The sequence below is a fragment of the Phasianus colchicus genome, chromosome 3 (assembly GCF_987193195.1).
Source record: "Phasianus colchicus chromosome 3, bPhaCol1.hap1.1, whole genome shotgun sequence".
In the NCBI taxonomy this organism is placed as follows: Eukaryota; Metazoa; Chordata; class Aves; order Galliformes; family Phasianidae; genus Phasianus; species Phasianus colchicus.
Genome location: NC_143438.1, coordinates 62,493,693 through 62,756,792, shown reverse-complemented (window position 1 = coordinate 62,756,792; position 263,100 = coordinate 62,493,693). Strand labels below are relative to the sequence as shown.

General features: G+C 40.0%; 2 protein-coding genes and 1 long non-coding RNA gene across 14 annotated transcripts; all 3 read left to right on the top strand.

Moving 5' to 3' along the window:
- The first annotated feature begins 12,587 nt into the window (after positions 1–12,587).
- LOC149918636 (uncharacterized) lies at positions 12,588–21,479 on the top strand. Of its 2 annotated transcripts, none has more exons than XR_016465612.1 (3): positions 12,588–12,781; positions 19,590–19,724; positions 20,617–21,479. It is a non-coding gene; the product is annotated as an uncharacterized LOC149918636 (long non-coding RNA). The 2 variants fall into 2 exon arrangements; XR_016465613.1 differs by having other exon boundaries at positions 12,588–12,890.
- A 19,449-nt stretch (positions 21,480–40,928) lies between these two features.
- NCOA2 (nuclear receptor coactivator 2) lies at positions 40,929–225,973 on the top strand. 10 transcript variants are annotated; one of them, XM_031604858.2, is made up of 25 exons: positions 40,930–41,162; positions 49,946–50,025; positions 108,403–108,595; positions 136,074–136,171; positions 151,631–151,732; positions 152,596–152,768; positions 176,259–176,362; positions 180,353–180,530; positions 181,936–182,121; positions 182,951–183,052; positions 183,142–183,282; positions 186,643–186,790; positions 188,687–189,956; positions 198,179–198,389; positions 201,065–201,274; positions 203,287–203,502; positions 204,074–204,203; positions 207,511–207,676; positions 209,056–209,334; positions 210,280–210,357; positions 211,176–211,410; positions 213,051–213,228; positions 215,510–215,708; positions 221,229–221,318; positions 225,627–225,973. In XM_031604858.2, the coding sequence occupies exons 5-25, from the start codon at positions 151,650–151,652 to the stop codon at positions 225,636–225,638; spliced, it is 4,389 nt and encodes a 1,462-aa protein (XP_031460718.2). In that variant the 5' UTR covers positions 40,930–41,162; positions 49,946–50,025; positions 108,403–108,595; positions 136,074–136,171; positions 151,631–151,649; the 3' UTR covers positions 225,639–225,973. The 10 variants fall into 10 exon arrangements, with proteins under 10 accessions (XP_089993825.1, XP_031460718.2, XP_089993818.1 ...); XM_090137692.1 differs by having other exon boundaries at positions 136,074–136,239; XM_090137696.1 differs by lacking the exon at positions 108,403–108,595 and having other exon boundaries at positions 40,930–41,118.
- A 10,178-nt stretch (positions 225,974–236,151) lies between these two features.
- On the top strand, positions 236,152–248,034 carry PRDM14 (PR/SET domain 14). Of its 2 annotated transcripts, XM_031604813.2 has the most exons (7): positions 236,152–236,667; positions 236,759–236,818; positions 236,896–237,053; positions 237,198–237,468; positions 238,435–238,637; positions 239,815–239,916; positions 241,313–248,034. In XM_031604813.2, exons 1-7 carry the CDS (start codon positions 236,232–236,234, stop codon positions 241,541–241,543), a joined length of 1,461 nt encoding a protein of 486 aa, XP_031460673.2. In that variant the 5' UTR covers positions 236,152–236,231; the 3' UTR covers positions 241,544–248,034. The 2 variants fall into 2 exon arrangements, with proteins under 2 accessions (XP_031460673.2, XP_089993816.1); XM_090137690.1 differs by having other exon boundaries at positions 236,152–237,053.
- The last annotated feature ends 15,066 nt before the right edge of the window (positions 248,035–263,100 follow it).

The window sequence follows — 263,100 nt, the reverse complement described above, 5'->3', positions numbered from 1 at the left end:
TTCCTGACTTCCTGCAGAAGCAATAATTTTTTAATTTCTACCTTGTGCTGAAAACCGCTGTGAACTTAGAACATTATGAGATTTCTGCTTCCAATTTGTTACTTGCTTTGGCATAAGATTATTATTCTTTCCTGTTTGGATAACTTCTTTTGAGTTGCTTAAATTCTGATTTTCAAACCTTATCACATTTCATCTCTCTGTAATCCGGGATTCATTAGGATAGAAGATGAGTTGTCTAATAATGTTTTCAAAGTTACAGTATCAGGAAAATCAGAAATGGAAATGAGTGAAGAGTTTGTTATTAGGCTCCTATGCCTAATTGCAATGCTTTTTGCTTAGGCTGTAGCGATTTATCAGTTACTAGATCCCACAAAGAGAAGGCTTTGTCCATGTAAATGGATGTAAAGTGAATGATCCATACAGACTGTGGTTAAGGGTTTTAATTTTATTGTCATACCTCTCTCCCGCAACCTTGGAAGAACTCTTTCTGGACTTCTATTTGATTATCCTGAACCTTTTTTTTTTTTTTTGGCCCCAATTGTATGTTTGCTTTGTGTGCCAGAATTAGTTACCAAAGCCGGGACTTTACTGTTACTAAATAATATTATGCAACTTAGAAGTGTAAGCAGGGAGTGCAGAGCTGCTGACATTCGTTTTCAATTTTTTGTTCTTGTTAAGACACTTTCTCCTCATCACTAGTTAAAAAGAATGATTTCTCATGTGTAAATTATTTGTGAGGGTGACATTTCACAAACTGCTTTCTGTGTGATCCCGTGCCCAAAGTTAGGAGTGATCAAGGGAAGGGAAGGGAGTCGTGCAGAGAGAATGCATAGGTTATGGTGTTACAGTACACTGAAAGTAAATGAAGGTTGTTGGAATAATGTATTTAGAGTATCAGTCATTATGAAGCATCTGATATTTTTTCCAAAGTGCTTTTTTCTTTGAAAATAGTAGTTGTGCTTATGAAATTACATGATCTTGAATTCTAGTGAGTAGTTTAGTACTTTGATAAAAGTAATCAACCTTCTGTTATCAGACTGCTGTAAAAAGAGTTAATGTACATTTTCAGCCCTTTTAGCAAAAGTAACTGCACCTGAAGCAGTTTTGTTGGAAGTCAAATTTGGTGTTGTAGGGAAGGAGCATATTCATGGTTGTGCTAAACCTAAAAAACGTAGGTTGCTGCCAAAAAGTGCCCCTTCTCTTTTTCTAGCACAAAGATTTTTTGTTGCATGGTCAGCTCGATCAAGGAGCTGGTGCATCTGTAAAGTGATATGTTTGCTTAGTTATTTCTTTACTGAATTAGTTGCCTGAGAGTCATCCTGGAGGTTCACAAGTCTTTACAGACAAGCAAGGAGATGCTGGAGAAACGTGCAGGAAGGTGTAAGGCAACTATCCCTTTCAACTGCACTTTTTTTGGTTGAAAATGACAGATTACACTATGTGTAAGTTGGAAGACCTTATTGAAGGGCTTCCAGTCTTCAATACAAGAAGGAAACTGGGCTATCTGGTAGCTCTGACATGCCAAACTGAAAAGTATTTATGGCTTTCTGCCAGGTATTTTGGTGAAGGGGAAATAGTCAGTATTCTGTAGTGAAATGCATTTTGTCTATGTCAGTTTATGGGTTTCCAAGCAGTGGAACTGGAAGTGTAGAAATAGGAATTCTGAAAATGTAATTTCTTCTGGATCAAGGACCAAGATTACTTTCCTTAGCAGCTGAGAAATTACAGCTTCTTTTCACCTTGAACCCTTCATGGGTTGAAGCAGATCTTCCAAAGAGCTTTGCAAGTACTGCACTGTCTTTCTGTCAAGGAATCTGGGAGGGAGGGTTGTTCAGTTTCTCTTAAGTTTGTTATTCTGTTTTCAGGATGCTGGCTAGCCCATTTCTAGGTCATTCTTCTTGTCCCATTTGTGACTTGGCCCTTGACCTGTGCTCAGAAGATAGAAACCAGCAGCTTCCATGGCTGCTCTCTTTGTGTTGGTCATTGCTGGCCTAACGGTTCTTTGTGGAAAAAGTCAGTATTGAAGGAGTTAGAACACCAGGTAGACAGTCATACTGCTTGTTTGATGTACAGCCATGGTGTGAGTCAGCACACACAGCATACTGCGTTCTAGTGGCTGGTAGTTTGATGCCTGTAGGTTCTGTAATAGTTATCCTATTATTCAATTACTTAAGTTATTTCTTGCTCTGGGTGTGACAATGTCCTACAGAGCTAAGTCTGGGGGGGAAATTTTGGAAAGATCCTTTGAAAAGGACTCTTTAAAGAACTGATGTCCATTATCATCTGTCCGTTGTGTTTGAATTTCACATATTGTTTGTTTGTTTGGGCTTTTGTTGTGGTTGTTCTTGGCTTTGTAGCTTTTTTAGTTTTCTTTTTCTGCTATAGGTGGTGATGGATCTCTGTGGTGGGTATACCTTCTTCTCATTGCTATCCCCCTTTTCACTGCTCCCCAAACTACTCAGTTTAGGATCTAATAAGCCTGGTTCTGAGCACATTAAGGAATTTGGCATACTTTTTAGAACTAAAATAGAAGCAGTGCCTGAGTGTTTCTGGAGCAGACACGTAAGAAGAAAGAAGCACATTAAAGCAATATACAGGGTGTCATCAGAACCCGTTTAATGGGAACTGAAACTCTTTATAGCATGAATACATTTTGATACAACTTGTATTTCAAGTGAGGTGTTTGAATTTAGCTCACATTCAGATAGCAAGTGCCTTTCTGTCCATGAAACAGAACTACTATTAGCATCTACAACTGTCGGTTCCCCTTCTGTGAGTGATGGGTGAGGAGTCCTGGGCTGCAGCTGCAGTGGGTTTTTTTCTGCCTCTTAGGGAAGTTCTTTTGATGTCAACAAGAAAAAAGTTAACAACTTCTATTTCAGGTTGAAAGAAAAAGAAGAAAAAGTGCTACCTAGTTTTGGATCTAAGATGATTGCTCTTGATCTCGCGCAGTGTGTCCTGTCACTTTTATTTTGGGTACCTGCGAATACTTTTATTTGTATCCAGCTCGAGAATGGAAAATCTGTGATGTGAGTGCCAGAAATGACAACTCCTTTTTCTTCTTTTTATGTTAGAATCTTTTTGCAGAATCAGAGCATCTGAGGTGTAGCTTTATAATTTGATAGCTTTTCAGTGTTCGGTTTTTCTTCTTATTTATTGTGGTGAACACTTAAGGTCAGGCGCTGTCATGCAGCACAATGCAGTTGTCATTTCTTTATTCCAAACAGAAGAACATTATGCAATATGATACACTGAAATGGAAAAAAAAAAAAGAGAGAGAAAAAGTGTTAAGTCCTGACTGCTTTAGGAAAAAATGGTATTCCTGGATGTTTCTGTTAGTCCAAATTTTTCTGTATTACCGTTCACTAGTACTGCTTTTCTCATTTAGGAAACTGGGCACAAAGGATTTCTGTATCTGTAGAAAGTAGTTTTGCTGTTACACAACAAAGATATTGGCAAATCATGGTCAAGGACTTTGATCTTTGTCTGTGTCTTCTTATATTGATTATGAATGTTGAAGAATGTATCTTGCATTGTAATTAACTGATTAAAAATTCAGCCCGTGGTGATGGGAATATTGTAATAGGATAGGAATTTCAACTCTTGAACTTCAGGCTGGAAGCCAAACCAAAACTACCTTGTGTTCTCATGCAGGTGATTCCTCCTCTTTGTTTCTTAGATTCATCATTACCTTTGTTTTGTTTATTTAGATTGTAAGTTCTTTGTGGCAAGAGTTGTCTTGTGTGTGTGTGCGTGTGTACCCAGGACAATACGGCCTCGAGCCCCAATCTGTGGAAGCTGTAATAAGCAATCACCTTGTTATCGTTTTCCTGGATATCATAATAAAGAGTATCTAATTAAAATTGTGCTTGGATAGTCTGTTAAATGGTGGAGGTTTGCCTACAGCCAGGCTGCACCAGTAGCAGAGAGATGCTCACTGTTCTCTGTAACAGGTGAACACAGCCAGGAGACAACTTTAGGCTGAAGAGAAATACCCTGCATCTGAGGCTGGAGCTGGAGTTTGTATGTTTATTGGGAGTTCAAGGCTGAGTTTTCCCATCTGCCATCAACTTGATGACCACTTTTGTGCTCCATCATGGGAAGATGTGGCTTGTTTCTGGTAATACTTGCATTTAAAGCCTTTTTAGGCTTAGGGCTCACTGACGCAGAAGAAAAACAACTCAATGCAATCTGATAAAGCAACCTCTGCTTTGATTCACTGGTGATATAGGCCAGGTGGTAGGGAGCTTTCACCTGAATTAAGGGAAAGTAAAGACCGACTGTAGAAAATCTGTGCCACAAGTGTTGCCTTCAAATGAGTTTGATCCCTGTATGGTACAGGGGTTGAGAACAGATTGAAGAATCTCCAAATTCAGTTCAAGATAAGTCAGAGTTCTTCTTGTGAAGAACTGTTTAATCGTTTTAAAATCCTACACAGCTAGTCATCCATGAAAACATCTCGTTCTCAGGTTCATTACAGTTGGGTCAATTACAATTGAGATTCTCATAGCTCGAGATGAAATTGTGTTATATAGTCTCCATTGATTATCTAATTCTAAGAACCAGAGCTACTTGAGTGATAGATGTAGCTGTCAGATCACCTGGCGAGGACTGGTGGATGTTGCATGACTGGCATCCAGGAAGGCTGACAAGTCACAGAATGGTAGAGTTGGAAGGGATCTCTGGCGATCGTCCAGTCCAACCCCCTGCCTCACCTTCCTCTGCTGCTCCTCTCAGCATCATTCCCATGCCCTGCTGCCCCTCTCAGGTGGGTGACCTGGAAAATGCTGGTGGGAGGTGGAGCAGCTGGAGCCTTCTGAGCTGTGTGTGATGAGTTTGGCGTGCTGGGGAGAACAGCCACTAGAGGCCACCACAATCTTTCTGGCAGCTGGGTTTGAACTTGGGTGTCCAGAAGCCCACAGTCCTGCTACCCTTCCTGCAAAAAAAAGAACATGTATTTTTGTCTCCCTGTAAGTAGCATTTCTGCTGTAACTCAGAAAGCCGAGCACTGAATTAAATTAGTCACAACTCCTTGTAGTTTTGATCTTGCTGCTGACCTAATTTTTATTTTGATTTTATTTTAAGAGAAGTGATATTCGGCACATCTCGAAAGACAATCTTGTTGGGATGTAAGCTATTTCCTGACTCATGTTTGGGAGAGCAGGATAGAGCAGGATGTAGATCTTCACCATTAAAGCTTTATTTTGTTCCAAAGCTGCAACATCTTACATTAAAAAGAGAGTACAGAATGCAGTGTTAGCCTTAAATTAGATCTGCTGGCTGTGCTTGGTTTTGCAGGCAAGTACACAGTGCTGAGGCAGATGCTGATTTGTTTGCTTGTGTGGGGGGAAAAAGAAAAAAAAGAAAATCTGCTCTTTGCATCTCCAGCAATTTTTGATGCTTTCAGAACAAGATATGGGATGATGACCCCATAAATCTGTTTTCTGCAATGAAAAAAGATCTGTTTTATCTGCTGATAGGAGAGCCTTACTTTGCAGGAGTACTGCCTGTGGACATCTCCTTTAGATGCTGTAGAAGAACTCTGCAGTTAAAGTAATTTCAGTGAAAAAATATATTAAACTTGGCAGTTTATAGTTTTTGTCTTCAATAATACAGTGAGATTCTTGTTTCTTTAGCACGTGCCCACTTTCATGTAGTAGAAGGGCGTTCTGGGCTGATTTTGGAAGACTGTTTTCAATATGTTCTTTTTTGTTCATATCTTCTGGGTCATTTTACCCTCGTCTGCTGGAAAGCACTGCAGGGCAGGATGATTTAGCCCTGGAAGAATAATTTAAAATGGCTTTTCATCAGGAATGTCTTGGGACTTTGGTGGAGTCTGGGCAAATCTGTCCTGAACATCTGGATTTGGGTAGTCCTGGTGAGGGATGGCAGACGAGCAGGGTCACATTATTAGCTGTGAGCGTGCTCTGATTTGGAATTCATTAAACAGTCGTGGGTGGGTTCAGTGTCCGCCCGGCCTGCTCCCAGCTCAGCAGCGCTGCACTGACCACCAGGGCAGAAGTGCAGCAAGTCCGGCTGTGTGGCTCTGCGTCAATGTAAATGCATTTGGAAATGGATCGTGAGGCGCACGGTGCTGATGCTGAGGAGGTGGGAGGTCGGGCTCTTTCCTTTCCTTTGTGGCTGCATTCAGACCTGCAGGAGGATGCAGAGCCAGGAGCTGTGGGCGTGCTGGACCAGCTGAGCCCCTCAGGACTGAAAGCTGTACCCTGCTTCCCACCCACCCCAGATCTGCCCTCCTTCAAGAACTGAAGAGATTTGAAATGGAAACCTTTCAATTTATAGCAATAAACGCAGCTCGGCAACAAGGGGGCTATTAGGAGCCTCTAACTGAATGGAGGATGGAGTGTGCCCCACCCTGGAGAGAATGATGTAAATCATCTTAATTCTTGGCACTGGCATTTAAAAAAAAAAAAAAAAAAAAAAAAAAAATCAGACATTGTAAACTGTGCTGTCAAGAAAGCTCTTGGCTTTCTAGAGGAGAATGTTGAGAAAGAGAAGGAAATGCTGTATCATTTCTAGATGCGACATGGACGGGGCCACATCCCTCCTGCCCCTTCTTGCTCCCACAGTCTTGCTCTGCCCCGGAAGCTTTGGGGCCGTGGGAAGCTGCTTCACCCATCGTGCAGGTTCCTCTTGCAGGGGCCAGCAGACTTCTTGTCTCCAGGGCCCTAGAGCTGCTTTGCTTTGCAGAGAGCTGCTGTCCTGGGAAAACCCAGAGCCCATATGCCTGTGTAGAGCCATGGCTTAATGGCTCTGTGGGGAAGGAAGGCGAGACGAAGAGCTGTCAGCCAGCTCCATTCACCCCATGTCTGGTGACCAACAGCTGAGGGACTTCTGATGCTTTCAGTTGCATGAAAACTTCTATTATTCCTTGGTTTTATAGCTGCCAATGGAAGTATTCTACATGCATTTGTATGATCCCTCTTGAACCCATTTAAATACTTGGCATCCACAACGCTCAATTGGTTACACAATTTAATGACGCCTTTTTTACAAAGAATGTATTTCCTTTGGCTTGTTTTTTAAACCTGATGATTTCCGTGTGTGTCTGGAGCTGTGAAAATCGTTCCCTCCTCATCTCTTTCATGCTATACATAATTTTATGTATCTCTCTGTTTAAAGCCCAGGCATTCCCTATCTACTTTGTGTTTTCTTCTGCCCATCCATCTCTCTCTGCCAGTTTTATGTACCTTTCCTTGTTCACCTAAATCCTTTTTTTTTTGCTTTTTTTTTTTTTTTTTCTGTATAGAGTCATAGAACCCTTAGACTTGGACCTCTTAAGGCCATGTAGTCCAATTCCTTGCAATGAACAGGGACGCCACAGCTAGATCAGGTTGCCCAGGGCCTTATCCACCCTTATTGGGAAGTAGTTCCTGACAATTCATTCCCTTCTAGATACATTATTTTTTTTCAAATCTTACGCTATATTTTTTCCAGTATGTATTTCACATTTCTTCTTCTAGTTTCATTACACATATTTCCATGTTAGATAGTTGAGTAGTTATATTCCTTCAACAATTTTAAAATGAGGTATTTGTTTTATAATGCTGCTCAATGATACACAAGCAAATTAAATAGTAACTTATCAGCATAGAAGAGAGGCTTATTCCTGTATGCACATCTGTCCTGGCTGTGCTCCCTTCCCCTTCTGTCTGCTGGGTTTGTTTGTAGCTTGGTGGGCAGGGATTGGTCTCTGGTGCTGTTATGCTGGTGCTAGTATGACATTTTTCAAATGATTCAGAAAAATGCTTTTAAATGTAGCATTTTTACGCAAATGTGTAATTATTATATGAACGTTGCATTCTTGAATTCTCTACGAACATAATTAGAGCTGAATTCTGTCCTGCTTAAGGTCAGAAGGAATCAAATCAAAGGTCTGTCATACCTTGCTTCTTATAGTTTTGCTCTGAGATTACAGTACTCTCATCCATGAGCTTTTATGTGCATGTGCATGTGGAATCTGAAACCAAGTATACAAGGTACAGATATTTAACAGAAAAAATATGACCCTCAAAAATGAGAATCCAGAATGCAGTGTGTATACCTGAAAAACTTAAGATCAGATACTCAAATGGTGCAAGTCAGGAAGATGTCCTAAGCTGGTCAGAAAGCCTTACTTTTGTAGTGTTTTAATAGCAAACACTGGAAGTGTTAAAGGTCTGGGATCATGAGTACCTGAAAAAGGACAGCATAACAACTTATCCCCACTGATGTGCCCCAGTTACCAAGAGAAGCTTGGATCTCCACTGGAGGTCAGCTCACACTTAGAGAGTCATAACTAATCTCAAGCCATAAATTTAGAAACAAAAATCTTTAAGATAGAACTACTTTATTGTTTTGTTTTGCCTTTAAAAATATATATATATATATTTGCTTTATCTCTGTCCTTGATAATTTTGTAAAATGTCATAAAATGCAAAGTTGTTCTCTCCCAGTGTGGAGCTGTCTTCTGGAGCTCTCAGCAGCTTGACTTGGTCTCCCAGCATCAACGTCCAAGGATGGCTTTTGATTTCACAACAAATGGAGTTGCTGCATAAGGTGGTTAAGAGGTTAAGATGAAAACAGTGATGAGTTAAGTTCTGTCTTTGAATCTGTCTGTCATCTTTGTGAACATCAGACCTGTCATTTCAAACTTCCTACCTGTTTCTCTTTAAATGGTGGATTATTTTTAGCTCACATACGTAACAGGACAGTGACTCAGTCATCTATACACACCTTCCATCCAAGGATCTCAGTGACCTACGGATAGGTTAAAGGGAGCTTATAAACAGGAGCGAGACCAACTTTTTACGTGGTCTGATGATGGTGATAGGGCAAGGGGGAATGGTTTTAAACTAAGAAAGGAGAGATCAGAATTAGATATTAAATTCCTTACTGAGAGGGTGGTGAGGAACTGGCACAGCTGCCCAGAGAAGCTGTGGGTACCCCGTCCCTGGAGGTGTCAAGGCCAGGCTGGATGGGGCCCTGGGAAGCCTGAGCTGGTGGGTGTCCTCCACAGCAGGGGGCTGGAAATGGGTGGGCTTTAAGGTCCCTTCCAGCCATTCTGTGACTGTGTTTTCTGTGCTGTGCCTTGTAGCTGCTGTTTTGAAGATGAATGGTAATGCCTTGGGTTCTGCATGGCCAGGTGAGTCAGCTTCGTGGGAAGGCTATTTCTGTTCAGACTGTCCATAACTTCAGAAGCAGATTTGTTTGTTTTTCTACTCAAGACACATCGCATGATGAAAACAAGCTGCTGTGCCGTAGTGCTTTGGATTTTCCATGCTTCCAACTCAAAGTCCTTTGACCTGGATAGCTAAAAATAACTTCAAAAAGCATGTATGCTCCAGAATAGCTGAAGACCCGAGGACTTGTAACTAAGTAAAAATCTGATAAAAGATGATCTATGAGTTAGAGATGAGAAGGACCGCAGAGAAAATACTGTTCTCATCTTACAGCACAACTGGAGCCAATGGTCCAGAGGCTTCTGTGGTGCTACAGAGAGCTGGGCCTGATTGCCAGCTCAGCGCATTGAAGAGCCCCACCTCCTCCTCCCCCTGCATGGGTGTGGTGGAAGCACTGCCTGAGATGCGCTGTCAAAATTCTTCTGTAGTCAGAAGATGTGATGATATTTATGTTCATTTAAACAGGAGGCAAAAAAAAAAAAAAAAAAAAAAAAAAAAAATAGAACTAAAAAGAAGAAGTGAAGAAGGGCTGGGGTGTGAGGCGCCTTCTGATAACCGAGTCCTGGAGCCTGGAGAGTGCCAGCTTTTAGATCAGAGTGTTCAAGGGGCTGTACCAGAAAGGAGAACTTTGTTCCAGCCATCACATGCCTACGAAGGAGCTGCTGACTGCTCCGCTCAGCCCCTGGGGTACAGTGCAGCCATTTATTCCGCTCCAGAAAGCGTCCCCAGAGGAACGAAAACTTTTTCAGCTTTTCCCCCCTTACCCTGGCACACGGTCACTTTTCCGTGCCTGCAGCTGTGAGTAATGTTTGTATCTGGGCCTGTAATTTGGTGTGGTTTGGGACTTCCAAGTTCTACAGCAACCCCGCAGTTTTTGGCAGCGGCCGAGTTGCCGAGAGGCGGAATCTTTTGATCTCGGTTCAGGCTGCAAATGAACATTTCATCTAACACCTGAATACCTGCCTTCCCAGAACAATGGGACTCTTGATCACCTCCTCCCTCCGACACAGCACAGTTGAGCAGCCCCACAATGGATGGCTGTGCTTCCAGCGTTGTCTGGGGGACTATAAATAGGCTTAAATAATGCGTGGAAGGATCCAGCGTATTGTCTGAAGGATCTAAAATTAGATTCCTCTAATGTTTGTGCATCAGTCTTCCTTTGCTGCAGCAAAATGAGTTCCTTTCCAAAGTATTTAAGCTTGAATTACAGCTCCTTAATAGAAAGGAAGGGCAGGGAGACAATGTGAGGGGAACTCCTGAAGAGATGCTTCTAGTTGTCTTAGGAAGACGTAATGGCTCCGACGAAGTCAGCTACAGCCACTGCTGAGGAAAAACAACTGCAAGTTCCTGGAAAGTATGGACGTACATTCTTGCAGTTTGTTTCCAAAATATCGACTTCACACTCCTTGTTTCAAGGACGTTTGCACCTTGAATACAACTTTACAGAAGGTGGGGTTGGAAAAATCCCAGAATGCACATTGGCTTTTTTGTCGTGATTGAATGACTTTGCACGTCCTATGTTCAAGGTAGTTTCTTTCTTGGTCTCTTAACCATTCTTTGCAGCAAATCTAACGGTAGCTGTGTATTTTAGATAAATTTGAATGTTTCCTGATATCAGCTTGAAATATCTGAGTTAGCTGTTACTCCTGTGAATGACTGTATTACTCATTCTATGCAGTGAAATAATGCATTCTTGTTCAAATAAATTCCTATTAAGTTGAAAGAGAACATAAATATTGGTAATTCCACGGTCTTCTATTCCTGTCTTCATACTGCAGTGTTTTCTGGGGAGAATTTATTGTATAATGATATTTCATAGAAAAAATTCTAATACACTTGGTGCTTTCTGTAAATTTTGTTAGCAGTGGAAGCACAGAAAATAATTCATTGTTCTGTTGATGAAATTGCAGCTTGACTGGAAAACAGAGCTGCTTATTTTACGTTTAGTTTTATCTCCTCATGCAAGTCTACGGTGCACTGAGATGGGGTGAGAGGCATCCTCTGTTTTGTTAACAGGCTGAAAGCCAGGGCAGGGGAGTGGGCTTCAAGCCCTTGGAGCACATCGCTACGGCACTGTTAAACAACACCAGTAACACAACTCAACTTTCACTTTGTAAGGACTGTCTTTGCTTTGTATGTCGGATTTATAATAGCCATTGAAGTGTGCTAAAAATAAATAAATAAATAAACTTTTGAGATCTATGAAGTAACTGAAGTCTTGAAATGCCCACAGAAAGTAGTGCATGGAATTCTGCTCAGCTTCGGAAGAGAGGCTGAAGGGTGTGTGTTTAATCCTGCAAAGGAATCCAGCAGTTTCACATCTTTAATTTGCGAGTGAGTTTGTCGGTTTAACTCTTGGCTATCGGGCACAGCACTTCAGTCAGCAAACACTGACAAACTCACTTCCTTTGTAGCTCTGTGTGTATGAATATCAGACCCCTGTAAGTTTTATTTTCCAGTTTTATCAGCCATTTGAGGGAGATAAACGTTTGCAGTCTTTCGACATCAAGACAGTAGATGAAATTGTATATCCAGTATGAACTGTAAGCGTGGTGTACTTTTTAACTCACACTTCGTGCGTGTGAATATGTACATGACCGTGCACTGAGAAAGAAGTTTAGGTGAGGAATTCTTTTTCAAATGAATTTTCACGAAAAGATTTCCAAGTGCCCCCAGGTTAGCAATGGCTGCTTCTAGCCACGAGAGGGAGCGATGCTTAGCATCGCTGAGAACGTGGCTTTAACCAGGAAGGATTAGCATTGATTTACAAAGTAAAAACTCTTCGTTTTCAGTCCTTATCGCTGTTCTGTTTTCGTTTTTCTGCTTCTCCTGGCAAAGCGCCCGGGAAAGAGAAAGCTAAGTAAAAAGCATTAAAATGCAGCATTGCTGATAAGGAGCTTCCAACTGTTGTTGACTTTCACCTGAGAACTGCACAGAGCTCCAGAGCAGGACGTCTCTGTTTTACCTCGGTTAATCTGTGCCCGACCCGCAGCCTGGCTGACGTACAGCTTCTGTCAGGGGATTCCTGCAGCAGGCCTGGAAACTTCACTCACAGCTCCCCTTTCTTCAGCGCTATGCTTTTCTTTCCAATTCTCTTCTGCTCTCCTGAAGGCAGCAATTGGAAATATAATTTTATTTCATAATTTACTCAGCAGCAAATGAGTTCAGAAAGGAAATGATTCTCTTTTGCTGCTCCAAGCTGCTGGTGCATTTTTTCCATGGTGTTTGGGTTTTTGTTGTTTGTTTGTTTGTTTTTACCTCTAAAATATTCTAGTTAATCTACTAAAAAGTTGAAATCCTGTTCATAGACCTCCTCACTAAGTGATCCCTGAGCTGGGATAATAACACCTGTGGAGAGGAGCTGAAAAGACTGATGGGGAGGACTGCTTACCTCCACCAGCTGCAGACTAATGGACCTGCACCAGTTGTGTGACGGCAGCTGTAAAACAGCACAAAATAGGAGCAGCAGGTGGGAAGGGGCTGGTTGCTCTGGGGAAATGGTGGGGATATAAGGCTTGAAAAAGTAAAAGCCTTGTGGAAAGGAGGGGTGAGCAGCATGGAGAGTTAGCAGCAAATCAGCAGCAGTGGATAGTTAAGGGGTAGGAAGAAAATGTTTGCTGTTGTTTCTGTTTAGTATTGCTTTATAACTGCTGCTGTACAGCTGGATATAGATCCTCAGGCTGGCCCCAAGATCCTCACATCTCATAGGTACAACCAAATGCATCCTGTATGTATCCGCTGGGCTGATATGGAGTTATGTGACCTGAATATTTAGGTGCTTCATCTAGGTGATGTGGCACAGATTGGAATATGGTTTACCAGAATGCTCTTTGTTGTCCCTGTGTACCCATTCCAGTTCCACCTAAACACTTCACATGCGCTTCCTTGACTTGTCAAGTGATCAACATTTAAATGAAGTTTAAAGGTGTGTTACAAATGAAGGACTATGTCATTCTTGAGTTCCATTTTTCTTGTAGGACATTTAATGCAGAAGATTGCAGGTTTTGCTGGTAGGTTGGTTTTTATCTGGTTTGGAATTTTTTGGATAAATCTTCCTGTGGAGTAATATATAAATATTGCATCCTGGTTTGTAATACATAAATATTGCCTGCTTAATATCATCCCTATCTCTGTTCATGGGTTCTCTTCTCTGGCAGATATGAGAAATGACCTGTGTGCAGCACCAGAGCTGCAGCAGTCCCTGCTAGCATGATGCAGCCTGGGGGCTGAAATCAAATCCAGTTTGCCAGGGTCTGGCAATAGCATCCTGTTTGTTTGGTGGCATTGGGTTTTTGAGGTGTTATAGAGAAGGGGCAGGGACAACTAAGTCTAGGGCTTTTTGTTTTCTGTGTTTTCATGCAAGTACGCCTGATAGTGCTCTGTGCTCTTCCCAGGATTTCACAGAGTTGGCACAGGCAGAAGTACAGAATGCAGAATGAAAGTGACAGATTATTTCTTCATTAAGGGGAAGTTGTGAATTTTTGGTCTAGAGAAGCCATGAGGGTTTGAAAGCTGGGTTTTAAACTGTAACAGCATATCTGAATTTGTTGTTTGTGAGCTTGTGCTGTTAAGACTGTTGCTTTCTTGATGTAAGATGAACAAAATGATTGAATTTTATACTTTGGCCATGCCTGGAATATGAAATGATGAGGAAAAAATGCACCTTTGGCAATATCCTTAGGGTAAGTAAAGCTGTAGATGGTAGATTAGGCTAGAGGATTCAGTGGAAGTGTAAGTATTTGCGTATGATAGAATTGGCGGCTGTAGAGGGTTTTATTACAGGGTTTGATCTCAGCTATAATAAGAGTCTGAGCCTGGAAACATGAAATGGACCTTTCCCATGAACAAAACTCCATGTGCATATTTGACAGCCAACATGACCAAAAATGCTGGAACTCACCAGTGGGTGTAGCCCAAAGAAGTTTTTTTGTAATATGACCAGAAATATGCTTTAAATCAGAACTGTGCAGTTTTTATCTACTTTTTTTACATAGATATGGTAGAGAAACATGACGTTAGTTTAATATATTTTTATCTTCATACAAAAGCTATTTATTATACCTTCTGCTAGCTGCTTTGCTGATTAATTATTTTCTCTGCATCATTTCTCATGGAATCTTGGTAACTTAGGAAACCTGAGGTTAGTTCCCTTCCAGTTTTTCCTTTTTCAATTCATTTCTAAGAAACTAAATTGTACTGGTAAGTTGTCCCTGAGATCTTTCTCTAAAAACGCAGATCCCCTCCGTCATTGCTGGAGACATCATACTGGGTCTTTCATTCTCATGACAAAGGCAGTGGTATGGAGAAAAAGTGAACCGAAGCAGCTCTCCTAATTGACTATTACAGTGATGTTTGATGTATGAATATGCTGGTTTCTAAAATGTTATGGGCAAGCTGTACCTTAATGTTTATGCTTTTCTCCATGAAGTACTAACCTTGAATCACAAATGCACCACAAGTAAGTTAACAACAGCATTATTTGGAAAATATGGAAAAGTGGAATGCTGTTTTAGAACTGTATAAGCAATTTAGAAAGTATTGCAGAAACAAGGAGTCTTTCTAGTGAACTAGTCAAAAAGGGAGAGTAAAAGGAAGTCAGTGCTGAGGTACAGCTGCCGATGACCAGAAGTTTGAATTTGGTTAGGAAAATCAAACATTGCAGATGCAACATTTTGAGCCTACTGGGAACCAAACTAAGAACAGTGGGTGACAGGCAGGAAACAGCTTGTGTTAGAACCCAAAGGAAGTTCTGGTTTGCTGTTGGAGATGCTGAAGAAACATTGGCATGATTAGAGCAGTGTCTAAGCTTTCAAGTCAAGCTTTGCCAGCCCTACAACTGCAAGTGTTTCTGTAATGCTAGGACATCCTCTTTTCTCTTGTTCTTTTGAGATGACTTGATGAACAAATGAAAAACCTATTTCATAATATTGCTCATGCTACTGAAATGCTGCTCAGAAATGCCCAACCTTATTCCTGTTTGCAGTGAAAGATGTTCAGCAGCACGTGGTTGGTCATCACCAATGAGACATCGTATGCATAAAGATAGCAACAATTCAGTGATTGTGAAAAAGCTTAGAAAAACAAATTCTTTGTGTCTACAATACCACCTTTAATTCCAGCTGAGCTGAGGGAGCTTTAGCCTCAGAAGGGTTACTCCACTGCTGGCTGAATCACAGCCACTTCTGCTTGAAAGAGCAGACTATCAGTCTGACAAGTCAGAAATCTCTTGCACAATAGCTTTGAGCGGGAGGCAGAGCCAAAAGTTGTCTTGGGGGAAGCTGAGAGTGGTTACCAGAACTGGGATCTGGCCAGGGATGCAGGCAAGGCCATCTTTCTGAGACATGTGTGCCAATGATTCCTCTTTCCCCCTTCAGCCAAAAGTCATCCAGGACTTCACCTTTTGGTCTCGTTCTGTAAATTCTGACTGCTTTTAAAAACACTTTTATTGAAAACATGCTTTAAATACCACTGAATTAAAAGTAGATCTTATAATATAAAATGGGGATTTTTTTCCCCCCAGCCACGAGGCTCTTCTGAACACATTCACTTCAGAGGTGCTGTTTCAGCGTCAGTTCGATGTTTTGCCTACTTCATTATTTATCTGCTTTAATGCTGGGCTTCTCCTAAGTGATCTCCTTTCACTGGTCAGAAGCACACCAGGCAGGCTGCCCTCTTCCCACACAAGCAAAAGTTTACAGAAATTGTAAGATTGTTTGATAGTTTTGCCCCTTTAATCCTTGCTCCAGACTTCCATGTTCTCAAGTATATTATTTTACGCAAAAGGAACAGACAATTGCTATTGAGCCTCATAACATCCTTGTTGGCTTGGAGAATGAAACTCTTTCAGCCACAAGGAACCTGCAGTATCTCAAAATGCAACTTGCCCTGATTATATCCAGGAATTTAACAAAGATCTATGTTCTATAACTATATCAAACTTCATTTTTGCCCCTCTTTCCTTTTACTTTCATTTTCCTCCCTGTTGAGTCCGAGTCCCCATATAAGCTTACATTTGATGGGATTTATTACCTAGTATTCCATAGGGAATCAGCCAAGCTCTACTGCTCCAGATATTCTTCTGGAGCTTTCCAGTTGTCTAGGGTTTCTAAAATCTTCTAGTAGTCTAAACAATACAGAGTTGACTCTATACACACTATAAATCTACAAAATATTATTCTTAGCATCTCAAGGATAATAAGAAATAATATAAGAATATAGATATATAATAATGTAAGAATAATAAGTTTCTACCAATTCTCACACTTGTTCTTATATTGCTCTACTTTTTCAGGGAACCAGATCCTCCTCTTCAAATCTTCACCTTTCTGCTGCATTCCTTCATTTCTGCAGAGACATTCTACTTAGGTAACTTTACACTTACAGCAAAATAACCCAGATTGCTGTGCGTCAGCCTTACTCAATAGATGATGTTAATAAAAGAATTCTACAATGGTTAAACATTACTCTCCATCTCTCTTCCATTTTAGGGTTCTTTTAATTTGTGTTGATCAACTTTCTTTTTAGATTGTTAGGAATATTCATGAAATTAGGCTGATATGACCTATCAAACTGATAAAACTGGGAAGGAAAATGAAGATCCAGTTTTTATTCTGAGTAAGTAAATTTCACTCTTCATTTTCATTTCCATTAGTGAGGTAGACAAAGACTTTGCAGCTGTTCAGGATCCAGCTGTCAGTGAGGTGATGGAAAAGCACTTGTCCACTGCAGCTGATTCAAGGAATCACCTACAGATAACAATTATTTAAGTACAGGGTACTACTCCTGCCAAAGCTGTAGTTGATATCAGTAATGCTTGTTCCTCTGGCTGCAGTCAGGCATTCTCTGATGCTGAAGCATGTTTTTTTGTGTCTTAAAGATGCAGGAAATGGCACTCACAAGTGACAGATTTCTGAAACTTGCTGAGAACTTCTGAGTGCCTTCAATCTTATCACTCTTCTTGATACCAGCTGTCTCTGAGATGCCTATCTGTTGCACTAAATACCAGGCCAGCTTCTTTATCTTTTCTTTTAGGGCTTCAACTTGGATTCACAAAAAAATACACTCAAAATCAGTAACGATTTTTTGAAATACCCGAATTTTTGCAAAACATTGTTAATGGAAAAGCTCTAGAGACAACTATGAAAGCATTAGGAAACTGTATTGTGCAAAACACAAAGCTAGGATAGGGACTCTAGCTGTGCCATTCACTTGGTATGTGCTCTCAGCTACCTTTCTTTTTGTTGCCTACTGTACAGAAGACATCTTTTCACTCCTTCAAGGTATAAGAAATTGTATTTTATTTCATATTTAAGACTGGTACCAGGGTCACCCATAGGACTTTGGAGATCTTGTGCCACCAAATACTTCACTGCAGTCTGGGGGTATCTGTGACCCCAGATGGTGAAAAGGCCATTCACATGGATCAGGTTGGATTCATCATGACAAAGATGAAGATTCACGGTGTTCACAGAGTCTATAGCCAGATTTGTTGCACAGACGTGGACAGATACATTAGTAATGTAATTAACTAACCTGCATGCAGCCCTTTCCCTAAAAAAACAACTTCTTGCTAATATAGGAAGCATTTGTCCCCTCAGCTTTTCATGTATCATAGCTTTTTTGGTCATGCACAATGAAATCATGTAATATTTACTATGTCCAGCAAGTTTATTGCAGATGATGGGGCACATCAACTTGGAGCCTGCGCTCTAGATTTCACCAAGTCCTCTCCTTAAGATGGCCCTGCTTCACTAAGGTGTGTTAGGCCTCATAACCGGGCCATGTTGGGGCTACTTTTTACAATGGAGGCCCGTGCCTCCATTACCTTGCTAAAAGAGAAGAGCTGTAGCTCTCCCACAGTCTTTTGCCATCCTCCCATTCAATATTCTATTTTGCATAGGCTTTCCTCCTACATTTTATTATATTTTATTTTAGTTCTCATGTGTTTTGTGGCTTTTTTTAGATATTTTTACAACATGCATTTAATCCATTTTTATATATACACATATGTATATGCTTCCATATATACATACATATACACCCACTTCTTTCTGGATGCTTTTTGGATGCATCTCAGACAGAGCTATGATAAACTGGGTTTTTTTTGGTTGGTTGGTTTCTTTATAATTCTTTTGCATCACGTATGAATAGTACTACTTAAAATGCATAGCAGCCATAGGTAAGGAAAGATGGTTCAGAGGGGCACAGAGAATTTCTCTGAAATCTGACTCAGTGATTTTCTTTTTTTTTTTTTTGTGAAGCCATTAGATTTTGTTTCTTTTTAAAAAAATGCCTCTCAGAACAAGAACATCATTTTTCTGTCAATGATTGTTTGTTTACATTAGTTTGTGTACTCCAGATTTGCAATCTTTTTCCTAGTAGAAATTTTCTAACAAACAAGAAGTGGCTGTACTTCTGTTTGAATGTACAGTTAGGTAAAAACACATTCTAATACCTTTTTTTTTTCTTTCAACAAAATAGCTCTGTATTTCTTGAGATAAGGGGCTGCTTTTGTGGAAGGACTGGCTTTTGCCGCTTGTAAAAGTCATTACCCCATTGGTTTCAGTCAACTTGGCCAAGTGCAACATGCAGAATTGCTGTTCTGTGGAAATGTATTTATTTTTCCAAGAGGTGATTGTGGCTCCCAAAATAGCTGCAGTATGACTGCATGTAGGAAATTTTAGATTTGCCAGTCTTGGCACTATTCTTTAAACAGTTTCTTTCCTCCTGCATATTACTTCAATACCATCTTTAAAAATAATATATCTCAAGCAATTGCAGGGGCAGTTGGATCATTCCTTGTTTCCTGGTGAACATCCAGTTTTCAGTGAAATAAGCTGTTCTGCACTTCAAGTTGTATGCAAACTTTCACTTGCATTTATTATCACTTCTCTGTATTAGTCAGTGGGTATTATAACAGCAAATAAGAAATGAGGCGTTTATTTTCTGCAATACTTTGGGGGAAGGGAGAGGCAACAGGAAATAAAAGCATAACGTGTATTTTTACTTCTCCTGTAGTGCTATTATTATTCATGTAGTGCGTAGTGCAAACAAGGCTTTCTTGCTTTTATACTAATACTTTTATTGAACATTTTCAGCCAAAAGGCGCTGACAGGTGCAGAGTGTTGGTAAAAGTTTTGTCTGAAAATGAGGGGAAAAATCTCAAAGCCCTTAATCAGTGTCTGGTACACTGCGTGTGCAAATTCTGTAGGAGAAGCACAGAGAAAGCAGAAGGAAAGCTGATGCAAACAGACTGAAGTACTGAGGGGTGTACCTGCGGCATGCCAGCAATTAGTGCTGCCCCTCCTTACTGCTCTGATGAAGGCTGCGTTCACGCATGTGAAACCTGACTGATTCACACTTTTTATTAAAAGCATGTTGTATGGTTTGTTTTTCTTTCCTTCCTAGGGAGTGTTCTGGTTAAACATTTCCCCCTGTGGGTTTCTCGTGTGGGCTGTCTCTCCGTAAACTGCTCGTCTTTGAGAAGTTCCCCCACCCTTCACGCCCCATGGGACAGGAGGCAAGGTGCCCTCTGAAGATGATGTATCCTTCATCCCATCAGGGGAGGGAAAGGGATGATGAAAAATAGATTAGAAGGAGCAGTGGCTGCCTTTGGGAATGGAAGCCGCTGTCCAGAGCTCAGCTGAAAACAATGGGATGTGGCAGGCACTTGGGAGGAGGCATTTTTCAGTGGGGTCCCATCAAGAGCCCCATTTATCAGGGCCAAGGGCAAACAGTTGGGGTGGGAGAACAAAGGGCTGCGGACAGGAGGAGGTGTTGTCCTCAGGTGCAGTCTGCATAGTAGGTTTCGGTGCTTTTCTGGTTAATAAACAATACCAAGCTTCTCCAATACCATCACCTGGGACAGGGTGAGGATGGCACCATCTGATGCCTTCTGCAAGATCTCCTTCCAGAAGTGAATTCTATCTTGTGGTCTGCTTAACGTGCCATTCTTCTCAGAAATAAAGTAAATGGCCTAATGTTTCTCTCAGAAAATGACTTCTGGTCCCAAAGGATTACTTCCCTCATTTGAGGAAGAAGATTTGTAATTGAGATATCACAGAAGTTAAGTTGTTTTTCTACAGATGAGTTGGTGTTTACATTCATTTGTGAACCGCCTTTGTGAGACCGCTTGAAGACAGATAGCAAAGTCTTTCAGTGTACATTAAACCAAATGCTTCCACCTTTCTTTCTTGTTTTAATGCCGTGTTGTCCTATATAGTGAGTGAGTTATGGTAATTAGTAATAGAAAAACCCTTTAAAAGAATCCTGAAGGCCTGACTTATTTTTATATCAATAAAGCTTCTGTAATTTCTTGGCCGTCTCGTAGCTTCAGAGAAAATTCAGAGTAGCAGCAGAGTAAGTGTAGTGTGGGAGGGGTTGAGCTGAAGCATAAATTAACTGTATTTCATTTCCCCTTAATAAAGAATTTCAGTTTTTCCACAGCTAACTGTATAATCAATTTGCTCCCCTGCTGGCTTGCTAACTTGCTGTTGGCTTTGCTTCAATAATATCAAGCCCGTAATGAGGGAAAAGGGAGGCTCTAATCACACAGAGGAGAAATAAGCAACTGTGATATAACGTGGAGTTTAGCTGTGCAGAATTTTGCTGCCTCTTTTATCATTGAAGAGCTCAAATATGTTTCCCCCCATGCTCGTTTTACTTTGCAGACTAAAAAGCAGTGTACTCCTCCAGACTCATTAATCATATTTCACTGATTGGATGACACTAAATACTTAAATCCTATTCAGTTTTCTGCAGCCTTGAGCTTACTCATTCTTCTCCGTAAAGTTTTATCTTTAAACTGTACTCATGTAGCTGGGGTGCACTGCAGCTATGTTTTTTCTGCATTAGCACATTAATAAATGTGACCATCGTTTTGTTTCTTTCTGCTGTGAAATCCTTACTTCAGGTATACTATAACTGAAACGTGCTTGCACCACAAGTCTGGGAGAGATTATTGTAGAGAAAAAATACAGCATAATAACTGCAGAGTTTGTTTTTCCTGCCTTCGCCATGCCTAGAAATTATACCCTGCATTATGGGTTTGCTCAGTTACTCACTTGCAATTCCACATTTTTTTCCAACACTTTGGATATACAAGGCACAAGTCAAACATACAAGATAAACAAAGATTATCTTTAGTCACAGTATCGCCAGACAAAAGGCTCTTCTGAGCTCACAGTCCCCACCCCTACATTTCTATTTCTGCTCTTCATTCTAAATGCTCTATTTCCAGTTGCAGATAATATGCCTGGCAGAACTGTGCAAAAAGAAAAGTCTTTGTGTCAAATTAAATGTATGAGGTTTTTTTGTTGCTGTTTGTCTTCAGTACTTGCGGGGAATTACTTGCTTGGGATATTTTTTCTCCTTATTATTATATAAATATATGTTTTTGCAGTCAGCACAGGGGGGAAATAGCTGAGGGGAGGAGGTGGGGTTAAAGTTCAATTTTAGTTTTCTGCGTCATTTGGTCTCATTTTGAATTGTGGCCATGTGATCAGGCAGCATTCAGTGCAACGAGATGCAGAGTGGGGGAGGCTGAGCCAGTGTCAGAAAAGCTTAGAAGAGAAGTCAAGATGATGAATTAAAAGCAGATTTTATTTAGTTTTCTGCTTTTTTTTTTTTTTTTTTTCCTTGTTTATCAATATATAATTACAGAAACAACATATTGTAGCTTCCTGTGGTGTGCTGGAATTTCCCATGTACAGAGTCCTGATGGAAAAAAAAAAGAAAAAAGACCTTTTTTATTGCATGGGTCAATATCTGACTGCTTTCTATGTCACCAAAGAGTGTGTGGTGAAGTTGTCATTCCTAAATATGTGCCCTGATAGTAATAACAGTTTAAAGAACAAAATGATGTAAGGGTAAGCAAAGAAACGGAGTTTGCCACTGATTTTATTGCTGCTAATAACTGCACAAAATGGTTGTGTTTTGAGAGGAGGGGAAGTCCTGGAAGTCCCACAGCTGAAGGTGCATTTCAGGAGAAAGCTGAGTAAATATGCTTACTTTGATTATCATGGGGAAGGGCCAAAAGAAAGAGCCTATAAGGAGTGAGGGATACTGGACATATAATACTGAATCTTTTCTGATTCTGCCTTGGGTGCTGGCTGGGTTGAGCACATCCACTGCTCACTTTTCCTTGTAGCTGGAGCTCAAGATTTACAGGGCATGCAAGGCTTTCTGTCTTGGATCAAAAGACAGTGTTACACTGCCTTTTGATTAATCTCATGATTCATGGTTTTCAAATCTGAGTGCATAAAATTAAGAATGAGGAGCATGTTGTTTTGTTTTTAGCACTTCTGGAAGGAAAAAATAATACTGATTAAAATTTACATTTCTCCTTCTGCATAAAGCAGATGAGTTCATTTTGCATCATGACTCTACAGTTTCAGAGAATAACAGCAGCAGTGACCACATCAGTGGGGAAAGATGGCATACAAATCCTACTGAAACTTACCACTTGTGCTAATATTAATCACAAACTAGGCCTGAAATTGTCAGTGATCAAGGAAGTTGTTAGTTCCAACCATTACATTAAGCACTGGTTTTAAGAGAAGAGCTGGAAAACCTTGAAATAGAGATAGGGACAGCACAATTTAAAGGAAGCTTTTGTGGCATGAGGAAGTACCAGGTCTTCTGGTAATTGTGCTCTGCTAAACAGCGAAGTTTGTGGTTTTCTTCAGACAATTTAAACTGATTTGACTGCCATCTTTCAGAATGACACATTTTTAAAATGTTGGTCAGAATTCTTGTGAAATACACAGATAACAAGATACTCTGTCCTTATGATGAATATAGTTCATGAAATATATTGAGAATTATTGAGAGAATATCTCTACAGGAGACTCCACAACCTCCCTGGTCATATTGTTCCAAAGTTCTGCAACACTCAAAGTAAAGGAGTTTTTTCTCATGTGCCAATGGAACTTTCTGTGTTTCTGTTTGAGTCTATTGCCCCTTGTCCTGTCACTAAGTACCACTGAAAAGATCCTGGCCACATCGTCTTGATTCCTGTCCATTAGATGATTATAAGCATTGATAAGATCCCCCCTCAGCCTTCTCTTCTCCAGGCTGAATAGTCCCAGCTCTCTCAGCCTTTCCTCGTAATGGAGATGGTATCTTTGTGGCCCTCTGCTGGATTCTCTATACAAGTTCCCTGTCTTTCTTGAAGTGAGGACCCCAGAACTGAACACAGTACTTCAAATGTGGCCTCACCAGGGCAGAGTAAAGAGGAAGGAGAACCTCCTTCAACCTATTTGCCACATTCTTTTTAAAGCACTCCATGGTACCATTGGCCTTCTTGGACACGAAGCCACACTGCTGGCTCCTGACCATCCTATTGTCCACTGTCCACCAAAACACCCAGGTCCTTCTCTTCAGAGCTCCTTTCCAGCAGGTCAGTCCTTAATCGTTACTGATTCATGCAGCTATTTGTACTCAGATGTAGGACTCTATACTTGATCTTGTTGAACCTCATAAGGTTCCTTTCTGCCCATCTCTACAGCCTTCCCAGATTTGCTGAATGATAGCACAGTTTTCTGGTGTGTCAGCCACTCCTTCCAGCTTTGTATCATCAGCAAAGTTGCTGAAGGTGCATTCTATCACTTCATCCAGGTCATTGATGAAGATGCTGAATAAAACCATGCTCAGTACCCACTCCTGGGGAATACCACTTAGTTACAAGCATCCAACTAGACTCTGCACCACTAATCGCAAACCTCTGACAGTCCACCCAGTTCTCAATCTGCCTCACTGACCACTCATCTATCCCACACTTCCCAGGCTTATCTATGAGGATGGTATAGGAGACAATATCAAAAGCCTTGCTGAAGTCAAGGTAAACAACATCCACTATTCTCCCCTCATCTATGCAACCAGCCATGGCATTACAGAAGTCTATCAAATTGGTCAAGCATTATTTCCTCTTGGTGAATCCGTGTTGACTACTCCTGATATCCTCCTTCTCTTCCACTTGCTTGGAGATGACCAAGATGATCCAAAATAAGCTGTTCCATCACCTTTCCAGGACAGAGGTGAGGCTGACTGACCTGTCACTTCTTGGCTCCTCCTTTTTGAATACTGGAGTGATACTGGCTTTCTTCCAGCCTTCCTCTCCTCTTCTCCAAGACATTTCAAAGATGATGGAGAGTAGCTCTGCAAAGACTTCTGCCAGGTCCCTCAACACTTACGAGTGCACCCCATCAGGGCCCATGGATTTGTTTGTATCAAGCTTGCCTATATGATCTCTGACCAGATAATTCTTTACTAAGAAGTCGTCTTATTTTGCCCAGACTCTCTCTTATATCCAGGGTCTGGGATTCCAGAGGATCAGTTTTTGTGGTAAAAACTGAAGAAAGGGAAGCATTCACTACCTCTGCCTCTTCACTGTCCTTCATTACAAGGGCACCCACCTCAATCAGCAATGGGCCCACATTTTTCCTAGTCTTCCTTTTGCTATTGATGTACTTAAATAAGCATTTCTTGTTGTTCTTGTCCTCCCTCGCCAGATTTAATTCCAGGTGGGCCTTAGCCTCCTTGCTGTATCTTTGTATGCTTTGACAACATTCCTATGTCTCCCCCAATGTGTTCAGACCCATTTTCCATGTTCCGTAGACTTATTTCTTTTCTGCCATCTTTACTTGATTTTTTACTCACAGAGATGCATCTATATTGAACTTGGAAGTGGTGCTTAAATGTCAACCAACTCTCTTGGGCCCACTTGTCTTTCAATGCACTTACCCAAGGGATATCTCCAAGTAGGTCTTTGAAGAGGTCAAAGTTGGCTCACCTGAAGTCCAGGGTTTCAGTCCTACCAATTGCCTTGTTTCTTTCATGTAAGATCCTGAACTCTACTACCTCATGGTCGCTGCGTTCAGGGCTGTCCCCATACTTCATTTTCTGACCAGTCTTTCCTTGTTTGTAAGAACAAACACCTCTTCTCATTGGCTCCTTTCACATCTACATCAGAAATCTCCCACACACTGCAGAAACGTTCTGAACTCTTTGTGCCTACCAGTGTTGCTTATCCAGTGAATATCAGGGTGATTGAAATGTTCTCCCTGCAATAACTTTTAGAAGACTGATACTGTATTTTCTTAAGCATTTTCATCTTCACTGATTGTCTTTTTTGTTGTTGTTGTTGTTTTGGTTTGGCTTGGTTTCTTTTTCTTTGTTTTACCTCTTTTCTCAGTACCTCTTATTTTAGTATTACCTGAGGTGATTAGCACGCAGTTTTGTTAATGAAGATGCTGAAAGAGGTGAAACCAGTTTCACAAACCTCCTTAAGCTTAAACGCAGTTAAATAAACTTAAGTAATCACTGTTCTAACTTTCTGATCTTTAAAGATGGCTATAGATGGCTTTCAAGACCTGAAAAACAGCTTGAAATCAGCCTTTAGGGAAGATGAAGAAGACGCATCATGAACCCCCACAAAAACCAGTGAAACAGGCCCTGCTATTGCAGGAGGGCAACCTGGTTGGGAGCTACAGGTGTTCCTTCCATTTTCTAAAGCATTTTTATTGAGATTGTACCATCAATTTTGTGCAAGCAATTGGTATTTTTTTGAAGTGTATGAGTGTATCTTACTCAGAGCAAGTGTTTTCTCCTCTGTTTTTTGCAACAAAAATCAAAGCACCTAAGCATTTCCTGTGTCAGGTTATTCGTAACATGTATCACAAGGCTACCCGAAGGTGTAACTATGCACTTTCAGTTCTAGAAAATAGGCATCCATGTGCCTACAAGGTCAGACAGAAGACTGTAAAATCTGCTTGATACAAACATGAGGGGAAAGGAAGATTTTAAGCAGACCTAATCATAGAGCCTCATATATATGGATTTTATTTTATTTTTTTTTGTCTGATCCTAACTTTCTCCACTCTGTATTTCAATATCTTTGAGCACTCTTAACTTTTTCTAGAGAATAACCTCAAAATGAATTAGTTTTTTGTTTGTTTTTCTTTTTTCTTTTTTCTGTAGTGGCTATCTTGTACACTCGGGTACATTCAAACCTCTCACAGACTTAACACGTATCTGGATAAAATATAAGGAGCTGTGTAATGGTAGTAATAAAACGATAAGTGTTATCATTTTCTAGTTTTAGAGCACCTCTATGCACTGTGCTGCTAGTACAAATACTAACATGTTATTATGGTAAAGTGGGAAGAAAAAACTTCCTCAGTTTCATACAGTGATATGCTTAGACTGTTGAATTTAGAGCCATTGGGCATTTCTGGTATTTAGTTTGGTACTTTCTGAGAGCAGTTAATGTATCTGACACTGTTTGATTTGTTAGTGATTATTCTGCCAAAGGATGCACTGGGGAGATTGTTCATCCTTTTCATAAATGTGTTGGATGTTTTCTTCAGAACCTTATCAGATACAATGCTGTAGATTTGTTTTTATTTTGATGAGAGGTGACTTATCTGTTGATACTCATTTTTTGATATTTCAGGGTATTCTGTATTTGTTCAAAATTTGCACTGAAGTCATCTAGAATATGCACCAACCTTTGTGAGGTTATCTATTTCCTGAAGGTACTTTCAGGCTACACTTCCAACAAATTGCCAGCTACTCTATCTGCCCCAGTTTTTGTGGAAACATTGGAGGGGACCTGAATTTCAGAAAGCATTGAGGACAGGAGAATAGACCACATTAAAATTTCAATTACCCTGAAATTACCAACAGTTAAATCTTGGCCATTACTAGATTTATTTCCCTAGATAATACTCTGAACTTTGCATATAATCTAGCATAAAAATAATAAGCTTATTTTTTTTCTTGTTAAGCATTTGCTTTAGAAAGCATTTAATTTAAGGAATTTCAACTGCTGTATAATTCTTGTTGTTTACTGATTTCATAACAATTTCAACTTAATTGGAAATATGTAGACACCAGTTTTAAATTCCTCCTTCAAATGATTTTCTTGCCTGTTTATCATAATCAAATGTTTTTCACTTTGTTTTTATGGTTACCTTGGTATTCCTGTGGTGAAACTAGAGTTGTTGTGATCCTGCTATGTTTCTACTAACATTCATTTACTCCTGTCAAGTCTTTTTCATGGGAAATCAAAATTCTTTCTCTGATCCCCTGGAGAAAACATGCTCTCCTGTGCTGCACTCTGCTTTCTGCACAGTGATTTTTTATTTTTTTTTCTTCTCTTGGTGGTGGTGGTGGCTTTTTTTTTTTTTTTTTTTTTTTGGTCATGTTTATCCAAAGTATTTAATATAGATACAATTCTTTCTTTGAATTTCATCCTTGGAGTTATGCTTTCTGGTTCAATTTCTAATGAAATCAAGTATACACGTCAGAAAACCTGTGCTAAGAAGAAAACAAAGGTCTGCTTAGTGTCCCCAGACAAAGTGCTTGGTGAACTGTTCTTCATTTCTTAATGGAACTGTAGGCAAACCCATGCTACATGTCTGGTTTGGTGTTTGTTTTTTTTTCTTTTTTTTTCTTTTTCCCCTCTATTATTTTGTTCATCTTGAAAGCTATCTCAGCTTTCCATGTGAAGTTTGGAAGTTCCTTCCCCTGCTAGCTTAAGAAAAAGATGATGCTTACTCTTAAAGATTTCAAAGTCTGGGCAAGCTAAGATAGGGAGATACAAATCTGCTTGCATGAAATGCTATACTGCAGGCCTGTGTACTCTTTTCTTCAGTAGAAATGGGACTATGGCATGAGTATACATGTTTTCTTATCCACATAATTTGATGGCAGGAAATATTAAAATAAACTATAAAATAAACTATAAACTCGATTTGCAGCTTGTCTTAGGGAGGAAATTGGAATATGACTGGGTAAAATACAGATTGCAGCCTAGCAGCAAAAAAAATGTAGGTATGAAGAAATAGAATGATTACATAAGGTTCTCTGTCATTTTCTTTCAGTGGCATTGAATATAATTACTTCACCATTTATCTTAGTAAATGTTGGGTTCCCAAACAAACCTATGAGTTTTTGTATCCCTTAATAAAACTGAAGAGACCTAACTTCTCTTTGTGAAGCTTCTATTTCTTAGTCTATGCAATCAAATCAATTAAGGATTTTAAGTTCAGAGAAAACAGCTATTACTCTGTGGAAAATTCACTCCTAGAAACAGAGTTAGTATTTTGTTAATTTTTCTTTTCTTTTTTTGTAGAACAACGAGGGCCCAGTTTTTAAAGGTGCTGAACCTCTTCTAATTAGTTTGTAAGTGAGTTAATTGCTTATGGAAGCTGTTCTACGAAGATAGTAGGAAAGTACAAATTGAGCTGCAGGGCTGAAGGTCTGGGTCCATGTCTGAGGCAGTCCTGCTGCTCTCACTTCGGGCCTGCTTTCTTCTCCTACGAAATACCCAAACAGAGCCTGTCAGTGCTGATTCCTCCTGGGTGTGCTGCCTGCTATCTGAAGCCGTCTGGCTCCTGATAAGATGCACTGCCCACTGGAAGCATGTTTTTTATTCGTATGTTGCCATCATGTGGGGCTTTTTATTTCCCCCACATCTATCAGATGCCCAAGTTTCATGAAAATTTCAGTGAAAGAGCGACAGAGAGTTTTTACTAGGTATGTTTTTCTTTTTTTTTTTTTTTTTTTTTTCACTGAACTGCTGCTTCCGGATGCTAGTAACATGGTGATTTCTATTTTCATGTTTTTCTGGTGGTGGTGGGGATGGCAGAGGGCTGTGCAGCACAAACCAGGCTCTGCCCACATCCTCACAACCTGCACTGGGAAGTTAATGCTCCCCCCAGCCACTCTTGCCCAAGATGGCAGAGAAAGTGATTTCGCTGTGGAAAAGGAAGGCTGGGGATTTTTTTAATGTTCTGTGAAAGAGGAAGCAAAGAGCAAGAGAGGATCTGATGGGGGCAAGGGGAGCAGCTGGGGCAAAGGGCTGTGGGCAGAAGGTGCATGCTGCTGGAAACCAGGCGGATCTCCTGCTGCAAACCTGAGCGGTGTCAGTTTATGCCTGAGCTGACCCTTCACCCCAGAGGTAAATGAGATCTCACTGTTCTGGCTGAGCAGTCCAAAGCAATCAATTTGCTTTCTGAAAGTCAAATGTCTGTAATGCTTTTACTCACCATTACAATTACACTGGAGTTGTCAGTTTATGAGAACTGGGAAAGTTTGTTTTACACAGCGTTTTTCTTTTCAGTGACTAAGAATGTGCCTAACTTGAAACCCTCTACATTTGTAACCCCCCAACACATGGGCAGATTTTGGTACACAAAGTATGTCATGCAACTGCTTGTCAAAGAGTACAGATGTAACAGGCTTTTTAATAAAGTTAAAATCTTAGTCTATTTACAGGATTTTAAGCCTTCAGTTTGGAGCTGATATACTGCAAGCTGTTTGGTTTCCATTACTCTGCTTGGAGGAACATTTTCCCTAGTGTATTATTTATACTTAAAACAGGCAATGAGTAGCAGTATCAATAGGAACATCTCACAGTGCAGAGAGAGCAATGATATTGGCTGGGGAAAAAAAAAAAAAAAAAAGAAGCATAGAGTACAGCCAGGGAAAGGTTTCCATGGTCTTGTTTTAACACTTCATGAATTGTTTTGCTTTATGTAATTGATGTCAGTGTTGCAGTTCCATCCCAATTAATGAGGAAAGGTAAGGATAGTGCATGGCATCCATATAAAAAGGAGCTGACACAGTGTTTTGATGCACCTGTGTGTGAACCAGTTACACCAGAACTACAAAGTGTTCTTTTTTTTTTTCCCCTAGGTGGTAGCTGCAGACATTGTGATTTGAGATAGGGTGAGGTCTCTTTCTGCTTGCATTTAGAATAATACTTGCATCTACAAAACACAGTGCAAAGTTGAATCTTCATGATTTCCCTGACAGCATCTTTCTTTTTTTTTTTTCCATAAAAAGCAGGCGCTATTCCAATGCAGAGACTATCCTCATTGCAATCTGCACAGTATTCTGTAATGTTTTCCGTATTTGGATTATTTGAGCTGTGTGAATGAGATATGTCATTATGGTAGGTCTTGAAGGAACATAGAAAGCATGGGATGCCATTGCTTCAGGTGAAGATATATTTCCATAGCTTAACTATTCAGGAAGCTCATTTATTTTTAGCGAGATACCTTTTCACTTACTCTGAAGTAGCAATTTAATCATGATTTGGTTATATATTAAAGGATATCTAGTATGTACATTTCTGTGTTTAAGAAACAAGTTGGTTTTCAGTTTCACCTCTATTTGCATTTGGTTTCCAGAATTTCTTACTCCATACACTGAACAAGATTTTGTATGTAAAGAGGAGAAATTATCTCTTGAAAGTATTCTTGATTATTAGAATTTTATCTTGTCAAAAATACGCATAGCTTTAGCTTTTCCTCTTGTAGTTGCTATCACTTTGACTTCAGCATGTTTAATTTCAGTGAGTACAAATAATTACAGCTGATGATTTTATAAATCACATTTCATGCCTATAATGTGCATGTAGACACATCTCTACATATAACGCAGGATATCACAAGTGATAAATAGAGTCAGGTGAAACTCCAAATGTTTAAATACTCTGCTTCTGAAAAATAAACAGCATTAATTAGGAATCATTCTTGCATTACTTCTTCATTCCACTGTTTCGGGTTTGCTGGCTTACTTGATTTTCTTGTTTGAGTCATGTGAATTAGGAATGCTTACTCAAAGTAGGCAAGCGTACTGCTCCTTTCTCATGCTGTCCTTGGTATCCTTGGTTGTCATTTACTTTTTCTACTTTTTGACAGAGTAGTGGGAAGTGCTTTGGAAATAAGCTCAACTCTGGCTCATAAGAACAACTATGGGCTGTATCAAGGGATGTCTACATTTGTCCTCGTATAACAGCTAAACTGCAGTTTATTTCTAAATGGTTGTATTTGCCATCTAATTTTAATAGAAATACAATACAGGATTCTCTAATCAAAATTATTCTATGACAATTTACAAGCATTCACGAATAAGATATCAGTGAAGTGTTAGCTAAGAAACAGGCACTGGGGAATTTAACATAATTTAAAGTAAGGAATGAAATAGAAAAGGGATAGAAAACATTTAATAGAGTGTATTTAGTATTCTGCTCAGTTCTTATAAGAGCTTATGAATTGAAATGCATTTTTTCATAAAAGAGTTTGCACATGAGAAAGTATGGAAAACCAAACTGTGTGTTCTCTATCAATAAGTATGTTACATAACTAAATACATCATATTTCTGAATACTGATATAATCAAAATTAAACGTATTATACACAGTTATGCAGTGCTTTCTCTGGATGGTACACATTGTAGATATTACAAAACAAAGTTTTGCAATGAAAGGTTTTATTAAAATATTAAGGGAGAAGTAATTTCTGAAACAACAAAACATCCTTTTCTATTTGCAAAAATATTTTCCTCAAAATTAGAAGCATTTTACAAACACTGAAGTGTTGGATTTATTCATTTCATTCATTGATAGTTTTCATTTAAACAGGAGAAAGGATGATAAGTATCTACAAATGTAACTATGAAAAACTTGTCTTTTAAAATATATATAGGTAGCAAATAAATTCAAGTGAAGGTATGTTTGCAAGGCATGTTGTTTTATGCATGACTCTCCTGCAAAAACTAGCTAGAGCCAGGCTCAACAGCTTTACACGAACACATTTCAATTTCTATCTCCAAATATCTTAAATAGACTCCTGATTAGCAAGGTACTTAGGCATGCAAGCAGTCCCAATGAGTATCCCCAGCAAAGCTCAATATATTTGCCAAATCACTTACCTTAGGGTGTCTCCTGAATTTTTTGAATTGTTGCATTGTTTACCCTGCTCTAGTTTCTACCCAGAGTGACTCAACAAGAGTTAAGCAGCTGGTCGACTAGGACACCTCTCTCTCATACCAAACCCCATACTTGGTCAGTTTCTCATTGTCCTTTTTAGTGTGAGTTTCTAGGTGCTGAGTGAGGATGGGTTTCTAGGTTGTTCTTTTTACTTATTTGCATTTTTATTTCTTTTACCCACCTGTTCTCTGTCTTGTTTTTAGCTTGTTATGTTTGGTCAGATAAAAACTGTTCACAATAAATTTGTAGTCCTAAGTAAAATGGGATCCTGTTCAACAGCTGAACCTCCTAATCCTTAAAGGAGGAAAAATGCAGTTCCCAGTTTGAACCTATGGTTAGCCGTGGCGTGTTTAAGAATATATATATGTAAAACTCAAGCAAATGCAACCATCTCAGTCTCTTAGAAAAAAACATTATCTTTCTCCAGCTTTGGATGTTTGTTTTTTCTACATATCATATTGTTTGGTATAAAGCTACCAGTGAGATAATACGGAGACTTTTCTGTAGTGAAAGAGTGATGTCACTATACTGACCTGGCAAAATACTGATGAAGGAGAAACTAATGCAAGAGCACTTATCTTAGGAAAATCCAGGCAGATCTACACACAAACTTCCCCAGTGTAGTTTACCATGCTTTCATTTTATGTTTGGAATTTGCTGAAATGTACAGACACTAGTCTTCAAAAGTCAGCCAGTTTTTTTTTAATAATATTGTTTAGTATTTTCTTTTAATATTTTATGAAGCAAAAACTGGGTGAGGTCTTCAGTTGAAACACTGTGTGTCAATACAATCTGTACTATAATATATATATGTATGTGTGTGTACTAAGATACATTTTTAAATTTGGGGACTTAGATGTAATTCTTAGTGACATGGTTTAGTGGGCAATACTGGTGGTAGATGGACAGTTGGACTGCATGATCTCAGAGGCCTTTTCCGACCTTAATGATTCTGTGATTCTATACCTGAACAGTAGAGTGGCAGGTCTGACCTCTGAACAAGAGTGGGCAATGCCATCTTGTTGGGGATGGGCATACTGGGATGCACAGAGACACATGATATGTATGGCAAATGGAGTAATGTAAGGTGTCGGACAAAGCAGGATGTTCACTGTCAAAAACACTTTCTCCTTCATCAACTGGAGAAAGCTCACAAGCCCAGGGACCTGTAGAACAAGATATAAAAGGAGTGCTGAAAGGAACTGAGGTTGCTCGGACTAGAAATATATATATATATTTATAAACACAGCAGCAGTTCTGCATGTGGGTGAGAAACAGCAAGTAAAGAGACACAAAAAATCAGATCCCCATACCTATGATAGATTCGAGGATAAAGCTTAAAGTGCAGCAAAAGAAACCATGTTTAAGCTTTTGAAAAACTAATGGTGGAGAGAGCAGGGCAGTGCAGTACCTGGGAGGCTGTGATGTCTTCATCACAGGTCTTTAAGAACAGGTTAGACCAAGGTCTTAGCAGTGAGATAGGCGTTGAGCGTCCTGCTTTCAAGGAGGGGGAGGACACAGATGACCTCCTGACCTCTTTCAGCCTCATGATCTTGTTGTTTCTTTTTTTTCTGGAAAGAGAGTATATATTTAACCCACCTGGCTGCATTTAAACTAAGAGGGAATGTGATTATTTTCTGTATAGGGATGAAATTCCTCCTCATGCACTCTGTAATGTGAAAAATGAACAGCTCTTGCTCAGGTCAGTCTGTGTCTCCCACAGAACTTTTTTCCTTCGGTGAGTGTAAGGCTGAGGCTTTGGGCAGAGGAGCATACAAAGGGTGATTGTTTTTAGACGCCCATGTCGCAGTGGGCACAGCAAACATAACCACCCCCTCTTCAAATGTGCTTTAATTCTGTAATTCAGGATCTTTGTTAATTATGAGGGTCAAAATGCAAAGCGGCAAGCTTAGGATGTAACTAGTCTTCTGAAAAGGACAGCAAGAGATAGGGGAGAGCTCTATGCCACTCATCCTCTAAAAGTTAAGGACTACAGTGGCTCTTGCAACACATTTGTTGATTTAGACAGTGCACGCAGAATTATTGATAGAGCCCATTACCTCAGCTGTCAGACTGGAGTCACCACACAATAGTAAGATTGAGGTGGTTAAGTTATGTGTAAGTATGCGCATTGTTACATGTTGTGCTTTTCCAAACCATTCAGTGCGTTTGCATCATCTTTCAAGAACCTAATCAGGCATGTATTATCTTACTGCAAGTATAAACAGTAAGTTAATCCATTTATCTTAGTTTCTTTTCTCTATTTAATTTTCCGTTTTTATGAAAGTTTAACTTTCAGTATTTGATTTTGCAAATACTATGATAATTACTAAAAATATATTTGAGAACTTCAAAGTGAAAAAGTTGCCTGCTTCAGTTTTGCCTTTGCTAACCTTTGTTTCCTGATGGACCATATTTAACTTGCCAACCATGTGTAATAAAAATAAAAGCAGTATTTCTAACAAAAATATATAAATGAAAAGAGAGATGTGAGCATGTACTATGGTATTGTATTAACTTCAGAAATGTGAGCTATCTCATACCGATCAAGAGATGTCTATTTGAATACCTAGGAAGACTGAAGCAATAGCTCTGAGACTTTTTGGTGAGATGTTAATTCTGGTGACCAGTGATAATTTAAAAGTCAACTCTGTTAACTTTTCTTCTTGTTACAAGAAATGAGAAAACTTTAGAAGTGTTTGCTATATAGTGAGCAATGTGTCTTCCCATCCTACACCTAGAGGAATCGTGGTAGGAGCAGCTGCTCCTAAAATCCAGAAGTGGGAAGACTGCAAAGAGACCATCAGAGCCCTGGAGCACACAGAAGTCAGTGGGCCCCAAGAGCTGCCTAGGGAAGGAAAAGATAAACGTCCAGCACCTGCCAGGGAAATCTTCAACCTGTTGGCCTGCACTCTCTGGCTCACTCCTTAGGAATGATTGTTCCCCATCCCTAATGCCTTCATTTGGTGAGTCAGATGAGGCTGATGCTAACCAACTTTCAGGGGGCAAGCCTTAAGGCTCAAACAGAGGTAGTCTCAGGAAATTGAAAACTCCTGCCCTGCCATGTAGTCTGAAAAACTCAGGGACAATAACTTTTTCTTCTAGTATTTATTAGATTAAAATAATGCCATGCAAAAAAAAAAACCAAAACAAAACAAAAACCAACCTAACAAAAAACATGGGTTATTCTGTGGTTTAGGATTGGAAATCAAATGTGGATCTGAGTTGTGCCAGGCTCCTCATATTTAATTCTTTACACTTTATTTTGATTAAGCATTTGTAAGATCAAGCTTGTGCTGCCTCTAAACCAAAATGTTACCTGTGGCCTCAAGTTTGGAAAGCCATTTAACTGGTTCTGTGACTAAATCACTGTCATCTCTCCATCTTCATTTCATCTCTTTCATAACAGCATTAAGAACTGCAATACAGAGAGGCAGATCTTAAGTCTGCTGTATGAAATATGTTACTTGTACAGACATGCTGAGTTTTTGCCAGTTAAAAACATGCTTCACCTCCTCTCGTTTTGTTTTGTTTTTTTTTTTTTAATGTCTTTTGCACTCTAATTACATATATATTTACATATGTACATATCTCCAGATTTATATGGTAAATGGCCAATGGAGAACGTGGATTGATCATCCTCAATGTGTAATCTTCACAGAGAATTTAGAAAGTGCATTCAGCCCCTTAGAAAGTTGCACAATCATTATGGTTTCGGAGGAAAACATTCTGATGTGTTTGGTCAGTGCTGAGAAGTAATTGTTAAATATTAGAGTAATTTTTCTGAGGACATTCAAGGGAGCAAAAAAAGGGTGTGTCTACAGGGGTTGTTAAAGTGCACATGTCAATTTGCTAATGACTGGCTGTCTTTTAAGAAGTGTCAGTTCTTCCTTTGCTCAGCAAAGCATTTTATTGTCAAGTTATTGAGAAGGTTGGAAATTTTATATATTCGAGCACAGGAAACCAAGAGAGGAAGATAGTGATACACAGATCCAAACAGAAGCTCAATTATGCTCCTTAGTGTGGATGCTCGATGACTTTGACCTTCTAGATGAAAGTCTGACTATAGGGATAAGCTGGACTTCTCGTACTTGGTCGAAAGAAAGACAATGTCTTTTTGAACAAGCCATAGGAATATGCAGAATATGTCAGGACATAAGTATTGCTGAGCACATGCTGCAGGATGAAAATATAGAAGAGACTGGTAAAAAAAAAAAAAAAAAAAAAAAAAAAACTAGAAAAACATAAAGATAAAAAGGAAAATAAGGTCAAAAGAAAAAAGAAAATGTTAGAGAAGAGTAATAGAAAAGTTAAAAGTTAGAAGAGTAGTGTGAAACAAAGCAGAAAAACAAAAAGCATTTTGTCTTCCACTAAAAGCATCAGAGAACCACAGAAGTCCTGAGGGTGGGAGGAACCTGCTCCTGCCAGCAGGGTCACCCAGCTAGGGGTGTCCAGGAGCACCCAGCAGGCAGAGAGAAGCAAGCCTTCATCTCACAGCTGGGTGTCTGTGCCAACAGCTGAGCAGTGCTGTCACAGTGTACAAGAAGAAACTGTGGGGCAGATTTTGTTTTTGTGGTCATGGTTTCTATGCATAGCTGAAGGAAAGGAGCAAAAACAAGTGGGCTGAGTAAAGAATGTGTGAGATTCTAGGTGTGATACTAGAATACAAGGACAAATATACACCACTATAGCAGCTGTGCTTGAGTTATACCCATATATTTCCCTCAGCTGAACATCTCGGCTTGAACTATTGACAAAGTAGCATGAATGACGCAAGAGTAATTTTCTACTAAAAATATTTGCATAAATATTGATTAAAATTCTAATATTTTCCCTATACATTTAGAAATTTCATATGCAGGTAGTCAAGCAAACCTGGAATTTTTAATAGTACCTTTCGGTGAAGGGAGTAGGTTTAGCAAATTCAAAGCATTTTATAACATGGAATTGTTTTTGACTGATTTCTTGTCTTAAAAAAGTTGGGAGTTTTCCAAGGTTGTCTGATTAGAAAAAAAGAAAGAACGTGAAGAAAATAATTGTGTTAATAACAGATCAAAATGCAATCAAATGTTTCTTTCTAAATTTACATGTTTATTATTTGAGGTGAAAAAAAATTTTGATGTCTCAAATTTTTAAGAGATCAATCTTACTTTTAGTTCTAATCCATACGTACTACATGCCTAGGATATGTTTTTCACTGCAACATCTTAATTGAGCCAATCTATCAATGCATGAAATGCAAATGAAGCTAAAGTCCCATTGGAGAAGTTGAGCTGGATCCCAGATTCTTTAAAAGAATTTAGTGCCACTTAAGTAAGTGTTACTTGGAGAGGGGAGATGTTGGTGAAGGGATAATGGAAGGAGGGTAATCAGAGTGTTTGGAGATGGGATATGAGGTCAAAGGGGTAGGAGCTGTAGGAACCAGAAGGCATGCATAGCAGAACAGAGGGAACACAGCATACTTTTGGAAGGTCATGGTGGCTGGGAGAGGCACACAGTGACTGGAAGAAGGTAAAAGTTGCCTCTGTTTTCAAAGGGCTAGATTTGCAAAAGAAGGGGCCAGCCAGTCTGACCTTAGTCTGTGGAAGGATTAAGAAGGTGACAGGGAAAAGGCAATAGCAGTTTATGAAACATAAATTCTGCGTGGCCAGCCCAACTACTTTCTGCACTGGTGGAATGGTGAAGAGGAGAGCAGTGCATATAAATTACCTTGACTTTTCCAATGCTTTTGAGACAATCACCTGTAGACCTCTTCTAAGCACACTGCAGGGGTATGAACTAGGTAAGCAGAAGGTAAGTAGGAGAGAATCAGATGGACCATTGGGCTCAAAGGTTGTGATCAGAATGAGCTGATCCAGCTGGCGGCCAGGATTCCCTTGATGTTATTGTGTAACACCTCTGTCAGTGACCTCAGTGATGAGTTGAAGGGCACCCTCAGCAAGTCTGTGGGTAACTTCACAATTGGCCCTACTTGGAGCTGGAGGTTCAATCAGATGGCTTTGACATGTCTGCTCACCCTAGAGAAGGTGAAGATCATACAGTAGATTTACTTGTTTTGAAAATTCATTTTGTTTTCTTTGTGGATTTAAGTTAGGTATATACCGGATCAACAAAAATTCAACCAATTTCATAAAGGCCATATTTAAATCAAATTGGGAATGTTAATGAGCAAGTAGGGATGTGATTCTCCATAAAAGCGGGCAGAGTGGATCCAAAGAGTAAATGCAGCTGCTCATGAGAAAGACTCTGTGCACCAACATCTGTTTTACATATAGCCCAGGTGTCAGCAGGTGCATTAACATAAACTTTTTTGTTACACACTAAAGCTGCAGATGAAGCTTCATGAGACAGCAGCCGTATGTAAGGGGTGTACCAAGTTCAAGAACATTAAACAAATTATTCATTACCTTTCAACTTATGGAAGAGCAACTTTATGACTTATTTGAAAATCAGGCAAGAACACTGCTATGTATGTTAGATCTACTCACAGTATCCCATGTGCCAAATTTTGTAGAAATATGTCATGTAGACAAGATAAATGATTTTAAAAAACAGCAACAAAGCTCATTGAAAATATATAGTTAAACTGATCGAGGAAACACTATTACATTCAGATTCCCCTTTTCATGGTGTTGACTTGAGGGGAAAAAAAAGTTACAATGAAGAAATTTAACCAAGCTTCACTGAAAATTCTGGGGAATTAAAAGCTTCTCTGTGTTAAATTTCACACCAGGAAAGATTTGCAGATCACAGTGAATAATCAAGTGAATGTATAAAGTGATGCAGTGAACAAAATAGCCAGCAAGGGTAGAAGTATAAATGGAAGGAGTATCACAGAGTAGCAGAATCACGGAATGGCTTAATTGGAAGGGACGTCAAGGGTCATCCAGCTCCAAACCCCTGCTGCAGGCAGAGTTGCCACCCACTAGATCAGGCATGAGATCAGGCTGCCCAGGGCCCCATCCAACCTGGCCTTGAAGATGGACAAGGATGAACGTTAGAGGATGGCAGAAAGTATATACTGCTCTTGGTTAGAACTGGAGGAGCTTCCATTGAGAAGCAAAACCCATATCGAGTCAGCACCGGTGGCAAAACATTGGAGCAGGCTCAGAGAAGAGCTGGAACCTTGAACAAAATTCAACACTGAAGTGTGTTCAGCAGATCCATTTTCCTCTGGAAGATGATGTTTTTGCTTTAAAGAGTGGCAGTTGGGAATAACATAATTCCTGGCCTTTGCACACAATGATACTTCTAACCAGGCTTTATTGGCCTTTGATGACAACGTGCATTTGCTGATGAATTAGCAGCTTGGAACAAATTTCAGAGGACTTGAACATATGTGTGCAGTTAGATCCCTTCTCTCACACAGTGTGACAAGGACACTCTGCTGCATCGGGGTGGGGATTCTGTCAGTGCCGAGCCCTGAACTTTGTGACGGATGGCTGTCTTTGCGTTTGCACCCAGCAAGGTGAAGGGCTGTTCTGATGGGTGCAGGTAATCATTTAATGAATACTTCTGGTTGGATTAAAGGATGTGTGGGGTTGGAAAAAAGTCAAGCATTCATGTGTAAGAAAGACTGGAACTAAAATTACTTGTGCGATTCTAAATTGGACTGCTTATGGTTATAATATCAAAGACGTTACATTATTTTTTCCGGCAGACCACTGTCTCATTTAGCATGGGAAAATGAACGGATCATGACCGCGAGGTAAATAAGATTATTGCCTGTATAACTGTTAGATTATTTGCTACAGAAATTTGCACAGATATAACAAATGAGACCAGAGGAAAAGCTCTGTCCCTTTGCCCCAGGCTTTTTTCCACATACAAGCTGCTCTCCTTTGCCGTGTTATTTCAAGGTAACATTAGGATTTCTCCGCACTTTGAGTGGCCCTTCTGCCTCCCTGGCTGCTGCCCATGCTGGTGCCAGAAGCACCCTCCAAAAGAGTGCCATCTGTGGGAGGTAGGATCTCTGGTGCAAACTTCTGGGAACGGGGGATTTGGAACAGACGACCTTCAGAGGTGCCGTCCAACTCAAACGATTCTGCAATTCTATGATTCTAATAAACCACCCCTGTACTTCCTGATGTAACTAAATTCAAGCACATTTCTGATCACAGAGTCACGGAATCATTAAGGTTGGAAAATTCTTCTGACGGCCACCCTTATTACCCAAGTTCGTTCTCCAGAAGAGGAAAACAGAAGTTTTCAATGATTTGGTTGCATGGGAAACCAAAGGCAGAACAGTCCGTATGGAAAGAAGTAACCATCTGAAGAGCAAGGGTTTTTGTCCCAGCAGTACCAGGATTGTCTGGCAGTACCAGACTAGCTTGAGCCAAGCAGAGCTCACCATAGCAGCAGCGACAATGTGTAACCCCTGGACGACCACCAAACACTTGGGGCTGCACGTCCCTCAGAAATAACAATTGTTACCACAGCTGAGTGCAGCTTGCCATCACTGCCGCTTGTAAAAACCCAAAGCCCTTCTGCCAAGGTGGGATTTCTGCATCGCGGCGTTCACGCGGACTTGAAGGGCAATGGTCAACAGTCACCCTTCAGCCCTTAATAATCTTTAACTCTCCTATTCAGTCCTTACACACTGAAAAGACTGCATCTTCATCTCCCCGTCGTGTGAGACACAGCTGATGCCGTGCGTTCGTGCAGCGGTGTCACGCGGCGTTTTTGTGTTTTTTTTTTTCCCCTCTTTTTTCTTTTCCAGGGGCAAAGGGAGGCGATAAGGCTGTCCTCGCGCTTGGGTGAACGTGGGCCACTGACACTCGCCCTGGGGCAGCGAGGGGCCGCGCTTAAAGTCTCTCCCGCTGAGGACGAAGGACTTTTTATCCCCCCCTTGCCTCTCCCCTGCTTCCCCCGCCGGAGCGCGGACGGCTGCCATTGTCCGCGGGCGCCGAGCGGGGCAGCGCCGCCGGAGCACCGGCCCGGCCCCCAGCGCGGGGCCCGGCCGCAGCCGCCGCCGTGCCCGGGGGCAGAGGGTGTGCCTTGTGCCTCCCCCCGCCTCCCGCCCTCCTCCGGGCAGAAGGGGAGGAGGAGGAGGGCGAGCGGTGGGAGGGTCTCCATTGAAATAAACAAGCAGGCAGTTATTAAAACGGGAACATGGCGGCCGCAGCCCCAGCTTCAGCTTCATCTTACAAAGCGAAGGTCAGCGCCGGCGGCGGCCGCGGCGGGAGGCGACACTGACCCCGGTAACGGCTCCCGCGCGCCCCCTCGGCCCCGCCGCTGCGGGGGGTGTGCCCCGGCCCCGGCCCCTGCCCGCCGGGAGCGGAGCGGCGCGGAGAGCGGCGGTGTTGGCGTGCGGCAGGGCGGCCGCGCCGGGGCGGCTTCCCCCGCGCCCGGCCGGGGGGAGGAAAGGAGGGAGGGGGGGTGAAGCGAAGCCGGGCGGCGCGGGGCCGCCCCTCGCCGGGCACCGCGCTCGGGCTGCGGGCGGACTTCCCCGGGACGGCCGGGCCGGGGGGGGGGGGTCGGAGCCGCCGGGGGAGGACGGGGCACAGCTGCGGAGAGGAGATGGTCGGGAAACTTGCGGGAGGCTCCGCGCCCGCCGACAAAAGGGGCGATCCGGGAGCAGGGCGGCGCTCGCCCCTTCCCCGTGTGACACCGGCGCGGCGCCGCGGCCGCCCCGCTCCGTTCCGCGGGGAAGGCGGGGGCACAGCGGGCAACTTCTGTAACTTTCTGCGCGGGGGCTGCGCCTGCGTGCGCGCGCCGGGCCGAACCGCGGGGGCGGGCGGTGGGGCGGCGGGGCGCCGCGTTTCAGGCCGCGGCCGCACGGCGCTGCGCAGCCCGGGGCGCCCCGCCGCCGCCGCCGCCTCCCCCCGATCCGCCCGAGGAGAGGAGGGGAGGGGTGGGGGCCCGGCCGCCGCAGTGCCTTGTGGCTGCGGGTGTGCGCGGGGCGGGGAGCGGCGGGGGAGGAGGAGGAGGAGGAGGAAGGGGTTGTGGCAGCCGGCGGTGGGCGCGGGGCCGGGGTCCCTGGGCGGGTGCCGTTCGCTCCGGTGTCGCTGCGGAGCGGGGGGGAGGGGGTGAACGCGCGCGGGGGGCGGGGGAGGGGAGGTGCCCGCCGCTTCCCCCCCGCCCCGCGCGGGGCCGGTGCCGCCCCGCCCCGCCGTGTGCGCGCCGCGGGGACCCCGCCGCCGTGCTTGTCCCAGGCCGCGGGGCGCGGCGCTGTCGGGCCTGGGCGCTGCGGGTGGGACCTGCGGGCTGCGTGCGGGAGGCCGGCGCGGCGCGGGAGCCGGGGGAGCGGCGGCGGTGCCGTCCTGCGGGCCGGGGCTGAGACGCGCTGTCCCGCGGCTGTCGTTGAGCCAGGAAGCGGTGCCCTGGTGGGAGGAGGGCGGCTTTGCTCCTTCGGCAGTAACTGCTGCTGCGTGCCTGGCTTTTAGGAAGCAGGTGAACGAGCTGTGCGGCTGGCCCGGTAATATTTCTGTGGTGTTGAAGAAGAGTTTGAGCTCAGCACATCGTGTTGGCAGTTCCAGCACGGCTCTGTTGCTGCTGAAGATAAGTGAGCAGTTTGATGCTGCTCAGCCTCTTATTTCCAGAATTTGCTGCCACAGTGGCTGATAGCCTTCATTAACTTTCAGCCTTTTGAGTTTGCATGGACCAAATTACGAAGCCACTCATCTGTTGTTCGCTTCCCAGCTCCTCACGGCCCTACAGCAGCGCTGGGCCCTGCTCTGGGGGAGCCTTGAGCAGCTGTGGGGCATGGGGAGCTGCACTGTCCCAAAGAGCGCTCAGCTTAAACCATTATCAGCAGAGCAGCGCTCTGCTTTGCCTCCCCACAGCTTACAGATCCCTGTGAATAAGAACTGTGTTGGTACCAACCTCCTCAGAGTTTTCAGGACGTTTCTTGCTTACATTGTTGGCAGTATCTCACATGGGGTACACAAGGCCCGTGCAAATCTGCACATGTATACATCTGCAGGCACGCATGGGCACTCCTTGTTTTGTCACTTGGAATACAGCTACTCGAGGGCTGTGTTGGAACTGAATACAGCAGTCAGCTGCACTGTGTCACGGAGATAAAGCGATGTGTAACTGTACACCCGTGGTTACTCTCCAAGTCCACGACAAGTGCCACGATGAGCTCGGTGTTCGCAGCCAGCCCTGGGATCCAGCACCCTGAGCAATGCTGTCATGGCATCAGCCCTCAGCAATACTCGGAACAGCTTTAGAAAGAAAGGTTGATCCTAAATGCCATGCAAATATTTGGAGGATCAGCTCATTTTTCATATGTTTGTATCTCATTTTGGTGAGCATTGCGCAACAAGGGCCTGGCGAAGGTACTGTCACTGTGTCAGTTTTCCAGTCAGCAGGTTCTTTTATTTTGCTTAAAAACTGAAGTTTTCTCAACTTTGTATTTTGTAAGGCTCGAGGCCTTTACTGGCAAAAGGGCCCACATGCTGCATTGTTACTTCATGGGCACGTATACTTCATACTGCAGCTTCTGAAGATGCTGTGTGCTGCAGAGTAGGGTGTGCGCATCTGCCCTGTTCTTCTTTGTGTGTCCTGGTGGTGTCAGTGCTCTGTGAAACCCAATACATCTGAGTGAGGAATATTTTATTCCTATCAAGAATGATACTGTTGCAATAAGACAGTTGTGTTTAAGTTGTTAAAGCACAGCTACATTTCCCTGTAAGGAAAAAAAAAAAAAAAAAAAAACCAACCCACCGAGAATGCGTTTGCATATAATGTGTATTGTATTAAATTGGAGCCATAAAGGTCAGCTACTTGAGAATATTTGCGTTTTTATAATCCTGAAAGTGCAGCTTGTTCAGTGCAGGGCTCTCTCTCCCAGTGCAGGACTCTCTCCAGCACTGCTCCGTGGCTGAAGGCAGCTCCTACCCAGTCCATCTGCAGTGCGAGGGCTTTCGGTAGGAAGAATAAAGTCCTCGGGAAAGACAGCTGCAATGACAATGCCCACTGTCTCCTGGTCCTTTTGTTTGTTGCTGATGTCACTGTCTCGTGGGCAAAATCTGGGGTTCGGTGCTGAGCTGAGTTTTGTTAGCACCACCCGGATTGAGATTCTGGAAACTGCTGAGGCTTGTGAGATGTAAGCCTTGAGGATACTGTCAGTTCGTTTAGGAGAAAAGGCTGAACGAAAGGCTGGTGCCAAATTCAAGTACAAATGTAACTCTCTTTGTCTGCTCAGCACTAATAGGCTGTGCGCTGAAGGAAGGCAGTGCTGAGCCAGTGCTGTCTCTGTCACGCTCATTTTTGCACACTTGCCATGGTTGGCTTCTCTAAACAATGCAAACCATTTCCAAGTGCATATGAAGTATTTAACAAATCCCATGCGTTTCTGTAGTATTCTTACCAATGTCAAAATGCTCAGTTTACATTTATTTCTGCGTTTGGCTGCTGAGGTCAAAGGTTGGGTGTGCTGTTACAGAGTATGTGCCCTTCTGTGTGACTTAGCTTTTTGAGCTAGAAGCTGGAACGCTGATATTTACTTTGTAGAAGGGTATATGGCAGCATCCATTCAGCGCTCATTTGCTGCTCTCAGATCGTGTAGTTACAGATGGCTACTCTGGCAGGAGCCCCTGTTTTTATTTTTAAATAAGGTGAAGTTCAGTGCACCACTTTATTTGTGTTAGTTGTTAAAACATTCTCATGCTCCTGGTGGCAGATAATGACAAATCTCTCAATGCGATGCTGGGAGCAAGGGGGGCGGAGAGGGAAACAGGGAGGGACTGAGGGGGGGGGAAACCCTCCTGAGCATATGGAGACATCCAGAAAAAGATGTGCATCGTCAGCTGTGATTCCATTGTGTGCTGGCAGACAGGATCTGAGCCTCCCTTCTCTGGGGAATTTAAGCCTCGCAGAAGTGTTCTTCGACTTTTACCCATCAGGTTAATCGAGCTTAGATAATGTACACTTCACTTATTTATTATAGATGGTATTTTGATAAAGATAGTATTTTGATAATATTTTAAGATTTCAGGCAAAATATGCAGTTGCGAGGACTCCTGCTGTGTGTTGGAATAACATTTTGAACAGCAGTGCATGTTGCTGAAATGGTAACTTGGAATAGTAAGAGTAATTTATATTATGACATCAGTGGTTACGTGCTACTAAAGCAGCTTACCACTTCGAGGTTAGTAGTTTGTCAGCAGTATTTGCATTATGCAAACACTCCCTGATTTAATGATTCAGTAGCTTTAGCCTTCTCAAGATATACCAGGTAGGAATGTGACGTGGGAAATGACAGCTTGTGTAGTTTAATCAATGTGGGGTGCAGCATTTAAAACAAAAACAAAAGAGAGAATCATCATGATGTATTTTTAAATCAGGACTTGAACCAACAAAAAGCCCGAACTATTTTGTCAGTATTGTGATGTAAGTACTTAGAAATAGCATTAGCATGAATTTACCTGATGGAAAAAAAGCCGAGTGGAGGAAATTAATTTTCTGCTGCTCAGTCCTGCATTTACTTATTACCTAGAACAGTGTTTCCTCTCCTGAGCTTTTAGAATATTTCTGCTGCTTTTATAAAATTACTTTGAATTGATGAATAGTTCAAAAAATAGATCTTGAATGTGGTGGATTCACTGCATTACATTTTGTTAATGTTTATGATTTTTCAATCTTGTTCCATGGAAATAAGATGTTATTCAAGTTAAGTGTAATAGAAATTTGCTTAGTTTTAGGGAAATCATATAGGCTCAATTCCTGTGGAAGGTGTACGGTCACTGGGGCGGTTGGCTTTTTAGTTAGTTCATTAATTTAAATGTCTAAAGCTATACAACAACACATTAACATTGCACACTTTTTTTTTTCCTTCTGCAGCTGCATCATTATACCATTCCAAGCCTTGCATTTCCTTAAATGGCTTCCATAACAATCTCCCATTAATACAGTTACTGGCAGATATTATTCTTTCTTTGCTCTCATTTTAGCAGTTATAACTGATAGTAAATCTCACTCTTTCTGTGAGCATGCTCTGTATGTATTCTAAGCCTTTTTGTAAAATACATTTGATTTTTGCAGGTAAGGTGCAATGTTCTCTGTGCAAATCCCAATTATGGTTTTAGTGTTGTTTTTCTTTGTTGGAGAAGTTACTTGCTACTTGGAAAGGTTAACATATTTTGGTGAAGTAGTAAATGTTATGGAAACTGTTCATGTATGAATGAAACGGCAGGGGATATAGGTGACAAATTAAAGATACATACTGAATGTGTTGATTTATCTGTAATTCTTGGGTACTGCAGATCACATGAGCTTATGTGGGGGGGATCCTGGGGTATACTGAGATCATTTATCTGATGTAGCGATGACTGAGCGTTGCTGTTTTGATGCTTTTTTAGTGAGCTACGTAAGACATATTGTTGCTCTTTGGTAGGATTTATAGTGGGCATATCACAATTGGCTGCTTTATTGGCTGCCTCAGTGGAAAAGACTGGGATTGAAGAATGGGCATGGAAAGTGAAGTAACGTTTTACTTGCTAGGTCAGAATTACTTCACAGATGTAAGATTTTAGGTCCACAGTAATTCATCTGTATGTGAACAAATACAGTTTTTCATTGGCGTTAGTATTGATCTCTAATGAGTCCTACACAGGGACTTTGAAGAAAATTGCTCCAATTAAAAACAATGCAGTATGTCGCTTATTTGTACCTCACAGATTATGTAGGAAGTACTGAAGTGCATTTCGAAAGGAAACTTTGTGAGGAAGGAGGAAATTCTGCCTATGAATAAATTTGATAGTATATCCTGACACTTATTACAGCTATTTTTATGAACTCACAAATACATCACATGCCTCCATGACAGAATCAAATTTAGAAAAATAAATCAAGGTCATATGCTTTTCATTCCTTTTGCAAGTGAGAGTTTAGGTATTACCTGATCTACAGTGCAGATAACTTTCCTTCAGATTTCTTCCACCAGACTTTGAGTTTGCCAGCTTTTCTGTTTCTAAAGTAATGTCAGGGCTTGTGGACCAGCCACATTTGTTATTCTCAAAAATAAATGTGATTATTTCAACTAATTTCACTTGCTGCTCTTATTCGGATTTGTACCTTGGTCTTTAGAGATATGAGCTGTGTCATCCTCCTTTCCTATCAATTACCTAAAATAGTTTCTTTGAGGAGGAAGGCTGAGGTTATACAGATTAATACATTATTTATTTTAGCAGATTTCAACTGCTGCTCCAAGAAGAAGAGCTCTGCAAGTCCAAGTCTGCATGTTTTGATGTTTTTTTGTCTTTTTTTCCCTATAATTGAAATTTACAAACAAAAGTATGCTGTTTTGTTTTAGCAGAGCTAGAACACTTGTTGCCTTGATCTTTTATTGCTGTTTTTTTTTTTTTTTGAAGCCAACCTGTTGATGCTCTCAAGTGTAGCTTTAATGACATAGTTTAAAGCTTTTCTTTTTTTTTTAAGTACTTTTAACAACTTTTTTTTTTAACCAACCTGTGTTGGCAGTTGTGTTACAAATGTACTTCTGACTGTTTTGCTCTTTTTTTTTTGGGGGGGGGGGGGGAGGGGAGAATCACGGCTTACTTTGATACAAAGATACTGTGTTTCAAATGAGACCTCCAATTGTTTTCTTGCTGCAGTTGTGTGTGAGATTAATCTTAACTGTGTAGTAAAAAGATGACCTGTAGGACCATTTCTTCATGGTCTTCAGATTCCCTCTCTCTTACACTGTGTGTAGATGGTCAGAAAATAGATCCACTAAGCTTCCATGCATTAAGTAAGTGTCTTTGGAGGATGAAAAATTGATTGAATGGTGGTATTGGAAAATGCCAAGTGTGAAGAATAGTAACTATGATATATTCCATTTTTGTGTCATAGCTAAAGCAATGCAGGGACCATTTCCTCATGCATGCTTTTGTTTGAGGCCCGCATACAGGCCTTTGAGCACCACCATTAACAGTATTATATCACTGTGAAAGCTGGCTTTATGCAAGGGTGCTTTCTGTTGAGTTTCCAGAGGCACCCTAAGGACCTTGTGATTCTTGCGGGAATGATTAGCATGGGAATAGGTACTAGTGGTGCAGTTTCCTACAGTGTTGCTTTTCCTTTGTACTTCAGAAAAGGGCCTGAATAGGAAAGCAAGGACTAATAGGTGATGTCAGTGCCCAGTATTTGTCGCTTTCTTCACTGGTGGTGTAGTTTAATGAAAAGTATAAATCTGGAGTACACTGAATGATATGTGTTTGGGTACATCAAGCTTGTCACTAGTTGCGGTACAATTTGAGGCTTAGAAAGAAAAATCTTGTTAGTAGTGTTCTGAAGATAGTATTTCTGTATGAAACTATCATACAGTGTCTTGGCATTCAGACAGCCTGGTTATTACTGTTTTTTATAAAGTTTGACTTATAGAGCAAGTGGAAATGACAAGTTCTGGAGAGTTTTTGTTGTTGCTAGCCTGTGTTCTATTATCTAGTCATTGAGAATCATGTTAGCTCGGTGCAGGCTTCTTGAGCAGTGACACTGGAAGGCCACATAGATCAGGAGGAGAGGACCTAAAATATGTTAGCAATAGCAAAACACCGGCCGTGCTAGTTGCTGAGAGATGAGATGGTACTAGAGTAGTGCCCATCCTCCGACTGAAAGGCAGGCATGAGGAAGAGGATTTGGCCCTAGACTTGGGAGATGAGTGGAAAACACTTTTGTGTATACAAGCTCTTGTTATCATTGCTGTCCTGTGGAAAAGGGCCTCCCCACCGGGACTGACGCTGCAGCTCTCATCCTCTGCCTTTGGCATGAAGGGCACTCAGCACCCAGCTGTCTCCTCTGCTAGTTGGGCAGTGGCTTCTCCTTGCTGCCTCTTTCTGTGCTACAGGTGTCTGGCATTGTAATTGTAATCCCTGTGATCCCTGTGAAATTGCCACATGATCTGGTGTTCTACTGAGAATTTTATTCTAAGACAAGATCACATATTCCATGAATGTGGGCAAACTCCAAAGCACCATATTTGTGATTTGTAGGCCTCGTATACTTAGGCATTCCTGAGGGGATAATGTTTGTTTTCAGATCTCCTGTGTATATATTTTATGTAAGAATTCTTTTTTGTTAGTGGGCCCTCTGGCAGCTTGTAGTGGTATTTTGTCTAACTAGAAGAATTCAAGCCAAGTTTATTTGAAGAAGGTTTATGTGAGGTGGAAGAATTGACAGAAATAACATCATTTAAAAATTCCATTTTTCTTGAGGCATAATTAGTGCTTTATGTTGTTGTTGATAACTTACGGCTCTTCATGTTCTACTCTTCTGTTAGTCAGAATGACAGATTAGAAACCTCTTTGGTAGCCTGCTTGGATATATTTTACATAAAGTACTGTTTGATCTACAAAAAAAAAAGTCCTAGTATAGTATTTTTTTTTTTTTTTTGATAGTGCCATGCTGGTATTACCCTCCTGTTCCTCTTCCCTGAGTCAGTATACACTGCTTAGTGATGTGTGCCCTCTGCTATTCTGAAATCCTAAGTTTCGTACTAATGAAGAGATTAGGTATTTGTATTTTAAAGTCATTATAAAACCATTACTTTATTATTATTGTTTTAATTTCTCTGCTGATACTCATTGCTGAGGTCAGTTGCTCTCTAAGTGAAGATTCAAAGTGGTTCTATACATACAATTTTTAATGACAGTTGAGAGTCATTTTATAAAAACACCAGTCTCTCCTTTTTAAAGATTTGATTATAAAGTCAACCAAAAAAGGAACCAGCCACTTTCACAGAGAGTTACCACAGATTCTTTTCTGAAAATGAGGACTATACTCTGTGTTAATTGGTTCAAACATCATAGTTGCTATCTCTGCAAATTTGCAGGAGGCAGCAGGTAAAGAGGAAGTTGTGTGCCTACAGCGATTATGCAACTGGAAGGAGATTATTGTTATGTTTGGGAAAACAGTTAATACTCTGCAAAGTATATAATGTTTCCCTTGTTATGTTACACTTAAAATTGTCATATTTTCATTTCTTCTATGCCTACCTCCAGAAAAAGGCTAATTCTTTTTTTCTCAATTTTGTTCACAGCACACTTGAGATGTACCTGAGTGCTGGGGCCCCCCATACTCACAGACTCTAAAACTCCTTGCCTGCCTCGCTGAGTCTCGGTGAGTTAACTGTTAGTTATTGTGTTTTGTTGGATTGCTTTTGTTCTACCTCCTTCACCAAGAAATTTGATGTGAGATGTCTTTTAACTGATTGTGTGGATACAGTGGAACAAACGTGTTCCACTGTGTGGTGGAATGTGTAAATGTGGTGTTGCAGCCAGTAGAAATATGTACACCTTAGAGACTTTGAACAGTAGCACCCAAATAATTGGTTATGGAAGCAGGGACCTTGCTTTTGTGCCAAGACCAGAAATGGGACTCTGTGCTGAGAAGGGCTGAAGGAGATCAATGTGATCTTCCTTCCCTTGAAGTTTGTTTGATACTTGATCCTTTAACCAAGGAACTGATGTTTTTCAAATGTGCTGATTATGTCTGTCTTACGGTGAAGGTTGAGTATGAAGTAATACAGGCTTTTCCATCCAACTATCTGCACTAATAAATTACTTAAATTGAGGGCTGAAATAAGTATAATGACACTTGATGACTTAAACTGCTTGTTGCTCAAAAATTACTGTCTGATGGCTACATCAGGCAGTGCTGTTCCTGTTCAACACCGCTCAGGAGAAGGGATAATACCTTTGAGAATTAGGAGAAGGGACCACTGCAGGTTGTTTAAATGTATACTAATAATAGTTCGGTAGAATAGTGAAAGAAAGTAAAATACAACTGCTGTATTTTTATTTTAGGCATGTTTAATATGTCAATGTACTTACTTGGTATAAACCTTTTACAAATAAGCGTTTGAGATTTTATGTGAGAACCTTTTCAGGGTACTCATGAATAAATGTTGTCTTTTAACACATAGAGTGACTTATTAAGGTCGGAAATATGTATTTTTGAGGCTTGCACACTAAATATAGAGGTGGGGAATGAGCCAGCTAAGAAGGGCTTTAGTTGTTTTGGGCATAGCTGTTTGTACAGTGCTGACCATTTATGGGTAAAATTATGTATGCCTACCTCAAGTATAATTTCCTCCTTTGTTAATTACATTGAGCAATTTTTTGTTTTTCTTTACAAGCTAACAACTCTTTTCTTTAAACTTACTCAATTTTCTAACATCAGTGAATGAAAACAGGTTTAAGAAGCTTTTCTGAGCTTCTGTTTTTCTGCCTTTTTCGATAGCTGTTCTGATAACAAAGATTTGCAGTTCATTGCATTCAATAAACTTTGTAATATTGGTTGAATAGTTTGTACAATATATTAACTTGAAAGTGCTGTGCCATGTAGATGTTGTTTATTGCTTGCTTATGTACACTTATTGCTTACACTGTATTATTTGTTTAAAGTACTTGGCTGAGCTGCATCGTGATCATAATGTGTGCATGCAGGTTTTCTCAATAATAAGCTATATTTGTGATCATTTAAATTAATTGTTTAAGAAGAAGAAAATATTAATCTCAAAATATCTGCTTTTTCTTTGAGTGAATAAAAAGACTCGTAATAAAATGAGTTGGGTATGACTAATGAAGAAAGAAAAATGCCATTGCCAAAATTCCCCCAAAGAGAACATGAAATTTTGTTGTCAAATTGATAGCATGTTTGTTTTCATTTCAGACATCTTGATTGTAATTTTCTATTAAACAAGGAACATGTTAGATTAAAACTGAAAAAGATAAATACTCAAATAAAAAGCAATTTGCATATAATTACCTTTTTTTTCCTAATTAATCTGGGGGGGGGGGGGGGGAACACACACACACACAAAAAAAGTTCTTTTGCTTAGTGCTGCTAAATTCTGCACCAAACTTCTGAATTTTAGTTGTTACAGTGCCAGAAAGTAATCTGGTACCTCTGCAGATACTGACTAAAACATGGTTGCTGTTCATGAAAAGTTCACAAGTTTTAATATGAGCAACTAAAAGGTAAAATGTGGTATGTAATGTGTAGAGTGATAACAGTGAGGAAGAAACCTGTGTTAAAAATAGATGTTGTGAAATGATTCAAAAGGCAAGGAATCTGCCCCTGCCTGGTAGCAGAGAGGCCATTTTCCCAAAGAATATCCTGATGTTCTAAGTGGAATAGTTATCCATGTGTTCCCATTATAGTTCAGTGAAAGAGGGCTACATGAGACATGGAATAGTTTCAAATTTTGGTTCCTTTGAAGTCTTGGAATTGATATCATTGAATTCTGAAGTCCTATCGTTTGACTTATTCAGATGCTCTCCCTCTATAGAACAATCTCAGATAGAAATGAATTTATGTTAACTAGTATGTGAAGTTAGGAAGGACGTGCCAGCTGGAATCTCCTAAGTCCTGGCCTTGGCTTTTTAATGGGAGCTGCCTGCGGAATAGGTGCTGGATTTCACTGGGCATCGTGGTGCTGTACCATGAGTGTGGCTGGACTTGTGTTCAGCTTTTCAGCAGGTGAAATTCCTGCTTAGTGCTGATTGGATCTATTTTGAATGTGATGTAGTGCTAAAAGTTTGAATGTTGGACATGTTAAATGGCTTTAGAGCATACGTGTAGAAACACGTGGAAGTAATGTGAATGCTAGAATTTGTGACCGCACACCACTGTGTGTGGTGGCTGGGGTAATGCAGGGTAGCTGCTGTGTGCTACCAAGAAGACATGCTGTTAGAGATGGCAAGAAGGACAGACTTGCAAACCAGCCAACCGGATAAAAGCGTGAACTTGACTTTCCAGTCTAAAAGTTTTCAGTCAGAAAATATCTTCTCTCTCATTTTCTTTTTGCATTAAATGGTTTCTTTTGCAGGGAATGTTTCTCAGGGAAAAGAAGAGAATGTAGATTATAGAAATCTCAGTTTTCTGTCACTTTCGATGACACTCTGTTTTAATCCAACTTTGTAGTGGCTTCATTGGCATTTGTGTTGTAGTTAGTGTCAAGTGTGATACATAGAAGATTCTTGTGTCTGTTTGTTATGAGTTATAGCACTCCTTATTGTTGCTCACAGCAGTAGTAGATAAAGAAAATTCTGACAGATGTCTCACTTAAGATGGAGTTCTCCAAATACTTGTATGTGTAAAAGGAGCGCTGTCAGAAAGTGAAGCATGATACTGAAAATATAGGAGTACCTTACACTGAGACAAGTTTTGAGTCTTTACTATGTTTATCTGAAGATGCGAGGAAGAAAAGATTACAATAGATTCCAAGTATGAAATATAAATGAGGGAGGGAGAGAGCTCACTTCTGTCTAAATTCAAAGCCATGCTGGGATGGAGCCCACCAAGAGCTCAGGTGCAAATTCACAGCACCTTGATTCCCAGAGGAGCAGTATTTCAGAAGAATACCTGAAATAAAATAGTTATTGATCACGGGAACGGATAATCTTTACTGACTCAGATCTTCTCATTTGAAGCAGAATTTGTGAACGATTTTTTAGCCTAGTTTGAATTGGTTTGTGCTGAATAAAGAGAATGCGGTCACATTCTGAGACCTCAATACCGAGTCGTTCTGTTCTGCATGAAATATGATTGGATTTTCTGTTTTCAGTCACTCCTGTTCTGTAGCGATATTAGTTGATGTGGAGTGGCTATAAAGGTACCTATTAAAATAGATTCTTGATTATAGTGAATTTAATCCAGTCAGGGTCAAAATGGTGCTCCTAATCTTAGAGTGAACACTGTGTGGGTGGTACACTGAGAATGTGCAACAGAAGTAGAGAAATGAGCATCTATTAAGATTTATGAAACATTTTTTCTTTTTCAAGTTGGGAATGGGCGAATATGGAAATCTTTCATTTTTATTGTATGGAAGAGGTGAAATTTGCGCAAATGCAGTATATTGCTTTTCCTTTAAAATTAATGAAAATTGAGAGTACAGAGAAATCTCATCATCCTTACTACTAGCAGAACTAGATTTGTTAACTGTGAAAGCAGATTTCAAGTACTTCAATATTTTGAGGCCACAACATTCAATTTCATTCTAAGTCTGAAGTAAACTTTCCTTAAATATGTAAAACTCATTAATTACCTTGAATGGATTTAAATGGAGTGCTCTGTCGATGAAATTCTTACTTAACTGATAGAATCAAATCCCATTTATCAAGTCCTGTTGAAAACACTATCATTCAATTGATTGAAATTTGCCTTTTGTAGCTATATCCAGGAAGATTATTTCTAAACTTCAGTTTCAGTGAGATATATATATATATATATATATATATATATATATATATATATATATATATATATATATATATATATATATATATATATAATATTTAGGAAATGAGATAGCTAACTTGATTTCATTCACATCTTAAATATTGGTCTTGACTTAGTGATGGGCTTTGGTAAGATTTTTTTCATTTCTTAACTTGATAGGAACCTTTTTATGTCTCCAAAGGTATAGTATATATGCGTTTTCAGAAGAAATAGCTGTCATTATTGTCTGTGGAAAATCAATATATATTTTAAATATGGATTGATGACATTCTACCACCAGTATTGGAGCCTGGGAATTCTAGAGGGGTCAAGAACAGGACAACTGAGCACTTGCATCATCAAAGAAGATGAGATGCATTTATTCGGGCAAATTTTCCTCTGGGCCTGCGTTTAACCCCTGAATTGGGAAGAATGAAATATTTACCCAGCTCAGCTCTTGACAGTAAATAGTATTAATTAAATACAGGGCTTGAAAATGACACTGGTATTTCAGATTAAGGATGGTAGATTTTGCCTTGGCTTTCTGAATATTGAATTCCAGTAGTCTGTTTATTTGACAGCATTATAGTACAATAATTTGAGGATCATAGATATTTCTGTACATTAAAGTGGGTGAATTTTATCATGCCACAATGCTGGGATGTTAACTCTGAAGACTTACGTGACGAGAATAGTAAGTGAATTTGCAACTGGTTAATATAAAGTGTGGCACACTTTGTTTTCATGTGACTAATTTACCTTTATACTAACTGAATTGGCAAGAAATTTTAACTTTGTTTAAATGAACTTTGGGTATTGAAAATACAGTCTTAGGTAATATTTCATTTATTAATATCTTTAACTGTTTTAAATGATTTAGAAATATCTCTCCAACCGTACATAGCCTGACAAAATAACTCATTTTAGCAATCTGCAGAGAGAAGAAGGTATTTGAATATTTTCCTTCCCCAGAAAAGACAGCCATTTGTGGTTAGCTGACTGCACAGGCACCAGATTTTAGTATATGTGTTTAGCAACTGATGATCCAGATGCTTCCTCTTTTTCATTATCAGTACTTTGTTCCTCAGTAATCCCAGTTCAATAAACTACAGTGTTCAGTATACCCCAAGCTCCATATATTTCCCGATGACAGCAATAGGTGATCTAGAAACATTTAAAATCAGAACTGAGAAAAGAGTTGGATTTGTAGTAGGTATTGCAAGTCAGTTCATCCTTGAGGCAAACGGTGTCATATTGAGTTAAATGTTTCCATTCATTTCCTTTAGCATGCTTTTCTCTTGCTTTTGTTGATATTATGTAGACTTTTTGCTGTCCATACCCATTGAACTGAGGATTCCATTTTGCTTTGGGTTCCTTTTGTCCTTCAATCTCCAGGCACCTGTTTCACAGCTATGAGAGAAATGTCTGCTACATTGCTTTGATCAGGGTGTAAGCTTGAAACTCTGCTGTGTGGTGCCACAGTTAGTAGTATTTTGGAATGGGATTGAAACATGAATTTCTCTGAAGGTAGGTGGCCAACACGTATGAAATTTCAGTTGAGTTAATTTTTATGGTCTTTCAGTTTTCAGTTGTGGTTTTTCGCTTGGCTTCTCTTCACAAATCCTGCTTAGCTCTATTTTTACTGCTTAGTACAGCTGGGGAGACCATGCAAAAAAACCTTCCCAGTCTGGAATTGCAGTGTGCAACTACCTGAACATATTCTACGGTGGAAGAGAGCGTGTACGATGGTAGCTTCATTCAAGCTTTGACTACTGATGTTTAAAGTACTTGTCTGTGGCTGTGATGCTGGTCTTGGGTTCCTCACGAGCCCACTCTTGTTATAACTCAAGTTCTCATCTTCTGATCAGCTCTGCTTTGAAATATTTAGGGAATCAATGCATGTGAGTCTACTGTATAACACTTAAGACATGCTTGATACAAATTGACAGAAGTTTTAAGAAACAGTTACACAAAGAACCAACCTGCAGTACATCATCTTATATGAAATATCTTATGCTATTCTGCTGCTGTTATATACCAAATGTGTTACCACCACTGTTGTACACTACAGAAGGTGTGCTTCAGCCTAAGCTGTTACATGTCATTTGTTCTGTTAATTTTCTGCTTTCACTGGTTAGCATCAGACATGCTGTGTGTATATACACCTGTGTAGTATTAACTTATTTTTGAATATCAGCCTAGAACCAAGCATATGGTGCTCTGCTTCTGTTTTAGGGCACTATTAGAAAGAGAAGAAAGGTAATAGCCTGCTGGTGGTGAATTTGATTCCAGTAACAGCAGTTCAGAAAGTTAGGTGTCATCTGGCAACAATGATAATGCTTTGGGTAGTCCATGCTTGTCTGCTTGGTTAAAACCCCTAGGCAGGAGAGATGTTGTGTGGATCAGTACAGTCTGATCCATGTGAAACTGTCATAGGAGAGGCTGGAGATGGGTCAGTCAGTCCCTCCGCTTCCCAGTGCTTGTTACTGTTCCACAAGTGCTGCTTCCTTTATTATGCTGGCCTCACCAGTCCCTGGACACCTGCAGGAAATGTCTCCTGCCACAGCCTATATTACCTGATGTGGTTCATAGGCTGGGGAATGCTGTCCTGGGCCCACATGGACACCAGCGTGCATGGTCAGGGCCACACCTGTCTTTGGTTGCAGGGGGGAGAGAGGTGGGAGGGCACATCTCTGTATGCTGCCTCACTTGGAACATGCAGCAGCATGGAGGAGGGAGTTGTGGTGCTCCTGCTGCACAGCAGGGCTGCCCACTTGGGCACCCTGGGAGGTTGCTACCTCTCTGGGCTGCTGATATTCCCATCTATCTATCTCTGCTTCTTACTGCTGCTTGAGTACCTTGTTGGAGACCTGGATTTCTCATGTCAGCTATGAGTACCCTATCTGCTGTGCATGCTGTGCAGTAAAGGACGGGATTTTCTTTACTTTGCCACTTCTATTATTTAATTTATTTATATGCTACCTATCAGGTTGTCTTTCCAGGCAAGGTACTGCAGAGGAAGCCAAGGTGTACATTTACAGATATATTTAGCAATTAAATCCCCTTGTGGTTCCTTGTAATGCTTCAGGATAGCTTACTGTACTCTGACATGAAGTAAACTTTCTGAAACAAGGGCATTTTTGCTGGCAAACTGAGGATTTGAGCAACTTGAAACAGTTTTGGAAATACGTTAGGTTTTGTGTTGTTTTGGGGTTTGTTTTTTTTGTAAGGTCTGAAATGAAAAATCCACTCTAGGGACAGCTCTGTTCCTTATAGCAATGGTATCTCTGTTCATAATTAATTGCATACATTTGACTATGAAGATAGATTACTAACTTGATTTTTCCCGTAGTTGTCACTGCATATGCCATCTTTTTTCCAGATACTTTAGTTAGATCAGTGTGAAGTATTTTGCCATGAGGAATTCTTGGAAATCTGAGAAGATCAAAATCAGCATTTTTAGATCTCCTTGCATTAGAGTAAAAGGAGAAGTAAAAATCTGAGCTGTTTAAAACGCATCTCAGCGAGATATGGAATTTCCTTCAGGGAGGAGGGTCCCATGCTGGGTAAATTCTTGTCCTATTAATTGAAGACTTTTCATTTGTATGAGCTGAGTGTACAGAAGATATCACCTTTCACTATTTTTTCACTGTTTTTATTCCATTGACAGAAAAAGAAGTTGGTAATAGGGTAGTAGCAACATATGATTTTTTTTTTTTTTTTAGGTATTGTGGTAATTGAATGCTTTTGTTTGTTTCTATATTGTAATTTGTATCGATTGTATTACCAGTTCTTTGTTCTGTCCTGTAGCTTTGTTTAGAGTATCAAGTAACTTTAAGAATCTTTATGCCATGCTGATGATGGTCTCTGTGGCTCTTTGTGTGAAGCATCTGTTAATCTCATATGGTGCTGAACTATCGGTTTGTTTGTTTGTTTAACTCGAAACCAGAGTCAGCAATGAAAACCAAATTTAGTGGCACTTTGGACAACTCTTTCTTAATCAACAGATTTGGATAAGGTGGCAGAAACCGTCTGTAGAATTTGAGGGCTTACAGAGTTCATCTCAGGATGAATGGATTCTGTGATGGAAATTTAAGACTGCCTATGAGAATTATGGTACATGGCTAACTACAGGAATGGGATTAGCCTCTGGGTTTGTGCTTGGGAGCCAGGAGCTTCTACTTCACTGTCAGGATGGTAAGAGGTGTTCTGAACAAGTTACCTGAGCTGTAAGCCCCTTCTCTTCCTTATCTGTAAAATGGACTCCGTTCTCATTATTTTCTCCATATACAGAATATTGAAGTTTGTGGAGCGTTCACAGAAAATAAAAGCATTTGTTTCCTATTTCCTCAAATATAAATAAAATGCCTGCTTTTTATCTACCTGTATTGTGATATATTAATGAAGTTGTAAGAACTGCTGTTCAAGCAATGGCCTTTTTCCATTTTATTAAACGACCCAAATTGGTTTGAGTTAACAGTATATTTGGCTGCTTGTGTTAGGAGATAAAAACCAAGCATTGATTTAGCTTTGCTTTTCACAGAGGAGAAGAATTAAAAACTATCTCTGTGTGGTGAAGATGGAGTTATTCTTTGAAATTCTAATTTAACACTTCAGTAATGGGTCAAGCTTTCTCTGAATCCTCTGTGGGATTATTTGATTTGCTGTCTGGTTGACCTCAAGGAAAATGGGATGTCTTTAAATTACAAGAGGTGCTATAGCTATCGCCTTATAATAGAGCCGCATGGGAGAGTTGGTTGTTTTAAATGAGGATTGTCGCCTAATGACTAAGGGATTATATGAATGGGGCTTATTCCCGAGGACTACCTTGAGGGAAAAAAGCTGTATTTTTAGAATCATTAGTATTATTTTTTTCAGTTACCATCAGATGTATTATTGAAATTGGTGTGTTTGAGAGATAAGGGGAAAATATACTTACCTGAAGGGGAGGTTGGGATGGGATTAGGGTTTAGTGTCTGTTTTGTCTTCAGCATTATTTATGCATGGGCGAGTTTTGTCTCTTCAGATTCTCTTCTATGCCTCAGGAAGAGGCATACTATTTTTTGTAATAAAATTGTTTATTAAATGGCCTGCACATGACTGTGGAATTGGAGGGAGAAGTTCTGCTTTTTATAAGCAGACAAAGAAGCAGCTTGAATATTTTGCAAGTTCACGCGTGTCATGTTTAGCCTGCCAGAACCTTTAAAATTAATTTGCAAAGCACTGAAATAAAGAACTCAAATGCTTTGTGCTGTGTCATACATAAAGGGCATAGTTAGAAGTTAATTTGTAACTGAATTTTAAGGGGAAAATAAAGGCAGGATTTTGGTTAGTAATGAACTCTCTGAAATTTCACTTTCTGATGTTATTTATGCTAGAGGTTCTGTGCATATTGCTCTTTCGTTTTTTTCAGCCACAGTTCACCTTTAGAAGCCATATTACATACCTACTTGTCTTTTAGCAGGTTACATATTTCTCCATCTTACAAATTAAATGGAATTTTTAAACATCTATGGTTTGTGATGTCATAGAGTATAAATTAATACAATGAAAAGCTCAGTGGAATAAATCATTTTAACTGCACTTAGTGTCTCTTCAGGATTATTGAATGGAGACGAGCTGTGCAGTGTGCATTGTATATATTGAGAAATATCAGAAGACATTTTTGACAAGAGTTTTGGAATGAGTTGTGGGCTCAACTCCAGCAATGCTGTGTGCAGCCCCTCCTGCAGAACTTTCCACTGCCATTTTGTCACAGACTGCATGCCTTTATTTCAACTGAGATTTCTGATTTCAGTAACTCTAGCTCCGTGCTGGTTGAATTGCATATTTGCTTTGAATTGCATGGTTGAATTTATTTAGTGTTGCTTCTGTTTTGTTTTTTTTTTCTTAATTTATTTAAGAATACAAATGTATTGGTTCGTGTAAAGTTCGATTTATATCAGTTTGAATTAATATGTTGTGGCAGGTTTCTGAAGTTGGCAATAGCTATGGAAATGTAAATCTTGTAAGATTGTTGAGAAGGAATATTGGGTAAAAAGCAGTATAGTCATCAGTTTTGTATGTATGTAGGGGAGGGAAATTCTTTAGGATGTGAATGTTTCTCCATAATTTCTAGTAACTGACAGGGAGATGTAAATAACATAATACAATAAGGATTATAAAGATAGAAAGTACACAGATTTATTTCTCTGTATTTCCATCAAGGGCTTATTTTCAAAGGCAAAACCTCCTCCTTCTGTCTTCTGCGTTAAAATGTATACAATGAAGTGTTAGTTGCAGCTCAAGCAGCTGGGCCTTGCTCACAAGCTTCCATCTGACAATTTGGTAGCATGTACGAATTGGGCTGGTTTGCTGCTTCAAACTGGGTATCTTGCTCTTGATAGGAGAGGTACAGTTACCCATTTGCTAATAAAAGTAATATTGCTGGAGTAAGCAATAGCATCGCGCGCACACACACACACACACACACACACACACACCAAAACCCAACAACGACAAAACCCTAACCCACAATTCCAAAGCCCTAAACAGTTCAGCAAGTAAACACTTAACACAACACAGTACACAGAGTCATGAGCCACGTTGTCTTCCAAGTCTAGCTGAATGGACAGCCTCTGTCTGCAGTATGTCCTGAAAATTGCCTATTGGGGCTATTTGGAAAAAAATGTGCATTTAGAATCATAGAATCATTTGGGTTGGAAGGGACCTTTAAGATCATGTAGTTGCAACCCCTGCTCTAGGCAGGAATACTTCCCACTAGACCAGGTTGCTCAAAGCCCCATCCAGCCTGGCCTTGAACACCTCCAGGGAGGGAATTTATTTTATTTATTCATTTATTTTAAAGAGCTTTTGTAGGGGATGTTTCATTTGCTTCTGTACTTCTTTTTCCTAGAGGGGAAATATAAACTCAAGTTTGTCTTTGGACTCCAGCTCTAACAGGGGAGTGTGGGAGTTCACGGAGATGAGTTCCAGACAGAAACCTCAAATAGACTGCAGACTGAAGCTGTGCAGCACTGTGTAGGGATGCCGTGAAATTTAGAGCATTGTGGTTGTGGAAACAATGAGAAATCTTCCAATCAGGGCTCTATCACATGTGGAGAAGAGTGATTTTATTATTGGTAGATGAAGTGCATCTCTGTTTTTCTTCCCTTTAACCCTGTTGTGACCCTTAAAAAGGTGAAAGGTGGTTCAAACTCCTATTCACTGAGATTTGGAGATTTCCTGAATATAAACTTAGTGGTTGTGCCAGATTATAGGGCCACAAATCATCAGGCTTTTTCTAGAATTTTGACTTTGGTTGATGTGAGGGTTCAAATAAGGAAAAAAGTATAACACCTCATCTCATAATTTATGCAGATGGTGATGTAGCATTTTGCCTTTATTAACTACTGCTCTCTCTGTGCTGGTGTAGACTTTCATAGCCATCTTCTTCTTTTCTGTATACAGGCAGAAAATACCAATAAAAATAAGGGAAAAGATACAGTTTTTTTTGAAGTTCACTTACAACATACACAGGGAAATGAAAAGCATGTTGCAAGTCCTAATGGAAAAATGTCATGATATGATACAGAGCTTTTTCTGAGTGGTGGTTTTGAGAGATCATGTACCGTAAAAGAACGAGTCACTTGGCAGATTTTCCACTAGTAGTTTGTGTTGTATTTTGGTAGGTAATACACAAGACATCTTTGTGATCACACAATTTCTCCCCTATGGCCATGACAACTGCTTTCATGGGAAATGAGTACATGAATTGATGTATTCTGAGTTTTCTTAACTGCAATTAAACATCTGGAAGCAAGCAGAGCTGTCACCATAGGACCAGCCAGTTTTCTACAAAATATCAGAAATACTCCATGGGCCGGTCTTTGTAAATGTCTGCTGCAGTTATCTGGTGTCTATTTTTCATTCAAGGCAGTATACTTAGTGGTCTGTACTCACTGTCAGGGCCAGCTTGACATCTGACCAGTAGTCCTTGATAACTATTAAATACTTAAAATATGCTTGTTGCTTTGCATGAAATAAATATAAATCTGGCTCCACTATCATTTTGGAAGGTTGGGATTGTACTGGAAAGTCAAAGGCAGAAATAAGAGTGAGAGCATAAACTGTGTCTCTTCTAGATGTTAATGAGGAAATAAGGTAGTAATAGCTCAGCCTACTAAGTTTTGTTTATAGAAGTACACTGTATTTCAGAGTGAGAATTTGGGTGCCTGAATACAATCTGTGTAAATAATCTCTATTGTGGTGAACTTTTTGCCTTCAGACCTGTGCTCTATATTAGCAGAATCTTAAATACAAAATATGTGAATAAGAAGAGTAACTCTCTGGCAACGAGTTAGGCAAATAATTGATAAAGTATTTAAGAAAAACAATATTGATTTCCATCTCTTTCCCCTTTACCTCTCTGCCTTCAGTCTCTGCTTCCTGGTTGTGTCCAGCTAAGATAATACAGTAAATGTCTAAGCTCTGGCAAAGTAAGGCTGTCACATTGATGTTTAACTGACTTTGAAGCAGTGCAGCTGTAAGGGGGAAATGAATTCTGTTCTCTGTCAAAGCCTGTAAAAGAGTGTTTGTTTTAGCAGCTACTGAAGATGGAAGTGTTTATTCCATGACTGCATTGGTTGTCAAAGCTGGACATATTTTCCTGTATTAATAATATTTGGAATTTTTCATTAGTTATCATTTCCTGTTGATTTCTCAAAAGGACTGTTGAGATTCTGATCACTGTTACAATCTTTCTAGCTTTGCTTTTTGTATTTGAATGGAAATCTTGGAATTCCATTTCTGTGTGTGTGTGTGTGCATGCCAGCATGTGTAAGTGCATATTATATAAAATTTTAAAAGCAGTCATGAAACTGATACTTTTCCATCCAAAAATGCAATGGATTTTTGTACAAGAGGCAGAAGGCTAGTTTGCCAGGTGGTAGAATAAGGTACCTAACACTCATGAAACACTTCTTACATGTATTTCTTTTTTTTCTTACGATTTCTGTCACAGGCTTTTGCCTCTGAAGTACAGAACCCTCTCTTGATGTGAGAAGAACAACCCGCGTTTGGTTGCCAGCTTTTATTGGAATGTATGATGTGCTGCGTAATTTGTTTCAAAAGTAACATATGAGGTGCACTTAACAAATGTTAGCCATTCAGTATAAACAGAATCGTCCTCGAGTGTATTTGGCACATTGTGACTACAGTAAGAAGAAATACTGAAGTGATGAGGTTAGAGTATTTTTGGTTTGTTTGGCTCTTTAACGTAGACTGTCTAGAGCCAAAAAAACTTAATTAACTATAAGGATTTGAAACTGGAAGCAATAACCATGCTAAGTAAGCCTGTCACCATCTTGGCATACTTATCACAGAGAGCGAGCGGCAAGGGAAGCAGCATTTTGGACTAGTATTGCTTACAATTGTATGCAGTTACTAATTACCTTTGCTGTAAAATGGTTGGTAAACAGCCAAAACGCAGTTGCTTTGAGAGGATTACACTTAATAATGTTTTTATAGGAATTACATGGATACCAAAATGTTTCCTAAGCTTCTCCATGATGATGAGTGAGATGTAACAGGGAAGAATGACCCAAAATCATAGTGGAAGTGAGAAGGAGAGAGAAGAAGGTGTGAGAATGGAGGATTATGGTAGCTGTGTGTTTATGCACCTTCCTTACTCTCCTCGTTTCAATCTGGTGTCTGAAGGAAATAAAACTCATGTGATTATGACTGAGGCAAAACATGTTGATGTGCATTTGTGTGGCTGTGTGTGCTTGCCGCTTCCTTCCTCAGCCCCCAGAGAAACTGCTCCCGCAGGCTGCATGAACATCTGTGCTCAGGGAGATGCTGGTGACAGAAGGTATGCTGAAACCTATTCAGCATCAGGAGGTTCTTGTTGGGTGGGCACCACTGTGGGTCAGTGAAGGCAGCAAGTCACTCAAGCTGATGGTGCAGTTGTCTGGCTCCTTTTTCATGTGCTTTGCTGCTGCTGCTTGGTAGCTGGAGGCTACGTGTCTTCTGATGCAGAGGAGTTGTGAGGTTTAACACAGCCCTATCTTAAAAATCAGAAGGTTTTATGTCAAGGCACTGTCTTGTGTTTTAAAGTCTGTTGCTAGAAGTTGTTTACTTGCACCATACTGGCACAATAATCTGAGATACCAATATGATACTCTGTGGTATACATAAGTGATAAAATATAGAATTTCCCCGTTTTTAAATAAGTCAATTTTCAAGGTACTTGCAGGCAGAAAGCATACAGCGCTGTATGGCAGAGGGGCAGTGCAGGCCTTCATTTGTCCTTCCCCTTTTTCTAACATAATGATTTTGGCTATCAGCACTGCAAATTGTTTGCTTCAGCCTCAGATAATCAATCTGATTAAGTGTCTTGGCAGTATTTGATATTGTACAGAAAGCATTTGGAATGGTGGAGAGAGATTTCACTGAGCTACTACTCATGTGAAAGGCTTCATTTTAATAGTCTTGGTGATAACAGAACTAACTGAAACGAGAGAAAGATGGAAATAATATATATTGGAACATATCTTTTAGAGCGAGTGATTGTAGACATAAACCACTATTAGAACTTCTTCCTGTGTGCCTAGTTCCCATCTGGATGAGTGAAAGCAGTGAGACTTATGTACTTAGTCAACTTAAGGTGTTGCTTAATAAAAAAGTTGAGGAAAAAGTTCTCTGAGTAGTAACATGTTAAGCACAAGTGTAATGGACTCAAGCTGTTAATGACGGGTTTGGGGTTCACCAGAGGTAGAACACTGCAAAGTAGAAGGTGCCTGTGGCTCTGGTCTGAACCCCCTGGTGAAGGCAGCGATACTTCAGGAAAACCTGAAAATACTTCTTAAATGCCCCAGAGAATCTTCAGCATGTCTGCAAACCAGCTTTAACTTGGCCTTAGTTAATTCCTGATTGCAGTATTTGGATGGCTTTGCTTTAGTGTATCTTGCAAAATGAGCCCTGATCACTTACTTATTTTCTATAATAAGGTTTTCCTGGAGAAGCCTGTCCCCTAGGAGCTCTGAGGGGTGTTTCACGGAGCTGCTCTGAGCCATCGTGTCCAGTGCGTGCTGCAGCATCTCTGCCAGCCAGTGCTTGCAGCTTCAGCTGCTTCACACCTGGCCTTTCTCACTGCAATTGGTATTAGAGTGGCCAAATCTTAACTTCCTGAATACTTAACAAAGGGAGAAAAAGAAAATGCACACAAACACATACAACCAAAGCAACAAAAAAACTATAATCTAACCATCAATAAATTTGCTTTGTAGTGAAAACTTGCTTCATTCACCTTCCTCAGTGCTGAAAGTGACATGGCACAGTGGGCCTGCTCTGTGAATGAATGCAAGCCTGATTTAGCTTCCTGACTGCAATGAAGAAAAGAATTGGGACATACTTTTTAAGGAATGGTTATTCAAAAGTAATGTTTGGGGTTTTTTTTTTGTTTTTGTTTTTTGCTGCGCAATTATATATTTAACAGGAAACTAAACAGCAGTCTTTATGAGTAACTCTTATTACTGCTGCTCCCTTGGTTTCCAGGAGATGATGGCTATATAAAATCTTAAAGCATGTAGCATCATCTTAGTCAATTTTCTTTTCTGTCTCATGGTATTGCTGCTCTGTTATTTGATCAGGAAATGTATTAAATTCAAAAACTGTGTGAATATAATGTTTTCATTTTTTTTTCTTCTAACTCCTTGTTGTTGGTTTGAGTGGATTGCAGGAGGACCATAATGGAACCACATCCTGAGGTTTTATTTCAGTTTTTGCAACTTCATAAGCATAGGTACAAAGCGTATCTGGAACCTGCGTTTTGCATAAAGGAAAACATTTGCTTTTTAAATTGGCACAACACTGAAACAATCCTTTTTTTTTTTTTGGGGGGGGGGAGGGATACAATCTTGCACAAAAGTACTAGGAAGACTTTTTTCCTATTACATATATTTAAAAAAATATATATATAAGTATATAATGGATGGCACTTCTAAACCTTACATCATTTGCTGCCTGGAAACAGTATTTACTTGTAATAACTATATAAATGACTGCATGTGGGATTGCACGAAATTCCTTTCTCAAAAAGGTTTGTGTGGGAAAGAAATAATTTGAGATCTGTCCTGCAAAGAATTCCATTAGAGAGTCAGAAGTATTGAGCATTAATTTTATTTATTTATTTTTTTTTAAGGACCACCAGCCCCGTTCAGTCAGTTTGGTAGCAGTGCAGATATTTTTCAGCCAGCTGCATGTATTTTGTGATTGTTCATTAAAATACTAGGAGTGTTGCTGTCAGCGTGCCTTTTACCAGTGTATGTTACCACAGTTTGACAGCTGACAAAACAAGCAAGCATAGACTGACATTTGTGTCAGATGTCTTTCATTATATATTTTTATTGGCTTAATTTTTCATATGTGTGCATTATATTGGCAGCTTTACTTTTTTTGTGTGTGGATGAAGCTTAATAGACTTTCTGTTGTGCACATTTATATTCTAGTAGATTAAAGTTTCACCACAAAATGTGATTTAGATTGGTGTGCAAAAAGTAAAGGCTTGGCTAGAAAATGACCTGAAAAGGTCCGACCATTCTTCAGACTTTAGGAAAAGGAGTGAAAAGCAGAAGCTTTTGACCACCTGAAGAGCTTAATGCTATATTTTTCATTTCATTGCCTTATGATGGCCCTTAAGAAACTTCTGTGATGCTACTTTAAGGAGCAGACAGAATCCTGTTATCCATAATCAAGTGTAGAACTTAAATTATTGTAGAGAGTTAGCTAGACTCTGATGATACAGATTTTATGGCAGTCTCTAAATCCTTGACAAATAAGTAAGGCAATACTGAAGCTTAAGTTCTCTCTTTGGCCCTAGAGCCATTTCGTTTCCTGATACATCTGGGAAGCATCTCCTGAGGAGATAGAGGTCCTCAGTGGTCTCAGAGCTCCTGGGATGCATTCACACCAGCTGTCAACCCCTTTTCGTAAAGTGTATCTGAGGAAATGTGTGTGAATGGTAAGACAAATGATTTAAGGCTTTAGCCTGTGTCAGAAGTTAAGCAGAGTAGAGCTAAAGCAGATTTTTTACTTTCCTTTCCCCAAAATAGTGAGATATCTGATACATGCTTGTTATATATGAGGATGAGATTAAAGTTTCAGAAGTGTTTTGCAGACTGTGGATGAAAGAGGTTTGGAAATAATGAATAGCCGGTGTTATGGCATTTTCCTGTGTTGACAGGGACTCGGGTTGTAAAATTGCCAGCTTGTCTGATTCAAGTCAGGGATTTAAACATCTGTAGCGAGCACTAGGACAGTTAGATGGGTAATCTTAGGGGCCATTGTCTACTGCTCACTCAAAGGTTCATCTTGAATCTTTTCTAAAAGGGGTCCTAAAACTGTTATGTTCTTGCAAATGAACTGATTTTGATCGGTTAGTGTATTTTAGATGCTGTTTTAAAGAAAATGTACTTGCTGCTCATCTAAAGCTGAGCGTTCTGCAGCTGCACAGGTGACCCCTTCTCTCTGCTCCGTTGTGGTAGGAAAATGTGGAGAATGAAGTGGAAGCAATGGAAACTTACCCTAACCAGTTCATGGTCATCTTCCAGACAAGACTTGATTTTGGAGAAAAAGAAATTGTAGGAAAAAAGACCAGTGGTCACAGCAATAAGATGGTGTGGGAATCCAGTACAGTCTGCTCAGTGCAATGGAACTAAGTTTACATGGGTATACTTAAAACAGTAAATGTAATTGTGGACTCATTTGTGTATTTCCTTCTACATAATGTCCAACCCACATACAGACTTGATTTTGCACCACTGTGCTTTATTAGATTCTGTGTTTATTTGTAATATAGCTGCTCTAATCCTGTCCCCCCATCTCTCAACTTCTCCCTTAAGAGCTTTCAAATCATGCTTTGAAATGTTAACACTTCTTTTCTTCAAAAATATTCTTCAGCTTTCAGATGAGTGCCACTTTGAATTTACTTCTGACACTTCAATTTTTTTGTGCATTTAAGAAACCAAGTGGAATGCACTGATTCTGTTTTCTCTTAGATAAACAGATATCATCAAAAAGAATAGGACCTAATTTGTGTCAGCATTACAAATTTGGTAACGCTGTGTACGTATATCTTAACAGTATTCTGATTTTTAGTTTTACAGAAGTTGTTGTCTCACCTCCCTTCACCAATGCAGAATTGGTATAACTTAGGCATGGACATGGGTGAAAACAAATGCATGGATGTGGAAGGGAATAAAATGGGAAACTGGACTGTAACTTGAGTAGAATAAACAAGTATTTTAGGTGACAAATGTTTGGCAAATGCACTGTTACAGCTTATGAGTTCAGTTGTAAAAGTATTAATTGTTATTGTTTGACTGTAAATAGAATAATATATATTTTGATAACCAGCCTTTAAGAACATATTTTATATTCAATTATTGAAATTCTGAGAAAGGACTTAAATCTCTATTGCACAGTTTATATCCTTAGCTAGGAAATCCTAAAATAACTTACACTCTTTCATGTGCAAGTAGATTCTAAGGTTTCTGGTCTCAAACCTCACAAATCAAGTGTGAAAATGGTCACTTAAGCATGGAAATTCACCTATTTGTTTTAGTATAGACAATATCTATGCAATTAAGTATAATTCTGGTAACTGTGTGCTTGCTGTATATCTCAGGATACAGTTAACAGAACAAGTTGCAGGTCTTGGGACTTAAGTAACTCAGTAAATAAATAAATGTGCTGTAAAATGTGGCAGAAATAGGAAGATTGGGTTCTGCATTCAGTGCTATTCTGCAAATTAAACAAGTGTCCAGTTGTCTCCCTGGCATAATGCAGGAATGGATGTTACTAAAATACGCATTGTTATTACTGGGCAAAAGAGGTATTTAAGAAAAAAAGGAAACTTCAAAGTAATGATTTTACTTTTTACGTAAATGCATTTTATTCCTCCCTTCTTTGTTTTGTTTTCGTGTCTATTTTCTGTCTGCTGGTGTTATATCATTTGCACGCTTAGTTTTGAAATGCTCTTGTGGAAGTCGCTCTATTACTTCCAGCTGAGTAAGTACTCAGTTGCACCTCATAAGCTTTCCAAGTCACGTCTTACAGCAGTGACAGCTCTGGTCGGAAAACAACTGAGATTTTAAAGCCCAGTTCTTGTTCTCGTAAACCATGTTAGTGATGCTTGGAGTTGATTGTGGACCTATCGATGAATGACGACGCAGTAATTTCAATTATTCCATTCAGTGGTGATGTAGATGCTGATCGGTTTTCAGATACGAATCCAGCAGTTGGCCACATGCGCTAGCTTGTCCTATTAAGGACCAGCCCTCAGAGAAAATGAGTCCTGAAAGAACAGGGCTGTAGTTGAGTCGTTTCCTATGTAACTGGAAAGGAAAGTAAAAATGGGTGGATAATTTCAAAGCAGTGATGAGCTATCACTGGCCTAATGCAGTGAAAATAAAACATCAGCCTTAAATGAGGCAAGGTAAAAGGCTCATTTTTCCAATTCTCTTGTACTTCAACTTTTAAACAGAGTTCTTGGTTAATTCAAGTGTTCTCAAAGGAAAAAATGTTGGAAGTGTATGCTGGGCCGTTTTTATTCTGGTGCCGTTTCTACAACTCAAGATTAACGTCAACAACTTTTGTCACCAGGAATGCAATATAACCATTAGCAGAGGAAAATCTGTCCAGCCGTCTGGGGATGATTCCTCTGCTGTTGTAAATTAGCTGGAATTCTTGTGAAAAGCTTTCCACATCATGAATGCTTTGGAAGAGTATCTGTGCAGGCTTCAGCTGGTTTTAATTTGCCTTACTTAGCTGTATATTATGTCCATGTTTGCTCCTAAAAGTTGTGCGCAAATAATTACTTGTCAGTCTACAAATGGTACAACAGAACTTTGATTGCAGAGCCAGCTTTGGATGGGCTTGACACAAAAGAAGAGCTGCACAAGTACTTTTCTATGTATCTAGTTTTCTTTGAAATTACTTTTTGCTGCGTTTTTTTGTTCTTGTTGTGCTGTCACCCCTTGGCACTCTGTAACTTCACAAAACTACCATATGTAAGGTTTAAATCCTCGTGGTAAATGATCAGCACTTGTAAGTGCGTTTATTTCCATACGTTTTAACGTTTTCTGCTGAAGTATGGAGGCTTGGTTTAATTATCTTGCCTTAGCCAAATATTTTTGTCTGATTTCTGCCAATTTAATGACCTATCGGGAAGGTATGTTTAATTTAAGATCCAAGGACACTTGTGAAGGGCTTGTGCATGTGTGTTCAAAGGCAAAATGAAGAAAAAAATGCTCTTCTTTTTTCTTTTCCACCTTTTAAAACGACGAAAATATGTTTTAACGGGTTTCCTCAGTACCACAGTACTTTGTATGGTTTCTGTTCTACCTTGTTCTTAAACTGCTTTTCATTGTATCTTTTTAGTCTGGCTCCTCAGGAGTACAAGAGTCAGATTTCCAATGTTCAGCTTGTTGGAACAGGTTTTACTCCATCTCCTATCTTTCCGTTTGCTGGATTTGTGTATGTGCAAATCTGAGAATTATCTACCTTCCCTTGATGATTAAAACATTTCATTTCTTTGCAGAGTAAAAAGCCAATACCTACTTACAAAAACCAATACAAATGTACGTCAGTTTAAGCTATTTCTGCATTTCTGTATATTTGATAGATACAAACTGTTCATTTGAATTCTTGGGCAGAACTCTCCAATACTGAAAGACCTCAGCCACACCAGGTGTATGTTCAAACCAATGGGGTGGGGAGTATCCCCTGCTTACAGTCAGAAGTACTTCAGAACTGTGTTTTTGTGAATTAGGTAGGAAGAGTATTTTCTTCAATTCTAAATTGTGAGTGTGGTAGTGTTTCTGAATGCTGTCTTTAGCTGACCTGCTAACATAGATATCTGCGTACTTGATTTGTTGGGTTTTTAAAGGTTTTTTTTTTTATGAAATAAATTTTGAGATATATTTATGGTGTTAAAATTCTGTATTGTCTAGAGGAAACAAAACAAAAAACAAATGAAAAGCCGTATCAGCCAGTCAAGGTATTTCATTCCTGTGGTTAAGGAGGGAGCTGGAAGAGGTAACAAATTCCAAGGGCACCTTCAGTCTAAGAGTTTTTTAGGCCTGACTTCAGTAAGATGCAATTTTCGTATTCTGAAAGACTTTGAGGAGGAATATTCCTAAAATTTATGTAGTTCTTTCTTCATGGTGTTTGTATGTGCTGTTTCCCAAAAAGTCACATCAGTTGTTCTAAGATAAGCCAGAAGTCAAAATCTGATAATGATAATTCATTGACCTTCATTGAACTTCACAAACTTCTTTAACACAAACTTGTGAATATCATCATTTCTTTTCATTTAGGAAAGCAGGCACACGCATATTTGTTTCTGCACTAGTATAAAACATAAGACTTGTTGGGTACCAATTCCATGGTTAGTTCCCTAGGTCTTGCTGTTTGTGCATAGATACTGATCTTGAGCATATTTAGCAATCTCTGCCAGTTGTCCCCGTGAACGTTCCAGGGATTGTCACACACTTGATGTGCTGCCCTGGTGGAGGGCTCGTTTGCCAGGAGGCTGTGTTCTCTACTTTGGGACTTTTCCCAATGTTGTGAAGCATGATTTAAGCTTTGTAGGAATGTTCATCCTGTAATTTTGGACATCTATATTTTAATAACTGTATTACTATTTTTACACGTGATCCTGAATGTTTCCAGCTGTTATTTGAAGTCCTGGTTTCAAGGACGTGTGTTTCAGGGACTGAGATTTATTGCTTTTACATAACGAATGAAATAATTATGCTAGCACTACATGCTTGTTTACTAACAGCATAAATTAATGCAAGTGCAATGCACAGCGATACTACTTTGAAGGTACATATGAAAGAATCATCTCTTTTATCATGTTTTACAGAAATGGTGAATGCTAAGGTAGAGGGATTGCTGGCATAACCTTTCACCATAACATGTAGTGGGGAAACACTGTTCTGCTGTTTTTATTTCTGCACAGGTCCTTTGAACTTCTTGTCTTCCTGGAATATTTTTTAAATGTGTTTGGCTGTATGGGAGGGAGAAGCTGGCTTTGCACTTGCTATGGAAACGCAGGAGAAAAGACAGTGTGCTTGGTAAAGTGGGATCTGTGTACTCTGCTGTTAACAAAGCTTAAAAGCATGGACAGACATCAAGCTTTCAAGCTGTACGGGTTACTTGGGGAAGGTGTGCTGGCAGAGGCAGAGTACACAGAGCAGCATTCCACAGAGCTTGTGACTTTGTACCCTGGAAGCATTTGGCAACCTGCAGAGATTGTTACAGCAAACATTTTAATTCAGTTTGCAAAAGTTACTATTACAGAAAGAAAATAATCTTTTAACCTTAAATAAACATGTTCTGAAACTTGTTAGAGAAAAAAATAGATTTTTTTTTTCTTTTGTGGTTTTGTTTCAGGATAGACCCTGCACATGCAAGGGTTTTGCATCTGTTTTAGTATTGCTTGATCATGTTGGTTATACAGTGTAATTGGCAGCCCAGCCACAACATTTCATGTGTGGTAAAAATACATGGGTGCTAATCAAATTATGAGGAGTGAAAAAAGGTTGGCCTAAAACACAACCAAATTAGAAAGGAAAATCAAAAGTTTTGACAGCATGTTGTAAACCTGACTATTCTGGACAAAACATGGTCTGAAACATACCAACACAATTATTGCTAGTCTTGTGTGTTTTGGCAGTGTGCATTGTTTTGGGTTTTTTTAATCAAGTAGACAGAGAAAAAAGTAAAGTAAAGAGATATTAGGAAAACTAGAAGATGAATTTTGGAGTAATGAATTATTGCCAATATGGTTATTATGAGGCCATAGGAAGTTTAACAGCAGCAATAATAGTTAGAAGTTAAAAGTTAGAAGTTGTTAGTGACTGGAAATCCCTTAAGCCCAGCTGGAAGCGGGTGAGATGATAGGAATGGCATGCTTTTCTCTCCTGATTGTCCTGAAAGTATCATCAAGCGTGCCTTGATGTCTTGGAACATCTGTCTTGGCTGGCAGGGCATGCGGGGCATCTTTGCTCCTGTGCAGTCCTTAGACAATCAGTGCAGCCCTTGATGAAGGAGATGTGACCAATTTTTAATAATGTTTGGTCATCTTGCAAACGTTGGGTCTCTGGTTAGAGAGGGATGCCAGCTGGCATTGTGCCTGGCTGAAGGTTTGCACAGAGCTTGGCAGAAGGAGCAGCCCTTCGCCCCATTGCATGCTCCTTATATCTTATTAACAGAAAGCATTTGGGATTGTCACCAACAGGTGTCCGAGTAGGCTGTAGCCATCAATAGGTTTTAACTGTGAAATGCTATTGTAGTATGCTGTGTTTCAGCTGTTTTTGTTTTACTGCTTCTATGAGTGGACACTTGAACATGGCATGATTCAGATTTTTTTTAATCAGATTGTGGTCCACCTCACTTTGCAGTATGGACCTATGCACATTCCAACGAGCGTTGTGTTTACCTGGAAGGCTGGTGTGCCAGATTAGTACAACAATACGTGGTGTGGTACAGATTTGGGTGGTTCCTGAATTTCATCAGTGGAAAAAAATTAGCTATGTGTTTGGGCTGGGTTCAAGCTAAGCATAATTTCCTGCTTGGGATCTGTGCTTGTGGGTCACTTGGTAAATAAAAGTCAGCCTGTCTCTGACAAAACTCTTACTTCACATTCTCCCTTCAGTGTAGTCTTTTCAGGAATAAAAAGGTCTTCCAGTTTGTTTACCAACAATGGTGGTGAGTCTGGTATAGAATTCTAGTGAGTTGTTGAAACTATGAACTTAGATGTTAGTAGGATATTGTTTCCTAAAGAGATATTGAAACAAAATATTGTCTGGGTGATGTTCAAAATACACCTTTTAATTGGCTTAGAAAAGCAGTTGATGATGAGCTTCTAGTTTTTGAAAAACCCTCTGTGCATTTGTTTTTTTAGCTGTGAAAAAGACTCACATAAATGAGTAGTATGAGCAGTGTGAGCCATTCAGACTGTAAATAACGCGTCTCCAAAGACATCCAATTTGCAAACATAGTTTTGATATGTTTGGAAACACTGTTCAATAATTACTAGTTTTGAGTTTGATACTGTTTCAATAGGAGCTCTAGTGGCTATTGAAATAGGTATGAAAGGAAAAGTGAACTGTTTTAATTAACCATTTATGTTGGATCATTTTAAGTTTAAAAAAAAAAGTTTTCCAGATTTTCTTAGCAATAGAGCAGCTTTCATCCTTTATTCTCCCCAAGCTCATCATGTGCTTCTAATAGAGACTTAGAGGGAAAATGTTGTAAGTAGGACCACATGCCAACCATGGCCTTTTGGACCACCTTTTGGAAACTGCTGCTTTTTAATATTTATTTATTAGTTCATAGTGTTGCTCTTTTGGCTAGAGCATGAACACACATTTTAAGTGTTAGTTCTGTAAAAATCATAACGCTGACTGTCATGATTTTCATCTTAAATAAATCTTTCACTGTTATAGTATTTTCTCACTTTTTTCAGATTTGATCTGCTGTGTTGGAAAGCATGATTGCTCTCAAGTACACGTGGAATCATTTTAAAATAATAATAAATATATTTCCATGTATCAACTTTTCATGGACCCTAATATTCAGAACAGTGATCAAATACACACTCTAAGAAAACATTTACGTAACATTTAACACAGTAACGTATGCTTTGTTAAATAGGTGTATCTCATGTGCAAGAAATTAATCTTGCTTTTGTAACTGATTATCATAGATTTATCAGCTTGGTTATTGTATAAGTACAGTTACAGAACTGCAAACAGTAACTGAAAAAAACATTAATATGGTAAAATTCATTCTTGTGTTTGGGTTGAAATGTGGTTGAATGAAACTTGAGTTGCTTTTAGGTTTTGCTTGATGGCTTCTTACATGTACTTATTTGAAGACTATAAATACCTGAAGATAGCAGCAATGAATAAAAAGGTTTTATTGGTCTAACTGTGGTGCTGTTTTTGTGACAGACCTCTTGAATCTTTGAATCTGTGGCCTTTGGCTTTGATTTTTGATTGAGGCAATTTCTCTTCACATAATTATTTTGTGATGTTTGCATGGCGTTGAAGCCTGGCATGCAGGGTATGTACTGAGGTGTGATAGCAGTGCTGTATGTGTGTGCTTTGCCTTCCAGTGAAGGGGCAGCAGATGAAGCAGCATTGGTTGTCACAGATAGACATGCTCTCCTCTACACTGATGGCAGAGAGTTGTTTGGCTGGGTAAGTTCTCACCAGTCACAGAATCACAGAATGGCCAGGGTTGGAAGGGGCCTCAAGGATCATGAATCTCCAACTCCCCTGCTACATGCAGGGCCACCAACCTCCTCGTTTAATGCTAGACCAGGCTGCCCAGGGCCCCATCCAATCTGGCCTTGAACACCTCCAGGGATGGGGCATCCACAACCTCTCTGGGCAGCTGTTCCAGTACCTCACCACTCTCTCTGTAAAGAATTTCCCCCTGACGTCCAACCTAAATCTCCCCTCCCTCAACTTAAAACCATTTCCCCTCATCCTGCAGTTATCTACCCTTTCAAAGAGTTGATTCCCCTCCTGTTTGTAGGCTCCCTTAAGGTTCTGAAAGGCTGCAATGAGGTCACCCCGCAGCCTTCTTTTCTCTAGGCTGAACAAGCCCAGCTCCTTCAGCCTGTCCTCATAGGGGAGGTGCTCCAGTCCCCTGATCCAGTCCCCAGTCAGTGGGCTTTATTTCAGGTTTTGTTTACTTGGTACCAAGGTCTGTGTTTGAACACAGTCCGTAGGTACTCAGGCCTGAGAATGCTGCAGGGGGCCGTTTGTCCTGCCAGCTTCCCTTTCCTGATGTACTGTTGTCCTGTGAGCTGTCTGCCTTGCTGTGCCAAACCAGTGCTGGGCTGCTGAGGTGCTTGAGGCTGGAGAGTGCTCCAGGACTGCACCTCAACACAAAGAGCAGGTCTGATCTTGTGGGTATCCTTGGGGGGCAGTCCTACAGAAGTACCATAACCATGGCTGAGGCTCTTGGTCTTTGAGATGCTTCTTGCTGTATGATAGTCAATCAGAGGACCTGTTTTCTAATGTTGTACCTTTCATATTTTGTGAGCTCTCAGTGGAGATTTTTTGGGAAGCCTGTAACTCTTTCTGTCTAAAAATATTCCTAATGGTCATGTTTATGAAGAGTTGGTGTGACTCTGAAGTGCTGTTTCCTACTGAAATTTGTCTGTCACGTGCTGGATATGAGAGCCAGTTCCAAGAGGCAGGAGCTCTGCTGACTGAAAGAAACTTTGCACTATGAAGAAACTCTCTGACCCACTTCATGTATCCTCCTGGGCTGCTGGTTACTCCTTCTCCCTGGAGCATTAAGGATCAAAGATTTCCAGGTGTGGCCCAGCATTATTTGCTTTAGCAGAGCTGGCTGAACAGGGGGATAAGAGATTTCATGAGGGTTTCTCTAAGCAGGCACACCTCCTGTACTGAAATTACATCATTCTGTGAGGTTGTTAAAGCTGGAGGGTTGCATACCTTGAAGCCTGTGCTGCTTCCTTCATCTTTGTTGAGTGAATCAAAGTGTGACTGTTTCTGTGATGCTTAGGTTGATGTCATTTTATTCTTCTAAGAATGCTTGCTGTCCAATGCAGGTCTGAAATCCTTTAAAGGTAATTTTATTCTTCATATATCTCACTTCTTTATAGGAATAAAAAAAGCAGTATTTCTCCCTTAGCAGATTTCCTTATTGCTTAGGAATCCCTTGAAGAAAGCTGCTTGTCTATGGTTCTTTACATTGAGAAGTTTTTTCTGCTTTCCTCTGTTATTGTGTAAGAAGCATTGAAGAAGCACAGGACTGAACTGGTTTGCCTCGCAGAACAGTCATATTTTCTTCTGGACTTACTGGTCAGTTCTATCCAAAGCAAAATTAGTCATCTTGGGAAGCTCTAGGAAGGCTCCAACATCTTGTTTGTTGAAGCCATGTCTCTGCAGGAGCCAAGACTTCCTCAGGCCTTCTGGATGAGATGTTGAGATGTTATGGGTATCACATGGGAAGATCTCTCGGTTTTGTTTGATATTTTGCGGGTGGTATTGTTGAGCTGTTCTTGTTAATGTGCATACCATGAACTGGAGCAGGTCACCATTTCCTTTCTATATTTGCATAGAAGAGCAGATAGCAGTTAGTAGTTTATCTTTAAAAGGTGCAAACACTTCATTCAAACAATGCAGAGTCACTAAGCTCTACCCTGTAGATAGATTATGTGAATATAAATAGAGTTGGGAAGAAGATTTGTTTGAAGGAAGGTCTTGTGATTGGTCAGGATGCTGTGGAAAGGCTGTTCCTTTTAAGTGGCTTTGAGGCATGTGTAGTCCCAATGCTGAATGAATCTTTCACGTTCTGATGAGCAGCAGGGCAGGAATGCCCAAATACAGAGTTTGTCTGGGATCATTATTGATAATAAAAACTAGATAGGCTTCGGTCATTGCCTTGAGAGGTTGCACAGAGAGGTTGAGGTGTACTTGGAGACATTCAAGATCCATTTGGGCATGTTCCTGTGCAGCCTTCTTTCTGACCTTGCTTGATTAGGGAGCTTTGACCAGGTGGCCTCCAGAGATCCCTTCCAACCTAGGCCATTAAGTGACTCTGTCACAGTGATTTCAGTGTAAATTCTTACGCTTTGGATGTGAGGCTGTGATGATGAGTAACTCCATGCTATTAGAAGCAGTAAGAAAGTTTCAGGTAGTATTACCCGTTGATCTTTCTTTGAGATTGCTTCAGTGGTTTGGTAGCAACTGCAGCTCTGGGAAAACTCTGGGAGTGCCTGAGCTAGAGTTACTTTAACCTGCCAGATACAGGTGAGAACCATGGCTGAATCCCACTCTATGCTCCGTTATTTCACTAAGCATGATCAGCAGTTCTTTTGGGTCTGAAAATGTACCTGTTCTGTCTGAAGAAGAAACAGTTGTCTGTCCTATGCTCAGAAGGAATAGGGCAAAGACTAAAAAGGTTGTGGTTGAGATTATATGGGGGCAATTGTCAGTTGTTGTGGGTTTTTCTAACCCATTCAAGAACAAGGGGCACCACACAAAATGAGCAAGAAGTGGTTCCTCATTCAAAATATGCTGAAGCTGTGGAAGTCCTTGATTTTGAGGAAGAGTAGGGATTGTAAATCACTCTTGTGTGCTGTAATTTGTGTACTCTAGTGCAAACCTTTGTTCTGTGCTTCTCTATTCTGAAATGGGGTGGTGGGGAGTAAAGCAAAAGAGTTCAGACTTGAAGTTTCCTTAGACCAAAGCTGCTGCTGCTTATTAATACTGAAAAAGTATTCAATGTCAGGAGAAAAACAACTTAGCACCAGAAGAAGAGAAGTCTTTTTTTGGCAATGAATGAGAATAGTCTTTTCATCTGGAAGTTGCTACAACGTTCTTTGCCTTGCTTGCACTGGTTGATGCTCATTTACATGTTTTTAGGACATTTGTATGTTGTTTTTCTTCACAGTGAAGAAGATAAACTTAATGAGGGAATGGTGTTATGTAACTAAAACACTCCATCATAATGTATTTGCATGATGTGGTAGAATACCCAAAGCAGCATCGATGACTGTCAAGCCACTGTTTCCCATGTTTCAGTGTCTTGAGTATGTAACCTAAATTGTGCTCTTGCATAACTTGTGCGGGAGCCATCCTGGATTTAATTAGGAGGAAATAATAGCACTGTCATTTTGTACTGCAGCTGTAGTATCTCGGAGTATTTGACTGAACTACAAAACTGTGAGTGCCGTCAGCCTTTGATAGCGCGGATAGTTTGACTTTTAGGTTTTAAGGTGTTTGAATCATTAGATAGTCTTGCTCATACAGTCTTTTCCCATGTTTAATACTTAAGAGAATGGTTCTCTTGTGGAAAATTGGCTATCATAATTAATATGGGACCTGTGCTTTGAGAATCATTGCGTCATGCTTGGTGGTAAGGGATCTGCTGACCTGCATGCTGACTTTGGAAGGTGAATTGAGAGGACGTGGAAGGAAAGGAAAGAGTTTTCTGCTGACCCACTGAAGTGATTCTGGTAATTCCATTGCTGCTTTGGTGGTGAAGTGAGTTCAGCTTTATAACCACTGGTTATGACTATGGTAAGCCACCAAAAATCCTGCAAGAGTGAAAGAGAGGAGAAAAATTTGACTTGAACGGCTTAGAACGGCTTATACATCATCCAAAAGTGAGTGGAATTTCATGGGAGAAAACAAAAACAGTCTTATAGTCCATGGGGATTTCCTCTGCTGAATATCAAAGGTATACTGTAAACCATAGAGGTGTAGGCACTTCTGCTTGAAAAGTTTTCAAGATCCTTTATGATGAAGGGAGTTGGGATGTTGAAGTATAAGAGTTACTGACAAATTGCATTGAAAAGTGCATAGCAGGATTATTTGAAATGCCCCGTTGACCTCAGTAGGTTTTTGTTTTATTTCTGTCGTCTTGTTGTTGCTTGATACTGGGGCTGTGTTGAAAAGATACAGTGATTTGATGTTTTTGGGCATGCCTGACAATTTCTTCTCAGTGGTCTCACTCATGTTGGGCCAAATTCAACTTCAGTAATTTCAGGACATTTCTTTGCCAGAAATTGCACTCTTCTAAAAACAGGAGTTTTTGTATCACAGGTTCTGTGATTGAAGTCATAGTTTTTAAGTGTGATGCATATGTTCTTAATTAGATGTATTCTCTCTAGTGCATGTGTGTTATGTACTTAAGTGTTGGTCAAATAATCTTTAAAAACAAGTGGGAAAGATTTTAGTGTTTTCCAAATCTATTGAAATTCTAAGCAGATTCTTACAATAATCTTGAAAATAGCATAAGACCCATGCAGGGTGGGCCATGATGTTATAGGATCGTTATTTATATTGTAAACCTTGCAAGACAGAGGCTGCCATTTTATGTTTGTGTTTTGCAATTCTTTAGTTCTAAATTAATTATGTTTTAATTAAAGAAGTCGTGTCTTTGAGAGCAACTGAAGTATTTGCTTTAAAAACTTGTTTTGTGAACTGATTAACAAACTGATTCTCCTAGAATTTTTGTCCTTTGTTTACTGTCTCTTGTATCTTCCATCAGTTTCCATCCTTCCTCCCCTCACCACATTCCTGAAAAAAGAAGGCGTTTGTAAAAGGAAAATACAATTGAGAACTTTGCATTGAAAGCTACTTGTTTGGTGTATTTAATCAGGATATGACTGGAATTGTGTTAATCTCATCTAGTAAGCACTTTCAGAGACTAATTTAGCTTGACTTCTGGAGCTCCTTTTCAGAGGTTGAGCTGTTAAAGAAAAAGTAATGGGGTAAGGAGAGTCCCAGTGAGTAACTTTCCAGTTTTCAGTTAAAAATATATTTTAAAAGAACCAGGTTGAGAAGTCAGATAAAAGATCCTTCATGTATTTTTTTTTTCCTTTATATTTACATGAACTTAAATAAGATGATAAGAGATGGAGATGATAAAACATTTCTAATTGATTTTAAACTTCTGAAAAGCTTTTGTTCCTGAAGGCTGCAGCCACTGGTAAACAAAATACAGAAGGAATGGCAGATAAATCAGAGAGTTCTTTTCCAGTAACAGCACCTTTGTTACTTTTGTAGCTGAACTGCAACAGGGCTCCACAGTTGAGCAGTGAAGAGAATTTTCATTCTGCCAGCCTGGCCAATATAATCAACATTTATGTGAACAAATTACAGATAGCTGGATAGCTACAAGAGGATTATCTCTAATATTTAACCTGTGATCTCCAGAAGCTCAGTGTACATGAGTCTCAAAAAATCAGTGGCAGTACCACAGCCAGCTGGAATTTGCAGGGAAAACTGCTGGTTGTCTCTGTGGAGCTGGAAGTGAGAATTTGTTCCATGCAGGTTGGCTGTGGGTTGCTGGAAGATGTATCTGGAATCCTGAAGCTTACCTCGCATCCAGTCAGGTGAAGAAGCAATGATATTCTTCACCACCATCTTTTGTTGTCTATTGTTTGGTTTTTTTTAAACTTGGGGGTTTTTTGAGGTGTGTTTTTTGTTTGTTTGTTTGTTTTTATTATTCTACAACTTTTGTTTTACACAAGAAGCTGAGGGAACTTTGTTTATATCCTCATCTGTGCACATTGCTTAAGGTCTGTACATCACAGAAAAGGAAGCATAAGGACAAGCTAAGTTAAAAATGACATAAACATTAGTATTGTTTTAGCAGAACACGTTAGGATGACAGAATATAAGAGGTATAGTCAGCGGGGTTTTGTATAAGGATTTTGGCTTCTGCTGCAGTTAGACTGACTGTGGTATAGCAAAATTACATGCTGGAATGTAAGGAATTAGCTCTTGGTAATCTTATGACTTCTATAAGACTTTACTAAGCCTAATTATAGAAAAACATTTTGATGTATTGTTGTTTTAATAAAAGTCAACAGTCAAGCACAATTTGCAGAAAAAAAAACCTAGAGAAGTCAAAATTCTTAACCAACAGCACAGATTTTTTCTAACAGCGGTATATTAGTAAAATAAATTTTGAATCTTTACTCTTTATAAGAATCCAGTGATAGAGTTGTGTAGCAAGGAATAGCCCCTTTGAGACTGTGGTTTAACAGCTAAATCGAAAAGCAAAACTTTATGCATTACTTGATACATGAATGAAAAGAAAAGAGAGGAAAGTAGTGAATTAGAATAAGCAGACTGAATTGAAGTCAAGAATCAGAATAAGGCAACTAAACTGAACATTTAATGCTTTTACTAACTTGAGTTCAGTACAGGTTCTTTGCATGTAAGGCTTTGTGCTTACTAGCTGAGCTGTCTTGTTTGAAGCTAATGGTTAATAGCTTAAAAGTTGATTAACTTGTCATACCAGTCTCACCATATTCTTGTTTTTCTCAAACTAGATGAAAGGTTCCTTTAAGTATGGTTACTGTAGTACTGCATTCCTGATGATGCTAGTAGTTAATGACACTCTTTGTTGTAGAAATCAGGAAATGTGGGTTTGAGCCTTTGGGATCTGCACGGCTGGAGTATGAAAATACTATATCCTGAATGACAAGGTATTGCAGGAACAACTATGTGTGTAACATAGCTGGTAATAGATGTCAGTAGTTTCGTGTTTCAGATGAATTTACCCTCTTGATGTACTGCTACATCACATCTGTCCATGTAAAAACAATCATTCTAAAACTTGAAGCCTTTCTTAATAGGACTATTCCATGTTTGTTGCGGTGTTCAGTATTGGCGTCTCATTTCTGTCACAAGAACCGTCTGATCATGTTGTTATTCAACATCTATTGGACACAAAGGCTCTGGTTGGTTAAATGGGCTGACATTTAACATGAAGTAATTTCATTATACTGAATAAAACATCTCTTGTGGTATGCAGCCTTATTTCAATTTGAATTTTTAATTTAAATAGAAGGAAATTATTCATGGAAGTTTACATAATGAAATGTTTGTCATAAACTGCATTTAATGTATGCCAAGCTTGAATGTTCTTACTGTGAGAAGAGGCTGTGAGATTTTCTTGCCCATTTGGCTCTTTCGAAGTTTTCAGTGAAGTGTGGGTGGGGTGGAATTGGCATTGGAGATGAGAGAGATTTCTGCATTTGCGATTAATTTCATTGAAATACTAGGATCATTGTATTTCTTGCAAGTTACATTTTGACTGTTTAATGAAAAGCAAAACTATTTTATTGAAACGATGCTGGCATTTTTTCCTTAGTGAAATACCTGTGTAGTACCTTAGGTGAAAGGTACTAGGTCCTAGATTACTTTGCTGCCCAAAGGAAAAGTCACTTATGGAAACAGAGCCACTGCCAAAGTATCTCAGGGGCTGCTGTTAAGGATGAAACCATAACTTAGCCTCCTTCTCAACCTCTGGTCTCTCTACTAAGCATCATGCATCACTTGGAAACTGTATTGTACAGTGACCCGCTCTATCTAGGCGCATTAACGATCAGCACCTCAAGCATAATGACAGTGCAGGTATTTCAATGCAGCTGAAAATAATGGAGGTACTGTGGTGGTTTGTGTGATGGAGATTGTGATTATATTCTTGTCTCTACACTGATTCCAAAGAAGCTATTATGCAGTTGCACATTCTAAACCATTTTCTTCGGTGCAAAAATATAAATGGAAAGATGTCAAAACCTATAGATTTTCAAACCTGAACAGAGTATCATAATTATGGTGTGTGTACATGGTATACCTATTGTGCATTCTTCATTTCTTCACAAGAAGTCTTAGTTCTATCTAGCAGGATTGATCTATTGAGAAATCTTGTTAATGTTAAATTTCATGAAGACTCAAATATAAAGAAAATGTACTGAGGATTAGTGATGAGCAATTGCAATCCCTTGTAACGTGATTATCCTTTCTGGTGGAGAGTGGCTCTGCAAAGAACTGAGAACAGAGCAGAAATGTGCACTTGTCTGCTTTTGGGATTTTATCTTCTGCAGGTTTATAAGATAATAAATAGTGAGGTCTGAGGAAAATATACAATAATTCCAAAGTTAATATTCAAATGCACTTTTAATATGGGAAAGAACCGGGAATTTATTCAATCTCCTCCTTCTGTACCTGTGTTGGGATACTATAAAGAGGAGCAGTCTTAGGATTTACAGTTCTCTCATTTACATTCACCTACAGGGAAGTGTCACTCAGTTTGCCAGCTCAAACTTTTTCATCAGTAAAATATATATTCATGTTTTACATAAAGAAGCAGTACATTAAATTGTTGAGTAGACATTTATTTGGAAAGAAGGCTACAGATGATGAAGGGGTGAATTCACCAGTTAAGAACCGGAAAAGTGGTTCAGTTACAATACGACAAAAGGATTTCAGAAAATGAATATTCCAAATTGTCTTAAAATTGGTAAATTTCTTACAGTACACTCAATTTGTTTTTTTTTTTTCAGGTTTAGGCCTTTTAGTTTAAGTCATGTTTGATATGATCTTTAAAAAGTGTGCTTGCTAACATAACTGTCATTGATTTATTGCATTAAAAAACTGTGCTTTTTGCCTTATGCGAGTGCAAAGTTGGTTTCCCATTTACATTAAACAGTTGATTTGTAATGGTTGCAAGCAAAGCTTGGCCTTAAAGATATGGCAAAACTAAAAATATAGCAGAAAGCTTGTTTTGTTTTCAGTTGACTAAAGCAATTTTTTTATTATTATTATTATTTTATTTTTTTTTTTACAACAAACACAATTTCTTTGTATTGAAGAGAATGAAGCTATAAGAGTGGGTTATTTCAGCTGTAGGCAGAGCTGGAAAATTGTTAGTTTTTGAGGATTTCGTTTTGAGGGTGTTTCTCGCTATACTGCACGCCAATATACTAAACAAACAAAACCAAGCCAAACAAATCACCCAAAATGTGTTAGGTTTGAGTTTATAGATTTTATCATTACAAATAAGTTCCTTCTAGTAGAATAAGGTGTGCATATTTCGTGTTTTTACATTTTTTTCTAAAATGATACTAAATCTGGGAATAAATAAGATGGTGAATACCATCTTTTAACATTTCTTTTCCTTATGTTGCTTTATATCTTGTTTTACTTTCTTTTGTTCATTTTAATCGTAGTCTAGATGTTTTCTTAAGAATTGTGAAATTATAGACAGTGTTAGAAAATCTAGCTGTTTTCAAGCACTGTTGAATCTAATCTAGGCATTCATGAGGCTGAAGCTGAAGTTCCGTGACTTGCCAAGGCAAGAAAGTTTCAGAAGTACATAAAGTTAAGTATATTGTCTTCAGGAAGGCATTGAAGTCTCTGATAAGACTGGAATTCGGCTGTTGGCTATGCTGAATTTGGCTTAGGAGCTGCATGCATACAATGGCTCTCTGCCTCAGATCACCCAGAAGTAGTACATCCTATAGAAACGCTCTCTTTTGGTTATGGTTTTGGGGATTATCTTTTTATCTTTTTTTTTCATGATTAATGTGTGTAGTGCTGAAGCAAATTTGAAGGAAAATTGTGTATACAAATTTTTCTTAAATATAGCTTAGAACTATCAGGGCATAATTTTCCTGTAGTCCATTGAAGAATTGATTTATATAAAATCTGTAGGTTATTTACACGACAGGGGAGAACTGCTAACAACTTTTAAAGTATATGTTTGTTAATCTATCTGCACTTATTCCTGGTTTCAAACTCTGAAAAATTTTTGCTGGTTGCAAAAGACTGAGATTGGAATCTTCCTTTTTTTATTATTATTTATTTTAATTTACATTATTTCACACAAGCTAGGGGAAAGTACTCAAAAGTTGTTCAATAATTTAATTAGGTTGTAGCAGGACATCTTTAATATATAATTAGTGCTTTGGATTGCTTCAAACTTGGAAAACTTTGCCCTTATAAGGGAGATGGTTGGAAGATGAGCCTAAAATAGGAGTCTTGGCACATGTTTAACAGCTTCAGAGGGGTATGAATGTAAGGACTGTTTCCAGCAAGATATCTCTAGAAAAAAACCCAGCTTTTTAATCAGCTTAAAGTTTTGGACAGCAAGATTTCCCAGTTGTGTGATAACCTCAAATAAAGCTGCTCAGCATCAAAAAGCTGGAGAACTCCTGGAGCTTAAAGTAATCGGAAATTTTTCTGCATTTTCTATTCAAAAACAAACAAAAAAACACAACAAAATGAATAAATCTGTCTTGTAACCAAAAATGAAGTAGCCTGTTCGTTAGGGATGCTGTAATATCCTGCTGTTCTGGGATCCTTGCACCTGAAGCATACAGGTTATGCTAGCGCAGTGCTGTGCTGCACTTTTCCAGAGCTACTCACTCACATGTTGCTTATGAGTCCAAGGTGTAATGAAGGCTTTTTTTTCCCTTGGTAATTAGTTTGCGGAGTAAGAGAACTTGCATTCTCATGGTACAAGCAAGTTGTGGTTTGCCAGTTAAGCCCCAGTGCCTGTTTTCTGTATATCCTCTCTGTTGCATGTAGCCCTTTGTGCCCTCTGTGCAATTGTGATCCGGACTTCAAAAGTCCCCTCACTACAGGAAAGACATTGAGGCCCTGGAACGTGTCCAGAGAAGGGCAACAAAACTGGTGAGGGGTCTGGAGCACAACAAACCTTATGAGAAGCGGCTGAGGGAGCTGGGATTGTTTAGTCTGGAGAAGAGGAGGCTCAGGGGAGACCTCATTGCACTCTACAACTTCCTGAAGGGAGGTTGTGGTGAGGTGGAGTTTGGCCTCTTCTCCCAGGCAACGAGCAGGACCCGGGGAAATGGCTGCAAGTTGTACCAGAGGAGGTTTAGGTTAGACATGAGGAAGAACTTTTTCTCTCAGAGAGTGGTCAGGCACTGGAATGGCCTGTCCAGGGAGGTGGTGGAGTCGCCGTCCTAGCAGTTTTCAAGAGGCATCTGGATGAAGAGCTGTGAGATATGGTTTAGTGGTTTGTGGTAGCAATGGTAATGGGAGGACGGTTGGACTGGATGATCTTGTAGGTCCTTTCCAACCTTGTGATTCTATTTTATTATGATTCTATGAAAACCAGAACAACTTTGGGTAATGTCTTGCTAAATGTTTCATCTGGAGATATTACAGCCAGGCCTTTGTTGTTTAAGTATCGTTGGGAGATAGTAGCCTGCGCGCAATTGAAAACAAGAAGTACACGTTGAGTTTCACCGACATGTATTCACTTAGCCCAACATTGGTGTCACCACTTTTCTTCATTACAGGAGACCTTTAATCCGTTTGTGTTGTTGCACCTTCAAGGTGCTGATCCTTACAAGCCTTGTGGGACATTTGCTTGGTGGTTATGTTAATAAGCATGCTTATAAATCTATCGACTCAATATATTTGGGCTAGGCCTTACCCAGTTCAGCCTTTAGAGGTGTGATCCTGATTGATTTACCCAGCTCCATCTAATTAACACCTCCAGTTAATGGAGTTAAAGCCTAGGGGAAAGCTTAAGTATTAACTTATGAGGTTTAGCACTTTTTGAAGAACAATTGCTTTGTCTTGACAAGAGTTTTAGTAAGGAGCTAATTAGGTCAGAGCAGGTAACAGATCCAACATCTTAATTGCCAGGCAATGCAGTGTCTTACCTGTGCAGTCCCAGAATTCAGTCTTGCTGTGATTCAGTGCAATTTTTGTTCTCATCAACTTTTGAGAGTTGTGGGTAGTACAATACAAATGTGATGAAAGGCATTATGCTTTCCCCATACACCAAGATATACTCAGATACCTTCACTAAGAAAGGATTTAATGACCCTTTGAAATTCAGAAGTTCAGTGTTTGAACTTGTTTTGCATTAAAAGCAATGATTGTGTTTATGCTGTCTGCTGCCTCTCTTAGCGTTTCATCACTTGTACCTCTGCATTATTAGCGCTTTTCAATAAAAATTGGCAAATGACTCAAAGGGAGGAGGAGTGAATGTCTCAAAAACCTGTATAATAACAGAAAGTTGAATAAAGGAGAGAGACTTTTATTAGTACCTGAACTGAGGAAGAAAAAGCATTACATTCAAGGGAATTGGCACTGGTAAAAGTGATCTCACAGATGTCTCAGCCACGGAAAGACTTTTAATGTGAGTGAAATCAATCACTCAATCAAACTGTGCTACTCAGTGCTTGTTGAATGACTTTCTTTTAGCAAGCGTTTGTTCATTTTACACATAGCTATACCTTAAGCCATCTTTATAAACAGGTGAGTATTGGAAGTTAGGAATTTGTTGTGTGCTTCTTGACTTAGCTGATAATATTACTTTAGATTTCAAAGGCTAATTCAAGATGCACTCCATCAGTAACGTCAAAGCCCAGTCTGAAGTGATGACCAAGTTAATTTAGAAAAAAAATTAATTCATTGCAAATTCATTTGCTAAAGTTATTTTATTGGCTCTTTAAAAGCCATTCTGCCAGATGCTGAAACATCTTTTATTTCAGTTTCTCCATATAAACAATTTGTTTCATCATGTCACTTTTTGGTCAAGATGTCTGATATTAAGGCTGTTGTTCCACGTATGACAGTGTAAAAATATCTCGATTCAACTATTGAGATATTTTTAGGGGAAAGATGTTTTAGCTTTCTAGGAGCATCAATCTGGGATTACATTTAGCGACAGTATAGGAAAGTAGATGACTAATTTAAATCTTTCATATCCCTATTGTTTTGCAGAGTGATATTTTTCTTCTTTTGGAGAATACACGTAAGACCTTTCCTCGAGTCTTAATGCTGATTTTATCATTGATTGCATCTTATCGCTCTTTGCTGTGTGTGTATATATAAAACAACAAACAACATGTTCATAAGGGTTGCATAGTGACATCAGTAGGCTGGTCATTTTTCCAATGCATGTGAAAGTGCTTAGCAAAGGGCATTTTTTAATGAGGAGTTTGTTTTCTTTTTCCCATAAGAAGACTGCTTCGTATTTGAAATGTTATCTGTTTGTTTACATAATCAGGAAGAAGTGGAATTTTCTTTGCCTGTAAATGTGTTGTCGTCTTTGTTAATTCAGAAAGTCACTTACTGTGTGATGGGATGAAGCCTTTTCAACAAATCTCAGAAAAATCTGATATCTGCTTTTAGCATTGTCAGCGTTTTGGAAAGCTTTTAATTAAAAACATTTCTTTTGTCAGTCCAAAATGCAGAATTGATAAACTAATGTTGATTGCTCTTATTACAATTTTAACAAAATTAAATTAAAAATTTATAAGATGCCTTAGAACTGTTACAGTAAACTATCTTTTAAAAGTTATTCTGTTCTATTACTTTTTTACTTCAAGAGCACAGCTTCACTTTTCCTTCTTTCTTCTCTGTGCTTGATTAATGAAAGGGATCAGTGTGGTTCCTATTGTTTACATCTCTGTAAACTAGAGATGGCTTTGTTGTCCTGCTTTGCCTTTTTATTCATTTTATAAGAAAAATGAAGTTTAAAAGAAAGTGATATGGGTTAGAGACCGCTCGTACTGCTAGTTTAATAGCACCCTTTCTGTGTATGGCAGATCTTTATACGCGTTGAGAGCAATGATGCACACTGTTTGGGGCAGGGGAGATATGCTGTAGTCAGTGAGCAGAGATGTAGGGTTGCCAGCATCCTCAACCAAAGCCCTTTTGTTCCTAATTGATGTTGCCAGCAAACCAAGACAGCAAAGTTTTTGTGAAATCGTGACCACATTATGCAGAGTATGATGACAAAATTTATGGATTTAATGCTTCTTCAAAAACAAAGTCAGTTCCTTTGTGGAAAGCTTTGGTGATGCCAGCCTTCATAATTTGGGCAAACCCATGGTGCCTGCTTGCTGGTGCAGTTCTATAGCTGTGCTAATTTAGGGACAGCTGTGATTAACTTGTGTTGCAAAAAAAAAAAAAGTCATTGCCAGTTTTATCCCTTTCTGCTTCTCATTTGATGATTTTTTTTTTTCCTTGTGTTGTGGTTGGAGTCTTCCTGTTTCCATCCCTTTCACTTTCCATCCCAAAATAATGAAGATGGTGAAGGAAGCAGACTTTCTTTTCTAAAAGACAGCTAGATGGAAGTGAGCCAAGGATCAATTGGAGGCACCCCTTTGGAAAATCACTGTGAACTTCTCAAAGTGCTGCTTCGAGTATATGGACATCTGATTCAACTTTAGATTTTTTTCTTCACTGTGTATTTATAAATACAAACAGTGCTTAGGGCATCCATTTAATTGGCAGTTCTTTTATAATATACCAGCTATGAATAGGAAATTGGAAGGCCACTATCTGAGGTCAGTAGGTTACTGAAGATGTTTCTTAGTGTATGACTGAAGCTCCAGTCCTAGTGAAAGTGAATATTATGTGAAAAATGTGAACGAGAGTGTTCTTTTTACCCAGAAATCTGCATTGCGGGACATTTGCTTACATAAGAAAAGACCTCCAAACTGACTGCCACCCAAAAAAAACCCCTTGGTATTCAGACATATGACTGGAAAATTGAACAATCTGAAACAGAGCTAGACATATTGAGGATGTCTGAATTTGTCAGAAACAGTGTCGTTAACTAGTGGTGATTTTTCAAATAGCTGTGAGAGGAAATAATCTTAAATCTGTTTTAAAAGCAGAGTGTAAGATGACGATTTGTTTTAGTGTAACTTCCAGATCTTTAGGAGAAATCATTTGACCCTCTGAGAGCTGAGGAGGAGGGAGGCTGTCATGATAGACCTCAAGCTGAGAGTTATATTCAAAATCTTTTTATGGTAGTACCTTAACTTTGGAGGTTCTAAATGTAGAGATGGTGCCTTCCAAACTGCAGATGATTTGCGCTTTACACTTCAGAGAGGAACAAAATAAAGGCATTGCATCCCGTTATGAGAAATAAAGATGGGTAGAGCGCAAAACTTTTTCAAATAGTAAATTTTTTATTATTCTTTTTAAAGTCCCACGTTCTAAGTTTCAGGATTTGATTCTGGACTAGTCTAAAAAATAATTACCTAATAATAGATGCACATAAATTTGTGCCGAAAGTATAAGGTATGTGCTTTGGAAAAATACTCTCCAGAGATCCCTTCCAACCCCTTCGTTTCTGTGATTCTGTAAATTTGCCAACTGCAGTTCAATAACTTCATGGTTTATCTACACTGCTCTCTGTGCTGATAATGTTGATTATTTCTGCATGTAGAAAATTTAGATTTACTTGGAAGAATATCATCTTGGGTGGGATAAGCTGCTATTCTAGACTTAATGCCCTAGCTCTGATCTTAGATAAAATCTTGAAAAGGCTGACCCAGAACTTGACTACCATGAATTAGAAGAGGGCAGTATAATTAATGTTAGCTGATATAGCTTATTTGACAAGATCAACTCTGATTTTATCTTCAGGAACGATTAGTAGTTTTCATGCAATACGCTGGTACGATACATTACAGAAACAGTGCTCAGATAAAGTTAAAGTGGCTGAAGGTGGAGATGGCTGTCCTCGCCCCATTGGTACTGAGCAAGCATGGTCCCGTGTGACTTTTGTACAGGCTTCAAAAGTATTTTGTAAAGGTGCAAGGTTTGTTTGGTTTTTGTTTTTTTTTTGTTGTAAGGATAGCAACAGAAGAGCACTGTGCTGCCATATATGGGGTGAAATTCACAATGAGTTTTAATCAAGATCAGATGCTTTTCCCTTCAGAGAAGCACTGTTTCAAGTATTAATTCAAAAATCAATTTAGCTTTGTGGCCTGTAATGCGCAAAAAGTAAGATTATGCGATCAGTAGATCTTGTGGTTTGCTAATCTGTATTCTCTAATGTGATCAGGTGTTTGCTTACTGCACATGTTCAGATTTATAAAAACTCAAAAGGAGAGGTAGAAAAATTCATTGTATGAAATCCATTGTTCTCTAGCATGATAAATATCTGACTCTTCTCTGGAGACTTGAATTAATTTATTATTTTTAGTTCACAGATGTCTTGAAGTGAGGCTGTGCCATTTACACCTTACGTTTGTATTTGAACTTGTGATAGTAGTCCATAAATGAATAGTTCAGCAACAAATATGATGCAAAAGGGCCACACTTACCTATCTTTGCAGTCTATTTTTATTGCATTTTACATTCAGTTGACAAGTTTTTTTCCAACATTCTTATTTTTTCTCAAATTGATGCTTTATTCTTTCATTAAATTAGAGAATATTTTATCTTAAAAAAAAAAAACAAACCCTGACTTATTCATATTGAAATAAAATTGTTATAGTCATACATACACATACGCACGTAAAAGTCCATTTTTGTATAAACTACCCAAACTTAGAGAAACATGTATATAGAGAGGTAAATAAAACTCAGTATCTGGAGATTTGTGGCCTGTGAAGCTGACAAACCACAGAAAATAGGCAGAGTTGGAGAAACTAATATTTTAAGACAGTTATGATATTTGTAACTTATGCTGACAGAACTCAATACAAACATGAAATCTAATTTTCAGTTGCTTTCATCTTTACTGGTTTTTCATGGTGGTTGCCTACCTGGAGCTGAATTAATAAATACTTATTCTGTGTTTTTGATCAAGAGTCTCTGCTTTTGTGGATGAGACTGTTTGGAGCTTTAAGTCCCTTCTTAACAGTTCTGTAGAGTTTGTGCTTTGGAGTGAGAATTCAGATATTCTGGAGAAAAGGCTAGATCTTGTTTTTTTTGGTTTAATGAGCAGAAGAAAATAAGCATTACATCAACATTTTGGGCAGGGTGTAAGTCTTAAAATACTTTGGTTTCAGTACCTGAAATATCAGATGTTGTCTTTGTTGAGTTCACTTGTGCTTTGCTCAGTATCTTTTGCAAAACAAACACATGATCTACATAGGCTCTCTGCCCTGTTTTCCTTGCATTTCTTATCCCAATGGGGCTGTGCTGGGGGTCCAGCAGTTGACTGTGGGGCTGAGCAGAGAGAGACTGGTGTTGGCATGAGGAACTGGAGAGTTGGGCCTGGTATGCCATGACATAAGCTGAAAGAGACAGGAGGGCATGTCGTTTTGGAAAAGTTGTCTGTTTAGGAATGAAATAAGATCAATAAAGCTGCTTGATGCTTGCACGCCACTTAGCATTTGAGGAGGTCGTCACGACATATGTGCGTTGCTTGTCTGTGCTCAGCTCTGGGCTGATTTGTAAAAATGCTGAGCGCTCAGTCCTCTCAAGGAGAAACTGTACTTTGACTCAAGAGATGATGTGCTTTGAATATTTAAATACACATATTTCCTAAATACTTTGTAAAATTAGGGCCTAAGTTTCCATAATAACTACCTACATTTACATACTGCCTGTTGCTCATGCTGGGAGCAGGCATAATGTAGACCCTAAATGCAAATTATGCTGTAAGTGAATCACGTTGACTTACTGGTGAACTTTATAGAATATATAGAATATTCTCTCGGGAAAATATGTAATTCATGCCACTGAACAGCTCTGAAACCTGCAAGAAATGATGCATGGAGTCATACGTTAGTCAGTGGAAGTAATACAAAATATTGAATATACTGAATATTGTAGTGAAGTATAGAGGGCAGTGCAAATGGAAAATGACATGTGTGGTTAAATTTTGTTGTAATTCATCTACGTGGAGAGATTGGATTACTCAGGCAAGCTAAGTTAGGTTCTAACTCAAGAGCTTGGTTTTTCTGTTCCTGGGTGTTATTTTCAGAGGGATGTGCTAACATGGAAGCTAAGTGAATGAGATAACCCTTGTTTTCACATGAAATAGGCTTTTGCCAGTACTAAGGTACTTTTTTACTTCTTGTTGTTTGGTTGGTTTTTCTTGTGCTTTTTTCTTTTGTGGTTTTATAACTTAACTCTCTTAAATACTGAAGAGATTTATGAAGTTGGGAAGGAAATGGTGTCTCCACAATACAAAGGTTCTAGCAGAGGCAAGTAGTCCTGGGATCATTTAATTCCACTCGCTTTCTGCAGATGGTTTTAATGGTTTTAGTCTCCTGCAGATACTCAGTTGCACTCACTCCAAATTAACTATTATCTTGTAACTGGTTATAAATACCAGAAAATCAAACAGCTCTGAAGAAAGCTAATTTATGCTTGGATGCAACTCTTCTCTTGTAAATATTATATGTTTTGTTTCACTCTCCTGTGATCTCCGGATCACTGCCTTAAGTATTTTGTTGGCTCTCTGGGGAAAAAGGACCCAAAATTCATTGCTTGAAGCAAAGAGATCTGGGTTGTGGCTAGGACTCTTTGAGATATTGCAAATACAACTAAATACAGATGGCAGTGGTACACAAAACTGGGTGTGTGCAGTAGGGGATTCTATTCTATCTGTGTGGGTGATTGGTACACATGTTGTTAAGTGTGGTGTGAATGCTTATTTTTTATTTTTATTTTTCTGTTTATACTTCGAGAGGAATCCTTTAAGCTCAGAAAGAAAATTCCTGCTTTGGAATGGAAACAAGCATTTAAGATGCATAAAATGTCATATGGTCTGGTTAAAAGTTGATGGATCTCTTCCTTTCCCCTTTAATAAACAGCAAAAAAGTTCAATAGCTGCAGTAATTGTGCACAAACAGGTGACCCAGGGAATAGATATCGTAGGATATTTTTTATGCTTCTCTGTGTGAAGGAAACCTTTTTATAGGCATGTTCAGCCTACGAGCTGCATGTGGCCCAGCGCATCTCACAGTGCTGCCCTTGCCATCATGGCAGCAGCTCATCCCACTTAGTGGTCTGGCCAGGCCCCACAGCACCAGCAGAGCATCGGTGTGCTGTGAACCCCATCTGGGCTGAAAAAGGGCACGGGGAAGGTGTGGTGCAGTGCCAGCTCTTGTGATGGCAAATCAGTTGATGCGTTTTGATACACTGACTAAACACGATCCTGTGAACAGCAGAAAATATGCAGCCATGCTTTCCTTTCTGATGCATTAATTTGAGAATAGGTTTTAAGATTGCAGAAAAGATTATCAATTTTTTTTTGTTTATATACGACTATTTTCTTTCAAAGAAAAGACCATGTCTCTTTACCAGACTTTCATAAGCCCTCTTTTACTAGAGAGAAATATCCTTCACTTCATAGTTCTGCCTTATTCGTGTCACTGCTTTCTATCAGAATATACAAATGTGAATTACAGTTATTAAGAATGAAGCACAGGAAGAGTAAAATTTTATCCAGAATTTGACGATCACCTTGAGAGCTCAGTGAGAATTGAAGGCACTGCCATTGAGCCAGACGGAGGTGTTAGTTTCACAAAAACAGTCACGTATCTCACAAGTTCTGTGTTTTTGTGGCTTTCTTTTTAATATATTAAAAAAAAAAAAAAAAAAAAAAAACACATTAAAAAGTGATGTGAGTTTTGCCACTTATAAAATATACAATATAGTTTATATAAGGGTTGCTCTAAAAATAATGCCTCCTATGATGTTATGTTTGTCCATAATATCAGAGGCGGATGTTGGTGATGTGGCAGTAGAGATTGAACCTTCTGGATGATGTTCCATTACATGATGTTGCTGTGCGACAGATGGCAGCAGAGGGGCAGTCTGACAAAATGGCGTCTGGCATGGAAGTGTGTGTAAAGCATAGGTGTGAAACTGAATTCGTCCATGAAGAAAAAATGACACCTGCTGACATGCATCGATGCATGCTGAACGCTTAAGGAGACCAAGCAGTGGATGTGAGCACAGTGAGGCAGTGGGTGGTGCATTTCAGCAGTGGCAACAGTGCATTGCCATTGCTGGTGCAGATTTTCCCGAGCACAGCATGCAGGCTTTTGTTTACTGCTGGCAAAGATGCATAGCTAATGGTGGTGACTGTGTTGGAAAAGAATGTTTTGTAGCTGAGAATTTCTCTATCAAACAGCGTTCCTGTGCTCTTTGTGTCAGTTGTAGTTTCTATGGAAACAATGAGGAAGTGTTACTTTCAGAGAAACCTTCATAGATGCAGCCGCAGACAATTCCTCTTCATTCAAAGCTGCCCTTGCAAGCCAAAAGGTTGGGCACTCATGACTTTGTAATTTGAGAAGTCAACTGTACGCACAGTAAATAAAAACTTAAGGAATATCCAAACACTTAAATAAGTAAAACAGCACATATGAACCAGTATCATTTGGGATAAAGTGTTTCTAGTGTTTTTCTTCTTTTGGTGGCATTTGGGTTTTTTGAATTTTGAGTGTTGATTGGTTTGTTTGTTTTTTGTTTTTCAATTTGGGCTCTTTGCTTAGAAGAAGGCTTTCTATCTCTGTGTTTTCCACTGTGAGAAGCAAGGTGGGTGCATTTTCTTTGAAACCAAGAAGTCAGATCCTTACCATGGTATAAAAGTCCAAATTTAAAAAGGAGGAGGTAAGAGAGAAGCAATACCAGTGACAGCCTGGCAAGGGGAATATGCACACTGGCGGAACTGCAGTTCTTTGGCTGACACTATCATACATTGAGATCATATAATGTAATTTTAATATTTAAATTTTGCTATTCCATTGTCAAAACACTATTAAAAACACCGTTTTTGTTTGACAAATAAAATAATTTTGCTCAGAAGAACTTCAGCAAACAGACAATTAACCAGCACTGTTGGCAGAGCTATGCAAATTTTTGCATATATTATTGATAGTGACAGCCCAAAAAAGGCCTAAGTAAACAGATGGGGACAGTTGATTTGAGATAAATTGATATATGAATGCTATTCTCTATACACAAAAATATGGCTCTTCAATCCTGAAAGCATGTTTTTGAAGCAGTTGCTTGTTTTGTATTTTTAGGTAGTGTTACGTGATTTGGTTCTAAATATATTAATGGGTACTGCTGGAAAAATACAATTGTTAGATTCCTACCTACCAGAATGACAGTTAGACAGTACTGGGATTCTGAACTGTGCCATTAGATACAAGTATTCTCTTTCTTGGTCTCAGCCGTTTCTCTTGATAATGCTTCATGCCTGTGATCATGTGTTCTCTGATGTTCAGCATCCCACCAAATCTTTCTAGATGATTTACGTGATTTACATAGACCTAGATGTGATCTACTTCTCTTTCAAAATATTGAAATAAACATGGGAGTTTTTCTGGCATTGGTGCAGATGCTTCTTGCAGGGAAAGTAGCATTGAGATAACTCAGGATCAGCCCTCCAGCCCTTGTTTGTTGATGTTGCTGCCGTCAAGTGAACTCTGTACAGCCCAACACTCTGGTTGTGAACTCACTGCTGTTGCCTCTGCTGCTTGAGCTTTCTCTTCAAGCACTGAGTGGCTTCAGCACATATTTGAATAAGGACTCAAAACCGAGTTGCTGCTTTTCTGAGGGATAGATTTTGTGCAAGGTGGTTGTTGTTTTTTTTTTCCCCTCTTCTGAACTGTTTTAAATACTGGTTTTAGAAACTGTGTGCTGCTGCCTCTTGGTCAGAATATAGCCTTTTTTTGGTCCAGGTCCATTGCCAACTTTAAAATTAAAGTGAAAGTGGACATTTCTAGTCAGCTTAAATATCTTGTGGGTTTTTTAATGTTATATTTATACATATATGTAATGACTGTTTAGTTTTGCCTCCCCTTTTTTCCTATTCCAAGGAACCTCATATGGTCAGGTATTTAAAAATAACCCTCTGAGAAAAACTCTGAGTCCAATTTATTTGCACAAAACCCCAGCTGAGATTGGCCTGATGTTAAAACATGAAAAGCGTTTTGTTGCCACTTCCTCCTCTGATGGATCTGGCCTGAAAGCTGTGTTGATGCCGTTCAGTGGTTTGCTGCCTTGCCTCCAGCCAACCTGGGGCTCTGTACCACAGCCTGCTTTTCCCAAGACAAGCATGATCGGTAGATGTCTACGCTTGTTTGTTTGTCTGGAACACCGTAGGCTTTCAAAGAACTCCTCTTCTGCCTCCTATCTGGGATGTTGCTCTGCAGCAACCTTTCCTCTGCGTGGCAACAGCCCAAAGCATAGACAAGAGGACAGCCTTCTGCTCCAGGCCCCTGCCCGCTCCTTCTTTGCAGAAATGAACAGAATCTTTATAGGATTTTTGCAGTAGGGGCTGCGTTTCTGATACATTTGGTATTTAGAATGCTTAAGTGAAAGCTTTAATTATGATTTCAGGGTCACTTCTCTTCTTTGTGGCAATGGCTTGCATGATCTACTCATGGATGTGGAGTTGGGGTGAGGGAAAGTCTTGTAGGATGGTGTTCAGAGGTACTTGGGCAGGGTTCATTCTTGGGTTTAATTACTGTGATAATCTTGCATTTGCATACAGATTTCCATTGTTGTTCTTTTTTTTTTTTTTTTCCATGAATCTGCTCTGACTAATCCTCTGGCCTGTATTTCATTAGAAGTGTTGACTACAGAGTGATGGTTTTGGTAACAGATGAAACAAAACTTTTCCTTTTTTTCCTTTGCATGTACAGAATAAAAAGTACAGGATGACTCTTTTTATTTGATAATTGAGAATGTGCCTGACTTTGTTAGGAAAACTATAGTCTAAGAATACAGTTCACCAGTCTTTTTATAAATTAATGCCAGGATGGTGTATCAGTTCTCACTCCCACTTATCCTCTTATTCCACCCCCTTCCCTTCCCCCTGTGCTCCTTTCCTATTTTTAGAGGCAACACAAAGCTGTTTTGCTTCAAGCAAGAGACAAAGATTAGGAGAGTTTTACTGTTTTGCAACAGATTTCTGCAGCATACCTGAACCACACTTGTGTTTTCTGCTCCCCAAATGCCAATAAATAGTTTCTGTGCTGTATTCAGGAATGCTGTTTTTATTTACTTTTAAAAAAAAGTTTACTCCTTACCTCAAAGCTCTAAGCAAATTGTGACTGAAGGCTGAATTCTGGCAAATCTGGGTGTGAGGAGCACAGATTCTCTCCTCCTCCATATGAGTGCTGGTGTTGTGTAACGTTTCCTGTGCTTTTGTGCAAATAAAACTTGGTTCAGAGTCTCTGTGTTCCTGTGATCTGCGAACTGCATGGCAAGGAGAGGAGCCTTAAAGAGGCCTGGTTACGTGGTGGTGATAAAAATCGCACTTACTCTCAGCAGCCCTAAAGACTGCAGATTTTATTAAACTGTAAAGATGGCACGTGGGTTTGTTGTGTATCTGTATCGATAAATCTATATAATTCGCGTGACAGGGTCATTTTCAGAATGCCTGGTCTTAAATGCAGGTTTGCAGCCTTACAGCCTGCTGGTATGGATTGAGAATACTGAGCTTTTAGCTCATGCATGCTGAATGCTTAACAACAGTTGCTTGTTTTAAGGGTAAAATAGTTGTTTACAATATTTAATAACATGGGAAATGTGATCTAGCGTGCGATTCCTTCTATCTTAAAGAATGAATATGTTTGCTAAATAAAAAAAATAGAGCAAGCACTTTTTTAAAACAGTATAGTTAGATACAGAGCAAAAACATTGCAAAAATATTTTTGTTAAACAATTATTCCATTCAGTTTTAAAATCTGAGTTTAAAAGGTATTGAGGGTGCTGTTATTCATAAGCTTCTGCTATAGAAAAGGTACATCAATATACTGCAATGTTGGGTGTATGTACCAGAAATTGAAGTTTAATATTTTTCCTTGGATTTAATATGTTGTGTACCTGATTGAATGTGATAAGTGTCTTTTTAACAGGGCTGCACATTTTAATCAGTTCATCGCAGTCATCCAGGAACCCATCCTTGTTCTACTTAAAAGCAAGTTGCTCAGTTCACCCTGGTGTGTTTTTTCCTTCCCGAAAGCTCTACCTTTCTAAAAAATAACAAAATAATCTTTCTATCTAAGGTTCCCATCAGCACTCTTTCACCTTTAGGCCTTGCCCTGTCTGTCCCTATGACAATTTCTGCATGCCCCACAATCACGAGTGAGGTGGTGAAACCGGCACGTTGAGTATCATAGCTGCATGTGGTGTGTCTTGGAGCAGTCACCGTCCTTAAAATTTTAACAGCTATCCAGGATGCTCATTTGCTATTGTATGAGTTCTCATTTTATGTTTTTATGCAAACCTCATCTAGCAAAACATCAATGAGATCTTAGATTTTTTAAAATGTAATTTGGCACTGCCATTAGTGTTGCTTTTTTTTTTAATTTCCTTTTGTGCTGAACTGTCAGTTCAGCTTTTTGCTTCCTTTTATAAAGAGTTGCAGTAACACTCATTGGAGGACACCTGAGATTCATCTTCTGTTAAGCTGATACTGATAACAGGTTGTAAAAACTGTGGAATCTGTCTACGCATGGCTGAATGGATTTGGGCTTCTACAGTGCAGGTTTGACACCCAGCCAGTTTTGGTCTCTGAAGACTGAATAAATGGAAGAGATTTTTCCACTGCCCTCTCACAGAAAACAAAAACGCAGCTTACTGAATTGGCTATTCTCTGCCAGTTTAGGAAAAAAACTGTCATTTTATTTCCCCATCTAATGAAAGTGGTAGTAATTAGTAGAAAGTACTAAAATAATCCCATATACTTTTCATCTTAAATTCTTCTTTTTTTTAAGTATATGGTTATGATAAGAACATTAGAAAACTACATTTTGTTAAACCTCAGCGATTAAAACTGCATATGAGATTCAGATTGCTCTTAAACAACAAGGATTGTGACAAAAGAATCCTTTTCCAAATTAAGCTGTGGGTTTGCAAACTCTTTCTGACATCCTCTGTGAAAGCACAAAGTAGACCGTTTTAAATTCAGAGTAACTCTGTAATTGTTTTATAGGCCCTTGCACTCAAGTTGATGGCATTTCTGTCTGTCTGTACTGCAGAAGGAAGAAAAGGGGGAAGGAGGGAGCCCCTTGCATCTGGTTAGCAGGCCCAGATCTGCAGTCCTCTGCAGATCAAAGAGCTGTGTGATGGCAGCCACTAACACCTCCCAGCAGAATATCCCCAGCACCATCTGCCCATCCTCCTGGTGCAGCTCAAAGCTGGCCTTTGGAAGGACCTACCTCTGAATCGGATGGGAATGAAGATATGAGGTGTGTGAGAGGTGGGGTAGTAGGAAAGTGACATGGGAATCCCTGGTGTTACCAAGCTTTGGCATATGAAACTTTTTTTGGGGTGGAATGGGAGTAAAAAAGGAGATAGATAGATAGAGACATATACATACACATCCACAGATGCTTAGTATGCATGTTGAAATGCTCTGCATACATGGAAAGGTGTGCTGGCCATACCAAAAAGATGGCCCAACTGTGGTACAGGAGCTGAGGGGCATGGCCACACCAAGCCAGGCCTGTGTCCAGGTGTTCCCACACATCCTGCCATGGAGTGGAGTGGCTGCTTATCAAACTGGAACATTCAGTTGTCTTATCCACAGTCATTAAGGCAACAGAAAGAACGGGCCTGCCTGGTTAGAAACCAGTTGGGTAGCAAATGTATGATGGCCCTCAGCTTCCAGAAAGGTGGATGGAAGGAGGAGACGTGCTCAGGGAACTGATGAAGTGGATAAACAAAATAACTTGTGAAATAGTGTAAGTTGGAAACTTGGCAGGGGGTACTTGGGGCCCTCTGTGAGGTGTGGCAAGCATGATCAAGTGTCATAACTAAGTGCAGATCTCTCATTAACCTCTTTCATTTAAAAATAGTTAGAATTTCGTCGCACCCAACTTTGCACTAATTACCTTGACAAAAGCTGTGGACTGCACCAAGATGTGGCTGTGGCAGCTTTTCTATTTGCTTCCATTTGCACTTAAGGAGCACTTGAAAGAATCCAAGTATTGTCTGTCTATGAGAGATGCAACCTCTTCCATTCGTGTTCAGCGGGAACAAAAGCACTTTCCACATTTCTTTTGGGTGTCTGGAGAAAGATCTTGGAACCAAAAGAGAAAATTAGTCATAAAATTCAGTCATAAAATCGGAATGACTTTGATTTTTAGAAGAACTGAATAACAGGGGTTTGGCAGATAACTTTTTAACCTGCATCAGAAAGTATGTGTGTATATATGTATGTCTTACAATTTTATGTATACGTGCATGTGTATTTCTCTATATCCATATGCATAGCACATTGGTTTTATAGTAAGTTGAGTAGAATTATCTCATCTTAAACTTCTATTAAAATGTTACACATTCATTTTGACTCAGAAATTCGTGTGATTAATATATAATAACTCTTCATTTCTGTGGTGTAACTGTCACTGTCAGAAGATACTAAAACCATTTTGCATTTGGGAAGATGATTTGATAAAGAATTCTTTTTACAAAACAAAGAAAATCTAGGTTCCATAGTTAGTTGATGTTGAACTCATTTAAAGAAAAGGGAAAAAACAACTCTTGGCAACAAATCAAAAAATAACAGAAACCAGGCAGCTCAATTTGAACCAAAATGCTTAGTTACTGTTCTTGTTTTTTTCTGCTTAGCTGAAGGAATTACAGAAATTTTTCACAGCTTCTGCATGGCCCAGTTTGAGTAGTATGCAGTACATGGTGTCCATGGGGTCTGCACTGGCTGATGAGAGAGTGTATGGGAACTGCTGAGTCACGGCCTGAACCTCTGATCACCTGAGGTGAGCAATGAGTCAGCCCTGGGAGCACAAGTGAAAGCAATTCACCTGTGCTGCAGGAAGGGGTGGAGCCTGGCTCCACCTCTCCTAGACCCATTTAAGAGCTGACTACCAGTGGGGAAGGATCTCTCTCTCTTTGGAAGATCCACTCCACTGGAGTTTCCTGAGCGAGCCCACGACACGGGTAAGCATCCTATTTATTGTCTTTGTCTCGCTGTGCCTAACTCTCTTGCTCATTTCATTATTATAACATCTTAATGTTATTAAATTATATAATATTCCTTTATATAATTTTCATTGATTATACAGAGAGGTACCTGTGCAGCCACAGAGTAAGGATGGGGCTTCCTCTGGCCATGGGCTGAGTGGGTTTCTTTCTTCCTTGCAGAAGGACCCACGCCAGATAAGTTAGATCACTAGGTAGTTCCCCAAATACTAAACTGCTAATACTAAATTTTCTCACTGCTTACTGCTATAATGCAGTGAAATGTAGACATTCATAATTATGATGTTTGCTACAATTCTGTGTTCTAGCTGTATTCTGTACCCCATGTCTTTTGATCATGAATTACAGTTTGGAAACTGCTCTTTTGGGGTGTTCTCAGATTCTTCGTTCTCTGTAGGAGAAACAGTATGGAGATGCAGTATGCAGAGGCAAAGGTTATGAGATTTGGGGCGGTTGTCAAACATGCACTCAGCTGGCAGCACACATACCTGACCACACTGCCTTGGGCTAGTAGGTGTTAATTTATGCAAAGTGGAGAAGCATCAACAGGTGGTGGAGGTTTTTGGGTAAACTGACCTAATCTGGTAGAAGAAAAAAGTTGACTGCTTCTAGAAATGAAACTCCTTTTCTTTGTTCCCTTCCTGTTTTCCAAAGCTTGGCCATGTTGTTGTATTGTATCCCCATTTCACAGGCTGTAAAAACTTCTCTCAACCCTTTGGTGAACTGATTCAGTTTGGTAATGTACAAAAAACATGAAGAATTTTATGCCATATCATTAAATTGAACAGGCTTACTATAGGACAGGATTTTGTTAACAGCACCTGGCTTTAGGTTGGCTCACTCTGGTGTGACTGCATACTTCCAGCATTTTGATCCAGCACAATTTGTAATGTGATGGTTGCAGTGTTTTTACCAAAGGAAAGATTTGTGGGTTCAAATAAGAGATCCCAAAAAGGTGATAAAGTTTTACAAATGTAGCCGGAGAGGTTGGAGCCCAGCATTTAAACAGTATTTAAGGCCAAAAACCCCCATGTTTGATGACAGAGTACTTGTTAGAAAATACTTCCTGCTTCTACCCATCATGGCTTTAGGGCTCAGCACTTAAAATTCCTGGGGCCAAGTACATTGCTGGAATAGCAGGATAGTGTAAAACCTGACATTTTCTCACAATCTCCAAAATTAGGCACAAATATGATATTAGAGTTTAATAAACATTGTCTAATTAAAAAACTTATGTTTAGGAGAGCAATAGAATTTCTCAGTTTTTTTTAATTCTCTGCTGTTTGGAGAACTTCCTTGTGTCTTTTGCAAGTGTATGCGTTTTATCATGTGTTTTTGAATTTCTGAAGCACCTAGGTGAAAGAAAAATCAGTGGGGACCCTGTGCTTCCCCAGGTGTTTGGTAAGGAATGGAGGAGGTGATTGGTGTAAAAATAGTTCACTGAGGCTAAATTTCCTCGAACTCGCGGTAGTGGTGTATGGGACAGGACTATCAGCAGAGGGTTGGTGAGGTGAATGCTTCTTGTGTCAGATGGGGTTTGCAAGACACAATTTTCTCTCGTGACATCGTGCCATGAAATTATGGACAGCGTGCCATATCACAGGGAGGTTGTAGGTGCTATTGTCACTATTTGTGACTTCTGTTTCTTCAGATATTTTTTTTCTTTGTTAAACTAATATTAGCTAAGTCAGTAAAATCAATGGAATACAGTGTAAGGTTGTTATTCCATTTTAATCTACTTTTCAGTGTGAGAACAAGCTGTGAAGAGTTGTGTGCAATATGTTGTGAAGCAGCAAACTTAATTTGGAAGTCTGCTTATTTGCATAAGAACCATATTGTTTTATACTGATCTTATTGTGTCATGCTATTTGAACAGATTGAAGAGAAATTGTAAACTATAGTATACATGTTGATCAATACATCAAGTAGCTTTTGTGCTGCTGCATTATTTAGTTTTAGTGTTGTTTTAGTTGTTTCTTGAAATTAAAAGGGAAATTGTGATTTGGGGGTTTCTTGTGAATGAAAGTTCTAATGTAGGAAACTTAGTCTTTCCCCTCTACCCTGCCCTAGTGAGGCCACATTTAGAATACTGTGTCCAGTTCAAAAAAGACAGGGATCTCCTAGAAGTCCAGCAAAGGGCCGCGAAGGTGATTAATGATCTGGAACATCTCCTATATGAGGAAAGCCTGGGATTGTTCAGCCTGGGGAAAAGAAGACTGAGAGGTGATCTGATAAATGTTTATAAGTATCTAAAGGGAGGTTGGATGCAAATGGATGAGGCCAGGCTCTTCTCAGTGGTATGCAGCTTAGAGGACAAGGAGTAAAGGCCTAAAACTTGGACAGAGGAAGTTCCATGTTAATGTGCAGAAGAACTTCTTTACGGTAAGGGTAACAGAGAACTGGAACGGGTTGCCCAAAGAAGTTGTGGAATCTCCTTCTATGGAGATATTCAAGACCCGGCCGGATACCTACCTGTGTGACCTATTGGGTTGAGCATCTCTTGAGGTTCCTTCCAACCCCTGTGATTCTGTGATTATGTTTTAAATAATAGCTAAACAAAATAATAGACTTAATTTTGCCACATAGAAAAGAATCCCTCATCAAATGATTCTATGCAGTGCAGCATTTGTAGTAATTAGTAAGGGTGAACTCCTGAAGGCTTCAGGGAATACTTCAGGGAATAACTTGTACTTTAAAAATGCTGAAAACTATGTAGAAAAGGTTAAAAAAAAAAAAAAAAAATCTTACCTTAAAATGAATGAATGGTCTTGGATGAATCTTTGCTGATGGGTGGATGTTCACTATGCTTGAGCCACCTGGCCAAAGTCCTGGCAAGGATACACTTGTCCTAAGGAAGATCCATCCTCTTGATGGCTAGTTCTCTGCACTGAGCCTCACCTTTTTCTTCACATTTCTATCTGAGTGTTTATATTTTCACAAATCTTACATAAATCCATGTGCTCCTAGAGCCATTTCAAGCATTTCTATTATCAGTGTTTTATGATTTGTTTTACTTAAAGCTTTCCTACTTGATGTAGTGTTTTAGCTCATAAATATTTATTTCAATGACAAAATAATTAAGTTGGTTTGCGTTAAATAGATACCATTTTTGGAGGTCTGCTGGATTTCAGACAAGTGTTTAGGAACACTCTATAGTGATGTGTAGGACCCAAATCTGCTCTGATTGCGTATAGTTGAGAAACAACTACCAGTGCTGGACATTCTCATCAGCTCAGCAGAGTTGTATGAATGGGAATGCTTTCTTTCCATTTTTCTTCACTGAAAAAGCCCTTTACTGACAGCCAGTTATATTGTGCCAAAAGAAACAGTGCACAAAATTCTGATGTCTTTTTTAGGATGAAGATTAGTGTGGTTTCTGTGACTGTACATTGAAGTAGTGAAGTTTGCTTCAACCTAGTTAATATTTTTCATCTTAGCTGTAACAAGTGTTCAGGTAATTGTTTTGTTCTTTAAAGGAAAACCTAGCTTTTATAGATGCTCGACAACAGTTTCTCTACTACGCAATAAAATTACTTCAGTTTCTCAATTTATTTTCATGAAAATGAACGTTCCAGGAATATGCATGTAGGTCATATACTATTTTTGCTGTAGTTAGCACTTTTTGAAAATTGGGTACATCAGATGTCTCTAAATACAGTCCCACAGGAACGGTCAGTCGTTCCTTGGAAATAATTATTTCTTATTGAAAAATTGCTGTTGTAGCACGTTGAGGCTGTGCTATAATTTGCATGCAGCTGTGGACACGTGATACTTTCACTGGATCTGCTCTTCTGGATGGTGTTTGTGCAGAAGTATTTACAAGAACCATGGAGAAAATGTTGTCTTGTTTACTGTTTTACCCGCCAGCTCTCATTTAGCCCAAATGGAGAATAAATGGGTTTGCTTAAATTATCTTTGATAGCTTGATGTGTTGACCTTCAGTGTGAATCGAGCTTAACCCATTTTACTTCTGTGGCCCAGAAGTTTTTGGGGTGCAGCTGCAGCTGTGCAGCCAAGCAGTGGGACTGCCGGGGCACTTGTGGTGTGAGCAGTGCCTGGAGGCACACCGCAGCAGTGCTGCTGGAGACAAGGCAGGCCACCCTGGCGTGCTCCCAGCCACTGCCCCAGCTCAGCAGCTCGTTTGCAGCTTGACCACTTGATCTCAGATCTTAGTATCTGTGCTGTTCTTGTGTTAGCGAGCTGGATTGCTTACACTGCTAAGGGCTGGGAGGGAAGTGCCAGGAATTGTAATAAGGAAAGCTGCCTGATGTTTTCCTGGATAGGATGCTGGATTGATTTACTTAATTTTATGGGATTTCTTTCTTTCTTTATAAATTTGCAAAAAAATCAGTTCTTGGAGCTGAAATATTTGAAGCTGAATAGCTGCCTCCAACATACCTTTTTCATAACAAATTATTTAGCTATTTATAACAATCTTAAAAAAAAAAAAAGTTACTTCTCATGTCATCTTTTTGAAGAATATTTTTTTCTTTTGCAAATGCTCACGTCTCTCCCCTTGAAGCAGAAACTTGAAATGGCAGTGCAGAAAGTGCTGGTGATAGGCTTTGAGGGAAGAAGAGTGGCTTATGAGTCACAGCTTTGCCTTTGTCAGCAGTGTGAGAATCCCAGATCTAACCAAACGATGTGCTCTTAAAGAAATCACAGCTTTTGCGTGCCATCCTGCTGCATGGTTGCAATTAGCAGCGTTTTCCATCCTGTTGAGCAAATGTGTGCAGATTGCATGTGCTGTCTCTAGAACCAGAAGTACACCTGGGCAGGAGTCTCAGCAGGAGGTAATGAATGGGGTTGGCCATTCTAACTGAGAGCCAAAAATCCCGCTTCTCTTATTCTCAGTGATTCCTCCTAAGGCAGCTTTGGAAGAGAAAGTACTTGACTGGGAGAAATGAATAGTCAACCAGTGGGTAGATGTTGATAAAATTGGGATGAGGGGCGAGCGAGCTGTGCAGGACAGAAGGGGCTGCCTGGCGCCCCAGTGCCCAAGAACATGAGCAGAGCTGTGGCCTGGTCCCCACCCCAAATAAATAATCCCAGCTGTGAGCAGGGGAGACAGAGCTGAGAAAAGGGCCCATCAATTTTCCCTTCACTTCGTCCCATTTGAGCAGCCCTTTTCTGCCACTGTTGTCCTCCATCATGTTTTTATGCAGTGGAGCTAGGAAGAAAGCAGAAGAGGGACTGACTTTTTACATATCATAGTAATAGGACAAGGGGAAATGGCTTTAAACTAAAAGGGGAGATGTAAGTTAGATGTCAGGAAGAAATTCTTTACTCAGAGGCCAGTGAGGCAGTGTCTCAGGCTGCCTGGAGAAGCTGTGATGCCCCATCCCTGGAGGGTGCTCAAGGACAGGCTGGATGGGGTCCTGGTCAGCCTGAGCTGGTGGGTGGCAGCCAGCCCACAGCAGGGGATTGGAACTATATGATCTTTGAGGTCCCTTCCAACCCAAACCATTCTGTGAAAAGGGATAAATCTAGGCTGAAAGAGACTGTTGAAGGGGAGCAGAACATAGTAAGTAACTAAGAGACGCAGGGTCACAAGAATTGATGAGCAGTGGCACTGAGAAACTGAATCCTTAAGGTAGTGAGAGATCCAATCAAGAAGTGGGTGATGGGTTTGAAGGAGGGTAATAGTTGATGGGAATGTCAGGGCATGCAGGAGGAAGAACAAAGCAAGGGAGAGTGTCACTGCCGGTCAGCAGGGGACATAGCTGAGCAAGAAGAGCTGAAAAGCAACAGGGAGTTGGGGTTTGGAGAGTCTTGCCCTAAAGGCAAGAGTGAAAAAGGGCCAGGCCTTCAATCAGCATGGGCCAGGGGCAGCGGCTTGAGGAAAACAGGCAGAGGAGTGCTGGAAATAGCTTTTTTGTAAAGATCATTCAGTATAAGGAAATACATGTGCTTTAGTAAGAGCTCCTTCAGTATATGTTGACCACTGCCTAGTACTAGTCCCTCAAAGAAGATTGCTTTGCCTTTGCAATCAGTTGCTCATTTACTCACTTTCTACAACAGCCTGAGCATCTGAATTTGTGTAGGTATTGATATGACACCACTGCACTGCCTATTTCCAGTACCTTAATTCTTCTGGAAGTGATGATGCAAACATCTTTGCATCATCTTTGCAATGCATAGCATTGCCCAAGTCAGAGAAAGACAAATCCAAGTTTGTCTTTGCAGATCTCCCTTGTGTTATCCCATCTGCTGACATGCTGTTGTTCTGCAGGACCCGTGCTTCACTGCGCACAGGATGGACCTGGTCTGGGGATGAACCTGGTGCCTGCGGGGCAAAGGCTGTTCTCTGTGGTGGCCCAGCCTCGCTGACAGCAGGAGCCGTACGGATGCTCTGCGCAGCTGTGTGTTGCCCTGGGGATCAAGACTTTTTTCCTGGTGGTGCTGGAGTTCCTGTGTGATGCTAGGTGAGTTGGTTGACCCGGGCTTTTCTTCTGTCTTTGTGCGCCTTGCTTTCCTGTGCATGACTTGAGATCTTTGTATCTGATTTGGGAAAGTGCTGAGCACCGATAACTGCAAGCGAGGCAGCGGGGGCTGAGTTTTGAAAGTGCTATATAAAGCATGCTGTAATGCTAAGCACTGTGAAGAAATGAGGTCTGAGTTGTGCCAAACTGCAGACAAAGTTGTGTTCAGAACTGGGGAATCATTTTGACCTTAAAGCTGGCTTTGCTTTGGTTAGGAAGTCAGGAATAACAGAGTTATTCTAAGTTGAGAGTAACAGTGGGAGTAACCCTTCTGTTTGTTGAGCTGGGCTGCACCATTGAATTCACAAAGAAATGATTTGTTCTCTCTTCTAGAAAGAGGTTTGAATAATGTCCAGTACGGAAGGAATCGGCCTATATGGCAAATACCAGGAGGGAGGCAACTCCCTGCTTTGGTTCTGTATGCTGAGTGGAGCAGAGGTGCCCTGGAAGTTCAGTGACAGCAGGGCACGCTGAGCCATACAAGCAGGGGCAGAGCGCAGGTTGCTCTGAAACTTGTGGCATTTCCTCCCGCGAGTGCCTGCCTCCATACATTGATTTCAGCATAGATGTCTGTATCACACAGTCTGATTTGGGGTGCAGGAAGCAGGGCATTTTTTGATGCTGTCAACTCAGATAATGTATGTACGCAGAACTGAAATGACAAGGAAATTCATCGCTCATCCCTGGCACATGCCTCTTGCGCCTGGTTCTTGTATCAGATACAAAGCACTCAGTGTTTGTAATACTCACTATCAGAATGGCTTGAGGTCAGAATTTCAGCTGCATTTCTTCAGTCTCAAGATCTGTGTTTTCCCAGTGTGGTGTCTACAGCCGACTATGATAGCACTGCAGTCAGTAGATAGTGGGGGAATTTTTGGCCAAGGCATGGTTAAGCTAAATATTGTTTTAACTTAGCTAACCTGAATGCAGAATATCTAACATTAGATCAGATTTTATGAATTAACCAAGAGCACAGTGCCTAGAAACATAGCGAGTGCGTTTGCCAGATAAGCTGTTACTCTGTGTTGCAGAAGAGGGAGGCAGTAAAAGAGCTGAAGCTTTAATAGTAGCTAAATATTAAATACACAGAGTAAGAATGCACATTCCCCTTCCAGCCTGCTCACGGGGGATCCGCTGCATCTGGCTCTGTGAGCGGCTGCAGCACTGCTTCAGGCACAGAGCAGGGTTTTCAGTGCTGCTTTCTAAGAAAACCTGAGGTATTTTTGTTTGACTACTGCCCTGCAGGGGAAGTGTTTATTTAAATCCTTGTGTTTCAAATATTAAAAAAAAAAAAAAAAAAAGGTGGGGAGGGGAGGGCAGAAAAGACCTGCATCTTAGGAGCAGAAGTTAAAAATGAAATCCTTTGCTTTGCCCAGAGCGTTGGAAATGATGTTGCAATTAGACTGATGCAACAGCCTCTGGTATAGAACCAACTCAGAGGCTGCTGCAGGGAACTGGGGCTACAGCAGCAGGGCACTGTGCTGGCACAGCTATGTGGAACTGCTCAATGAGGAGAGGGGGGGCCAAGCAAAATGCAAACCCGGGGCTGCGGTGGGAGGGAGCTGTGTGCTATCAGCGTGCCTACTTCATTTCAGCAGCATGTCCAAGCCAGCATGGAAAATCTTTCCTGCTAGGTGAAAGAAATAATGGAAATGGGAGCTAATTTTGGGCTAGTATACTTTGAAAGCTGCTTGTAACAGTGGGGTTTTATTCATAGCACTTTATTTTTTGCAATAGAAAAGTAAAATTCCTTTGGGTTAACTGAAACATCTGTTGAACAAATTGATTCAGTTTCACGAGTCTGTTACTGATTCTGAGGAGTAGATGGTGCTTTATAGAACCACTAGAGTCTGAGGTTTAGTGCCCATATTCTTTCATTTTTTTTTAATATTATTATTAAAGTAGGTCATTTTGAAGTGTTATGTTTTCATGAATATAGCAATACCACAGTTAATATTTTTAGTATTTTAAGTTTTTCCTCTAATGAGTTTTCTTTACTTTTGTTTTCAATCAACGTTTCTAAATCTTTATACAGTTTCCAGCTTTTTGTCCAGTTCTTAGTAACAAAGTATTTGAGCAATTAAAAAAAAAATGTAAACAAAAATCCATGTCTTTCAGTACGCTTCTGCTTGTGTTTCTTTGTTTCTGTAGTTTCTTCTACTTTGTTGCACTTGTGAAGGAAATTTGTATGCTGGCAGTATTTTAGTTGCTCCCACTGCTGTTGTCTCACATGGGAGAGGCTGTGGACTCTCCTCCTCTGGAGATATTCAAGACCCTCCTTACACAGGATGCTTTGTAGGTAGGGAATCTGCCTTAGCAGGGGGTTGGACTCGATGATCCCTGGGGGTCTCTTCCAACTCGTACAATTCTGTGATTCATCTCAGACTTCACAGTTGTGGGAAGAACGTTGTAGGTGACAGATCAGTTCATGACTTCATGTGGTGGAAGCTGAGTGTGTCATAAGAGTCAGAACTGATGCCACTTGAATTAATTAACAAGGAAACATTTGAATGCAGTTTGTAAGAGTTTGTTCACGTGCCTCAGAAATGCATTAATTTAAGCTCATGCACATACAACGTAATTTATGTTTCTCAGATATATTTCCTACCAATATAATCACTGAAGGGAAATCACAACTAAGTGTGATGTTAGTACGCAAATGAAATTATGCTGTTTGGGCTTAACCACTAAGTATACGAAATCAGTGTCAGTGCTTTTTGGGTACTGTGTAACTAGCAGTATTGTTTTGACACATTTTTCATTCATCATTGAAAGGCAAAAGTTGAACACTGAATTTAGACAGTAAATACACAGGTTCATTGTGGTGCATCTGTGATGTGGATAATATAAGACTGCTGTTAAATGCATATATTCAGTGTGATCATAAGCTGTGCTGTTGTCAGCTTCTTGGTCAGGATACTTGACTACTGCTTGCAGTGACTTGGGTAATAAAAGATATGAACTGAAGCTGATAATACTTTATAGTTTTGCCTTAATGGATATTTTCCTGTATTTTTTATTATGGCTATTTTTGAAGCTTTAATACATGTTAATTATGTAGTAATTCAGCTGTTGTCTTTAAAGTAAAAGATAATGCAAGTAATAAGAGGGACAGCAATGTGCCATACCATTGCTGTTTTTTGGGGTTTTGTGTTTTTTTTTTTTCCACAGGGGATTGTTTCATTGAAAAGGAATGGAGACATATAGCTGAGTTTTGTGAGGGTGCACTGGCAGTTTAAGGAGCTGCCCTGCTGATAAGATGTTCCATGCTCCCCTTGTGTTAGCTTTGTCCTTGGTACAGCTCCCTGCAGACTCAGATGACATGAAATGAAGCGAGGGGGAAGTTTTGTGGCTGAAGTCCTGTGCCAAGTCTTTTTGAAGCTGTATGTAACAGCTGTGCTGTAGCTAAAGAAAGTCTTTTTTTGCCTCCATCGTAACATCTGCATAATCTTTAACAGTGGAATTGTTCCACTGTGCTGTATCTGCTGGCTAATCTGAGCTGCCTTCTTTGAGTCCTTTTTTATTTTTATTTTTTTCACATTAGAAATGCTCACAGTGCTTTTAGGGGGGGGATAACGTTGCAGGGCTGTAGGCATGAATGCTTCCACTCAGTCCAAAATAAAAATAATTTTAAAAAGGTGTGAGGTTTAGAGTTTGTCAGTGCTCTTAAGGTAACTGTGCAACCTTAGGCTGCACCCTGAGAATGGGATTTGTGTCCTCCCTGTTTGGAAGGTAGAGCCTGAATATAAGATGTCACCAAAGCTGTCATTGCTGCAAATCTCAGTCTCATGACTTCCCCAGGAGTGCCTTGCAACCCTGCAGCAGAGGTACTGCCCTGCCTCCTTCGTGCCAGCTGCCCACACTTTGGGCTGGACCAGGTGGCAGGCTCTGCAGCACCTTGACTGTGTGGCTGGACCTGAGTCTATGCAGAGGGTGGTTTGGAAGGAGAGATGGTAGGCCTTGCCTCTTCTGGTAGCAAATGGGCTTGTGGGCTGCTTTGGAGCCATGTCTGTGCTTGGGGAAGGACCAAGGGAAGCGTGTGAGAACAGATGTATGAGTTACACTTTTTTACTTGGAAAATTAAGAGAATTTATTACACCAGGTGCGATGGCATTTGAAGTTTTACCTTTAGAATCTTTAGTATTTATTTTGTTTGGGGGAGCTTTTTTTTTTGTATAAGAACTTCTTAATTGAACCTTAATTTAATCTTCTCCCAGTCTGAGACTAAGAGGTCTGTAAGAGTTCTCTCACCAGTAGTATTGCAGTGCTGTCACTCTTCACAGTTACAGGATTGGATCCAATGACCAGATGTAAGAGGCTGTGTCTTGGGGAGCAGGTAGTAGAAGTGCTGACTCTTCTCTGTATTAAGTATTTTGGAAATTTTGACTGTAAATACCTTTATAGAGGGTACTTGAATCTCAAGGTGTATGTCAGGAAACAAAGTTGGAATAATACATTGTGAATTAAATGTCTTTTTTTTTGTAAGAATTATCATCATATCTTGTCATCAGAAGTTACTGGAGATATGCATTTGATATTTAATTGATCAGTGTACAGATGCTTTCTGCTGTAATCTGTTAGGAAAATAACCGGCAGTGGAAAAGCAGAGGGATGGTTTATGTAACTGCAGAAGTTTGATTTGAGAGATCCAGTTAAATAAGCAAAGTAAGAGAAAAGGCACAGGAAACATCCTGCTGCTTATTAGGGTTATTAAATGGCATTTTCAAAATTATCTTCTGGTCAAATAATGATATTTTTATTATTATTCATACCAAGAGGACTGTGTTACTCCACATGCTCAGCGCCTATAAAATTGAACATAGGCTTGCCACAATTAAGAATTAATAGTGTACCGTTCAGAATAACAAGGCTGCTATTAGGAATTGCTTGAAATATACTGCATATTGAGTGGGAAAAGACAGACCTGCTGATGTATGTAGTTGGAGTGCAGGTTGCCTGCCTGGTGGGACATGCAGTGACCGTCAGCCAGCCCTGTGCATGCCCTGATGACAGCTGGGTGTTTGGGGCTCACACATGTACAGCACATGTGCTTCCTGACGCCTGTGGAATATTATTAGGCCCTGGAAATGGAGATGCTTGACAGCAGTGGTTTAATATATGGAGTTTTATCTACTCATTTAAAAATAGTAAAATAGGATCTTAAGGCCAGTCTTCAAAACTGAGCACATTTAACTTTTCTGGAACTGGAATGTATTAACGTGAACTAAGTGATAGTAGCGCAGTACTCGCTTCAAAAACAGGAAGTGCCCACATTATATAAATTGCGTAGTTTCAGCTGTCATAAATGTGGTTTCAATGCAGTTGCAGGAGTAAAGCCCAAAGTAGTTATAGCCAGCTTACTTCCTCTTCCAGTCAAAGTGCAAATAGCCATATAATTAACAATCTGTGGCTCATTTTCTCTAACAGAATAAAGTATTCTATTTCACGTGTTCCATCCCTGTATAAATGGGGAACTCGACTCTTTGAGGAACATTAGGAAACCCCGATATTCTCGCTCGTAACCAAATTGATAGAGAGGATCTTCATTCACCCTGTGCATGGCAGTGGTGCCCAGCCTGGCCCATGTCCAGGCCCCTCCTGTGTCCAGGGGAGCCTCGCCAAGCTGGCTGCCAGCCACCATAAACTGCACGGGGCTGGTAGACAGCTTCTCTCTTCAGGGACTTCCCTCCTTACATTCCATTACAAATTGGCTTTATTCAAAGTCTTTTGTCATTAATTTTTTTGAGGACTGATTGCTCAGCTGTTTTGGACAGCTTTTTCCTGAGTTAATTCACCTATCCTGTCTTTGCCTCTACTTTTGCGCTCAGTATGGCAGAAAAGCACAGCAAATACAGAAGGATAAAAAAGTTCCTCTTTGGCTCTGATACTCAGGTCATTTAAAATATGTTTTAGGCTGTATGGGGCCTTTGAGGAGAGTTCCAGCTTCTCATCCAGAAAAGGCTGTCATTGCTTCTCTGTCTTTGCTGCTGTCAGGCACTTGAGCAGCAAATTCCTTCTGATTTTTCCCTGGTCTCTCTGCTTGCTGGGAGGAGCCAGAGAGGAGCTTGTCCAGGGACAGCCATCTCTCCAGTAGAGCTCTGGGGAAGCCCTGCTCGGTTGCAGAGATGAAAGCACTTGCCACATAGCCAGGATCGCTAGTGGAACTTTTCTTGTTCTGACAGCCTTGGAGAGGCTTTTTGTCATGTGAGAGGCTGCATGGCATTTTGCAAAGCCCTGTAAGAACCTTCAGGCTGAACTCAACAAACATTTCTCTGTCCTTCACATAATGTGATGGCAAAGAAACATTTTGCTTCCCTTTCTTATCTTTCCTCTTTCACTATCAGATAAATAGTGGATAGTGCTTACCCAAGGCCTTGAGGGGTATTATGCATTTATGATGACAATTTTTTACATAATGCAAAAAGGCTACTTCGTACTGTGCTCCCTCAGGTTTTCCCTTCTTTAGGAAAAGCTAGCTAACCCGTTTTGTTGTCACTGGAATAACCAGGACAGCTACATGGATGTCCAGAACCTTGATTTGTCTCTCTGAATGGAATTTTAAAAGCAAAGGAAGTGTTAGAATCATAGAATCACCAAGGTTGGAAAAGACCTCCAAGATCATCTAGTTCAACCATCAATATTTCCCCACTAAACCATGTCCTTTAATACAACATCTGTATGTTTCTTGAACGCTTCCAGGCACAGTTGACTCCACCACCACCCTGAGCAGCCTGTTCCAGTGCCTGACCACCCTTTCAGAGAATAAATTTTTCCGAACTTCCAGCCTGAGGACTTAATATCATCTGCATAAAAACAGTTTACAACAGCAATTGTGAAGGGAACAGAAATCAGTACAGTTGTGCTTGGAGCTTCCCAGAGTTTTTGGCTGTATTTTAACAAGACAAGAGAAGACCGAGGAAAGTGAGAACTGCTTTAAGACTTGTGAAAAACAGTGGTTATTTGAAGTGTTTCTTTCATTCTAGAACTTTAAGACGCAGGAGGGGTTATAACATATTCAGCTGTGTAAAAGATTCCTTCCTGTTCTTGTCTTCCAGTGTTTTAGGAGAACATGCAGCTCCCACTCTGAAGGAAGTGGTGAGATAGCTTGTATTTGAGCTTGTCCATACTCTGTTCTGTGCATAGAGTACTTGTCAGAGTTACTCATGTGTTTCTTTGCTTAGCATGACATGGCTGTAGTTTCCTTCATGGTCGACTTCCTAATCCAAGCTCAGGTGTTGAAATGTGCTCACATTGTGGTGCTTTCTCACTGACTTAATGACTGGGAGGGACTATGTTATCAGAGAGGGTGATAGGACCAGTCAGTTCAGTGCAACGAATAGGTTGCTCTCATTTGTGCAGTAGTATGGTCTCAGAGGTGGTCTGTGGGCCAAGACCAACCTGCAGGAGATGTCTGTCTCTGCTTTTTGCCAGAGGATGTGGGGAGCTCAGAAGCAGCAGATGCTGCCCAGCACCTGGACATTGTTCAGGGCTTGTCCCAGTCCAGTTCTGAGGACAGCCTCTAGGGCAGTGGAGGGAGCTTGATAGAAGAGCTTCCAACCTTTTGTGGTCCAGTCTTAGTTCATCACTGGCATCTTGGCAGTATATGTGGGATAATTCCTTGTGGGGTGTGGAGGCTTGTCAGGTCAGTGACTCCCACGAAGACTGAGAGGTGATGTCTGTGAGAATCAGGTGGTGGGAGGAATCTATAGCCAACCACCACAACATAATGGCAGAGCCCTTATGATAAGTGACCTCTTTTAATAGAAAACCACATCCTTCAAGACTGTTCATTAAAAATGCCTTTATCAATTGCAAGCTACTGTGGCATATAAAAAGCATAAAATTTGCATATGACATAATTCAGATTCTAACTTCAAATTGCCATTTGAGTAGTCAAATAGTACTTTCTGAGGAGACATGCTATTATTGTAGATTGTTATAGTTTTATATTGCATTTTAGGGAATTTTAAACATTGATTTGAGACAGTAACTATTAAACGTGAAAAGAGCATAAGAAGTTGGAATGGAAAAAAAAATATAGTATGTGTATATGTATTTGTCATTGGTATGCTGTGATAGTCTATAAAAATTTTATTATCCTGAGATAATACACATACCCATTACATGAGAGCACTGAATATTTATTTAATAGATGCAGGTTGTCCAAAGCAATTATCTCTATGCTCAGTTGTGTATTTTTATTATCATAATATTAAATACTAAATGAAGATTTCAATTTTTTATACTATTTACATTTTCTTTAAATTCTACATTTTTTCATATTGCCTGTTTTAAGAATTTTCACCATTGAGCACTAAAGTGCTGTAGTTATGCTGTAGTTATAACATGGAGATTCAGATGAAAACAAAAGAATACAAAAATCACATACTAAAAAGGCTTTAAGATTTTAGTTTTAACGTCTTGGCTTTCTACCGTCTTTCAGCTGATGGTAGAAAAAACCCGAAGTTACTTTTATGGTTGTGTATTTAAATAATCTGCATTACTTAACTTAGGCACAGAGAAATGCATGTGGAAGAGAGTCACTCTTGGCCTCCAGTATTTTTTGCAGGGTTGTTGTTCTTTAATTAAATTGAATGAAAGCACCATTTCTGCTGCATCGTGCTTCCCGCAGTTGGTGCTCTATGGACCTACATGAGATCCAGGTGCTTGTAAATCCCCCCGAGTCTCATCAGGCTGTCCTGTGGTTTCTGGCCTGAAAGATCTGCTTCCTAGGGATAGTCTGTTTTTCCTTGTCAGGAATTGGGTCCTTACGAGTTCTCTAACCAGATTGCTCAGATCAGTGCTGGACTCTGCAAATTGCCCTAGTGATATAAATGGTAGTATAAATTCATGCTCTGTACCTGCAAACTTTCTAACATTTCTTTTTGAGCTGTAGAAGTATTAGAAATAATGCACTCTTTAAAGGAGCTATAACCACCTGGATTCAAATCCTGTGTGTTTTTATTCTGGTGGGACTTCTACTGAGCTATAGTCTCATTTAGAAGATTTCTGAACACTTGTTACTGTAATGTTCCAGTTCTTACCTTCAATAATTTAACGGTGGTTTCAGGGCTTCTTTCAACTTTTGGTCATAAGATCTTTTTCTTTTTGCTTCCAAATCTGGTTTCTATTTCAGACAGACTTTGATTTTCCAGAGATAAAAATTACAGAGTTCAGGAGAAGTAATGAAACTTAAAAATTCTGTTTGTTTTCTGCAATGTTTTAAATTTATCTTCTGCCCCTCTGTTGTTAATAGGGGGCACAAAAAATGTAGGAAAAATTAAGCGTTTTCCAAGTACATGGAGATTTATTCAAGCATTAGGTTCATAAATAGATCCATGATCCCTTCTGCCTATGAGTTAGTTAAAGATTTTAGACAGGAGCAGCGGAGAATGGATCAACGTTTTTCTAATTATATGCTCAGAGCCATAGAAGTATCTCCAAGTGCAGGCGCTGAGTTAGAAGTACATGTTTTCTGTTTTGCTTTTTGACAATACCTCTATGTGTTAATTTCTGAATTGGGTAGATGATTGGTAATAGTGCACAAGTGCAATAAGCATAGCTGACAGATGCCAGAGCATCAGTCTTTGTTTAGCAACTGCTAAACAAAAGCCTTGGTCTTTGTAATGCAAGAGGTAAGATGATAATGGGCTGTTTCAGACTGATTTTGGTTTATATATTTGGAGTAATTCTTATTCTTCTTTCTTTATTGTTTTTTTTTTCCTTTGTTTTTATGAGAATGATTGTGACTACATAATTTTGAGTCTGAATGCACTTTAGGTTATGAACTGCTTAGAAGTGATTTAATATTATTCATTTGACTATTCTCCTGCATATGTTACTTCACTGATATTTCCAGTGGCAGGGGCTTGCTTTTGTTCTCTGTTACATTTACAAAGGGTTTAACATGTAAGAATCAGACAGGAGACACAGCTATGCAACTATTCATGAATGTCGACTTCAGTTTGTCCTTGGAGACAGAGCGCACGTGCATAAATACTGAATGTAAAAAAAGGAAGTGAAGGATCACAAATCTATTACAATTCATAGACTAAAGTAAAATACATGTCCTTGAAAATGTATCTCTTTCTGTATAACTTTTGTTAGAAAACGTGGGGTCTGACTGTCTGCTTTCCGTTGAAAACTGCCTGGCAAAATCCACTATAGGTAGATTTAAATCCCCTTATACTTCTGTTAAACAGTCCTTTAGTATAACCATCTGTCTACTTTGGGCTGTCTAAATTAGCTTTCTAAGAAATTATAATAAGGTCAAATATCCTTATTTATTTTAAGTCTTCTTTCCTATGGAATGAAAGCTTGTGTGTTAGCTTATACTTGTGTACACACGCACTCGCATTGTTCCTTCATCTTCCTTCACAGAATCATAGAATCATAGAATGACTTGGGTTGGAAGGGACCCCAAGGATCATCAAGGTCCAACCCCCCTGCCACAGCAGGGCCACCAGCCCCCAGATCTGGTACCGCTCTCTTTGGTGGCGGCTTTAACTGTTGGGGATTTTGGTCACGTCTTCTGGCAAAGCAGAGATCTCTGAAGTCAGAGCCCACACGTTTTGTGAAAACAGGTATAGGTGGGAGCACCTAAACATGTTCTGACAAAGGGCAAGGTTGCAGCATGAAATAATCTTAAATCTTATTAATTGCGTGCGAATCCTAGGAATGGGAGACGATAGGCTTTTCACAAATGGTCCAGCTGTGGGAAAGCTTCCTTCAAAGCTTTTGCCCTTTTAGATGCAGAAGTCAACCAACCAGGGGATGCAAATCTGTGGGAGATGAGGCTTCATTAATTCTGTTGTTTGTGGGACTGCTTGTTGTGTAAATATTTTAATAATAGTAATAATACCAGCAGCATAAATGTCTCCATTCAACCTCCTGTTACGTATTCAATGTTTACATTAAATATGTAAGGATATTTATGTGAAAATCCTAATTTTCAAAGACGCTTTCACAACGAACACAAAAAGTTAGTTGAAATGCCTGCAGAACTTCTCCCCTCTCAAGGCATACGGAGCGGTTGCTCCCCTCCCTTCCAAGCTGCAGGTACAGTGAGCTCCTTCCAACCACGTTCTGCATGTGGTTCCAACTGCACACGGCCAGAACTGCTGGAGCTCTTTACGGGGAGGATTCAGCGCGGCTGCTGGGCTCCAGGGGAGTTCATTGGGAAGAACAATATCTCTACAGTATGCTTACTGAATATGGAAATAATAATTATTAAGCAAACCAACAAGAAATGTATTCTTAATAAAATGTGTGGGTAGTTTTTTCTTCAGTGAAATCATATGACTGTATAATACAAAAATTGCTTTGAGAGCAGGTCAAAGATTACACGTAGCAAAGACTGCTGTGATTGGTTATGAACAAGTGAAAATACAGTAAACTTTTGACCCGGCAGCAGCAAATGGAACTGTGTAAAGCACCTACAGATGGCAGGATTTAACGTATAGTCGGTCTCTCACCCTTTCACAGCAATTACGATCATATTACAGCGGGCACGGAGGGGAAGTTGCTTTGTAACCGTAATACAGTGTGTCTTTGAAAGTTTTGCATATGCAGTTGCGTGTTTTATTTTGGTGCAGCCATCAATTAGCTCAGCAAAAAGAATCCAACTTCTGTCATTCTTGTTTGCCTTAATGGTTTCCTGAGCAGCGTGCCAAGTTGGTTTTGAACAAAAAATCATTTGACCATTCTGAATAATTTTGATAATTCAGACTGCAGGGTATTTATTGCTGAGCCTTAAAGACGTGATGAAGGTTTTATGTGTCCTGCTGCTGCCGTAGGGTTGAAGGGATGAGGAAGTGTGACTTCAGAGAGACCTGGGAAATGGCCCTACAAATAATCCCATTTGGGTCTTGGGTTCTTTTTGATGCGTGCATTTTTCCAGTTGAGTTTTGAACAGCAAGATCAACAGATGAACTACATCTATTAGTTTAGCCTGATAAAAAAAATATTATGACATGTAGGCCGTTTGGCTGGGCTTTGGTTTCATTAGTACTTCTGAAATTGCAAATGACATCAAGTAAAAAAGTCTTGTGAATGAGAGACTGATTTCCTGTGAACTCTGTCTGTCAACAAAGTCAGAAGCTCAGTTGCACTACTGGCACAGAGCAATGGTTGTGAAGCCTGCTGAGCATATTTCATGTGACCCGGGGCCTGTGAGGGAACTGGCTGAGGTGGAGGATCTTTGTGTATGCACTTCTCCCATGTTTGCCGTTGGTTGTCACGCTTTGACACGCTGGCAGTCAGGAAAAGAAGTCTACACTGTAGGAGGTGTGCTGCCTTGTTTGTGATGCAGCCACTATCTTCCTTCCCATCTCTTTGCTCTGCCCGCTGGTTTATAATCTGATGTGTATGCCAGATGTGGAGGGGTGCAGCGGGAGCACTCCAAGCTTTCAGACCATTCCATGGAGGGAGTTATTTTATTATAACTGCGGTTCACAAAAATTTGCCTTTGGTTTTCCAGAATGATTTTTACAGAGTGGAAATTGCAAGCATATGGTAGTAAGATAAATAAGATACTGAAAAATGTTGTTTTGAAGAAAGGAAGAATTTTCAAATACTGATGAAAAGAAAGGTGCTTTTCCTTTTTTTTTTTTTTTCTTCATGTTGAAGCTTGCACTTTACATTTACTGCTGGGTTTAATTCCATTTGTTTTTAGAGACAAATGTATTCACTTTAGCCATGCCTGTACCTGCAGCAAGGAGCTGCTGCTGAAAGCTTTAAGGCACTTAAATGGCTCAGTGACTGTTACCACATGAGTTTGATTGATTTGGTCACACAGGATTTTGAAACTTTCCAGTTTGTTAAAATACAGTGAAATGAAAACTACTTGAATGCCAAACAACATACCTTATTGTCAGCTAATTCCTTCTACTGATTTTTAACTCTCCCTCCAATAACAAACAAACAAAAAACCCCGAAACAAACTTTATTGTTTAAAAATACCATCCATCCATCCTTCTCTTGTGTTAAGCAGAAATCAGGTGGCAGAGAGCCAGTCTCGGTAGGAACTCGTGGGTTGGCAGAGTGACCCAACAGACCTCGTTAAAGCCTGATTGAGTAATCTTGATCTTCAAGGTAGGAGCGTAATTCTTCAACGTCAAGGACTTGTCTCTGTTGTGGCCATGACTTGCATGGATTTGCTCTTTATGTGGCAGCTATTCCACCTGAAAATAGCAACAGTTGTTGCCACATTTCTGCCTTATAAGTGCCAACTTCAAGTAGTTGTTCTGAATTTGTCCTACTCTAGGGGTGTAAAATAGAAAAACAGCTTGGTAGGGAAAGAATGTTCTTTAATGTATGGAGTGGAAGGGAAAATTAATTAATAAGATGGATTTCATATTTGAGAAGGGAAGTTATTTTAGCAGTTTATGTTCTTTCATGATCTTTTTTGAAGTACAAAAAGGAAGGTCCCAAAATGTTGTTACTGAAATTTTATTGAAATATGATGGGATTATTTCCATAGTTTCACTGATTGAAGTAGAAATCTAGTGAAGGACATGTACACATGCTTTATTTTATGAATAACAGACTGGCTAGTGACATATAGCAGGAACTGAAGCATCTTCAACAATATCTAATATGTACTTAATGAATATGCTGTATAATTCTATGAAACGTTGAATCTTTCTGAGAGTTAAATCATTAACAAGTTATAGGTCCTTCTTATAGCCTGCATTTTTCTCTTTTTCTTTCTATAATAATTTCTGGAAATAAAATAGTTAAAATGACACTTTCAGTATCACTTAAAGCAGCCTAGGAAGGTTTCCATTGTAAATTGAACAAAAAGTTCTTATCTACCTTTGGTAAGTAGGTGAAACTCCTGTGTGCCATGTTAGCATAGTTTCCTTTCAGTGTTATCTAAATACCTAATTTAGTTTTCCTTTATTCTCACTCTGAAAAAGCAACAGACAATAGCTATCACCTTGCATACAGATACAATAACGCATTGTGTGCTTGTCTCTTAACTCTCCTCCTGTTCTGCTCCCAAAAGATAACTTTCCCGGCCTGGTGGAATTCTTTCCTTATTGTCCTGTATGGAAGCATAACTTAACTGGGTCAGTGCTTTCCTAGTCTAATTCATGTGTCAAAGTCGTGTTGCAAAAGGGCACCATTACTGCTGTCTTGGTAATATTTAGGTCGCTACAAGTGAATTATTGTCACACGAATATTCTAGATATTGAGAGGTTTTAAAACTGTCATTAAACCATTGGAAAATCATTACAAATAAATTAGCATATAGATACTGTTTGTCTGCTGCACGCTGAGCTAAACGTTGGCAGTGGAACTTCACAATAAAAGTAGTAATTTGCCATTTAAATCAAGTTAAAAGAACTTTTATTCCTGATAGATTTAATTTACTAGGGAATAGTAAATAGACAAGGTGCAGGATTAAACCTCTGTTCACAGAAAGCACCAAAATTAAGGTGAAATACTCACTACGAGAGTGAAGCTGCTGAATTTGGCACTCTTCAATTGTAAACTGGGTAGGAATGCAGACAATCCTTGTCCTTAGGTGAGGGATCTGATGAGAGATTTCTCTTCAACCAGCTGTTCATGCAAGATGGAGGGGACCTCAGCTTCAGACAGTGCATGAGATGCAGCAAGCATCTCAAAAATGAAAAAAGGATCATTCGACCCTCATTTTCTATGTAAGAGGGAATTAGCTTGATGTTAGTCTTTGGCAGAAGAGTGTGCTTTTTGGGGTCCGTGTCAGCTCAGGTGACTGTTTTGACCTCGTGACAGTCAATCCCGAGCACAGCCAGAGCAATATTAGTGTGCAGATTAGTGAAAGCTGATTGGCGAAAGCAGAGGCAGTGCCCATGTTTGCAGACGTGACCACTTAAAGCTAATAAGATTATTATAATTTACATAGTATCTACTTAAGCACAGGTGGTGAAAGTAGTAGTGAGGGGCGGAAAAAAAGGTAAGGAGCTTAAATATAGAGAGATATGGGGAGAATTGTGGTGAAACATGCCTGGCACGGCGGCTCTCTTGCGAGGGGCTGCATGCAGCTCTCCTTGATGCTGATATCCCTGCTTACACTTGAGCTGTATGGGAATCAAAGACCAAATTCTGCTGAGAAGTATTACTCACCTGTTCATTACATTTGGCTATTTTTTGCAGCCAGGTGTAAATACCAAGACTTTTAACAGCTTCTCGTAAAAACCCACACAGGAATTTTTGATGACATATGCATGTTCCATTTTATTGTCTGCAGGACTCTGTTTGCACAGAGGAACATATATCACTCAGACTTCAGAACAACGTTGTTTTGAAAGCTTAAAAAATTCTCCAAAACATCATCAGGTTGCTTTGTTGTGGATGACTTGGTCAGAAAATAACAGCTACCTCCCTGCCTACTTTGTGTTTTGGTACCCAATTCAGCTGGGAGAGGCTAGGAAAAAAAGAGAGGGATTTAAAATCATTTCTCTTTAATTAATCCCAGGAAAATGCTGGCAAATCTTCTCTTTTTTTTACTGCACAGAGTATATCTTTTAAGTTCATTTTGTTCTTATAGCAAAAGCAAGAACTAAGTTTTTTTGTTTCAAAATGATACTTTGGTTTGCAGTTGCCACGTTTTGGATTTACCTCATTTTAGCACATGCAGAGGAAGGAGTGTGTGTGGTTTGAGAGTTTTCTTCCTTCCCCCCCCCCTTTTTTTTTTCTTTTTCCCTTTTTAAAAACTTGGGTTTTATTGTTTTTGTTTTTTTTTTTTCATGAAGGGGGCATTCTGCTGTGTTAGTTGAATCTAGTGCTTTTATGGAATTGTGTTTTATTATGAATTGTTATATGTCAGTGGTAATAATAGTGGCAATATTTTTTTGCCTGTAAAATATGAATCTTTGGCTTGCTTAAATATCATGCTATTTCAACAGAGTTAAGCTGTCCTTCGTGGCAGATCAGTGTATGTTCTTTCTTCAGGGCAAGAAAAAGAAATAAACCAAAGGAAAACAAAGACACAACCTCACTTCTGTTATCTCCCTTGGCTAATGCATATGGACCTTGGGTCCTACTGCTCCTGCACTTCAGAGGGCAGCACAACAGATTAATTTGTGCCTGTTGTATACTCTTAAGTCCTCGGCAGTCTGATACAACATCAAGGCTCCACCCTGAAAAATCAGGAGTGGTCTGATCCAATGCCAACAAAGCATTTGCACGTAATCTTTGCAGTTAAGGACATGAGTAGAGCCTTGGACTTAACATTAGGTAAGACAGTTCAGAGAATTGCAAGATTAAATGTTTAATCCAAGCCATTACAACTGTGATGTTAACTAACAAATAAACTAAACTGTCTTTTCTTCCCACAGTGGTACAGCCTTATAAACATTCCCAGATGTAGGGATTAGTTTAGGGGCTGCAGTTAAACAGTTTTTCTACAGAGCATTTCTTGCGTGTTTATTTTTGGTTTAAATTTCTTTTTCTTCACATTAATATTCACATTAGGAAAAACACTACTTTCTTAGCTCATGAAAATTGATTTCTTAGAATATCTGGTGGGCCTCAATTCTGTCTCACTTAACTTTGGTCCTTGCAGTATACCTTCTGGTAGTTTTTTCTGGGTAGAATCAATATTTCTGAAGCAAATTACTTTCAGGTTGAAATGTTCACGAGGCGTGATGAAATCTGTATCAGAAAATCATCTGCTGAAATACCTATCGGTATCATTCATGTATTAAGTAGTCCACAACTACTTTTTTCAAGTGCAGACTGGTCTCTGATGTGGTCTCCAAGAAATTTGCACTGTGAAAGAAAGACAAATTTGTGTATCCCTGTTGAGGAGATGCTGATAGCTTTGCTGATGGAGGTAGTGCTCTTTCCCGGTACTATTTCCTAGAGCCAGTCCTTTCTTGTTTTTCCTCTTGGGTGTGTTTAGACTTATAAATTTGTCAAAGAGCTAACATCCACTGTGCATTCTCATGGGTATTGTTCTGTAGTATCTGGCTGTTTTCATGGTGTCGCTGTAAGCTGCAACCTGAGTAAAAAGGCAGTGTGCCTGGTGTTACCTACGTACGTACACCTGGCTCACAGAATGACCTTGAGTAGGTCATCTCATTTCTCTGTTCATCCTGCGATCTATAAACTAGAGATAATAAAACATATATCCACCTTTGCGAAAGCTCTTTGAAATCCGTGGGTAAAAAGTATCCCATAAGGTCAAAATATGAATTATTTATTGCTACATGACATGCACAGCATGCAGACTGTAGGGTTGTAGAAATCCTGTCTGTTCTTTTTTCCCCCGAGAATAGAAGTCATACCTTCAGAACTCCACTTAGAGAAGAAGTATTCGTTATATGAAATCTAATATAATCTTTGTGCGCCTGTGATAGTATTGAAACTTCGGTATCTCCAAGGAATTGCTTTCAAGCAGGAGTGCCCAGCTTACTCTGATAAGTGCAAATGCAGTTTTCAAAATAATAAACACTTCAAAAACTAAAGAACAAACAAAATGAGATCAGAAAAATAGTCAAAGTTCAGGGGAATACTGGATTTTGAATTTCATGAGTTCAAAACCTATGGTAGGCTTGGTAGGTGAAGGATCACTTACTTTCAACTGATTACTAATACTAGTAGCCATTATCCATTCAATATTTGAAATAAACTGATATTTTTAGTATGATTCCTAAGGTTCGTTGTAGGTCATACTTTATCATCAAAATGTGGAAGGGGAAAAATGCTGCAGTCAGTGCTTACTATTTATATTCTATTCATTTAGGTATATGTTAATCAAGATCTTATATTTTTATATATACTCACAGACCTACATGCACACACATATATAACATACTGAAAGCAAAAATGAGTGTGTTCCAAGGGACTTTGTACTTGTGTGAACAGCTTCAACTCTACTTGGAAATCAGTAGGCAACCAGCAAGGTTTTGAAGGACACTATTGTACATGTTCCTGCTGATATGTGCTGCTTTCTAATTGTATGTGTATCAGTTTTGGCTTGTGGATGAGTTTAAGGAATGGTCTTAGGCAGAGCACACTTGTAAGTTATCTAACGTAGAGATCCATGACATTAGCATGAATTTAAAGTGCTTGGCCTTTAATCCATGTCCAAATATTAGCTCAGAATGATATCCAACTAAATCCAAATAAGCCTTTAACTATTTGGGAAAGGACCAGGCTTTCTAATACTAACAGTAGAGGTAAAAGGGCTCTTGCACAAACTTTAGACCTCCCCTAGCAATAACAGATTCCTGGTATTCTCTACTGTACTATTGGATGAAATGTGGCCTTACACCTGAAATCACATCCAGTCCAAAAAACTGTTGGAAGATGTTGCTAGAACAAAAATTGTGATGGAGAAGGGAAGCAGTACTATGCCAAGTAGGAGATTTTTGAGGGAGGAAAAAAAAATCAAAGTGAAATTACTTTTGTGTGTCATAATATAGCTAGTTTAGAAGAATATACTTTTAGACTATGGTAAATTGTTTGATTAACAGCAGTCATGTGCTCTGAAATATTTCCCTTTGTGTTCCCTTTCATCTTGGCCCTCTTCTGTTGTGCTTTAGGCATCATTTTGGTTGTTGTTTGCATTTACTTGACAATTTCATCTAGCATTCTTTTCAGCTGTAGAGCTTAGAGCTAGAGGACTTTGCTGGTCTGATTTACTTATCTGTCTACTGCTCTGGCTCTGAGAGTGGCTGAGATGCTGCAGGATATACATTAATAAAGGTAATTAATCTGTATATATTTATATAGAGAGATATTAACCGAGTGCAATATGTTAAAGATGGCAGGGATCCTATGTCATGGAAGCTTTCTAAATGCCTAAAGCATAAAAATGGGTACTTTAGCGCTTCCTCTTCTTTCCCCTACTCTTCTCAATAATCGTCACTGAAAATACAAATGTTAGTATCAGTGTTATATAGGAGTAACCAGCTTGACCTTCTGTTTGCTGTGTTTCTTCCTTGTATTATGAAGTATCTAAAATCTGGGAATGATATTGCCATCACAGAAGCTTTTTTTTTTTTTACTGTGCTTTAGTAGAAGAGAAAAGAAAAAAAAATCACATCTAAGAGCTGCAATCATGAGATTGCCTGGCTTTCTAAAATTGAGGCACTTTAATTGACACTGTTACTTAATTCCCAGTGCATCACTCATTGCTTCCACTGGAGGCTCTCCCTTCTTGCACCTGTCAAAGTGTTCTCATATTTATCCCTTCTCAATGCCATCTAGTATAAGCCTCTATATAGATAGCATATTCAGAATTATGTTGAATCCAAAGTCTTCAGGAAGGTTATTTCAGAAATTGCTGCTCTCTTGGCTTAGAGGCATAGGTTTGAACCATCTGCTGCTGCTTTCTAAAGCAGTGGTGTGTGTTTGTGATGGTGGTGGTGGTGGTGTTCTGGTGTAGATGGTTAATTTTATTTTTATATATATATCTTTTGCTTTGGATGTCTTTGCTTACATTTCTGGAGAGTCATCACTGTGTGTTGTACTCACTCTTCTAAAGGATTTAAAAGTGAAAAAACATTGGGAAAAAAGCCTACCTCAAGAAAAAAAAAAAAAGCCCTTCAAAAGGGCATGTCAAACATATTCATCAAGACAATTACTCCAGTCGGACATTAAAAACTCCCTTTAATATCTGTTGATGGCCTTAGTTCATTTAAGCTATATTCTGTCCACACCTGTTAGCCTTTTGTCTGAGAGAGCAAATGACCATTCATGAATTTTGGTTTTGCCAAGCTAAGTGTGAAGCCATTTCCAAAGCTTGACTGGCTGTCAGTGTGGTAGTCAATGGCATCTGTGTGATGTCCCGAAACAATAGCATCCCAAACCACTTTTCCCATTGTGCACAATCTGGAGAAAACCAGTCCTTCAGACTTAGAGGATTGCAGCATTCTCTGTAAGTCAGTTGATCAGACTCTATGAGGGAGGCTGAACAGTACTTCGTAAGGGCAGCAGTCGTTCTCTAGATGTTGGACGTAGCCCTGCATGACATCGTGCTCCTCCAGAGCAGGTAGTGTGGAAGCACAGAGCATGTCAATTCTCTGGCAGTTTCTTTGATAACCTGTTGGCTTCTGGTTGAAATTATGGCTTTTGAAACACGTGAATGATGTTACAATCCAGTTATTTTAGAGATCGTCTCTGTCCTTCTTCACTATACTGCGGTTAAAACTGCAGAATCTTCTCTGTGAGAGGCCTTTTTGTCTTGAAATGTCACATATCCTACCTATTTTCCATGTAGTACTAGCTAAGAACAAGCTGTCCAGAAAAGCTGTGGATGCCCCATCCCTGGAGGCATTCAAGGCCAGGTTGGATGGAGCTCTGGGCAACCTGCTGTAGTGGGTAGCACTCCTGCCCACAGCAGAGAGAACTGGAACTAGATAATCTTTAAGATCTTTTCCAAACCAAGTCTTACTGTGATAAGATGCAGAATGGGAGAAAGGATCTCTTGGTCTCTTGTCAAAGGGATACTCTGACAATTCAAGACAAATGGTTTATACAGTAGTATTTATTGTTACGTTATTAACTTGAAGCTTTGAAAAGATGAGATTTTAAGAACCTCATATTTTTCAAAACATGTAAATAGAAATCTCGTTATTATTAAGAGTGATCTGTGAGATTTCAAGTCCTGTGAATTGTGAAGTGTAACACTGATGTATATGTTCAGAAGTTATCAGAATGTTACAGTATTATCTACACGTTCTAAATATATCAGATGAAAATGATTGAGCTGTATGCTGCTTCTGAGCCTTTCCCTTCTGTCATACATATGTACATCCTATGCCATCAATTTTACAGAAAACTCAGAGGAAACAAGTTGAGAACTATATTTCTATTTTTATAGTCTGTTGTGTTGAACTTTTTCTCTTAGAGTTAGCAATAGACTCAAGTCCTGACATACTTCCTCTCTTACCATAGACTTACATATTCAGCTATAAACACTGGGGGTTATTGAGGTTGTGTAACATTTTTGTTCAAAATTAGATCTCTTAGACTTTTGTGTCACATTTCTACTGTGAATAATTACTTGCATACCTACATTTTGTCCTTTGTTCATATAAAATTATTATCTTTCTATAGACACATTTGTTAATGCTGACACTAGTAGAAAGCCTGCACTGTTGTGAGAGAGAAGTCATACATCTGCTGTCATAACTGTCATAGCTTTAAATATTCCTGAATATTCTACGTCAGCGACTGCCATTATATTAGCATAAGGTTGGTTTTTTTCCACTTTTACTCTCTTAATTTGTTAAAAGTTGAAGATGTTGAATTTTGGTAATATTTCAGTTAAGTTTCAGTTTCATCACATCAGCCTCAGCCATTTAGAAATTGTCCTCAAGTTGATTTTATTCCATATTTGATTAATTAGTAGTTTGCCATTGAAATGAATTCCAGCTACTAATACTTCTTCTTTCACTTTCGTTTTACGCATTAGGCTGCAGTCTTTGGCTCTTGTTTCTCTCATCAAATACTGTTATCTGTGACAGTAACTTAGGAATATTTGTGTTTGGGTTCAGTCAAACAGGTGTCTCTCTTCCCATGCTTCTGTTGATACCAAGAGAAGTCATCACCAGAACAATTAAATTTTTAATAGATAAGCTGTATTTCTCTTCTGCACTATTCTGTATCATCCACTGATGTTCTGGGTACTTAGAAATCTGGCTTTATATCAAAATTTGGCATGGCCCTGTTCTAGTAACACAGCTGTTATTGCATACTGAATTCCAAATGATTAAGACAAGAGGTCAGTCCTCAGTGTTTACTGTTCTTCACTGTTTGCTTTTCATCATTTACACTGACATAGCACTTTCTGACATGTTTGTAAGGTTTACCTTGAGTGAATGATGAAGCATTGAATTAGCTTATGATTTATTCTCAAATTTGCAGTAAGCAGCTGTCCCAGCATTCCAGTTTCTCCCATGTGAGGCCAGTTATTCTGGTAGTTTCCCTTCTTCGGTGAGGTCTCTTACAGGGACATGAAAGCCCAGAATTCTGGGGTCTGTGAGATACAATCCCTCGGTGTTTCCTTCTTGCCATTTACAAGAGCTGGCTGCCCAAATGCACGGCAATGTCTTCGTGCCTCTGGTGGCTAGAAAAAGCCTACTGAGCAGAGACAGGACAGAAGATTTTTTGTCCTAGTGGGAAATGTTAGTTTTCTCTTTGGAAAGAAGTCTAGGCACAGAGACTCGCGTATTCATCACTAGACATGGTAGAGTAATTTGCTGTATCTTGAACTAAAGGTAGAGGTCCCACTTGCGTTAACAACAGCAACTTTCTATTACAAGTAAAACCTCAGGCAGTATATCAAGTCTTGCTGAGTTCACACAGCACTGCTTTTATGGCCAGGTGGAGTGTAATGCTGTACTGCCCTGTCTGGTTAGCAGAGACTGTAACATTTCACCAAATGATTTCTTCCTTAATCTTATACCTTGATTGAGCCATAGGATGTCCTTTAGAGATGGATTTGTCTCCAGCTGAGACTACATCAAAGAAAACCTACCTTATCCTTGCATGAAATAGTTGGATTTTGTTCCACTATTAAAAGTAAGCATTTGTTATTCTATCGTGTAACTTAAAATTTCACTTGCTGAATCTTGCCCTATGTTGGTATACAGGTTTAATGATCCTTTTATTATCAGAAATCTTTCCCCCGTAAGTATTTCTGTGATTAGGCAACTTTTGAGTTCTTGAAATGAAGATATTGAGCTGTGTTTTGAAAATATACTCACTGAAAGCCACATTTTTAATGTTAAATCATTACTTTAAAAAAAAAATATCTGGACTTGATAATATAACTTTCTTCCTAAGAAGAGATGATACTGTGTTACTACACATGTAACATATCGTATTAATGCAACCTGTTTACTTCTCTTCTGTAGTATTTCCCTTCTCATTCTGGTTTTCTCTGCTTGCTCAGCTTCCTGTGTTGAGTTCCTCTCATGTGTTTCTGACATCAGTGGAAGCAATCTGCTGTCTTGAGCTTGCCTCTCTGCGAGGTGAGACCCACCGCCATCAGAGAGCAGCCCTCTGTGTGTAACCCATGGAGAGCACTTGCAAGAACCTCAAGGCAGAGGATCATCCAGCCTTCTATTAGTTTAGCCAGGACAAACCATTTCCTTTTTTTTTTTTTTGGTTTTTCATATGCCTTCTTAAATAAAGGTAAAGTGTTGAAGCAGCAGAGATTAATAAAAAACTTGGGAAAAAAAAAAAAAACAACAATAAAACCCAATATTACTCACTTAAAAAAGTATGTAAATAGGAGTCATCACACTTGTATTTTATATATGTGTGTATATATATATATAAATATATATATATAAATGTGTATGTGTATATATTTGCCAACAGACATATCCATGCAAAACTTAATTGTTTTATATAGCACATGGCACAATTTTTGAGTTCTCCAGTCAAATACTGCAGAAACTTGCACGCTTTGGGTGCTGTATGCACAGTTAGAAAATGAGGACCGCAATCCAAAAGCATAAATGTTTTCATACTGCTAAGAGAAGTTAGTAGAATTATCTGAGTTATTAAGAGAGAAGGAGGTTCCTGCCTTCTCAAGGTTCTCATATGGTCAGAAGTCAGAGATTACTTAGCTGTGTGCTACTGTAAGTGCTGCTAATACAGAAGTTTGTCAGAAATGGCAAGTGCTAAAAATCCCATTGGAAATGCAATCAATATGATTCCAGCAGGAGTTGGTGGTGTTCATTGTCTCTCAGGAGAAGGTGCAAAGGTCAGAAAAACTAGATTTTATCTCTCAAACACTCTTTATTTTAGCTCAGCTGGTAAAAGGAAAATCTACTTTGTGTTCAAGTAGTGGTGGATTAGGAGTTCCTGAACTGGTGAAATTTCTATGTCTTTGACAGCTGAGTCAAAAGTTTCCAGTTCCGACTTGAAAATCCTACCGTTTATGTTAGTGTTCACACAGAGGAATTTTATGATCTGATATTTGAAAGCTGTATGTTTGCTTCTACATTTATGGAAATTTAACACATGAAAAATCATTGCACTGCCTTTATTCCTAAGCTGTAACATGCACACTATGTTTCCTGGAAGTCAGGCCTCAGCATCTCTGCTTCTCCTTTTCTGTGCTGGTGGAGGTCTTTGCCCTCCCAGCCTTTCTCACAAACAGTACTTGACACAGGCTAGTCAGCTCTCCTAAAAGTCAGTGGCCTCTTGACTCGAATAAAGCCCAGAGTCAGCTCTGTCATCTTTCCAGTGCGTTTTCAAGTGTCTCACTCGTCTGCAGTGCAAACAGCTGCTGTCACTGTAACAGCAATGGCTGCACCTCATTCTGCGCGCTGCGTGAGAGGACCAAGAGGCTGATGGAGGTGGGACTGGATTCCCCAGGATGAGGCGCAGACACTGAGAGAACAGGCTGAAAAGCTTTAAAATGGCTGGGGGCTCTTTGCCAGGCCCTGCCTCAGGTGCAGGTGTGCTGGGAAAAGGGTGAGCAGCAGGCCTCAGCTCTGTCATGGTGCATTCTCATCTCTCATTCTAGATTCACTCTTCTGCAGAGGAAAGAAGGGAAGAAAAAAGAACACAAGTTCAAGAAAACTTTTATTAAATGCATGTAATGGAATCAGTTTTCTCCTTATCAGTTTCAATTATTTTACTGTGTTAAAATAGAAATTGTGAATGTTGTAGTGAAAGAACACCTTCCTGTGTCTACTGCAAAACCACTTGTGTTTGGGCAAACAAAGCACACTATTAATGAAATATATTTCCTAGTGAAAACTTCAGCTGAACCACTGCTGCATATAAAATGTTTGTCTTGCAGGAGAAATCTGTGGTGCCAGAACTTGTTTTAAAGGTCACCTCCTCAATCCCAAATAATTTGTTGGATTAATTCCTGTGAAACTGTTGAAAAGGAGACACCGATTCTGAGTTTTCCACTGAAAGTGTTTATTCACTGGTTGATAAAACCAAGAGCCTTTCCTCGTTCTCAGCTGCATGTTTCCTTATTTATACACAGACTGGTGTTTTCTAATAGGAGTATTTTTCACTTGCTTGTTCTTTCTTGTTTTGTCTAGAATTAGTCTCTGTACCACTGTGCCATACTGCCTATTCTCCGCTCATTTTATCTATACTCAGTTGTTCACTAAGCAATCTTTTTCCTAACATCTGTGTACTTTTGCTTCTTTCAGTCTTTAATTCATACTGCACGACTATAATAATCCTTTTCTGTTCTCTCCTTTTTATTTACTTGAAATTCCTTCCCTAATCTGGCCGTTGCTGTGTTTGGGCTCACCATATTGCATTGGCTTTCAATTTTTATTTAAGGTTTCCTGCAAATATTAGCAGTAGATTTCCTTCCCTGGTATCTTGACTGGTATGCTCCCACTTTTTATGTTTTTCTTAGGTTATACTTCTCAAGCAAAGTGTTTTGTGTATGTCCTTTGAAAGCTCATTTTGCTTCTAGTGCTTGTCTATTAATTAATTTTCTTGAATATCAAGTATCTGTGTGTAATCTTCACTTTTCCACACATTTGCTAACTGTTTTTTGTTTGTTTTTTTTTGTTCTTGTTGTTAAATGTAACTCAAAATAATGTTCATTTTATTTACCTTTTATATTGCAGCACTTTGAATTATAAAGATATCCTAAGAAATAAGTGGAAAAATTAATATTCAGTTTACTGTGCATTTGCATATGTTTGGTGAATATAGGGTATTATATAGTCTCCTCACTGAATCAGGTTGTTTTTTCCTGGACCTAAGGTCTTTCCCATAGTTCATATCTGAAGTAAAGAAGAAGGAAAAGTAGAAAAAAAGGATTTACTCCACTGTGGAAAGGGATCTCATTCTATTTCCAGCTCCTGTGCCCCAGAAAAGTCATCCTTCCGTTTGGTCAGTCCTGACACAGGGTTTCTTCGGAGCTTTGAGTTGTCCTTAGGAGAGGAATAAACAGAAAAGATGAAGGGGCGAAGCCAAAATGCATAGAATAATCATTATTTCCTCATGACATCTACCTTGTTCTCTTATGAGTACAATCACAGTCTGCAACACTAACCTCCTCAGTGTTTGGTAAAACCATAAGTTTATGATCAGTCTTGTATTTAAAGAGAATAATGTGGGATAATGGGAGATGATGGAAGTAGAAAGAGAAAAGAAAATAATTGTTTCCTTATTAAGAACTGAAAAGAGTAGGTGCAAAGCTGCAGAAGTTGTTTTGTGGGCTTGAAAATTTCTTTAAGATTCCCCGTCCAGAGCTTTCTTTAACAGTTTGCAAAACCCAGCACTGAGGTAGCAGATGAAAGGCTGCTGGTCTGAGCTGTCAGATGTCTGTGCATGTGTTTTTGTCTTTGTGTAGATATTTTGCCTTTTACAAGCAGGAAACCTCATGAGTAGTGGGTGCAAACCAACCTGAGACCTGGTGCTCTGTGTCAGAAGGAATGGGAAAACGGAAGCTGAAGAAGCTTAGATGGGTTTCTTCATTGGGCAGAGCATAAAGAAACGCTTAAGATGCTTGTCAGGGTATTGTGTTAAAACAAGACAGATAATGTTATGTCAAAAAAAAAAAAAAAGACAACCCCCTCCACAGAAAACAACAACAATAACAACATAAAAAGGAAGCAGCTTGGCTGGAGGTCATATTGTGGAGGTTATATCTGTTTGTACTTTTTTGCATTTTTATGAGAGTTCAGTGCTGGGAGGAGATAAGCCATAGGATGTCGCTAGGAGAAGAGTATTGCAGCAGAACTCAAATTACAGGCAAAAGAGTAAGTTACAGAGTAAATCTAGCATGCCAGATATTTTGTATTAAGCGAGCTTAATATTCAGTTTCATCCCATATGACATGTTTATGGCCAGTGTGTGCCCCAACAAAGGCGGTGCCTAGAAACGTATTTGTTAATTAGTTTTGGTGCAAGAAGTAGAGAGGGCACGTGCATTCCTGCCTCGCATCAGCAGCCCAATCTGCTTGTCAATGGAGGAGGATATAAAAGGATTCCAAGTGTTCCGGGTTCGGGTTTCCTCAGGAGCCGTGCCCTGGGAAGCGCAGGTCGGAGGGAGGGAGTTGCTCTGCGATTATCATAAAGCGCTGCTCATGTAGCCCGGTGCCACGTGACTGCAGAAAAGGCATTATCTCAATGAAAAGGAAACTGCTTTTTAGAGCAGCAACAGAACAGAAGCAGGAGGAATTTTCGAGTACTCCACCATGCTGGATTGTCAAAGGGGGATCTCTCTGATCAGCAGTTAGGGAAGGATTAGCGCGGCCAGTTTGTCAGCTGTCATTAGAAGCAGATGACAGAGATGATAAGCTGCTGTGTGCGCACGTCCTCGCTCAGCATGTGCTTTGGTTTACATCGAGACATAACGCTGCTTTGGGATAATGGAGAGCTGATATTTTTAAGGCTGTAAATCTTCTGGTAATTGTCTTTTTTTTATACATAAATTCTTCGTTCTTTTTTTTTTCTTTTTCTTTTCTATTTTTAATAAAAAGCAAGCGTGGTGGATGGGGGCTTTATGTACATCTTGATCTGAAGACGCAGAAAAGCTAGCGGGATCTGCCTTGAGCTGCAAGGGCTGGAAGACAACAAGGTGTGTTTCCAAAGTGCCGTGACTTCATTGCCATTGCTGCTCTCTTCCTGCACATCTGTGTGCCCTGGGTGCGTCGGGGCTTTCTGGGTTCCGCTGGGGGTGGGGGTTGTTCTGGGGAGCGGGAGGAACTGCTCATTTCTTCTCGAACAAGGGAGATAAAGATACCGTTTCTAAGTAGCAAATGTAAAGAAAGAACGTAAAATTGATTCTCCAGTGTCTAGTTTCGCCCCTTTTAAAGGCTACAGGTGTACTTGTGATTGCATGTGACAGTTTTATGGGTTTATGTGGCTAAATATATCTTAGCGCGCAGGAAATATTTTTGTAAGCAAGTTTTCTGGCGTCCAGAATAATACACAAACCCGTCTGTATTTTCCCACCGTCGAAAGGAGGTGGAGCCCACGAGTGCCTTTTTCATTGCAGTAATTACTATTCAGCATTCAGTAATTTCTATGCACATGAAAAAGTACAGAGGAAGTCAGACTGAGAAATTTTTGCTTTAAAGCTTTCTCTTTCTGACCACGAGCTTAAGTAGACAAAACACATGGAAACATTAGCAGTTGTTACATAACTTTCTCGATTCTCTAATCTTTATCGTTTTCTTTACAAGTCTGCGATCCTGCAAACATAATGACATTCAGTTAATCTTCAGACCTCGTATTTATCTCATGGCTGCGCGTGTTGATGTCATTGGCTATCTTGGCAGTATTTACTTTTCTTTTAACCTTGGGAGGGCAACGCTTAATATTGCAGATGAATTTAATAATGGTATCCCCCGTAAATGTGAGGCGGTTACTCTCAGAAAGGGAAGGCAGTGAGCTGCCTCCCCTGCCCAGGAAGTTCTTGAAGCTTGTTTGTTTTATTTCCTTGTCGCACGCGGCATTAAGCCCAGCATTGTGCTTCGCCTGTGTAGCAGCAACAGTGATCCTGCACCACAAAAAGTGATAAAACTATGTGTACCAGGGCACTGATTCTGACTTCTGCACAGTTTTGCTCCCTAAGCAAAGGGCTGTCTCGCAAAGCTGGGTAGAACAGGTCATTGCTGCAGTGCTCGGGCAGCCTCCTGAGCGTATGTTTTCCTGGATACGCGTTGCAGTGGTGCTGGTGACTATCACGTGTAGGAGCCTTTTAATAATTAATTAAATGCCTACAGGAAATGCCATAGTTTATTTTATTTAGGACTTTGAAAAACTCATGCTACTTTGAGATAGGAAAGGGAAGGAAAATATTATGTTTTCCAGAGTAATGGAGAGTATGTTTGAAGCTACTTTACTTCATGCTGTGAGGACAGAGACAGAAAGGTAAACAAGCCGGCACTATTTATTTGCTTGTCCTCTCCGCTCTGCTGGGGACGTGAAGTGCAGGACGCAGCATGGCAGAGTGCAGGCCCATGGCCTGCAGAGCCTTTGGGCCAGGTTGGCAGCCCTGTATCTTCCCCCCCAATAAATGTGGGCCCTGCAAGGACAGTGCAACTTCCCCAGCCTGCCACGTTGTGCCATGCTGTGCTGTGCTGCGTTCCTTCATTTCACTGGGGGAGATCCCACAAGGTAGTGGGTGCCAAGGGGCTCTCATTGAAAGGGTTGCACCTAGGTTTTGCAAACATACAGCTGTCTGTGTGGTTGTTTCTATTTGCCTGAAGCCTTTTTGGACATATTAAGGGGGAAAATTTTGAATAAAACCAACTTTTTGTGTAGACTGTCCCTTTCAAATGGCTTTCTGTTCTCACAAAGCTCAGAAGTTACAGTATTTCCTTTCATAAGTAATTCTTTAAGTATGGCACACAGTGTATTTAGAACATTGATCACTATCTTTAAAACCCAAGGAATTTTATTTTATCCTTTGCCCACAGTTCACCATTATGCTAGCATAGTCAAAAAGGTTACATTAGTAATAATTGAAAGATGTAGCTGTCTTCTTTCTTTCCCTTCGTTTTCTTTCCTCCAGCTCATTTGTCATCTCTGTAAGGTAAAGTTCTTAAATAAGGAAGGAGGGAATGCAATAATGCATTGCAAAATATACCATGTTATAAGAAAAAACAACGATGATAAAAATTGGTAAATCAGAGCTGGGTGACCACTTTGAAAATGGCATTTCACTCCAGAGGTCTAACCACAGTATTTAATAACTGATGCCACGATGAGGTCAGATCACTGGTTATTTTACTGCAGCACCATTTTATTTATTTACCTTAGTAATGGGGGTGGGGAGGAGGGATGAGGACATGTTAAAAAAAAAAAAAAAGCCTTGATGATCAGTATGTGCATCGTTAATAAATTGAACAAATTTTTTAGTGCACTACAGTAGTCTGGCCCCATCGTTACAAAGATGAAGCTGAGCTGAGGGCTGAGGATGGGTCTGTGAGCCAGGCTGAGCGAGCGGAGTGCAGGATGAGAACAGAACTGTCAGCTGATGGCTATGTACCTGTCTGGTCAGCCTGCTGGATTCCTGGTTTGTTTTTCTTGCTCATACCTGCTTGACTCCAACAGGCCTGGGAGAATGCCTGTGTTGAACCAAAAATTATTGCTTGCAGATAAAGCTTTCGCTCTTCAAATCTTACTCCTCACATTCATCATCCACTTTGCACGCTGTCCCCAAACAAACTGTAAGATGCTGTATCTCATTCCTGATAGCTTAGGCTGTTGTGATTAAGCAACCATAATACAAGATGCCAATAAGAAATTTCTGTTAGAACACCATAATAATAAAACTGTTTTTGTTGCTTTTCTTGAAGTTTTTTCTGGCTCAGTCCAGTTCTAAATGTGTGGTGCTTTTCGCTTCGGGGCTGTGCATTGCAGGCTTCTGATCCACTGCTTCTATAAATGTAGTGGGTATTTCTTGCTTGCTTTGTTTATATTCCAAAATTAAAAGTACATGGAATATACACTTATTCTTTCATAGCAGTTGTGATTCTTCTTTACCATAAATGGTTTCAATGTTAATGCAAATTAATTTCAGTTTATTTTTACAAAGAGAATGAAATGGATGGTGATGAACAACCAGCTTTAATAGTAGAGAACCTTGTTTTCCTTGGGCTGCGGGATGCCAGCACGGTTGTGACAGGCCTGTGGAGTGATTTATGTCCTACAAAAGAGCGAAATAACAGTTTGACATCTTCCTCTAAGTAGGCTACGAGGAAAATACAAGCTTCACTGTAGTCGGTGATAAAATCCTGATTTATTTCAATTGAGTCATAATGTGCCCCCTTAGAACTCTTCACTTTTTTCCAGAATGTGATCTCTGTTGTTGAAGGAGCCATGGCAGGCTCACACAGTTTTGCCTGTAATGCTGGGAGGCCAAAGGTGTGCCTATGGACTAAAGAGTAAATGAGGCACTCCTGAATGTAGGTTTGGAGGGGAGAGGTGGAATATCTCAGCCATCAGGGCTCTTGACCCTCCAATTCTCTGAAACAGAGGGAAGGGTCGTTCTGCTGTTGTCCTGCACTTTTTCCCCAAACAACTACAAACTTCCATAACAGACAAGCCACTAAATAAATTTTAGTCTCTTTCATTTGACTCATGCAGCTGTTCTTATGTAGGTTTTATTTGGACACAGGCTGCGTTCCTTTATATGTACTTGTGGATACGAAGCTTATGTCCACAAGGTTTTACTTCATACAGCTCCTTACAGCTGACTAACAAAAGCAAATAGGTTTTATGAGTTTTGTTTTCTTAGACGCTTAAAGATGACAGTTAAATTTTCTTCTTCTGTTATTGTTGGTTGCTGTATTTTCACTGAAACAAATAGAAGTATACAAATGAAGTCTAATGTAAGTATGAAATTTGAAGTCATTAGTAATAGTTGTTCTTCATCACAGATCAGTGATTAACTTATACATCTAATTGAGAGCATATCCACTTAGGGTGTGCAGACTGCTGTTGAAAGTTAAACTTTTTATCAAGTTTTATTTTTAATCTAAAACTTAATAAATGTTCACAAGACACTTCTATGTGGCTCTGACATCACTTAGTCTGTTAGTTTGGATTCCTGAGCTCAGTAACAGTGGGCATAGTTAGTGCTCTCAGTGTATTGACAAGAGCTGAGCGTACATCTACGCTAAAAAAAGAAAATGTACTTCTGCATGTTGGCTGTTGATACAAATATAAGCACTCAAATACTGCATATGCAGTCAACTTAGCATGCGCTTTTAAAGTACATATTAACAAGATTGTGCTTTAAATAATTTAAAAAAAAAAAAAAAAAAAAGAATTCCAAACTCTTATGCTGCTGCTCCAATGTAAGTGGAGGATACTGCTGTGGATGGGATTCAGGAAGCCCCTGCTGAAGGAGCTTCCTGCCCACACAGGTACAGACAGGGCATGGGGCTGAAGCCAGACTGCTGCTTCTCATGGCAGCATCACCAGAGCACAACCTGGGCTGAGGCAAGCAAAGCCATCTTCTGCTGTGAAGGACACTGAATTTTCTTGCTTTTAGTATTTCAAAGGTAGAGGCAATGGCTGAGCCAATCACATATTGGCTGTACTAGATGTTTAATTTAAAAAAGTACTGCAGAGCTCTGAACCTCATATGGGCTCCAGCTGTATTGCTCCACTGGCAAAGGGCACCACCTAACCGTAGGAGAGCTGAGGTGAAAACAGACCTCTGGGTCCAACTGGTCCAATACTGGCTCAACCCAGAGCGGGGGCCTCAGGCCCATATTCAGATACAAAGTCAAATTCATCTCATAGGAAGCTGTTCCTATGTCTTTGGCTACTTGTGCAGCTGAGAACAAGAATATATTTAAATTGAACATGGATGCATTTGACTTTGGTTTGCTGTTAATTTCATATGTTCTTATACATTGTGCAGCTAAATGCATGCCTATGAGAGCATCTCAATAAATATTTTAGAAAGAAGTGTGTGAGTACATGGATGTACCTTGTAGGAATACATGCAATGGGTTATTCGTTAATCATAATAACATGAAAATATGTATAACTACTGTAGGGAATGATTTTAGCTATGCTTCCTGCAAAGCAGATTTATGATGAAACAATTGGTATTTAGCACCTTGGTCTTCAGGCCAAGAATGACTTGAAGTTTCATCATGCTTTCTAGTAGCAAGTGGTGTGGTAGGAGACCAAAGCAAACTCTACTGTTGCAAGTAGAAAATGCAAGTCAAAGCCATGAATTTAGTTTTTGATTAGGCTCAAGAGGTTGTGCATAGATCTGGACTTTCAAACTGTAGTGAAAATTTCAGTAAGATCATATATTTTCAGAAAAGAATCATCTGAAGGAACATGATTTTGATGACCAGATTACAGCTGTGAATGGTGGGCTGCAGAATAAGCATCTCTTGCTGAAGCTCCAGCAAGCTTGTGTTATATGTATCTGATTGTCAGCTCTTGAGTGATGTAGCCATGCAGAGATGCTAAGCTAATCCTGGGAGGACTACTATATGAAGTCACTGAATTTGAGGTTGATGAGTGATAGAACTCAGGTTTCAATATAATGGGATGGATAATTGTATATAATATCCTGTACAACTGATATGGAAATGTTTCTGTCTCAGCTTCTGCTTTTCACTTTCTACCCTTACCGAACACAGTTTTTTGAGCTTTTTATTAATGGAATGTACTTATCTAAAGTAAACAGGCTGCTATTTGACAGGTATCTTGAGTTAAATCCTAATATAGGCATTCCAGGTGACGTGGAGATGCATAAATGCCGTTGTCTATTGTGACCAAGTTTTTCTCACCATTAAGATAGGCATCATGAAAATCACACCTAACTGTATAAGCTGCTGGTAGTGTAAGTAATGCATACGTGCACATCAGTAGTATTTGTGATGACTGCAAAAACGTACCTGGGTTTGAATTTTCACACAGTGGCTTAAATTTGTGAGAAAGCCATAGGTTCAATCTTTTCTGTTCATTTTTTCCCCCCTTTGCTGCTTGATCATTTTTGGGGGGGGAATGTTGGCATGGGTATTTAAGTGGACAGATGAGTTTTGAAACTGAGGTTGGCAGAAAGGATTCAGTAGGAGTCTAAACAGGCTTGACTAAATGCTGCAATGGGGCCTTCAAGTTGAAATGAAGGCAATTTAAACACAAGGTTTCCTATGACATTTTCTGTGATGTTAGGTTTGCTTAATTTATCAGCTGTGGTATTCACAAAGATTTAAACTGTAGCAGATTTAAAATACTGCATTTCCAAACGAGTTTGTTAAGTAAAAGTATAAATAAGCGTGAAGTATAAGGAAAAAAATATATTAAACTAATTGTCCTATGTAAGAATTTTGTACCTTTTTCAGTGAATGTTCTTGCAGTTGTAATACTTTTTTTTGCAGCCGTTTTTTGATAAGAATCAAATGCAACCTAGAAGATTAAATGGTTTTATAAAGATTTAGGCTTTTTTGTTTTATGTTTTGGTTTTTATTTTCCTTATTTACAAAAGAATAGAAGAGCGACTGATGTATATTACAAGTAATGTTTTGGCCCTGTGAGTTCTGTTGTTTTTACTGTGATGTTTTAATGGAAACTACTGTGGGCTTTAGCTACTTTTCTTTTATGATTGAGGATCAAGAATCAGAATTAGTTGTTGATAATGAGAAGATGATAGTTCTTGATAATGATAAAATCTCAAACTTGAAATTATGATGCAGAACCTTGAATAGTTTTTTTCCATAGCACCACATCTGGTCGTATTGGTCAAAAAAAAAGAAAACTTTTTGAAAGTAGAAATGGAGCAAAACTCTTGTATGCTAGGTAAAAAGGGTGATTTCTTCCTATGATATTTTACTGTGTTGTCTTATTAAATCTCAGTCTTGCTGTTCCTGAGCGTATTAGAGGTGGCTGACGTAGGCTAATCTGTAAGGAGCTCAGTGACTGGCTGTATTAAGAGACCTCACCTATGAGAATGAAGAAGATAGGAGCCATCTTACATTGCTGCTGTCAGCCAGGAGCTTTTGGTGAGGTCTGAAGTGGAACTGCAGATTTCAGAAACCTGTGGTTTTGATTATCTGAGGAAAAAAAAAAAAAAAAAACATGTTAATATTTCAGATTTAGGTGTATTTTAAAGAAAGTCCTATTAAATACCAGCCCGTAACACTGAACATTAATGTTAGCCATTTATTTGATTGTTAGAGCATGTGTTAAAGAGCTGCTGCTGCCCATTTGAAGCCTAATGTGTTTATTAGATGGTCTTTGCAGTGGCATCTTGACGTGTCTTTTAGCTAAAAAATTCATGAGCATTATTGGCTTTCAGTCTGCAAATGGAATATGCCTTCTTGTCACTAATACACCACTTTAAAGCCATTACACAGAATAAGAGAAAAAATATCGTTAAGGAAGGAGCCTTCCACTTAAACATTTGTTTATTATCTGTTATGCCTTTTTGTAGACTGAGCAGAAATACAAGTGGTAAGTGTCAGAGCCAGTTCTCTCAGTTCTGTTCTCTTATACATTGGCCCAGTTGTGTTTTCTAATAAATTATGTTCTAGTGAGTGGAGTTGAAGCATAAAGCAGTATTCAGTAAATATTACCATAAATCTCATTTTAATGTTGCCTCTACTAGCCTCACTTTCAAATGAATTTGTATCTCTGAAGTGATGAGTGCTATTTTCAGATAGAAAAGGCTACAGCCAGATTAACCACAGGTGCAGATCAGGTTTTAATGCAAGCCCTTTAAGGATAACCATTGAGTTTTTCAAGGTACTACTGCTACCTTTGTCACAGAAACTCTTCTGTTTTCACTTTGTACCATGTGACTGTTGTAGAGTGTTGATTGCAGGCAGTTTCATCTACAGTGAAAGTAGAGATGGGGTTTCAGGAAAAGAAAAGGACGTACTTCTGGATAAATTACTTAGGATTTTCAATATGAGGTTAACCTTGCCAACTTAGGTCCTGGCCATCTTGCTTATTTTGGCAGAATGGACTTGTTTCTCTTGGGGTATGTCCCAGTTCCATGTGCTGAGTGATTATGGTTGGGTGTAAGAAGCTGACTGTAGAACATGTTGCTTGCTTACACCAAGGTGTGTATGAAGAGCAGTGGTTCAATATGGCTCTACCCTGTTTTCCCTGTTGAACTTTGTAGTGATGGATATCTTGCCTTAATTTAACTTTAGTAGACAATGCAATCTTTTTCATTTTTTTTTTCCCCTCCTTTTATTTCCCTTGATTTTTATCTCTGTTCTTTTACTTATTTCCAAAGCCACATGTCTCTGAATTTGTCAGAAGAGCAGTACAAGAGACAGTCAGTTCCCAAGGAGTCCAAGCATCCCCAGCCATGTGCGGAGCTGTGCAGGCACAGGCGGGCTGCCTCGGCTGGTGGTGATTCTTATACTTGCTCAGTGGCAAATGCTGGGAATCAAAGCATATTTCAGACCACCCTCGTTGGTTGCTGCTGCTCACAAATAAAAGGTTGGGTTGTCCTTAGGCTACAGTGGCCACAGACTCTGGTCCAGGGTCTTATCCTATCCTTGACAGTGACTTCCTTTTCAGGCCTGGGAAAGTTGCTAGCAAGTGCTTACCATTATTGCCTTCTTCAAAAGAGCTGAAAATTACAGCGTATACCAGTGTTAAATATTTTCAGATTGAGGAATGCACTGAATGAAAAAGAGCGTATAAGCAAGAAAAAATGTGAAGAATCACGAGTTGCATGTGACTTCCAACTTTGCTGTGGCTTCTACCAAAATTAGCGATACACAGGGAGCATCAGTAATACTGAAACTGAGACTGAAAGCTTCTAATCATGAGAACTTAAAAGGAAAAAATAATAGAATGGACGCATGTTTCAGTTTATAATTAACCACAGAAATATGAGCTGTTTATATTGGTAAATTGGGCAGTTAGAGAATTTTTTTAGCCAAAATTTTCATTGAGCTATAATTTCTTTGGCCAGGAAGCTGAGTATTTCTTTGCTGTTTACTACTCACCAAAACAGTAACTTGAATAAATTGCTTCTACGTGTAGCAATTGTGTCTGCACTAACTGTATGCATGCTGGAAGGGTAGCGTTATGGTACTGCTACCTGCTTGCCTGCTATATGGTACGTTACCTTTTGTTTGCTACTTCTCAGACTGAAATAGCAGCTTTGAAGGTGTAATCCTCATTCATTCTTTAACTGCATTTGTTGGGCTTATAATAAATCTGTCAGTTTAACAGGCCTTGTTTGGAAGATGGCCTGAACTGATAAGAGATAAAAATGCACACAATCTTCTTCTACATTAACTCTGGATGATTAACTGGATTCATTAATGCTGAGGATCTGTGCTTGAAGGTTTACTCTATATATCATGCTCCTTGATGGCATTTATTAAGACTGTTCTCTTGTAAAGTACTGTGTTTACTATTACTTCATAATCACATTGAAAAGTCTCTCTGTGTATTTTAACTTAGAGCAGTTGTCGGTAGAGGATGTGAAGGCGGATGTGCTGCCACAATGAGAGCAGAAACTCTTGTTTTGTTACTGATAACAAGAAAAACATGAATTGAAACTTCTTTCTGGCTCTCTTTTCAATCCCCCAACATCTGGTGGAAACTGAATAGGTCTCAATGACTGTCATTATTAATGTACACCGTCCAAGAGATTGTTCAATTAATTTTGTGTTGTGATTTACATTTAACGATTGGAAAGATTAGACTGAAATGTACCACTATCTTGGATGCTTAGTCCTGCAGCAGTGATATAAAAGAGAGTGGTAAAAATACACCTTTAAAATATTTTTAAATAATATATATTTTTTAAAATATACATTTAAAGTAATTAATTACTTACCAGAGGTGTCCCAAACAGGACATCTGTTTGAGCCTACATTTAGTCCTTGGGTATTTTTAGTAATAATAATGCAGTTTCTCTAATTATCTACTTCCTTGTATAAAAATGGTGCAGTGAATGTCTTTATCTTTCCGTTACCCTGTTGTTCCTCATTGATGCCCAGTGGAATTGAAATTTGAGTGGTATCTGAGTCAGCATTAGAAGTTGTGCTCTTGGTTATTGTTGCAAGGGTTTTCGGTAGCACAGATGGAAAAAAAATATACATATATATTTCAACTACATGTAAATACATTTTCAGCTATTTATATATATAGTTGAAAAATATGCTACTGCCAGTGAAGGCAAGAAATTAATTCCACAGTGAGATATTAAGTTTGTATTTTGGAGTGCAGTTCAACTTCCAAACATTTTATACCATAAAACAAGAGTGCCTGATCTTGCATGGCAGTTAATTCTACAAGACATTCATATTAACTCCCCTTTGTATAACAGTTTCTTTGAAATAAATATTGTTTTAACTCATTGTCTGACATGCTATCTTGTAATTTTTTCATTAACAGAAGTATTTGCCCTACTCTCTGTCGTCTATTCAGTGATTACTTGTTTTTGTTCTTACTAATTCCCACTTTGACTTAATTCTTTTCCTAGTAAATACCAAGCTAAATAATCGTTACCCACTTTTTCTTGATTTTTGCTGCAGATTGTTTCAGAAGACGTATGGTAGAGCTGATATTTCATTTCAGTTTCTTCTGAAGCACTAAATGAATTGAACTGTTCTATTTCTTTATCTTTCTTTCTGGAAATTCCTGCAAAGATGTATAAGAAGACAAGCAAGATCAATGCTGCTTTCTAATCTAAAGTAGTTGCCTATAGGGGAAGTTTATTGGAGTAAAACTTTGAGCCTCTAACTTGTCATTCTGCGGCTTCTCTGTGGCTTCAGTTTTGAATTTTCATCTTTCCTAGGAAAATTTAGTCTTCCAGTTTGGAAGCTGCATTTTGTAGTCTGAGAAAGTTGTTCTGTGTGTTTCAGGGAGATTGGTTAGAAGAACCTTAAAAGTTCCTGTATCATCCTGTTAATATCTAAATTTGTATAGTTAGGGGTTTATTGCTAATACTGAAGAACCAGGAAAGTTCAAGGATGTGTAAATTAATTAAGAGGGCAGCACCTCAAAACCACTATACAGTTGAGCTGATCTTGACCCACAAATGTTTGTTTTTATGTTTAGATCCTTACATTCTAAAGTCATTAGATTTTTACCATTTTCACTTGAAAAATTCCTGGATGTCTGCTCCTGTAGTTCTACATGTCCCAAGAAGTACTCTTTTCTGAAAAAATGGGGCCTTATTTTCTTGCTTCTGCTACATTGAAATTACTGAGTTTGCTGTACTGCCCAGTGGTCTTAATCTGGTAGCATGTGTAGATCTGGAACATGAATTAGCTCACACACACAAAAAAAACAAGCCAACCTTAAATAGCTGATTTTTGTTGTTGTTTTATGGTTGATTTTTGATTGTTTGTTTTTTGTTTCAAAACAAATGATGAAATGGGGTAGATTCTCACCTTTTTGGCTCTACTCAACCTTTTAGAGTCACTGCTGAGAAGGAAGGAGGGGTGGCTGCCCTCCTCAGCTCAAGGGACTCAAACCTTAACCCTTGCTTCTTAAAGCAATGTACAAGCTACTTACCTAAGTTGAGTACATGTTTAAAGGTTCCTACTGCACTGTGAGAGTTAATTAATTGACTTGGCTTCATAAATATCCAGCTCCAGCAAGCTGATAGCCTATCACCTCAGGGGGCTGTTCTGCATGATTAAAAATATAGGCTTGAAATCCCTCTGCAAAGAGGGAACTGAATCTCCATCTCTGTTGCAGTTGGTACTTAGCATTATGGAAGAACAGTGCTGCAGATTTATCCATGTTTTTTAACATGGATGATTCTTCCTCATTTGTCCCAGTTCAGCATTTTGGCTTTTAAATCCCAAGAGAACAGTGGGAATTTATTTACCCCAGCCAGACTCTGATCTCCCTCAGAATTTATACTCCTGGTATACATTTGGGTTCACGTCCTTTTGATTTTAGTGCTCTGTACTGGATAGTGCTAAGTGATTTTCATTTTGGCTTGTGAGATTTTTTTTAGATTGCCTTAGTATCATCTATCTGGCTCTTCACTTTTCAAGGCACTAGCTTGGAGTTTGCATTCTGCTCTGGAGCACAGACACCTAACATTCAGGAACAGTGGAGCTTATAGAGATCTGTGAGGTATTGAATGCAATTTTTAGTGTAGACGTAGGGAGAGCAGAAGACATTGTAGTGGGTGGTAGATTTCCAGAAAAACTTTATGATGAGTAAAAAGGAAAAGGTAACTCATTCTAAGAACTGACTGACAGTGATGCTGAGAAAAAGATGTTTTGGCCCGTAAATGCAAATTAAAAAAAAAAAAGATAATTTTTAAAAAAAGAAGAAATTAATAAAAATAATTAACTAAAAACTGTTTGGAATGACTGCCTGCATTTAACATGGGGAGAAGATGTTAATTTCGTAATAATGGTGCTACTTTTGTTTGCTTTAAATACAGAAAGACGGAAGTTCAGATGTTTATGGTGGGACGTTAATTTTAACATGTCCTCCACAAGATGATATTGGAGAAGTAGGAAATTCATACAGAACAGCATGGGTGTATGTGGAAGAAGAATTGGCTGTATATTGGTGGAGCTACTGGAAGAATTTGGGTTCTAGCAAAAATAAAGCTCCCTTTGAAGTAAGCTCAACAGATTAGAATAACTGTAGATATCTGTCCCTGTTCCCCTGGGGTGAAAGGGGGCTGAAGGGAGGTGTTCCTCCTAAATGTGATGGAATGCTCGACAGATTTTTGTGAGCCTCTATGCTTGTTTTTCTTTATAAAAACACGCAACGTTTCTCAGGTGATATTCGGGAAGCATAAGAAATGAAGGAATTCCCCAACCCAATTTTCTTCTGAAATTTAGACCACAATCTGAGACTTGCTCGAAGATCAGATGATCTCTGGAATGTACAGCTTTCATCATGTTGCTGATTTGTTTTTTCTCACGATGGTGACTGAAAAATTTAGTCTTTGAAGTGAGGCCATCCTGAGAGTCTGGGACTATGGGCTCCTCACAACTCTTCTGTAACTGTTGTCACAATTTTCTTTATACAGTCATACAGTGTGGCGAGTTGAAAGGGACCCACAGTGATCATTGAGTACAACTCCTGGCTCCACACAGCACCACCCAAAAATAAGACCATATAAATGACACCGTTGTCCAAACGCTCTTTGAACTCTAGCAGCTCAGTGCCGTGACCACTGCCATGGAGAGCCTGTTCCATTCCTGATCGCACTCACATGTGAACAATCTTTTCCTACCACCCAGCCCCCTCCCCTGACACAGCTCTGTGCTATGCGGCCGCACAGCGCGGTGTAGAGCTGGACAATCCCTCCCCTCACACAGCGGCAGCGCTGGGCCTGTTGCATCTGATGGTACGGTTGGCATTCCTGGCTCACAGAGCACAGTGCTGACTCAGATTCAACATGCCTTCAACAAGAACCTCCCCCAGGTCCCTTTCCATGGGGCTGTTCTCCAGTATCTCATTCTCTAGATTGTACATACAGCCAGAGTCGCCCTGTCCAGGTACAGAATTTGGCACTCACTCTTAAGAGTATATTTCCTTTTCCTTGGTTCTCTACTGTTGCATACTTGTGCAATCGCCTATTCTCAAGGAAGTGCTTAGCTTTTTACCAACCAGACAAATGTATACATCTAGTTTTGCATTTAGGTAAGTGAGGTTGACATGAGCATCTGATTATAAATCAGATAAGATTCATGGTTGCAGTGAGTGTGTCACAAGTTGCATTGGAGGCTTCCGCAGATGCTTTGCTCTCTGCTGCAAGGTCGGATTTGGTGTGGTGCTGGGAATGCCCTGTGAGATGCAGGTTGACTCTTTGTTATGGAAAGTCTTCTCTTGGAAAGCTCAGGTCTGCTCTGGGAATAGAATCATAGAATCAACAAGGTTGGAAAAGACCTCACAGATCAGCTAGTCCAACCGCCCACCTACCACCATAATTGTCCACTAAACCATGCCCTTCCGTTGCTGCAGAACCAGAGCAAGAAGGCCTTAAAGCAGGTTGTTCTCAACAGATTGATGGTATGTGCATACATGGATATATACTTATGTATGTATGGACATTATAAAGAAGAAGATGATCCAGATATTTTTGTAACAGGATCTGGTACCAACCATGTACAGGAAGCTATACAGTTCAGTGTTGATCTATTTTTTTCATGAACTCCAGTTAGTATCGAGGAAAACAACGCCACTTTCTCCTTAAACTGTTCTGGGTTTTTTTTGTTTTGTTTTGTTTTTTGTTTTTTTGTTTGTTTGTTTCTCTTAATAAATAAAACTTTTTCAGTATACAGTACAACTATGACTGTATCTCTGCAGAACTGCCTAGATGTCAGCCTTCAGTCTGTTTGTGCCGCTATATTCATTCAGCCTGAACCTTGGGAAAACGAAGATTTACAGTATGAGCCAACACTTTTAATACCAACATCTAAAAAGAGAAAATGAAAAAGAGAAGGATACTGCAATTCCTACCCACATCAGTTCACTTATTAAGTTCAGTGTGGCTGATAAGGTCAGCACAGGAAAGGGAGCTGGCAGAAATGATGGCTTGGAGGAGGTGGTGAACCCACTGGTTTTGATACCTGACCAAAATTTCCACTTCATGCCAGCACAAAGTAATCATGGATGAGTCCCTCCAGCATTCCTTTTAGCATGGTATGAATCACCTCCTAGAAATGTTCACCTGCTCTGTTATGACCCTCGTGGTTATTTCTCTGCCCATCCCGAATAATGTAGAAGTTTTCTGTAACGTCTGGAAGTGTCGCTCTGCAATCAGACTTGCAAATCTGGCAGCAACTGGACAAATGGTGAATTTGTTCTGCATTATGCGGTCTTTTTGATGACCTACATCATCTCCCTGTGCTCTTCTTAGAACGCTTTCTATCTCTGGAATACTGCTAATTATTGAGAAATGTGTAAACTGGGATAGACCACTTCCATTTGTAGGCGCACAGGACAATAGGGGCCAGGAGCAGGGCAGGATTTCCCTGGGCTGTTTATCGCATAAATTGTGATGAGCCTGTGTTGTTTTAACACATGATAGATTGGCAGGTTATTTTCCTTATGAATTAGATTAAATATGCAAAATATTTATCAATTCTTCAGTGATCTCTAGTGTTGACAGATGTTCAGTTTCTACTATGTTGTACACGCACTTGTGCAAACATCATATTTTGATTTTTAACCAAAGCTGTATGTGTTGACTTTTTATGTAGCTGTGATACATGTTTCATTTCATGTATTTCAATTCTGTTGTTTTTCTTGTTGTATGGCATTATGGATTTCCTCATTCAGCCTTGCAAAATTGCCATGAAAATTCAGCAACTCAGGCACAAAATGTACTTATCTTCTCCTACAGAATTGATGACAATGAAAGAGATGAGAATGCTTTCCTTGCTCACCACAAATTTTATTCTGGATGAGTTTTGTAGAGCTTTTTGTAGGATCATAAACATGGTATTTTTATTGGTGCCTTTCAAACTCTTATTTCAAGTGATAGATTTGCAAAGTAAAAACTTGAGTTGGGAATGGAACAAGAAACTTAGAAACACGAACAGAGGAACTCATGATACTTCCACATAATGCTTTCCCTGTGTTTTCTTCTTTTCAGTTGCTGATATGTGTTCAAGATGAGTGGGATGGGAGAAAATACCTCTGACCCATCCAGGGCAGAGTCAAGAAAGCGCAAGGATCCTGATCAGCTTGGACCCAGGTTAGACCAATTATGTCTGAGGACACTAAAAGAAAAAGAATCAGAAAAAGTTGATAAATGAGCACCTATTTTTCATAATCCTTAGAGAATGATAGAATTGCCATTCTAGCTAGGAGGGATCAGTACCATACTGATTCAGTAATTCTGTGTCATTGTGGATGGAGTGTGGGGGCTGGAATTTATTTAGTTATTTATTTTTATGTTTTTACTAATCTACTGTAGTGCCAAAATACAGTGCAATTTGGGTGATCATACATTAGCTATGTGAAAACATTTTTTGGCTGATCACTGCAGAGAGTCTTCGGTCACTCATACTACCAACCTAACAGGTTTTTTTCCACCTCTCTTGTACATTATTATAGGAAATTGAAAAAGATTTCACAGTTTCATAAAATTTACATTAACAACACTGGAATAATTTTTAAACTGTAACTGCTTGTTCATTTATCATATTTTCTTATGACCTTTTTGTGTAATTTCAGAAGGAGATGCAGGGAGTGTGAATTGTTTAAATTAACTTTCTAAGCTGTTTTATTTCCTCTTACGTTGTCACTGCTTGGTATTCCTTGGATTCTCAGCAACATGAGGAAGCAGACTTGTAAATGTTCAAATTGACCACTGCCCCAGTTAATCCTTTGAAACAAAGCATGACTACAGAGAAAAATAAATAATGTCTTTTTAAATGCTGCTTTGCTTGTTTGAGAATAAACCTTTCTGTTTGAGTAACATGTGTGTTACAGTTTTGTAGTGAGAGAGGGCAGTTCTTTCTGTTTTTGTTAGATTACTTTCAAACCATTTAAAATCATCTTTGACCAGAAAGCAATTGAACTGACATTAAATACCTTTTTGTGCTTCTCTCTCAGCCCTAAAAGAAGCACTGAGAAACGCAATCGTGAGCAAGAGAATAAATACATAGAAGAGCTTGCAGAGCTGATTTTTGCGAATTTTAATGATATTGACAACTTTAACTTTAAACCTGACAAATGTGCAATCTTGAAAGAAACTGTGAAGCAAATTCGTCAGATAAAAGAACAAGGTAAGAAGTCTAATTCACTGACTATTAATATTTTCCGTGCTTATTATTACTAGCTTTTTTTTTTTTTTTTTTTTTTTTTACAAACTCAGTTTCTTCAGACTGTCTTTAGTAAATTTCCAAGTGTTTTTTTTATCATTGTAAAAAGCATTATAATGTAATGTGAATGGAGTGTGTTAAGCATCATGTTCAGCATTTTAAAAGTAACCTTCACTAAAAATTCAGAAATAGCCTACAGGGAGAGAAGGTCAGTCAGACTAATGTGTGCATCTAATGTGATTGAAATCAGCTGTACTTGAACAAAAGTTAAATTAGTAGGATGAGTTTGTGGGGGAAAAAAGAGAACTGATATACTCTTACATGGAGGATGATTCCACATGAAATAGGAATAATCCAGGAGAGCATGGGATATGAAAGTATTCTGCATTCCCTCTCTTGCTTTCTTTTGTTCATATGAATAGATATTGTGACCTAAATGGTCTGTGTCCCCTAAATTCTGACATCACATCCTGAACTACAATAGATCTGGAGCTATTCTAATCTCCAGATAGGGTCCTGTTATAAATGTAAACCAGAGAACGTGACAGTTTTCTTCCTGTTCTTTGTCTAGAAGATTAGTTTTGTATTTTTTTTTCTTTTGTTATATTTCCTATTTAAAGCCAAAAAAAAATTTTTTAGGAACTTAAAATTTTTGGAAGTGTTATTGATGGCACGGGTCTATCTGGACAGGCATGAATAGCGCTGCAGGTGTTTGGGAACAGTTCAAGTTCTTCAAAGTGTGTGCATATTGGTTTTCTTTTAATTTAAAACAAGATTGGAATTTCTTTATAAGCTGTATTTAGAGTAATTCCTTTGGTTTTCAAACACTTTCACTTTTTTTCACTTTCAAACATCTCTCACTTTTTCAGTATCCCGTGGTTTCCATAAGTAAATAGTAGTTCCTTTTCCATGTTGTATATGTGAATGTATAAAACTGGAGATTATCTCTTGCTTAATTTAGGCATAGATTTATTTCTAAAACAGGTAGATAAGTAGATCTGTAGTTCCAGATATTAGCCTACTCAAAGTTAAATGGAAAATGCAAGGAGTCATACTGCTTCAAAGTCTGTGACGTGTCAGTGTTTGATGAATCTCTAGAAATGTTCCTCTGTCTAGGTTTGTTCTTTTTTTAATGCTTATTAGGTTGCCAAAATTTATTATTTTGGTGAAGTTACTCATGCCTCATATTAGGAGAATTTCCTTATTTTTTTTATCATTCTCCCCTTTTTCACATTAAGTGTTGAGGTTTTGTTTTGCTGTTGTCAGGGGACATATTCTCCTTATCCTTACCTGAGATGGCATAAAGAAGAAACTTTTCCCAGTAACAGCAGAATGGTGTTTTCCTAGGAAGTGAGTGCACAGAGAGAAATCTGTTAGTCCCCTTCATAATTCCAGAAAATCTAGTGTGAAAATCTGACTCTTAAGTAATGCTGGCTTTGGCACATGCAGGGCTTTGCTGGTCAAGACCAGTATCCTAAAAGTGGTTTTCATATAGTTATAAAATGTTCACATGCATCAGACCAGATTACATCCGTGTTATTTGTGTCATCATGGGCTAACAGTAGTGCCAGAATTGTATCAAAACAAAAGGTACACTTCATTTTCTAAGCTCATAACGTGTTACTGCAAAAACAGTTGAAAGTAAAATTGTAAAGATAGTCTAAAAAAGCAAAGAATGCTGTTTGTTTCAACAAAGAGATGTAGATTGCAACCATTGAACACTGAAGACACTAAACTGCTCTTTATGATGTTGAGCTTTTACACAGAGTTCTTCAGCTGAGAACAATTAGGCTGCCTGATAACTGCATCTTTCTGTGAAACTAATAGCTGATGTAAAGTAAACCTTAATCTTCTCTAGGGGGCATTGCAAAACATAGAGGCCTTGAAAGTGGTCACAACAGCATCTTAAGGTCTAGAAACAAGGATTATTGTATTTCAAATTAATCCCTTAAAATAATTGATATCAATTTCTATATATAAGCTGCATCTGTTTGTTGTTATAGTAAACGTAAAGGATTATCCTTTTAAGAAAAAATTCATCTGACAGCATATTCTGAAATACAACATTGTTTTGAAACAGGCATTTTGTTAACAAATGCAGGTCATGTATAGTAAACATTCAAACTTCACAAACATTATTTCTGTTGTTCACAACCTAACCAAAGAAATGTATTGAAGAGATAATGAAAATATTGCTATTGCTGTCTCATGTTTTGCAGAGATTTTATCACTTCATGTAGGGATCCTGCACTTGATGTATTTAAATGATGAATATATAAGTTCTAGGTTGTTAGAAGTCTTTTTGGTGGCTTTTTCACTGCCTATGCATCTTCTTTGAAAGGGTAGATAACAGCAGGACGAGGGGAAATGGCTTTAAGTTGAGGGAGGGAAGATTTAGGTTGGACGTCAGGGGGAAATTCTTTACAGAGAGAGTGGTGAGGTGCTGGAACAGGCTGCCCAGAGAGGTTGTGGATGCCCCGTCCCTGGAGGTGTTCAAGGCCAGACTGGATGGGACCCTGGGCAGCCTGGTCTAGCATTAAATGTGGAGGTTGGTGGCCCTGCATGTGGCAGGGGATTGGAGATTTATAATCCTTGAGGTCCCTTCCAGCCCTGGCCATTCTGTGATTCTGCGTACTGTATGATTGAAGACCTTTACAATGGTGAAACACTTGCATTATGTTAAGTAGTACACTTTTCTAAAGCAAAATAACAAATATAATACTATACTTACATAAAGTGCCATGAAAATCAGGTATAAAAATAATGTTGTCTTACATTTAAGATATTTTTTTGCCCAGACATGGGCAAATTGGGGTTGCTCAGTTTTTGCACAGTGGGTCTTTGTTCAAAGACAAAAGTAAAGTAGTAAAAACTTATTTCAGTTTTATTATTTAGAAGTTTTATTAAAGAGCTTGGACTTTGTAAATAAATACTAAAAATTCTCCAACACATTTTCTTCTGTCTATAAATAGAATCACACATTAAGGTTTAATTACTTACAAAAGCACAGTCATTTATAAATACCTTGTAAAGCCACTGAAGGCAACAAGTTTTATAGCTGCCACTGGGATTTGACAGGGAGGCTTTATTCTAGGTTCTAGGAATGAAAGTGAGGAAAGAAAGAGTACAGACTGAGATTCATTTCCCATGTCAAAATTTCTGGGCTAGTAGCTGAAAAAGGTAATAGATTTTTTGCTGCGGAAATACTGTGCAATTTAATATTTTATTATCTGGATATATTTTATATGCAAATATGTATTTGCAATACTTTATCCGTTATCATTATATCATTTCTCACAGTATACACTTCAAAGATTCTTTAGTTGTGGTATGTTAAAGATTCATTTTATTTCAATTTGGAAGCAAAGTTATAAATATATGCATGTAACTGACTTCACTAGATGAATTAAAGATATTTAGAAGATGTAACCATTGCATGCAGTTTTTAATCTGGATTCTGAAGAGTTCATAGTAGTTGGGAGAATGAAGATAAGTTGCTTAAAAAAATAAAAGAAAGCTTAATTTTCTTGTGAGATCTCTTACCGTATTATCATACAGTGATCTCATACATATTTGTTGTCATCCAGTGGAGATTAAAAAATGTGTTTTCAGCATAAAGATGAAACAGAAGCTCAATTCATGTAAATCTTAATTTGATGTTTCTATTGGAGATTTGAGAATTTTACTTTTTAAAAAACAGCCTGGTGTTCACATGTATACAAGCACATTAAATTCATACCTGCGCATGCTTAATTTGAAGAGCTTGTTTTAGGGAAGTGTGAAGACCTCTGGGGATCAATGTTCTTTTATTTGCCAAGTAACCTAGAAGCTATAATTAGCTGTCATATAATCAGTTGAACTGCTTCACAGTGATCTTACTGGTTTCATACCTATGGTACACCCTTTCCTTGAATCGTATCCTCTGATTGACTCTCCCCTTATTTTTCTTTCTCATTATTGTTTTAGGTTGCTACATCCTCCTTTAGCTGTTTGTTTTTTTCCCTTTATTAAGCACTGTATCAAAATTAAACCTTTGCCCATAGTTTAAAGTTCTTTTGTCTGTCACGCTAACATTGGTGTCAGCAGGTAGATAGCTCACATTGTCAAATAGAGACTATTCATTATATTTCACTGCTTGAACATCTCCTGGTTCAGTCTTTGAAACCTCTTTATCTTCATTATCTAGTTGTGCTTTTACCTTCTTCTCTGGGTATCAGAAGTGTGCTGGGTGCCAGAGGACAATGAAGACACCTCAAGCTCCTTCAGCAGTTTCTCTAGTGAAGCTGTGTTTCTGTGACCCCTCTGGTGGGAGTGCTGGAGAACATGGCCTGCCCTCAAGCACATCACAAGGGTTTTTTCCTCAATTTACCTGAGTACCTGTTATTAAATTCCAGATCTGCATCTCTTATTTTTCCCCTATTTTTCAAGCCTTTCTTTTTTCAGAAGCCTTTTTAACAATGACATGCACTTGGCTTATTTAGATTCATTCTCAGTGGGATGTAACCTACTGTACCAAACTATCCCCAAATGCAATTTGATCTCTCAACTCTGTTTTCCTGCGGAGCCCAGCTGGTTTCTGAAAAGACTTCATGTGCTGTGTATCAGGTTTTCGGTAGTACAGGGAAGAGGTATTAGGGTGGTGATTATGAGTCTAGCTGTTAATTTATTAATCTGACAACTTTTGAGTTGTCAGATCTTGTTTTCAGAGTAGCGTTACAAGACAGACCTTGAACAGAACGAATCACCATGTGAAAGCTGAACGCCACAGGGGGAAGGAATATTAGTTGATGGAAAGAGACATGTAGGAGCTATGGGATCTGTATGAATTTACAAAAAAAAAAAAAAAAAAAAAAAAAGAGCTTGTTAATCATATATACTTTATTTCGCTGATTTCACCTATGATAGCAAAGCCAGTTTTTGCTTCCCTATAGCGGTACTACTTCGTAATCACAAATTCACTCCAGCAGATATTCTTTGCTACCTGCAGCACCAATATGCACGTAAAATTGCTTGCTAAAGGAAAACAGCATGGTCTTAAAGGTGTAATGAGATGTTACTTTTGCTGCTGTTACTTTGAATTTATCAGATCTGAATTTAGATTCGTGCTTCACAGGATATTTAAGCAACTGCAGAGCATGAGTAATCCCTGTTAAGTCAGTGGACCTACTTATAGGTTTAAAGTTTTTTGTGTAAATATCTTGCAAAATCAGGCTTTTAGGAGAGCATATGTGTACTACATTTTGGGTTGTTTTTTTTTTTTTTTGTCTATTTGTTTTGAAAGTATTTCAGGTAGTCAATTGTGCTGTAATTAGAGATTATTCTAAGTTCATTGTATTTGAGATGTCAGGAGATTTAAAATTGATGCCATCGTATACATTATTTTATACTTCAGGAATCTTTCAAAGGAATTCTGCGTAGCTATTATTGGTTATATATGCTGTGCTTTCAGTTTGAGAGGATTCTAAGGCTGAATTAAATGTCAGAGGAATTTGTATAGTGAAGTGAAGCAATTTATGCAGAACATTTACAAAAAAAAAAATCTATTACTGAATTTGTTTTGCTGTCTCCACTACCAACAGCTGAGAGTGATGTGCTGAAAATGGCTTTGATCTTCCTCTGTACATCGTAATGCGTTTCAGCTAAATATCCTGTTATGTTGACTTAATACTTGCATGCCTCCAGAGAACTGCTGATTCAATGAAGAATTTAGACTGTTTTTAGGTAATGCAAAATGTCAATTTCTCTGCTGGCTTGGATGACATGTAGTCATTAGACAGCAGATTCACCAAGTGTGAAATTTCCTGGGGTCTGCTTCTTTCAGTGGAGTTGCCGATCATACAGAAATAGGCTTTGTCTACACACAAGTTAAAGCATTTAAACTTTATATAGTTACTATAATCGTTTTCTATGTAAACAGTATGTGATTTCCCTAATATGACTTATGGTAAGAGTATCTGAAGACTCTCTTATGGCATGTAGCTTGTCTACAGTGGGATCAAACTGGGATCACTTCAGGAAAACAGGCAAAAATAATCACCAGACTGTTAATCAAAATTGTGAAATCAGCACAACATCTATACATATAACGAGATTTTATTGGATTGTTGTCATTTTTTGCTCCCTTAGTCATGGTTAGAATTTTATCTGCTTGTTTAGAATAAATATGACCTTGTTCCTCAAAGTTAATGAGACTGTTTATTTGTCATCTGAGTAGGAGATTTAGGTTTCTTGTATTTTTTTTCCTCACTAAGAGCAATAATAGAGTGATCCTAAGGATGTTGATATGTGGGCACGAACTAATCCACAGGAAATAAGGCAGCTGTTGAAAGAGCTACTTCCACCCGTCTCAGCCCTCATCGTGGCCACAAGTTCCTGTTCTTTCCCTTCCCCTGGCATTAGCATTTATGCAGTGAGCCGTATTTTCGATATGGCCAGTCTGTCAAAGTAGGAGAGGAGCTATTTCCCCACAGAGGCTTGGTGGGACCTCCTCTTGCACAGCTATAGGCACAAGAGCAGGCTGAGAGCCTGCAGTGACTGAGCCACGGCCTGTTTTATGGCTACCTGGGAGCTGCTGAGCATTTCTGGTTGTCAAAAATGCCTTTCTCTTAGAAAGATGTGTGCTTTGTCCATTGGTGATGAATGTTCTAGGGATAAGTTTCTTGAAGTTTTAAACTGGAAATCTAAGCTATGACTCCAAGTTGTGGCTCAAAGTTGAAGAGGAACTGAATCTTCACTGGTATTTCAATTAGCAGTAGTAGTTATTGGCAAGCGTTACAGGAAAACTTATTTATTTTGTATCCTACTTGAATTCTGCTTTTCTTTGATTTTAATTTTGGTTTTTTTTTTCATAACTTCTAAGTGACCAAGAGAAAAAATCATTCAAATCTAGTGGAGTGTGGTTGTTTATTTTATGTTCTGTACCTGCAAAGATGGTTGTGGTCCAAGACGTGTGGAATGCTATACAAAATTCAGGTGGTTCTGCTAAATCTCACATGCTTTGGGAGATTTGGCTAAAGTGCTCCTTCTATGTTTCTCGAAGGAGTGTTTTCATTTAACTTTTGCTTTTAAACTAAATTAATTTAGTATTCTATAGACGTTTTTTAGTAAGTTAATTTAGTATTTATAGAATTGTCAATGTGTGTTTTAACTTCTGAGAGTTTGGTAAAAATATATAAGTAAGGCAGAGGCATCTCTCCCTGAAATTTAGGGTTTTGGAGTCTACCTTCTCAGAAATAGCATATTCACAAGCTGCATTTCAAAACTCTACAGTTCTTCTTTTGCCATTTATCGTGTAATCTTTTATGAACTCTACAGACATCATAAATGCATTTTTACATTTTAAATTTGAAAAAGAATAAAACACAGAAATTAAGACTCACATACATAACTCCACAATTTGAACTAAGATTTTAGCTTACAGTTTCCCACCAGCTGTGCCCTCTGGTGCCTGGTCAATTAGAAACGTTACATTTAGATTCTGAAGAAGGATTAGGAGCACCACTCAGCTTGGTGTCATCAACCAAGTTGCTAAGAGTGCACTAGATTCCTTATCATTGATAAAGATGTTGAAGAGCACTGGTCCCAAGATGGGACCCCCAGGCAGACACCACTTGTGACTAGCCTCTACCTGGATAAGGGTCTGTTGATCACAACCCTCTGGCTACAATTATTCACCGAACTGTCCACCCTTCAAATCAGTATCTCTCCGATTTAGAGAAAGAATGTGGTGCAGGACCATGTCGAAGGCCTTGCACAAGTCCAGGTAGATTGCATCATTTGCTCTTCCACTGTCCAGCAGCACCATCACTTCATTATAGAAGGCCACCAGATAGGTTAGGCATAATCTGCTCTTGGTGAAGCCACACTTTATCAGATCCTCTCCTCGTCTCACGTGTGTCAGACTACTATGTCTGGGCCTGAGGCCCACAGCACAAGAAAGATGGAGATGTTAGAGAAGGTCCAGGGAAGAGCCGCAAAGATGATCGGAGAGCTGGAGAACTTCTTTTATGAAGAAAGGCTGAGGGAGCTGGGCTTGTTTAGCTTGGAGAGGGCTCCAGGGAGACCTCATTGTGACCTTTGAGTACTTCAGTGGAGCTTACAAACAGGAGAGAGACTTAATTTTTACACGTATTAATAGTGACAAAAGGGAACAGTTTTAAACTGAAAGAGATTTACATTAGATATTAGGCAGAAGTTGTTTACCCAGAGGGTGGTGTGGCACTGGCTCAGGCTGCCAGAAACTATGGATGCCCTGTGCCTGGAGGCATTCAGGGTCACGTTGCCTGGGGCCCTGGGCAGCCTGAGCTGGTGGTGGCAGCCCTGCCCACAGTAGGGTGTTGGAACTAGATGATCTTCATGGTTCCTTCCAGTTCAAACTTAAGCCATTCTATGATTAGAATCTTAGTGTTTGTAGTCTTTACTGCTGCTGGAATATGCTAAGCAAAAGGTACTGACTCTAGGCCACCGAGGCTTGCTGTGTGCTTTAGATTAGTGCATGCAGTATGAGCAACATTTTAAGAAAGTAAATGAGGAAGGAAGCTTCATGTTACCTTGATTTTCTCTGTAGAGCTTAATTTATGGAATAGCAAATTAATTTACTGAGAGTAATGACGATACTTCAGTCAAAATAAGATCATCTACTATAAGGAACCCAGCTCGTGTTACATGGCTTTTATCTTTTCTTTTTAAAGAATGCAGCCTGAAAAGTAATAATACAATATTTACTCACAGTAGAGTGCAATGCCTTTCATACCGTCTTTGAATCCTGAAAACCTGTGGATTCACAGCATGTTAAAGAGGTATTGATCAAAGGCTCCGTGTTCAAACTGAAAACAAGATAATTGCATCTGCTCTAACTCATGCCTTTTCTTATTTTTGCAAAGATTCTGTATATGGACAGTTGCACAGTTAGTTAGAAATGGGGATCTCTTCAAATGAAATGACTGAGGATATGAAAAATAGCTAATATTTCAGGTTTCAGTTTCTTTTATGAAAACCCACAGTGTGCAGTGGGGGAAAAATATATAGGCTGAAGCTTGAAAGATGAAATGGCAAGCACTGATTTACTTTCTTTGTGACATACACTGGAACTCCTAGTGAACATCCTTAGGCAGGTGATTAGAAAGCCAAGACACACATGCCTTATGTTTCCTTTTGTCATTAAAGTGTGTTGGAACATCTGTATGTGTTTTACAAGGCAGTGGGTGCTGTAATATGTACACAACACACGCATACAAACACACATACTCTTCCTCTTCCCTCTGAAGGCATGCCATTTTTCTCTAGAGAGAACATCAGTTAGGAGATGGATAATACATAAATAAATTTAAGTTCTTCTAAAGTAGAAAAAAATCAGAGTAAATGTAATTGCAGATGCTCCAAAACTGGAGATATTCCAGATACTGCCCTGTTATCCAGAGCAGTATCCATGTGTCCCTCTGAACAAGCAGCAGTATCCTACATCTGTTGATTTAGGCTCCATTCATCTTGAAGCAGGAAGGCATTTTCCTGCAAACTTTGCTGATACAAGGCAAAACGGAGCAGTGCACTGTGCCTGCCACAGAGGACTCTTTAACAGGCAGAAGCAGTATGCAGCCTAAAAGCTGCAGTCTGTGGCCAAAGTCAACTCATACATGAGATGCAGATTCTGAGTTGAAAGTTATTTGAAATTTGACGCAACTTAATGGAGAATTTGGTGGGTTTCATCAGCCCTCCCAATCGGATTTGAATATCTTTTGCAGCGCATATTTTGCAGCGCAGTAGAAGTTCTTGGCATGATGCAGAAATCACTTGGTAAAACTTTTTGGGTTCTGTTGGGAAGATCTGGCTAGACAGTTAATAGCAGTCCCTTGTCATCTGAAGATGTGTGAGTATGAAGAAAACTAACCTTCTACTGGTTATTTTTTCTTCTGAGACATAGTTTCCTAGAAAGACTTGGAACAACCTGCAGTTCCCATGATCCTTCTGAGAGATGTCTTCCAGAGACGGGTTATTTTATGTCACATTAGGTCCGGGCCTATGTTCAACATGGAAAAGGAAGTGTGCTTAAATATAACAATTGATTCACTTGGAAATGAAAAAAGAGGAGGAAGAGATGTCAAGGTTGTTAATTCTAAATATAGATCGGAAAACTCAGAGCGATCCTCATTTAGATTTCTCTTGTTTTGTTTGTTTTGGTGTTGTGTGGAAAAATATAGAGGTGTTTTATACCAATAGCAACTATTTTTCCTGTCTTCCTTTGCTTCTGCGAGACCTTCTACCCTCTCAGCATGGAGGAAATATTTGAATGTTTGAGTTGAATTTTCTACCTTTAGTTATTTTTTATATCCCCACTTGACTTTTCTGAACACAGTACTCCCTGACCCTCACTTGTCAAAAGTGATACTTTATGTAGAATCGCTCCGTGTCTCTCTGATACTGTTCTTTTCTTTTAGTGCTGCACTGAGAAATGATTAAATAATTTTAGGGAGTGTGATAAAATTTACTAATAAATTGTTGAGTGTTACAGTGATCAATATCAAGGATTATTGTAATTACCGTGACACTTGGGAGCGGAGTCACCATCTCTCTAGCTGCTAGAGTTGCTGATTTTTAACTGGATTTTTGTAATGCAGCTTCTTGGGCTGTTTTACTTAAGGTTCAAAATACAACTGTGTATTTACAGTGAAGATAATTGTGAAGATGTCTAGTAAGCTTACATCAGTGATACATGTTGAGAAGCCAGACCATAAACTTTTATGAAATGTCATCAGCTTCATTGTGAGTTGTGGTGTAAGAAGGCTCTTTCCCTGAGCTCTGTGATGGTCATGGGCATTGACATTCTTTCTTTCCTTGAAGCTCAGACAAGAGGTTCTCAAGACTTAAAACCTTCCCAGAGATTTGTGGTAGTGTTTTGTTGTTTTTTTAACAAGGCTTTGGCCTAGATCTACAAAAGGACTTAGAGTTTAGATTTGTAGATCAAAAAACAGCATCCCAGCATCCTGTAGAAATAACAATTGTTATTTAAAAGATGGGTGGAGTGAGAGTCAGCTACCCAAGTTTCCTTCCACAAGTAAATTGCTGACCTGAGGAGAAGGTTTTGGATTAGGACTTATGATTTGATGTACTGGCTTTGCTGCAGACCAGTATTACCAGCTTTGGTGCCAGGGAGGGGCATGGCTGGAGTCCTTAGTCTTCAGCATTTCCTGGTTAAAGCCACAACTACCGAGTGGAGGCATCCAGCCTGGTACAGCAGTTCTCAGCCTCACAACATGGAACATCTTTTTCTGTGAGCTGCCAGTTGTCGGTGGCTAAGGGAACCCTTTGCTTTCAAAGCAGGTCGAAATTGCTTCTTAGAGCTGAGCTGATTGAGCTCACTAAGAAAACAGAGAAAGCAATACTGTTTGTTTTTATTTTTCTGCTTATGAATTAATATATTGAATTATAGTGCCATTTAAGACTGCATGCTGATCTCTACTTCATGACTCTAAAGTAGAGAACAAGAAATGATAATGCCTGATTAATTATGTTGTAAGCATGGTTCAGATGTTGAAGGGAGCCTGTTTGTACCTATCAGATCTATTAGTAGCCACTTTAAAATCTAACAGAACAAATTAATGTAAATTGAACATTCATTGAGATGAAAAGTGAATTTGTCTGGATGTAAATCTTAGCAACCAGATAAGCCAAACTTTTCTAGGGTGATGAAATAGAATGTTTTCATTTTAAAGAATGTCTGATACTACTACCATATTAGTAGTCATTAGCATCCTTCCTGACTATTGTATTTTAACTCTGGCAAGCAGCTCAGCACCACACCACTGCTCGCTTTCTCCCCCCATGTGGGATGGGGGAGAGATTTGGAAAGGTAAAAGTGCAATAACTCACAAGTTGAAATAAAGACAGTTTGCTAGAAAAAGCAAAAGCTGCATGCAAGAGCAAAGAAAAACAAGGAATTCACTTGCAATTTCCCATTGACAGGCAAATGTTCAGCTGCTCCTAGTAAAGTAGAACGCATTGTACATTTGTCTACTTGCAAACAATCACCACCCAAAGCATCCCACTTATCCCAATACTTACCACTGAACATTATGCCACCTGGTGCGGGATCTCCTTTTGACAAGTTTGGGTCAACTGTTCTGGTTCTGTCCCCTCTAGCTCCTTGTGCCCCCCCAACTCCTATTTCTAGCAGGGCTGTCCAAGAAATCAAAACTTCCTTGGATCTATGCAGCACTGTTCAGCAGCAGATAAACATTGATGTGTTATCACTGCTATTTTCATCAAAAATTTCATATGAGACTTTACGAAGGCAATTAACTCTGTCTCAGTCAAAACATTCCTAAAGCAGTGTAGCCACTGTTGGAATATACTAAATGAATTTTGAACACAATTTCATGAAGAATTTAAATTCACAGTTTTCTCTAACTAATCATGCAGAAGATGTTTTTAAAGAAGCTTTTGGGTTTTTTTTGTTTTGTTTTGTTTTTTTAACTTGCAGTAATAGCAACGTTTCTGTTTCTAAACTCAACTTTAAATGTTTGGCTCAGGCCTGTGCTGATGGGTAAAAAAAGCAAGAAGAGGGGCCCCAAGGTCTATTTCTGAACAGTGAGCTTTTATAGGGAGAAAACTTTACTTTTCTCAGTGATTTAGAGCTTTTTCATAAAAAGATTTATCTCCTATAATCTGAGCTATTGGAAACAGTAGGAGCCGTGTTCTGTATGTTAGCATGGGCACATTAAATTAGACTTGTTTCTGTTCTCCCTTAGCTGTCTTCAATTATCTGTGCTCAGTTTTGGCCTACACTTCATTATGGAAACTTTTTCCTTCACAGAGATCACAAGGAGCCAGTGATCCCTCATATTTCTTTTTGGTGCGCCATATTGGGGCTCTTGAAAATTTTTGCAGTCATCTATGGCAACTTATAAAAGCAAAAAGCTCTTTGCATGTTGTTGTGAACGATCTGGTATGTCAGAAAGATTTATCATCAGCATCCTAAAATAAAGATGATATTTTGTAATCATGGTGATGTGGCGTTCAAAGAAAGGGAGTCATCTGGTTCCTTTTAACAGTTGGTCAAGTACATAAGAATAAGGCTTCAAGAAATGGCGTCTGACTAGATTAATATTCCTTTGCAGTTTGTTATTTTGGCCTGAGTTTTGGAAACCTATATGTTTAATTAGCTTGGCAATTATATTTGCCGATTCTAGTATAAAGAGCGTTAACCATTGAATCTCTGTTTTCACAATCTTGCCTGTGATTCTTATGCTTTGGAGAGCTGTTAACTTTTGTGAAGGCAATATATTGTTTCTGAGACAGCAGTGGAGCCCTGTTTTCAGCTAAATTATCAAATCCTGCCATATTTCTTGTCTTTCAAAACATCAGCTGAGCCAAAACGTTAAAGAACATTGGGCTCCAACCATTTAGACATTCATACTAATGCTGTTTTTAGAGATGAATTATCAAAACAAGATGAGGTTACTCATTAAGTAAATATCTGACACTTAGAAAATTTAAAATGCCAAAAAATACAGTAACATTTTCTGTCCTAATTCAACTGCATACCAAAGAAAATAATTACTCTGTTAAACTGTGTGATGCCAAATCCTTGTATCTAATATTTCAGTGCAGAGGTCAGTTGGCTTGGCCCTTTCTTTTGGAATTCAGCCATATTAATGTGACAGATTTTAAGTCAGTATTGATGGATGCATAACATTTGGTAGTATGCAGAAGTAGGTAGTTTCAATAAATGTTTTGAAGTATCCAAATACCAAGAGACGCAAAAATATTTCCTGAGAGAGAGAAAGAGGGAGTAAGAGAGCATGTAACTGCAGCTATGTATATTTGAATATGTTTTTCTGATTCCAGAGTAGTTCATGAGTGAGGGAATTTTTATCTAAGACTCTGATGGCCAATCTGATCTGCACTGTGTGCTCCATAGTTTTCTACATACTGTATCATAAGCAATTCTAAAATATTTTAATTGTACCACAAGCAGTCAAGGATTTGAGCCTACTTCACGTTTGTAGGAAGTGCAAGTGCAGAGGGGGAAAAAGAAGCATTTTAAATAGCATTTTAAACCAGTGAAGATTGTAAATTCTTAGTGCTCTCCTGGATCTTGACCTTTTGATATGGAAGTCTCCTTTGATAATTTATTTGTGCTCTTTCCCTGGGCAGTCAGTCCAGACTGGAAGGATAGTGTTAGTGTATGTTGAAAGTACTCAAATATTTTTGTAAGCTAAGAACTGTCTGAAAATTCTGCATCCTGTTGTATTCCCTTATGCTGGGTTTTTTGTTTATTTGTTTGAAAACTTAATGCTGGAGGTCAATGTTGAAGCAGGTCCAGATGATGACTGTGATGGAAGCTTAATTCCACATTCAGTACATCTTTATGAAAAACACTTGCCACTCAGTGTGATAGTTTAGAGCAACATCACGATTTAAAATGAGGTGTTGAGTGAGAAATAGTTTCTCGATGCATTGCAGCTCTAATATTTGGTTTAAATTTCACTGAAATAGCAATATGATACTTGTCTTTCTGTGTCTTTACTAATGAAGAACAATACTAGAAATAATCTCAGCAGGGAAATTATTTTACTTGCCATTTTGCCTTTTGGATGTGTGTTGAGGATGGAGCAAGTTGTTAAGGATTTGGGGTCCTGGCTGGGACAATTTATTCTTCAGCTCTGTTTTAAGCAGCAGCAAGTGGGTTGTAATTTTAGGTTTTACTTCCCTTCACAATCCTGGCAGCATTTAACTGAAAGCAGTGACACCATGCTCGTCTCAGGGTTGAATACTCCCTGCTGCTACGTTAAACAGTAGAGAAAGGTTCTGGGCAGCCTGGCCTAGTGGTTGGCAGCCCTGCCTGTGGCAGGGGAGTTGAAACTAGATGATCTTTGAGGTCCTTTTCAACCCAGGCCATTCTGAGATTCTGTGAATCTGTGATTCTATAAAATGTGGGAATGGTAGCTGCATATTTCTGCAAATAATGTTATTCTGTAAAAATTGTAGCATTTGCTATTAAATCCGGCAGTTAGCAACCTCTAGAGAAGTTACTGAAGTATCTGCATACAGGTGAGACTCAGGCTCAGTGCTCGGAAAAGAGAGCAACGTCTTCACTGCGGCAGCTGTGAGGCTGGGGGCTCCAGCACTGGTGGATGGGCAGAGCAGGAAGACACACTTGTAAGGTGCCTGGAATTGCAGGAAACTTTCTTGTCCTGTTTTTTCTGCACTTTTTCTTCAGATTGCGAGCTTGGTTTCAAGAAGTAGACCACTGAGTTTTGTAATCATGAAAGAGAAGAGGGATTGTAGTGCAATGGCTGAAAAAAAGAAGTAAAATGGGAAGGAGAAGAAACTGAAAAAATGCAGTAAAATACATGTTAAAGTATTTAGCAAGAGTACATACAGAGGTACTAGGCTTCTTTCTGTCCAGTAGTTAAATATTATTTTTGGTGAGTTGAGTTTAATGATTTTTATTCTTGATGTCCTGAATTTTTTCCAGTTTAACTGAATGGAGGGGATTATTTCACAGACAGCTCTTCTACTGGAAGTTGTATAGGGTGAAAAAATGCTTATTGCAACAAAAAAGAATGATGGAGTGAGGTCAGCATTGCTACCAGAAAGGAAATTGACTAATTTTATGTGTTATTAGTTCAGTTTGTTTCTATTCCTAAATCCGTCATAGTTTTTCAGTGCTTATTTTACTTTTAGTATTTAGGGAAGTGTTACATACTGGCTTCTGTCTCTGAGTTTTTGAAGATCAGACATTACTTAAAGCCCGAAAAGCTCCATGAATGTTCACCTCTATTGGGTGTGTGAGCATGCAGAGCTTTTTGTAGATCCATTGTCTTCCCGATGCTTCCTTACAGCAATGCTGTGCTGTAACCCAGCAGCAGCTCAGCACCAAACAGCCATTTGGTTTGAGTCAGGAGAAAAAAGAAAAAAAAAACAACAAAAACAAAACAAAAAAAAAAATGGTTGAAATAAAAACTATTTAATAAGAATAAGAAGAGAGAAATAGTGGTTATGATTTTATGTATTTTTATTTTTATGTATTTTATATATCTTTATGTGTTTTTAATATATATATATACACACACACACAGGTTGCTCCAAAAGTAATACCTCCTATTTATTCCAATGGAATCTATAACTGACATAAAGAGCACAATATCGCTGTTTGATAGAGCATATTCTCAGCTACAGAACAGTTTTTCAATCTAGTCACCACCATAAGCTATGCATTTTCATCAGCAGTGAACAAAGAGCCTTCATGCTGCACTGGTAAAACTCTGCACCAGCAATGGTGACCCACTGTAGCTTTTGCCACAGCTGAAATGCACCACCCACTGCCTCACTGTGCTCTCATCCGCTGTTTGGTCTCCTTAAATGTTCAACAAGCATCAATGAATGTCAGTGGATGCCATTTTTTCCACATGGAGGAGTTCAGTGACACACCATTGCTCCATCCATATTCCATGCCAGACGCCATTTTGTCAGACTGCCCCTCTGCTGCCATCTGTCACACAGCAGTGACGGGTAATGGAGTATTGGTGGGAAAGTTCAACCACTACCACCTGCCTCTGATGTTGTGAGCCAACATAATTAAATAGGAAGCAACTTTTGGAACTGTGTGTGTGTGAACACGGAGGAAGTGGTGCACAACACAGTTGCTCGCTACCCACTGAGCAATGCCTAGCCAGTCCCTGAGCATTGACTGCCCCTCTGACCAACTCCCCTCAGGTTTTTCACAGGATGTCATACAGCAGGGGCTATCCCTTTGGCCAGTCTGGGTCAGCTATCCTGGTTCTGTTCCCACCCAGCTCCTTGTGCCCTCCAGCCCCCTGGCTGACACGGCAGTACAAGCAGCTGAAAAACTGAAACTAAAACATCACTGTATTATCAATGTTGTTTTTCCCCCAAAGGTAAAATATAGCGTCATACCAGGCACTGTGAGGAAAGCCAGCTCTCTCCCAGGTGAAACTGTGATGGCAGGGGATTGGGGCAGGTGCCCACACCAACCCCACACCCTGCTGTAAGCGCTGTTACTACCAAGCAATGACCTGAGCCCACAGCTTCCCAGCATCTGTCAGCCCAATCTGCAGGGCCAGCTGCCACGTAAGCACGCTTCCACCAGCGGTACGAAGCATGAAGCTGAACCCCGTGGGTGTGCCAAGCTGTGCTGGGCCCTTTCTGCCCGCTGTACCAGGAGGGGCTGTGTGGCACGAGCTGGGCCCGGCTCCTCTTGGAGATGGCTTGCGCTGAATAAACACGCTGAGAAGAAGTGCAGCTGTGCTTTTTTAATATGCACTGCAGGAGATTTCAGCAGCCTGATGATATATCGTGCATTAATGTTGAAAAGATAAACACATTTGGAGAGCACAGGAAGGCCTTGTGTTTTTATGTTAGCAGAATGCTTCCTAATGAATAAGAACGTGCTGCTGGCTTCACAGAGCCATATGGCAGCTTTTCTAATTTTAGTTCGGTGCAGATGCATAATTCTCCCTTGTTTTACCTCCGAAAACCTTCCTGAGATGTCGCATAGTTTTTCCCGTAAGACTTGATCTATAGTTTCTGAGTGAAAAATGCATTCAGGAGCCCGATGGCTGCTGTGCTCCGGACAGATGGATGCTGTGTGATGAAAGAGCAACCTCACCGCATAATTGCCACCCCAAAATAGCAGCTAACTTTATTCATAGGCATGGGATAAGCCGGTCTTAAAATTGATTACTGAAATAGCTGCTGTTTCTTAGACACTGGTCTTTTGAGAAATCACTTGGTTTCAGGGAGAAAAACCAACTTGTGCTGAGGCAACAGGAACCGGCTGACAGGCATGTGTGTGCGTGGTGCCGAGTGCTTTCCCTGCGGTTAACCAGGCGTCAGAACAGCCTACACGTCGCTTGCTGCTCTGCTTTGTCACGTGTTGTGATGCAGAACCACTCACATTACCGAGTACAAACTCACTCTTTTCCTGGTTTTTTTTTTTTCTTTTTTACTTTTGCATAGCATTACTCCTGTGGAAAACCTCCTGTCTGTGACCACAGTCAACATTAATACTTAGCAATCATCATAGGTAGTATTAATTTATTATTTTCAAGGGTAATACCAACTAAAACTTACCAGTTTGCTAACTATTAAGTATTCCATTACACAATAATATTGCTTTCTAATGCATTATCTGAGTACCTTTGGCCAGTTATGTATTTTTGCTATTCCTTTGATTGTTTGTTTGCATTTTACTTTTGCACAGCAATTCAGGAGATGTCCCAAGGATCACACAGGGTGAACACATAAATATAAATGAGGCAAAGCAAAAGAAGTTGGTGGATGCCTATAAAAAAACTGAGAACATGACTTGTTTTCCAGACAGTTGCACTGTGAATTTTAACAGTGTGTCTAAACGTGATATAGCATTTACAGTCACTTTCAAGAGATGTTGCCATTACTGCTGTATAAGGTTCTTTCTTCATTCGTGAGATTATTCTAACATGAAGAATTGAACTTCCCAGTGTCTCTTCTAATAAATCTCTTTGCTTATATTTTGCTTTGCTTGTATTTTGCTTATATTTCTTTTTTACCTATTACAATAAAGTGAGATTACATGATTTTAAATGGGAAAGGCATTTCAATAGTAATTCCAAAAAAATTATTTAGAATGTGAATTATATAGGGCACTGGAGAAGAACTGTTTTATACAGTGCTGAATACTAAATTTGCACCCACTGCTCCAGTTTTTTCTCTTGACCTCTTTCCTCAGCAATTTGCTGAACATGGGTCCTGCCCTCTCAATGTTTCACTGACGTCTCTCTTTTGCTCCTCTTGTTCTGCAAAGAACCAAAAGTATTTCTCCAGTGACAAATGTGTGTTGATGCAAATGTCCTCTTTCAGAGCATGCTTCATATTTTTGCAGTCCCTAAAAGGGATTGTTCGTATGAGAGTTTTGTTCTTTACTTTGAAAACACATTTTGGTTTTGCCAAGAGTGTCAAGGGGGAAATATTTCTGTAGCTGATTTCATTAAGGAAGTTGGAGTCAAGTATGGATGAGGACAAAAGGAGCTTTTGAGATAGTCCCATCAACCTGACTGCCCACCTGTAGGAATGGAGGGTTTAAAACCCAAACAGGAGGAGGTGAGGCCAGTCAGCAGCACTTCTGAGCCTGCTGTAGGTACCCAGTGAGAACCCAGAGAGCTTGGGCTGGGGGAAACTGAAGGACAAAGTCAGGAAGACTTCCTCAATTTAAATGTAGCAGGAGACTTGGAGCTATTGCTTTTGGCTTCTCTTTCACTGATTTAGGAATTTCTGTTATACTAAAGTTATTTCACAAAGATTTGCTTTCAGAATCTGGAAGGAGTTTCAAATTAAGCTTGAGGCTTTCCCACTGGTAAATTTACCAGAAAATGTTTGTGAAGGGTTTTTTTTTCTCCTCTGAACTCTGCATATTAACATAGTAAAGTAAATACTAGAAAAACAACCAATTGAAAATATTAATATGTGTTTCAGTATATTACTTCTTAAGCAATTATAAACATATCCACTGTTTAAACTATAAATTACATCACTGAAACGCTACATAATTGGATGTATATATTCTTTGTAGAATCTCTCTCAAGGGTACTTCCATTTTATGTAATTCTTTTTTACTCTCTAGGCTAAACTGTTATTTGAGCAGAGCTAATAATTATGTATATATAATAATTACATATATAATAACAAGTACTTGTGATGTTTATTGCTTTATAATTTAGATAAAGCACACTCGATCCTTGGTAGCTCGTTTTCAATGGATGCTCCCTCTCCCCTTTCACACGGATGCTGCTGAATCTCTGCTCTGTGCTGCCTTGCTCAGGGGTTACCTGGTGATGTTTCCCTGTGGTTTACAACAGGAATGGAGCTGTTGCGGCACAGCCATGTAATGGGGCTGCAGTGGAAAAATCTGGCGGCAGTGGTTAGTAGTGGGGTAATGCCACTGGTCCCCATGGGGCTTGAGAGCCTCTGCAGCTCTTTTTCTGACCCTTAGCATTCAGAAATCATTCATCTATGCAGAAATAATAAGCACTCTGTGCTTCTGATCTGTTTTTAGGCCCCCTAGTGAACCTAAAAAAGAGAGGAGAAGTGGAAAAAGGAAAAACAAACTTTGCGTGTTTGCACCACTGCCTGACTCCAGAAGTTGGAAATGTTAATAAAAGCAAAAATACAAACTTGTGATTAAATACGTGAGTGTTGCCAGCACTAGAAATTCATGCACTGGCTGGTCTTTTCCAGCCTTTCTGCAACAAACTCTTGTTCCCAGTTAGCCCCACGTGTGGTATCACTGTATCAATTGGCATTTTGAGTTCTTCCCTTGCCAGGACAGCACTATTCCTGTGTGTGTTGACTGATGCTTCAGAAGGGGCTTTGTAGTCCAGTCAAAATTGGATAACTTTTTGCGCTGCTGAGCATTATCAGTCGCTGCAGTTCATTGCATCAATGTAAGTTACTGTTGGACCTGCTTTTATGTGGCTGTCTGAGGCCACAGTCTCCCATACAGTGCTGCTTAAATAAATGTACAGGGACCTGTGGCCTATTCTAATGTGAACCCTATTCTAAGCACTCTGGCCACTAAGCTCCTTACACAATTAAGTTATAGGCCCAATTATGAAGTGCAACATTTGGGAGCGCCTGTGATTTATGATGCATTTTGTTGTGCCTAAAAAAATGCTGTGTGGAGCAGAGTGTATGTTGTCACCAGTAGGTGGGTAAGTGATGTGCAAACAGCATTTTCTTATTTTCTCCATAAGTTTTTCTTGTAGCAAGCAAGGTATTCATTGATCCTTTTGGGTTGAGCCCTATGTGGGCTAAAGGAAAAGGAAGTGGGAAAGTCAAATGGTTTTGAGGGGCAGTTGAAAATAGAACAGAAGTGATCCGGGATCCAGGTGTCAAAATGAGGAAGTGGAACTATAGGGAAAAGCGGCTGGTTTACAGAGACAGACCGTGATGCTTGGTGAGTCCTTGCTCTGAGCTGGTGCTGCAGTTTCTGTCTTAATTACCACTGAAGTCATTAAGACATTTTTATTTGTGTAAAGCCTTGCCCTGCGCATAAAAGAGTATGGTTGTTTTTATGGAGATACTGTTAAAATATATAGATATGTTGTTTGGGATTTATCTGAATTCTGTGGTTGTAACAGTGGCAAAAAATATTCAACAAGTCTTTTGCATTGAACAATAGTGGATGAAAGTCTCCTTTGTAAATCTGTGAAGCCAGGATGTGCCATGTGGCAAACATGCCCTCATGCCGTTGCTGTGCCACATCTGCAGTCCCTGTGTCACAGTGCATGCAGGATAATCCTGTGCTCCCTGGTAGTCAAGATGCTATCAATGGCTGCAGCGGGAATAGAAAGCAGGGAGATGGTATCCATATCCATTATAGTATTTTACAGTGTGAAACCAGGGATCACTTTATGATACCAAGAACAGATGGGAAACAAGTATCATTGCTGACTTTATTAAAAGCCCAGCCCTATTTTTGGAGTCTTTTAGAATTCATTTTCAATTTTTAGAATGTGTTTTGAGAACTGTATCATCATGTGGTGCCAACTTTGCTATATTGTAATATGTGAAGGACTGTTCAACTTTTTTTCCTTACACCTAATCTCTACCTTTTGCCAAAAGAAAAATAAAAAGACACACTTCTATCCTCAGTGCAAACCAGAAGTAGAGATCCTGATCAGTTAAATTGCCAGAGAAAGTAATTATATTTTTTTTCTAGTATTTATTTCTATCTGAGTATTGTAATCTTAATGATTTAAATTATACAAGTCTTAATAGTGCCTCTTCAGAAAGCTTGTTTCCTCATTATTCACAATGGTGTCATATTGTGTATGAACAGAGAGAGTGGTGAGGTGCTAGAACTGGCTGTCCAGAGTGGTTGTGGATGCCCCGTCCCTGGAGGTGCTTAAGACCTGGATGGATGGGGCCCTGGGCAGCCTGGTCTAGTGCCAGATATGGAGGTTGGTGGCCCTGCCTGTGGTGGGGGGGTTGGAATATGATGATCCCTGGAGTCCCTTCCAACGCCAGCCATTCTATGGTTCTGTGATTAGAGGACAGCTAAGATAGTCCTGACTCTATTTGCTTGCAAGCAAGAAACATTAGAAATCCAGGACGAGATGGTCCAGGTGACCAAAGCCTCACTGCCAGCAGGTGGTCTCCGGTAGGAAAACATCCAGGAGTTCTCTGAAGCAGTTCCTTCACTTTGTGTCTAAGCATTGTATAATCGCACTTATGACCTTGGCTAAGAGAGGAGCTCCGAGGACATTTGACTGCAGAATTGTAGATCTGCAGACAGTGGGAGATCCTGTAGATTTGGGTACGTTTTAACTTGTATGACCAAATCTTTAATTTTCACCATATGTGAGTTTGCAGGGACATGTTGATCCATCTACACATGGAACTTTCAATAATTCCTATGAGTCTTCGTTTATTCAGTCACTTAGTCAATGACTTAACATTGTAGAATTGTTATTGTAGTTTCAGTGAGATTTTGTGTTTATTAAAATAATTATTTCATAATACTCAATATAAAAAATGTCAATAATTTATTGTTCTATATTTCAGCACAGTTCTTTTACATAATTACTTGAAAAGCAAATGAAAGTTGTTCTGTATGTAGAATGAGAAAGAAAAAATTCTCATTTCTTTAACTTAAAATGTACACAGAATATGTATTTAGCACACTGTTCTTATTACTTCTATTATTTTCTCTCTTAAATGCTGATATCATTTCTAGAACAGAAAAAATAAGATGGGCCATTACCTGCTTGGAATTATAAGCCCTCTGTATTTGAAAGCTGTGTGTATGAACATCCCTCACATTTGGAGTAGGGTATGATCTGTGATACTGTGTATTACGTATTGCAATGTGTAACATTCTACTCCAGAAACCTTAAATCATTCTTCCTTGTGATTTTCAAGCATAGCCCCTGAAGTTATACATACTTCTAATAATGTACTGGTAAAGCAGTGTGAAAACAATGTGATAGTAAAAATGTGGGCAGAGGTCTGGGAATAGAAACCAGACCACTGTTTCACAGTATTCAAACAGCAGATTGCAGACTTGGGTTTTTCCTTCTAAATACAGTAATGATGGACAAGTTGTGCAGCTGTGAGCTCTGCATACTCTGTGGGATTGGTTCTTAACATGCCTCGTTCCTGGCTGTTACTCACTGCACTTCTGTAAGGAGTCCTTGTCAGTGCCCTGAGTTCTGTTTTGTAGTTTAGGATATTTAGCAGAGAAAAAGCAGAAAGGATTTACTTTGTGTCTTCAGACTTCACAACTGAGAAGCAGATGGTTATGTTTCTGTTGAATTGTGATGGGAGATCATTCAATCTCATATTCAGTACTGTTGCATTGTAACTTTCATACATAATCTCGATTTTTCTGTGGTCTCTTTCTGTCCCTTAATTAGTACTGCTCTGTTGTTTAATGCATAGTTTTCTTTATTACAGAAAAAGCAGCAGCAGCTAATGAAGATGAAGTGCAAAAAGCAGATGTGTCATCTACGGGTCAGAGTGTCATTGACAAGGATGCACTTGGACCAATGATGCTTGAGGTGAAGAGCACAAAATTCCTTTATTTAAGCCAGTTCTGCACTCCCTTGGATGAAGAGTAGTGTAAATGAAGTGAAATAATGCAGTTGGAGGCTGCTGTCTAAGAATGGTCAAGCAATGCAAACCATTCTGACTATTTAGGATTATGGGATTGATGAGCAGCAATGTATTTCTGCTGGGTTTGGTGTTGAAATTTTCCTTAACTCAGGGTGGGGAGAGACAGAGAAAGAGATGATTCAGTTGCTTTATTATACAGTCTTGGGGTTGGTATGTGCGTGTTTTATTCATGCTAAACCATGACAAATTTGGGAGAGCTGCTGTACCTGAACACTGACTTACAGATACAGTAGTACTCGCATGAATAATGCTTCCTTTAAAATTGCATGTCATTGCTGTACAGTTTTCATGATTTATTATCCTAGCATTTCCAGCTTTAGTCTTTTCCCTCTGGAACAGTAAAGTAATCTAGGAGAGCTTTACAGGATATGTATTTCAGTTCATTTAGTAAAGATTTCTGCCTGATTCTAGCTGTTATTTTCATAACTGAAAGGCTGCATGATTCAAACCTGGCTTCTAAATGCAGTAATAGTAATGTTGTGTAGGTATACTGTTCGGGATCCTCATGTCATATGTTGCTGTCCTTTGGTGCTTTATCTGCATAAGCTCACTTGCAAACTGTTTATTCCTGTTCTGACTTTGGGCTTTATCTGTAAGAAGAATAAACACTACTTCAGATAAAATAAAACACAAGCCCTGAATCTAGCTAGAGGAAGAAACTTTGGCTGAAGTATAATTATTCTGTCATTTTTGAATGTTGCAATAGCAGGATGCATGTTTTATCAGTTTTAAGTATTTGTAGTATCTTTCGTGATTTGTTTGAGGAAAATATAGTTGTACTACATAAGAAATAAAGGCTCCAAAATCATGCTACTAAATATAAGGAAGATTAGACTGGTTGGATTGAAAACATTCTTCTTTGAAAAGCTGGAGTCATTAAATAATTGATCTAATTTCATATTTATTACACACGCTCCCTGAATTGAATGTTGTTACTTTTGCTATCATAGTTAAACATTCCTCTCTTACACTGCCATGTTAAAATTTATCTTTAAGTTCCATTAATGTAATTGTAAGGACCTGTTTTAATCTCAGGGAAAATAAGGATAAAATGATTTTTTCCTAGCTTGTCTTAGATGATTGGTTACTGCAGCAGACATCACACAGAAAATCATCCGTCTGTTCATTTATTCCATTTATTTTTCCTTCACAGTAAAACCATTGCATATTAACAATGAAAGATTGTGGAACTAAATTAATAAACTCTGTTCCTCTGGTAATAAGAAACTTAGAAGGACTGAAAGTTGTTACACATTTGCTGTGAAAAGACTAGAGATAGTTTTGAGGGTATTTATCTCTTTAAGGAAATGCAATTAAGTGATTTCATCTTTACAAAACTCCTTTATACAACCTCTTGAAAAATCTACTTTCTCCATTGCCATGTAGTAATAAAAATGGCAGCACTGATGAACACTTTCTGACTTGATTTGGTTTAGAAACATAATTGTCTGTTTTTATTAAACAATAAAACTGAAGAATCCTCAAACTAGCTGAAGAAAGTGAGTAAAATTCATCATGCAGCTGCCTCTGAGGAATATTTTAACATATTTCTTGGTTAAAGTGGAAAAGTAGATATGGAAAGAGTGTAAAAAATAGTCAAGAGAGAGCCGGCAAGAGCTCAAAAAGAACACAAATTTATTCTCTGTTCCAGTATATCATCTCAAATAATATCTGTTCTTGTTTTCCCTTCCATCATGTTGCCCATTATTTGTTCTCCCGCTATACTGATAACTCTAAAGAAAAGTGTGCTGATCTTCGATATTGCTCTTGTTGGTTATTGTGGTAGAATACATCTTGAAAAGAATTAAGAAATCATTGCAAAAATGGAAGGTTCAGAATTATTTAAGTAGCTTGGTGCACTACTTTGCTCAAAAGCCTACTGCTACCTAAAAAATCCTTTTACAGTGTCTTTGCCTCTGAACAGAAAGAAATGGGAGGGTAGCCCATAGGGCGTATTCCTCTGCCTGTGCTGCTTTGGGCTGGATGACCATTTCTCTGAGATCAGCCCAAGCAGCAGCTGTGAGGAAGCAGCCCAGAGCACTTCCTTGGCAAAGAAGGTGCTGTAGAAGGAAACAGTAGGAAAGACTGAGGGTTATTATGGGGTGCCAGTAACTAATAATCTCTTTCTTGCCCTCTCTGCTTTTGAAAGTCTTCTTAGGACTGTGATAAACATCTGCTCTGGCTTTGATTTCACAATCCCTTTGAATTGATGTAAGCATGGACTATGGCCAAGCAGAATGGTTAAGCCAAACCCACACCCTTCTGCCAGCTCTAAAAGCCATGTGGTTTCATGGTGGGCCAGTGCAGGGGACTGATGTGGCCAGCATGTAATTTTTCTGTTCTTACATTAGTTTTCAGCCAACTGAGCTCCCTAGTCCAGCTCTGATATTCTCAGAAATGCTGCTGAGGGAGGGGGTTGTTGTAGTGTGGAGGCAACTAAGCCAAAGAGGTTGTGCTTCCCCCAGCTTCAAGCAGTGGTGAAATGCAGTTTAAGACACTAATCTGTGGCAAAGGCTCTGATAGAAAATAACATGAGAGCCTCCATTAATTGAATCTTGTAAATCGTTAGCAGTTAAACAAAATACTAGTCAGCAGGAAAATGGCATGGATGTTATGAAAGCCCATGGAAAGGAGGGAACTCACTACAGGAAGTGGATTAGCAGGAGGAACTAAGGATGATCAGAAGCAAAACAGCAACAACAAAAACTGAGGTCAAAGATTTGAATTTTTGACAATTATTTTCGTTTAGAAGAAAAGTATATATTCCTTGCAGAGTGGGTCCCTGCTTGAGCAGGCAGCACAGGGCCAATGTCTCTGGGAAAGCAGATTTCACTTCCCATGTCTGAGCACTGTCATGGTGATTGATTTTACTTGTATCTCTGTGAAGATCCCTATGTTGCAGCCTGTTGCTGTTGCATCTTGTTCTTCCCCAGTGAACCTCTGAACAGAGCCTGGCTCTGTCCTCTCTTGGTCCTTCAGATGGGTGGCTGGGAACAGAAATATGATCTTTCCTCTTTTGCACTGTCTGGATCAGCTAACTAACCTCAGTATTTTTCAGAGGTATCTGTAGCCTGAGAACGTAAGAACTGCTTGTTAACACCAATGTGGAATTTGTATCGAATGCAAGCTGGGTCATATCAGTAAATACAACATGCCTGTATGCACTTGCTGTGGCTGCTCCTCCTTGTTAGGCTGTTTTGCAGTGAACTGAGTTCAGGTTTAATGAGGATCCGTTTACTTCAAAATCTGATAAATCACTATTTACCGTTTTTACAGATTTGCTTCTGTTGCTGAGGACGCAATATAGTGTTTACAGGTTTGAGATTGGAAAGGGTGATTTCCCACCACCTTCTAGAGCAGTGAAAAAATCAGGCAAAGCTGCAGGGCTTAATTGGTAGTCGATTGCTTAGATCAAAAGCTTTTTGTGTTTTAAGTTTAAATCCCCTTTATCTGCTCATATAACATACAGTTAGTGGGACGTACCCTAAAATGTTTCTAGCTTGCATAGTCAAGCTTGCATCTTAAGATAAAGAAAGTTTGCATGAGAAGATTTTCCCGATACTTCGATTTTTACTTTATCCTGACAAGTAGGAGTGAAGTAATATTTGGGTTAGGTTTCAGATAGCACACAGCAGGTATCTGTGAAAGAGTCATTTAGCCAGGTTGTCACTGTCAAAAGAGATAAAGAAGGGAAGCCATCAGTGTAATGTAAGAAATGCATTATTTAGATGCTTCTGCTCAGAAAATGTAAGTGATATAGAATACTATGGAGCTGAAGTAAAAAGATGAAACTATCTTTTTGTCAGTCTGATTGTTTGATATTGTGTTTCTCTCTCCCCAAACCCTTCCTCTCTCTCTTTTTGTTTTCCTCTCAGGCCCTGGATGGGTTCTTCTTTGTAGTGAACCCAGAAGGTAACGTTGTGTTTGTTTCGGAGAATGTGACACAGTACTTAAGGTACAACCAAGAAGAGCTGATGAACACAAGCATATATAGCATCCTGCATGTAGGGGACCACAATGAATTTGTTAAAATCCTGCTGCCCAAATCTTTAGGTATATATGTTTTCCTCTTATCATACCTTTACTTACTTAACTTTGGTTTCATAAATCAGCATTTCCTTAACTTTAGTTAATGTACTTCCACTACTTATGGGTTTGTCATATACACTATTTCTTTTTAAAGTATTATATTGACTGTAGGTGTGATTTATATTTTTCTCAAAAGTACCTTCTTCTTTACAAAGTTGGATTCTTTGTTAACTGCAATTTTTAAATGGATCTTTAGAGTGAATCAGTAAAAGTCAGCGATTAGTCCTGGTAGCTCTCTATCTAGGCTGTTTACCTTAAGACTGTCTAAATAAAAGAGGGGTATCTTCTGCAAAATCAAAACATTCTTTATGTTAGATGTTTTATTTCAGTGGTTTCAGTCTCACTGATATTTCAGCTTATCTTTTTTTCGAAACCAGTTTTTGTTAGTTGCTGCCATTTTTGCATACAGATTAATATTGGTTTTAATATCATTATTTTTTGGAGGAGGTGCACAGAAAGAGAAAGTCAATACAGCACTTCTCATTTACTCACAGCAGCTTAAAAAGTATTATGTAATTCACTTCAGCATGTTATGACTTTGCTTATAAACCTCTGAAGAATTGAAAATGTAACACTTTTAATGGCTAAGCCCCATAAATTACTGCCTTTATTGCATTTTATGACTACAGAGGGCAAGTGAAGAGTATTTTAAATACGACCCTGCTATTTCTTTATGTGGTATTACATTAATTTGTTTTGACTGATGTCCAGTGCCTATATTCGTGCATGGCAGGATTTTGTTTCTTTTTTTACTTACGTTAAGCTCTGTGTTGAGGTTTAGTTTTATCCACCACTGCACGCAGGTAATTCTCATCCCTTCAATCTTTCCCATTGCAGCTGAGGCTATGTGTTCCAATACATTCCTGATTGCATTGCATCTTGTCTTTATAGAATGCATATGAGTTTATTTTCTTCCTATTTCTAATCTGGACACTGATTCTTATATGCTATTGCTGTTTCTTTTGTGTTAATCAGTTTTGAACTCAACAGACAGCTCCTACACCTGCCTTTTTTCTTCCAGCAATATAAGCTAGCATATCTTCCCAGTATAGCTTTCACTCTAGTCTATCACTTTTACATGCATGAATGGTGAGAATTTTACTCTGCTTTTCTGCTGCTGCCATTATCAGTTGTTTGGAAAGGATGCGATGGCTGTACAACTTAGACAGCAATGTTTTCAAAATATGAGAATTTTATAATTACCTTGTTACGTGCTGGTTTGGGCCCTAATATTAAAAGTAGATTGTTGTTGTTAAATCAGCTTGTTTCCTGATCAGTTTACAAAGCACCTTGATTAATTTCCTGTGGATAAGCTGCAGAAAGGACTGCTGCCAAGTTTATCTCACTATATGATCTTTGCTTTGCTCAGTGAATGGGGGATCTTGGTCTGGTGACACTCCTAGGCGTAATAGCCATACCTTCAACTGTCGGATGCTTGTAAAACCACTTGCTGATTCTGAAGAAGGCCATGATAATCAGGAAGCACATCAGAAATATGAAACTATGCAGTGCTTTGCTGTTTCTCAACCAAATTCCTTCAAGGAGGACGGTGAAGGTACTTTCCATTTGTCTTAGTACTTTCTCTTTCCATGCTAAGTCAGATAGTAACGGGACAGCAATTTTGGTGCAGTCAATAAGGCAACCTCTGAATCCTGATAAATAGAAAAGTTTTACATTTTCCCTTTTTCATTTAACTGTGGAAGTTTATTTTGTCTTGGATTATGAGCGTATACTCTAATGTGTACCCACTGTAAGTTCAGTGTAAGTTGAGAGTAACTCTGTTTACATGAATAAGATATCCTGGTTTTATACCTCTGTAGTTGTAAGAAGAATGACTGGAAGAAAGGTTTAAATTGGCAATTTTTTGAGTTCTCAGAATGCAAAGTCAGGTGTGGTTCACCATTTCCTTTACCTTATTTTCCTTATTGCTTCAGCAGGTACATTTCCTTAGATTGTATTTTAAGCATTCAGATAAGTAAACATGATTTATTTTGAAGCTGTTACCTCAGGGACAGCAAGTATTTGGAGCATGTTTAAGAAAAGTACTGAAGAAATGTGTTCTCTGTGTATGCTTATCCTCCGAGTGGTTGAGCTACTAGAGGTAGCATAAACATGTGCCAATAACTGTGGGCCATGGTGGAGCCCTTGAATATTTTTTTTTTCTTTAAAAGAAAACAAGCACACTTTCCTGTGATGCTTAATATTGTAGGAAATAATGAAGATGTAAAACCACTGAGTTCTGTGCATCTTTGCTGTGGTATGCAGTGCTATTCTTGGTTGAAAAATAATCAAACAGCATACTGAAAGTACTTCTGAATTCTTTTTGGAAACAAAACCTTCTTTATCTATACAAATATCAAAAGTAACATTTTTTTTCCTTTAAGATTTGCAGTCTTGCTTGATTTGTGTTGCAAGAAGAGCTCCAATGAAGGAAAGGCCACTTCTTCCTTCATCAGAGAGCTTTACTACTCGCCAGGATCTACAAGGTACTGTGAAAGAGTATATCTTTGGTTTGTTTCTTTGTTTGTTTCCTTAAAGGAGAAATTGCTGTTATAAATGTTTTATCTAATCTCAGGCAAAATAACTTCACTGGATACTAGCAGCATGCGAGCAGCTATGAAACCTGGCTGGGAAGATTTGGTGAGAAGATGTATTCAGAGGTTCCATTCACAACATGAGGGAGAAATATCTTTTGCCAAAAGGCATCACCAGGAAGGTTAGTTTTCATATTTTTAGCACTTTCCAAGTTTAAACTGTTTGCTATTTATATCTATTAATTGTGTTCTCTTTGTTATGTCTACATGGAACAGCCAAGCTTCTGGCAGTCGCTTTTTCAAACTGATTTCCCTAACACATTGATGGCTCTCTCTAGAGAGGTTTTGCACCTCATTTGTTTTACCCTTCTCATTTAAACTGTGCCATATTGAAGGTGGCTTTATATCGTGAAATTACTAGAGTTATTGTAGAATACAAGACTTTGCATGTTGCCTTCCCATTCACTATACAGCGTGCTTCAGAATCTCAACTTACACAATGAGTTTGTTGACCTGCATTCCATCTCACTGCAAAAAAAAAAAAAAAAAAAAAAAAAATGGACTGTCACATTTCCTGTGAGAAATGCTCACTGTGGATTATCAAAGATACAGCACTCATACTGTCGGGAGCCCTACATTGTTACATTGTATCTAGCTGATAAGTGTTATAGGATTCTCCACAAGCACTTCTACTCGGTCAAGATTATGGAAGTAAGCTGTAGGAGAGTAATACATTGTGACAGGTTCCCCATGAGGTTTCTGCAGTAGTCACTAGGTAGGAATTTTTTTTTTTTTTCCATAAATCTCTGTCACTGCTAATTCTAATAACACATTTCTAAACAAAAAACCCTTTTCTAAACCACTGGAAAATACTTTCAAAACCAGTGGAAAATAATTGGAACATTTCCAGTGAAGGGGCATCAGTCTTTGGCTCGTGTTTGTAGAACAGGATTTTCAGGTGGCCCACAACAAATGATTGCCATGGTCATTAAACAATGGGTATGCTGTGTTAGAAACTAAAATGTAATTGGAGTCTCAAATTATTCCACTGAATACATACACAAACACATATATCCCTTTAATCATGCAGTTTTAGTTAAGTATTCTTCAGTAAATTGTGCTTTCATGAAATCTTCATGTTCAAAATTTGTCGGCTCAAAAATACAGTGGTATTTTGTATTACAGATTTTGGAGTGTATAAAGTAGGAATGCAACAAGCTCACAAACTTACGCTGTGATGTCAGGCAGAATTGAATGAGTGAGTGTGCAATTAAAGTCGTAGTAAGTAAGGATTTAGAGAGTAGTTTCAGGTATGGATCCATCTCCAAAGATGTGATTTAGGTGTTTCTGTTCTGGCATCCAGACATGCAGTCCTCTTCAAAGGATTCCAGACCAGATTAGCACCTCTTAAACACAGTGTTGAGGTTTGAGTGCCTTCTCTCTCAGTTATGTGCAAACTGATAAAAAATATACATCTGGGAGCTTTAACTGCATCGTTTTGCAGGAAAGGCTTAGGACAGTCATATGAACTGTAAAGTTTGTTGAAATGAGGGGACTCTTCTTGTGGAAGTGAAGAGAGTAAGTGATAAGAGAAGGAGAAAAAAACTCTGGAATTGTTTTGCTGCAAAGGATCCAGCAATAGAGATGAATAATGGCTAAAATGTTTACTTCCCCTGCCCTGTAGCATAGAAAAGAAAAGGCATATTTTGGGCCAGAGCATCTTTCCATTTGACAGAGGAACCCCTTCTTTTTTTTTTTTTTTTTTTTCTTTTTGACTCTTTATTGTGGTTTGGGAATAGAGGCAAGTAAAGTAGCAGTCTCCTAAATGTTATTCAGTGTTACAGTGGGGAAAAAAAATCAACGTTAGCTTGATAAACAAGAAGAAAATACAAACCTTTTGAATTAACTCTCAGTAAAAAGGGCAAAATATATGGCAAGTTTTTATTGGCCACAGTCAGAAAAATAGCATTTCCTCAAGAGGAATACGGAAACATTCTTGTTTGCTTAAAGAATTAGTTTGGAAAATGATTTAAGTAGAGATTTCACTTGTATCCTGTTGGCATTGAGTATTGGAATTTCCTGGTGTGGTATATGCTAAAGTTAAGAGCTTTGGACCTTCTGGTGCCCAAAGGTTAAACTGAAACAATGACATACCTAACAGTGAAATTTTGCTCTGTATTGTTTTCGCAGTTGTAGGTTTTTGTTTTTCTCCACATTTTTACTCTGAAAACCCCCTCTGGTTGTTTAAATTGTGCTTCCTGTTTTCTCACTGCCTAAATAATACTTTGAAACCTTGCAGAACAATATATAACAGTGGAGGGACAGGGAAGAAAAGAAATCACAATGCAAGTCCTGCAAGTCTGAAAACCTGGTAGCTCTGTAGCAAAAGCTATTTAATAAAGCCACGCTTGGAAATCTGTCATTTCATTGTTATAGAAAGAATAACAAGATATCAACAAAAACAACAACAACAAAGAACAAGCAATGAAATGAACATCAGATAATAATTATAATTAAAAAAATAATAATAATGACACGACAGAAAATGTGTTTGTATGAAAAAATAGGAAATTAAAGGTATTTGTAGTGCTTTACTCCTCCTTTTTCCCTAATCAACTATATGAGCATTCTGAATTAGAATTAGTATTTCTATGCTGCCATACCTGCAATCCTAATGTAATGTAGCCTTTGAACTTTGGAAATGATGAGGCTGGTTTCACAGATGGCAAAGTGCTAACAGTAGAATCCATTAAGATTTGCTTTTTCCTAACATGATTTCCCATTTTAATTAAAGAAATGTCACAGAGGGTTACAGGAGTTAAAGAATTTAATTTGGTGAAGTTCAGATTTAAACTGAAACCTTGAGGGCTGTAGAATACTGAAATGCAGTCCAGTCTAACAGTAGATGAGGATAACAGACTCAATTTTAGTTTAGTTAATAGTATTTGTAACTTTTTCACTTATATGTTGTTGTATTATTCTTTAAAAAGTAGTAATTTATTATTCCAGCTGTTCTTATTTCTTATTGTTCCTATGTAAGAGACTTATATAGTTTTTAAATTCAAGAATTATTGAGAGTAACTGCTATAAGATAATTCAAGCAGGCAGTAAGGAGGAGAAGGTAGACACTAATGGAAAAAGATGATCTGGAAACTAAAGGCACTTGCATTAATCATCTTGATGTAGGCGATACAGATGAAAAAATGTATGAGCAACAAAGGGAGTTAGAAACACGTTTGATGGAAAGCAATATGGACATCAAGGACTTCTTGACCCACTCCTAAAATAATTTGTATTTCATAATATCTGTCCTATTATTGCTGTCGCTCTTCATAAGTTTTCCTTTGATCACTCTCCAGTACGTGGGCTCCTTTATTTTATATGCATCATCACTTGAATTTATTTCCTAAATTATTCCTCTGTTTTTCTGAAAACTACATGATGTCTGTGGTATCAGTGTTGATGGATTCAGAACATGAGTGACTAAGCTATCTGTCTCATCATTTCTCATTAATTACTTCTGTTGTTTTGCTTGCTTGCAGTGCTGAGGCAGGGACTAGCATTTAGTCCTGTTTATCGGTTTTCCTTGTCGGATGGCACTATAGTTTCTGCCCAAACAAAGAGCAAACTCATCCGTTCTCAGACTACTAGTGAACCTCAGCTTGTCATCTCCTTGCATATGCTTCACAGGTAATCCTTGTTTGTTCCACCCACGCTCTGCAGGAGGAGAGGGAAAGTATGAAGTTGCCAGAGCAAATAGATTGTTTTAGGCTGATGGACCATCAGTTGACCTATAATGGATAGCATGAAAATGAACAAGTTTTTGAAATCAACACTTACAGTAGGAGAAGACTATTTCAATATTACAGCTGGAAAAGATTATTTCAGTATTACAAGCCACATGCTGGATTTTCACATCAAGATCTTCCATTAAACATAACCAAAATCTTTAATTTTTTGTTCTTAATTTCAGTATTTTAATTTCCTGTATTTCGCTTAATAGGCACGATAAACTTTCTAGATGTAATTAGATTTCAAAAACTTAGGAGGGCTAAATTCCTGTAGTTCAGAATCAGTTGCATATTGGGTCTGGGTCTTCTTTAAAGAATATATTGTGATTTTTAGAACTGTGTTCTAGACAAACTGCCTGGTTTAACTCCTTGTCTCTCCTCATTTGTTGTCTTTTTTTTTTTTTTTTGTGCATGGAGTAGTGGGTTTTAACCATCCAATTCTGAGAAATGCCACCTCTGTCAGTCAAATAAATAGATTATTGTGGACCTCAGAAATTCAGCATAAAATTAGAATTGTCATTTTTTAATTGTCAGAATTTGTTTCAAATTTTATTTGCTGATTTTAATTGCTATGCTGTTTTTGTGTAACCACAGCATCACTTCTTTTTTGAGAAAAAAAAAAAAATGGGATTAAAACTGAAAGCATGGTATGGAGGCTATAGATTTGAAACTGACCTGATGAAAAGATGTCTGAAATCTGTTTAGCACTTCTCATGCTTTAACAAAATGGGAAGGTTTATCTCTGCTTACCTTGTGCAAGTACGAATGTTCTTAATATAATCAAAAATATATACTAGGAATATCCCATTAGCATTTGTTTTTGGAAGTCCAGAGTTGATTCAGTTGTTCTCAGAACCTTTTTTTTTCTTCTTCCTCATCTACTTGCCTATAGCTCTTTTATAGCTTTTAGTATTTGGGAATAGGTCTTATTTTTCTGGTTTCAGTTCTAGCACAGAAGTAAAAAGCATTTTGCATCCTCCTGTAAGCTAATTAAAATCTACTGAGGAAAAGAGATGTGAACTCTAAATGCTCTCAAAAGAGGGTATTTTTTGTGTGTATGTGTCTCTTTTCTGTTTCCTCCCTCTTACAGCCTTCATCTCTAAAATACGAATTTCAGCTTGTATATGTGATTTTTTTTTTCCTTCCTCTCCTTTTCTGAATGTCTGTGCAGGACTAGATTGCTAACAGACTATTCCCATTCTATAGTAGCGTCCAGTAGTTGTCTTGGCTCACATGATTTTTTGGAGCAGTCTCGAAATACTCTGGCAGTGTAGAAATGTGACTTTTTAAACTTTTTTTTCACTGTGAACTTAATGGGCAAATAGCCCACTCCAGGCTTGTGCTAGGGCTAGCTCATAGATTTTCAAAGCTCCATCAAACAGCTGTCTACAGCTGTCTTGCAAAATATGTATTTGTTTGGGTCATATGTTTGAGATGAGATTTGTCTTTTATGGAAGTTAGCTCTTGTAGAGGAAAGAAATACATTAAAGGGAGAGAGTCTGAAATTATAACCTATCTGCATTTCTAATGACTTTCATTTAAATGAGGTCTAATTTTGTTTTTCCTCTATTCCGCTGATTTGTTAATGAGAAGCAGAAAAACTGTACTGTTAATGTGCAGCCATGTTGGTAGCTGCATATCACGTTTGTCAAAATGTCAATTTGTTTTTAGTTGTAGGTTTGCTGTGTTATTTTAAAGTGAGGTTTGGGGTTTGTTTCTTTTTCTGTAACATAATTGCAAGCTGGCCACTGTCATTTTATCTAATGGATTGTTTTTTCTTCCCCTCGCCACATAGAGAGCAGAATGTCTGTGGAATGAATCAGGATTTGACTGGACAAGGAATGGGAAAGATATTGAACCCAATTAGCTCCAGCAGCCCTGCCCATCAGGCCATGTGCAGTGGGAACCCAGGTCAGGATATGACCATCAGTAGCAATATGAATTTTGCCATAAATGGCCCAAAGGAACAAATGGGCATGCCAGCAGGCAGATTTGGTGGTTCAGGGGGAATGAACCATGTGTCAAGCATCCAAGCATCCACTCCTCAGGGTAGTAACTATGCACTAAAAATGAATAGCCCCTCTCAAAGCAGCCCCGGCATGAATCCAGGGCAGCCAAACTCTATGCTTTCCCCAAGGCATCGCGTGAGCCCTGGAGTGGCAGGCAGTCCTCGAATCCCACCTAGTCAGTTCTCCCCTGCAGGAAGCTTGCATTCACCCGTGGGAGTTTGCAGCAGCACAGGAAATAGCCATAACTACACCAACAGTTCCCTGAATGCCCTTCAGGCCCTCAGTGAGGGCCATGGAGTTTCTCTAGGATCGTCGTTGGCTTCACCTGACCTAAAAATGGGAAATTTACAAAATTCCCCTGTGAATATGAACCCTCCCCAGTTAAGCAAGATGGGAAGCCTGGACTCTAAAGACTGCTTTGGACTCTATGGGGAGCAATCAGAAGGTACAACTGGACAAACAGAGAGCAGCTGCCATTCAGGAGAACAGAAAGACAGCAGTGAGAGCAGCGTACCACCGGCAGTGAGTGGCGAGAGACCTGACGGACAGAATAAGCTGCATGATGGAAAAAGCCAGACAAAGCTATTACAGTTGCTGACCACCAAATCGGATCAGATGGAGCCTTCGCCTTTGTCCAGTACTATGGGAGATATCAGCAAGGACTCCACGGGAGGGTTGCCTGGGTCTGGTTCGGCACATGGAACCTCACTCAAGGAGAAGCATAAAATTTTGCACAGACTATTGCAGGACAGTAGTTCTCCTGTAGATTTGGCCAAGCTCACAGCAGAGGCCACAGGAAAAGAACTGAACCAGGAGTCCAGTAGCACAGCTCCTGGTTCAGAGGTGACTGTTAAACAGGAGCCAGTGAGTCCTAAGAAGAATAATAATGCACTACTTCGCTACTTGCTAGATAAAGATGATACTAAAGATATTGGTTTACCAGACATACCCCCAAAACTGGAGCGGTTGGACAGTAAGACAGACCCTTCCGGTAGCACAAAGTTAATACCTATGAGGACAGAAAAAGAAGAGATAAGCTTTGAGCCTAATGAACAGGTAAGAAAATCTTTGTATTATGTGTAAGTCAGATGTTTCCAAATCTGTGTTCCCTCCTTTTAAATTTTTTTCCAAACTTCCTCTGCTGGTAATTTTTCAACACTTTAGGCTGTTTATAAGTAAACTGTTATCTGTCTGTTGAAATCCAGTGTTTTGAAATCCAATCTTCATTCAGTTTCCCAGTTTACGTTATTAGGTTGTGGTCATCATTTTGTCTAAAAGAGCAGAGTGGTTGTGTGATTGCCAGGCTCAGCCTGGAAAGAGGAACTGAAGGCTGGGGAATGTTTCCCAGCTGGTAGTCAGACTAAGAGAAGATACTGACAATTGTTGGGTGATGCTAACTAAGTGACAGCTTTTCCCACAGGCTGTTGTTGCATGGCTAGGTGGGCTTGTGACCTAGCCTAGAATAACAGGCTGCACTTCTCTTGTTCAAGGCAGGTTTATGCACAAGGACAGGAGCTGTTTAAAAGAGCGATATCACCTTGCTTAATCTGCAAATTAAAATCAAGGCAAATAGGCTTCCTTTGGTTCAATGCCAGTTATTTTTTTTTATGTTGGTGGTGTATCTTTTCTAGTTAAAGCTTTATTTTCAACCTCAAGCCCTGTAGATGGTTAGCTGTTCAGTGCATTTCATTTCTCCCAGTACATGTCATTTTGCATCCATTGTTTTTCAGGGTTCTTTCCAAGATTTTTTGTTGCTGTGCAGCTTTTGTTAGGGCCTATGCTAAAAAAAAATGACAATTTGTAGCCTTTGTGCAGAAATTCTCCTCTGAAATCCAAGCATTTCCTAACATTGCTTTAATTCTTCTGTTTCAGTAGAATTTGATAGCTATGTGCCATTATGTCAGTTGTGGTTTTTATATCCATCATGTGCTTTAGAGGGAAACTGAGTCAAATTACACTAATTTCTATGGGGATTAATCCTCAGGCTTGGATATCAGTCATTCTGAATACAGCTAATATTTTGTTACTGCCTGCAGACGGAGGGCTCAAATTCTCTTTGAAATTTTATACTTTGCTAAGCTAGAAAAACTTGGATAATTGAGAAACTCACAGCTAAACTGGCTAGAGTAAGCTATTGTAGAGATATCTAAATAATTTTATTTCTTAGTTTAGATCCTACACATTGAAGTCAATGATATTATCTCTGATAATACTGGATTGAAAGCATAGATCCTTCAATCCTCAGTGTTTGATACTGTGCAGGAATTTTGGATTTAATAGTCACCAGAAAAATTACATCTGTGTAAGTAACTGAGTAGATCAAAATCATGACCTTCAGATGGTTTGCTCTCCAAAAATAAAAAGTTTTGGAGAATTAAAGTTTTCTTTTTCGTGATCTCTCTGAAGAAGACAAAAAATAGCTTAGCTGTGAACCTATTCACAAAGGGCAGGTAGCTATCTAAAGGGAAGATAGCAATCTAGTTTAAGCTAGTCCTATAAGATTCTGTTAGGGTTGATGGGGAAAAAAATAGAAAAATACTTAGGAGAGAGCAGTGGGGAGGACAGTATGGAATTTTCCTATTGTGTGTTTAAAACAGTGAAGGTAAGCTGCTGTCTAGCAGTTTTTCTGCTGACTAACGGTAGTCTGGACAGCTACTTTAAATTGAGCTGCCTTGTCTTCCTGACTAAAGATAGGCAGGTTGAGCCTCACCCTAAATGCAAATATGTAACTGTAAGACTAACCTGAAAGAAAGAGGCCTCAGCTTCTTCAAGTATTGCTCATCTCAAGCATTTGAAAATTGAACCAACATTACGAACTCAATAAAATGAATAGTCTGTTCATTTTTTATTTTTAGGCTTTGTGTTTCTGAGGTCAGGGATGGGTTTGTTGGGGCTGGAGTATGGACTTCAGATGTATTGCCTTGTCTTAAAGTTTGAAGGTGGAGGTTCTCCCCCAGGATAGAAGGAGCTGGAGGTGCGGGAAGGGCCAGGAGCTGGGCCCTGCAGGAGCTGTGATGTTAGGGCTGAAGTGCTGGGGCCTGCTTGGCGCTGAGGCAAGGAGAAGCCAAACCCACAGCAGCCATGTACAGCTATTGGGTCATGACAGAGGGGCTTTTGTTGTTCATCCTGGTTTAAAATAGTTTTAAACCCTACTTAAAATGCAGTGCAACCTGGAGCTGAATAAACAAGAGAAATCCAACGTGGATAGGAGAGGAAATGGTGGGGAATATAAAATAATGTAAGCATTTATCTAGCTGGAGGCCAGGCCTTTATACAAATAACCACTTTACTCCAATTATAAAATCACTGAAAATATTTAGCATCAAAAACTCTTCAGCTTTGGAAGACGGTCTCCCACAGGAAGTGCTCATTGCCTAAATTTAGATCAAAGCTGGAACTATTTAGTACAAGACTGGAACACAGATTCTTGTGCTAAATTCTTCCATTCTCCTGCGTCCTTTTCCCTCTCCCCCCCCCCCTTCTTCCTCCCGTATGTAAAAATTAGCTGTGTGCTTGTGTTACCTATTTTGCAGGTTTATTTAAAACTTCTCATCCCCAAGGAACGTTGTACTTTTAAGCAATTAGTCACTTGAGTGTGCAGTTTCTCTGGAAACTGCCATGGAGCGGCACTGGGATGGCCTCTGCAAAGGGTGCTCGGGGGCAGAAGAGCCATTACATTTTCTCCTTTTACTTCTGGTGTGACTTTCTGAGCAGGAAATGCTTTGAAGCACACCAGTGACCTAAAAATAGCAGTCTTCTAGGTAGTGTGTTTAAACATACACTTCTGTGGAGACCAGCAACTGACAGGAAACCTTTCTCAAATGGCAGTGTGTATTTCCAGGACCTCTGCACCTTTTTTCCTTCCTTGGCATGATGAGGGTTATCGTGCTTTGTTAGGCTGATTGCTGTTCCAGTTCAGACCACTGTGGGGAAGAGGATGAGAGAGAGAGACTTGCAGGACTGCTTCTGTTAAGTACGCAAGCACTTGTGCTGTTCTCTGCTACTAAACAGGGAAAGCAGTGGGATTGTAAGTTCTGCAGCTACAGATTTGTTCCAGAGGTTGTCCCTCAGCAGTGAGCCAGCCCAGAGCACTATTGTGGGGCTGCTGTGGGGCAGGATTTCTCCCCTCATTCTCCTGCCATGTGCTGCTCTGCTTCTGCTGTCTCTCAAAACAACAGAGCACACACTGCTGCTGTTCTGGAGCAGACCATGATGAAGAATCAACATTTTCTGGCTACTTCCCTCCAAACAAAGTGAAACAAAACACAGTGTAAGGGGCTTTCCTTGTCCCTTAGTGGAGGCAATAACTGAATCTCTTTCATCTGCTCCATCACTGACTTAGGAAACACTTGAGAAACCTGCTTTATCTGACGTTAATGTTCTTCATCAGCTCTGACAGAGACAGCTTGGAGGCAAATGAGAATGTAGGGAAGCATCACAGAAACATCATTCACTGAAAAATGTTATCTATTGCACTGCAAAAGAAACATTCTGTTTTGCTATTTTGCACTGCAAAACTCTCGTAAAACTGGGTGTGGATTAAGATGTTCATATTACAGATAAAGAAGCCAAGATGTAGGAAAGTGACATGGCTTATCCTCCGAGAAAACACTTGGCGTAGTATGGAGTGAAGTTCTTATCTCTAGAAGTATTAGCCTCTTGTTTAGCCAGCAGACAGTATAGACAGTCCGTTTGTCTGACAGGAACTTTGTAATGCTACTGTCCCCACCAGTGCAGTTCCAGAAAGCTTCATAAGCATGTACCTTTTTCTCCCAAAATTCACATAGCACTCTGGTGTCCCTCACACTCTTGTGAACACTGCTATCCCCTTGCTTTACATGGAAACTAGTAATGGCCTGACACTAAATTATCTCCTCTACACATATCCCTGATCTTCAAAAAGCCTGTTTCTTAGAGTCCAGAATCTATTAGATTAATGATAGATGTTGGTTTCTTCTCAAAATTCTATTAGAACCTAAGATTGGGAATTCCATTTTCTGAATAGCTTTTAGTTACAGTTCTAGAAGTCTATTTCCAGAAGTTAGTAGTAGATAATCCTTATAATAAAACAGGGTGCTTAGCCAGCGGTACTTTTATTGCAGTTAGCAGAGAGGAAGATACAGTACTGATTCCAATTCTGACTTACATTTTCCTCTTTTTAATTCTTCTATTTGTGGCTAGATTTAAGCAGAGATTTGTTGTTTTCTTTTTACTTTTCATGGTCAAATTTTTGCCTGTGCCGAGGAGGTAGCTAGTGAGCTAAACTGTAACTATAACTTCCTTCTATAATCCTCAGGTTGTGTCCACACCTAAAGCCATCCTGTGGTGAACAAAACCTCCCAGGTGCCGTTGTCATATATGGTTGTAAGGGTGTTTGGAATGCAGTCTCAATGCATGCAAGCTGTGGGCATTGCCCGTGGTGAAAAAGAACTCTCCAGAGAGTGCAGAGTTCAGGGCATTATCCAGTCTTAATCTATGGAAAGATTCCCTCAGTGGAAGCTAGGCTTTGACATGGCAGCATTTCCAAACCAAACTGCATGTTTAGGTGCTGCTGTTTTAGTTGTGCTGAAGGAATTCTATTGATACGTGGACTTGCTTTATGTGATGGTGGTAAGTACTTAGAAAACAGGTGCTTTCTCAAATGGAAAAAGAATTTCTGAACACAAACTAATGTATTCTAGGACCTAGTGTCTCAGTTCCATGGAAATGGATGGAATTGTGTTGTTTAGAGGTAGTAAAAATATATGTGCAAGAACTTTCTTGTGATGCTTTGCACTTTATCAGGATTTTTTTTTTTTTCTGATTTTAATTCATGACAAATAATTGCTTTACAGGGAGTTTAGGGTGTGTCTTCTATTTACATAAAGTTCAATCTAGACCATTAACAAAATAAATATAGAGTATAAATAAAAGAAAGATCCCATGAAGCTTACCAAGTAAATATTTTAACACTACTTTCTACACATACGGTGCCACTTGAGGGTGGGTCTGGAAAAACTTAGGCTAACATCATAGCTAACACTATCTGGTGTTTTTGCAACAGCTGAGAACCTTCATCAAAAATTAAAGATAAAATATTTGATATTGATCATGCTAAAGCCGGAAAAAAAAAAAAAAGAAGAAAAAAAAAAAAAGAAAAGAAAGGTTATGTATTTATGTTGTTAAAACAGATCTATTTGGCCTTTCGTTGCCTCTTCCTGGGAGGAATTAAAGACATTGTGGGGAGTGCAGTTTTCTGACACGTTTGTATCATGTTTTCTTTGTTTTTTAGTTTGTTGTTTTGTGAGATTTTTTAATGTTTGATGTTTAAACTAATTGCAGTAGCCAGAATGTTTAAAAAAAAAAAAAAGTCCAGCACAAATACAAAGGAAAAAACTCTGCAACACGTAAAAATTTCCCTCACTGTTGTCTAAAGTATGCTTAATGAAGGCCATATGTCTTGATTCCCCCAAAGAGTATTGAATCATCCTTTTATAATTCATGATACTCTACATCAGCCTCCTCTACCAGCTCTTGCAGTCTCTTCCATCAGCTCTCCCAGTGCTCAAAATGAAGCTTCTGTAAACATTTCTTGAATGTCTCTTGCTTGGAGTGCCTTTTTGAATCTGCTTATCACCTGTCCTCATAATGATTTAGGTTTCTTCTAATGACATTCAATTCCTCTTGGCTCGACCTTTTCTGTTGCTATGCTGTGTCAACCAAACTGCCTGTACGAGCCTGGGAGGTAGCGAGGCAGCATGGGGATTTGTCAAGAGCAGGCAATGTCAGACCCATCTATTTTCCTTCTGCAACAGGGTAACAGGCTTTTTGGCTGAAGTGAAGCAGTGTATGCTGTGCATCTTGATTTTAGTAAGGCTTTTTGGCACTGTTACACGAGGCATTCTCGTAAGCAGATCAGAGATGCATGGTCAAGATGAAACTACTGTGAGTGGATAGGAAGCTGCTTAGAAATCCTTACACACAATGTAATTATTTAAGGATTCACTGTCAAAGTGGAAGTACTGCAGGAATTTGAGCAGCAGCTATTCCATATTTCAGTTAACATAAATGACTTGGTGCTAGAATGGAGGACACTTAGTAAGACTGTGTGTGATACTTGAATGTCTGGAAATACTTTGAAGGACAGAATTCAATTTCATTTGCAAGTAGGAAATAATGTTGGCAAAACCTTAGGAGAATATTGAGGATGAACAAATGCTGTTTATTACTATTAGGCAAGAATAATGGCACAGACAAAGTGAAAAAAAAAAAGAGATGGAGAGCAACCAAAGCGCTGGTCTAGATACTGCAACAGGACTGTGGGTCAGCTGAAGGCTGATCACGGGATCATCAAGAGTGATAAGAGGTCTCAAAAATAGGTTATATGTTGCAGAAAATATGAAGATTTGAGATTGCTTGACTTTAGCCTAAAACCCTACAAGGCATGAAGCAGATTTCAAATGTGGAAAAAATTGGAAGAAGAAGGCAGAAGAACACAATTTGTTCTCCAGATTCAAAATGCATCTGGATGGAAGGGCCTAAATTCCAGCAGGGGAAGTTTAGTGTTGACTGAGGAGAAAAAAAAAAAAAAAACAACTTGAACGTTAAGGATGGTAGAGTGCTGAAAGAAATTCCCTGGGGAAGCTGTGGATTTTGTCACTGCCTTTCTCTAACAAGAGGTTATATCAACTTCTGTAGGTTATGGCATATTCTGATTGTCTGCCTCGAGGCTTTAAATTTCTTCCAGCTCCAGTTCCAGATTCTGTGATTTTTTTATCACTTTGCCACTAATACCAGCCTTCAGATCACCCACATGCTGCTTTTTAACTGAGTAAACCCTTCCCTCTCTGCACTATATAGTCTGATCTATAGGACTACAAGGTTATGTGAAAGGAAGAAAGCATAATATCATGTTTTTCTGCAGTAAATGATCCAAAAAAGGTATGGAGAGATGTAACTTAGAGACACCCTAGCTACCTTTGAGTAAAAGAGCTCGGCTGTCCAGGAGCAGGTTAGCTGTGGCAGCAGGAGTTTAATACTGCATTAGCACACCACTTCTTAGCTAGACCAAGCTGTTCGGTAGATAGTTGAAGGTATTTCAGCTCAAGTATTTCTTCTCTACTTGCTGACCTCTGCAGCACAAGCTCTCTGTGAATAAACAAACAAGCTCATGAGTGGTGGGTGAACAAAAAAGAACAAGAAGAATGGTATCTTGGTGTGTGTGTGTTTGTGGTGCTGTGGCTCTGTTTCCTTTCCATCCAGTCTGCTCAAGCTGTGCCCCTCTTCTGTGTTTGTAGATTCCTAAGGAAGATGCTGATTTAGGGGTGATTTTTATTATAAATACTATCATAAAATGTTTCCTGTACCTTGAGGTAATTGAGATTGTACTGCTTATTTGTAGCTATTACCCAACAGAGTTTTAAAAGTCTTTCCAATTTAAAGTAGGATTAGAAAAATTATAATTGTAATCCAGCTTTCAGTGAGCAGTTTTTAATTCTGAGTGCTCAGACAGAGAGGTCAACAAAAGCAATCCTGGTGAAAAGTAACATTTTTAAGAAATACATGCAGGTCAGCATTTATGTTAGTGTAGGATGAACTTCTATGTTTTTTGCCATCTTCATTTCATGTTAGATTTCTATTGAATTGAATGTAATTAGATTTCTTTCTTGCTGTAGAGAAGTTATTTTCACAGATCTGGAAAGCTGTGAGCAAAATAAATTCCTAATCTGGTAACTAGTTGACAGTTGTTAATTTATAGAGCTTCACTGAAACGTCTACTTCTTGCCAGTTCAGTTCTATAAAGATATTCACTGTTAGGATTTTTAATGTAAGAAAGAAAATACGCATGGGGAATTGTTTTAGCCATGAAGCAACTTTTCCATCATATGCTTTTAATCAAGTCATAAAGAGACTGGAAATACAACTGTGCTGAAAGCAGTATTTGTTATACCTACATAAATCCCCATCTTCATCACTGTGGGATCTCTTTCCCTGCCAAACTACACATGCTGCCTGCACAGATCATGGCAAGAAGCCTCCTGGTTCCCACTGGCACGAGGTAGGTGTTGTGTGGCTGTGTGCATCCCAGTGCCAGGGCCCTGACGGGAGTGCCCATGCTGCCTGCAGTGCCACGCTCCCCAGAGCAGGATGGGTGAGCCCCTTCACAGTCCCTTTTTGACAAGTTGGTGAGCTTCCTTTGGGCTGCTTGGAGAAAACATGTGAAGGCCCTGCCCTGTGGCACGAGCAGGGCACCGGGAGCAGGCGAGCAGCAACGTGTGTTGTGTTTTCTCTGTTTACAGCCAGGCAGCGAGTTGGATAACTTGGAGGAGATCCTGGATGACCTACAGAACAGCCAGCTACCGCAGCTTTTCCCAGAGAGCCGCCCAGGCGCGCCGGCAGGCTCGGTCGACAAGCAAGCCATCATCAATGACCTCATGCAGCTCACCAGTGACAGCAGCCCCGGCACGGCTGTGGCCACCCAGAAACCAGCAATGAGGATTTCACAGAGCAGTGAGTCCGGCTCGCGCATGGGCAGGGAAATCGTTTGGAGCCCAAAGTGGGGCTGCCGTGCCTGTGGGCCTGCAGCAGGGGAGGATGGAGGCAGCAACTCAGCCTTCCCTGTTGTTGTGCGATGGCGTAGCGCCATCTGCGGTCATCTCGCTCTGAAACGCAGTTGGAGATTGCATCTCAATCACACAGCGCACTTAGATCCTTTTTAAAGGAGGTTTAAGGTGTGCTCTCAAAATAAACATTTCTGTTGGAAAGTGCTACAGTTACGAGTGATGCTGCTGCTGCAGGGCTCTTGGCATAAGAGTGTGTGTGTTTTGTGTTGATGTCGGTTGCTCTTTCTCAACAGTTCTTTCCATAAACAGGACAAGTGAGGCTTTTCAAAGCATGACAGAATGTTTTTCCACAGAATTAATAGAAAGATGTATGATTAAGAGGAATACCTAAATTTGATATGAAATTGTGGCTCCTAATTGAGTCATTTCCAGCTGGCTTTTTTTCTTAACTTTATCAATTAATCACGATTGAAATGTTGGTAAGCTACCATAAAATAGTGGAAAGAAAGCAAGTAAGGCAGTGGTTTTATCAGCTATGAATGCTGAAGAAGATATTATACAGAGTCACTGTTTCATTTTTTTCCCATTGTCTAGGATGGCAGCATCTGTTCACCTCCTTAAATGTATACTGGAGGGTTTTTTTTTATAAAATGGAGTTTAGATAATATTCTTAATTAAATGTAGCCATTCTGATTGTATTTTTTTTAATATATAACATAATTTGACTAGGAAGCTTTTAAGGGCAATTTGGATGGGGCCCTGGACGACCTGATCTAGTGGGTGGCAACCCTGCCCCCAGCATGGGGTTGGAGCTCTTTAAGGTCCCTTACAACCTAAGCCATTCTGCAATTCTATGAAATTTAGTTCTTAGAAATGTTCAAGTAGTTATTAATGCTTACATTAAAGCCACTACAGATCTTTGCAATACAATATGTTGAAACTGAATGCAAGTACAGGAGTACTAACAGCAGCAGTACCTGCCAGGAAAAAAATCTCCATGCATCTGAAATCTTCAGTATATTCTTTCTGAAGCATGGTCTCTCCTGGCTTCTTTCGGCTTCTCAGAGTTAAGCCTTTGCTTTGGGTGATAAGTGTTCAGAACCAGTCTGATTGGGCTCGAGGTCCCATCCAGCCTGCTATGTATTATATATATATATAGATAGATTATATATCTATACATGCACAACATAATATACGGTAATATATCAGTCTAAATTGTTTTCCTTTTTGTCCTATAAATACAGTATTATTCACTCTATTTCTAGGTATTACATAACACAAGGGGACTTTGCAATCATTTTCATATCTTTGACTTTAAATCTGCTTTCAAAGCTATTAGAAGTGTAGTAAAAGTATGATTATCAATGAGAGTATCTTGGTGGGTAACGGCAGTTTTGAAAAAGAAGCATCCTGTTTACTATGTAAATTAAAAACCTATTTTTTCCCCTTCTAGCTCAGTCTTGTGTTTGTGCCTAATTCTCCTAGGGATTTTCTGCCTTATTTTCAGTAGAAGAGCATGCAGAAAACAGGTGCATAGGAGTAGTGAGTGGCTTTTTGTATGCTCACAGAAAATCAGTGTAAAATGCATGTCAAGTCATACACAATTTCAAACTGTTTTTTTCCCCAAAGAAATAACCTGCCTTCATTTTTTTTTAAGTTGTATATGAAAATACTTTAAATAATTTGAACTGTTAAGAATATATACTTTTAACTGTTGAGCACTGCTAGATTTGCCAAATTCTTAAGAGTTTGTTGCTTGAGGAGCAGGGAGCCTTCTTCAGTCCCATCCTAACCAAAAGCAGAATGTGTGATCTGAGCACTGTCACATCTGTGTTGTTCTTTGGTGCTGCATTTCCAGCTTTCCTTTTTGTAGGATCATGGATTGCTTGCAGTTAGGCATGTAGTAACTTATTCACCTATGTGATCTTTCAGGCTTACAGGGAAAATGTTCTGAAATCATCAGTAGTGATGAGTTTTGGTTCAATCTAAAACTTTATGGTGGCATTTTTGTCTCATAAGTTTATTTACTTGCTTCTCTGGACAGACAGTAAAAACAAAAGCATGACCATTTATTCATTACTGCTGAATCATGAAAGTGATTTTGATATTAACGACAAAAATAAAATAAAATAAAATAGGAAGGAGACATGGAGATGGAGCTACAGGATCAGATATAGTCTCAATCTGTCCTTAATTTTGGTAAGTTCTCCAAGGACATAGTTTAAAATCTCAAGACAGATTTTCAAGCTGGACAAATTTCGAGACAGGTTATTCCTAACAAACTGCCTCAGGATGACACACACCTACTAGGTGTAAGATTAACTGTGGCAGTAGTATGCACATCACATAGTGGCATGTTTTGCTACAGTGGCCCTCTAAGTTAAATTGTATCACTTAAGGTTTTAAAAAAGGTAAGTCCTATCTCTTTCAGTGTCAGAATGTTCCATTTTGAAATCTACATGAAAATGTCAAGAAGGGATGTTTCTCAGACAGATGGAATGGGTAAATTAAGCAGCATTAAATAACTCAGCCCAGAACTTTTGAGTGTGTTTGGGTTCTTTTTTTTTTTTTAACAAGTTTCCATTCTTGTAACTTTGCTTTTTGTTTGCTCCTCCTGTCTAGCTTTTAATAACCCACGAGCAGGGCAACTGGGCAGGTTATTACCAAACCAGAATCTACCACTTGACATCACACTGCAGAACCCAACAGGTGCAGGAGCCTTCCCACCCATAAGGACGAGTAGCCCATATTCAGTGATACCTCAGCCAGGACTGATGGGCAGGAATGAAGGGATGATAGGAAATCAAGGAGCTTTAGGAAACAGTGGTACAGGTAAGAACACTTTCCATTTGTTTTAATATACTTGATTCACAGACTACATTACATGTAATTTAATGTTGAGGTTATTAACAAATACAGAATGCATGTGTCCAGTCAGTCTAGGGAAAAAAAAAGGGGGGTTAAGTGTGCTGTTACATATTGGTGTACTTATTTTGAACTTAATGCATATTTTAGGTATGTTCTTTGCACTCTGCTTTTCACTTCCTTTAAAGCTTCTACATGCACATATCTTATTGGCAGTTAGAATCTGTTCACATTGATGTTTCAGGTTCAGCTGAAGCTTATGTAAAAATCAAATCTCTCTGCCTCAAGAAAGTAAATAAATGAACCATTCCACTTTTTACAAGTGGTCCTTTCAAAACAAAACTGTGGACATTATAATTACTCTTTTGGGATGTATCTCTATAGATGCTGCAATTGCCCTTAGTTATCCTTTACTTATTAATGTTAGCTCTCATTTTAAATTAAAGAGTAGCTAAGGCTTTCATCATTTGCTGAAACATTTTTTTCTGGAACCATGAGATCTTGTAATGCTATTACTCATCCTGAACTGTTTGTAGTATACTGATTTCTTCACATTACTTTAATATTGTATAAAGATACTAAAAGATGTTTCACTGGAAAAGTCAGTCTGATTGACTTACTTCAAGTAATATAGTCCAAGACTGTACAAGTGTGAAACAACTGCTAAGAAAACTGAATAAATGCATACTTCATTTCTGCTGGCTATTCATTGCCAAAATCTGCATCAGTACTAAAAGAGACATACTGACAGATTCTGATATAAATTATATGAGTAGATTAAAGGTCAAATTGTAGTCTTTCAAGTATCCTATTACTTTCACCTTCTGTATACATATTTGATATGATGTTATTCATCTTATGTATACAAGTTAGTGAGTATTATCTGTGTTCCTTCCATTTGCTTTAGCACACCACATATTTCAGCTGATAGAGTATGTACACAAGCAGAACAAACCTAAGGATGCAATACTGAAGCAAATTTTGCTCAGCAGATGAAACAGTGACCCTCTTCAGGGGGTTCTTCTCCTCAGTTATACGTCACCAAATAACTGAACAAATGAGTAGTAATTGTGAGGGTGGCTTTTAGCATTCATTTAAGGATGTTGCAAATTACAGCTGGATGGAGAAATAGTCCAGTCTGAAATCCGTATTTTATCTGCTCTCTAGACTGTATAAAATTGAAATGTACAAACAGTACGAACATATTGTTCTAAGTGTGTTTTTTGTTGTTTTGCTTTCTTGTGTGTCTGTGCTGCATTGGCATTTTTATTTTATTTTTTTTTTACTACTGTCAGAGTGTAGAGTTCTGTATATTCCAAGTGTAAATAAACCATATCAGTTGTTTACAGTAGATGTAGGAGGACTTCCCCTAAAATAACGGTAATGAACTTCAGCATCTATCGGAAAGTTCCTGTGAGTAATTTCCCTGCACACTGTATATTGGTTCAAGATTATCTTGGGTAAGCCTTGAAGCTAAGAAGGCTATATACTATGAATTAAAGGACTTGCCAAAAGATGTTTGCAGAATGCAAATTTGAATTTAATCCTTATAATTTGCAAGTGTGTGTAGCGATAACATGTTGTTACTCAAATCTTCATTCTCACATAGCACTTGGAAAGTAAAGCAGACACACATCAGCAAACGTGATTCATTTCCTGAGGAAGGAAGTCAGTGCTATCCACACACCCTCAGCACCTGTTGCAGACTACATGTGGGAACACTTACTCTTAACAGCATTTCAGAAATGATAAAAGGATCTTCCTCATGTAAAGTGCATAATAATCTCCACTGCCTTGACTAAGCAGTGTACGGCATCTTTCTGTAGCCTTGCACATCTGGACAGGCAGTTGTGATGCAGTGCGCTTTGAGTGAAACTGCTGCATTTTCATCTCTAAAAATGTAGCTCATCAGCCAGCTGCAATTCTAAAGCTGCCCTGAGTCATGCTCCTCCACCTGACTCTGCCCAACTTTCGTGCAGGAATGATCAGTGGTAATGCCCCACGACCTGCCATGGCATCTGGAGAGTGGGGAAGCCAGGCTTCTGCTGTGAGGGTGACGTGTGCGCCCACCGCCAGCACCATGAACAGGCCAGTGCAGGCAGGCCTGATCCGCAACCCCACAGCCAGCATCCCCTTGAGACCTAGCAACCAGCCTGGCCCGAGGCAGATGCTTCCATCTCAGGTCATGAATATGGGTAAGTGTGCGCTGGGTTTGTCAAAGGTGAAGCAGCAAAAAGTCTCACTGCAGTTCTAGATTTGATGAGAACTGCATTCCACAGTGAAAGCTTCCTGTGGGAGAAGGAAGGAAGGTGTGTAAAATGTTAAGTTTTAACATGTGTTAATAACAGCACCAGATATTCTTTAGCTTCTTAATGGTATGGATTTCCTAAGAAAGAGGATGTGAAATTTTTAAAATATTTTTAAAGAGGATATGCTGTGAACACTGTTATTCTACTTGGCCAGTTCCAGAGCAAGTAAACTGCTCTTATGATGCTGACTTTTTATACTACCTTTTTAATACTTTTCTTGCTAATATTTTACATCTGTGATGTCATTTTGCTGTTTTATGGTTGTGAACCCTGTTTACAGTTCTTACATCATTTACTCAAATTTTAAAGTGATATTTAACAAAAAGTAATGATGCTTTGAAATGTAATGTTACTAGAGTCTTCATGCTTTTACTGCTTTTACTGCAACATTGATGATTCAATGGAAAGAATTATCATGAAAGTAGAAAAATCTGTGTGATTATTTTTCCTTGATTAGGGCCATCCGAATTGGAGATGAACATAGGAGGACCTCAGTACAGCCAACAGCAGGCTCCTCCAAATCAGACTGCACCATGGCCAGACAGCATCTTGCCTATAGACCAGGCAACATTTGGTGGTCAGAACAGGTGAGTCTTAGTGACACATCAAAGCATGGAGAGATTTAACAGGCCAGAGTTGTTTATGCTTCTTGGAAACAATGTCCTGTGTAAAATATCACCACAGGTATATCAATATAATGTTTGTAGTGTTTTATGCTCATGAAATGTATGCATGGTGCAGTAACACTTGCAGATGCTTTCTTTGCCATTTACTGGGTTGGAGGAATTAAGAGTTCTGTATCACAGAAAATGCTGCCAGTGTTGCAGGTAGTTGCATCAATTTCACCTCTCAAATATGAATATGAATGTAATTCTGTCTAGTTTTAGTGATGTTATTGTTAACAATGCATATTACTGTTAAGAACATGGGTCATTTCAAAAATTACTTTCACACTAGCAGAAATGACCACTGTAGCTGTTGCCACAGCTGAAACACACCACCCACCACCTCACTGTGCTTACATCCACTGTTTGGTCTCCAGAAACATTCAGCAAGCATCAGTGAATGTCAGCAGCTGCCATTTTTTCCATATGATGAAGGAATTCAATTCCACATCATTGCTCCATACACTGACTTCCATGTCAGATGCCACTCTGTCAGAGTGTCCCTCTGTTTTCATTTGCCACATGGCAACAACACGGAACAGAATATTGGTGGGAAGGTTCTACTTCTATTGCCATACGACCAATATCCATCTCTGATGCTGTGGGCCAACATAATAAAATAAGAACTGGTCCTTTTGGAGCAGGACTTGTACAAGGAAAATACTTAAAACTAAAAGTGGGAAAATGCCACTTTAAATAAAAAAGCCTTTGAACTTACAACGTGGCTGTCTTTTCCCGTGTTGGAGCAGTGTTTTTAGTAGTGCAGGAATTTGTCGTCATCTCTTTTGTTTGTTCCTTTTTAAATGATTCCTTCAAAGGGGAAGAAAGATGAAGTGAAGGGGAGACTGCCCCAGCCTGAGGTTAGCTCCTCCTCAGGTAACCAGAACCAACATTGGATCACAGCCTATTTTAACTCTCATGTAAAATAGATGTTTGTTATTATGCTTTTAAAATAATGTCATAACTATGAGAAGCAGTTTACAGTTGCTTAAGAAGACCTGTACGTCTTCCCCAAAAAGCTTACAGCTTAAATTAGAGATGTGTGGACTATATAAGTGGTGGAAAATGGACAGATAAAGGAGAAACACTGAGATATTTTGAACTGTGTAAGAATATCTTATCCAGTAGCAGATGGCAGGAGAACTGAAGAGGAAGCAATTGGAAAAAAAAGTGTGTGAAGAAAATTGAATTTTCTGACTGCATTATCTTAATTTTCGTTCCAAAAGGATGTCCTACAATATTATACATAAATTTAACACTGTGGCATATTCTCTGCTACTTTTCTACTTTTTCACATTTTTCAAAATGCATCCTATTGCTAATTCTCCCCCAAGAGGATGCACATATACCAAAAGTACTATTGACATAACTTACAACTTTGTAAATGATACCATAATATAAAATACAGGGCCCCAGAGTTTGGTCAGCAAGCCAGGGAGATAATTCTCCAGTTTTGTCATAGCTAGAGATGGTGAAAAAACAAATCCTGTCGCATTCTATCTGAAAGTAATCGTATTTTGATGATCTAGACCAAAATAGAAGTGATAAATTGTTTGGTACTGTCTCTTCGTTTTATATTAAGCCCTGGGATTTTCATTTTTATGATCTGATTGTTTACATGACTATTAAATCATGTATCTCTTTACAAAGTCAAAATGTGAGTAAAAATAATTACTTGAGACAGAAGTTAAACACTGTCATTCTGGTTTATAAAAGAAGTTGGAAAAAAGTCATTATTGATTAATGTGAAGAGCTTAGCAAATGTTTTAAACTTTTTCTTATCATATATATTCATGCCTATTTACAATTTGGATGAGGTTTTTTTGCTAGCCCCATGGACTAATTGTTTTTCCGGCTCAAATTTATAAGTCCACTTTAAAGTTTGCAAGCAATTTAATTGGAAGAATTTTTTTTCTATGTATTCCTCGTCTTTGCTGATTTATAATGCTATCTTGAGAGTTGTAGAAACTTTTCTGTATATGAGATTGATTAATGCTTTTGCAGTATGTTAAAGATAGGTCATACAATACATGCAGGAGGGTTGAAATTAGATGATCATTGTGGTCCTTTTCAACCCAGGCCATTCTATGACTCTATTATATTTCTCATTATGGAAACTAAATACACAAGCATGGTCTTCTTTTTTGTTTATTTTACCAAACAAGCATGCAAAGAGGCTTCTCATATAGTGCTTTTCTCTCTCTCCATGTATGACACCTTTTGTTTTCTCTTGAGTATTTACCTGGGGTGGGATTCTACCATGATGTGCTCATAGTAGCTACCCTTACTCAAAGAATGCTTTTCTCTTAATATCTGCTGTTGTAATCTTGCATCATTGTGTGTGATATAGAAGCCCTACAGTCTGTGAACAGTGCAAAGTAAAAACATGTCATTTGTCTGCTGCTAAGGTGTAATTTCAGATTTAGTTTATTTCTCAGTAAGTTTCCTCCCTTGGGTTGGGAATAAACATTTATTCTGTCTTTGTAAATGTGCGTGTGCTTTGCATACAAATCCAGGGGTGAGGTAGGTAGGATTTGTAGGGCCCCATCAGCCTGGCAGTATCCAAATTCTGATGCTCTTTTGAGGCATACAGCAGTACATAAACTGGTAACCAAGTGTGCAACTCTGTAGGATGTGCTGAATTATTACAGCGTTCTACTGCAAACAGAAAGGTGAGTGTCCTTTCCTCCCTCTTCTGGCCAGCTCTTCCAGCTGTTCAGTTTGTACAAATTCAGGCAGTCTTTGGACCCCTCTATGACTTTTCAATTTGCTTAGTGTGATAGAAAAGCAATTAAGAGTAACTATGGAAATGAATTTTTTCTCTACTTGTGATTGTAAACTTAATGAAATATCTAAAATTCAAGGTTATGGTTACCCGAAAATAAATTTATTTAGCTTTCCGTGTTCAGTGATTGTGTTCTATACTGACTTTCTGTGCTTCTCTGCTGGTACGCTTCTCTCTGTAGCAGGAAATCAGCAGTCAGGTGCACTCAGTGGACTTGCTTGTTGGATACACAGCATTTGAAGGGCCTTGACAGGCATTAATCATGCTATTTAGCTATTTCTTTGGGAGGCCAAACTTTCATCCAGAATAGGTTTCTAGACAAAATTGACAGCTATTAAAGTAATCTCTGTCTCCACTTGTTAGTTCAGTTTGACTACTAATGCACTGATACTATTTCTCAGCTTTCAGCAGCTGTTTACCAACGCAGTATTCGTGTTTTCACAGGCAACCGTTTGGCAGCTCACCAGATGATCTCTTGTGTAATCATCCTTCATCAGAATCACCAAGTGATGAAGGTGCTCTCCTGGATCAGCTTTATATGGCACTAAGAAATTTTGATGGCTTAGAAGAAATCGACAGAGCCCTGGGAATACCAGAACTCGTTAGCCAGGTATAGTGGAATCTGCATTGCATACATTAGGTAGTGTGGTTAAAGGATAGCTTGTAAGATGGAGATAAACTGTGTGTTGCAGAAGGGAATTCTTCTTACAAGCTAAGGTGAAGTTGTGTATTTTAGTGGAAGTCTGTCTAAGCTTGCTGTCACCTGAAAAGCTTGCTTCAACCCCAGCTTTATAATTCCCACATCTCCCATACCACCTTTGCCCAGTTCTTCTGACATTTGCTGTGCCCGTCTGCTTTATACAGTTAAATTGACCCAAACTGAAAAATTAAAGGCTTTTGCTTACCTGGTTGTCAGAGGAACAACTCTGGGTGGGAGAAAGGTACGATCATGGCCAGAAATAGGACAAAGTGAAGAAGCAAAAAAGGTTATGTAGACCTAAGATCAGAGGAGCAGGATTAAGACCTTTGTATTACACTAACATCAAGCTTTTGGATAGGCAAAACTGTCATTTCACCTGTTTGTTGTTGTTTTTTTTTCCCTTAGTTGATTAATGTGAGATAAAGGATAGTCATTCTTCACCATGAAGTAAATAATTTCATTCCAAGCACTTAGAATTATATATTTATTTTTAATTTGGAACATGCCACATTACGTTGTTTGATGTACTTTTTTTCCCCACAGTTCTTTTTGCTTTCATTTGGTTCTGGTCCATTTCAGTCCCTTATAGTGCAAAAACATGTATCAAAAAAAAAACTAAAACAACTTTTGAAGAAAAGCTGATACATGATGTTTCTGACATTAAAATTGTATTTCTGAAACAGCCATATGTGCCTCTGTAATGATTTCATGTTCTCAGACAAGGCTAATGGGTAATCAGTTTGTGCAGAAGTGCCCTGAAAGAATTATGCACTTTATTCCCATTAGCTTCAGTAGTAGTTTTAGGCTTCTTTATTTCAAGTTGTTATTTTGTCTAAAGATACTGATCAAAATTTACTTTCTCATCCTTATTCATTAGTAATGTCTTTGAATTTGTCTCTGATTCAATGACAAAAATATCCTGCCATCGCTTTGTTTACAGATTCTATTACAAAATCTGTCATTTCAAGCTTTTATTCATTACCATAATGATAAAATGGTGACGCTAAAAACATGACAAAGACTGCAAGTCATTGCTTTAAAAAAAGAAGAGAAAAGAAGGGCAGAATTTGTCTTCATGAACATGTGTTGTAACACCAAAATGCAATTATACTTGTTTTATATGAAAAAAGAAATGCGATAATAATACAAAGAAAAAAAAAGTGTTACATAATTTGCTACGTAAAAGTGTTCATGTGTTGGAAGGCGTTCTTGCAGGTGGTGCTAGTCTCAGACAATCATGTGGAGTCTATGTCCCACCAACTGCTTATGTCATCCCCACATTTCTGCAGAGCCAGGCTGTGGATCCAGAGACTTTCCCCGGCCAGGACTCGAGCATGCTGTTGGAGCAGAAGGCTCAGGTTTTCTCCCAGCAGTACACGGCTCAGGCTCAGATGGCTCAGGGCAGCTACGCGCCCATGCAGGACCCCAGCTTCCATGCCATGGGGCAGCGCCCCGGCTACGCTGCCCTGCGCATGCAGCCCCGGCCTGGCCTGCGGCCTGCCAGCATCATCCAGAGCCAGCCCAACCAACTGCGGCTCCAGCTGCAGCACCGACTCCAGGCACAGCAGGTATGGCACGAGCCTCGCGGCATTGCCTCACTCGGGGTGCCCTGCATGTATGCTTAGAACAGTCTAGTTTCACTTTAAAGCCATAATGAGGTTTTCTGGAACAGCACCTTTCACATTCTCTGTTTTTGATCTTTTTTTTTGCAGCTTTCCCTTATTCTTTCTATAACATTGCACAATATTGCGCCCAGTATTTAAGCCTGGGGCTTGCTAATTCTTTCAGCTCCACAGTGGAGCCTTTTCTTTCATAGGTCTGTTTCTGTTTGTTATATCTTGACTCGGGTTGGATAACGGGAAAAATTTCATCTCAGAAAGAGTAGTGAGGCACTGGCACAGGCTGCCCAGGGAGGTGGTAAAGTAAACTCCATCCCTGGAGTTGTTCAAGAACAATGTGTATGTGGCACTGAGGGACGTGGGTTAGTGGGCAAAGTGGTGCTGGGCTGATGGTTGAACTGGATGATCTTAGCAGTCTTTTCCAGCCTTAATAATTCTATTCTATGAATCTTCCAGAAATCTACATTATTTTTCATTGCATCCTAAGCCATTACCTACATCCTTTTTTTTTTCTCTTTTTTTTTTTTTTTGCCTTGGTCTACTTTAAGGGTAATTTTTAAATGTATAAGTTTATAGTGTTATTTAGAAGATATTAATACTTCAGTGGAGAAAGAAAGATCATTTGTTCCTGCCTTTAAGCATCAGGATAGGGTCTGATTTGGTGTCAACATCAGCAGTCCAGCCTGAAACTCAAACAAGATTGGAACTATGAAGACAGTGTTAGTGTTGTTATTTGGATATTCTGTGAATAACAGGACTTGAGCAGGAAAACTAATTTCTGCTGGCATCTGTATAACTAGGTCCTCAAACCCTCGAGCCTACTAATTGGGAAAAAGATATATATAAAATTTCCCTTTTCTTTTTATATTACTAAGAACTATTTTTACCCTTTAGAATCGGCAGCCACTGATAAATCAGATCAGCAGTGTCTCCAATATGAACCTGTCTTTGAGGCCCGGGGTGCCGACGCAGGTGAGGAAAACAGTACTTTAGAACAGATCCCTGTATTTTCCCATTTCCTGTTAAAATTAGTCCAAGCTACAGTATTGTTAACACCACAGATGTTAAAGTTTGAATACTAATAATGCAATTTAAATGATATTTTACTGTTTTAGTGGTATTTCTCTGTTATTTTATTTCTGAGAGCCCCATATTTACCCAGCTGCATGATTATTTACTAGAAGTAGATATGACTGCATTTTTAACCAGACTTCTTATTTCCTAAGGCTGCGTTTTTTTTTTTTAATGAGCCCTCTTTGCAATTAGAAATTGCTGCAGCATTAAATGCCATTATTACTTCTGTTGATGACGCTTATGCTGTTGGAAATCATTCCCAGCAGAATCACGGAATCACAGAATCACAGAATAGCCAGGGTTGGAAGGGACCTCAAGGATTATGAATCTCCAATCCCCCTGCCACATGCAGGGCCACCAACTTCCATATTTAATACTAGACCAGGCTGCCCAGGGTCTCATCCAGCCTGGCCTTGAACACCTCGGGGATGGGGCATCCACAACCTTTCTGGGCAGCCTGTTCCAGCACCTTACCACTCTCTCTGTGAAGGACTTCCCCCTGACATCCAACCTAAATCTTCCCTCCCTCAACTTAAAACCATTACCGCTTGTCCTGCAGTTATCAACTCTTTCAGCACAAGCACGAGCAAGGTGATTTTCCCCCATTTAATGTTAGGTATGTGGTGGGGAGGAAGAAAGAGCTGGGATCTCCCTGACTGCTCCAGTGGTGTTGCCTTTGCAGGGGTTATTAACAGGTTGCATTGCTTTTCCTACAGGGCCCCATCAACGCACAGATGCTGGCACAGAGGCAACGGGAGATTCTGAGCCAGCACCTGCGGCAGCGGCAGATGCAGCAGCAGCAGCAGGTGCAGCAGCGGACACTGATGATGCGAGGGCAGGGCTTGAGCATGACCCCCAGCATGGTTGCTACAGGGGGAATACCAGCAACCATGAGCAACCCACGGATCCCACAGGGGAACGCACAACAGTTTCCATTTCCTCCAAATTACGGTACTGGTTCTACGTGTCCTTACTCTGTAATTTCAGCGCTCCTTTATCCCCACTGTCTCCGCAAGATCCCATCCCGCAGCCTCCTCCTTGCCCAGCTCCCCAGGGAGGAGTAGAGTTTGGGCCTCCCAGATGTCCTCAAATGTAACATGGTACTTGCCACTCTTCTAGCTCAAATACCACCCTGAGATCTACTCTTTCCTTGAGCAATAGCAGAAGTGCAATCTGTGTGATTGTTTATGTGCATAGATACGTGAGTATACAAATGTGCATGCACACGTGCACGTGTGGAAGTGTATGTATTACAGACTGGATAGACTCTGTATTTTGACTAAACAAATCAATTCGTCCAGTAAAAGCTCAAAGAATGTGAATTTATGCCAGCAAATCACATGAAACAGTGTACAAAGCTGTACATGATCCTTTAAGTTCATTTTTATATTGGTTAGGAGTTTTTTACATTTTTGTAATGAAGTATTGCTTTAATACCCAACAGATTCTTCCCCAATCTTTCCAATCCTTTGTATAATGTAAAATTAACAAACTAGCTGTTGAGTTTAAATAATAAAATTTAGTTTTAGATAGGACATTTCTGTCTCCATCCTTGAGCCTGTGTGTAATATGATAGCCAATATAATTTTATCTGTATGCTTTACAAAGATGTATGCAGCTTTGTATAAGTAGTAGAAATGTAAAAAGTTGTAAAAGTTACATTACTACTAAGTGAGAGTAAAAGTTATAGAAAATAATTTGAAGTTCTTTCGATAAAATCAAAACAAATTATTTCCACTCAATTCTAAATTTGCTATTTGTTCTTACTGGTTTGTTATACTTCAAACCATCTTCTAAATCATAGCTGTGCTTTCCTTCTATGTGTTTGTAATTGCTTTATGAAAATGAAGAGACATTAAGATATTCTCCTTTTATAACACAAACTCAGATACAGAGTTGTCATGCAGACAGCGAATATAGAAATTGATTTCATACCACCTGAGTCATACGCCAACATTGAGTGGCTGGCTTGTTTCTGTTGAGTATGCTGTTCTTGAAGAACTTAAGACCAAAATGTCTCAGTTGAAAACAAAATTTCTGCACATAATTGACATTTTACAGCCTAAGTTGTTTTCTTCATCTAGGTATTTTTTTCATTTTACAAAATCATTAGATGCTTTCACAAAACGGCATTGTCTAGTTTTGTGTGGACAGAGAAATCAAGGTGCTAAGGATCTAGGAACTTGAGAAAAACTTAAAAAATCCAACCAAATATTTAAAAGTTGTGCAGTAAATGGGTAGTGTGTAACTTCTTTCACAAAAGTGGGTTTGTGTGCAGAACAAATGGTTTATTTGTTTGACTGTTTTCTGCAAAGAATTCACTTAGCAGTGTTTCTGTTTGTGGTCTCTAGTGGGATGAGTGCTTGTATGGTTGGGACACACAGGTAGCCAACATACTTAAGCAAAACAATTTCTGCAGTTACATGTGTAGTATTGAGTTGATGACATCTTGCTTTAAATCTAGGTCCTATGTTAAGGTCAAGATTATAGGTTAGAGGTGACATAAGTGCAAAGACAAGTCTGCAAGTTTGAGCTCTTGTTTTTTTAAACATTGAGTGTACATTGGCTAATTTTCTCTTCTTATTTTTTAGGAATTAGTCAGCAGCCTGATCCAGGCTTCACAGGGGCCACCACGCCTCAGAGTCCACTGATGTCCCCAAGACTGGCTCATACACAAAGCCCCATGATTCAGCAGACTCAGGCTAATCCTGCCTATCAGTCCTCTACAGAGATGAATGGGTGGGCACAAGGGAATATGGGTGGAAACAGGTAAATCCAGAACAAAACAAAAATGAGCATACAGCGTAATGCAGTAATTTATGGTCTACACTTATTTATGGAGTTGTTTAAATTTATTTGTTTGCTGCTAATGGTCTGTCCTCAAAGAAATTTGTTTTCAACTTGGCTTGATGTATTGGTTTAAATACTGTCTTCATACAAGGCAAAGCGAGTGCATAGCTAAAAGATCTGCATCCACACAATGCATTGCTTCGTCTCTGATAACTGATAAAAAACTGTGTTCTTAAGAAGCAGCTGTGCTGCACAGTGAGCTCCAGCTCCTAACATTTGTGTGGATGCATTTCTTCTGCATATGATTTTAATGTTGTGCTCCCACAGTGCTTTCCACGTGGCTGGATCAGCTGAGCCGTAGCCTATGCATTCTATACTGCTCTGGAATTATGGTGACTGGATATCACCTCCCACTTCAAACGCTGGAGTGCAACCAGGTTCAATCCAGTACTTGCACATATTTGGGATCAGCTATCATCCTCTGAGAGCAATGTAGCATGCCTCATGCATGCAGTCACCTTTCCAATTGAGGCCCGTGCCCAGTCAGTGTAACTATTATAATCAGCCTGTCCTCATTAAATAAGTTGGGTGTTGAACACATTGTGTAGGCAGCCAGGAGTTTCCGGATGGCAACGATTTGTGTTTTTCAGTGGAACATTGGAAGATCTGTCAGGTTATTGTGTAACTGACCTCTATCAATTGAGGCTGGAGTGCTTACAGGTCTCTAGCACAGTGGTCTTCTCATCCCAAAGCTCTCAGGCTGCTTTTACTGTCCCAGCTCAACAACAAATCTTTTTCCTGCTTGTTTATATGTATTTAATAAACCCAGAAAACAGTATTTCAGCAATGAGGCTGATCCAAGTTCCCCTTAGAGCAACTGATTCATCTCTCATCCTGATCCTTGTCTGTACCTCTCTGTCATTGTCCTCCTGAAGCATCTGCAGGAGACAGAGCTACTGCTGCCATGGCTTCTGATGAAACTGCAGCGGGGGCAGACTAATGGCTGGCTCACTAAACTGCAGCTCTACAGTGGAGACATGTCAAATGTTTTTACACAAGCCACTGGATATTCACAATGATCTGTAGTGTACTCTTTCAGCCATCCAGATAACAACTTAAAAATGGGGTTTGGTGGCCTGAAAAGAGATAGAATAGAAGGAAGAGAATTGCGGGACTTTTGGACTTTGGTCCTGCGCCTGGAATGCAGCTGCATTCCACAAAGGGCTCTGTAAAGAAAGTCTCACAACGGGTAGTGGGTAGCAATAGCATAATGGAGTACCCGGGTGCAAGGTTGAGCACTAACCCTGAAAAGATTTCCTCATCTGGAGGGTGAAAGTCAGCGGTTGATGTGGAGATGGCTGCTATGTGCCACCTGACATGCAGCAGTCCTCCTGTAGTGCGTCAGATCTAAACAGACACGTCTTCAGCAGTAATTCCCTCATTGACTGCAGGAGTATGTTTAAAGAGTGGAAAAGACTGATGTGTAAATAATGGAGTGTCTTTAGAAAATACAAAAACCCTCTCATGACTTTTAACACAACAAGAAGGAAGATACCATCCAGAAAGCACTTGGCTTTGAGTAAAATCTGGGATGAAATCTTTCACAGTTACACTTAATGTTGTTCAGAAATATCCTTACAAGAGCATAAAGGGCAATTGTCTCAGACATTCTGTAGTTTCTTACAGTGCCACGTTTTTCTGACGCTAAGATATAGTAAATAAATTTCTGCACAACTGCATGTCTATATTTGTGAGCCCACTTGCCATAATTGTGTGTGCAAATCTGATATACATATGTGTGAATAGCCTCTGCTGCGAAAAGAAAGCTTATTAGATCAAATCCAATACTGATTCAGCAGTCCCATGCTTTTCTGAAGATGGAGGGGAAAAAAGATGTTTTCCTTTCCCTCCAAAAATTGCTTTCCTGAATATATTTATAATATGTGAAGACAAATTTCAGCAGCTAATTGGCCATTATTGCATACACATAACAGATTTGTACTCTGCCATAGTTTCACACGCAAAGGCATGCGTTTTTGTGCACAGACATGGGAACTTATGTTTTGAAAATCTATTCCTTAGACACTGATGCAGCTGAAAACTAGTTTGTTTTTTTTTTTTTGTCTTTTTTTTTTTTTGAGGTTGGGATAAACATAATATGTACAAATACAAATTCTAGCTTAAAAATATATTAAAAATAGAGCAGTTTCCTAGTGGCTTCAGCATTCTGACACATTGCTTTTTCCATTCCTTGCTATAGCATGTTTTCACAACAGTCCCCACCACATTTTGGGCAGCAAGCAAGCACCAGCATGTACAATAATAACATGAACATCAATGTATCCATGGCAACCAACACAAGTGGTATGAACAACATGAACCAGATGACAGGGCAGATCAGCATGACCTCAGCGACCTCTGTGCCTACATCAGGGTTGTCCTCCATGGGTCCTGAGCAGGTGAGAATTTAAGGACTTGAGATGACAGCTAGAGGATTTTCTGTGACTTTCAGTAGTTTTTCAGGTCCACTGTGTTGGCCCTAACTGCTGTAAGCCATTATGTTTCTTTTATTAGTTTTCTTAAGAAATGTTTATGTTAAAAAGGCTTTGTTTTTAGCTCTGCACTCAGATAACCAATGACTAATGAGATAGAGAGCATCATTCACAACTAAATTTCCCATTTGAGCTAGCACCACTATAGCTAGTACAGTACTAGCTCCTGGACTTCTGTGGAAAATGTGTGCCAGTCTAGCTCCTGTTCTCAGTAGGTAAGTTGCCACAGCACAGTGGCTGGGCCTGTGTCTGTGCTCAGCCCTCAAAGCTAAGGCTGAATGGCAGGCAGGTAAGAATGAAATATGCTGGCACGGTCAAGGTGGAAAATGCTTCTGCTTCTTTGTAGCACCAGAGCACAAGCAGTCAACTTCAACAACTGTCATGCTGGCATCTTTGTAAGCTCCAAATCTGCACTTCTTGTAATGTGGTGCATATAAAACAGATTGCTAAACCAGTAAGTAACCTGTTATTTTCTGCCAAGGAGAGATATGCACATTTGTTTTCATTTGGGACTGCTAGTTAGGGCATCTGATATAAGGAAAATAACATTTTCATTTGTAGGCTCATCATTAAATGCATGTGGTACATTAAAAATATTTGACAAACAAGTCCTCTTAACAGATTCGTATGCTTGTTTCAGAACTGAACTTTGGTTTGTTTAATGTGCAGATTTCAAATTACAGACTTTTCTTAGAAATGCTGGCAGGCATACCACTTACGTCTTCTGGTACTTTCTACTGCTATGGTCAACAAAATTGCAAACATTTTTTTCTGAGATAATTAAATTACACTTTAAAGCTGGCCATATCATTTACTTGTTAATAATTGTCTTTTTTTTTCCCATCTAAATTTGGCAACACGCTATTTACTTCTCTAATATTGCCCTTTAGCTTTTTCTCTTTCTGTATTTTAAAAAGAGCCATTCTATTAACACAATTCTGTTGTTGTTTTCATGTTGTTTTGTGTTTATATAGTTGTTTTTCTGGGTTTTTGGGTGGATTTTTTTTTCTGCTTAGTTCAACAAGCCAGGCTGTTTCTGTCTCTTTTTGTAGTCTTTACATTCCTTTTTTTTTTTTTTTATCTGCAGCTGTTCTGGTTTGAATCAGCATCTCCTAAACACCAGTGCCATGTGCATAACACTAGTTCTTCCCCATTTCTCTCAGAGTGCACTGACAGATATAGCCCCGGATCACATTTGTCTTTTACAGCTGCTGTCTACTGGTGACCTGAAGTAATTCTGATACTGCCAAATCTGTCACCTTCTCTGATATTTCCACTTGCTAAGTCCAACTGTAGCAAACTTTTACATTATTATTACTAGTTCCCAAGCACATGGTCTTAAACATTTTTAATGTAGTAATACAGTGAAAAAAGGAGTTGAGATTTGAAGATGACAGCGCATTTTGATTTATCAGCATGCCCATGCTTCGTGATTTTCCCCAGGAGCCTGAACTAAGAAATTTAACGTTATAGAAGGAGATCTGGTTTTATCTCAAAGACTTCCATGCAGACGGCTGTTTCCACTGGCGCAGTTGTTGCACCGCTTTTCCTTCCTGTTAGACTACTAGATCTTGTTTCAAGATAACATTTATCTAACTTCCAGTAAACTAAATAGGTTGGATTTCTTTATTCATCTCAGTATTTATTTTTCAGCCCTCCAGTCCCTGTTGTGAATGTACTTTAAACTCCATTATCTTTCTAGAAGCACGCGCAGTAACTGGCTGTGGTGATTTCACAAAAGCTGTCAGGAGTCAAATTTTGCTTGTGATTTCTCTTTCAGTACAGAGAGGGATTGTTTGCCTCTGTTTGTGACAGTGTCACACCAGAGAGCTCATACTGAAACCCACAGCATGATACCCATATCGTATGGATCTGCTAGATGCGGCATAAACAAAACCTACATTCTTTGTTCCCAAACGTGTATCCCCTTCCCTTTGTCTACACTCAGTTGCATTTGTCAGATTAAGTCTGTTTAACAAAGGTAGATTGGCTCATTCTGTAACATTAACCTGTTTTTCTCCTGATTTACCACCCCAGTGCTGTGTCATCTGCAGTCTGCTAGCAAATGTTTTTATGTTTCATCCAGGTCAGATGTGACCAGCTGGCAGCTGGGAGGCCACTTCTGTGCCACAAGGCGCTACTTTTTTCTCTCCAGGAATGCTTTGCTGTGCTGCTTCGCGTTTTCTTTTTAGAGAGGCAGGAATAAATAAATACTTGTACATTAACAAATAAATAGATTTTTTTTTGCCTGTTGTAAAGGTATATTATTTTACAACTTGGAATCTTAGCAATTTACTTACGGTGTGCTAAACTTTTTTTTTTGTAACTGGTGATTTTCAGAATGACTGTATTTTCTCTAATTCTGCTGACAGCTATTTCATTCATTCTTTTTTTTTTTATATACTGTCACCTATGTTTTTACTTATTGCTATCCACTTTCTCTGTTTTATGGATTTTTTTGTTCTATATGACATCATTTTAACTTTGCATGCTCATTTCTTTCTAACCACAATGAATAATAGTCATGCTATAAATGTGTTCAAAAGGCACTTCACGTATTATTGGATGATTTTGGAAGTAATAGATACTATGTGTTAGTAAAAATCCATGTGTGGACTGATTTGCCTGCTGAGAAACAGGTGTGCTACCTCTGGTACCAAACAGATCTGTTTGGCTTTGTCTCCTGTCTCACTGTGCAGCACTGTACTGTATCATACAGTCTTATCGTGGGCTCAGAAATACAAAATTTCACGTTTAGCTGCTCGTACTGGTTAATCTCCAGCTTCTCTTGTTTGCTACCTAGGCTGCCAGCAGCACCATGTAGAAAATGAAGATTATGCTCAAAATGTGCTCACCCTGGGCTTGCAATGTTTGGTGCTTAGAGACTTTTACGTACTTGAGGGCTGAGACCTTGTCTCAGTATCATCTTCTCCTTTATAATTACATTAAAGCTTTCCAGACTGCTCTTCCTAGTACGTCTTCTAGGAATTAGCCTTAGCAGTGCTGAATTGCTGGCTGCCAGGTCAGTACAATGCCTTATGTTCAAAACAGCTTCTCTAGGGACAAGAAAGTCTAAACCTTCCCCATGCTGCACCATTAATGTATCTTACTGTCTCCTCATCGTAGCCATCTTGTTCACACAATGGACTGCTGCTGTGTTTTTGCCTTTTATTTATTCTGCCTCATGGACATGTGTTATTTACTGGACTGTCACAGAAGCAATTTGAAGCCTCTGCAACAGAGGAAACATTTCAGTTCATGAAATAAACCACTTTCTAGTTGTCTGATCAGAGGAGCTGTTTGTTCATAGGTGCAGCAGTCCTGAGGTCAAAGCTATCGTGGCATTTACTGAGAGTTACCTTGAAACAGTATTTTGATTTTATTCAGCATCCTGGATGAAGGGAGCCATACAGTGGAAGAAGACTTTTCTTATAGACGTATTGTAAATAGTCCCATTTTATCAGGCAGCTGTAGTAATGTGTTTAAATGCAAAAGGGTTGAAAAACATGTCCTACCTTGTTTTAGACACATTTCATATATAGTTACACTATTTTACTGGCCTTCAAAAAGATTATAAATGCTCTTCAATTTCTTTGTCCTTTTCCTTACTTTTCTGATTGTTGTTGCAGTCACAGAAGTTCATGTGGGATATTTTATATTTGAAGGTCTTCTGAAGAAAATACATCCACGTAACAAAACACTGTAAGGTTGTTTTGTTGATTGTTTGGATTTTTTTAACCTGTTACCTTACAAATCAGGATTTTTGTGCCATCACTAGCAAGGAGATTCTGTGACTGGAACTTCACACTGCTTCCTTTTCCATGACTCTCCTAACTCTGTCACAGTGCAAATCACGCTCTCTTATTTTTGTTCCAAAATTACTTTTGGTTCAGTAGGATACAATTTTGTGCCTTTGCTTTTTATTTATTTTTTCTTCCTTTGTCTAGTGAACAAAATAGAAAAGACATTTGGACCTGTGCGTTCCAGTAGATGTTGATCAGCAGCAGAAAACACCCTTAAAACATTAATTCTGTTGTTTAGCTGAATGCGTACAGATAAAACTGACACCGTCTACTTTGTTTCAAAATGAAATAATGTGATTCTCTTCCTTTCTGATGTAAATCTTCTTATTCAAGCTTAAAAAAATTTGTCCATCTCTTATGAAAAGTGAATGGCATCGCTAGGAGACTTCCAGTGCTTTGTTGAGTTTTTTTAGAGTTGAAAATTTCGTTGGAAAAATATTTAAGCTTTAAAACATTTTTAAAAAGATTTAACCTTTCCTGTTAGACAGCAATCTTGTCTCTGGTAGCGTTTGAAACCACCTTTCTAGTCAAATTATTGCAGTGAGCTTTGCAACTCTGCAAAATCAGTGAGTAGCAACAGAAACAGTCAGGAGGACCTGAAACAAGAGGACTTTGGTGTGGTAAATTGAAGTCTTCTTCCCTTGCTGCAGCAGGCTGCTGCAGCTGAAGTGAGCAGTGGCACAACCTCCTCTCCTTGGCAACCGAGAGTCCTAAAGGGCAGGTGACACAGAAAACAGCCTTTTCCTTCCAGCAAAATCTAGAGGGGACTTGCTTCACTGTTTTCACCTACACCTAGACTGAGGGAAGCGAGAGAGAAATGACTTAACCAAGACTCTCCAGGGAGATGTGTTTTTCCCTGTAAAACTTGTAAGGAAGGGATCTTGTAATGCTTCAGCCCCTTGCTGACGGGCAGTGATTTGTGTTTTACATCAGTTCCTACATGGTAAGATTTAATCCTTTGATTAAGACTGTAAATTTGGCAAGCCACCATTTCCACATAACTAAGCGTGACAGACGCTTTAGTTGTGCAGACATACACAGCTTTGATATTTTCCTGTGGCTGCTCATAAAATTTTTGAGCCCATCCAATTAGGAAAGCATGCAGCTGCAGGTTTTCCTGTTTAATGCTATCTTCCTCCCATTGTTCATAAGGAGAAAAAAAAGAAGAAAAAAAGTGTTATTAATACTAAATCAGTAGTCAGTGCAATTCAGCCTGTGTGTTACCAGGCTTTGAAAAATCGCCTGGTGGTTTGTAAAAACAGAAAAGCTGTGTGTCATTGAGGTTAGGAAAGTAGTTACATGTTTCTGCTTTAAGGACTTTCATAGCAGACAAGTCCTCTTACAAATATTACTGACCTAATTTATGGAGCCTGTTTTGTTCAATACACATAGAGGTCATAGTATCAGGAAAGAAATCTTCGTTGTTGACTGTGAAGCAGAATAATATGAGTCAAACACATGCTGCACAAGAAGGGTGCTCAGCTCTATGGTTGCTTTTCTTACTGTCACTTCAAATATAGTTGTTGATATATGCAAGTAGATTAGTGGTTTATGCTACTTTAACTTCCACTCCTTTTCCCAACATTTTTTTAATTCATTCTCCTTAATATCTTGTTACCAATAGGTTAATGATCCTGCTATGAGAGGAGGCAATCTATTTCCAAACCAGCTGCCTGGAATGGATATGATAAAGCAGGACGGAGATGCAACACGGGTAAGAGGTGGCATACAGAGCCTACTGAACTATGACTATACTGTGGTCTAGAGTGGATGCAGTATTTTTTTATTTACAAAGTTAAGAGTACCTAGGGTGCTAGTAATTAAGTCTTATACAGTTAATTTTTTTAATTCATCTTTAGGTGACGTCTGTTTGTTCCTCCTTTGATCCACTGCCATTATTGGACTGAATACAGAATACATTTACATTAACAGAATACATTACATTATTGAATTAACAGACAGTTGCATTCAGCAGACTTTTATTTATAGTTGTATTTGCTTTTAATGAGCAATTACATGACTATTTTGCTGATGATGGGAAAGACTGTTGATGTATATTTGCACTGCTGCATGCTTAACCCATTTCATGTTTCATCCTGCCTAAGTGTTTTTCCACTTCTCCTTACATTATACGTAGGGCAAAAATTTCATGAATTATTTAATTTATTACTTTCTGTTCTTGAGGAGTGGTAGTACTGAACTCATTTGCACACAAAAATCTCCAACTGACAGTGTAATTAGTGTTTGCTTAGTTCAAAAGAGATTTGTGTTTCAGGCAGTAACAGTGTTTAAGGACAGATCTCGGCATGTGGCCAGGTGAATGAAGTGCTTTTTTTTGGGCCCCTCCTCAGTGGAAGACTTTTTTTTAATGGAAATAACCTTCTTTTAAAATAAGTTTGTTACAACAAACCCAATATTTTGAGACCTGAATTGATTTGAAACGGGATTTGATTTTCCCTGCGTGCGCCAAGCATCACAGCTGTGCACACCCATCTGAAAGCATGAAGCTGACCTTTCTATACAGCCTCGCATGGAAACCTGTGTGCTGGAAAATAATATACGGATGGTTCTCAGGACAGAGAGCCTGTGCCAGCAGTGTGCAGGCAGGCAGCAGGGGGAGGCACCATCTAGTGGCTGCTGCCCTCCTCTCCCTGCTTCTGCTCCTCAGAAGGAACGGATGGTAAGGCTTTAACACATGCTGCTTTACGTGCATCCGTTTCCTGAACAACTTGGTGCACAGCACTGGGCAAATGTTTGATCACAGGGCACTAGCTTCTTTATTCTGTTTCATTTCTTAGCTGTTGAGAAGCTTTTGTGCAAAGGTGATTCAGGTAGGCTAACATACGGAAAATGACCGGAGAGCAATAGTGAGCTTTTGGCAGCAAGAGGCAGAGATCTGAATATGAAACACTGTAAGAGAGATGGTTTTTATTTAGGTTGTTGGCCTGTAACACATACTTTGCAAGAAGTTGTCTTCAAAAGTAAACAAAACAGGCAGATCAAACCATGATGTCTACAGGAGTTGCTTTATAACCTGCTCAAAGTCCATTCTTAATTTAATCACTTACTGCCATCTACTTGCATGCAGTGTTGAGATCAGAAAGATGGATTTAATTTTCTTTAAAATCCCTTTTATGCTGAATCCAAAAGCAAAATTTAAAGTTTTCAACTGTTTGTTGAAAGCAAAACAGTAAGTGACTGCAGATATATTAAGATAAAAGGAAATGAAGGCATTGAAGGTGCTGAGGAAGAGGTAGCCACCTCTTTTTACACACCTGTTTAAAACTTCCCAAGGAATTTCTTGACACAGCTCATTGGTTCCTGTGAGCAGTGCCTGTCTCTGGGGGTGGAGGATCTGTGCATACAGGATTCTTCCTGCAGCAATATCATGGTCATTTTGGAACTTAACAGAAAGATGCAGTGTATCCTGCTATCGTGGAAGCTGTCCTACACTGAGGAATTACATTTGTGGTTTTCCTAACCAGCATGTTGCTGAACCAGTTAGATGTCATGCATTAAGAGAAGCTAAATGCAGAGAATAAAGTATAGGATATGACTAAGGAAAGATAGGAGAAGAAAGCAAAGTCTAAAGGATGTTTTAAAGGAGACGGAAAAGATGTAATGTGAGGGTACATCTCATGGCAATCTGTGATTTTAGTTTTATTCCACTAATGCAGCTCCGACTCTGAGGAAAATGTTGATGAATAGTGTTTTATATGTGCTATAAATATCTGTTACAGAACTGTGACCTGTAATAGAGGCTAAGTAGCTACTACTTCTGTGCTACGCTCGTATGTAAGATCCTTACATTAAAGCACAAGCTGTGTAATTAGAAAGCTGAAGAGAGGATTAATGGGCTTCATCCCTTGACAGTTGTGGCGTTAACGTATAAAAGCCTAGAAATTAATGTGACAAATGAGAAACTGAGAAATTTATCAGGCAGACTGGAGAGGGTTTTCTCATTGTTTCTTAAATTTGATCTCAACAACTGGATTACTTAAAGGGATCTGTTCTGATTAGAGCTGAGTAACAGGAAATGCTGTGGTATTGCTGAAATCCCTGTAACTGTGGATGCCAGATCTCAGTGTTTACTATTCTACTCTGTGTCCTTAATACTATTTCACTTCATTTTAACATGTTATGGATAAAATTTTCCAAGCTTTCAGGACATGAAAGAATGATAGTAATATTTAACCAAAAAGCTGTTTTTTAAACAGAATTTTCTGTCTTTCAAGGCTCAAAGTGCCCTTCATTTGAAATGTTGAATGTAGTTGCAGCTGAAATACTAAGAAGTTTTTATTTTGTGATTATTGAAACAAATTTATTTTTATTAATTTCATGTTGTAAAAGAAAACTTTGAACCAGCCTTTATTTAGAAGTGAACATCTGGAGAATACCGTGTAAGCTTTGGATATTTCAGTTTGCTACTTTGTAAACCTTTAGAATTTTTTTTTAATGTTGAAGTTATATGAATCAATATGGAAGTAATTTGCAGTAATTTTTCCCACTTTCCATATTGGCCTGGAAATAATAATCTGCTAATTTCCATAATGTCCTCCTGGCTGGTGCTATATATAAACAAAAGGGAGGGGAAAAAAAAATCTCGAAATAGACCTGTGCCTTCTTTGTATTACTCCCTCCTTTATGTATTTAATCACCCTACAAAATAGATTTTTGTTAGAATAGAAATATAATAATAATTTTAAAAGCATTAAAGAGCATTTTTATTCAGGTCACTGATGTAGTGGAAGAATTTACTTTACACAGAGCATCTCTGTGGAGATAATATTTGCTAAATGTCCACTCTAGGTACAAAAGCTCAGATGTTTCTTTCCCAATCTGTGGGATGCTTTGCCACAGTGGCTTTGTTTGACAGTGAAGTGTGCTTCTAGCCCTTCTGTGATTGCAAAGAAAAGGGTGGTAAAGTCTAAAGGACCGTTTGGATGGCTTCCAGAAGATAGGTAAATGGTGTTCACACGGGCTGGCAGAAAAGCTGCTGCTGCCATCCCTGAGCCCTGCCTCCTGCACTGTGGCAGGCTGCCCAGTGAGGAGCCAGTGGGTACAAGTGGAAAAAGCCTGAGGAGGAAAAAAAAAAAAAAAATGGTTTCCAGCTAGATTAGCTGTCTGACCTGCCTGACCCTGAAGCCACATGGGAGCAGGAATCTGCAGAGAGGCACAGGTTGCAGTCACTGGAAGGGACGATCTTGAAACAACCATGAAAACCACATCCTGAGGCTTTAAAAAAGTAATAATATGAAGAAGAAAGTACGGGATAATTAACTCAGTTGAAACCAGTTTGTCCTCTATTTGTCTAAGGACACTGCAATAAGCATGAAGTAAAGAGCATCTCTGGGGGTGGATAGTTGAAGCTTTTTTTTGCTTCCTTATTCCCCTTCTTAATTATGGTTTTTGAAGGAGAAATTGAATCAGGATGGCTGTTTCTTTTGAAGGCATGCATCTGTAACACAGAGACATTTCATGGAATCATAGAATCACAAGGTTGGAAAGGACCTACAAGATCATCTAGTCCAACCATCCTCCCATTACCATTGCTACACGAGCACTAAACCATATCTCGCAGCTCCTCAGCTGTTCAAGATGCCTCTTGAACACTGCCAGGGACAGCGACTCCACCACCTCCCTGGGCAGCCATTCCAGTGCCTGACCACTCTCTGAGAGAAAAAGTTCTTCCTTATGTCTAACCTAAACCTCCTCTGGTGCAACTTGTGGCCATTTCCTAGGGTCCTGTTCGTTGCCTGGGAGAAAAGGCCAAGCCCCTCCTCATTACCTTCCTTCAGGAAGTTGTAGAGTGCAATAAGGTCTCCCCTGAGCCTCCTCTTTTCCAAACATTTTATAGATGCTTCAGGTATGAGACCTCTCTAAAATCATGTTGCTGTGCATTTACGTGGAGTCTACAAGTGGCAGATGATGCCAGGTCGTTAAAATATCTGCAGTATCTGGAAGGAACAAAGATGCTAGGAACGCAATTAAACCTCCATTTCTCTGTCTCTGTTTTTTGCAGAAATACTGCTGACCCTGAGGGCGGTGTGGTTGCTCCTTTCTCCAGCTGAGCGGGCGCCCGGCCCCACACCCTTCCCAGTTGGAGGAGCTGCACCCATTTGTCACGCCGCAGCCACGTCGGCACCCAGTGCCGCTGGGCCCAGCCCTGCCCTCTGCAGGGCCTCGTCGCTGGGAGCAGCCTCCTCTTCGACAGTCTGAGGCTATAGCGTACAGACATTGCTCAGTCTGTTCACTGCATTCACCTTAGTGCAACTTAGATCTCTCCTGCGAAGTAAATGTTGACAGGCAGTTTTCATAAACCGTGTCAGATTGAATGTATTTAAATGTATGTATTTAAGGAAAAAACAACCATGCTCTTGTTCTGTTTCCGTTTAGTTCTAGACCTTGGTTTTTGGCTTTGTTTTCCCTGGCTTACTCGTTCTGGTGCGAAGGATTCCGTTCTGTCTGCATACTGGTGTTTTAGACTAAGGCCTGTGTTTTGGGGCGGCGAGTGCACGAGGAGGGTCGGGACACGGTGCCCGGTGCACGCAGGCCTCTGAGGGGCCCTTCCCGCTGCCGGCACGTCGGAGAGGACGGACCGATGAAGAAAACTGCACCGAGCAATTCTGAATGGGATTAGAGTTGTGTGAGAGATGAGAACTATCCTGTGAGAGGGCTGTTGATAAGGGGCGCTTCGGTTGGGTTTTTTAGTAACACTTTTAATGCAAAGTCACGAGTCCAAAAAGACACGTTTGCTACGTTCTTATTTAATTCAATTCGTAGCGATCAGCAAATCCTGATTTTTTTAAGTGGCTCTCCTGACCTCTGTCATTTTCCTCTTCCTTCTAACAATTAAAAAACAAGTTACCCCCCTTTATTTCCTTAGGTGTGTTTCCAGCAATCTGGGCGGCAAGTTAGGGTTGCTGAGCAGCAACAATGTTCAATGATAATGCATGTACTGATTATGGTAGTGGCAGAATTGGTGCATAATATCAAAGAGCTAAAGATACCTGCTTTAAGGCATGATTAATTCCTGGTTCCCACCCCCCCTAGCCAGGGGAATAACGATTCATGTAATACCGATAGCAGATATCACTACAGACTTCACCACTATCGTGTGTTTCTGATTATTTTAAAGCAGTGTGGACTATGAGGACGTTTTGTAAGGTACATAAAATCCAGTTTATATGTAAACAAGCAATAATTTAAGTTGAAAACTTAAGTGTTTTACTTGTATAATTTTTGTGAGATATACATGTTGTGAAGTTGATTCCAAATGAGGTACTTCAGTATTAAATTAGATATCTTCTTAGCCGTGTGTGTCTCCTGGAAAAGTGTTTTGTAAAGAATCACAATGCCTTGATTAGCCCTAATTTGTAGGCTTGAGACTTCTCGTTTTCTAAACCTTGTGATTCTGCTCATAATGTCATTTATCTAACCTATATTATATGCAGCCACTGTAGGAACCGATTCTTGATTTTTGTATGTTTATATTCTTTCATAACAAATCTTAGAAAAACTAACTGTTACTAAGCAGGCCACTGTTAGGGTGTTGTTGTTTTTTCTTGCCCACTGTGGTTGGAATAATCTTTTACTAAACTGACATCAGTTTCTGAGGACTGGAAATATTGAGAAATTGATGTTTTTGACCTCTGTTTTCTTCCCCCTCACCCCTTGCCCTCAAACTTTCTATCCTGAACGCAAATTTTTGGACGTCATGTAAAATGCAGTGCATTTTATAATGTCTCATCAGCTATGCCTTTTGGGAGTAAAAGGTTCATTCTGTTGCCATTTAATCAGTTTTGTTTTATTTTTCAGGTGGGAGTGAAAATAGACTATAGTAATTCTGTATTAAGGCTGAGGGAAACATGATGAAGGTGGTTTGAAATAGGTTGTTTCTTTAGAAGGTGTCTATTTCCTTACTGTGATCGTCAAGGAAACATTACGGTGCTGTTGGTTTCTAAGGAGGGCAGTGCTGTGATTCTGGGGAAACAACACTTTTCAGCAGTCAGCATTTGGCTGTCAAACTCAGAAAGAATACTGGGTTACTGAACCACCCTTCTGTCTGTGTTCTGATGGAAAACCAAACTAGCCATCAGCCCTGAGATCCGCAGCCTCATTATTACACCAACATCTGCGTTAAACTTGCATTCTGTATCTGACAAAATGTTATTTGTATGAGAAGTGTCTAAATTGGAATGAATCGACTTCATGCAACACAAAGCGTAGATGAGTTTTCAAATAATTGCGTTGTATCCATTTTCAATTCTGAACCGTAACCTCTTCAGATAGATTATTCTTTTTCACAGTGGACAAGTGGCAATTTGTCCTGTTCCGTGACAGACCTGCAATCCCCCATCATCGATAGTGATTATGATACTCCATCATCCATTGCCATTTTGAAAGAAAGGAGGTTGTACCTATCACTTTGGCTCAGTTTGGGTTCATCGTGACTTTGTCGTCTTCTGACTAAAGAAAAAGAAAAGTGAGTGAAGGAATCTTCTGATCATATTGATCACTATAGAAACAAAAAAGCCAAATCAATTCCCTTCATTATCAGTATTTTCATCGTGTATACAGTAAATTTGTCGGAGAAAGTACTAGGATTTTGTTTAACAGAACAAGTAATCAGTGTTCTACTTACATTACTAAATGTGAAAGGCGCATAATGTGAAAATAAGCGTATATACATGGTCATACGGCCTGGTTAAGTGTTCATGTAATGTGGTAAGTTTAAAAAGTGAAGTGAGCTGTTTTGCTACAATGAATTAATTTGTACTCAATCTTGAAAATATTGTCCCACGCCGGCATCCCTTTGGGCCTATTAATTAAAAGCAATGTTTTTGCAGTTTATACAATACATTTTTTAATCTTTGTTGAAAAACGGAATTCATATGGGCTTAGCAGATGAAATGGGTGGCACAGCTCCACTCGCAGAACCCAAAGATACACAATCAGTTTTGAAATGCAACTTAAGCCATTAATTGTTGGTGTGAATTTAAAAGTTTTCTAGTATTTGTATGGTAGTATGCTGCCTAAGAGCAAAAGCATTCTCTGCACAAAAGAAAATTTACTGTAGTGGCTTTGATTTTAATTAGAATTTTCTCCCTGGTGTTTCTTTGTAGACTAAAACAAAATCTTTTAAGTTTCTTACTACAGGTAAAAGCTATGTGCAAGAACCTCAAAATGCTAAAATCTAGCATAATGCCTTAGATCTGTTTTTAAGTATTGTATATTCCTACATAGCTGTCTGATGTATTATATTTGTATAGTGAATTGTGTACAATTTTGGAATAAGTGCATCATCACTTAATCTTTATGTTGTTCAATAGAGATGATGGACACGTTTCTTCAAACATTTACTGTCATTTAATTTTTTTCCCTTTATGTCATTTGTGGGTTTTATTTGTACAGTTCATCATGAAGTTGCATCTGAGATGTGTGTATATGAAAAGATTATACAAGGGTAAAATTAAGCAATATATAAACTATGGTTCTTCAGGAGAAAGCTTACAGTGTTTCAGGTTGTGATTTATTTTCAAAGCGGAGTTAACTCTGAACATCACTTTGTTCACCTGCATTGATGTTTGTATTTCTAGTGTGAGCAGTTTATGCAAAGGTAGATATATTCAGAGAAATTTTAAATACATTTATGCAAGTTAATATTGCTTTGCCGATGCTATTTGCTTATTTGATGTTAAATAATGCTATTGTAAATAAAGAATTCTGTTGTTATTGCATCATTTAATAAATTTTAATGCCTTCGGGTTTTACATGGCTTTAGAGATTTCAACGTGTTTCTGTTGTGTCTTCATTTATTCTTATCAGGGCGTAGGAGGCAGTACTGAAGCACTGCGGGATAGAGTAGTCTGCCATTTTAACAAGCACAGCAGTCTCTCTCCATTGAAGAATGTTTTATATATTCCAACCAGTAATTACTCAGAATATTTTCTTTTAATAATTCTGTTCATCACGTTCATTGAGTAGCTTAGCGTGAAAACAGATCACAGTAAGTACTTTTCTATATCGCGACCCTAAACGGGCATCTTTGGTGATGGTTTGAGCAGAGGCAGACCTCAAACGGCATAGACTGAGGCACAGGACTGAGCACAGTCAGGGCCTGCTTCTCCTTGTTACACCACACTGTTGTTTTAAGGAAGTTGGAAATGGATGGAGAGTTTATCTGAAAAGGATAAAAGCAGCTAGAGGAATGGCTGTTCACAAGAACCATCTGCTGTTGTCTAGGAAATGAATGAGGGAGAACAGGTATTTATGTCAAAAATGTTATAAGCTAAAATAATTGTTGTCATTAAGACTTCCAAATAGTGTCATCCTTTCACCATTCTACCAAAACATTTTGATAAGGACTTTTTGTAAAGGCAGCTAGGGATAGGATGAGGAGAAATGGCTTTAAACTGGAAGAGGGTAGATTTAGACTAGATATTAGCAAGAAATTCTTTACTGTGAAGGCAGTGACGCACTGGAACAGGTTGCCCAGTGAGGTTGTGGATGCCCCCTCCCTGGAGGCATTCAAGGCCAGGCTGGATGGGACTTTGACCTACATGATCTTAAAGGATCTTTCCAACCCAAAGCATTCTATGATTATATGAAAATAACAAGGCCTGTCTTGCAGTTCTCTTGGCTTGGCTTCATCAAAATGGTGGTGATCTTTGACTATGGAAAGCACTGACACATTAAGGAAAGCTGGGAAGGAGGATGCTTCTTTCTGAAGTGAGGCCACAAACAAGTGCTAAAGAAAGCACTTGCAAAAGAGGAGGAAAAATTTTCCTATTGGAAATATTTCTAAAGGTAGGTGTAATTATTCCCTTTTAAGTTATTAACATTAAAAAGAAATGGTGATTTTGACAACAGTTTCAGCTATAACTTCTGGTATCATTCTAAACATACAGTGAGCTGCCAAGAGCCTCCCAAGTTACCCTAACTCAATGTAAGAACAAGAGATGTGAGGTTAACTTTTGAAGATTGTTATCTAGGCAACCTGTATGAATCTTGCAGATGAGACCTTTAAGGACAGAACAGGGATGGCCAGGGGTTTTGTTTTATTCCCAAGCTTGTTGATCACCGCTTCTGGTTTTCTACTTGTTATATCCAGCGGGTCCAGAGGAGGGCCACTGAGATGATCAGAGCCCTGGAGCACCTCTCCTATGAGGAAAGGTTGAGGGAACTGGGATTGTTTAGCTTGGAGAAGAGAGGCTCCAGGGAGACCTCATTGTGGCCTTCCAGTACTTGAAGGGAGCACTGAACAGGAAGGGGAACGGCTGTTTACGAGGGTGGATAGTGATAGGACAAGGGGTAGTGGTTTAAATTGAGACAGGGGACATTTAGGTTAGATACTGGGAGGAAGTTTTTCATTCAGAAGGTGATGAGACACTGGAACAGGTTGCCCAAGGAGGTTGTGAATGCCCCATTGCTGGAGGCATTCAAGGTCAGGCTGGATGTGGCTCTGGGCAGCCTGGTCTGGTGGCTGGTAACCCTGCACATAGCAGGGGGGTTGAAACTGGATGATCATTGTGGAGTTTTTCAACCCAGGCCATTCTATGATTCTAAAACCAATATGGGGAGAGGCTACATGTCTCACTGTGCAGAACAAACACTGCTTGGCATCACACTATGGCAAGGGAAAATGGCAGCCTGGGGAATCTGCCCTCTGTCTTGGCCTAGTGGGTCACAAAGTGTGGAAGCAGAAATGCCAAGGCCCAAGTGGGCCTCTTGACAGCCTTCAAATTATGTCCTGAAACAGTAAATGTGATGAATTAATTCTTGAGCTGGAGAAAGTAGAATACAGATAGTCCATGAACAGTTGCACAGGCTTGTGCATGTGACAGACTCATACAACTTGATTCCTGTTAGGCTTTGGCATAGCATTGCTAAGTGTATATGAGCCGTATCTGCCTTGCAGGAACGCAGCTCCCACCAGTAGAGGCTGTCACTGCTGCTCTGTGCCGTGTCCTCCCGCTATAGCAACAAACTGCCGCTGTTCTGACCTGATCTAAATCACAGTTCTGTCATTGCTGCAGCAGCACCTGCTGCTGTGCCTGGCAAGAGCGCAGGCTGCTCCCTGTCAAAACCATCAGTTCTGCTCCGAAAGGTATGGGACCACTTGAAGTCCATACTGGGACTGTGGCCAAGGGTTTTGCATGCATTGCTGAATCCCAGCCTCTGATAAAGGGCTGTCCACAGCCCAGCTGCTGGGTAAAAGAGAGTATGCATTCTTAGGGGAAAGGTAGGTCAGAAAAGGTCCACGTGAATGAACCTGGATGGATGGCAGCCCTTGCGAGCCTGACTTTGAGATCTGCTGCTGCTTAAGGGCACCCTCTTGGAATATCCCTCAACTGCCCACTGCGAACGGCAATGTTGGTGTGAGATCCCTGTGTGCCCGACACCACATTCCTTGTCTCATTCCAGTGTGAGCCTCCTTTGGCACCTGCCAGTGCTAACAACCACATGCTTGGCCAGCACGGTGGGCTCAGGCTGGATTTGTGACCCAGAGGACCCCTTGTGTGTCTTTCTCCTTCCCTTTGGTTTCTGGTTATGGAAAATCACCTTGAAGATGAAAAAAACCCATGGTTAATTACTTTGAGGGGATAAAGTTTCATCTGTCCTTTGTCACACATACCTCAGGTACCCCATCACTGAGAATCCCAGCAGTGTAGATTCCCTCGGACTTGTCTTTGCTGCACCCAAATGAATGAAAGCTGAAACCAGGCGATAAAAGGGAGCTTTTACCCCCAAAAGAGAACAGCACGGTATTATCCATATATGCTGTGCTGCCCCAGTGCCTACAGCTACTGGCATAAATGGAATTTTGGAGCAAAAGAATGATGACTCAAAACAGTTCCTCAAAAAGGTACCTTTGATCCTGATGAACTAATGCACCTAAGGAACACCTTGGAGTCCAGGGGACCTAAGGTATCCCAGTTTCAGTGAGATGTATGTTTTCCATAGGACGAGGCCTCCAAAAGAACAAACCTCAAGCCAGAAGTCTGAGAGAGCTGCAAAAAGAAATGGAAAGATCAAGGAAAGCATCCTAAAGACACTGGGCCACAGCTGAAACAGAACATGGTTTGCATTTTGCCTGAAATCTTGCAAGTGTACACTGCAGTACAAGTGAAATGTGGAGTGCTGTGTTTCGTGCACCCCTCAGCCAGGGCAGAGGCAGCCGGGCAGGAGGCTCCTGGGCCACAGCTGCTAGAAGTAACCACTCCTAAGAATCTTCAGCAGTTTTGTAGCCAGCAGGAGTCCATTGAGGTCTGAGTATTCCCAAAGTTATGCGTACACAATCACGGGATGGGGCACAGATGCTGTCTTAATGCAATTTGTAACCAAGCTTGTAGAGTGCTATGTGGGTACCCAAATGGACCTGTGCTAGGCAATGTTCAGACTGATGGGAGCACCTGGATTGGGGAAGAAAAAGAAAAGGAGGGAAAAATTGCTTACAGAATATTAGAAGGTGTAAGAGTCTGCAGGTGCAAGCCTAGTGCCACAAACTGTAACTGCAGGATGGAAAGTAGTTCACCAGAATACATACAATGCCTCATGTAAGTCGCAGATCAGATCCAGCTATCGCACGAAGACTGCATCATTGAAATGCTGCTATATCTGATGATACAATAGTGCCAGAGAAGGAATGTTAAAGCACCTTAGAATGTTATTTCCTTTCTAGTTTATGTTCCACATACATTAGGAGTTATATAATTTATTCACATTTTCAACTAAATAATTTTATTGTTTGATGACCAGGGAGGGGCTGGTTGGTTGGTTGGTTTGTTTTCAGAAATTAAGCTTGCAAGTAAATCACTGTTCTACTTCCTGTTCCTGTCCTGTTGTTATGACACCTTTTCAACATGATAACTCAGGACAGCAGGAGCAGACAGAAAAGCTGCATGCTCTGAGCTGTGCAGATGCTATCATGTTTGAGAGCACGCTTGTCATTTTAGATGGATTTGCAGGGCAGGTACAGGCACATCTTTGTAAATATGCAGATGCAGCAACAGTTGTGGAGAAACTCTAAAAGGAGTTAATCCCTCAGTTTGGTATCTCTTGGTACCAGAGAGGGAGAAAGAAACTCACTTTACTGGAAAAGTGATGCAGAAAATTTCCACAAATAAGAGAATTCTCTGCTCCTACCATTCCCAACCCAGTGGGGCTATAGAGAAGGAAAGCTCCAGTTTGGAAACTAAATTTGCAAAGATTTGGACCCAAACTGGTCTAAGATATCTAAGTGTGTTACCTCTTGCATTAATGCATAACAGGTTTACCCTAACCAGATAGCACTGCCTGTCACATCATGAAATCTTCATGGGTAGGCCCACACTAGTAGAGCACACAGAATCTTTATCTCCTGTGCAGGCATTTTGCCACTGGCAGATGATGCTCTTCTAAAATACTTAAGCAGAAAAGTGTAAGGATTTTCCACACAGAGCTGAAAGGAGCCCGATCTGAACCCACCACTGAAGTCTGTCACTCCTTGAAACCAGGGGACAGGTCTGTGTAAGGGAAAACCAGAAAGCCATGCTGAATATTAAGACATTAGGAAAAATTTCTTCTCAAAGAGTAGTGATGCATTGGCACAGGCTGCCCAGGGAGGTGATGGAGGCACCATCCATGGGGGTGTTCAAGAAGCATGGGGATGTGGCACTAAGGGACATGGTTAGTGGGCACGGTGGGGATGGGCTGACAGTTGGACTTGGCGACTTTAGAGGTCTTTTTCAGCCTTAATAATTCCATGATTATTTTCTTCTTAACTCAGGTGGTTGTCTGCATTATAATAAAATTGCTCCTGCTGTGTAAAATTATGTTGTAGGAAATTAGAAACTGGAACTGAAAGGATAAAGCTCGGAGCTGTAAAGCAAATGCTCTCAGTATTAGAACAGGAGCACAACCATGAGTCAGTCCAGCAGGTGCGCTGTGATAAAGGTGTGCTCTGTTGCTAAAGCCAATAAGGAATTATTGAACCACATAAAAAACACTGTCAGCTGAAGCATGAACAGCAAGCATGGACGAAGGGCTAGCATGGCCCAAAGCTGTGACCCGTTCTCAGCTCAATTCCTGGGGCCACATCCTTGGGTTACAAATGAATGGTGAGACAGAAAGGGCTCAGGTGGGAACGTGTGAGGTGGGAATGCTGAGCAGGCACTGTGGTGCAGTCCCACTCCATGTCTCAAAGCTGTCTCCTCTCCAGTCTCTAAGCAGGGTAGGCAGATCCCCACTCTGCTGCTTTCTAAGCCATAATACCATTCATCCTATAGGGGACTGTGGGTTACTGGAGATTAACTGCAAAATGGTCACAACAGTGATATGTGACCTTTTCTTTTCACGGCAGCATTTCATTTCTAAGACAAAGCAAACTTCTTTCTGCAATCAGCACTCAAAGGCTCCAGCTAACCACGGCACTGCCTTTATACTATTGATGCTGCCAACCCAAAGCCACTTCCTAAAGCAATACAGCATCACTTCGGCCCTACAGATAGAGGTCTGGAACGAGAGAGAAAAGGGAAAATGATGAAAAGCCAAAAAATCCATACAGCCATAAAGACTGAGAGACTGCCTTGAGAAAGCATCAGAGAGCTGCATTGCTGCCTCCTACCTAAGCTTGCTGCGCATATTGGCTGTCCCTGGTGTGTTGGCTGCTTCTGCCTTGCAAACAGGAATCAGGACAGAGAATGTGGCAGTAGGTAGTGGAATTAGTAGCACACGTGTCACAGCTCAGACTCGGGGTCTCAGGAGGTGCCTGGCATCATTCTGGCTCTCCTCAGTGTGCAAGCACTCAGTGCTCACAGCCAGACTGAAAGGTTAAGAGGAGGCTCCAACCCAAACGTTTGGGCAGGTAGGAACTGCAGTGCCAGCATGAAATCAGGGCTCGGAGGATGGCTTCACCTCCAGTCAAGCACAGTCAGCGGCAGGTTGGAGCAAACGTCCCTCTGTCAGTAGCGGCTCCAGGTGACTTCTGGTGCATCCCTGCCGTGAGAGGAAGGCAGCACTTCACACAGGACTGCATAGTCCGCATAGAGTATTGAAAATTTCTTTTTTATTGCATGCTGTCACCTCTCAGGTGTCTTCTCCTGGTTGCGTCTGGGACAGAGCCGTAATGCCTGGTATGACGCTGCGTTCTGAGTCCTGGAGAAGAACGATGTTGCTAACGCAGCGATGCTTTAGTTGTCGCTAAGCAGTGCTGCGCGGAACTGCGGACCCGGCCGGCCGGGGAGCAGCAAGCCCGGCACCCAGCGCGCTGCCGGCTGTTCGGGCCGCCGGAGTTTCGGAAGCGGATTTTTGCCTTCTCGCTGCCAACAGCCGTTCCGCAGGGCCTGGGCGCACCGCTCGATCGTGCCCAGCGGCGGGGGCAGAATCGGGGGAGGCTCCGGCAGCGCGGAGAGCCCCTCACCAACATCAACGGCCCCGCCCCAGCGTAGGGGCTCCCGTCGGGGCAGCGTCCCCCCACTCGCCCGCCCCCGGGGCCACGCGACCCCCGGGCGGGCCGCCCCCTGCCCGGGCCCATATAGCCGCGGGGAGCCGGCGGCCCGCTCGCCCCGACGGCGCCGGGCGAGGAGGGCGGCGCAGCGGCTCCTCGCCTTCCCCTCGGAGCCCGCTCTACCTGCGGCACCCCGACATGGCTCTGGCCCTGGCCGGCGAGCCGGGCCCCGCGACGGACGCCACGGACGCGCTCGGGCTGAGCCCCGCCGGGCTCGCTGCCTACTACCCGCCCTTCCTGCCCCCGGCGCAGTACTTGGAGGCGCCTCCCGACTTCTTCCAGCCCCTCGGCCGCCTGCTGCCCCCCTCTCCACCGCTGCCCCCCTTCGGTATCCCCGCGTTCCTCAGCCTCCCGCCGCCCCCCTCGGCCCCGCCGCCCCCCGCCCAGGCTCCGGCGGACACCCCGCAGCGGACGGCCCGGCCCGGGGGTTGCTGCGAGACGGCGGGGCAGAGCCGCAGGTTCCACTTCAGCGAGGAGGAGCTGAACGCGGTGCTGTACGGGGCGCTGCGAAATCCCCACATGCCCGGCGGGCTCCACGCCATCTCGGGGCTCCGCGTGCCCCCCGTCAGCCCGGGTAAGAGGACGGGGAATCCGGGACGGGGGTGCGGGGACTCGGGGCCGCCCCCACGGCCCCTCGAGCCGCTGATGAGGGTCCGTCTCCGCAGGTGCCGCTCGCTCCCCCCCGGCTCCGCCGCCCGACGGGGACGCCCTGCAGCTGCCCGAAGGTATGGGCAGGGACACCGCCCGACCCCGCGCCCCGTTCCCTGTCTCCGGCCGCGCTCAGCCCGCGCTGTCCCCGCAGGGTTGGCCGTGTTGCGCGTGGCCTACGGGGACGTTTGGCACCTCGGGGTGTTTTGCACCGCCCCCATCCCCAAAGGAGTCCGATTCGGCCCGTTCCAAGGCAAAGTGGTCAACACCACCGAGATCAAGACTTACGACGACAACTCGCTGATGTGGGAGGTAGCCGCGGCGGGGGGGGCCGGGGCGATGTTGGCGGCGGGGTTTCTCGCAGGCAATACGTTATGGCCCTGGGGGAACTGCGAGGGGACCTCTGCCCGGCCCCGATCCGCTCTCGGCCCTGATCCTCTTCTCTCCGCCCTTCAGGTCTTCGAATACGGACAGCTGAGCCACTTCATCGACGGGAAGGGCACGGCCGGCAACTGGATGTCTCTGGTGAACTGCGCCCGCTTCCCCGAGGAACAGAACCTGACGGCGCTGCAGTGCCAGGGGCAGATCTTTTACGAGAGTTGCCGGGAGATCGCGCCCAAGGAGGAGCTCCTGGTGTGGTATGGGGACTGTTACGTACAGTTCCTGGGCATCCCCATCTGCCTGAAGGGCATGCCGGAGGCGGGGCGGCCCCCGCAGCATCCCGAAGGTGAGAACACGGCAGCGCCTCGGGGGTCCCCCGGATCGCGCTCGGACCCGCACTGGGGGGAGCGAAGGGACTCTGTCACCGCCCTTCGTAACGCGTTTTGGACGGCTGCGGGGGAGCCCCAGCCCGAGGTGCTCTGGGGCGGCCATCCTGGAGCCCAAAGTGCCGTTCTCCCTCTGCCACCCCGGTTTGCTTAGCAGTGCTCATGTAAAGCATTCCCCGTTGTTGCCGGGCTGTTGGTGTGGGGGGACTTTTTGCGGCGTTCCTGGTTGGGTTTTGGTTTAATCCTACCGCAGCGGTGTCATCTGCGGTTATTCGGGGAGAAATGCGGTGGAGAAGGGAGACGCCGTTGTTAGCCGAAGCTGGGTCTGAAGTCAGGGTTGTACGAAGACAAAAGCCGGAGGGGGTGGGGGTGCGCTGACGGCGAGAGGGGAACGCCGGGCGATGGGACCGGGGACTGCGGTGGTGTTTTGTGGGGTGGCCGGTGGTTCGTTTCGGGGCTGGAGGGAATGTCACTTACCGCCTCCGATTAGAGGCAGAAGGAAATGTTAACGTTCGAAACGTTTCCTGTATTGTTCGTTAAGTTCAGTGGTTAAGAACAATTTAAAACCCCGAAGGAAACCAAATAAACGCGTGTTTGTTTGATAGCGTTTTGAAAACGACAGAAAAGATGCGCGGATCGATGGTCCTTTTGGGGGGAACGGGAAGCGAAGGGCAGCGGCTGTGCCGCCGTCAGGCCGTGTCCCGGGGTCGGCCGGCCGTGCCGTAGGAACGCGTCCCATCCGCTGCCCGCGGACACGGGCGGAACGGTGCGGAGTTCAGCCCCTCCCCCGGCACAAAAGGAATCGAGGGGCAGCGGTCCGTTTGCCTCGGAGTTGCGATTCGTGTTTGGTTGATGATAACTCCGAAATCCGTTTGTAACATTCTTACCCTCCCTGGGACTGACGGGCACCGCGCTTTGCCGTGCAGGCGCCGGGGAGAGCTTCAAGTGCGAGCGCTGCGGGAAGGTGTTCGCCTACCGCTACTACCGCGACAAACACCTGAAATACACGCGCTGCGTGGACCGGGGCGACAGGAAATTCCCCTGCCACCTCTGCAGCCGCTCCTTCGAGAAGAGGGACCGGCTGCGCATCCACGTCCTACACGTCCACGAGAAGCACAGGCCCCACAAGGTGAGACGTCCCCGCCGTTACCTGGGGGTCTTCGGGAGGTGCTTTGTCCCCCCCGACCGCTCCCTCTGCTGCCTGTCCCGGGCCGAGGCTGTCGGACGCAGCGAGAGCCCGAAGCGTCGCACCCGACGTGAGCCGCTGCCTCGGCAACGCCGGGCAGTGAAACGGGGCTGGGAAGGGCTGGGGGAGTTCCAGTATGGCACAGCTATTGCTTCGGCCCCCAGCACCCTCCTTTGTTCCTATGGGTCATCTCCAGACAACGTCCATTTTCCTGGGATAGATCCAATTACATCAATGATACTGTACGTAACATTCGAACGTTTTAAGGATTTAGTAAGAGATTTAAAATAAGCCTCTATTACATTTGAGGTCTAATATGATTCTACTAATTATGCAGTTCGAAATCATAGTTCTTCTTTTCCTTCTTTCTCCATCCCTCCTTTTTTTCCTCTCCTTTTTTTCCTTTCCTTTTTTTCCTTTTTTTTTCCTTAACTTTTTTTTCCCCCTTTCCTTTTTGCAACACATAGAAAAGAAATACTTAAAAACAGCAGGGCGGTAAACTTGTTCTGAATGCATATTGCAATTAAATGACAAACAAATCGACTTAAATACCAAGAAGGAAATGTATCAGCAAAAAGTGACCTCCCATCGGATAGTTTATTTTGAACTCGAGAATGGTGATTTATTCCAAAATAACAGCGGGATAAGGAAATGATCTGTGGGCTCCTGCACATTCCTTCGGGATTTGTGTGCGTGTCCCCATGGACTCCTTGACTTCAGCACCTCAGCTCTGGGTGTCACTGCCTGCAGCAGTGCAGCAGAGAGGCAGTGCCTGCGCCCTGGGGGCTGTCACACTATCTCCCAGCAAAGTGGTCCTTAAGAGGGGTTCCCTTAAATAGAGGAATAAATAAAGGATCTTACTGTCTTAATAACTGGGAAAAAAAATCAGATTTAATTACTAATTATCAGTATCTTCTGCTAATGTTCCAGAGACAGATTTTACTAAGGCAGTTTTAACCATACAAACAAAAAGAGCTTTCAATTTTGCATGATTTGTCTGTCTTTCAAAACAGTTATTATTCTGACTAGATTTCAAGTTGTTCCTAGTTAAGTTAACCCCATGTAGAACAGCTCTTTCCAGCTGTGCCGTTCTTCCTGTAACTCCTGTGTTCTTTTGCAGTGCTCGGTGTGTGGGAAGAGCTTCTCGCAGTCCTCCAGCCTGAACAAACACATGCGGGTTCATTCCGGGGAGCGCCCCTACAAATGCGTCTACTGCAATAAGGTGGGCAGCTCCCATGTTCCAGTGCCTCACAGCACCATGTGCTGCCCTTCCCCTTTTTCTGTCTAGGAAACAGAGATGCCTTCTCTTTTAAGTTGGTATCCAGATAACCTGAGTGCGTGCGTTCTGGGTAGAGCTGGGCGTTGCAGTTGGAGAAAGGGTTGAAGAGGTTGGAAGTTGAGAGGGTTGGATCAGATGTGAGGAAATAGCATTAGGTTGCACCAGGGAGGAGGGGTTAAGCTGGATATTGGGATGGTTTTTAAAATGGAAAAAGTGGGGAGGCACTGGAACAGGCTGCCCCATCCTTGGAGGTAGATAGAAGTCAATGTGGTGCTTTGGGATGTGGTTCAGTAGACGGGCTTTGCTTTAATAGCACCAGGTGGGTGGTTGGAGCTGGTGATCTTAAGGGTCTTTTTCAACTTAAATGATTCCATGCAAGTCCCAACTCTGAAATCATGTTTACACAAACATCTGGGACTGAAGAAGCAGGGTCGGCTCCTAGCTCTTGCTTTCCATTGGGTCAAAATTTGTGCTAATTCCTTGCTCAGCAATCAGGGACAGCGTGTAGGAATGCTTCACAGTATTTCAGATGCCATCCTAATCATTCACCGAGGTAACACATTTCCCTTGTCATCAGATTGGTAATGTTTGGTCTTAGTGACTCGTGGAGTGTGATGGACAGATGTAGTTTAAGAGCTGAACCTCCATGATAATGACCATGGGCTTGTTTACTTTTAGTAACAGGGCAGTCTATGTAATGGGCACTAAAGAGGCTCTGTGGGTGCAAGCTTTGCCTGCCCACACCCATGCACAGGATTTCTGCTTCCAGCATGGCATTTTCCTCAGCTTTCTGATGGTGACATGGTTAGCAGCAACTATTTTGTGTAGTCTGCAAATAGAGAAGGACCCAAAAGTGCCTCGGTTGGGGAAAAATTAAGGAAACAGCTGGCTGTTCTGCAACCTGTTTGCTTTTGGCTTAGTGAGGGGGTTTTCTCCTAAAATGTAAGGTTGTTATGAGGGGATAAAGTCATGTGAGGGGAAAGATGGGCTAGGAGGTACTGAAGGCAGAGCAGAACATGACAGAAGGAAAAAGAAAAGCCCTACAGGTGGATGCTAGCCCAGCATGAGCGAATTCTGGCAGCTGAATTCCAAGCCAGCATTCATCAGCATGAAAGGGTTTAACTTTGAAAGTAAACACTGCAAAGAAAACCTGCATTATGTTTCCCCTATACAAAGCTAATTAGGGTAGTATTGATTTGACTTCTCATCCTTTGGCACATCGGAGATATTTACTGGTGTCTGCAATCAGAAATCTTTCTGAGCTTCCACAGCCATGAAGCAGAGCCCGCTAACCCTTCTCCCTGCTCTTCCCCCCACCCTTCCTCCTGTGCCCTCCCAGGCATTTACAGCCTCCAGCATCCTGCGCACACACATCCGCCAGCACTCAGGAGAGAAGCCCTTCAAGTGCAAGCACTGCGGCAAAGCCTTCGCCTCACACGCGGCACATGACAGCCACATGCGGCGTACGCACAGCAAGGACAAGGGCAGCACCTGTGCGGTGTGTGGCCAGCACTTCCCAGAGCTGGAGGACTACCGCTTCCACATGAACGTCCACGCTGCTGCTCATTAGCCAGGAGTCCTCTCCTGGACCAGCTCTGTGGGTTCTATCGGTGTAAATGTGTGTATGTAGGCTGTGTGCGTGCCACAGGAAGCATTGACTCTCATGGTGTGGGTCACAAGAGTGCTGCTTTATAGCACGCTGACTCAGTGCCAGGGTGAGCTCTGACATGCACTGACCCTCCCTCCCTATGTTCCCTCATTTTCAGGAGTGTCCCTTCCCCAAAAGCCTCTTGTGTGTGAATATCACTGTGATGGATATTACCAGACCTCTAATTCACTGCAGCTGTGGGCTGCCTGGTGCTGTCCATGCCAAAGCTTGTTTGAGAGGTGCTCTTAGCAAGTATGTATACTAAGACACTTTAACCTACTTGTTTTATTCAGGCACATGACGAGGTGTGGGTTCTATCTCCTAGTGTGCAAGTCTTTTAATGAATCCCTATTCCTTAGAGAATGCTGCTGGAGCAGCAGAAGAGTATTTAATTGTGGCTTCAGGGCCAGCTGAGCTGACCGGTAGAGCTCTGGGGCAGTGACACCAACTCTTCCTTGGCCCAGGAGAGGGGGGGGGGGGGGTATGAAAATGGTTGCAGGTGTGTGAAATGGCTCCAGAGCAGTGCTGTGGGTGGTGGTTCTACCTTCTCTGTCTCTACAGAAGACCAAGTTTGAAGCGGTTCCAGAACACCAACAGCTCTCCCAGGTGGGCCATGGCCACTCTAGCATTCTGTAGCAGCTTTGCACTGCGCTTGGCACAGGCCAGGGGTAGGCATGATTCCACCCCAAGGCTCCTCTGTATTGAGGCATAAAGGTTTTTGATCAACTCTTGTATCTCACTTAAGAAAAGGGGAAAGCCCTTTTCCTATCTTTGCTTTAAGATGAGAGGTGTATGACAGATGGATTGAGAAGTCTCACGACTACAGATCTCTGCGTGTAAAATTCCCTCCCCAAGCCATGGGAATGCCTTTACTTTGAGGGAGGGCCGGAGAGTATTTTTCCCTGTGTTTCTCACTGACAATGCAGGTAAGTTCAGACTGATGTGTGGGCTTACTGTTGATTTCTTTTTAGCAAAAGAAAACTATATATTACCTCAAAAAATGCCTTTTGTTTTCTACAGAAAAAGCTACTTATTTGCTATGGGTGTTAGAATTAGTTTGCTGAAAACTGGGTTTGCTTTTTTGTGCTCTAACTTAAGAGCAACCTCATGCATCCTGTCTTTCAGTACCTAGAAACCATCCCAGATAAAGCTTTCTCAGTATATTATACAATGGCTAAAAATACTTTCAGCATAAAATTCTGAGTGATAATTTTTGCAAAATACTCCCCAGCTCAGTAACTGTGGCATTCCCTGGCAATGTGAAATCTCAGCTCATGTGGAGAGCCGTACTGATGGACTGCTGTGCATGGGGAGTGCAAAGCCCTCCGTCTGTCAGTGCTGGGCAGAGGCTGAGATAATGCAGGAGGCTCTTGTGTTGGTACAGATGTGTTTGCTATGTTGCACACAGACAATAACAGCCCTTGCTGGAGCTGATTCTTTAATGCAGATAGTTTGTTGTTCTTAAGGTGACAAGGTTCTCTTAATATCCTAGGTCACCTAGGATTAACAAGGACTTTTTGAGCATAAGTACAGAAACTGAAAGTGTATTTAAAGAGATATGAAAGTTGTTAGGCACAGAATACAATATAAAACTAGAAAAAAAAGTTACTTGCACATTATATCTTGCAGATACTGTATAACTACATGTATTGACTTGCACTAACTTTTATATGGTTTATTGTATTTTAAATTGCATTGTCCTCATTTTCACGGTGAAAATTGAAAATAAAAAAACTATAGAACCGCTTGTAAATAAAGTATTGAGGCCCAGCACCGGGCAGCATCTGAAATAAGCAATCTATAAATGAATGCAGCTGAGGGCACTGAGCCTTAGTTACAGCAGCCTGCCTACATGCAGGTGTTTTTGCTTGTGCATCTACAACCCTGGGCGACAGGTGAACTGTGCATGGGAAGGCTTTGCTGGTTTGGTCCCATAAATAACTCCAGATTTGTTGAAATCATCAGCTGCTTACTGAAAAAAGTTGTGACTCAATGAATGAGAAGTGCTGTGAGGTGCTTAGTTAGCTTTGCCTGTGGGTAACCTTGCTATTTCTTGTGAATGGGAGTTATTTATTTCAGTGGTACATTCTTTGCAGTGCTTTTATAGCTGTGTGTGTTTTCTCCTATGTGAAGAACCCCCATCTACCTTGTCCTCAAATATTAGCACTCTTCTGCAGCATTGTGTGATGAGTTGTCTGTAAAAGAGTACATGAAGAGTTTTGCTTGTGACTCAAGGTACCAGCTGTCTTGCACATTAAACTCATATATGTAAATGTTTTATGATACTTACTTTACAGAAAGGAAGAAAATAAATTATTTGAGTCTCTGCTATATGTGAATTGGCTACAAGTTGCTTTCTGTCCAGTGCATCTCTGTTGTATATCTGAGGTACTAATGAAGGGTGTTACCGTGTCATTTGTAAGTCATTACAGAATCAAACTGCCTCTTTCTGGGAACTGCAGTCCTCCCACTGGGTAACAGCTGACTGTATCATGAGGCAAATGTACCCTTGATGGCTTGGTCCATAAGAGTCCCAGTAGCCGATAGACGCTGAAACCATTCACATTTAGACTTAGTTCACTCCCACTTGGTCTCAACAAATCTGAATGGAGCAGTATAAAAGGCATTCAACTGCCCCGCAGCATTGAGGTCTCAATGGGGGCCACAGCTGTGCCTGCTGCTCTGCTTAGGTGGCTTTGGGCTGGGAGAGAGCAAGGATGGCACTTGGCCTGCATGCTTCACAGCCCTGCAGTGAGACGTCTGGCTGCAGGAGAGAGGTTATTTATGTTCTGTTTAGATTAGGGAATGCCTCTACATGCATCCTGTTAACATCTTATTAGCTGGTGTTTTGGGTTGTTTTTGTTTTTTGTTTTTGAGAGACTAAACTGATAGAAGCACATTGATGTGCTCCTGTGGCAGTGCAGCCAACAGCCTTGTGAAAAAAACAGATCTGGCCAGCTCAGCTGGGTTTTCATTTATTTATACATGCATGTGCACAGTGAGCATTTTGCCTGGCAGCTGCCCAGAAAGAGAGCCAACTGCATTATGGAGCTCTTGCACAGTCAGGTCGATGGAAGAGACTAGCCCTGAGATTGGGAAAATCGGACAGGAGCTGTACCTGAGCCAGCAATTTGCCTCTTCCTCCTGGCTGTGATGAAAAATAGTCCCGCCCAAGGAAAGCATCGAGTGAGCTGTTAAGGTTCAGCCCTGAGAGACACGAGATTTCCAAGCACTTTGCGCTATCTCCTGTGGTTTCTAAGATTAAACAAGAGAGGTCATTCACCAGAGTACCCCTGGCTTGTGGTTCTCTCCTCCAGGAAGAAGTTTCTCAGGGTTCCCAGCTGTAGGGGAGTACCAGGGCAGCTCTGCCTGTCCTACAGTGGCCATAGTGCCACAGGGCTGTGTGTGGTTTGAAGAGCTCTGGGTGGTGGTGGTGGTAAGGATGGGGATGGATGTGGTGGTGGGAACCGTGCTCCCCAGAGAGCTCTCACTTTTCCACAAGTGACCCACAGGCTCTCCATGTGGCCACCACAGTCCCCTGGCCAGCTGGAGCTGACTGCCACAAAGGGATTACCCATATTGATGCCCTAAGAGCTGTCAAGGTGGAGAGAAAGACTACTCTACCACAGGCTCTGAGCTCTTAGCCGAGTAGGATCATAAGCGCCCCATTAAAGGTTTCATTCAATAACAATCTTTACTAAAGTAAATGGACAACGGCAGCTCCCCCCACTACAGTCCCTAATGTAAGAGCCATTACAGAAGAGGAAGACAGAATGCAGAAACATCTATTTCTGCAGTATCAGTTTCAACAACATCCTCAAATGACTCTTTTCATGAAAAGTGGATTTTATTTTTTTCCCAGGGATGTGAAAACCCCAAGGAAACAACTAAAAGAGAATCTGTTTGCAATCTTGATCCTCCCCTCAGCCCCCAAGGCTGAAGTGTAGCTGCTTCCCATCAAGGCACCCACCAGTAAACAGTGGGAAAAGCAGCCTGACTGCACTATTCTGACACTGCTGGAAGCTGGCAAAGTGGGATCAGCAGTGCTGGGAGATGGCAGCACTGAAGGACAGTGGTGGGAGCTGTGTGCTATGTTGAAAAAGTGACAGGCCAGCTCTGGAAGGGGGCAATGCTCAGGTTTCCCCGGTGTCCCAGCCCTGCCTTTTTCATCCTAAGCATGGTGACTGCAATGGGAATGGCAAGTTTTCATGAGGTGAATTTCTGCCTTGGCTTTCCTGCCATGCCTGCCAACCTCGTTTCTCTAACACTTTCTTCCTTGCAGTGGCTGTAAGGGGAAGCTTCACACTATGGTTCTGAAGCCAGGGAGCTAAAACAGACGCTGAGTGGCTTTGCCCCATACAGTGTAATGAGGCTGATCCAGATCTCTGCTAGTCAAAATTAATTTTTGTTTTAACTTTGATGGTCAAGGGTGTGAAACCATGTATGGATATTAGTGCATTTATCAGCCTAGTTCCCTGCCACTGAACTGTTTTCCCTTAGTCTCAGAAATTGAGGGGTTCCCTGCCCAGGTGCTCAAGTAAACAAACAAGCAATGCAACACAAAAAACATGTCAGCAAAAGGGAAAATTCTTGGAAAATAGTGTTAGTTATTTGTCCAAGGGTCTGAGTTCTTTACCTGCCTTAAAGACCCCTTCCCAAGATTGCTGTCAGCCAAACATTCTGGGGGTTTGAATTTAATTCAGTGTGAGAATGGACTTAGAGCTTTTAAAATGACTTTTTTGTTTGTTTCTATCTTGCTATTACGCCACTACTACAATGTTAACATAGCTTGCTTCTGTGGTTTTTTTTTTTTTTAAGCTATATATTATTCAAATTTAAATGCATGTTAATTTTGGCTAGAGAGACTGACCAGATCTCTTCAGATGTCCTGTGTAATCCTGTATTGTTGCTGTCAGCTTTATAACTGTAAACTGCGAGCAGCAGGGCCTGGCATGACAAACACATCCTTCTTTTATGGCATTGATTGATTTTTGTCCCATGAGAGCTGTTTTGGCTCGAATGTTATTATGACAAAAGGTTATACGGAGGGGTTAAGAGAGAGCAGTTCTTGCAAATAAGAGAAAATCATTTTGGAGAAAGCCAGAAGAGAAGGAAAACTGAAGTGGCAGGTAGCATTTAAAACTTTCCCAGAAACCTGGAACTTTTTGTTCAGTGACACTTTGGATCATATTTTTTTGTTATTCTGGTAGCAACAAGGAAATCAAAATCACTATCAGTCACTATCTTTTAAATTTTATCTTTGCTGTTTCTTGAGTCTATGTCTTTCAGACTCAGCCTTCTAGCAACAGAATTGTATCAGTTTAGAACAAATTATAGCCCCTGTATAACGTATAGTGATGACCAAAGATGGTGCAAGTTGTGTTTATACTTTTATTATTTACACAGGGATAAATTTTTTTTCTGAAGTGTTGTATTGGGGATTACAAGCTTCATATTGATATAACCATATGGTTGTATTAGTATCCCCCTCTCCCAAGCATAATTAGCACTCTTAACAGAATATTAACGTTCATTTTGTATTCATGTGTACGCACACACAAGAGCATTTGTGTAGATGTAGGTATGCCTGTGTGTCTGTTAAAAACGTCCTTTCATATATTCAAATAAGCAAATATAGAACTAATGAATGCCCACTTTCAGAGTTTCTTTTCCAGGGAGTCAATGACTAAAACTAGGTATTCAGCATCACCAGTTTGCTTCCCAGCACAGTCTGAACACAGGGCAAGCAGAAGACCTTACAGCAGTGGCAGATGGCAGTCACTGTTGTACTGCTGATTACAGCCATGTTTGGTCCCTGTGGTACTTAACCTTTTTTTAAAATCTTAGTGTTGTGTTGATATTTGGCATTCCTCGTATTTTCTTGTGCTTCTGAGACCTTTCTGTAATACGAAAGAACTGACAGTGGCCAGCAAAGTGCAAGTCCTTTGCAGCAGCTTTCCTATCAGTATATTTTAGCATCAGCTTTTGAAGCTGCTCCACTTCTTAGTGTTACTGCATTGGTATTGATTTGAGCTGTGCGGGTCCAAGAAAGTTTTCTAAGATGCAAAAGCAATCAAAGGATCATCCTCATAAGTAGCTATAGCACTGATGGCCAAAGGGGAGCTTTAGGCACTAGGAACTCCCGAGAAGTTTAACCCGTAAAGTCCAAAAGGATGCAGCTGTGCACCTCCCCGTGTAGCCACGTCCCTTCCCCAGCCGGCAATTCGGCGGCATCCAGAAGCATTATAGGTTGCTTATATACATATCAATTCCCAGGGGCCCTCAAAAACAGGGAGCTTTTAACCTGCTATTGTAACCATTCTCATGGAAGGCTGCCGCCTCCCACCTTTCGCCTCGCAGGGGACGGAGTTGCACTTTTATTTTAATTCAGCGTCGGCCTCTTCACGGCTCTCTTTTCCACATCACTGGCAGGATGTGGAAGCCAAAAAAATAAATTAAAAAAAAATGACAAAGTTTAGGGGATTATGGCTGGAGAGTAAGGGATTAAGTTTATAAAACCTTGGCCATCTTTCCCTTGCTAAACACGGCGTTTAAAAGTGTTGAAGCTTAAGAAGCGGCCAGCTCGGTTAACTACCTCCAGAGGTGCAAACAGGTCTTTCAGTGCTATTCATCACCTTAAAGACCATGCTGTTCACACACAATGTCGTGAGTTTGGGCCATTTTACTTAAACCTCTATGTAAATCAGCCGCCGTCGACGTTCTTCCTCTCCCCTGACCTCCCAACCCCCATACAGCTGGAGGAGTGAGTTCCCACCTCCATTCTCTTGGCTAGCAATATATCAATGTGTGCTTTTGTTTTGGTGTGTGTTTTTTCTTTCAGATCTTTAAAGATCCTTTCACGATCAAATATTTACTTCCCCAAGCGAATAGCTAAGATGGGGAGGGGAAAGGGTATCTATTACTTCTTTTTGCATGACACGGAGCTGCTGTTAAAATATTCCATTGACCTAAAATTGCCCATGTCAGATATTATCATCTATGGCTGGGCATCTACATCTGAGCCAAGCATCTCTAAATTATCTTGAGGAGTTTTCAGTGAGACTTGGCTTATTATTAACGTCTTTCCTATACTTTATTTTATTTCATTTTGTATCAGTGAAATATATGGCTTTTCCAGTCGCTGTTTTCAGACCCCAGCCTCGAAGCCAGGTTGGAAGCACCGCTTTGGGAAGGAGGCAGGCAGGGACTGACACAAGCACCAGGCCGCATTAGGCACCAAGATGGCGGCTGCCCCAACTGCTCCTTGGTAGCAGGGGAATGGCAGGGCCTGAGTGCCCATCCCCAGCTCCCTGAGCCAGCAGAGCCTTGTTTAAGTGGGCCAGATTCTTCCGTGTGGGGACAATAAAACTCTGCTTGGAGGCTGACCGAGCTGATTGATGGGGAGGGTGCTAAAATCTGACTTATCAATAAATGTCATGCAAAGTTAACAGAGGTGACTGAGGAATGTAGCCCGCAGGAGCGTTAATTTATCTCTGGACTGGCTTCCTCCCCTCCTTCTCAGGGTTTGTTGCCTGTACTAATAGGGTCTCGGGTCTTTCCTGATAGGTGCCTGAATGCCAGGCAGCAGATTTAAAGATAATAATGACAATGACTGTGATAATGGCCGGCTCCGTAGCCTAAAGCTGGCGGTGGGGAGCGTGAAAGCACCTCGGCCCAGGCGGGTGCAGCACTTTCCTCCCTTCCTGCTGGGATATTATCTCCACCCTCAGGAGTTTAACTTGCTATGAGGGCCAACCCTCTTTGACCTGCTCGCTTCTGACGCTAGAATTGACATGTAAAGGTGCTTTAAAGCATCCCGTGGTTGTCCCGACAATGGAGCTTTTGCAGCACAATGCCCCAAACCGATGTCCTCGGCACACCTCCCGGCTCCCCGCTGCGCGGGGTAGGGCTGGCTCTGGTGCTGCACGGCACAGCCGAGCCTCCTTCCTCTCGCCTTCTGCCTGCCATCATCTCTCAGGCACCTTCTGCAAGGCAGCCAAGCCTGGAAGGCTGCAGCAGAGGCGTTATAGTAAATCTTCTATTCTTTGGTGATTTCTCTGCTGAAAGAGTGCCTTTTCGAGGTGCTAGGATGGGATGAGGCCCGGTGGACACTGTGAGAAGCTTGGGAAACTAACGTGATACAACCCACAATGTTTTGGCCTTTATCTTCAGAGTCATTTGTAAAGCCAGAAGGGGACAGTGATTCATTTCCAAATGAAAGAAAGAGCCACAGACCGAATAAATGATATTCCTTGTGCTACACAGACTGGTGTAAGAGTGGAGCCTGTGTCTGCATTACTGTACAGAAGTGAGGCACAATCATGAACTCCTCTCAGCCAGCTCTGTCTCTTTCTGCCATCCTGATGGCACATCCAAATGGGCACAGTTTCTAAGGGAAAGAGTGTGGGTGCATGGCTTGGAAGGTAGCTGTACCACACAGTGACAGCCATATCTCCCAGTGTATGGGGACAAAAAGTAGTAAAGGGTTATCATTATGCAAATGATCTTGTATCAATATCATAATTGTCAGTAGCAAATCAACACATCTGTAACCAGGATTTACTATTTCTTATTTTGCTCTATAGTTTCCCTCTTGAATATCTCACTGTGCTGGTCTCTGTCAGGTCTTACTGCATGGCTCTTCCTAATCCTAGTTATTGAGTTCCTTTTGGCTTTCCAAGGGCAGAACTTGTGTTTACACACTTGATGATGCCTTTTGCTAGATCACTGTATCCATGCCTCTATAACTAAACTCAGGAACTTGTGTAATAGTATACTAAACTGATAACTCCTTCAATTGCTAGTTGTCAGGGCATCTATCCTCACTGTAGCTGGAACTTAAGAAGTTGTTCAGAATGTCTGAGGCAAGTTTCCCTCAGTTCCATTCCTTCCTCTGTAATGAAGCTATTTATTTGTTATAGGCACTTGAATACACTTGGAATTTCTTTCTTTATTGCTGAATTTCCTTTTGTGCAGATTATCTAACTGGAACTGAAATTCTTTTGTTATTTTAAATAGTGAACAAATTGATGCAACTTTGTACCTATTTATAACATTCAAGATCATAATTAGCACATATATGGGAAAAGATCTAAGACGTACACTTTTTTTAGAAGAAAAATGTCTGTATTATTTGATTAAAACCCTACTGTCTGCTACAGCAATCACACTGCTTAGAATTTGCTCCTTTATTAACCATGTCTTTATATATATATGTATATATATATATATATATATATATATATATATATATATATAAAATACATATATATATATATTAGTAACTGCTCCCTTCATAGGCTGCTGATATTCAAGGGCCTAGTGGAAAGGCAGATATTACCATTAGGTGCTGTTGCTTTATACCTATAGCTTCATACATTTCATATGTTAAAACAAGTAGAACATGAGCCACTTGAGAAAAGTTGAGGACTCTGGATAAGAGATGAATCCAACACAATCCTGAAACTTAAGGCGAATGAAGATACTTAGTTTAATACTTGTTCTGTATTTCAGCTTGTACTGGCTATTGAACACACACATAACTGGAATCTTTCTCCCAGGTGTAGAGAAGTTTTTGGGGGTAGAGGTTCTCTTGGAAGGAAAAAATCAGATTAGAAGGTACTCTGAATCATGTTGAATATGCTGCAAGGAGCCAACAAGATTAAACAGAAATTGGATTTACTTGGTTTAACAGATGTTTTGAGTTTTTAATAAATATTTTGAAATAAGAGCATTCACTATATATAGTGTCAATGCACTAAATTTCAGTAGTTTTATTTTTTGAGTGAAGTTGAAAACCAAGTCTAATAAAAATGTGATAGTGCTGCCTTTTTTTACGCTATTGCAATGCCATTATAATGAGTCTCTAGTTACAAAACTAGAGGAATGAGGATCTGTTTGCTTATATTTTAGTCATTTTTTGGAAGGAAAAAAAAAACCAGCCGCTGTTTTACTAGCCTTAGAGATCATAGTATCTTATGTTTTAATCAAACTATTATGCCCACTAAACCTTATACTTTTTACTGATCATTTCAATTTCTGAATTTTATTATAAATGAAGAAATCTGTCTCTCTCTCTTCAGGACCGTTCAGGGTAGCGCAGATTTCTTTCAAAGAAACGTACAGCATTGAGGGATAAATTCTACATTTCTCCATGAGAAGACTTGCTAATATTTTTCAAGTTTGCCTTGGTAGATCTGGGAGTCAGTACAGAATTGAGAGATAAGTATCTCCATTCTGATGAATTTTCTCTTTATGTAACAGTGCTCTAGGCACGACACAAGGGCTTTTGTGCTTTCTTCAGTCATGGGATATTTTACCAAAGGAATAGGCTGACTGCTTCTGGGCTCCAGTGTATCATCTGGTGTCTCACTGATATGGGTGATCCCAACAGGAAAAAAAAAGGGCAACTGTTTGAAGCATTTCCGTCGGAGACACCAGAAAGAGCTAACTGTAGATTCCTATGGTTTTGTGGTTTTTTGTTTTTTTTTTTTTGTGTGTGTGTGTGTGTGTGTGTTTGTGTATGTGTGATTTCTTTATTTTTGCCTTGATCATGTGTTTTCAAGACCACAGATGTCCTTGGTTGCTCCTCATCAATAACACTTTCAAAGCCCCCACTGTACTTTACTCCATTGTCTGTAAGCCTAAAAATAAAAAAGGACCAAGAGTGCTGGATAGAGCATTTGTTCTTGCTCATATGAAGGCTTCTTACTAGAAATTGATTACTCAATATTTTTTAAAATGTCTTTTAACATAAATATACTCCCATTACACTCCAGGTTTCAAAAGGTAAGAATGTGTATAATTGACATCTATAAGTACATCTGTGTGCAACATATGTGCTCTTTTCAGTGATCCTATTGAACATATCTCATCCTAAGAAGGGTGACCTTGAGTTGTTATTGGTTTAGTAAACTCAGCCTAGTTAGGAATCTTCCATTAATGCCCTGGAACGAAAGCTGTAGCTCAGGCCCCTGGGATATCATCAACAGAGGAATTTCACTGTCTTTTGGCCACTGCAATCCATTTGTTAAAATATATTTAAGTGAGATGGATCCTGACGTTAAATATTTAGTGTTTGTAGGGTGATACTGTGCTAAACGGACTTTGCTGTCTTATTACATTTTTTTTAATCTCATCCCTTTTGATTATCTTAGAACAACATAGTTGAAAAAAAATACAGGAAAATAGTATAATATATATTTTTTCTTTTTTATATATAAACAGCTTTTTTGTTTGTTTGTTTCTGTCATTGATTTTTTTGTTTGTTTGTTTGTTTATGGTTTTTGTTTCTCCCAAGGCACACCTGAACAGGAGACTTTAACACATGATGGAGCTACTGTACTTGATGAACAGGTTTATTTCCTTTAAGCTATGAATGCTTCAGCAGGTAACTAACAACCTGATACAAGAATGCATAACTGAGGATGCATGATTCAATGAGAAACTTGGGTGTTAGAGGTCCAGACAAGTTTTAACTAGCCTGATTGTTGCAGTGCCTAAGAACGTGAGGAAAGAATCCCAGAAGGATAACAGGATAACATAGATCAAAATGGGATATGTGGTTTGTGATAAAAGCATTGAGAAGATAAACACAATACGGAGGTAGTAGCGCTAATAGAAAATATTTTGATTGTCACAAATCCAGAGGTGTGTAGAGGAAGATCTGGGTTGTCAGAGTCGGGCCCTGTGTTGCTGTTCCTACCATTGTAACTCCTCTAACCTAGGGAGCTACATGCTGTTCCTGAAACCTTCTCTTGAGCCGTTCCCTTCCCCATTACACTAGACATAAATCTTGCACATAATTCAGAATAACCTTTCTGCGATCACTTCTTGCTGGCAAATCTGCTTTGCATTGCAGCAGAATGCATACATATTTGCTCAGATAATGCTACTCAGCAATGTCTGTCAAGACAATGATTAGGAGAGCATCACCATATAGTCCTTTAGGGTATGGCTACCACAACAAGCAGTGTGGCCCAGTATCAGAAAGTGGTGGCCAGTGTGTTCATGGCAGTGTTGGAGAAAGGAAGAACTGATACCTGCACAGAAGGAAGGAGGTGGTGAAACAGTATCTCACTGAGTCAAGGGAAGGAATGGTAGCGTTTCTATTCCTGATGAAACCTGTATTGTCTTCTTCCTGACTGTAGACAGTGTTGCTCTGCTACACAATGGTCTGCAGCATTTGTGAAACTTCAGCAGCTGATTGTTTTTTCAGCGCTGTCTGCCACCCATAATGCTGTTTATGTCTTGTGATGGTTATCTGGTCTGAATGTTTCTGAGTGGGTTGAGGAGTGGTGGGAAAAGGAGAAGAACAGATAACGAGAAGAAAAAAAAAAAAAAGCACAGGTAGAAGGTATGATCACATTAATATCTGTGAAAATCAGATTGGGATTTTTAGGCACTTCATCAGAGAAAGGTAATGTTCAAGGGAGTAATGGAGGGTGGAGAGAAAACAGAAGACAATATGAGGAGGAAGAGAGGTCAAAGAGACTCAAGACAAGTCAAAGACCATGTCTGCGAAAATAGGAGAGAGACATGGTATTGAGAATCATCAGGTGAGATGGGTTAGACACATCACAGGTATTGGGCCTTGGCTGCCTGAAGTTCTTTGCTGTCCTGGAGTATGGTAGAAAAGCAGAAAGTCAGAAAGTGTCTGAAGAGCTGTGTGCTTTTCTGTAAGCTATGAGAGCCAGGGCCTTGCAGTTACATTGCTTCTGAAGACAGCTTGGTGACAGGGAGGAAAGGAATCTCATTAATCCTGAGTATCCTGACCTTAACCATAGATGTGGTGGGAGCAGCTCCTTCCCATGCTGGGGTTAGAACTTCTCCACTGCCCTGGTGGCCTCCATATTTCTGCTTGCATTCCAGAGCTAGGTCCTTCAAGGCACAATTTCTTGCCTTCACGCCATCCCTCTCTACCCTCTTTAGAGGATTGGTCCCAGCAGAAGTCGTGCCAGTGCCTCATCTTTGGCAAGACCAGTGGAGAAGGGAGGGAACTTCCTGGTCTTCCTAATTTGGTTTTGCTGCTAACCCCATTTCTCATGAGCCTTTGTCCTCAGAAAATCTGTTTAGACTCAGTGCATGGTCCTTCAGTCTTGATTTGTTTGAAATCTGTGTGCAGGTAATGTGCACAAAAGTGGATCATAGAGGGGGAAAGTGTTCACTATATGGGCTAACACAGAAATCCATTTCTATAAAGCTGCAGAGTACTATTTTTCTCTCGCCTTCTCTAGCTATGCAAAACCACATGCCAGTGAAAACATTATATTATATTGCTCACCGCACTCTTGGAGCTGCCAATTACATTATTCCCCTTGTTCTTGGGGTTCATAGTGTTCTGCTAAGGTTTATCTGAATTATCACTCCTTTCCAGCATTAAGAAGAGAAGTTAAGGCAAAGAGGGTTGTTCATCCTGTTATGTGGGTGCTTCCTCTTAACTGTGGTGCTTGGCCACCAACACTGTGATGTTATGCTCCTCACAAGTCATTTAATGGCAGTGTTACTCAATGTAGTGGTGAATGGGCTGTTGTGTATCTCATACAGCCACTGCTGTCCTCAATTACATCCTGGTTTCTCCTAATACCCCAAGAAAGTCTAGGAAATGAAGAGTTTGGGGATAGCATTGGATTGTTAATGTAGGGGCGGAGGGAGGAATTATGTTGTGCTTCTTCAGTACAGTTTATCATCAGTAAAAATGAAATCCTGATTTACTTCACACCTCTATCATGGTATTGGAATCCAAACTCACAAGCGTGCATGCATAAGTTAAGGATTTTACATAGGTATGATAGGAGGACTTGCTGAAAACCTAGACTGCTTTCAGTGTGCTATGTTCATCTGCAGCTTTCTTTAGTGAAAACCTTTACAGTAACACTGGTCAGGCCTAACTCTGGTAACTGTATACATTTAAACACAGGAACTAAAAATGTAGATGTGTAAAAATCATGATTTTGTAACTCAGAAAACTTCAGTAGGTAGCTTGAATATTACTTCTTAAAGTAAATTTAAATAAAATATGGAATCATCAAGAAATTTTGGATGTTCTGTGTTAGGAAATTTACAGGATTTTATATACAGAACTTCAGAGAAATGAGCCAGAATAACTTTAATAGTAACAGCTCAAGAGTTGAAATGTTTGCTTAAAGTCTCTCACTGAGTACAGGAAGAAGTGACGGATTCCTTATCAATCACACGACCAAATGCGATAAAAGCCCACTTCTGCCCATGCTTTGTTTTCCAAATGCTCCACCGCCGGGTTTGTGGCGAAGTAGCCTCTCTAATGGAAGGTTCCCTAAGAAAGAAATGTCACTCACCATCTGTGAGACTGAACACAAAGGCAGAAGGCTCAGGAGACACTCCTGCGCTATAGAGATGAACAATTGATCCTCGCCACAGTACTATTAAGAGTCCTTGGTACTTGCAACCTCCAAGACAATGTATTGTACAGAGAATTGTGGTTTGTTGTTAGTAGCCTGCGGAAAGCATAATGGAGGTACTTGCTAGTATAGATTGTTTAGAATGGCGGACATTAATGAGAAGAAGAAGAAAAAAAAAAACTTCACCTGTGTCTGAAAATTATAGCCCAGTGAAAATAAGAATTACAATGGCACTTAAGTACAGTCCCTTGCATTCTACTGGTTGCTCTATCTGTCCAGCTCCTCGTTTGCTTCAGATAATCTCAGCACAATACAGTGCTTCTCAGGTCTGTTATTCAGATGTTTTCAATCTGGAAATTGCCTGTATCTATTTGGAGATTGGTAGATAGTTAAAAGCAAACATCAGCCTTACTTACCCACCCTTATCCTAAATTCCAAAGATGCAAACCATAAGTGGTCGTCTTTAGTGAGAAGTATGTTGCAATGTATGTTTCGAAGAAAACAAGATCACCTAAAATGTAGAATGAACTAACTGAAAACCACTGCACATTATTGTACCACATTATTATAGTTATAATTAATTAATTTAATTTATTACAAGCTAATTCAGACTTCTGGAGAACTTTGAATGTCATTCACACAATCAGTGTTGCTGTGGAAAAACAAAACAGAACACAACTACTGGTCATGAATGTTAGGTCTGTCATATCACAAAATTATATAATCACAGGGGTTGGAAGGGACGTCAAGAAATCACCAATTCCAACCCCTTGCTAAAGCTCTACAGTAGGTCTCACAGGTAGGTGTCCAGCTGGGTCTCGAATATGTCCATAGAAAGAGACTCTCTGGGCAGCCTGTTCCAGTGCTCCATCACCCTTACCATTAAGAAGTTCTTTCTGCACGTTAATACAGAACTTCCTATGTTCGATTTTTAGGCCATTTCTCCTTATCCTATCACTGCGCACTGCTGAGAAGAGCCTGACCTCATCCATTTGCCTTCCACCTCCCTTTAGATATTTATCAACATTTGTCAGGTCCCCTCTCAGTCTTCTTTTCTTCAGGCTGAACAGACCCAGGTTACTCAGCCTTTCCTCATATAGGAGATGCTCCAGGCCCTTTATCATCTTTTATTGTAGTAACTAAAATACACAAAATAATGGCAATAGTCAGTCATTGAGTAGGAAAGTGGGAGCTTAAGGAAAAAAAGCTGTGAAACAAAAGTTTCCTGATATGTTTCGCAGCTGTTCTGGATATGCTTGAATTCTCTTCTGGCACATACAGATGATGCAAGGAAAGGAAATGAGTGATTTCTTTCTGCCAAGACTTGGGTAGCATTTCGGTTCCCAGCACAGTGCAGCAATAGAGTTAAGGCAGAGAAGTTTAAGGTCACAGAATTGGCACACTTTTCTCTTTAACCACCTGTAGTTAAGTTTGCATTGACTCTGCTAGGTGCTGTTTTGGTTATGCTGACTAAAATATCCCTTCAGTGGGGAAGTCTGTCTGCAGGCATCATTAAGATAAAGTAAAATATGGTCTCCCAGCACTTGAACAGGCAGATGGTGGAGAAAGCAGGGTCTGCAAGAGGTGCAGAAAACTACAGCCAATTTCTTGGCACCATTCTCAATCAGCAACAGCTAAACATTCAGGAAAAAAGACAGCTCAGCACAGAAATGCCACCAATATGCCTATGTCACTATGAGTTTTATTGCAGATATGATTAAGGCACAATAAGTGTTGTGCTAAAGTGCATCACAGTGTGGTTATATTCATGACGTGTAGTTTTAATTTTGCAGCTGTGAAGAAGTTTAGTTAAACAGTCTGTGGCTCTGTGTCTTCAGATAAAATTACTATCCTTTGTTTGCCCTTGCACAGTTCAGCATCAGTACATTATTGATTGGAATTAGGAAGTTAATAAGGTTTGGGCTAATTAATCAGATGGGTAGGGACTGGAACTGCACTGCAAAGCTTAATCAAGTCATCAAAGCTCTCAAGCCATGAAGAAGGTAATTAAAGGAAAAGGATGCCTGTTATATAGTAACAGGAATCTAGGAGAGGACAAGAACAAGATAGAGAACCTCCATTTTCTTTTGTACGCTTTCCTGGAATAAATCAGACCAAATGACTCCACTTCCTACCAGCAAATTAATTTGGATGAATTTATAAATCATGTCAGAAAAGAAATTTAGTCAGACTAGTCTAATAGCTAAGCAGTCCGTTTGCTCGTAGTGTCTGTTTCTTTGCAACACTGGGGCCTGCAACGCAGTCTTTTACTGTATGAGATGGTTACATCGATGTGGCTGCATGGGGAATGAAGAAAGGTAGCTTACAAACCTAATGACACGTTTGTTATGGCTAAACTGATTAATGTGAATCACTACATTGTGGCCTATTAGGTGTTTATTATAGAAGGTTGAATATTTACACTGCCTAGCTGAAGGAAATCACAGTATCACAAAAACCTTAATGGTTTTGGAGAGATACCATTTATTGTTTTTTAACTCTTCTGCATAACAAACAAGCTAATCTGTTTCAGGACATGTGCTACAGAGGAGGCAAGCTCATGTGACTGGTTCAGCTTTACCAGATTTCATAACAGGATGGGCCCAACTGTGCTTGTACCTATGTCTCCCCAGCAACAAAAGAGCCCTTTTATCAGCTGTAAATGAGAAGCTAATTAGCAGGACAAGTTCCAAGTGACACTAGAAAATTAATGGTTTTAATGGCAAGTAAGGTAATGTCTGGGGTGTGGAAGGGCTTTTGCAGGCTTGTGAAATGATCTCTTTGGGATTTTGTGCTCAGTATTCATCCAGCTGAACTCTGATGGCTTTACAGTCATCAGTGCTCACCCTTCCCACTTGGCCGTCTGGTCCCCAAGGACCTGACATCTACAAACAGCTCATTTTATGTGGATCACTGAGGAGCTGCTGGCCAGAACCACCATAGGTTGTATTCTAGATGGTGGTAATCCAGAACTAAAGAATCCCTTAAACAACTTAGTTATTTTATCCACTGTTGAGGAACCCTATAATGAACAGGCTCTGAGTCCAAATTACTTCTCAAGCAGGGACAAATCATCCTGGCAGAGAACATTAAAACAGCGTGAGGAAATACTAAGAATTGTGAATGCCAACAGTATTTGCATTTGTCAGGTTTATAATAAAGACAATCAATAGGGTTCTGTCTTCTGAATATACAGAAGATTATACAAATCAAATGTATCAATCATGAACATAATCACCGTTGTTTGGAGTGTACAGTAGTGTCTATAGGTAGGTGATAAATGAATATAAGAGCTGACAGTACATAATTGATGCTAAGATTATGTGGTAATCACCAACAACTACTGCAGTCTTTTCTCTCTGTCAGGCAGGGCACGGTGCTGTGAACTAGGAAAACGGGAATGGGGGTAACAAAAGTAAGAACCAGAGTTTTTTGATATCAGGCAGGCTTAACAGATCTTGTCGATTGTTCACTGCCCAAGTAATACGAGAGGTAAACTTTCAGAATTGTATCCAGTTACTACTGTTTCAATATGCTGTTGCTTCAGAAATACCCAGTGCACACAGCATGAGGTTAAAGTTTCTGTCTGTTCGTGCTTAATCTAGTGATAGCATCTGCTTGTTTTCTATAGAGGAAGCAATCACCTAACTGATATGTGAAATATCAGATGAAGTTTTAAAGTGTGTTTGCAAGTGCTGTAACTATGTATTACTCTGGGAGATTTTTACATTTAAATATGTAAGAAAATAGCTTATTACTTCAGAATTAATTTGTATTTTAGAGCCACCAGGCTTCTAACAGAGTAAAAACTTCTCTCAGTCATTCATGTTGGGCAAATGTTCCTCTTGTTTGTAAGGTGAGGCTGCAATCCATTCAATCACTCAGCTGATGGTTACCAGAGCCGATACCACCTGGTCTTCCTCTGGAGATACCAGGAGGATGATAGCCTTGTGCTGACTCTTTGGCAAAACTCATTCAGAGGTGTATTAGCTCCCCCACCTTCTCTTACATTGTTCCCACAACTGAAACAAGGAGTGCTTCAGCAGCGATGGCTTGAGTGACCTTCAGGATAGTTATTATTATGTGTTGATATGGTCCTTCATGTTTCCTGGCAGTCCCTTTTTTTTGTTGTTGTTTTTAAGAAAATCGTTCTTTCTTTTAAATTCTTGATAGCTGGAAGATATTCAACTGTCAAAACACTTGATCCCGTTTATTTAACTTCTAGTGCTACTTTTGCTTAAGAAATTATTGACGTGTTCTCTTATTCATTCTTGTTATTCGAAGCATTCTAAGCAAATACACCTTTATGGCTATATACCAACTCTCTTTTGGCTACCTGGTAAATAAAAGAAAATATAGTAACCTAAGTAACTTAACTAAGTCAACTAGTGCTATTTTCTGTTGGTAGAAGAGGGCACTAGTGCTGCTAGATTCATATCTAAATGATGCTACATTTTTCCTTATGGGCCATTGTCCCCAGCACCAGTACTTTGTGTCAAAAATTTGTCTTGAAACATGCTACACTCAGAAAGTGTGTTCAGAAGATAACTCCTGTTGACTTTTGGTAAACCAGGTTTCTGTCAAGACCACAGAACTGGTGTGTTTTTAGGAATCAGTGTAACAGAAACCTGCAATTGGGTGAAGTGTTCTAACACATTAGAAGTGATGCTTCCTCTGCTGCTGACTGGAGAAGGAACCTTCAGTCCTGAATAACTGTGTGATTTACACCTTCACTCGTGAAAGTCTTCTCCATCTCCCAACACTCTGTTTTCAACTTATTATCGCTCTTTAAGATTCTGTTTCTTACCAGTCATTGTTATTATTATTTCCTATGTTATGTTGATCTCATGTAATAAATCAATACTTTGTCAATACCTTGCCTCTTAGTGCCCCTTAACCAAAGTAAAACAACATTAAGATGTTTAGAGCTGAAGAATTTAAAACAGGATTAAATGCTGTGTTTTGTCATAAGATTTGATTTTGTAAAAGATGGGATTAAGAGATAGGTTAATGTGCTCAGTAGGAACCAGACCTATCAGAGGGACATTTTGCCATTTAGTATGGCATGATCAAACAGTGACAATAGAAGACAGGTAGAATTTAACTAACATTTCACAGCAAAAAATTGTAGTTTCCTTCTGATTGCTTCAGCTGTCTTGAGAAGACCTAGAATAAAATGAATAAGTGACACACAGCTGAGCAGAATTTCAAGTAATTCCCATTCGTCATGAAATTTAAAGTTGTCATAGAGAGGAATTTCCCTTTTGGTTGTACCATTAGCACACAGAGCAAAGCTAGCCATGCTTGGAAGACCCCCCTTGAAGATTAGGATTGCATGATAGACGGACAGATAAATATACAGTTGTTTTTACTCCAGATATATCACTGTGAAGTTGTTGCTGAGTCTGAGCAAGGGATGAAAATGCAAGGGAGAACTATATTTGCAGGTTTGTCTTGTAGGTGTTCATTGGGAGCACTGGAGTGCAGTGGAAAAGGTAACCAAAGCTCACTGCCTAACTGACTTTATGAAAGATTAAGCAAGTCACCTTACTTTTACTTGTGCTTTTCTAATGTATATCTCTTTTCCTATTTTGTAATCAAGCGCAACGCAAAGTGGCTTTATCCATTCAGTTTGCAGCAAAAATTTATTTTGTGGTTGCTACTTCTAAAGAGAAATCCCTTATCCTTTGGAATTGATGCTTATTAACCTTGGTCTAATTGTGGTCTTGAGCTGTCACTCATTTATTATTTATCTTCATAGCCTTTCACCTGCTTCTCTATCCATTTTAACAAAACAAGGCCACCCTGGAGGCTTTGCCTTGTCTAAAATACATGCAGCTCGCCAGGCTGCAGATGGCTTTCAGTATTAATATCCAACAACACTGCTGATTTTAAGGAGAGGTTGGCTTGCTGCATTAAATGGAAGCTTTGCTGAGCCCCTTGAGAGTAAACAAGCTCAAAGTTTGTTACAGACTGCATTAAACCCCATTGTCTTGTCCTCTGCTGTTTTCCTGTTGCTGAAACTGATAGAAGCAATGATACTGGTTTATGAGTGATCTTTGCTATATTTTTGAGGTGCTTTTTCATTTGTTTAAAATTTCTTTTTATTCAGGTCAGTTTTCCACTCTGCTTCAGAGGATGTACCCACGAGAAGCTGCGTTAAATGGGATGGGAGAGCAGTGTGACACTGTACATGAATTAGACTGGATGAATCAGGGAAGACAGATGACACTAGTATGTCATGACCTCCCAGCGGGATGGAGCCATGAATGCTTGTGCCAGCTATTGCTAGATCACAACTTACTGTTACTATAGAGCATTTTCAACATCAACTGTATGAAAACAGTGAGTTGTATTTTGAGGCTAGCGTGGGATATGTATTCATTGCCAAAGCTGAGCTACCTTGTTCAGGGAAAAGGGAAAATGTCCTTTGGTAATGGGCTTCAGAAAGATTTATACTGAAGATATTTCAGGAATTTTATTACCATGTTGTTCGGTTCTTAGTGGTATGATAAGGCGTAGAAGTAAGAGATGCTTTTCTGGAAATCCTGTGCTTAGCTTAGTCATCGGAGTTTTGTGGGAGGTGAGACTTAAAATGTTTTGGAACACATTACAAAGCACTGCAATTTCTGGAGGTCCCAATGCATATCGTACTTAGCTTCTTCTGAAGGATTTTGTGCATTAAAAAAAAAATCATATTCATACATTTCACTGCATATTTTTAGGATTGTGATGCATTTTTTGAACAGAACGCTTCAGTTCTTGATGTGATCTGAAGGGTCAAGCTGCTGCAGTACCACTTTTATGAGTGCTTTGTTAAAGAACTACGAAATACTGACTGCTAATGTGGGTTGGTTGTTGAAAAATACCATCTGAACTTTTTTTTTCTCTCCACCAGTTCTATTTCTCAAACTTCTTTTGAACACAAGCTGAATCTAGAATTTAACCAATGTATGGACAGCTCAAGGGGTAAGAAATAGTGCATTTTTGTTTAATTTCAGAAAGGTGAGACAGCCTCTTCTTGGAACTACATGCCCCCCGCTGGCTACAGATCCCACCTGGTGCAGCACACGGCATGACTCAACAGGTGAACAATTGAAT

Excerpts from the sequence above, each read along its gene's own strand:
- NCOA2 (XM_090137696.1), top strand. The coding sequence starts at position 151,650 with ATGAGTGGGATGGGAGAAAATACCTCTGACCCATCCAGGGCAGAGTCA. Across the intron at positions 183,053-183,141 it reads TACTCGCCAGGATCTACAAG|GCAAAATAACTTCACTGGAT; the intron begins GTACTGTGAAAG and ends ATCTAATCTCAG. Across the intron at positions 183,283-186,642 it reads CAAAAGGCATCACCAGGAAG|TGCTGAGGCAGGGACTAGCA; the intron begins GTTAGTTTTCAT and ends GCTTGCTTGCAG.
- PRDM14 (XM_090137690.1), top strand. The coding sequence starts at position 236,232 with ATGGCTCTGGCCCTGGCCGGCGAGCCGGGCCCCGCGACGGACGCCACG. Across the intron at positions 237,054-237,197 it reads ACAACTCGCTGATGTGGGAG|GTCTTCGAATACGGACAGCT; the intron begins GTAGCCGCGGCG and ends TCCGCCCTTCAG. Across the intron at positions 237,469-238,434 it reads GCCCCCGCAGCATCCCGAAG|GCGCCGGGGAGAGCTTCAAG; the intron begins GTGAGAACACGG and ends TTTGCCGTGCAG.